Below are 288,358 nucleotides of genomic sequence, written 5' to 3'. Positions count from 1 at the left end.
TTTCAGTTTAAGAGCACTGAGCCATCTCTATATGGCTCCTAGGAGGACTCACCACTAACCCCTACGGGTTCACTTTCTGTCCTCATTTTTCTATCAACATTATCAAACATTAAACTTCCATCATTACTTTTCTTACTGACAAACATGCAGGACGCTATGTCTACCCCTACGGGTCTGCTGCATCTTTCTTCTAACTTTCACTTATGCAGGACTTCATGTCTACCCCTACGGGTCTACTGCACCTTTCCAATAATCACTTTATCTCAGGACACATTATTAAACACTTCTTTCTTTCAATGAGTTAGTTGCATATAACTTGTACATATCAGCAGCATTACTTTCTCTTTTAAGACATCATTATCATTTTTCTGTTTTAAAGCAGTATTACTCATAAGTACACAGGTGAACATCCCCTTTAAGAGGGGACCAAGTCTTTATGAGGTAGCGCATCTTCTCAAGCTACCAGTCCATACTCAGCAAAGGCTCCGGCGCGGTATCTTCGCACAGAGTCCTTCTTTAAGTAAAACCAGTAGGGAGCACCTTTAAGAAGGTGCAAACTATTTACAAGCAGTTTGTATCATGCACTGTTCATGATTGCGGCAGTTCTTGATAACATAGAAAAGATAGAAAATAGCCAAAGAGCAATAGGGATCCCGGGTCAACAAAGGGATCCCTTTAAGAGTTAACCCTGGACGGGTTTAGCAGCAAAACAGTAGCAAAATCAGGAAATAAACAGTTTGATGAACTATATACAATCAACAAAGCATTTTTGCTTACTCAGTTTTCTGGTAGTGTAGGGGGTGGTCTTGGATCCCCGGCCAATGCAATGTCCGTGCTGGTGGTTGGTCTCTCAGGCACCGTCAGGTCAGCCGGTGTCTGGATTTGGAGGCTAACCCTACTTGCAAGCTCGGTGGCTGCTACCAGGCGGACGGTGGTGATAGTAACAAGATCTGTCAAATCTGGATCCGTCATAATCGGGGCAACAGGTGACGCTCCTTCAGGCTCACACCGGTGGACGTTCCGAGCGCACCATCCTTGTGCATTCCGGTGGCGAGTGTAGGTCACCTGATCCCCCCTTTGCAATGGGTCACCATTTCGGCTGCAGCAGGGAGTTTTCACGTTGTAACTGGTAACGAAGACGTCAGTTGGTAGTCCCGGTTCCTGTATGGAGCCCCAACCCCTCTTCGGGTGGAAGGCTAGCACAGTCCCCCGCTTTACCACGTCTTTCCTGTTGTGCGCAGGCTTCCTGCGTTGCGTTTTCAGTATGTCAGATTGTTCTGTTTCGTCTCGGTTTTTCCAATATTGGATCAGACATTGTTTATACTGCTCCCAAGTGAGCACAGCAAGGGTGAGGCCGTCTTCCCGAGCTCCATCTGGCCCGGTCCAGGGGGTGTCCCACCGGAGGATCACCCCATCTGGGCCCACATCCATGGGCTCGCCCATCTTGGTCGGTAGTGGAGGTACCAGCCTCCCCATTGCGTCGGGGGTGAGGATCACCCGCTCCACCGTAAAGGCGCGGTTATTATTGCTGGGGTGAGGAGCGGTCACAGGAGCGGGATCAGTCAGGGGAGCCGGATCGGTCAGAGGAGCCGGATCGGTTGGGAGAGTAAGGGTGGCGTCCATACCTGCGCCTGATGTGATTCCACCGATGTCGATCCGTTCCGTTGATGAGGACACTGGAATCGGCTGCAGCCCGGACCGCGGCTCCTCCGCTGGCAGCTCCCGGGAGTTCAGGTCCTTCATGGGTGGTGGACGCGAGTCCGTCTCTGATGGGTGAGGGCAAGCCGGGATCACCTCGCCGTTGCTCGGACACCTGCTGCTCTTCGTCGCTGTCTGGCATTCGGCGGCAATGCATGCACCTGACTCCGCCATTTCTCCGAGGTTGAACTCTTTCTTCACCTCGTTCCCGCCGTTGCAAATCAGGGGCGGTTCTCCTGGGTTGCTGGGTAGGTCGTCCTCTCGCAGCAGGAGTCGGAGGGGGCGGTCGCTACTTCTGGCGCCGCTCTGGTAGTCTCCTCCCATGGCACGCCCTTCTTCTCCCTCTGCGCTCCCTGTGGCGCTGCAATGGCGGCGACTTTTGGCGGGAACTTTTGGCGGTAAATGGCGCAGCACAGTCTTTGCAATAAAGTACAGTCCAAGCACAGTAAATCACAGTTCCAAGGCACACATGACCTGATTCTTCAGGCTTAAGTAGATCCTGTTCGTGACGCCAAGTTTTGTAGCGCCCCCACCGCCGCAGGGCCGAGGGGTACCCGGTACCAGGCCTCTGAGTCTCTGCTCTGGGGTTGTCACAGTGGCTAGGCCCGGTCCGTGACCCTGCTGGTGGGGAGGCGACGTACAGTGAATGATAGATAAGGATGGTGATAGTGGTGCGGTGCAGTGCCGGTCGCAGTAAATAACGAGGACACCAGGTTGCAGTCTCTTTACCTCTTTACTGAAGATCTCTGGGTCCTCAGTCCGGAATATGGTTCACCAGGCTGCGCAAGTCCGGCCGGTCCAATGGCACCTCCAGAGTTCTCTTTGCAGGTGGAAATCTGTGCCTACCTGCTAGCGCTATGTGTTGTGGTCCTTCCCTGCTGTGCTTACGGAAAGTCCCCACAAGTGTTGTGTCTGTTTCTTAAGTTCCCTCACAACTCGATTAGATGATGTTCTGCTAATCCTCCGTCCCTCCCTGATGTTACGGTTAGGACGGCACCCGTTTGACGGGTAGGCTCGGAGCTCTTCCGGGACCCTAGAGTCGCCCCTCTCCACAAGTTGCCCCCCAAGACTGCATAGGTGATTTAGGTGAGACAGCCCGCCTGAGACTGACTGTCCTGCCGTAGGTTTGAAGTATTGCCTGAAGCTGTATATAGAAATACTTCCTCGGCGTTCCGGCCACCGGTGGTTTGCGCCTCAGTAGGATGTTGCCTCGGTCTTACAGCACGACTCCTACTGGTATTCTCCTTGTTGCTTTGATCTCGTTTCTCACTCAGCACAATCTATCTCGCTTCTAATCCTTCCTTGGGCACCGCCGCTATCCTGAGCAGGCACGGTCCCGTTACGTTCTTTCCTGTAGCCAGGCCTCTGTCAGGATCCCACCCCTGACAGGGACCCTACCGAATCTTCTCCCACAACACCCTCTGCCACAAGGTGTTGCCTAGTTCCAACCCAGTCAGCTTTCTCTCTAACTTCTTGCCTGACCCCCAGTTTTACCAGTATGTGAGGAGTGGCCTAATGAATAGAACACTTAGCTCCCCCTGGAGGCCCGGCTGTGAAATGTATTGGTGTCTGTGATACCTGGTCAGATGAACTCCTTCAGTGCCATCAGACGTACCATAGCCCCCCTTAGCGGTGGAGCCACAGTACTGCAACGACCAGGACTCTGGGGCGCTGCATTAACAGAAATACAAGGGGCTTCCACGATACTGGTAGTACAAAGGCTCTGGAAAAGAGAAATAGCTCCATAACCCTCTAAAAGAAAGTCAGCAAATTCTGCTCTCACAAATCCAAATGCCCCCTTACTTCTGAGCTCCACAGTGTACCTAAACCACATATAGCAACCACATGTTTGGTATTTCTGAAGCGATGAGAGCCCACCTAACTTATGGGTGAATGTCTCCAGAAGCACGTTCTGGGCATAGCGTACTAGTGACTGCAACGAACTGGTCATGACAGCATACTGGCCCCTGCAACAGCAGTTTGCAATTTTCACTCGGCGACATTCAATGCTGCTTGTTTCTGGAAAATACCCATGGAGTCAAAACTGGCACTACACCTGTAGGTAAATTCCCATAGTGTTATATTTTCCAAATTGGTGTCACTTGAGGGGGGATTCTTCTCTTCTAGCAATTAGGGGCGATGTATATGGAGTCCGCAAACTCTTCTAGGAAAATCTGCGCTCCAGGAGGCAAATAGCGCTCCGCTCCTACCGAGTCTCTCCATACAGCTAAGTAGTACTTTACATAAGGGGTATTGTCATGTTCAGTAGAAATTGTGGGACAAATTATGGACCCATTTTTACCCACTTCTTGTGTGAAAATGTTAAATCTTGTAGTAAAACAACATTTTTATGGTAAAAATGTAAATATTTTTCTTCACTGCGCAATGGTATAAAACTCTGTGACACACCCGTGGTGTTAATATGATCACTGCAACCCTAGATTAATTCATTGAGAGGTGTAGTCTGTAAAATTAGGTCACTTATGGTGGGTTCTGCTGTTCTGGCATGTTATGGGCTCTCCCAGTGGGTCATGGCACCTGCAAACCATAACAGTAAAATCTGTCACTCCTTGCCTTCTGAGCTTTGCTCTGTGCCTGAAAAATATTTCCCGATTACATGTAGGTATTGTTGCACTCATTAAAAAAATGAACCTCAGTTTGTTGTAAAAAAAATACCTATTAGCCCTTAGAAACATTAAAAACTTTGGGCTAAAACAACATTTTTGTGAAGAAAATGTGATTTTATTATTTTCATGGCTCAACGTTGTAAACTTCTGTGAAGCACCTGGGGTTTAAGGTGCTCACCCTGCACCTAAATACATTCCTTGATGGGTATAGTTTCCAAAATGGGGTCACTTGTGTGGGGTTCTACTGTCTAGGTACATCAGGGGCTCTCCAAATGGGACATGACATCCACTAATGATTCCAGGAAATGTTACATTCAAAAAGTCAAATGACCCTTCTTCCCTTCTGAGCCCTGCCGTGTGCCCAAAGAGTAGTTTTCTCCCTGATATGGGGAATCGTCATACTCAGGAGAAATTGTTCTACAAATTGTGTGGTGCAATTTCTCCTGTTACCCTTAGGAAAATGCAAAGTATGGGGCTAAAATAACATTTTTGTAAGGAAAATGTCATTTTATTATTTTCACTGCTCAACGTTATAAACTTCTGTGAAGCACCTGGGGGTTCAAGGTGTTCACCAGGCCTCTAAATACATTCCATGAGGGCTCTAGTTTCCAAAATGGGGTCACCTGTGGGGGGTTTCCACTGTTTAGGCATATCAGAGGCTCTCCAAACGTGACATTGCGTGCGGCTATTGTTCTAGCAAATTTTGCATTCAAAAAGTCAAATGGCACTCCTTCACTTCCGAGCTCTGCCATGTGCCCAAACAGTGGTTTTCTCCCTTATATGGGGTATCGGCATGATCAGAGTAAATAACTAGTGATCAGCGAATATACTCGTTACTCGAGATTTCCCTTGCATGCTCGGGTGTCCTCCGAATATTTTTTAGTGCTCGGAGATTTAGTTTTTATTGCCGCAGCTGAATGATTTACACCTGTTAGCCAGCATAAGTACATGTGGGGATTCCCTAGCAACCAGGCAACCCCCACATGTACTTATGCTGGCTAACAGATGTAAATCATTCAGCTGCGGCAATGAAAACTAAATTTCCGAGCACTAAAAAATACTCGGAGGACACCGGAGCATGCTCGGGAAATCTCGAGTAACGAGTATATTCGCTCATCACTATAAATAACACAACAATATTTGGGTTCCATTTTTTCCTGTTGTTACCCTTGTCAAAATAAAAAAATTGGATCTGAAATAAATTTTTCACGAAAAAAAGTTAAAGGTTCATTTTTTTTCCACATTCCAAAGATTCCTGTGAAGCAACTGAAGGGTTAATAAACATCTTGAATGTGGTTTTGAGCATCTTGAGGGGTGCAGTTTTTAGAATAATGTCACTTTTGTGTATCTTCTATCATATACACCCCTCAAAGTGACTTAAAATGTGATGTGGTCCCTAAAAAATGGTTTTGTAAATTTTGTTGGAAAAATGAAAAATCGCTGGTCAATTTTTAAAAAATTTTAAATTTTTCAATTTGGGTTCCAAAATTGTGCTGATGCAATTTAGACATGTTGTAAATGTTATTTATTAACTATTTTGTGTGACATATCTCTGTGATTTATGTGCATGAAAATTTAAATTTGGAAAATTGCAAAATTGACAAAATTTTTGCCAAATTTCCTTTTTTTTCAGAAATAAATGCAAGTCATACCAAAGAAATTTTACCATTATCATAAACTACAATATGTCGCAAAAGCATTCTTAGAATCACCGGGATCCATTGAAGCGTTCCATAGTTATTACCTTATAAAGTGACAATGGTCAGAATTATAAAAATTGGCCTGGTTATTAACCTGCAAACCACATTCAGGGTAAAGGGGTTAATATTGAATATCCTTGTGTCTCCACATTCCAAGTTCAATAATGTTTTTATTTTTCTATTAACAAAGCTCTATGAGGGCAATCAGAATCAGGCCACATTCAAACATTCAGTATTTGGTCAATATTCTATATCTGTGTTTGTAAGGGAAATCAAGGAGTGGGTGAAGAATACAGAAGTCTTGATAATATCTGTAAAGCGCTGTGGAATTAATGGAATTAAGTGATTAAATAAATAAAAATAACTACCGTATTTTTCGGACTATAAGATGCACTGGACTATAAGATGCACCCAGGTTTCAGAGGTGGAAAATAGGGAAAAAAATATTTGAAGCAAAAAAAATTGTGAAATATTTAATAACATACTATTATATGTGTTGTTATTATATATAATAGTATGTTATCATGTTGGAAGCTGCGGGTAGAAGATGGTGCTGCGGGACCAGTGTGGTGTCTGTAAAGTACTATAAGATGATGCTGGATGGTGAGTAAGAATGGGGGCACAGGGATTATATTTAAAGCACCACTCCAGAACTGAAAAATAACACTGGACGGCTGCTTTAAGATCCCATTGGGAGAACTATAACTCACAGCATGTCCTGCAGATCCTATGGCATGCTGTGAGTTATAGTTCACCACAGGAGTGGCAGAGTGCTTTATTGTGTGTTGTAAAGACTAACCTTGTAATTGTGGCAGCCAGCCATGCTGTGGTGAGGTGAAAAGCTGGAGCATCCCATGACTGCACACACAGAGCCCTCCCTCATAAGAGGAAGCCTGCAGATTCTAGTGGGAAGTCTGAAGGACCTGTGATGACATTAGAAGAGGGAGGCCTCTGTGCTGCCATGTGATGCTCCAGCCCGCCCTCTTCATGACATCACACATGTCCTTATGCCGCAGCATCCAGCACAGCCCAGGCAATCTTGTGTCTTCCCTGGCCCCTGCTGCTGCCCTCCTCCACCAGACAAACAGATCTCCCCAGCTGCTGCAGGAATCTAGCGCTGGGGAAACCATGTGTGTCCCTGTTTCAGTGAAGGACTATTCAATGGCTGCTCCCCGCTCACTGCTCAGCGCTGACAGGTGGGCGGGGAAGCGGCTAATGAATATTCACTGCACTTTAGTCATTGGGACCATGTGGTTTCCCCAGTGCTGGATTTCTGCAGCCAGTCAGGCAGTGGGGACATTTTTCTACCTCCTGCAAGTGGGATAACAGTGCGATCCCACTAGCCGCTGCCCCCCTCCCCACATGCTACATTCCAACCATAAGACGCACCCACACTTTCCTCACAAATTTGGAGGAAAAAAAGTGTGTCTTATGGTCGGAAAAATAAGGTAAGTAAATACTTTTCATCTGATTGTTCCAGTCTTGATTTTGTCTTTCAAATACTAATATAAAATACTGAACATGTAAACGTGGCCTAAGTCACTTGATCACTGACTCAGTTCCAGAAATGTAAAATTTTGAGTGCTTTTTCATTCATGTTCCTCTTTATTCTGCTTTGCTTGGGAGGTTTGGTTAAAAATAATGCTTGTTACTTTTTCCATTTTCTTTTTACATTGTTCATTGCTCAGTTAAAACTTACATATTTGGATATATACAAATAGACCTGAGGTTCTACCTCCCTCTGTGTAACTAATTTACTTGGCATCATTAAAAGCGTTAAATAGTCAGGATCTGATACTTTCTCCTTATTGTTTCCTGAGCCATCACCTATCTGATTCTTCAGCAGGAAATGAACAGCAAATGAAATCAAAGAGTTAATATTGTTTAATGGAAAACAATGGCAGTTTCAGGTAACTTGCATATTTTCCTCTTAAAATGACATGTAAGCAGGTCAGAACATAGATGTGGCTCTTGACCCTAAACACAGCCCCCAGCTAGATGATAGAGCGGTGACAGACACGGCAGGGTCTACTTGATACAGGTTTACTCAAAGGGTGATAAGAAGCACAGTGCTGACAGGTTCTCAATGAGAGCACAAGGTTAATAGTTAAACAATGGTGTTAGTTCAGTTCTTAATCATCAATATTGAGACATGGAGCTTGATAGTTACACACTATCTGGAATAGTCTCTCAACATACTAAGCCTACAATATTGTGGCACAGAGCTTGATGGCTATGATACCTTACAGTGGCATGGAGTTGGGAGGTATACTATTTTACAGGAGGTGTCTCTTAGGGTACAGTCACACTCTGCAACTTTCCAACGATCACGACCAGCGATACGACCTGGCCGTGATCGTTGGAAACTCGTTGTGTGGTCGCTGGAGAGCTATCACACAGACCGCTCTCCAGCGACCAGCGATGCCGAAGGCCCCGGGTAACCAGGGTAAACATCGGGTTACTAAGCGCAGGGCCGCGCTTAGTAACCCGATGTTTACCCTGGTTACCATCGTAAACGTAAAAAAAAAAAAACAGCACATACTCACATTCCGGTGTCCGTCAGGTCCCTTGCAGTCTGCTTCCCGCTCTGACTGAGTGCCGCCGTAAAGTGAAAGCAGAGCATAGCAGTGACGTCACCGCTGTGCTCTGCTCTTACTTTCCAGCCGGCAGTCAGTCAGAGCGGGAAGCAGACTGCAAGGGACCTGACGGACACCGGAATGTGAGTATGTACTGTTTTTTTTTTTTTACTTTTACGATGGTAACCAGGGTAAACATCGGGTTACTAAGCGTGGCCCTGCGCTTAGTAACCCGATGTTTACCCTGGTTACAAGCGAACGCATCGTTGGATCGGTGTCACACACACCGATCCAACGATGACAGCGGGAGATCCAGCGACGAAAGAAAGTTCCAAATGATCTGCTACGACGTACGATTCTCAGCAGGGTCCCTGATCGCTGCTGCGTGTCAGACACAGCGATATCGTATGGATATCGCTGGAACGTCACGGATCATACCGTCGTAGCGACAAAAGTGTCACTGTGAGACAGTACCCTTAGACATGAACAGCCAAAGGTTGCCACCAGCAACACACACAGCCCAATATCAATTGGGCCAATCTATAATAACTTTCACAGGAAAAGGCCATAATATGTACTGACAGATGAAGGGTGCAAAAGAATGCAGATGCACACTCCCAGTAGGATCACAATCCAGATCGCCGTCCTCCTAACTGTCTCCTGCCACAGTTACTACAATGTCTCAGACACCGGCAGCATTGCTCAGTGTTACAGGCTATATCTCCCTTTGTTGTCTCAAACCACAGCACCATTTTTCATACAAGCCACAGTTTATGCCAGGAGACCACCTATGATGAGTTATTGTGGCCTAGTCCCACTGGCAAAAATACCTTCTTCAGGGCACAGAACGTGCCCAAAAATTTAACACAAAGCTGTAAAAAATCACTTAAGGACTCTTCATGGAGTGGTCCATAACCACTCACTAATTCGAGAGCCAAGTCACAATCTGTAATTCTATTTTAGCAGACTCTGCTTTGGCAGTAATCCCAAGTAGGTTTCTTGACCACTTGACCCTTTTTGTCTGAATCTGCCCTGTTGCACCCTTTACCCAACTCCCATCTACTTAGCTTATGTGATGCCATGTTGGTCTAAGGTTTTCTGTGATCTCAACCAGCTTACATACCCACAGAACATAATATACATCAATGCTCAATATTGTGCCTATATCAAACATATACCATTTTCCTTTAATAGAAAGATTTCAAACATATAAATCATGTATGTTGGTTGGTCTGGCCAACAACACTTAAAAGAGTTGTAGTTGGGCATTTCATGTAAGATACCTGCTTATTGAAAAAGCCAGAGTTCACATTATAACAGCCACTGCCATATTAAAAAGACTCAACAGGACACAATATAACTCAAGTTGACACAGTTTGAAGATATCTTAACTTCTGCAAGAATCTGTAATTGAGTCTCTTGGCTCAAACCTCCTTACCTTTGCCTTTTCACCCACATTTCATATATGTTTGGTATGCAATGTTACATCATACTTGCACTATCAGAAAACATCAGCACAATATAGAATAGTTAAACAGTACCTGAAAAACTTGTAAAGTGAACTTTCCCTTTGACTTCTGCATTAGCTTGTCATTTGTTAACCTTTTTCATGGTAGGATAATATATATTTCAGAATGGATGACATAACATATAGCTAAGACTACAAGACTACAAGTTCTCAGTGACCAGTCAAGCAGCCAAGCATAGTAGATGAGCAGTCTACACACACTGTAAGTAATATATGGTATATAGAGTGTTAATTATTGGGTATAAAAAATGGAAATATTCTACATATTCTTATGTTCTAAAGAAAACAAAGTAATGAACAAACTGGATCAATATAATTTAAGAAATAATCAATAGTGTTTTAAAAAAAGGATTTAGGGTTTGCCAATTACTGTGATATTTAGTCTGACGATAACAAGCTCAGATATTATATATTGCCACAAGCATTAACTAGTACTTGAGCTGTAGACAATTGTTTTATTGGTGCTGCTGTATTATCAGATAATCTCAAAGAAAATAATTGAAAATATAAGTTTAGGCAATCAAATCAAACAGGTGTTTTTAGGAGCAGTATGTAACAACACTTGAGTTACGGTATGTCTTTTCAACTCGGTTCAAATTAAATTGCCTTATTTTGTCCTCTTGGGGACAGTTTTGTGTGACCCTGACATCTAAGGACAGACATATACACACAATTTAATATTTTACAGCTACATGGGGACAAAGTCAGGTGTTTGCAGACATTTTTGTTAGTGTTTATTTTGTTCACGTATTTAATGCTAAAAAACGTAATTAATATGAAATTCCACATGTTACATTTACCATGGCTAGTATAAGTCCAGATCTATTCTAGCCCTGAACTTGTTTCCAAACAGGGCCTTTATTGGCTTATTTCCTCTTAATTATAGCATTTAATCCTTTCTGGAGATCTTTCATGTAAGCTCAGTAGCTGAGCCTGTATCATTATCATCAGATAATGGCTGTGTTAGGGTATGTGTAGGAATATAGAAGCCATCATACTGAGTGGGTAGATGTGGGAGCATCATACTGACTTGGAAGCAGTGAGGTCATCATGATGAGTGGAGAGCTGTGGGGACATCACACTGAGAGAGGGGCTTTGAGGGCCATTGTAATGAGTGGAGAGCTGTGGGAAGTCATCATAATGAATGGAGGACTGTGGTGGCCATCATACTGAATAAAGGGCTTTGGGGCCATCATACCGAGCGAGGAGTTGTGGGGGCTATCATACTTCATGAGGGCCTTTGGGGGCCATCATCATGAGTGAAGGGTTGTGGGGGACATCATACTAACTGAGGGGCTTTGGGAACCATCATGCAGAGTGAAGGGTTTTGGGGCCATCAAACTGACTGGTGTCTGTGAGGGCCATCATACTGTGTGTGGGGCTGTGAGGCAGCATACTAAGTAAGGGGCTGTAGAGGCCATCATGATACTATGTATGAGGGAACTATGGTGACATCATACTGTGGGGGGAGGCACTTTAGAGGTATCATTCTTTTGAGGCATTATACTGTGTTGAGGGCACCATGAATGTGTCATACAGTATGTGTAGCAGGACTATGGTTGAAATTGTGTGTTCATTTTGGGGAAATTATCCTCTTTGTATGTGGGGGGATATTTTTGTGAGCATCATATTTTATAATGACTATGAAAGTGGTATCATGGATGACAACACTATGTGGCTTCAATAGAGGCGTAATTTTGTGTACGTTTCACAATAATTGTCCCTCTCACTGTTAAAGTTGATTAGATATGACATTGTCTGCTTCACCAAATATTTTTTGGTTGTAGATGGGGGTTCCAATTAAAACTTTAGCTATGGGGCCCCTGATTTCTATGTATACCCCTGACTGGAATGGACATTTACTCAGAAGAAGGCAACTAGTAGAGCAGGTTTAATAATGAGGGAACAATCTTGGAAGTTACACACATATTGCCAGCAGCAGCAAGACAAATATTACTTGAAAAAGTTATCAATGTCACTCCCAACTTCTCTTGACATTGTTCACAAATTAACTTAATAACAGCTAGTTACTGGGCTGAGCACACTGGCTAAGTCACAGTTTAAGGTTACTGTCCTAAACCAATGAGTTTTTAAATGTACTTACTCATAGTGCAGACTATGTTTGGCAGCCACTTGAAGAATCCAGGGTCACTTCTATGCCACTCTGATAGTAATATCTAGGGATGACAAATCACAGCAGTCATCACACCCAACTACCATTACCCCAATTGTTACCGTATTAGTGTAATGAGGTAGAGCCAGGCAAAGCACCAGAATTTGCACATCTAATGTCATGAGCCAATTTGAGGGTGGCTGTTGGCTTGTATTTTTAGGCTTGGAAGTGCCCAATAACCATAGACCTTCCCAGCCTGATAATATAAGCCTACAGCTCTCTGCTTTACCTTGTCTGGTTATCAAAAATAGTGGGGACCCCACATACTTTTCTTATTTATTTATTTATTTATTAGGTTTAAACCAGGCTAAAAACACCTATGTAAACACACAATGCCTATGATTTTTTTTGTAAACTAAGGATTAACCCCATCTAATGCAAGTCTATGGGGAAAAGGACTCGAGCATGGTGCTTGAGCACCCATGATACTCGACTGAGCAGTGGCAAGCATGCTGGCTCGTCATCACTAGTAATATCACTCTAGAGCCTAAATGCAATGGTGCTAAAGAGGCTGAAGGTCTGCATGTTGAGGGTGAGGCTAAGCAGCATGGTACCAATGCAGAAATAAATACCAATGCCTTGTGCATAATCTCTTAAACTGGCCATAAGCCTAGACATATTACATCATGCCTCCTGAAACCACTTAATGTCAAGGTTTGGGAGAGAATTGTGTCTGAAGAACCCATTAATGTATTATTATAACCAGTATAATGTACCTTAAATTAAAACTAGCCTTACAGGCTGGATAGGTCTACCATCAGAGGAATCTGATGTTGGATCTGTATAAAGGGAGTTATGGTTTGGGGAAATGTGTGATGGGTGGGTCTGTCATGGGGTCAGTATAAAGAAGATCTGGTCAGATACTATGGCTCTTATTTAGTGAGTATGGTATGTGGTTTATGCTCAAGGGGAACTTTCATTATCTGTATATTCAATGTGGTAGGCTAAGGTGCATGTGCTTTATAATTGGGTTGGGCATAAGGAAAAAATCATATGTAGCAAGATTATTGTGCTGCTATTTACACCCATTTTTAGAACATTCCTGATAGCTCCTCTCAAGATTTGGCAAGTATGCATATAGACCATCAGGCTTTCTGTGATCATAGAAAAATGGACCTACCACTCCACAAGGGACACACTGCATTTTCACTCGAGAAGAAATCCTCCTTGTGGAGACCACTCCTGTCTACTGCTGTATATACATCTCTTGCAAAATTTAAGAGACCACTGCAAAATTTTCAGTTTGTCTGATTTTTCTCTTTATAGGTACAGTGTATTTTTGAGTAAAATGTAAATTGTTCTTTTATTCTATAAACTACTGACAACATGTCTCCGAAGTTCCAAACAATAAATTTTGTATTTATTTTCTGAAAATGAGAAATGGTCAAAATAACAAAAAAATGCATTGTTGAAGACCTCAAATAATGCAAAAAAAACAACAAGTTAACAATCATTTACACATAACAATACTAATGTTTTAACTCAGGAAAAGTTCAGAAATTAATATTTTGTGGAATAACCATGATTATTAACCCCTTAATCCCATATGACGTACTATTCCGTCAAGGTGACCTGGGACTTAATTCCCAGTGACGGGATAGTACATCATACGCGATCGGTCGCGCTCACGGGGGAAGCGCGGCCGACCACGGCCGGGTGTCAGCTGACTATCGCAGCTGACATCCGGCACTATGTGCCAGGAGCGGTCACGGACCGCCCCCGGCACATTAACCCCCGCCACACTGCGATCAAACATGATCGCAGTGTTCCGGTGGTATAGGGAAGCATCGCGCAGGAAGGGGGCTCCCTGCGGGCTTCCCTGAGACCCCCGGAGCAACGCGATGTGATCGCGTTGCTCTGAGCGTCTCTTACTTTCTATCCCTGCAGGCCCCGGATCCAAAATGGCCGCGGGGCTGCATCTGGGTCCGGCAGGGATTACTTCCGGGTCCAGTGCAAACGCTGGTAAGCCTGCAGCGCTGTCAGTCAGATCGCTGATCTGACAGAGTGCTGTGCAAACTGTCAGATCAGCGATCTGTGATGTCCCCCCCTGGGACAAAGTAAAAAAAAAAAATCCACATGTGTAAAAAAAACAAAACCTAAATGACGAAAAAAAATATATTATTCCCATAAATACATTTCTTTATCTAAATAAAAAAAAAACAATAAAAGTACACATATTTAGTATTGCCACGTCTGTAACGACCCAACCTATAAAACTGTCCCACTAGTTTACCCCTTCAGTGAACACCGTAAGAAAAAAAAAAAACGAGCCAAAAAACAATGCTTTATTATCATACCAGTGAACAAAAAGTGGAATAACACGCGATCAAAAAGATGGATATAAACAACCACCGCTGAAAACGTCATCTTGTCCCGCAAAAAACAAGCTGCAAAACAGCATCTTAAGCAAAAAAATATAAAAGTTATAGTCCTCAGAATAAAGCGATGCCAAAATAATTATTTTTTCTATAAAATAGCTTTTATCGTATAAAAGCGCAAAACATAAAAAAAGATATAAATGAGATATCGCTGTAATTGTACAGACCCGACGAATAAAACTGCTTTATCAATTTTACCAAACGCTCAATGGTATAAACGCCTCCCCCAAAAGAAATTCATGAATAGCTGGTTTTTGGTCATTCTGCCTCACAAAAATCGGAATAAAAAGCGATCAAAAAAGTCATGTGCCCGAAAATGTTACCAATAAAAACTGCAACTCGTCCCGCAAAAAACAAGACCTCACATGACTCTGTGGACCAAAATATGGAAAAATTATAGGTCTCAAAATGTGGAGACGCAAAAGCTTTTTTGCTATAAAAAGCGTCTTGTAGTGTGTGACAGCTGCCAATCATAAAAATCCGATATAAAAAAAGGATATAAAAGTAAATCAAACCCCCCTTCATCAACCCTTTAGTTAGGGAAAAATAATAAAATTAAAAAAATGTATTTATTTTCATTTTCCCATTAGGATTAGGGCTAGGGTTAGGGTTAGGGCTAGGGTTAGGTTTAGGGCTAGGGTTAGGGTTAGGGTTAGGGTTAGGGCTAGGGTTAGGGTTAGGGTTAGGGTTAGGGCTAGGGTTAGGGCTAGGGTTAGGGTTAGGGCTAGGGTTAGGGCTAGGGTTAGGGCTAGGGCTAGGGTTAGGGCTAGGGTTAGTGTTAGGGTTAGGGCTAGGGTTGGAGCTAAAGTTAGGGTTAGGGTTGGGGCTAAAGTTAGGGTTAGGGTTGGGGCTAAAGTTAGGGTTAAGGTTGGGGCTAAGGTTAGGGTTTGGATTACATTTACGGTTGGGATTAGGGTTAGGGGTGTGTCAGGGTTAGGGGTGTGGTTAGGGTTACCATTGGGATTAGGGTAAGAGGTGTGTTTGGATTAGGGTATCAGGTAGAATTGGGGAGTTTCCACTGTTCAGGCACATCAGGGGCTCTCCAAACACGACATGGTGTCCGATCTCAATTCCAGCCAATTCTGCATTGAAAAAGTAAAACAGTGCTCCTTCCCTTCCAAGCTCTCCTGTGCGCCCAAACAGGGGTTTACATATGGGGTATCAGCGTACTCGGGACAAATTGGACAACAACTTTTGGGGTCCAATTTATCCTGTTACCCTTGTGAAAATACAAAACTGGGGGCTAAAAAATCATTTTTGTGAAAAAAATAATAATTTTTATTTTCACGGCTCTGCGTTATAAACTGTGGTGAAACACCTGGGGGTTCAAAGTTCTCACAACACAGCTAGATAAGTTCCTTGGGAGGTCTAGTTTCCAATATGGGGTCACTTCTTGGGGGTTTGTACTGTTTGGGTACATCAGGGGCTCTGCAAATGCAACGTGATGCCTGCAGACCAATCCATCTAAGTCTGCATTCCAAATGGCGCTCCTTCCCTTCCGAGCTCTGCCATGCACCCAAACAGCGGTTCCCCCCACAAACAGGGTATCAGCGTACTCAGGACAAATTGGACAACAACTTTTGTGGTCCAATTTCTCCTGTTACCCTTGGGAAAATACAAAACTGGGGGCTAATAAATCATTTTTGTGAAAAAAAAAAAGAATTTTTCACGGCTCTGCGTTATAAACTGTAGCGAAACACTTGGGGGTTCAAAGCTCTCAAAACACATCTAGATAAGTTCCTTAGGGGGTCTACTTTCCAAAATGGTGTCACTTGTGGGGGGTTTTAATGTTTAGGCACATCAGGGGCTCTCCAAACGTGACATGGTGTCCCATCTCAATTCCAGTCAATTTTGCATTGAAAAGTCAAACGGCGCTCCTTCCCTTCCGAGCTCTGCCATGCGCCCAAACAGTCGTTTACCCCCACATATGGGATATGAGCGTACTGAAGACAAATTGCACAACAACTTTTGGGGTCCAATTTCTTCTCTTACCCTTGGGAAAATAAAAAATTGGGGGCAAAAAGATCATTTTTGTGAAAAAATATGATTTTTTATTTTTACGGCTCTGCATTATAAACTTCTGTGAAGCACTTGTTGGGTCAAAGTGCTCACCACACATCTAGATAAGTTCCTTAGGGGGTCTACTTCCCAAAATGGTGTCACTTGTGGGGGGTTTCAATGTTTACGCACATCAGGGGCTCTCCAAACGCAACATGACGTCCCATCTCAATTCCAGTCAATTTTGCATTGAAAAGTAAAATGGCGCTCCTTTCCTTCCGAGCTCTGCCATGCACCCAAACAGTGGTTTACCCCCACATATGGGGTATCAGCGTACTCAGGACAAATTGTTCAACAACTTTTGGGGTCCGTTTTCTCCTGTTACCCTTGGTAAAATAAGACAAATTGGAGCTGAAATAAATTTTGTGTGAAAAAAAGTTAAATGTTCATTTTTATTTAAACATTCCAAAAATTCCTGTGAAACACCTGAAGGGTTAATAAACTTCTTGAATGTGGTTTTGAGCACCTTGAGGAGTGCAGTTTTTAGAATGGTGTCACACTTGGGTATTTTCTATGATATAGACCCCTCAAAATGACTTCAAATGAGATGTGGTCCCTAAATAAAAATGGTGTTGTAAAAATGAGAAATTGCTGGTCAACTTTTAACCCTTATAACTCCCTAACAAAAAAAAATTTTGGTTCCAAAATTGTGCTGATGTAAAGTAGACATGAGTATTTTGCGTGACATATCTCTGTGATTTAAGGGCATAAAAATTAAAAGTTGGAAAATTGCGAAATTTTAAAATTTTTTGCCAAATTTCCATTTTTTTCACAAACAAACGCAAGTTATATCAAATAAATTTTACCACTATCATGAAGTACAATATGTCACGAGAAAACAATGTCAGAATCGCCAAGATCCTTTCAAGCGTTCCAGAGTTATAACCTCATAAAGGGACAGTGGTCAGAATTGTAAAAATTGGCCCGGTCATTAACTTGCAAACCACCCTCGGGGCTTAAGGGGTTAATCACAGCTTTCATGCGTCTTGGCATGCTTTCCACCAGTCTTTCACACTGGTTTTGGGTGACCTTATGCCGCTCCTGGTGCAATCATTTAAGCAGCTCTTCTTTGTTTGATGGCTTGTAATTATACTTCTTCCTCTTGATTACATTCCAGAGGTTTTCAATGGGGCTGAGGTCTGGAGTTGGGGCTGGCCATTACAGGGATTTGATGTGGTGGTCCTTCATCCACACCTTGATTGACCTAGCTGTGTGGCATGGCACATTGTCCTGCTGGAAAAACAGTCCTCAGAGTTGGGGAACATTGTCTGAGCAGAAGGAATCAACTGTTTTTCCAGGATAACCTTGTATGCAGCTTGATTCATAGGTCCTTCGCAAAGATTAACCTGCCCAATTCCAGCCTTGCTGAAGCATCCACAGATCAACACCTGGTCGTCTAATGGTTAGATGGAGAGGTATACAAGCCACAGTGTCTTGTACCCACTGTGAAATTTGGTGGAGGATCGGTGATGATCTGGGGATGCTTCAGCAAGGCTGGAATTGGGCAGGTTGTTTTTTGCGAAGGACGTACGAATCAAGCCGCATACAAGGTTATACTGGAAAAACAGTTGATTCCTTCCGCTCAGGAAATGTTCCCCAACTCTGAGGACTGGACTGTTTTTTTCCAGCAGGAAAATGCGCCATGCCATACAGTTAGGTCAATTAAGGTGTGGATGAAGGACCACCTCATTAAATCCCTGTCATGGGCAGCCCAATCACCAGACCTGAACCCCATTGAAAACCTCTGTAATGTAATCAAGAGGAAGATGGCTAGTCACAAGCCATCAAACAAAAAAGAACTGCTTACATTTTTGTACCAGGAGTGGCATAAGGTCCCCCAAAAGCAGTGTGAAAGACTGGTGGAAAGCATGCCAAGACGCATGAAAGCTGTGATTAATAATCATGGTTATTCCACAAAATACTGATTTCTGAACACTTCCTTAGTTAAAACATTAGTATTATTGTTTCTAAATGATTATGAACTTGTTTTTTTTTTAGGTCTGTAAGCAATGCATTTTATTATTATTTTGACCATTTCTCATTTTCAGAAAATAAAATAAATACAAAATGTATTGCTTGGAACTTCGGAGACATGTTGTCAGTAGTTATCAGGGCCCTGGCGAGATGGGGGGGCCCATTCACACTGTCTGGGATACATTCGCTGCTTGCCAGCTATTTTTCCTGCCGCCGGCCCTTTAAATCTGCGGGCACGGTGGTTCTACAGGTGCGGACAGCAGGAGCTGGCACAAGCATCTCAGACTCAGTCAGGGCAGGCAGGCAGGCACAGAGGGGTTAAGAAAGCAGCGTGACATTGTTTGTGGGCAAAGAGAGCACGTTCTCCTGCTTTGCTCTCCCATCCCTGGCTGCACTGGTGAACTTAGCAGATTTCGGAGGAGCTCCTAGACACGCGTGCCTGAGTGAGTGCAATCAATGTGATATCACTGTATTCTGATGGTCTGGGTGGGCTGCCGCCCAGCACAGGCCCCCAGCACCTGTCCTGTATATGTATATACTGCATCTATACAGCATATATATATATATATATATATATATATATATATATATATATATATATATATATTCACACACAGGCCAGGTGCTGGGGGTCTGCTGACGTATATACAGGTGCTGGGGGCCTGGGGTCTGCTGACGTATATACAGGTGCTGGGGGTCTGGGGTCTGCTGATGTGTATACAGATGCTGGGGTTCTGGGGTCTGCTGATGTATATACCGGTGCTGGGGGCCTGGGGTCTGCTGACGTATATACACTGCACAGTACCACTCCTCCTGTCCTGTATATATACACTGCACAGTAACACTCCTCCTGTCCTGCATATATACTGCACAGTACCACTACTCCTGTCCTGTATATATACTGCACAGTACCACTCCTCCTGTATATATACACTGCACAGTACCACTCCTCCTGTATATATACACTGCACAGTACCACTCCTCCTGTATATATACACTGCACAGTACCACTCCTCCTGTATATAAACACTGCACAGTACCACTCCTCCTGTCCTGTATATATACTGCATAGTACCACTCCTACAGTCCAGTATATATACACTGCACAGTACCACTCCTCCTCTCCTGTATATATACACTGCACAGTACCACTCCTCCTGTATATATACACTGCACAGTACCACTCCTCCTCTCCTGTATATATACACTGCACAGTACCATTCCTCCTGTATATATACACTGCACAGTACCACTCCTCCTCTCCTGTATATATACACTGCACAGTACCACTCCTCCTGTCCTGTGTATATACTGAACAGTACCACTCCTCCTGTATATATACACTGCACAGTACCACTCCTCCTGAATATATATACACTGCACAGTACCACTCCTCCTGTATATACAAACTTCACAGTACCACTCCTCCTGTATATATACACTGCACAGTACCACTCCTCCTGAATATATACACTGCACAGTACCACGCCTTCTCTCCTGTATATATACACTGCACAGTACCACTCCTCCTGTCCTGTATATATATATACACTGCACAGCACCACTCCTCCTGTCCTCTATATATACACTGTACAGTACCACTCCTCCTGTCCTGTATATATACTGCACAGTACCACTCCTCCTGTCCTGTATATATACTGCACAGTACCACTCCTCCTGTCCTGTATATATACTGCACAGTACCACTCCTCCTGTATATATACACTGCACAGTACCACTCCTCCTGTATATATACACTGCACAGTACCACTCCTCCTGTATATATACACTGCACAGTACCACTCCTCCTGTATATATACACTGCACAGTACCACTCCTCCTGTATATATACACTGCACAGCACCTCTCCTCCTGTATATATACCCTGCACAGTACCACTCCCCCTGTATATATACACTGCACAGTACCACTCCTCCTGTATATATACACTGCACAGTACCACTCTTCCTGTATATATACACTGCACAGAACCAATCCTCCTGTATATATACATTGCACAGCACCTCTCCTCTTGTATATATACATTGCACAGTACCACTCCCCCTGTATATATACACTGCACAGTACCATTCCTCCTCTCCTGTATACATACACTGCACAGTACCACTCCTCCTCTCCTGTATATATACACTGCACAGTACCACTCCTCCTGTCCTGTATATATACACTGCACAGTACCACTTCCCCTTTATATATACACTGTACAGTACCACTCCTCCTGTATATATACACTGCACAGTACCACTCCCCCTGTATATATACATTACACATTACCCATCCTCCTGTATATATACACTGCACAGTACCTCTCCTCCTGCATATATACACTGCACAGTAGAACTCCCCCTGTATATATACACTGCACAGTACCTCTCCTCCTGTATATATACACTGCACAGTACCACTCCTCCTGTATATATACACTGCACAGTACCACTCCTCCTCTCCTGTATATATACACTGCACAGTACCTCTCCTCCTGTATATATACACTGCACAGTACCACTCCTCCTCTCCTGTATATATATACTGCACAGTACCACTCCTCCTGTCCTGTATATATACACTGCACAGTACCCATTCCCCTGTATATATACACTGCACAGCACTTCTCCTCCTGTATATATGCACTGCACAGTACCACTCCCCCTCTATATATACACTGCACAGTACCACTCCTCCTGTATATATACACTGCACAGTACCTCTCCTCCTGTATATATACGCTGCACAGTTTCACTTCCCCTGCCCTGTATATATACACTGCACAGTACCACTCCTCCTCTCCTGTATATATACACTGCACAGTACCACTCCTCCTGTATATATACACTGCACAGTACCTCTCCACCTGTATATATACACTGCACAGTACCACTCCTCATGTATATATACACTGCACAGTACCACTCCTCCTGTATGTATACACTGCACAGTACCTCTCCTCCTGCATATATACACTTCACAGTACCACTCCCCCTGTATATATACACTGCACAGTACCTCTCCTCCTGTATATATACACTGCACAGTACCTCTCCTCCTGTATATAAACGCTGCACAGTACCACTCCTCCTGTATATATACACTGCACAGTACCACTCCTCCTCTCCTGTATATATACACTGCACAGTACCTCTCCTCCTGTATATATACACTGCACAGTACCACTCCTCCTGTCCTGTATATATACACTGCACAGTACCAATTCCCCTGCATATATACACTGCACAGCACTTCTCCTCCTGTAGATATACACTGCACAGTACCACTCCCCCTCTATATATACACTGCACAGTACAACTCATCCTGTATATATACTCTGCACAGTACCTCTCCTCCTGTATATATACGCTGCACAGTTCCACTTCCCCTGTCCTGTATATATACACTGCACAGTACCACTCCTCCTCTCCTGTATATACACACTGCACAGTACCACTCCTCCTGTATATATACACTGCACAGTACCAATTCCCCTGTATATATACACTGCACAGCACCTCTCCTCCTGTATATATGCACTGCACAGTACCACTCCCCCTCTATATATACACTGCACAGTACCACTTCTCCTGTATATATACACTGCGCAGTACCTCTCCTCCTGTATATACACGCTGCACAGTTCCACTTCCCCTGTCCTGTATATATACACTGCACAGTACCACTCCTCCTCTCCTGTATATATACACTGCACAGTACCACTCCTCCTGTATATATACACTGCACAGTACCTCTCCTCCTGTATATATACGCTGCACAGTACCACTCCTCCTGTATATATACACTGCACAGTACCACTCCTCCTGTATGTATACACTGCACAGTACCTCTCCTCCTGCATATATACACTGCACAGTACCACTCCCCCTGTATATATACACTGCACAGTACCTCTCCTCCTGTATATATACACTGCACAGTACCTCTCCTCCTGTATATATACACTGCACAGTACCGCTCCTCCTCTCCTGTATATATACAAAGCACAGTACCACTCCCCCTGTATATATACACTGCACAGTACCACTCCTCCTGTATATATACACTGCACAGTACCACTCCCCCTGTATATATACACTGCACAGTACCTCTCCTCCTGTATATATACACTGCACAGTACCTCTCCTCCTGTATATAAACGCTGCACAGTACCACTCCTCCTGTATATATACACTGCACAGTACCACTCCTCCTCTCCTGTATATATACACTGCACAGTACCTCTCCTCCTGTATATATACACTGCACAGTACCACTCCTCCAGTATATATACACTGCACAGTACCACTCCTCCTGTCCTGTATATATACACTGCACAGTACCAATTCCCCTGCATATATACACTGCACAGCACTTCTCCTCCTGTAGATATACACTGCACAGTACCACTCCCCCTCTATATATACACTGCACAGTACAACTCATCCTGTATATATACTCTGCACAGTACCTCTCCTCCTGTATATATACGCTGCACAGTTCCACTTCCCCTGTCCTGTATATATACACTGCACAGTACCACTCCTCCTCTCCTGTATATACACACTGCACAGTACCACTCCTCCTGTATATATACACTGCACAGTACCAATTCCCCTGTATATATACACTGCACAGCACCTCTCCTCCTGTATATATGCACTGCACAGTACCACTCCCCCTCTATATATACACTGCACAGTACCACTTCTCCTGTATATATACACTGCGCAGTACCTCTCCTCCTGTATATACACGCTGCACAGTTCCACTTCCCCTGTCCTGTATATATACACTGCACAGTACCACTCCTCCTCTCCTGTATATATACACTGCACAGTACCACTCCTCCTGTATATATACACTGCACAGTACCTCTCCTCCTGTATATATACTCTGCACAGTACCACTCCTCCTGTATATATACACTGCACAGTACCACTCCTCCTGTATGTATACACTGCACAGTACCTCTCCTCCTGCATATATACACTGCACAGTACCACTCCCCCTGTATATATACACTGCACAGTACCTCTCCTCCTGTATATATACACTGCACAGTACCTCTCCTCCCGTATATATACACTGCACAGTACCGCTCCTCCTCTCCTGTATATATACAAAGCACAGTACCACTCCCCCTGTATATATACACTGCACAGTACCACTCCTCCTGTATATATACACTGCACAATACCACTCCTCCTGTATATATATATACTGCACAGTACCTCTCCTCCTGTATATATACACTGCACAGTACTTCTCCCCCTGTATATATACACTGCACAGTACCTCTCCTCCGGTATATATACACTGCACAGTACCGCTCTTCCTGTATATATACGCTGCACAGTACAACTCCTCCTGTATATATACACTGCACAGCACCTCTGCTCCTGTATATATACACTGCACAGTACCACTCCTCCTGTATATATACACTGCACAGTACCACTCCTCCTGTATATATACACTGCACAATACCACTCCTCCTGTATATATACACTGCACAATACCACTCCTCCTGCATATATACACTGCACAGTACCACTCCTCCTCTCCTGTACATATATACTGCACAGTTCCTCTCCTCCTGTATATATACACTGCACAGTACCACTCCCCCTGTATATATTCACTGCACAGTACTTCTCCCCCTGTATATATACACTGCACAGTACCTCTCCTCCTGTACATATACACTGCACAGTACTTCTCCCCTTGTATATATACACTGCACAGTACCTCTCCTCCTGTATATATACACTGCACAGTACCTCTCCTCCTGTATATATACACTGCACAGTACCGCTCCTCCTCTCCTGTATATATACAAAGCACAGTACCACTCCCCCTGTATATATACACTGCACAGTACCACTCCTCCTGTATATATACACTGCACAATACCACTCCTCCTGTATATATATACTGCACAGTACCTCTCCTCCTGTATATATACACTGCACAGTACTTCTCCCGCTGTATATATACACTGCACAGTACCTCTCCTCCGGTATATATACACTGCACAGTACCGCTCTTCCTGTATATATACGCTGCACAGTACCACTCCTCCTGTATATATACACTGCACAGCACCTCTGCTCCTGTATATATACACTGCACAGTACCACTCCTCCTGTATATATACACTGCACAGTACCACTCCTCCTGTATATATACACTGCACAATACCACTCCTCCTGCATATATACACTGCACAGTACCACTCCTCCTCTCCTGTACATATATACTGCACAGTTCCTCTCTTCCTGTATATATACACTGCACAGTACCACTCCCCCTGTATATATTCACTGCACAGTACTTCTCCCCCTGTATATATACACTGCACAGTACCTCTCCTCCTGTACATATACACTGCACAGTACTTCTCCCCTTGTATATATACACTGCACAGTACCTCTCCTCCTGTATATACGCACTGCACAGTACCACTCCTCCTGTATATATACACTGCACAGTACCACTCCTCCTGTATATATACACTGCACAGTCCCACTCCTCCTGTATGTATACACTGCACAGTACCACTCCTCCTGTATATATACACTGCACAGTACCACTCCTACTGTATATATACACTGCACAGTACCACTCCCCCTCTATATATACACTGCACAGTACCACTCCTCCTGTATATATACACTGCACAGTACCAATTCCCCTGTATATATACACTGCACAGCACCTCTCCTCCTGTATATATGCACTGCACAGTACCACTCCCCCTCTATATATACACTGCACAGTACCACTTCTCCTGTATATATACACTGCGCAGTACCTCTCCTCCTGTATATACACGCTGCACAGTTCCACTTCCCCTGTCCTGTATATATACACTGCACAGTACCACTCCTCCTCTCCTGTATATATACACTGCACAGTACCACTCCTCCTGTATATATACACTGCACAGTACCTCTCCTCCTGTATATATACGCTGCACAGTACCACTCCTCCTGTATATATACACTGCACAGTACCACTCCTCCTGTATGTATACACTGCACAGTACCACTCCTCCTATATATATACACTGCACAGTACCTCTCCTCCTGTATATACACACTGCACAGTACCTCTCCTCCTGTATATATACATTGCACAGTACCACTCCTCCTGTCCTGTATATATACACTGCACAGTACCTCTCCTCCTGTATATATACACTGCACAGTACCACTCCTCCTGTATATATACCCTGCACAGTACCACTCCTCCTGTATATATACACTGCACAGTACCACTCCTCCTGTATATATACACTGCACATTACCACTCCTCCTGTATATATACACTGCACAGTTCCTCTCCTCCTGTATATACACACTGCACAGTACCTCTCCTCCTGTATATATACACTGCACAATACCACTCCTCCTGTCCTGTATATATACACTGCACAGTACCACTCCTCCTGTCCTGTATATATACACTGCACAGTACCTCTCCTCCTGTATATATACACTGCACAGTACCACTCCTCCTCTCCTGTATATATACACTGCACAGTACCTCTCCTCCTGTATACATACACTGCACAGTACCACTCCTGTCCTGTATATATACACTGCACAGTACCACTCCTCCTGTCCTTTATATATACACTGCACAGTACCACTCCTCCTGTCCTGTATATATACACTGCACAGTACCACTCCTCCTGTCCTGTATATATACACTGCACAGTACCATTCCTCCTCTCCTGTATATATACACTGCACAGTACCTCTCCTCCTGTATATATACACTGCACAGTACCACTCCTGTCCTGTATATATACACTGCACAGTACCACTCCTCCTGTCCTGTATATATACACTGCACAGTACCACTCCTCCTGTCCTGTATATATACACTGCACAGTACCACTCCTCCTGTCCTGTATATATACACCGCACAGTACCATTCCTCCTCTCCTGTATATATACACTGCACAGTACCTCTCCTCCTGTATATATACACTGCACAGTACCACTCCTGTCCTGTATATATACACTGCACAGTACCACTCCTCCTGTCCTGTATATATACACTGCACAGTACCACTCCTCCTGTCCTGTATATATACACTGCACAGTACCACTCCTCCTGTCCTGTATATATACACTGCACAGTACCACTCCTCCTGTCCTGTATATATACACTGATGCAATGCAAGGCTTGCGCATTGCTCTCGCATAATTGGCATATAAGGGGCTGACTTATATAAAGCCCCTCTGCTGTATGGTATTGTAGAATGTACAATAGCTATCACTCATGTAAGAAGTGAAATCTGGCATTGTACTATGCCTATATTTCTCTGCTGTATCTGTGCATCATGAATCGTGGTATGTGTTAAAGGGGCCCACTGAGACTCTTTCGCCCGGGGCCCTCAAAAACCTGGAGCCGGCCCTGAGTAGTTTATAGAATGTCTTCAAAGGGAAATTTGTAGTTAAAATTCCGCGCTGCCGCTAAGATGAATTTCAGGAGAGTACAGTTGATTTACAGTGGTTTTATTCAACGCGTTTCAGGGGTCTCATGCCCCCTTCATCAGGAAATACCACACAGAATATACAGGCATCACAGGTATAAATAGTTTTGCTAGGTTAAAAAAATGAGCTCCACCAGGTCAGATGACTCAGCAGGGTCCCGTCCACATTTGAGGTGAATCCGCAGCCCGGTATTGATGGAGAGCAGCAGAACAGGGTGAGTTATGGTATTTTCCGGTGGCGGCCATCTTGCTGAGGCCGCGCGTGCGCAGATTCGCTACTCTGCGTCCCAGGGCTTCTGGAAAATGACCGCGGGAGGCCGCGCGTGCGCAGATGGAGATCGCGACGGCCATTTTCCTGAAGCTGAGTTCGCAGATTGAGATCTCGGTTTCAGGAAAATGGCCGCCACGATCTCCATCTGCGCACGCGCGGCCTCCCGCGGCCTTTTTCCTGAAGCCCTGGGATGCAGAGTAGTGAATCTGCGCACCCGCGGCCTCAGCAAGATGGCCGCCGCCACCGGAAAAATCCTTAACTCACCCAGCTCTGCTGCTCTCCATCAATACCGGGCCGCGGATTCACCTCAAATATGGACGGGACCCTGCTCACGCCATACAGCTCACCGCGCCACATCATCCCCTCACCTCTGTCGCCGCCACAATGCCGGTAAGCCTGCCGCCACCAGGAAAACCGTGACTCACCCAGCTCTGCTGCTCTCCTTCACTACTGCTGTGGCGTCACCTCAAATGTGGAAGGGACCCTGGCCGCCGCCACCTGAGGAAGTGACCGCACATCTGCCGCCGCCACAGCAACCTCCCCATAGACACCAGGCCATGGCGTCGCCCACCTAAGCAGGATGGGACCCTGCTCAGGTGCATGCCGTTCCACCCACCACACCTCAGCATCACCTCACCTCTGCCACCACCATGCCTCCTGTGACCCTGCTCTGCCACTGCCTGCCCTCAGGTAAGAGATCTTAAATTCGGACAATAAGATGGACCCCCATCTTATAAAAAATCTTTTTTTCTGCAATTTTCACCCCAAATTTGGGGTGCGTCTTATAGTACGGTGCGTCTTATAGTCCGAAAAATACGGTAACTCCTTTTATTACAGGTTCTTGTCCATTTAAATAGAGATCGTTTTGTGTTTTTTTTTTTTGTTTTTTTAAATTTCCTCCTTAATGTTGCAAATTTTGAACTATTGTCTAGAAATATAAAAGAAGTCATTGTATTTTTTTCATTATATACACCTCTCTAATCATTTGAATTGTTAATTGTGTGTTATCATTGAACTTTGACACTGAGTCATCTGACCTGGTGGAGCTCATTTTTTTAACCTAGCAAAACTATTTATACCTGTGATGCCTGTATATTCTGTGTGGTATTTCCTGATGAAGGGGGCATGAGACCCCTGAAACGCGTTGAATAAAACCACTGTGAATCAACTATACTCTCCTGAAATTCATCTTAGCGGCAGCGCAGAATTTTAACTACAAATCTCCCTTTGAAGACATTATTTTCTCTGGTCGGTGAAGACCTGTGGATCTGCAGCAGGCGCTATCTACATGCTCTAATCTCATCCTAACCAGGTGAGCAAATTTGGTGTATATTCTCATCTGCGTAATGTGGATAAGACCCTATTGCGCTCTTTGTCTCCCCATTGTTTTACAATAGTTTATAGAATAAAAGAACAATTTACATTTTACTCAAAAATATACCTATAAAGAGAAAAATCAGACAAAATGAAAATTTTGCAGTGGTCTCTTAATCTTTGCCAGAGCTGTGTACCTACGTTCAGTATATGCAAGGTTGGCTGAAGGAGTTGACCGTTTTTTGCTCTCTTTGATATTTATTTGGGGTCAAGCTGGCTGGGTACCATTATTGCAAGATTAATCATTTCATTTTCTGTGTATTTAAAATTCCCATACATCGTTTTTATTTTACAGGCATTAAATAGATGGCTGTTTCACCATTTCTACTTTTGGTCCTCGTTTTTTTTTCATTAAATGAAGCAACTTCCCAAAAGCCAAGCATACTATTGTTGTTGGCTGATGACCTTGGAATTGGAGATGTTGGTTGCTATGGGAATACCACTATCAGGTAACATATTAGAGGATTAGTTTGTCTCGCATTTGACATTCTCATATGTACATTATAATAAAGAACACATGAATTAGGTGGGTAATATTTTATAGATTGCAAATTGATTGAAAAAAAATATATAAATAAACTCTCCCTTCTCCGTATTCAATGGCATCAAGTGAAATGTTCCCTCTTACATCAAAATTTGAGAGTCCACATTGGTTGATACATTTTAACCCCTTATTGACGGGAGCTTTTTTCGGATTTGTGTTATCGTTTTTTGCTCCCTTCCTTCTCAGAGCCATAACTTTTTTATTTTTCTGTCAATATGGTCATGTGGGGCTTATTTTTTGTGGGACGAGTTGTACTTTTGAACAACACCATTGGTTTTACCATATCTTATATTAGAAAACAGGAAAAAATTCCAAGTGTGGAGAAATTGCAAAAAAAGTGCAATCCCACACTTGTTTTTTGTTTGGCTTTTTTGCTAGGTTCACTAAATGCTAAAACCGACCTGTCATTGTATTTCTCCAGGTCATTATGAGTTCATAGACACCAAACATGTCTAGGTTATTTTTTATCTAAGTGGTAAAAAAAATTCCAAACTTTGCCAACAAAAAAAGAAAAATATGCAATTTTCCGAGACCCGTAGCATCTCCATTTTTCATGATCTTGGGTCGTGTGAGGACTTATTTTTTGCATACTGAGCTGACATTTTTTAGTTATACCATTTTGGTGCAGATACATTCTTTTAATTGCCCGTTATTGCATTTTAATGCAATGTCGCGGCGACCAAAAAACTTAATGCTGGCGTTTTTAATTTTTTTCTCGCTATGCTGTTTAGCGATTAGGTTAATCTTTTTTTATTGATAGATTGGGCAATTCTGAATGTGGAGATACCAAATATGTGTAGGATTGATTTTTTGTATTGCTTTATTTGGAATGGGGCGAAAGGGGGGTGATTTGAACGTTTATAATTTTTTATTTTTTTATATATTTTTTTAAACTTTTTTTTTTACTTTTGCCATGCTTCAATAGCCTTTATGGTAGGCTAGAAGCTGGTATAACCTGATCGGCTCTACTGCATAGGAGCGATGCTCAGATCGCTCCTATGTAGCTGAATTACAGCATTGCTATGAGCGCCGACCACAGGGTGGCGCTCACAGCAATCTGGCATCAACAACCATAGAAGTCTTCAGAAGACCTCTGGTTGTCATACCGATGCATCGCTGACCCCCGATCACATGAAAGGGGTTAGCGGTGCACGCATTTCCAGACCGATGGCCGGAGCGCTAGTTAAATGCCGCTATCAGAACTTGACAGTGGCATTTAACTAGTTAATAGGCACGGGCGGATCGCGATTCCAACCACGCATATTGTGGGCACATGTCAGCTGATCAAAACAGCTGACATGTCTCGGCTTTGATGCGGGCTCACTGCCAGAGCCCACATCAAAGCAGGGGTTCTGCCATCGGATGTACTATTCTGTCCATGGCAGAAAGGGGTTAATGGCTAACTGAAAAAATGGTAGCAAATTGTAAGCTTTCAATCACAGGACAATCTCCCATATTAATAGTTCTGCTTCATGTCACTTGTCTTATCTGTTGCATAATTCCTGTTCCTTCTTGTGTATACATATGTGATTCTTCAAATTGTGTGTTATGTTATGCCTGCTGAAGAGATTTGAGCAGTCTCGAAAGCTTGCAATTTGTTATCATCTTTTCAGTTAGCCATTATAGATATTAACTAGTGATGAGCAAATACATTCAGCACTATTCATTACTCGCACAAATCAAACGGTATTCGAGCTATTCGTTACTTTGTGAGTAATTAGGTATTCACCTTGGTATATTTGAGTGACCCATCCAGCATATTTGGCGCTTTATCTGCAGCCAATGAACATGCTGCACTGGCTTGCCAATCACAGTAATGTTGGTGCCATCTTTGGTGTGGTATTACTGTGATTGGCTGGCCTTCCAGCGTCCTAAAGGATATTTAAAGGCTCCTGGTGTCATCCTGAACATTGCAGCCAGAAACAGCTGAGTGTAGTTTGAGCATAGGGAGCATGAAATGAGTATAGGGAGAGTGATAGGAGCTTATAGTGAGCGTTATTCATTCCAAAAAGCTCCATTAAGAGCTAAAGACTGTCAATATTAGTTGTTTGTTAGGTAGGGATTTAGTAGGGAGAGATTTTATAGGAGAGAGAGTGAGGTTACGTGCCCACATTCAGGATTGTTCGTAGAATTTTCCTGAACAAAACCGGACTCCTTTCGCAGGAAATTCGCTTGCGTTTTTATCGTGGTTTTTGCGTGTTTTGTGGGTGTTTTCTCACATTTTTTTTGCCTTTTTTCTGGAGCTTTCTAACACAATAATACAACGGCAAATACACAGATTTTCTGCAAAATTAATGAACATGCTGCGCTTTTTCCGTGATGTTTTTTTTTTTTTTTGCGGAAAAAAAGCAACATGGGCACAAAAATTGCGGAATGCATTAAAATAATGGGATGCTCAATGTAGGCTTTTTTAATGTTTTTTCAGCTGAAAATCGCCAAAAAAATGCTAAAAAATGCTAAAAATTCTGAACGTGGGCACATAGCCTGAAAGGCAGGCATCTGGGTGTTCTCATTATTGCAAGTACATGTTGCAGATCTCTGGTATTTTCCACTATGTTGTATAGTAGATAGTATAAGGCTAGGTTCCCATTGCGTTAGGGCAATCCGTTTAGCGCTAAGCGCTTGCACTAACGCAATTTCTTTTAAGGGGTCGCGTTAAACGTCCCCGCAAGTGCAGATCCCCGATCTGCGAGAGCAGGGAACGGACCTCGGGCGCGCCACGGATGCTGCAAGCAGCGTCCGAGGCGCGCTACAAAAGAACAGCACTTCGCTAGCGCGTGCCGAAAATCACACGCGCTAGCAATGCGCTTTAACATTGCCGACAATGGGAGCGCTAACGGACGCGTTGCACGGTGTTAATTTCACCGTGCAACGCTGTCCGTTAGCGCTCACACTAAAACGCAATGGGAACCTAGCCTTAGGAACAAACTGTGGAATTAAGGTGAAATAGGGAGGGTTTCATCCACTACAAAAATATAAGCATCAGCTATTTGTAGAGGGAAATAATATTAGGTAGTAACAACATATAAAAAAATCTTTTTTTTGGAACTACATAATATTCCTGTGTAGCAGCCTATAATTTTTTTTACTGCAAAATAATATTCCTCAGTGGCAGCATACAGTGACATCCAGTTTAAAATCTAATTGCTAAATAATATTCTTCAACTGTTGCTTAAATACCTAATATTTGTCTAGATGTGCGACTGATGCAAAACCTCCTGAGCTATGGAAACATAGCTATTTACCATTAATTTCCCTGAGTATGTTGTTGGCCTGTCTCAAAAAGGTGATGTAAAAAAAATACCCCCAAAAATATATTGGTTTAAAAAATTTCATATCTTTATCTAGCAGTTGTGTGACTGGCGCAATCCGGGTAAAGATAATCTTACGTCACAATCTAGCAAGGGCAATAACGGTCATTACTCTGCTGTTGGAGTGTATCAGCAAGGCAATCTTAAAAACAATCCTAATTTTCTATTGGTTTAATAAACAGCTTACCTTTATCTAGCAGTCGTGCGAGTTGCGCAATCTGGGTACAGATAATGTTATGTGACAATTTAGCACTGGCAATAATCTTTATTGCTTAGCATTTGGAGTCTATCAGCAAGGCAATCTAAATAAAATATTTTTTTACTGTTTTAATAAATAGCACATTTTTATCAAGCAGTTGTGCGACTGCTGCAATCCGTGCAGAGAGAATCAAATGTCACAATTCCATTACTCCGCTGTTAGAGTGTGTCAGCAAGGCAATCGATAGGGAGTACAAGTTTCACTATTGCAAAATGTGCAAAATTTTCACAAAGTACAAAACATTAGCCATGTGGGGTATACATACATGACCACTAAGTACTTGTTGCAGGAGGAGGAGTAGATGATTTCCGGAACAAAATGGGTTTGGATAGTAAGTGATGGATGTTAAGACAACTTCTCCTACAAAAAATGTGGGCTGCATTTATATTGCGTTGCTGTCATCCTTAGAGCTTAGAGAGGTGGAGGAAATCCAGCCTTTGTTCAATTTTAGAAGACTCAGCCTGTCTGCATTTTCCACTGAACAAGAAGGAAGGATGCTGGAATCGTCACTTAAGTAGTCCTCCACCATCTTCATCAACTTCTCCCTCCTCGTCATAGTTACACATACAGATAGCCCTCTGCCAGCAGCATTGTCTGTGGATAATATTTTTAGGAAGTCTTCCACAATTGCTCTTTGGCATGCATGCACTGAAAATGGCATGTCTGCCTCCGAAATGAGAGAAGGAAATTTCTCCTTGTACCATGGGTCAAGAAAGGTGCACAGTTAGTATTTCATGTTGAACAAAATGTGTTTCACACAAGGCTCTTGGGAAAGGCATCTGGACATGAACTCTGCCATGTGAGATGGACAACAAAGAGTCTAATGTTCAGTGTCCATACCAGGAAGAACACTAACCATCCGGTCCTCCTCACAGCACATAGCCTTCTCCTCCTCTTCAGGCCATCCATGCTGGAGAGGCATGAAGCTGGGATTCAGAGTCACCTCTGTAGCGCAGACCAAAAACTCCTGTTCCTCTTCATCCTCCTCCATCTGTTCCTCATCACCACTCAATGTGGCTTGAGAATATGCGTGGTATCATTCAGCACCTGTAAAATATTGCTCCATAGCCACCTGCTCGGCATTCAAAGCTTTCTCTTTGAGATTCTGCAGTGAACATTTTAATAGATAGAGCAGTGGAATGGTTAAGCTGACAATAGCATCATCAGCGCTCACCATCTTGGTGCAGTACTCAAAGTTTTGAAGAAGCTCACCTATGTCATCGATCCACACCCATTCGGCAGTTGTTATGTGTGGGGGTTTAGTGTTACTCTGATGAGCATTGAGAAGCTGGAATTCAGACATTGCTCTCTGCTGCTCACTAAATCTTGCCAACATACTGTATGAACGGCCTACCACCTCAACACATGTATCTAACTATACCTTTGGTGCCCATTCAAAATTTTCTTCATCACCAGGATCCTTGTATCATGTTCTCACACGCTTTATGCATTTAATATAGCATTCTGTGTCTGTACTTTTACACATACTGGTTAGTAACCGGCTCATGCAGAATTACATGAACACCCAATTTATTACATTATAGCTTGTCATAACATTAAAAGCAATTGTTCCCATCCATCTTTTGTGTCTCCCTTATTTCCTCATAGATTGTAAGCTTGTGAGCAGGACCCTCATTCTTCTTGTTATCTGTTGTTTATGTGATTATTGTTATTCTGTAATGTCTTTTATTATCTGTACAAGTCCCCTTTAAAATGCAAAATACAGTGGAAAACGTTGGCGCTATATAAATAAAATTATTATTTATTATTATGAGAGGTCGAATTACAGCGTGTGGGTAGGTCACAAATCAGTCGATGACAAGGCATATTAAGGCCATGTTCACACTTTGCGGGTTTTACCGCGGACCCACAGCGTTTCTGCAGCTGCGGGTCCGCAGCAGTTTCCATTGCATCTACATTAACAGGTAAACCCTATGGAAACCGCAATCCGCAGTGCACATGCTGCAGGAAAAACCGCGCAGAAACGCATCGGTTTACAACCCGCAGCATGTCACTTCTTTGTGCAGAATCGCTGCGATTCTGCACCCATAGCAATGTATTGATCAGCTAACTTCCCGCATGGGGCTGTGCCCACGATGCGAGAAGTAAGCGGATAATGTGCAGATGGTACCCGGGGTGGAGGAGAGGAGACTCTCCTCCAGGCCCTGGGAACCATATTAGTGTAAAAAATAAAGAATAAAAATAAAAAATAATGATATACTCACCTCTCAGCGCTGCACGTGGCCGTCCGGTCGCTGGGTTGCTGTGCGAGCAGGACCTGCGGTGACGTCGCGGTCACATGACTGTGATGACACCGCGGTCACATGGCCGTGATGTCACGAAGGTCCTTCTCGCACAGCATCTTTGGAACCGGACTGGCAGCACCGAGGAGATCGGGACGTCAGAGGGTGAGTATAACCATTTTTTATTATTTTTAACATTACTATTGATGCTGCATATTGCTGCATCAATAATATAGGAGTAAACCCGCAGCGGAAACCGCAAAACTAACCGCAATAAATCTGCGGGGATAACCGCAGCGGTTTTGCCCTGCAGATTTATCAAATCTGCTGCGGGAGAACCCGCAGAGACCCTTCCTACGTGTGCACATGGCCTAAAGCGCCTCTGCAGCAAAGCTAGTCCTGCGAAAGCCTGAGATGACTTTCGGAAATGTGTGCTGACATGGTGGTTCAGCTGGGAGAGCCACTGGTCAGTCTCTTCTTTTATCCCCTTCAACAGCTCGGCATGCTTTGTGAGCTTTATTATCTCCTAAACAGATGATCTTCAGCAGAGTGTGCTGCCTCTGCCAAGGCAGTGCTGCAGACCTCCCAGTTGGAGTGATGGGGAGGCTAGTTTCGGTGAGGAGGAGGAAGAGGAGAGTCAGGAACTGTAGTCCTGATGGAAGTTGGGACTGCTATTCTTGGTGTGGGTAAGATGTGTGATGCCCCAGTCTCAGACTCTGTACCAGACTCCACCAGGTTCAGCCAGGGTGCCGTAAGAGAAATGTAGCATTCCTGTCAAAAAGAACTTGTCCATGCATCTGTGGTAAAGTAAGACCTTCCCTGTGACTGTGTTGGCCAGCACATGCTTATGTAACACGGGGACCGCACACAGAGAAAAATAGTGTCGGCTGGTAATCGAATACCATGGGGCTGCCACCGCCAAGAGGTCGTGGAAAGACAGGCAATGTGGGTCTTTAGCGTTTTGGCCTGTGGGTGTGTGGATATTTCTGTTTTTTTAAACGTCTGAGGCAGGGACAAGTGAACGCTGCACAGGGACAAGAAACTGGAAGTGGTGTCTGTGCAGGTTGTGGGCAGGAGGCAACAGTGCCTGCTTCATGGACAGCAGATTGGGAAGGCCATAACACAGGGGTAGGGGCAGTAGTTTCACCATCAGACAAAGATTATGTACCCAGGTGTTCCGCACACCTGCTGGGGTGCTTGGCTGTCATGTGCTTTTGAAGCTGGTGGTGCTCAGGTTGACAGTGTTCTTGCTTCTTCTTAGCTTGGTTTGACAGATGATGCAAATTAGTTGTTTTGTCTGAAGGAATTTCAGAAAAAAACTGCCATATAGGGGAACAAAGCACCCTTAGCCTGTTATCTAGCCGAGTGCATGGGTACAGTTGACCGAGTTCTCCCTCTGGTCAAACCACTACCTCCACTACCTCTTCTTGTCTGTGTTTGTGCTACGGATCCATCAATGTGCTTACTAGTCATGCCACCGTGCCAGGCTGGATCAGTGGCCTCATCATCGACCACATAATCTTCAAATTCCTCAGTTTGATCCTCCTTCTGAGTTCCAATTTGAGGCTGATCTGATGGCAACGGTGCATCATGATTATCCTCCACCTCTTCAGACATGAATTGACCTTCCCCAACATGGCTTTCTCCTGGCCGTAGGTGCTCAAATGTTTGGGCATCACTGCACTATACCTCCTCATGACCCTCTTTAATGGTGCACGTTGAGAGGTCTGAAAAATGACATGGGAACGTAAACAGTTCCTCAGAGTGGCCAGCAATGGGGTCATATGTCTCCTGGCACTCTTGATGGTGGCATGAAGGAGGACCAGGTTGAAGACCACTCTGCTGTCCAGAAAGGAGGCACTGTTGCCTCCTGTCCACAACCTGCAGCTGCACAGTCACAACAGTCAGCAACCATGTCCAATTTGTTGTCCCAGCACAGCATTCAGTTGTCCGTTTTCAGCATATATGTCTGTTCACAAATTGTTAGTTACATAGGGCAATTCACTAGCACTTTATATTGTATGGTGCTGGACCAAGACCATTGCTTACTTTTCTAGCCTCCTAAATGATACTTCTGTCTCTTTATTAAACTGTTGCTTTCCTTACATTTTCTAAATCTGGGTCTTGCAAAAAAATGGTGTTGGGATATTGGCCAGTTTCTGCACATTTTAAGCATGTCTAAGAGACTGGGTTAATACACTCCACTGACCTATTCAGGATGCAGCCTTACACGTATTAAAACATGGTAATTGCCACGCTAAGGCCTTTGTCTGAGCTCGGTAGCACTGTCTGTCACCTGAGTTATACACTCCACAGACCTCTCTACTCTCTGGGACATATCCCCTGTAATTACTCCATTGTTGCTCAAAACCATGCAAAATATATTTTCTGCCTGGTTGGGTAGTTTCCAGAAGAAGTGTGTAGGCTTGTGCAGATTGGTCTATGGCACTCCTGTCTCTTTCCCTTGAGGAGGCTGCTTCCAAATAAAATTAGACTTTTACCTGCATGGGTTTCAGGCCTGACAGACTGAGCACAATACAGGCCCTCGCTTGCATACACTGTATTCAGAATTTAATTCTAATGCTTTTGGTGTCTGGTTGAATACAATTTACTGATATTGATCAAACAGCTCCCCCAACTTCTGCATTATGTTCACCTTACAGCAGCTTCACCTACTATGACAGTGGTTCCATTGGGATCCAGTGGCAAAAATGAACTGTGGAGCTTACAAAACGCAGGTTTTACAGCACCTAGTGGACTTGATGGTGGTGGCGGGCGAAGCCTAAAATTCAACTGGGCATGTTTTAAATAACAGTATAAACGGAATAGACATACACTCACTGGCCACTTTATTAGGTACACCTGTCCAACTTCTTGTTAACACTTAATTTCTTATCAGCCAATCACATGGCGGCAACTCAGTGCATTTAGGCATGTAGACATGGTCAAGACAATCTCCTGCAGTTCAAACCGAGCATCAGTATGGGGAAGAAAGGTGATTTGAGTGCCTTTGAACGTGGCATGGTTGTTGGTGCCAGAAGGGCTGGTCTGAGTATTTCAGAAACTGCTGATCTACTGGGATTTTCACGCACAACCATCTCTAGGGTTTACAGAGAATGGTCCGAAAAAGAAAAAAAATCCAGTGAGCGGCAGTTCTGTGGGCGGAAATGCCTTGTTGATGCCAGAGGTCAGAGGAGAATGGGCAGACTGGTTCGAGCTGATAGAAAGGCAACAGTGACTCAAATCGCCACCCGTTACAACCAAGGTAGGCCTAAGAGCATCTCTGAACGCACAGTGCGTCGAACTTTGAGGCAGATGGGCTACAGCAGCAGAAGACCACACCGGGTACCACTCCTTTCAGCTAAGAACAGGAAACTGAGGCTACAATTTGTACAAGCTCATCGAAATTGGACAGTAGAAGATTGGAAAAACGTTGCTTGGTCTGATGAGTCTCGATTTCTGCTGCGACATTCGGATGGTAGGGTCAGAATTTGGCGTAAACAACATGAAAGCATGGATCCATCCTGCCTTGTATGGAGCATCTTTGGGATGTGCAGCCGACAAATCTGCGGCAACTGTGTGATGCCATCATGTCAATATGGACCAAAATCTCTGAGGAATGCTTCCAGCACCTTGTTGAATCTATGCCACGAAGAATTGAGGCAGTTCTGAAGGCAAAAGGGGGTCCAACCCGTTACTAGCATGGTGTACCTAATAAAGTGGCCGGTGAGTGTATGTATTCCACTATCTTGCTAACTATTTGGCAGGAGGGAGGGACCTCCCAAACGAAGGAGTGAGAGCTCTCCCAAATGTGTGATACAGGGCCACCTAAGGGCCCTTACCAAGCCTAGGTTTCATGGCACCTGCTGGCATTTTGCAAATTGTAAGCGAGGGCCGCATAATGACATGACGGTGGACATGGTGTTGGTGGAGGGTGAAATCCAAAATGGGCATGTTTGAAATGGCATTGTAAAGAGAATGGATATTTGTATTCCACTATTTTCCTAACTATTTGGCATGAAGGAGGTACCTCCCAAATATTGGAGTGACAGCTCTCCTAAATGTATGATAAAGGGCCACCTGAGGGCCCTTACCAAACTCAGTCTTCACGGTGCATGCTGGCCGCCTGAAAATGTGAAGCGAGAGCCGCATAATGACATGGCGGTGGACGTGGTGGTTGTGGACGAAACTCAGAATTCAAATGGGCATGTTTGAAATGGTATTGTAAAGGGATAGGACATATGTTTTCCACTATCTTGCTAACTATTTGGCATGAGGGAGGGACCTCCCAAATGTAGGAGTGAGAGGCCCCACAAGTGTTAAAGGAAAAACTAAAGCCAGAACGCTCTGTGTGAACATATGCTAAAGGGGAGGTATATGTTTTGTCATTTTATTTTAAGCGTTATATACATGTAATTATGATGGAAAAATGTTTCTTAGCATTTTTCCTTTAAAAAAAAATTATGGTTTTGTAGGTCTTTTTATAAATCCGTAAAACCAAACCAATAGTCTGATAACATTCCCAGTTATTATATGTGAGTCAGGAAGGCATGCAGGCATCTTCTCCATGTTGTACCTATTAAGTTTTAGCTCTTTCCCATCCATTTCAGCTTTTTTCTCATGCCCCCAGACCTGTTTGTTGGGTACAGAAGAAAAATATTTGGCTTTCCCAATTTACTTGCATTGGATTTGTTACACGGTAGGAATAGACAGATATTAGAAATTATTTCTGCCGATTTTCCTGAATCCGAATAGTTCACTCGATCATCACTAGCACTAACCATTGAGGACTCTCAACTTTGAATAATGTTCTATCTACTGCCTAACATGGTACAAAGATATGCAGCTCTGGCAAAAATTAAGAGACCACCGCAAAATTGTCAGTTTGTCTGATTTTTCTCTTAATAGGTATATTTTTGAATAAAATGTGAATTGTTCTTTTATTCTAAAAACGTCTGACAACATGTCTCCGAATTGCCAAGCAATACATTTTTTATTTTTTTTTCTGAAAAGGAGAAATGGTCAAAATTAAAAAAAAAAAAAAAATACCACTGCTTTCTGAATTCAAATAATGCAAAGAAAACAAGTTCATAATCATTTAGAAGCAATTCTAATGTTCTTACTCAAGAAGAGCTCAGAAATCAATATTTTGTGGAATAAGCATGATTTTTAATTACAGTTTTCATGCGTCTTGGCATGCTTTCCACCAGTCTTTCACACTGCTTCTGGCCCAAAAATTTAAGCAGCTCTCCTTAGATGGCTTGTGACTATCCATCATCCTCTTAATTACATTCCAGAGATTTTCAATGAGATTCAGGTCTGGAGATTGGGCTGCCCATGACAGGGTTTTGCACAGTGACACCATCTGCACCAAGTTGATGCTGCAGCTCTCTGGAGGTGGTCTGAGGATTGTCCTTGACTGATCTCACTATTCTTCTTCTCTGCCTTTGTGATGTTTTTCTTGGCCTGCCACTTCTGGCCTTAACAAGAACTGTACCTGTGTTCTTCCATTTCCTTACTATGTTCCTCACAGTGGAAATTGACAGGTTAAACCTCTGAGACAGCTTTCTGTATCCTTCCCCTGAACAACTATGTTGAATAATGTTTGTTTTCAGATCATTTGACAGTTGTTTTGAGGAGCCCATGATGCCACTCTTCAGAGGAGATTCAAACAGGAGAACAACTTGCAAGTGGCCACTTTAAGTAGCTTTTCTCATGATTGCATACACCTGGCTATGAAGTTCAAAGCTCAATGAGGTTACAAAACCAAAAAAGTGCTTTAGTAAGTCAGTAAAAAGTAGGTAGGAGTATTTAAAACAAGAAAATGATAAGGGTGCCCATACTTATGCACCTGTCAAATTTTGTTTGAATGCAGATTGCACACTTTCTATTAGTACAATAAGCATCTTTTCAAGGCAGAAACATTACTGTGTCCAACAGTTATTAGATATATGAAACTGAAATAGCTGTTGCAAAAAAAAAAATTTTTGTAAAACATTAAGCTTAAGATTAATAGGGGTGCCCAAACTTTTTCATATGACTGTATTCTCTCTATACCACAACTTGGAGAATGGAAGTGATGTCATTTGATTGATCGATGCGGAGCGCAGCACTTTATTTTGAATTTATTTCCCGTTAGATTTATTTTGTTTTGATAATTAATGATTTTGTGTCAATCATATTTTAGGACTCCTAATATTGATAGACTTGCCAGAGAAGGAGTAAAACTAACTCAACACATTTCTGCAGCTTCTTTATGTTCCCCAAGTAGATCAGCATTTTTGACTGGCCGATACCCCATCAGAACAGGTAATGTACACACTTGATGATTTTAGATAAATATTTTTAGCATATTGAAGAGAAATGTTTACTATCTGTTCACAGCAAATGGTTCTGCCCCCACCCTCTCTTAAACACTTATGCTCAGGAGCATAGCGAAAAGGGTTAGAAAGGTTGCAATCATACCTCAACCTTGGATGTTAAGGGGAAACCATAATTTGCCTCACAGGAAGAGACTAGTATATGGTAAAATTAAGCAAAAAGATTTGTGTTGACATTGTCCACATGGTTGACATGCCCTCCATGGCAACTAAACTATGCCATCTGTACTTCTGCAATTGGCACCTTTGGCCTGGCATCCCAGATGTTTCTCCACAGGTGCAGACACAGCCAGATGAGGGCCCGTATTCAAGAACAATACATGCTCCCTTAGTCTAATAGTCCATCATAATGCACAAATCCATCTGCTTTGGAATGAGCCTTCTTATCTATTGGGTCCTTCTGCGGTTGCACTAATGGTATGTCCTCCCCTGAAGCTTAAATTTACATGTACTAGGCCTCTCTTCCCCATTATGTACCGATGCACGTCATGTCAATCTTAACATATTTACCAGACATAGGCCTTTTAAATAGCTATAAATCAATCAAATGTCTGGTTGATACTCATTGCTAAAAGGTCTCCTTCAAACAATAGTGAAAAATACCATACACAAATAAGTGTTTATTTATCAGCTAATATGTGCAATTAAAAGTGACAGCCAACATTTCAGTCTGTTCCAGGGCTTGCTCATGGCCTAGATCCTACAGTTCAGCCCTTGCATCTGCTATAAACCATAAAATATAGGCCACGAGCATCGGGGTTCTCCATGAGTATTGCGTGGTACACGAGTGCTTGGGTCCCTGTAAGAAGCTCATGTGAATCATCTGAATTCTTTGTAAGCTGTAGAACTTGTGATAGAGAGATGGAGTGAGGGAAAGAGAGGCCATCCTTTGTTTAAATGCTCGAGTTTTACATTCACTTCCAATATGTTCACTGCTTGAGTCGAGTACATCGGACACTCAGACATGATTGATTCAAGTACCAAGTACTCGAGAATTTCAGTGTTATATCATCCCTAGCAAAAAAAAGTGCTAATAGTCACACTCATCACTGAGAACAGTAAGAGAAGACTGTCTGTCATATTTACTTGTTTAACTGAGAAAGTATATATTATCAGCTATTATAAGGGCATGTTCTTTTTTTCTCCTGTATGATGACGTTTGCTTCTGATTGGTTATCATACAGGGGAAGAAGTACACACCCTTACAGACAAATGTCTGATAAGGCAGCATTTAACTTAACATAAATTATAACTTAAATTTTACAAGCTGATATCTCTGTCACGGAGCTGAGAAATAAAAAAAATATTGGTTTAAATAAATTATTAATTCAGCTCTGCAGCCCCTATTCCACGGCTAGTTTAACTTGCTCAGAACGGTGAAAGGTCTTTTTTAATTAATGCTCTTTATGGAATAACCTAAAAATATTCCTTTATAATGCAAATATTATTACTTAAAGTTATTAAAAATTAATAGTTCTACAATTTTTGTGATATTTTGTTTTGGCAATATTTCAACATGAATATGTGAACCAAGGCACTAAATTATTGGTACTTATGCTCTGTTGTGGATATGTTTAGGTATGACTGGACATAGTAATGGTTATCCGGTGCTATTATGGAATGCTGCATCAGGGGGACTTCCCACCAATGAAACAACATTTGCCAAAATCTTAAAGGAGCAGGGTTATTATACAGGAATCATTGGTGAGTATTTACTGATTTGGTATTTCTGAAAATCATTGGTGATGAAATATTTAAAGGGCTTGTATGTTTTTTAAAAGTTCTCCTGAGTCAAGTGAACCATTCTAATTGTAATAGACCTACTTATACATCAAACATTGCTGAACTACCTTTATATTTTGCAGAGTTTATTACCTGCCTGTTCTGTCCGGCTCAGAAATGTCACCAACCACTCATGTTGGTGATTCAACTGCTCCACGTCAACAGATCAGCTCTTCTTCTGGGGTCATGACTACTGACGTCATGCGGATTGACAGCAGGCTCGTCGTCAGACAAGCCTTGCAAACGGAGAATGGAAGCCGCTACTCTGTTGACACGACATCAACAAAAGCCATTGAATCACCAGCATGAGCAGTCTGTGGCAGCTCTGTGCCAGCAGAGATTGGCACTGGGTCCAAAAAGCAGGTAGTTAGCAACTATCTGCCTATTAGCACTTAGGCCCATGATGAAAAAATTAAATAAGGTGGAATAACCCATTTAAATGTATGCTTTCTCTCAAATGCTACTGTGTTTCCAAGTAAAACATACCTAGCTGAAGTGATGGAGCCAGAGTCTGATTCGTGCTGCCTGTGGCTTGGGCTGCATGAATCAAATGTCAGGTTCCCAATTCTGTAAATTTGTGTGATATGCGTGTGGGAAGTATTTGTATTAAAACATTTTCAAGCCTGTTGAATAGTGCTGTGACTCTCCGACTTAATTGTTAGTCTGTGATAATAAACTATTATTGGCGATCCAGTTGATGAAAATTCCACTGTCCCAAGAGCTGGAAACCTAAAGTCCTGTGCGTGTGAATGGAGTAGTAGTGAGCCGTTGTGACCACCATACAGTGAATGGAACAATAGTAGCCCATGCTCACTGGCGCTCTAGTCACACAATGGACTTTGGGACCAATGGAGATCTCATAAATGTATCCTGTGGATAGGTGATTTATGTTGTTTATACGGCAACCCCTTTATCAGTATGTAATACGGCATTTCAGCAGATAACAATGGCAGCTTAATTTAAATAAGTGGTTTTCCAGTTAATACAACTACTTAAAATACCTTAAAAATGACCTTGTTTGTAGAATGACTATATAGTAAATGGACTAAGTTTGACCTTAGGGCACTTATCTATTACAATTTTACATGTGAAGCAAATTATAAATTTTGTCTTATTGCGATTTTCCGGTTGATGCCCAAATTAAATTTATAGATGTAAAATGAATGTGCAATTAACACATGAATTTTTGTTTTTATTTTGAACAGGTAAATGGCATCTTGGGGTAAACTGTAACTCCAGGGATGATTTTTGCCACCATCCATCAAACCATGGCTTTGATTATTTTTACGGTACTCCATTCACACTTTATGATGACTGTGAAGCCTCAAGGCCAAGTGAGTTTCACAAGAAGAGTAAAGATAAGTTATGGTTGCAGGCACAGGTATTCATTATCACAGTGCTTACACTAATAGCCTGCAAGAAATGGAAATTAATCAACATTCCCTGGAAAATTATTGTGATCTGTGCCCTGTCTGGCACATTGTACTTTATGTATTGGTATGCAGCCTATGCATTCCTACAATATTGGAACTGTTTATTTATGAGGAACTTTGAAATTATTGAACAACCAATGAACCTAGAAGAAAAAGCTGGACAAATGGTTAAGGAAGCCAAGGAATTTATTAATAGGTAAAACATACATTGCACATTAGCAACAAAGTAGAGTATAATGGTTAAGAGTTAATTGCTGTTAGGACATTATGTTGTCTTTATTCTCTTTGTGTGTGTGTATCTCTCTACGTCTTTTATGCTTTATTAGATCATGAAGATTTTTTGGGATCTAGTAATAACATTCTTAAATTTATGAAGGGGTGCAAGAAAGGCATAGTAACTGTAGGAATTTACCAGATAAGCTTATCCCACAGTTCATAGCTGGCATCCATCCATGTATCCAGCAATGTCGATAGTGTAAGCATGACCACTGTACAATGACACGGAAACTCTACAGTTCTCTATTGCAGACCTGTATTGCACTTTGTGCCATTGTGTGTTTCCTCTGTGGTCCTGAAGTCTACAGTATACTGGTCTGGTATGGTGGCATTTGTGAGGCCTAATTGTTAAAAAAGCCAACAAGGAATTATGGCCCTTAGCAGCTTTTGACCAACAATCTAGCCAGTCTGACAGAGTCGGCCTGACTTCAATCCAGTGGCTCTCTGTTGAGTATCTGATGGCCACCATCAAGCAAGTAGTTCTCAGTGGCTTCTCTGTTGGTTGGCCTTGGACTCTGTGTACTCATTCTGAAGCTCAGCAGCAGTATGGTATTCACTTGCCATACTACTGTATGTGCTTACAACAGTCATTCCTCTTACGTTTACGTCTCTTTCCTTGGGTCTTTGTATTCAGCCTGGTCTTACACTTTCGCAGCTTCACTTAACAGCAGTCCAGATCGTGTCTCATGGACATTTTCTCCCCATCATCACTAGGCCCCTTCCTGAACGCTTGATGACATTTTACTTGGACCCACAAACTCTGATCACTGACTGACTCTTTCCTCAGACCTTTGTATTCAGCCTGGTCCTGCAGAGCCAGTGTTTGAGTCAAACAATACAAGTTAGGTTGACAATGGAACTATAGGGTGAGACTTTTTATCTAGGGGAGAAGCTTCTGTCAACTGGTCTTTTGGACAACACATCTAAGTTGCATGGTCACCCAGCCTGCTTTTAGATGTACGTTTTCTCTAAAAGCTGCAGCAATTCCAAGTGGCATATAACAAGCTGAAGTGATGGAACCAGTATGATTCATTCTACCTATGGCTTGGGCAGCATGAATCAGCTTCAAGTTTCCATTAATGTAAATCTGAAAGACATTCAATTTTATCAATCAAGGAGCACCTTGCTATGCATCTTAAAGTCTCTGTCAAGCAGGTTCGTAGTGGTTCCTCTGTTGGCCTGCCTGGGACTCTAGGTACTCATTCTGAAGCTCAGCTGCAGTATGGTAGTGATTTGTCACACTATGCTGTTGCTATGGTCAATCAGCCTGCATTTAGGTCTCCTTCCTCTGACCTCTATATTGAGCCTGGTCCTGCACATTCGCTGTTTAACTCAGTGGCATTCAGAACCATGACACATGGACTTTTTCTCACTGCCATCACTTAGGGCCCATCCCTGTGCACTTGAACACATTTTACATGTTCCCACAACCTCTGATCACTGACTGACCATACCCCATTTCACTCTAAATCTCCAGTTCTCTCTGCAATGCTACTGCACAATGATGATACCGCACACTTTGATCATCACTCAGGGAAACTTAGCAACAGAACACTGTTAAAGTTATAGTACCTGTCTGACACACTTAGTAAAGCTGTATTCACAGATAATTGAAAGATAATCATGAATGAGTGTTCTTAAGAATACTCGTTTCACACTATTCTTTCAGTTTAAACGGGCTGCCAACCACTCGATATACAAGGAAAATGCTTGTTTATTGAGTGAAAAGATCTTTTACGTTGCACAAAAAAAATCATCATTCTTGGTGGTGCCTCATCTTGTTTAAATAATAGGACTTGCACTGATGAGAACCATGGAAGCCTATGTGTCCTATTACAGATGCTCAGCTTTTATTGCAGTCGACCCGAGTAAACTATTAAGCAACTGTTGATAGGTAAAGGTTTACTGATTGGCAGTCGTTTAGTACCGCTGGTTCATCCATGTCAGTAGACCCTAAAATGTCATCAGCAAACAGGCAAACGACATAAACATACAGCACTTCATAACATTAAAGGAGTCAGTAATAAAGCAGATTTGCAACATAGCAGAGCAAGTTGTATAATCATTGTAAGTTGTAAACATAAATGGTATGTGTCTTTGCCCCACTTTCCTACCTTTAACATATATTTTAAAAACGTATACAAAACATTTACACACTTGTTCACTCAGTTGAAAGACCAGTTTTTCCAGTCTACCTTTGAAGAATATAAGTGGTATAATATCTGTGCTAGATTTATGGTAGTCCTTAAACACCCTCTATAGACCAATGGTAGGGAAGTCACAGTTTAAAAATTCAAAAATATGACCACAATATATAAAAACATAACCAGGATGGCGGAGCTGTTGAGCGCTTCTTCTATTGAATTAACTGCTTGTTTTGTAGCCACAAAACCACTAGCCTAGAGCTTAAAGGAAGCGAGACCCACATTTAAGGGAAAGTTGAATTTACCTGGTGCAGTTGCAACAGTGATGTGGAATCCTCTGCTTCTAAGTCCGTGTGTGTTGTAGAAGTCCAGCTTTAGTAGATACCAAGTGATTGCTCACGTGACTAGCTAAGGAACACGTTTGATTCCGAAACGCGTAGGAATTGGTCCATTGCGCTTTCCTTAGCTAGTCACGTGAGCAATCACATGACCGTGACGTCACGTAAGGTCCTGCATTGACAGAGAACCAAGCGGCTTAATCTGGCAGGGCTTATTCACTCCACGTAGGAAGCGAGCGCAGGGTGTTCTGCCGCCGGCCGGGGCAGCGCCCACAGCCCGCTCCTTAGAAGGCAACACTCGGTATCTACTAAATCTCCTTTAAGCTCTAGGCTAGTAGTTTTGTGGCTACTAAACAAGCAGTTAATTCAATAGAAGAAGCGCTCAACTACTCCTCCATCCTGGTTATGTTTTTATATATTGTGGTCATATTTTTGTATTTTTAAACGGTGACTTCCCTACCATTGGTCTATAGAGGGTGTTTAAGGACTAAATCTAGCGCAGATATTATACCACTTATATTTATAGACATAGATACAGAAGGGTGGCACTGTATCATTATTTGCTGCAGGATTTACAGGGTCTGAAGCGCTACTGGTATCCAAGTATTTATTTATACCTTTGAAGAATCTCTGGTCACTTTAGTCTTGTTGCATTTTAAGCATGTACATCACTTCTATATTATTATACCAAAAATGTATTTAAATATTGAAAATAATGCCATTTTTTTCGGAGATATCTCCCCATTATTGACTAGTTTAAATTCAATAAAATTGTTATTAAAATGTATTGATGATTGAATCTTTGCAAAATATATCCTTCCAATCATCAATCCCTGGGTAAACACATTTTTATTGTATTTTAGTAACAAAGACAGGCCGTTTCTTCTTTTTGTATCTTTCCTTCATATCCACACTCCTTATTATACTACCAAGGAGTTCAGAGGGAGAAGCCAACACGACTTGTATGGAGACAACATAGAGGAAATGGACTGGATGGTTGGTAAGTTCTATGTACATAAAGTTGTATATCATTGTGATCTGAGGCTTATTGATTGGATATGTACAGTGTACCTAGAACATTAGGAAACACACATGCAAAACACAGGAACCTGATTCCCTAGATTCCACTTGGATCTCGTACATTCCCAAAAGATATTTAACCATCATCATATGTTTCATTCTAAGGGAAAGTCCAGCACAATGTAGATCCAAATAAAAGCAAAGTGTTTATTCCACAGAACAGTTTTTTGCCTCACTTATGACTAACATTAAAGGGAATCTATCACCCTGTCACCAAGTTTTTGCTGTGACAGCTGAGAGCAGCATGATATAAAGAAAGATCCCTGATTCCAGTGATGTATCATATTGCATGATCAGTTTTGCAATATGAACATGGTAAATAAAAAACCCAATAAACAATTGTAAAATTGCACTTTTGTTGCGAATTCACCCACTTGGAATTGTTTTCCCTCTTTCCGTGCATCACTTGATAGAAAGAATGGTGTCCCGCAAAAAACAAACCGTCATATGGCTCTATTGACTCAAAAATCAAAATGTTATGGCTCTTGGAAGATGGGGAGGAAAAAACAAAATTGAAAAAATGGAAAATGGCCACAGCTTGACAGTTAGTTTTTTTCTCCTTCTTTGTTTTCTTATTTGTAGGTGTGCAATATTGCACATAGGCAAAAATGGTATTGCTAAAAAACAACTTGATGTAGCTAGGACACCAGAACATATTATTATTTATTTTTAGAGCACCATTGATTCCATGAGAAGTGGTTACATACAGGACACAAATTTGAATACAGTGCACAAACTAACAATAATACAATAATAAACTGGTACATAAAGGAGAGAGCCCTGCCCTCGAGTCCAAACAATCAGACTGCATAAATAGTTTGAAGAGTATGAAAACCATATGTAGAGGATAGCCAACAGGGAGGTCAACAATGGATGCACTTCTTATGTATGGAAGGATATTGGTTACCACATACATATTTTTTCAATATTTGCATGTGTATTATGTTTTACTCTTGGAGTGTTCTATAACTGCATTTTTATTATTATTATTATTATTATTATTATTAATTTTCATAGCGCCATTTATTCTATGGCCCTTTACATGTGAAAAAGGGGCATACATAGACAAGTACAATAAGCATGAGGAATACGAGGCACACACAAGTACAGAAGGAGAGAAGACCCTGCCTGCGAGGGCTCACAGTCTACAGGGGATGGGTGATGATACACTAGGAGAGGGTAGAGCTGGTCGTGCGGCGGTTCAGTAGACTGAGGATGACTGCAGGCTGTAGGCTTGTCGGAAGAGGTAGGTCTTCAGGTTCCTTTTGAAAGTTTCCGTGGTAGGCGAAAGTCTGATGTGTTGGGGTAGAGAGTTCCAGAGTATGGGGGAAACACGGGAGAAGTCTTCTGGGAAGAAGAGATAAGAGGGGAATAGAGAAGGAGATCTTGAGAGGATCGAAGGTTGCATGTAAGTAAGTACCAGGAGATCATGTCACAGACGTATGGAGGAGATAGGTTGTGGATGGCTTTGTATGTCATAGTTAGGGTTTTGAAATGGAGCCTCTGGACAATAGGAAGCAAGTGAAGGGATTGGCAGAGAGGAGAGGCTGGGGAATAACGGGGAGACAGGTGGATTAGTCAGGCAGCAGAATTTAGGATAGATTGGAGTGGTGCAAGAGTGCTAGAGAGGAGGCCAGAGAGTAAGAGGTTGCAATAGTCAAGGCAGAAGATGATGAGTGCGCGCACGAGCGTTTTTGCAGTTTCATGGTCAAGGAATGTACAGATCCGGGAAATGTTTTTGAGTTGGAGTTGGCAAGAGGAGGTAAGAGCTTGGATATGTGGCTTGAAAGGGAGGGCAGAGTCGAGGATCACCCCGAGGCACCGAGCATGCGGGACTGAGGAAAGTGAGCAGCCATTGACATTGATGGATAGATCTGGTGGAAGGGTAGAGTGAGATGGGGGAAAGATGATGAATTCTGTTTTGTTCATGTTCAGTTTTAGAAAGCATTTATAGTAGTTAAATATTTGCTTGAATACTGTCATATTTTAACTGTGTAAAACTGCAGTTGTCAAATTAATTAACATCAAGTTAACCTTTTTCCATCAAAAACAGGGCAAATTCTTGAGTCCATCGATCAAGAAGGATTAATAAATAACACATTAACCTACTTTGCTTCTGACCATGGTGGATACTTGGAAGGAATGGATGGAAGTCCTCACCTTAAAGGCAGCAATGGGATTTACAGAGGTAAAAAACGCCACCCAAACATTTTTTGTACAAATTGTGTGTTCTAGCATTCTCATTTAGACCTCTATCTTAAATGCAGGACCAGTTGTAGACAAAAATTCAAAGCAGGTCCTCCTTTAAGAATCTACATTTTGTTTACATTTAACATCATAATAGGTAGTGAGAGAAGGCACCTTAACCCCTTAACGACCTCCGATACGCCTTTTAACGGCGGCCGCTAAGGGTACTTAAACCACAGCGCCGTTAATTAACGGCGCTGTGGAAAAAGTGAATAGCGCCCCCCAGAGTCGGATTTTCTCTGGGGTCTCGGTTGCCGGGGGTAGCCGAGACCCCAGATAACATGATTCGGGGGTTTTTTACCGACCCCCGAGTTGCGATCGCCGGTAATTAACCGTTTACTGGCGGTCGCAACAAAAAAAAAAACGCGATTTGCCATTTAATTTCTCTGTCCTCCGATGTGATCGCACATCGGAGGACAGAGAAATGTGGTCCCCGATAGCCCCCCAATACTCACCTACCTCCCCCGGTGCTCCTCGTGGCTCCTGATGGGCGCCGCCATCTTTTTCCAGGGAAATAATGGCGGGCGCATGCGCAGTGCGCCCGCCGCCCGGCACCCGGATGTTCTTTGGGGTCTCGGCTGCCGGGGGTAGCCGAGACCCCAAAGAACATGATCGGGGTCGGTTTTTACCGACCCCTGTTTTGCGATCGCCGGTAATTAACTGTTTACCGGCGACCGCAAAAAAAAAAAAAAGCGATGTCATTCTCTGTCCTCTGATGTGATCGCACATCAGAGGACAGAGAAATAGGGGGATTCGGGGACCCTGTTATACTTACCGGTGTCCCTGGGTCCTCCTGCTTCTTCTGCTGGCCGCCAGCTTCTTGCTCCGGTAAGAAAATGGCGGGCGCATGCGCAGTACGCCCGCCATGATCTGCCGGCCGGCAGAAGAAAATTCTTCCTCTTTTTTTATTTTGGTCACTGTGAGATCCTATCACAGTGATCAAAATAAAAAAAATAGTAAATAACCCCCCCCCTTTATCACCCCCTTAGTAAGAAAAAAATAATAAAATAAAAAAAATGTATGAATTTCTATTTTCCAAATAGGGTTAGGGGTAGAATTAGGGGTAGGGTTAGCGTTAGGGGTAGGGTTAGGGGTAGGGTTAGGGTTAGGGCTAGGGTTAGGGGTAGGGTAAGGGGTAGGGTTAGGGGTAGGGTTAGGATATGTGCACACATAGAATGGTTCTCTGCGGATTTTTCCGCAGCGGATTTGATAAATCCGCAGGACCAAAACGCTGCGTTTTTCCTGCGGATTTATCGCGGATGTACCGCGGTTTTTGTGCGGATTCCACTGCGGTTTTACACCTGCGGTTTTCTATTATGGAGCAGGTGTAAAACCGCTGCGGAATCAGCAGAAGGAATTGACATGCTGCGGAATGTAAACCGCTGCGTTTCCGTGTGTTTTTTTTCCGCAGCATGGGCACAGCGTTTTATGTTTCCCATAGGTTTACATTGTACTGTAAACTCATGGGAAACTGCTGCGGACCCACAGCTGCGGAAACGCTGCGGATCCGCAGCAAAATCCGCAACATGTGCACATAGCCTTAGGGTTAGGGTTAGGGCTTGGGTTAGGGTTAGAGCTAGGATTAGGGTTAGAGCTAGGGTTAGGGCTAGGGTTGGGGCTAAAGTTAGGGTTAGGGTTGGGGCTAGGTTTAGGGCTAAAGTTAGGGTTTGGGCTAAAGTTAGGGTTAGGGCTAGGGTTGGGGCTAAAGTTAGGGTTAGAGTTGGGATTAGGATTTGGATTAGGGTTGGCATTAGGGTTACATTTGGGATTAGGGTTAGGTTTGGGATTAGGATTAAGGCTAGGGTTGGGATTAAGGATAGGGGTGTATTGGGATTAGGGTTAGGTTTTGAGGTTAGGGTTGAGATTAGGATTAGGGGGGTGTTGGGTTTAGGGTTTTGATTAGGGTTATGGTTAGCTTTGGGATTAGGGTTAGGGGTGTTTTGGGGGTTAGGGTTGTGATTAGGATTATGGATCGGGTTGGGATTAGGGTTAGGGGTGTGTTGGGGTTAGGATTGGAGTTAGAATTGGGGGGTTTCCACTGTTTAGGTACATCAGGGGGTCTCTAAACGCCACAGCCAATTTTGTGCTCAAAAAGTAAAATGGTGCTCCCTACCTTCTGAGCTCTGCCGTGCGCCCAAACAGTGGTTTACCCCCACATATGGGGCATCAGCGTACTCGGGATAAATTGGACAACAACTTTTGGGGTCCAAATTCTCCTGATACCCTTGTGAAAATAAAAACTTGGGGGCTAAAAAATCTTTTTTTGTGGAAAAAAAAATATTTTTTATTTTCACGACTCTGCATTATAAACTTCTGTGAAGCACTTGGGCATTCAAAGTTCTCACCACACATCTAGATAAGTTCCTTGGGGGGGGGTCTAGTTTCCAAAATGGGGTCACTTCTGGGGGTCTCTACTGTTTAGGTATATCTGGGGCTCTGCAAATGCAACATAACGCCCGCAGACCATTCTATCAAAGTCTGCATTCCAAAACGGCACTCCTTCCCTTCCGAACTCAGCCATGCACCTAAACAGTGGTCCCCCCCACACATGGGGTATCAGTGTACTCAGGACAAATTGGACAACAACTTTTGGGGTCCAATTTCTCTTGTTACCTTTGTGAAAATAAAAATTGGGGGGCTAAAAAAATCTTTTTTGTGAAAAAAATATTTTTTTTTGTTTTCACGACTCTGCATTATAAACTTCTGTGAAGCACTTGGGCATTCAAAGTTCTCACAACACATCTAGATAAGTTCCTTGGGGGGTCTAGTTTCCAAAATGAGGTCACTTGTGGGGGGTTTCTACTGTTTAGGTACATTGGGGGCTCTGCAAACGCAACATAATGCCTGCAGACCATTCTATCAAAGTCTGCATTCCAAAACGGCGCTCCTTCCCTTCCAAGCTCTGCCATGCGCCCAAACAGTGGTTTATCCCCCACATATGGGGTATCAGCCTACTCAGCATAAATTGCACAATAAATTTTGGGGTCCAATTTCTCCTGTTACCCTTGTGAAAGTAAAAATTTGGGGGTGAAAAGATCATTTTTGTGTAAAAAATATGATATTTTTTATATTCACGGCTCTACGTTATAAACTTCCATGAAGCACCTGGGGGCTTAAAGTGCTCACCACACATCTAGATAAGTTCCTTAAGGGGTCTAGTTTCCAAAATGGTGTCATTTGTGGGGGGTTTAAACTGTTTAGGCACATCAGTGGCTCTCCAAACGCGACATGGCATCCGATCTCAATTCCAGCTAATTCTACATTGAAAAAGTAAAACGGCGCTCCTTCTCTTCCAAGCTCTGCAGTGAGCCCAAACAGTGGTTTACCCCCACATATGGGGTATCAACGTACTCAGGAGAAATTGCTCAACAACTTTTGTGGTCTAATTTCTCCTGTTACCCTTGGGAAAATAAAAATTTTGGGGCAAAAAGATCATTTTTGTAGAAAAAATGTGATTTTTTATTTTCACGGCTCTACGTTATAAACTTCCGTGAAGCACCTGGGGGATCAAAGTGCTCACCACACATCTATTTAAGTTCCTTATGGGGTCTAGTTTCCAAAATGGTGTCACTTGTCGGGGGTTTCCACTGTTTAGGCACATCAGGGGCTCTCCAAACGTGACATGGCGTCCGATCTCAATTCCAGCCAATTCTACATTGAAAAAGTAAAACGGCACTCCTTCTCTTCCAAGCTCTGCGGTGCGCCCAAACAGTGGTTTACCCCCACATATGGGGTATCGACGTACTCAGGAGAAATTGCACAACAACTTTTGTGGTCTACTTTCTCCTGTTACCCTTGTGAAAATAAGAATTAGTGGGCGAAAATATCATTTTTGTGTAAACAAATGCGATTTTTTATTTTCACGGCTCTACGTTATAAACTTCTGTGAAGCACTTGGGGGCTCAAAGTGCTCACCACACATCTAGTTAAGTTCCTTAAGGGGTCTAGTTTCCAAAATGGTGTCACTTGTGGGGGGTTTCCACTGTTTAGGCACATCAGGGGCTCTCCAAACGTGACATGGCATCCGATCTCAATTCCAGCCAATTCTGCATTGAAACAGTCAAACGGTGCTCCTTCACTTCCAAGCTCTGCGGTGCGCTCAAACAGTGGTTTACCCCCACATATTGGGTATCAGCGTATTCAGGAGAAATTGCACAACAAAATGTATGGTTAAATTTCTGTTTTTACACTTGTGAAAATAAAAAAATATGGTTCTGAATTAAAGTGTTTGCAAAAAAAGTTAAATGTTCATTTTTTCCTTCCACATTGTTTGAGTTCCTGTGAAGCACGTAAAGGGTTAATAAACTTCTTGAATGTGGTTTTAAGTACCTTGAGGGGTGCAGTTTTTAGAATGGTGTCACACTTGGTTATTTTCTATCATATAGACCCCTCAAAATGACTTCAAATGTGATGTGGTCCCTAAAAAAAAATGGTGTTGTAAAAATGAGAAATTGCTGGTCAAATTTTAACCCTTATAACTCCCTAACAAAAAAAAATTTTGTTTCCAAAATTGTGCTGATGTAAAGTAGACATGTCGGAAATGTTATTTATTAACTATTTTGTGTGACATATCTGATTTAAGGGCATAAAAATAAAAAATTTGAAAATTGCAAAATTTTAAAAATTTTCACCATATTTCCATTTTTTTCATAAATAATCGCAAGTAATATCGAAGAAATGTTACCACTAGCATGAAGTACAACATGTCACGAAAAAACAGTCTCAGAATCAGCAGGATCCGTTAAAGCGTTCCAGAGTTATAACCTCATAAAGTGACAGTGGTCAGAATTGTAAAAATTGGCTCGGTCATTAAGTACCAAATTGGCTCTGTCACTAAGGGGTTAAAGGGTACATTTGCTGATATGCAACATCTAGAGTACATAATGTGCTGACGCTGTCAGGCCACAGTGTTAAACACTGACAGTATGGCAAACATACAGGATTTTTAGGAAATTTAGCAGACATGCACTCATAACCTCTACAACACTGGCATACCTCCAACTTTGAAAGATAGGAAAGAGGGAAATGCATTGCACAAGCATAGTGAGCAGCAATTTTTCTTACACTATGCTACTCCCTTAATCTTACCTAGCTCTTTGGGCTCACACAGAAATAATGGCACATTTGAATCACTTGACTGTCCCCATACAGCACAATATCTTTTTCAAAGCCACAAACAGCATAATGCTCAGTGTTCCCCACACAATATGATGTTCCACAGTGCCACAGTGCCCCTGTAAGGAGGTGGCAGGGACCTTCGGTTGCTCCTGCTCTCCTCCCACAGAATGGACTCCTGGCTGGAGGGGAGCCAAATTACCCAAGGCTTGTCTGTACAATTTGTCTGGGCCAACAAAGAGTACATCACAGAGAGCCTCCGCAAGGGGCATATTCGGCCTTCTGTCTCACCCGTGGCTGCGGGTTTTTTCTTTGTGAAGAAAAAAGGTGGTGGTTTGCGACCGTGCCTCGACTTTCATGAAGTAAATAAGATTACTGTAAAAAACACGTATCCTCTTCCTCTGATTCCTGATTTATGTAATCAACTCACTGGGGCCAAATGGTTTTCTAAGCTTGACTTGCGAGGGGCTTATAACCAGATAAGGATCCGAGAGGGGGATGAATGGAAAAAAGCGTTTCTGATGACCGAGGACCTGTTTGAAAATTTGGTTATGCCCTTCGGTCTCACTAACACCCCTGCTGTTTTCCAGAGTTTCATTAATGTTATTTTTTCTGACTTGATTGGGCGCTATGTTGTCATTTACCGGGATGACCTCTTGATATACTCAGAGGACAGTCAGTCACACTTACACCATCTTCATACAGTTCTTGTGAGACTCAGGGAGAACCAATTATATGCTAAACTGGAGAAGTGTTCATTCTTTATGCAAGAACTGTCTTTTCTGGGTTTAATTGTATCAGGGGAGGGATTCCGCATGGATCCTGGGAAGGTTCAGGCCATTTCTGATTGGGTGCAACCTCATGACCTGAAGGGGTTGCAACAATTTCTGGGCTTCGTTAACTATTATAGGAAGTTCATGAAAAGGTTTTCGCAGGTGGTGAAACCCTTACCGGACCTCACACTCAAAGGGGCGGATGTTAAAAATTGGTCCGTGGCCACAAAAGATTCCTTCCAGACGCTGAAGAAATGTTTCACTTCAGCCCCCGTGTTGATACAACCTGATCCGTTTAGACCTTTTATCATGGAGGTCAACGCTTCACAGGTGGGGGTGGGAGCAGTGTTGTCCCAGGGTACGTCCACCCTTACTAACCTTAAACCCTGTGCCTTTTTCTCTAAAAAATTATCTTCGGCTGAGAGAAATTATGATGTCGGCAATAGGGAATTGTTGGCAATTAAATTGGCCTTCAAAGAATGGAGGCATTTTCTGGAGGGGGCTGGTGTTGTGAATTCTGCTTTTGGGCTCCCTCCAGTGGTTGTAGGTGGTAATGCAGTTGTCCCTGAGTTGCAGTCCTGGTCAGGTGTATCTGCTGATTGCAGTTCTGACTGGGGTATTTAGGCTTGCAGGATTCATTAGTCCTTGCCAGTTGTCCATGGTTTTGGAGGTGTTGGTCCTTGTTTGGTTCCTTCTGCCTTGCTGCCAAATCAGCAAAGATAAGTGCCTGGTTTTGTTTTTGTGGCACACATGCTGTGTGCTTAATAATTCCGTGCTATTCATTGTTTTTTTGTCCAGCTTGATTGTGTCAGTATTTTCTCAGTCTTGTTGGATTCTCAGGAGTTGCAGATATACATTCCATGCCTTTAGTTAGATTGTGGAACTTTTTGTATTATCTGCTGTGGATATTTTTGAAGGGTTTTAATACTGACCGCTTAGTATTCTGTCCTATCTTTCCCTATTTAGCTAGAGTGGCCTCTTTTGCTGAATTCTGTTTTCTGCCTGCGTGTGTCTTTCTTCTCCTACTCACAGTCATTATTCGTGGGGGGCTGCCTATCCTTTGGGGTTCTGCTCTGAGGCAAGGTAGTATTCCTATTTCCATCTATAGGGGTATTTAGTCCTCCGGCTGTGTCGAGGTGTCTAGGGTTTGTTAGGCACACCCCACGGCTACTTCTAGTTGCGGTGTTAGTCCAGGTTTTGCAGTCAGTACAGTTTCCACCTACTACAGAGAAAGTTTCATGTGGCTCCAAAGTCACCGGATCATAACAGGCTGGTCATCCCGTTACGATCATCACTGAGGCTTGGTGGGCACTTTTTTTTTCTCGATTTCATTTTACCATTACGTTCCAACCAGGATCTAAAAATGTAAAGGCGGATGCCTTATCCCATAGTTTTGATTGGGTGTCCCCTCCAGAACCTCCTTCCTCCGTTCTTCAACCGGGAGTGGTTGTGGCAGAAGTCTCTTCTGAGTTACAGAGAGAGATTTTGGAAGCACAAGCTCCCAAGAATAAACCCCCAGGTAAACTGTTTGTACCCAATCATTTCCATCTCACACTTCTGCAAGAATTTCATGTTTCTGTGTTGAGCGCACACCCTGAGATTGCAGCTACCCGGGGGGGGGGGGCAATTGCTAGGAATTTTTGGTGGCCCTCTATGGGTATGGATATCAAAAAGTTTGTGAATATTTGTGGGGTGTGTGCTTGTTCTAAGAGCTCTCTGGTCCGGCCGGCTGTGGAATTGGTACTTTTGCCAATTCTGGATAAACCTTGGACACACCTGTCCATGGATTTTATCACTAATCTTCCTCCTTCCAAGGGCAAGTCAGTAGTTTGGGTAGTGGTTGATAGGTTTTCAAAGCAAGCCCACTTTGTGCCGTTACCTGCGTTATCTTCTGCTGAAACCTTAGCTCGTTTGTTCATTCAACATATAGTGCGGTTGCATGGGGTCGGTCCCTGTGAATGTGGTGTCTGACAGGGGTGTGTAATTTGTTGCTAGATTTTGGAGGGCTTTTTGTAAGAAGTTGGGGATTACATTGTCATTCTCTTCTGCTTATTACCCGGAATCTAATGGACTGACTGAACGCACCGACCAGTCGTTGGAACAAATTTTGAGATGTTTGGCCTCTTCCAGACAGGAGGACTGGTGTGAGGTATTACCCATGGCAGAATTTGCGTTCAACTGTCGTATTCAACTGTCGTATTAATCAATCTACTGGTAAATCTCCTTTTCAGGTCAATTATGGGTTTGCTCCGCAGTTTGGAGAATTTTTTCACATGGATTCTGGTTGCCCTGGTGCCGAGGGTTTGGTGCAACAGTTAAGAATCCTTTGGAGGGAGGTTCAGGGAAACATCTCCAAAGCCCAAAAGAGGTACAAACAGTTTGTGGACAGGAGAAGGGGGTCAGCTTCTACAGTTACTGTGGGGGAGGTGTGGTTGTCTACTCGTAACATCAAACTTAAGGTACCCTCTATGAAGTTGGACCCCAGGTTTATTGGTCCATACAAGATTATAGAGGTGATCAACCCGGTGGCCTATAGATTACAGTTGTCCACCTCCTTCACAATATTTAATGTCTTACACAGGTCCCTGCTAAAACCTATGGGGACGGTTAGAAAAGATTCCTCATCCAATGTTCCACCAGTGTTGGTAGAGGGTCAGCTGGAGTATGAAGTAGGGTGCATCATTGATTCACAGTGGATGCGTTGTGTCAGGACTCTGAACATTTTTTACCTTTTGTGCATTACTGCCCTTTTCCAAGATGGCGTCTTTGGTCTCATGTGCATTGTGTCTTCCTGCTATAAAACTCCACCCCAGCCTTCAGTCTGTGCTAGAGTATTCTGCCTTGCATCCAGCTCCTGACCTCTGATTACTCCCTGGCTATATACTTGCTCCTGTGAACCTGTGTGGTGATCCTGCTACTCTGCTCTGAGTTCCTGCTGCATACACCAGTTCCAGTAATCCTCCTTCATCTGCTGCTCGTGTTTACTTCCATCTGCATTTGCTGGATATGTAAGCTGTTTCTGCTGTGCAAGAACCTGAGACTATTAACCAGGCCTCCCTGGTTGAGCTAAGATATGATTTGAACTGCCTTATAAGTTTATCTATCTGTGTTTGGACTAAGACAAGGATTTATTCATGTCAAGTATCCTCAAGAATAACTGTGCTTCATAGACTTTCTGATTGATTGCATTTTCCTCTGAAGTTTCCTATAGAATGCGAGGCTGCGTTTTATATTTACACCAAGTGTTGTGGACTTGAGTTTCTCTCTGCACCTGTTTGAATCACCTTGTGATAATATAGACTTTACCACTTATAAAACTGTGTCCTGTAGTTGTCTTGTTCCACGCAAAGAGTCTCCTGAGTTATCCCCTATAATTATTACACATTGAAGGCTTCAGTACTTAATACATTGGAAAGGATATTCTATTGAGGATCAGCCATGGGTTCCGGAAAGTTCTGGTTGTGCTTTCACACTCATGGTAGCATGAGACGGACTCTACAACCCACACAAGTGGCTCGGCTCAGGTACTACAGCTCATCCAGGATGACCCATCAATGTGAGCTGTGGCAAGAAGGTTTGCTGTGTCTGTCAGCGTAGTGTCCAGAGGCTGGAGGCACTACCAGGAGACAGGCCAGCACACCAGGAAGTGGGCCGCAGGAGGGCAACAACCTAGCAGCAGGACTGCTACCTCAGCCTTTGTGCAAGGAGGAACAGGAGGAGCACTGCCAGAGCCCTGCAAAATGACCTTCAGCAGGCCCCAAATGTGCATGTATGTGCACAAACGGTTAGAAACCAACTCCATGAGGATGGTCTGAGTGCCCACCTTCCACAGATGGGGCTTGTGCTCACAGCCAAACACCATGCAGGAGGCCTGGCATTTGCCACAGAACACCAGGGTTGGCAAATTTGCCACTGGCGCTCTGTGCTCTTCACAGATGAAAGCAGGTTTACACTGAGCACATGTGACAGACGTGAGAGAGTCTGGAGACACCATGGAGAGCGATCTGCTGCCTGCAACATAATTCAGCATTCCGGTTTGGCAGTGGGTCAGTAATGGTGTCGGGTGGCATTTCTTTGGAAGGCCGCACAGCCCTCCATGTGCTCGCCAGAGGTAGCCTGTCTGCCATTAGGTACCAAGATGAGATCCTCAGACCCCTTGTGAGGCCATATGCTGATGCGGTTGGCCCTGGGTTCCTCCTAAAGCAGCACAATGCCAGACCTCATGTGGCTGGAGTGTGTCAGCAGTTCTTGAAAAATGAAGGCATTGAAGCTATGGAGTGGTTGTTCACCCGTTCTTCAGACCTGAATCCGATGAACACATCTGGGACACCATGTCTCGCACCATCCACCAATGTCACGTTGCACCACAGACTGTCCAGGAGTTGGTGGATGCTTTAGTCCAGGTCTGGGAGGAGATCCCTTAGGAGACCATCCACTGCTTCATCAGGAACATGCCCTGGTGTTGTAGGGAGGTCATACAGGCACGTGGAGGCCACATACACTACTGAGCATCATTTCCTTGTCTTGAGGCATTTCCACTGAAGTTGGATCAGCCTGTAACTTTATTTTCCACGTTGATTTTGAGCATCATTCCAACTCCAGACCTCCGTGGGATATTAGTTGTGATTTACATTGATAATTTTTAGGTTTTATTGTTCTCAACACATTCCACAATGTAATGAATAAAGATTTACAACTGGAATATTTCATTCAGTGATATCTAGGATGTGGGATTTTAGTATTCCCTTTATTTTCTTGAGCAGTGTATTTAACTAAAATGTCCATCTTACAAAGTGTGTATGTCACAACATTATTCTTTTTAGCATATTTTACTATTTAAATTTTACATCTGTACACACCTCTACATCACCTTTGTGCAGGTGCTGGCTTTTTAGACTTGTATCTCCCTAATTTCTTCTTAAGTCATTTTTGGGAAGATGGTTTAATTTAGTTAAAAAAAAAAGAAAGAAAAAAAAGTAGTAATTTAACTATACATGTCTTTTGCACACTGGTTTTACTAGTTTGAGAGTCGTATGTTCCACACTTATACTGCAGTCTGACTGCCACATCTTGCTTTCTGTATGTGAATGTATCACCTAGAATATCTTGATAAGATTTTTTTGAAAAGGGTTAAATAATTGGCATTGAAGAAATTGTCAAAAGTTAATTATAGAGTCTTACAAAATGTGTGGTAAAAGAAAAAATGGCAATGGGTGAGGTAGTGCAAAAGAAAAAAAGCCTATGACATAGCTAAGAATGTGACGCAGAACTATCAACAACAGATGCTCCTTAACTGGCACCAGTCGCATAACTGAACCCAGGTTACAATTTAATTCTGACATGTGTATTAATGAGGAAGAATCAAAAGAAGTAATGTAATATATGGCACTCACTTCTTAACGAGGATTCCTTACCCCCCAGCAACTTTGGTAGGCTGGTTATAGGCGGGTTCCTAAAATGGGATGTTGAGAACCTCCCTCAAAACGGTTTTCAAGGATTCCATATTAATGACCTATCCATTTAATAGGTTGTCAATATCAGATCATGAGTTTCCCACACTGGTACTGATGGCAGCTAGACTGAAACAGTGTATGGAGCCAGAATAAAACAACTCTATTTACTGTGTCTTGGTTGTTTTCAAGTTCTGCGGCTCACATCCTATTAAAGTGAATAAGAGCTGAAGTGCAGAGCCCAAGATCACTCTGCCCACAGTTAACATCAGAACTCATAGCAGCAGATCAGTAAGGTCGTAAACACTGGAAGCCTGCAGAACATTAATTACACAATGATCTTTGTATTTTATCAGGTAACATAAAATCAGTGATATAAGATAAATATAATGACCTGGATAAATTGGTTAAAATTTTATATATACAAAGATTAACTTTTTTCAACTCATCTCCTTTAGTTTTAATATTAATAAATACGAAATAAATTCGTATGTTACAAAGTCTACCAATGTTAATCTCTGTGATAAGCCTCTAGTCTTGAGAATGGTCCAACTTGCCTGGATATCTGATTAAAATTATGAATAACAGCTTAATTATAGGCAAAGTAACGAGCCAATATTGCATATGCTTTAGTTGATCCCATTCCTTGTGCATTTGGATGACAGAACCTCTGTAGGACTCCCCTTGCTAACAATACAATTCATTTGAAGAAGGCTGGGGCCCATAAGTTATGGAAAAGGTATAGACAAGGAAGCAACATGAATTTGTGTCCTGATTGACAAAACCCAGCACCATAAGGAATATGTTCTGCTTTCTCATGACTCGCCAATCACTAATTAACCAACTATTGTGCTTTCATTTTTCTGTTGTCTCTACATGGCATAGGTGGTAAAGGTATGGGAGGATTGGAAGGTGGCATACGAGTGCCAGGAATCCTCCGTTGGCCTGGGGTACTTCCTGCAAATACTGTAATTGATAAAGCAACAAGTCTCATGGATATTTACAGTACAGTAGCGAAACTTGGAGGAGGCATGCCACCACAAGACAGGTATTAAAATAAATTCTAGTTTGGTTTTCTTTGGTTGCTTTCATGTTATTAACTCCTTTGCACCACGTTATATTTCGATCCTTCATAAGTGAAGGTTACTTTTTGTTCCATGATATGCATATATTAATCTCTGAAGTATTGTTCTGTGTCTAAGGGCTCCTTTTCACTTGCGAGAAATATGTCCGAGTCTCGCAGGTTAAAACCAAGCTCTGGCGCCGGCACTCCAGAGCGGAGCGTGCGGCTGCATAGCAATACATGGAGCTGCATGCTCCGCTCCCAAGTGCCGGCGCCAGAGCTTGGTTTTAACATGCGAGACTCGCACATATTTCTCATAAGTGAGAAGGAGCCCTAAGAGATGAGTGACCGGATGCAGTGTCAGGCCGCTGGTTGTTCATGTTAGGGCTTTTTCAGATGTCAGTGTGTTCGGTACATGTGGTGATGGTTTTCACACACACCAAAGACACTTACACTTCAAGTGAATTGTTGGTCTATGCATGTCAGTGTGTTTCCATGGACCGTATGTCCATGGCCAAAACACGCTGACATGTCGTATTTTTAACAGCAGCACCTGCCACAAACTGTTCCGCATACATGCACACTGATGATATACGGATGACATCCATGCGTTATCAGTGTGACACGTACCAGCACTTGGGAATCAGTGGTACTGTTTATGCTGGTCCCTGGCGCCATTGCTGAAGAAAGCTCATAACACTGGCCCCCTTTTGCGCTGCAATCAGCACTAGCATGGGACAATGTTGAGTCGTTTTCAACTGTTAACAGCAAGAGCAGGCAGAGGTTGTTGGGAGTATTCATCAGCTACTGCCTGTGCTATAAATAAATATATTTATTTTATTTTTTTTAAAGAATGACTTGGGTTCCCCCCTATTTTTGATAACCAGCCAGGAAAAACTCACAGCTGGGGGCTGCAACCCTCAGCTGTCAGTTTTTGCAAGGCTGGTAATCCAGAATAGAGGGGTTCCCACGCCATATTTTTTAATTATTTAACTAAATAATTAAAAACAACAGTGTGTGCTCACCCCCAATTTTGACAACCAGCCAAACTAAAGCAGACAGCTGTGGGCTGGTATTCTCAGGCTGGTAAGGGGCCATGGATATTGCCCCCCAGCCTAAAAATAGCAGCCTGCAGCCACTCCAGAAAAGGTATATCTATAAGATGCCCCAATTCTGGCACTTTGCAAAGCTCTTCATGCTTGCCCTGTGGTTGTGGTAAGTGGGGTTCATGTTTGTAGGGTTGATGTCACCTTTGTATTTTCTGGCGACATCAAGCCCACGGCTTAGTACTGGAGAGGCATCTATAAGACATCTATCCATTACTAATCATATATTTATATTGTAAATAAACACACAGCCAGAATAAAGTCCTTTATTTGAAATAGAAATAAAACACACTTTGACTTTTTTATTTAAAAATAACAAAAACAGTTATACTCATCTAATGCTTATTCCATTGAAATTCTTATCTCCTGTAATAAAACAAAAATAAAAACCATATCACTCACTTGTCCGTCGTTCTGTCCCACGTCGTAATCCATCTCTGCTTGCAACAATTCATTTCTCAGTGGTTCTCAGCCTGGACGGACACATCTTGGCAGCGCCCAAGTTGAAAAGTGTTTAGCACCCGGCTGTGGTTTACAGTGTCGGACAGAACAAAGGACAGGTAAAGGATATTGTTGTTTTTTTATTTTTGTTTTATTACAGGAGATGAGGGTTTCAATGGAATGTGCATTAGGTGAGTATAACTATGTTTGTTATTTTTAAATAAAAAAGTCAAATTGCGTTTTATTTTTATTTTAAATAACAGACTTTACTATGGCTGTGTGTTTATTTACAATACAACTATAGACACATTGTTTTTTTATTTTTTATTTAAATAATTAAAAAAAACAGAGTGGGGACCACTCTATTGTTGATAACTAGCCAAGATAATGCTGACAGCTGAGGGTTGCAGCCCGAAGCTGTCAGTTTTGCCTAGCTGGTTATCAAAAATACAGGGGAACCCATGTCCATTTTAAAAAAAAATATTTATTTATAGCGCATTCAGTGGCTGATGAATACTCCCATAAGTTGCCACCTGCTCACGCTGTTATCAGTTGAATATGACTCTCAACATTGTCCCCTGCTCACGCTGATTGCTGGAGAAGCAGGGGACATCGATGTGAGCTGTCTTCCTCACCTGGTAATGGACAACAGCGCAGACAGCACCGCTGATTCCCAAGCATCACATGGTTGTCTCACATATGCCACAAGTACAGAACACATGAACACACTGACTCACGGACACCTATATCTCTGGTACTGTTTTTTCCAGTACCAGAAATATCAGGACGTGTGGAAGAGCCGTTACTGTGTGCAGCCTGCATAGTCTAAATGTGATACCTTTGTCTGCAGAGTCTCAGAACTTGTCTTCTGTCTAGCATAACTGTGAGGTTTGCATGCACAAGTGTCTTTAAGGGGTTGTCCAGTCCAAATAGATAAGTCTGCAGTCACTTTAAGTTTGATTCCATATAAAAAAGTTAATGATTATAAAAATCTTCCTCAATTGTAGACTTTTTTTAATAAACATCAAGCTTTTAATTTTGGCCCTCTGTGTATTTGAGTTGGAAATCCCTGCTCTATAGTCTTGTAATGTAAAAGCCAGTTCTGGGTCACACAGAGCCTAGTGTGATACAGGAAAGTCTTAATAACCATCACGTGACTTAGAAGAGGAGCAGAGCGGTGCTAAATACTGAAGATGGAGATTAGTGAATATATTAACACTATATCATGACATTACTCTACTAATTTACTCAGGTTTAGGGAAAAAGTGATTAGGATTTAGGAGTACTTCTTCAATGTTATCTGAAACTACTTAATGTATGTGCATGTCAAGTGCCTTGGCCAGTATAGGTAAATTTCATACTTTTAAATTACATTCACGTCTCTTAGAGGATTGCCAACTTGATTTTTAATTTTTTTTTTGGGATAATTAATCAAAAAAATCCCAGACTACCATACCACCATAAATCATTAATTAAGATCATAGGTGCTACATGTCTACAGACTGTAAATCCTATACGGAGACATTAGCTGCACTCATTGTGAAGTGTAAAATGGTAGCAAATGATAGGAAACAAGTGCCCTATTTTAAAGGACTGTTCAGGAATTTCTGTTCTCTTGCTGCACATGTTCCTTCTTGTGCACATCACACTTCTTCTTCTTTAGATCTTAGTTTTTAGCATAGTGCTTTCTGTTCTGTCCCCACATGAGGCAAATGGAGGTGTGGTTGACTATTAAGAGTTGTGAGAGATTCGTACCTTCAGTATTTCTTCGATGTGAGGCAGACAGGACCAATGCTGTTCAGCATCCGGAGAGATGATGCACACCAGGGATTGTGTAATCCAGACTTGTTTATTTTGTAAATCTGGACATACAGCGTATAACTGGTAATACAGTACTTTCTCCAGAAATGCAGGTGCAGATAAAGTACAGTAAGATGTAGCACCAAGTATGACTGCAAGTGTGAGCAACAAGAGTGAACAGCAAGAGGTCGAAAGACTGATGCCTTCCTAAGCCCGGTTAAAGAGTGTCCTCTCACAACAGCATGAAACTGAAACTGAAATGGCTGCCAGAGGAAGAGAAGACTTGACCCCTGAACAGGAAGTGAAAGACATGCCCACAAGAATTAATGAATAACAAGCTGCCATATGGAAAAAGGCCATTGGGTGGCAGCAGAGTAAAATATAACAACATACATGGAACAGCACACTCCCTGTCTGAAATTCCGTAAGGGATTTCACTATATTAATGTCCTTGAAATAAGGTCCAACAACCTAGAAAATGAAACCAAATGCAATAATAACAACTTTCAACAAGATAAGACATTAATTTAAGTCAGTTCCTGAGATAATCCAAAGGAAAACCCATCTTCGGATCAGAGAAGTCGCACTAGGCCAAACTATCTCTGACCCGCTGTAATCCAATGGGCAAGTACTATAGCAGAGTTCTGTACATGGTTTATCCTACGGAATGTCCTCGATCGGTAGTACCAATACGAGCTTGTGGATTGGCCTCTGAAATATCTTAGGTTCACCTTTCGTAAGAACTTTCAGCTCCACCTTACGGACCTTACTGCCTTCACTAGGGAAAGTATTTGTAATGATTCCCATAGGCCAGTCTATCCTTTGAGCTTGTTGTTCCTTCATTAACACAATGTCTCCTTCCTTCAAGTTCGCTTTACTCTGTCGCCATTTTCTTCTTCCTTGCAGAACCACAAGAAACTTTCTCCACCGGTTCCAGAAGTAATTGGCGAGGTACTGTACGTGTTTCCACTGCTTCTGGTAGGAGTTTGCATGAGTAAACTCTCCACTGACTGTAAGCGGGTTCCCGATCTTTTGGGTAAGAAGAGTAGCTGGCGTAAGAATAGTTGGCATTTCAGGATCCATTGACACTGGGACAAGGGGTCTTGAGTTGATTATGGCAGAAACTTCAGCCAGAAGAGTAACCAAGGTCTCATGCGTAAGTCTTGAAGAGTTCATGTCCATAAGCATAGAGTTCAAGATGTTGCGTGAGATCCCGATTATCCTTTCCCAGGAACCTCCCATGAGAGAACTATGCGGAGGATTGAAAATCCAGGTGCAACCTCTCTCTGCCAGTTGATCCTGAATTGGCTTGATGTCAATATCCAGCTCTCGACATGCACCGATGAAGTTGCTTCCGCGGTCGGAACTTAACTGTTTAACTGGTCCTCTGATCGCCAGAAACTGCCGAAGAGCGTTAATCAGGCTGGATGTGTCCATAGATTCTATCACTTCTATGTGAACGGCACGGACACTCATGCAAGTGAATAGTATGGCCCAACGTTTGCTGTTGGCATGACCTCTACGAGTCCTGCGTGCAGATACCATCCATGGCCCAAAGACGTCTAGGCTGACATAGGTGAAAGGCGGTTCGGCACAGTCTGTCGAAGGGTAGGTCGGCAATTTGTTGATGCATCTATTTTCCTCTAGTTTTGCGACATTGCACACAGCGATGTATTGATCCCACTACACGTCTTTTCATGCCTATGATCCAAAGTCCTGCAGACCGTAACTTGCCCTCTGTGATGTGCCTGCCTTGGTGTTCGGTTTTCTCGTGAAAGTGCCGAATCAGTAGATCGGTGATGTGATGTCTACTGGGAATGATGCAAGGATGTTGCTCTGAAAACTCTAGCTTGGCTCGATTTAATCGACCACCAACTCTCAGCAAACCGAAGCTGTCCATTAGTGGATTCAAATGGGCAATGGGGCTTTTCAGAGGGATCTGCTGTTTGTGGTATAAGCATTCCCATTCGGTAGTGAATACACTCTGCTGGACATAAAGTATTATAAGGGACTCGCAGTGAGAAATGTCCTCAGCAGAGAGTGGTTTTTGGCAGAAGTGCCAACCATGACAGTCTTTTTCTCCATGTGAGTTGTGATAAGATCACGCAGTGTGGACTAACCTTGCAACAGTCTTGACAAGTGTCATCCAATTGGAGAAGCGTTTGAAGCACTGGCAACCGAGGGTGGAGGTTGGTTTAGCATTTGTGGCCATAGCACTGACCTCGGAGCGGACTTCTGGATCATCATCCGGATCCTGGATGCTGAAGACCTCCTGAACACATTCGCTTCCCTTCTGTTCCAGCAGAAACTTTGGACCTGAAAGCCAAGAAGAGTTAGCAAAAGAATTTATAGACATAGGTCTAGTGGCATCGTCGGCTGGATTAAGTTCAGATGGGATATAGTGCCACTGTTCAGGTTTGGAAGACCTTCTTATTCTCTCAATGCAGTTACTGACGTACACGTAGAAGCGCCTTGTTTGGTTGTAGATGTAACCTAAGACAACTTTACTGTCACTGTAGTATTGTACGTCATCTATGTGAGTGTCCAGCTCATGCTGAATAAAGTCTGCAAGTTCTACTGCAAGCACGGTCCCACAGAGTTCAAGCCTGGGAATAGTGTGGTCAGGCTTGGGAGCCAACTTAGCCTTGCCAAAAACGAAACCAACATGATCTTGATTGTCGGATCCCGTCACCTTCAGGTAGGCAACAGCCGCAGTGGCCTCTGTGGATGCATCCGAGAACACATGGAGTTCCGTCCTAGTGCTAGCTGCAAGTGAGATTCCGGCGTAGCATCTCGGTATATGAATTTTATCCAAGGCACACAAAGACTGCTTCCAGGTTTCCCATTTTGGTTCCTTATCAGGAGGTAGTGGGGCATCCCAGTCCTTGACGGTTTCAGATAGCTGTCTCAGAAGGGATTTACCTTGTATGGTAATTGGTGCTACGAATCCCAGTGGGTCATATAGGCTATTTACCACTGACAGGACACCACGTTTAGTGAATGGTTTGTCTGCACATTTGATTTGGAAACCGAAGGCGTCGGCTGACAGGTTCCACCTCAGGCCTAAGCTTCTCTGCACAGGCTGACGGTCTGGTCCCAGGTCTATATCTTTGAATCCAGGTGCATGGTCACTTGACTCAAAGGCTCTCATAACAGCCAGGCTGTTTGAAGCAATTTTGTGCAGTCTAAGCTTAGCTCGGTACAGCATATGTTGGGTCCTTTTAAGTAGGTTGATTGCCTCTTCTTCTGTGGGTAGAGATTTTAGTCCATCATCTACGTAGAAGTCTTTCTATACAAAGTCTCTGGCGTTTGTTCCATACTCGGACTCTCCTTCTAGTGCGGTTCTCCGCAGGCCATATGTTGACACTGCGGGTGAAGGGCTGTTCCCAAATACGTGCACCCGCATGCGATACTCCACCATCTCTTTGCTGGGGTCATTGTCCTTGTACCACAGGAACCTGAGGAAATTCCTGTGGTCCTCTTTGACTATGAAACAGTGGAACATCTGTTCAATGTCGGCGGTGATGGCAATTGGCTCTTTCCTAAACCTCATCAGCACTCCTACTAGGTTGTTTGTCAGATTAGGACCTGTGAGGAGGACATCATTGAGAGATACGCCTTGATGTTTGGTGCTTGAATCAAAGACAACTCTAATTTGCTTAGGTTTCCTCGGGTGATATACTCCAAATGAGGGCAGGTACCAGCACTCCTCGTTTTCCTTTAAGGGAGGCGCTGGCTCCACATGGTTGTTATAGAATATTTTGCCCATAAAGGTGACGATGTGTTCTTTCATCTCCGGTTTATTGCTTAGTGTGCGCTGGAGAGAGTTAAATCTGGACAAGGCTTGTTCACGATTGTTCGGGAGCCTTACCCTGGTACCTCCGAAGCGTAGGGGAAAAAACCCAGTGATTAGTCTCATCCTTAAGGAACTCATTGTCCATTATCCTGACAAATTCCTTGTCTTCCATAGATGGGGCTAGTTTGTTGTCATCCTTAGTGGTACGAAACACCGATCTTCCCAGGTTGTCTGCATAGGGAGATGGGATAACATCAGGCAGCTCTACAGGATCTGGAGGCTTTTTCTTCATCTCATAGTGATGAGGACATGGTTTGCAGAAAGTAGTGCGTCCATCTCAGCGTACGTAGGTCTTAAAGGAATGGACTCCTGTTCGGTCCAAGCATACATTTCCTATGACTACCCACCCCAAGTCAAGTCTCTGGGCGTAGGGGACGTAGTCAGGACCATTACACTGTTGGCGGACCTTATGTATCCTCAAATTATCTCTGCCGAGCAGAAGTAGGATTTTAGCAACTGTGTCCAAAGGTGGGATAATGCTGGCTAGGTACCTTAAGTGTGGTTGGTGGAAAGCAGCTTCCGGGGTAGGGATCTCATCCCTTTGGTCTGGTATTTGATCGCATTGGATTAGAGTAGGTAGGGGTATTTCTATGTCTCCATTGATAGGAGAAGCAATGAAATCTTGTGCTCTTCTGCCGCTAGTCTCTATGCACCCCGAGCAAGTATTCAGAGTGTAGGGCGTTGCTGGTCCCTTGATTCAAAAGGCTTCAAAGAACTTAGATCCAGCTAGGGATCGATTGCTCTGATCATCAATGATGGCAAACATTTTTACAGCCTTCTCTGGTTGCCCTTCTGGATAAACTCTGATTAGGCATATTCTGGCACAGCATTTAGCCCTTTGATTCTTCCCACATACCTCTGAGCATGAGCAGGAAACAGCTGTGGTGGACTTGGCGTGATTCTGTGGCTCCCCGCCATGGCTTGTAGCGGGACTAGAGGTAGCTGTGACTGCTGGATCACTGGTGTCTGAGGCTGGGTGCAAGGCTGATGGGTGTCTGTCACTGTGACACTCTTCACACTTAATGGCAGATTTACAGTCCTTGGCCATGTGTTCTGATGAAGCGCAGCACTTGAAACATACCCCTAGTTCGCTGAGGATTTTCTTGCACTCCTGCATGGTTTTCGACCTGAAGCCTCTACATTTGTTCAGTGAGTGTGGTCTTTTGTGAATGGGACACTCACGATTGAAAGACTTATCCATCAACGGAATAGTGTACTGCTTATTGGCAGGTACTGCAGGTGATGGCAGGTTAGTCTTTCTGATGCTTACACTGTTCCTCGAGTCCTTGCATCTATGTGCAATGCTTTCATACCTTGATGAAGGTGTTGCTGGAGCAGCAGTGTTGGACTCCAGGAAGTTGAGGCTAGGGTCATTCCTCATTTGGGCTTGTTTGTCAATTAACTTGCAGAACTGAATGAACGGAGGAAAGGTGACGTCATATGACCTTTTATACCTGGAGATGCACACTGCCCACTTCTCTTGCAGACTATGTGGCAGCTTTGAGACAATTGGGTTCACTCCATGGGCAGTGTCCAGGTAGCACAGTCCAGACAGACGAGGGTCTCTTTTAGCAAGTTCCAGCTCCATAAGCAGGTCACTTAAGTCCAGAAGCTTGTGGGCTTCCTTAAGGTTGATCCTTGGAACATTCTGCAGTCTCTTGAATAGGGACTTTTCTATGGCTTCAGCGCTGCTGTAGGTTCTTTCGAGTCTCTGCCAGGCAACTGCGAGACTTGCTTCAGCTTGCCCCACATAGACAGTCCTAAGACTCTTAATATGATTTGTGGATTCAGGACCCAACCATTTTACCATGAGGTCGAGCTCCTGCTCCGCGGATAGGTTGAGATCAGCAATGGCGGCCTTGAAGGTTGCTTTCCAGGCTCTGTAGTTCTCTGCACAGTCGTCGAATTTTGAGAGGCTAGTGCTGATTAGCTCTCTGCTCACCATGAACCTGGCAAACTCAGACATGTCTGATCCTTCACTCCTTGTTGCCGTATTAGCTTGTGGTGCCCCTCGGGCGTATAAGCTGTGTGGCGTGGAAGGGTAAATTGTTCCCGGGTAGAATGATGTTGCTGCAGGGGTGAGCTGTGGTTTAACCTCTGAAGATTCTGACGACTGCTGCTTGAACTGTGGAGGCAGGCTGGAGTGTGCCTTGCGGTCGTCTTGCGGTGATGACTTCCCCTGAGGGGGTGCATCACGTCGTTGGTCTTGGGTCTCTGTAGGGGCTGTGGGCAATACTGGCACCATAGGTTGAGATGACTTGGACGTTTCTGCAATGTTGGATTGAACGTTGCTGGGGAAGGTGTGCACTGCAGGTATCTGCTTCTGCACGTAGTCTCTGGTACGAACAGCTGGGTCGTCTTCTTCCTGTGGTGGCAGGCAAATCAGGTCGAGGTTTTGCTTCAATGCTTGTTCGAGTATTTTTACTTCAGCTAGCGCGATTTCTTCTTCCATTTCTGTTTGAAGAATCTTTGCTCGAACCTCTCTTTCTGCTTTCCTTGCTTCTGCTTTTGCCTCTGCTTCTGCTTTTGCCTCTGCTTCTGCTTGAAGAATCTTGGCTCGGGCCTCTGCTTCTGCTTTTCTGGCTTCTGCTTTTGCCTCTGCTTCAAGAATCTTAGTTACATAGTTACATAGTTATTAAGGTTGAAGGAAGACTGTAAGTCCATCTAGTTCAACCCATAGCCTAACCTAACATGCCCTAACATGTTGATCCAGGGGGAAGGCAAAAAACCCCCATGTGGCAAAGAGTAACTCCACCATGGGGAAAAAAATTCCTTCCCGACTCCACATACGGCAATCAGACTAGTTCCCTGGATCAACGCCTTATCAAGGAATCTAGTGTATATACCCTGTAACATTATACTTTTCCAGAAAGGTATCCAGTCCCCTCTTAAATTTAATTAATGAATCACTCATTACAACATCATACGGCAGAGAGTTCCATAGTCTCACTGCTCTTACAGTAAAGAATCCGCGTCTGTTATTATGCTTAAACCTTCTTTCCTCCAGACGTAGAGGATGCCCCCTTGTCCCTGTCTCAGGTCTATGATTAAAAAGATCACCAGAAAGGTCTTTGTACTGTCCCCTCATATATTTATACATTAAAATAAGATCACCCCTTAGTCTTCGTTTTTCCAAACTAAATAGCCCCAAGTGTAATAACCTATCTTGGTATTGCAGACCCCCCAGTCCTCTTATAACCTTGGTCGCTCTTCTCTGCACCCGCTCCAGTTCAGCTATGTCTTTCTTATACACCGGAGACCAGAACTGTGCACAGTATTCTAAGTGTGGTCGAACTAGTGACTTGTATAGAGGTAAAATTATGTTCTCCTCATGAGCATCTATGCCTCTTTTAATACATCCCATTATTTTATTTGCCTTTGTAGCAGCTGCCTGACACTGGCCACTGAATATGAGTTTGTCATCCACCCATACACCCAGGTCTTTTTCATTGACGGTTTTGCCCAGAGTTTTAGAATTAAGCACATAGTTATACATCTTATTACTTCTACCCAAGTGCATGACCTTACATTTATCCCCATTAAAGCTCATTTGCCATTTATCAGCCCAAGCTTCTGGTTTACATAAATCATCCTGTAATATAAAATTGTCCTCCCCTGTATTGATTACCCTGCAGAGTTTAGTGTCATCTGCAAATATTGAAATTCTACTCTGAATGCCCCCTACAAGGTCATTAATAAATATGTTAAAAAGAAGAGGGCCCAATACTGACCCCTGTGGTACCCCACTGCTAACCGTGACCCAGTCCGAGTGTGCTCCATTAATAGCCACCCTTTGTTTCCTATCCCTGAGCCAGCTCTCAACCCACTTACACATATTTTCCCCTATCCCCATTACTCTCATTTTATGTAACAACCTTTTGTGTGGCACCGTATCAAAAGCTTTGGAAAAGTCCATATATACTACGTCCACTGGGTTCCCTTGGTCCAGTCCGGAACTTGCCTCTTCATAGAAGCTGATCAAATTAGTCTGACATGAACGGTCCCTAGTAAACCCGTGCTGATACTGGGTCATGAGGTTATTCCTCTTCAGATACTCCAGCATAGCATCCCTTAGAATGCCCTCCAGGATTTTACCCACAGTAGAGATTAAGCTTACTGGCCTATAATTACCGAGTTCAGTTTTTGCCCCTTTTTTGAATATTGGCACCACATTTGCTATACGCCAGCCTCTGCTTCTGCTTTCTTTTCTGTGTATGAATGTCTTAGTTAGGATCGCTCTGCGTTTAAACGGGCCTCTAGAATTCTGTCGCTGAGGGCTGAAGTTCTTGAGCAGGATGATTTGTATGACCGAACAGATTGTTTAGATGAGGCTGACCTGTGCGATCTAGTTTCTTGCAGGTGGGCAATAGGAAGCTCCGCTTTATCTTTGGCTTCTTGCACGGCAGCATCCCTTTCTCTGTCTGTGGAATCTGCCTTGCTTAACTCTGATAGGGCTTAGTCGATTTTAGAGTCTTTTAGGAAGGCGGCATACTTTGCGGACAGTCTCTTGTATCTGCCGTGGGCCGTGTCTAGCTGTCTTATAGTGTCCTGTAAACTCGCTGCATCATCTTTGTGGCATTGGACGCTTGACATAAGGGAGGTGACTCGTTCCCATAGGTCATCCAGGTTGTCATTGAATTCATCCATTGTGGAATGGTAATTCTCGAGGACCTTTAATGTTGGCTTGATGGAGCGTACTAGTCGTGCATCTGGGTCTGCTGCGGAAGCGGGCTCTGCTTCCTGGTCTTCATAATGGACACTATCGGGTTGTATTTGCTCTGTTTCAGCATTGGGGAACTGCGTAAGGTCCTTTTCGGCCATTTTGATATAAGGTTTGCTGTCTCTTTAAGAAACTGAACTTTTGAATTAGGGGCTGGAAATCGTGGTGCAGCTTAGTTGCAACCCCCTGATAAGATTCCCAAGGTGTTTTTGGAGAATTGTGGGGTTCTGCAGTCCTACAATCTGCAGCAATGTGGTATAATATACAGAGTCTTTATGCACAATGCAGTCTGAGGTGACGCTGCAGGAGATTTCTTAGCAGAGCAGGGCTGCAGTATGTGAGCAGGCAGAGCGTGGGCACATGATAGGGATATAAGGATGATTCTGCCCAGGCTTCAAGGCAGTCTTTCGACTGTTCTGTCCCCACATGAGGCGAATGAAGGTGTCATTGACTATTAAGAGTTGTGATAGATTCGTACATTCAGTATTTCCTCGCTGTGAGGCAGACAGGACAAATGCTGTTCAGCGTCCAGAGAGATGATGCACACCAGGGATTGTGCAATCCAGACTTGTTTATTTTGTAAATCTGGACATACAGCGTATAACTGGTAATACAGTACTTTCTCCAGAAATGCAGGTGTAGACAAGGTACAGTAAGATGTAGCACCAAGTATGACTGCAAGTGTGAGCAGCAAGAGTGAACAGCAAGAGGTCGAAAGACTGATGCCTTCCTAAGCCCGGTTAAAGCGTGTCCTCTCACAACAGCATGAAACTGAAACTGAAATGGCTGCCAGAGGAAGAGAAGACTTGACCTGTTGTGAACTCTATTTTTGGGCTCCCTCTTGTGGTCACAAGTGGTACTGTGTGAGTGCTGTCTTTCTGCAGGTTTGTGACTGGCATCAGCTGTCTCGTTATCTGTGGGCTGGTTTTCTATTTAAGCTCACTTGGAATCTCAGTGTATGCCTGCTGTCGTTGTATTCAGTGCTATTCTGTTTGCTCCTGTCTACATCCGTTACCAGTCTCTTCAAGAGAAGCTAAGTTCTGTTTGCTTATTCTTGCTCATCTGTGTTCAATATGTTCCTAGAATATTATGAGTTTTGTCCAGCTTGCTAATATGTGATTTCTCTGCTTGCTGGTAGCTCTGGGGTGCTGAGTTGCTCCCCCCACATCGTTAGTTGGTGTGGGGGTTCTCGCATTCTCTGCGTGGATATTTTTGTATAGGGTTTTTTACTGACCACACAGATCCCTTGCTATTTTCTGCTATCTAGTGTTAGCGGGCCTCATTTGCTTAACCTGTTTCATCTCTGCGTTTGTCGTTTCCTCTTAACTCACCGTTATTATTTGTGGGGGGCTGTTCTATTTCTTTGGGGTTATTTCTCTGAGGCAAGTGAGGTCTTACTTTATCTCTACTAGGGGTAGTCAGTTTCTCAGGCCATGAAGAGACGTCTAGGATTTCAGGAAACGTTCCATGGCTACCTTTAGTGTGTTTGGTTAGGATCAGCTTTGCGGTCAGTCCAGTTACCACATCCCCAGAGCTCGTCCTATTGACTCTGACTTAGCTGGTTAGATTTGTGATCCTAAGCCACTGGGATCATAACAGTACAGCAGGCCTGAAAAGTGTTTAATGCATCGCAGAAGTGGGATAAGAGAAGTCCTGAGTACAATTTTTTTTTTCCTCTCACTTTGCTGCAGTCTGTCCAGCTTCTCTCATCTCCTTAATCTCTGGGTGGCTTTGAGTTCAGCTGCAGACATGGATATTCAGAGTCTGACTTCTAGTGTGGATCATCTTGCTGCAAGGGTGCAAAGCATTCAGGATTTTGTTGTTCACAGTCCTATGTCTGAGCCAAAAGTACCTATTCCTGAGTTGTTTTCTGGAGATAGATCTGGGTTTCTGAATTTTAAGAATAATTGTAAATTATTTCTTTCTTTGAGACCTCGTTCCTCTGGTGATTCCGCTCAGCAAGTTAAAATTGTTATCTCCTTGTTACGCAGCGACCCTCAAGATTGGTCTTTCTCCCTGGCGCCAGGAGATCCTGCATTGCTGAATGTGGATGCGTTTTTTCTGGTGCTTGGACTGCTTTATGAGGAACCTAATCTTGAGAACCAGGCAGAAAAGGCCTTGCTGGCTCTCACTCAGGGCCAGGATGAAGCTGAGGTGTATTGTCAAAAATTTTGGAAATGGTCGGTGCTTACTCAATGGAATGAGTGTGCCCTGGCTGCAAATTTCAGAGAAGGTCTTTCTGAAGCCATTAAGAATGTTATGGTGGGGTTCCCTACGCCTGCAAGTCTGAATGACTCAATGGCTTTGGCCATTCAGATTGATCGGCGTTTGCGGGAGCGCAAATCTATGCACTATCTGGCGGTGTTTTCTGAACAGAGACCTGAGTCTGTGCAATGTGACCGAATTCTGACCAGAATTGAGCGGCAAAATCATAGACGTCAAAATGGGTTGTGCTTTTACTGTGGTGATTCAACTCATGTTATCTCAGCATGCTCTAAGCGCGTAAAAAAAACCGCTAAATCTGTCACCGTTGGTACTATACAGCCTAAATTCATTTTGTCTGTTACTTTAATTTGTTCTTTGTCATCCTACTCGGTTATGGCTTTCGTGGATTCGGGTGCTGCCCTGAACCTGATGGATGTGTCATTTGCCAGGCGCTGTGGTTTTGTCCTGGAGCCTTTGGAATTCCCTATTCCACTGAGGGGTATTGATGCTACACCATTGGCTGAGAATAAGCCTCAGTATTGGACTCAAGTGACCATGTGCATGACTCCTGTACATCAGGAGGTGATTCGCTTTCTTGTGCTGCATAATCTGCATGATGTTGTCGTTTTGGGTCTGCCATGGCTGCAGGCCCATAATCCAGTTCTGGATTGGAAAGCTATGTCTGTTTCAAGTTGGGGTTGCCAGGGGATTCATGGCGATGCTCCTTTGGTGTCAATTGCTTCTTCCACTCCTTCTGAGGTCCCTGAGTTTTTGTCGGACTACCAGGATGTATTTGATGAGCCCAGATCCGGTGCCCTGCTTCCTCACAGGGATTGTGATTGTGCTATAAATTTGATTCCTGGTAGTAAGTTCCCCAAGGGACGACTTTTTAATTTGTCTGTACCAGAACATGCCGCAATGCGGAGTTATATAAAGGAGTCTTTAGAGAAGGGACATATTCGCCCATCCTCCTCCCCTCTTGGTGCTGGATTCTTTTTTGTGGTCAAGAAGGATGGTTCTCTGAGACCTTGTATAGATTATCGTCTTCTAAATAAAATCACGGTCAAATTTCAGTATCCTTTGCCATTATCTGATCTGTTTGCTCGGATTAAGGGGTCCAGTTGGTTCACCAAGATAGATCTTCGTGGTGCGTATAACCTTGTGCATATTAAGCAGGGGTATTAAGCAGGGGGATGAATGGAAAACAGCATTTAATACGCCCGAGGGCCATTTTGAGTACTTGGTGATGCCTTTTGGACTCTCTAATGCTCCTTCTGTGTTCCAGTCCTTCATGCATGACATCTTCCGAGAATATCTGGATAAATTTATGATTGTGTATCTGGATGACATTTTGGTCTTTTCTGAGGACTGGGAGTCCCATGTGAAGCAGGTCAGGATGGTATTTCAGGTCCTGCGTGCTAATGCCTTATTTGTGAAGGGCTCAAAATGTCTCTTCGGAGTACAGAAGGTTTCCTTTTTGGGTTTTATTTTTTCTCCTTCTACTATTGAGATGGACCCAGTCAAGGTCCAGGCTATTCATGACTGGACTCAGCCTACATCTGTTAAGAGTCTTCAGAAGTTCTTGGGTTTTGCTAATTTTTACCGTCGCTTCATTGCTAATTTTTCTGGCGTGGTTAAACCCTTGACGGATTTGACCAAGAAGGGTTCTGATGTGACTAATTGGTCTCCTGTGGCCGTGGAAGCCTTTCGGGAGCTGAAGCGCCGGTTTTCTTCGGCTCCAGTTTTGTGTCAGCCTGATGTCTCTCTTCCTTTTCAGGTCGAGGTTGATGCTTCTGAGATTGGAGCAGGGGCTGTTTTGTCGCAGAGAAGCTCTGATGGCTCTGTGATGAAGCCTTGTGCTTTCTTTTCAAGAAAGTTTTCGCCTGCCGAGCGGAATTATGATGTTGGTAATCAGGAGTTGTTGGCTATGAAGTGGGCATTTGAGGAGTGGCGACATTGGCTCGAGGGAGCTAAGCATCGTGTGGTGGTCTTGACTGATCACAAAAATCTGATTTATCTCGAGTCTGCCAAGCGGCTGAATCCTAGACAGGCTCGTTGGTCGTTGTTTTTCTCCCGTTTCGATTTCGTGGTCTCGTACCTGCCTGGTTCGAAGAACGTGAAGGCTGATGCTCTTTCTAGGAGTTTTGTGCCTGACTCTCCGGGAGTTTCAGAGCCGGCTGGTATCCTCAGAGAGGGAGTGATTTTGTCTGCCATTTCCCCAGATTTGCGACGAGTGCTGCAGAAATTTCAGGCGGATAAATCTGACCGTTGCCCACCAGAGAGACTGTTTGTCCCATATAGATGGACCAGCAGAGTTATTTCCGAGGTTCATTCTTCGGTGTTGGCAGGCCATCCTGGGATTTTTGGTACCAGGGATTTGGTGGCTAGGTCCTTCTGGTGGCCTTCCTTGTCGCGGGATGTGCGTTCCTTTGTGCAGTCCTGTGGGATTTGTGCTCGGGCTAAGCCTTGCTGTTCTCGTGCCAGCGGTTTGCTTTTGCCTTTGCCTGTCCCGAAGAGGCCTTGGACGCACATTTCCATGGATTTTATTTCGGATCTTCCAGTCTCTCAGAGAATGTCTGTCATCTGGGTGGTGTGTGATCGTTTTTCTAAAATGGTCCATTTGGTGCCCTTGCCTAAGTTGCCTTCCTCCTCCGATTTGGTTCCTCTATTTTTTCAGAATGTGGTTCGCTTGCACGGCATCCCTGAAAATATTGTGTCTGACAGAGGATCCCAGTTTGTGTCCAGATTTTGGCGGATCTTTTGTGCTAAGATGGGCATTGATATGTCTTTTTCGTTGGCCTTCCATCCTCAGACGAATGGCCAAACCGAGCGAACTAATCAGACCTTGGAAACTTATTTAAGATGTTTTGTTTCTGCTGATCAGGATGATTGGGTGACTTTTTTGCCATTGGCCGAGTTTGCCCTTAATAATCGGGCTAGTTCTGCTACTTTGGTTTCGCCTTTTTTCTGCAATTCTGGTTTTCATCCTCGTTTTTCCTCGGGTCAGGTTGAACCTTCTGACTGTCCTGGGGTGGATTCTGTGGTGGATAGGTTGCAGCAGATTTGGAACCATGTGGTGGACAATTTGAAGTTGTCACAGGAGAAGGCTCAGCGCTTTGCCAACCGCCGTCGCGGTGTGGGTCCCCGACTTCGTGTTGGGGATTTGGTATGGCTGTCTTCTCGGTATGTTCCTATGAAGGTTTCCTCTCCTAAATTCAAGCCTCGCTTCATCGGTCCTTATAAGATTTTGGAAATCCTTAACCCGGTGTCATTTCGTTTGGACCTCCCAGCGTCGTTTGCCATTCATAACGTGTTCCATAGGTCTTTGTTGCGGAGGTATGTGGTGCCTGTGGTTCCTTCTGTTGAGCCCCCTGCCCCGGTGCTGGTGGAAGGCGAATTGGAGTAAGTGGTGGAGAAGATCTTGGATTCTCGTATTTCTAGACGGAGGCTTCAGTATTTGGTTAAGTGGAAGGGCTATGGTCAGGAGGATAATTCCTGGGTTGTCGCCTCTGATGTTCATGCGGCCGATTTGGTTCGTGCCTTCCATGTGGCTCGTCCTGATCGCCCTGGGGGTTTTGATGAGGGTTCGGTGACCCCTCCTCAAGGGGGGGTACTGTTGTGAACTCTATTTTTGGGCTCCCTCTTGTGGTCACAAGTGGTACTGTGTGAGTGCTGTCTTTTTGCAGGTTTGTGACTGGCATCAGCTGTCTCGTTATCTGTGGGCTGGTTTTCTATTTAAGCTCACTTGGAATCTCAGTCTATGCCTGCTGTCGTTGTATTCAGTGCTATTCTGTTTGCTCCTGTCTACATCCGTTACCAGTCTCTTCAAGAGAAGCTAAGTTCTGTTTGCTTATTCTTGCTCATCTGTGTTCAATATGTTCCTAGAATATTATGAGTTTTGTCCAGCTTGCTAATATGTGATTTCTCTGCTTGCTGGTAGCTCTGGGGTGCTGAGTTGCTCCCCCCACATCGTTAGTTGGTGTGGGGGTTCTCGCATTCTCTGCGTGGATATTTTTGTATAGGGTTTTTTACTGACCGCACAGATCCCTTGCTATTTTCTGCTATCTAGTGTTAGCGGGCCTCATTTGCTTAACCTGTTTCATCTCTGCGTTTGTCTTTTCCTCTTAACTCACCGTTATTATTTGTGGGGGGCTGTTCTATTTCTTTGGGGTTATTTCTCTGAGGCAAGTGAGGTCTTACTTTATCTCTAGGGGTAGTCAGTTTCTCAGGCCGTGAAGAGACGTCTAGGATTTCAGGAAATGTTCCATGGCTACCTTTAGTGTTTGGTTAGGATCAGCTTTGCGGTCAGTCCAGTTACCACATCCCCAGAGCTCGTCCTATTGTCTCTGGCTTAGCTGGTTAGATTTGTGATCCTAAGCCACTGGGATCATAACATTAACCCCTGAACAGGAAGTGAAACACATGCCCACAAGAATTAATGAGTAACAAGCTGCCATATGGAAAAAAGCCATTGGGTGGCAGCAGAGTAAAATATAACAACATACATGGAACAGCACACTTTCAGCTAATATTGCATGTAATTAATTATTATCTATACTTTCAGAATAATTGATGGTAAAGATTTGATGCCTCTTCTGCAAGGAATGGTACCCAACTCTGATCATGAATTTATGTTTCACTACTGTGCTGAATACTTGCATGCAGTGCGATGGCAGCATAACATTAGTAAGTACAGCAAATATATTTTGTATGTTTTGAACATGGAAATTTTTTACCTATCCATTGTTTAGTTCTTACATATTAGTGTCTGCCATTTTACACTGCCCCCACAAGACCCTGATGTGCCACACTGTTTCCATTAGATTACTTTCTACCAGGAACAGTTTATTAATATTAGTATTGTAGGACTGGGTCCATTTTAATAGTGTCAAACTGTGATTATATAGAGCGGTTCGTAGCCGTGGATGAGACACTCGTCTTCTCCTGTCATGCCCAGGCGGGCTACATGAAAGAGGGGTTCCCGGCTGGGTGTTGGTGTTGATGCTGTGAGGGCCTTGTACCCATGCAGGCTGTCTGTAGCCGAAGGTGTTGGCCTCCCAGGACCATAGGTTTCAGAGGTCAATAAAGAAGACTCCCTCTCTAAAACACAGTCTTCACTGAATGGTAACTTGTTAAGGTTATGTACAAGGGGTGGCGGGTACAAAGTCTTATGGACGTTTCCTTCACAGTACAAAGCATTTTCACACACATAGGTTCCTTTCACTTTAGTGTACTCCAGGGCTGGAGAAGCATACTGCTTTGCCCTACTTCGTTACAGCCCAGCTTGTCGCCACAGTCCTTATCAACAAGTCTTTATCTGCTTCCATTCCTAGTCCTATTTCTTTCATTCTTTATGTACAAGGGGTGGTGGGTACAAAGTCTTATGGACGTTTCCTTCAGAGTACAAAGCATTTTCACACACATAGGTTCCTTTCGCTTTAGTGTACTCCAGGGCTGGAGAAGCATACTGCTTTGCCCTACTTCGTTACAGCCCAGCTTGTCGCCACAGTCCTTATCAACAAGTCTTTATCTGCTTCCATTCCTAGTCCTATTTCTTTCATTCTTTCAGTCCTGTTAAGTTCCATTACCTTCAGCAAGCCCAGTGTTTCTCGTAAAACATCATCCTATCCAAGGACTTTAAGGAGGAAGGCCACTATGCATTACTTCCCCAGATTGGGGATTCAATCAGAGTTGATAGTCCAGATGACTATATCAAACTTATAGATGGGATCTTGCTCTAGTATCAATCCTTACATGAGCTGCTAAAGTTGTCACCCTAGGGTCATGACAATGGCGACCCCGCTCATGATCATCTCCCCCTAGTAATCCCTTACCTATTTAGTAACAGGGAACATGCTTATATAGTGCACAATGAAAAAACACAGTCAACAAACAAAAGACCCCAATACAGGTCTGAGACCCCTGATCTAATAAACTAGACTTTGCTGGTGTTTCTCTCAGTGGGTCTTTGATTTACCCATCAGCACAAAACTTTGCTCAATCTTGGGGTTATTACCAGCACCATCTCTCCGAAAGAACTATTGATCTCCCTTACAAATTATCAGTCTCAAGAGTTGTCATAGAACTGTATCGAATGTACCATTCTCAGATGTAATTATCACTCATTTATAGCCTTAACTGTCCATATATTGTGTTTGCAAAAGAATAGTTGTGATATACATTTTATATAAAAGGTGGGGTCTTGCCCTATGACCCCTACCTTGCAGCGGAGGTTGGCACCCTAGAGTTTGCTGTGTTTCCATGTTCAGGACCCAGACCTGCTCTGCCCTTATTCCCACTAATGTCACAATGATGTATGGTAAGGTTTTAATACTAGAGGTTAGGAGGTTAGGACCATCCTGAATTTGGGTACACCTTGACTCTGGTGAGATGGCTTTTAAGCTTTTTTAGATGAAAACTGTGTTTGCGAAACACCCTATTTATTTATATGCACTATTGCTTTTACTTATTTACTTACAGTAGGGTATATGTTATTTTTGTTTCAGTCTTAAGTTTTCTCAGATTAAATACCAAAAACTTGCTGACAGATTCTCTTTAACCACTTAGGTGCCACAACACTCAAACAATTCAGCTAAGGGGGGTTCCTTCTTTCAGTTTATCAGCACTCAATGGCAAATGTATACAGCAATATACTAGAGTACAAAAATTCACATTTGTGAGGTTTCTTGTGTAACTAAAAGTCCATTTATACAGATTGACAGGCAGCACTAAATGACTGTTAATCGGTTAAATCAGTGAGCAATTAATAGCCTGTTTGCGCATGCAGACCAAGTAAACGATTCACACTGTGCTATCAGTAGTGGATAATCCAGTGTACATAGGCTGCCATGGATCTCAACAGTGTGTTTACACAGGACAGTACACTGCTGAGAACGATGATGTTTTGCACTGCACATATGATCATTTTACCCAATGAATGAACATTTTTAGCTGTGATCTCCTGTGCTACACATAGCAGGACTGCAACAATTAATAAGCCAGATAAAGGGGTTTATTGGAATGTAGGAAAAGGTTGCTAAAACAAACATGGTGGTAGTTTAGGGGTCTAGGTCAACTGACAGGTGTTAAAGGCTGGTACTTCCGTGCCGTGTGGGATGTATCGCAGGCACCGTTTTGTGCTCTGGTGTCCCATGCTGGCCCAGCCGCTGGGTCTGCTGCTTAGTGCTAACGTTGGTCCCAGCATCTTGCTCAAGCCCCTTTTATATGTGTGGTTACTGCTGGATCTCAGCTAAAGTCTATGGTAACCAGTGGTATACAGAGGCAGCACCACTCTCTGGAGTCTATGTCCGGAAATCACCTTACTGAGCATGTCCGTGATGTAGCGCCTTGTCATTGGTGCTCGGATGCTTTCTGCTCTGGTGATGTGGCAGCTCCAGGTTGGCCCACTGGTGACACCCCACCCGACTGGTGGTGTTTGGGGTGGAGCCTGGCACATAAAGGGCTTTCAGCGAAGCACGCGGGTGTGCTAGTGTCACTTGTGTTTGGTGTATGTGTGGGTGGATATGCTATCGCTCTGTCTGTGCATTTTGAGTGTTTAGCATGGTAACCGCTGCCCATGGGATCTGGGTCAGCAAGTGTTCAGGGCTGGTCCTGTGCCGTTGGAATTCTGGCACCTCCAGAGAGGAGATTGTTTGTGTGAGTTCAGGGCTGGCATCAAGCCATTAGAATTCCGGCTTGTCCGGAGAGGAGGTTTGCTGCATGTTCTCAATGACTGTGTGTTTTTGCTATCTGTTTCCATCCCGTGTGTATGCTATACTTCCATGTGGGGTTAACAGGGTATTGCACTACAGAGAAAGTTCAACCCACGTGTTCTTTTGCAGTGGTACAAATGGGGTATTGCACACTTCCTGTTTTCCCTGTTCCCCTCAGTGGTTAGCTGAGCTGGAACTTACTGTCCCTGTGCCTCTTGGTGGTTAGCTGAGCTGGTACTAACCTTCCCTATTCCTCTCAGTGGTTAACTGAGCTGGTACTAACCTTCCCTGTTCCCCTCAGTGGTTAGCTGAGCTGGTACTTACTGTCCCTGTGCCTCTTGGTTGTTAGCTGAGCTGGTACTAACCTTCCCTGTTCCCCTCAGTGGTTAGCTGAGCTGGTACTTACTGTCCCTGTGCCTCTTGATGGTTAGCTGAGTAGGCACTCATCTCCATGTGCATCTCTGAGTAGTATCTGGGTTTGGTTTTCTTCATTCCAGTCACACTGTGTGGAGTTAACTCAGTATGTTTAAGGAGGGACGTTCGCTAGTTTCTTTATCCGTCATTATTCACACTAGCAGCAGTTATCGCTGCATGATGGACCCCAGGTTGTGACTGCACTTTATAGTTAAATTTAATTTAGTGCAATCCGCCAACCCTAACAGGTTACTTTAACAAACTTCATGGCAGCAACTTTGAATACTTTGAGGGTCGTGGCATGTTAAAATGGTATAATTATTGTGCATTTATGCAATATATGTCCCTATAACTCACTAAATGTAAAGTGGTCCCAAAAAACACAAGTTTTCTAAATTTCTTTGAAAAAATGTTTTTGCTAAACATTTAAACCATTTAACATCTTAAAATCTTAAAATAAAAGGGTGTTGGTAATATAATGCTGATGTAAAGTAGAGAGATGGTAAATGCTTTGTTAACCTTTTGCAGCATGATTATCTGGTTTAATGGTTTAACAAGTAAACGTTTGAAAATTGTAAATTAGTCAAAATTTCAGATTATTTCATATTTGAAAAACCAAAACATATGCAAAACATAGCAACCAGAATGCACTAATAACATAAAGTACAAGTTGTCATGAAAAAAAAGATCTTAGAATCACTGGGATATGAGGTATATAGGCATTCTAGTGTTAGCACCACATAAAATGACATGTCAGATTTGAAAAATGGGTTTGGTCTGGAAGGGCAAAATTGTCCCTTCAAAAGAATGCTGCATTTTAATAAGAAAATATATTTTTTTTTCAGGTGATACTGTTTGGAAGGTTCATTACATTTCTCCCAAGTTCAATCCAGAAGGAGCTGGGGCATGCTATGGTTCTAAGGTTTGTGGCTGCAGTGGTGAGAAGGTCATCTACCATGTTCCACCACTCCTTTATAATCTCTCCAATGATCCTTCAGAGAAGAATCCTCTTCCTACTGATTCAGATCTATACAATGAAGTGCTGCAAACCATACAGAAGGCTGTAGCTCACCATAATGCAACACTACATGCAGTGCCCCAGCAGCTCTATGGATACAACAACATGTGGGATCCCCGGCTGCAGCCATGCTGTGGAACTTTTCCTTTCTGTTGGTGCAATAAGCAAAATGATGAATGATTGTTAAATAATAGTTCATTGTTTGTCAAATGTGCATGAAACGATAAAGTCTAAGTTCTAACTTTCCATGGTGAACCTTTTTGTATTTGTTATGACTTTATTATATTCTGTTACACATGACTTGGCTACAATCTGGACTAAAAGGTAAAGGTTTTCTTGTCTGTAAGTGCTTACTCATGTTAGCGCATAAATCAGACGAGCACAATGTGAGAAAACATCGCATTGCACTCTGACCAATGTTATTTAATGAGACCATGCTCATCTGTGAGTTTTTTCTCACCTCTAATCGGACTGAGGAAAAAAATCGCAGCATGCTGCCAGAGGCCACGTATATCGGATGAGACTTGCCGATGGGTGCGATAAAAAAAAATAGGACTGTATACAGACCATGCGTATGCAGCCTGATTTTTACACACATCTCATAGGAAAGCCACCATTTCATCAGGTAAGTACAGTAAATTCACAGCCAGAACATTTACAAAAGATAGATAGATATGGGATAGATATGAGATAGATATGAGATAGATATGAGATAGATATATAAATAAGAAAAAATAAGGCAGCACTCCTTTTCTTCAAGTGAAAATCTGTGTTTCTCCAGTCACCTTCCACGACAGTGGTACTGGAGGATGTCTGCCCGCCCTAATGGGGGACAGGAAACACAAAAGAGGTTAAATACCCTCCCCTTCTTGCAACCTCCAGTGTTTTTCCTGTACCCTATGGGGCATGAAGAGGTCCTGCTATAGTGCTGCCATGGCCGGTGATCGGAGCATGCAGTTTCACTTACATAGCCAGGCAGCCTGGGTCGGGTGCGATGCTCTCCTCCCTGCGACGCTGCTCCCGTCTCCATATGTGGACTCGGGACCCTTCCTCCTGCTGCTCTCGCGCCCCTTCTGGGGTAAAGCGGAGCGGTGTTGTGCGGCCGCGGTGTTGTGCGGCCGCGGTCCCCACGCGGCTCCCCGGCTTCTTCCTCTCCTCTGGCCGGAAACTGCGTATGCACAAACCGGAAGTGCCCGAACTTCCAGTTCACTGCCTGTGCATTCCAGCGGTGGAACGCACGCGTGTCCTGCACAGTACTATGGTCGGCTGCCATGTGGGGCATAGCGGTTCACCCCCTATGCCTGGGACCTGGAGAGGAGGAGCACACAATTTGGCGCAGTAACCTCGGTATTTAACCCTGGTTATCTCACCTCCAGGTAAGGCCCTTTCTGTCTGTCTGGACTGCAGTACTGACTGACCATGGATGGTGATAGACCTGTCTCTGCATCTGCCGAGCCCTGCATCCTCCCTCCTACCGTGAGTAGTAGGCTAAGGTCCTTCTTCCCCTGTATGCTTCTAGGGTGCAACACACTTAGTCCCCTTCTCTCTCTTTTCAGGGAGACAAGGCCTCTGCCCCTAGGAAGGACAAATCTTCCAAGAAATCGGAAGATCGCAAATGTGGTGTGTGCGCATCAAAGCTTCCTTCCTCATGCAAGAAGAAGCTTTGCCAGCCCTGCACTGATGAAGTATTACGCTCCGAGCAACCATCTTTGTTCGAGAGCATTAAATCCCTCATCAAACAAGAAGTTCAGTCCTCAGTATCGGCCCTTTCCCAGTCTCTGTTACCGCAGCCACCTCCTCCCAATAAGAGGAAAATAGCAACGGTTGTTTCTGACTCAGACTCTGGTGAACTGCATTCTTCTGATTCAGAGGATTTGTGGGAGAATGAGGGCTCCACTTCTACCCCCAAAGAGGAAAATAAAAAATATTATTTTTCCTCTGAAGACATACATGAGCTAATTAGTATGGTCAGGGGGACAATGGGAGTTGATGAGGAGGAGGAGGAGAAGCCGTCAGTGCAGGATGAGATGTTTGGTTTGGAGTCTCATTCTTCATGAATGGGAATCCCCTGAGAAAGGTCTTAGTGTTCCATCTGAACTAAAAAAACATTTCCCTCTTGATGGAGACGTCTCTCTGTGGGATACCCCGAAGGTAGACGTACAGGTCTCTAGAGTGTCAAAAAAGACAGCCCTCCCATCCGAGGACTCTTCCCAACTCAGAGACCCCATGGACCGTGAAATGGAAAGTCTACTGAGGAGATCTTGGGATACTTCCACGAACCTCCTTAGAACAAGTATTGCGTCTACTTGTGTGGCTAGGTCTCTATTCCGTTGGCTCCGCATTCTAGAGGATCACCTTACCCAGGGAACATCTAGAGAAGTAATCCTGGATTCCCTTCCCCTTCTCCAGAGAGCTACGGGCTTCCTCGCTGATGCTTCGGCAGAGTCCGTCAGAGTGGCTGCAAAGTCGGCAGTTCTTTCTAACTCAGCCAGAAGGGCTCTATGGCTGAAATACTGGAGTGGTGACATCACTTCCAAAACAAAGCTTTGTGCCATTCCTTTTTAAGGCCACTATTTGTTTGGAAAAGCTCTTGATGATATACTAGACAAGGCCACAGACAAGAAGAAAGCGCTTCCTGAGCAGAGGAATCCGAAAAAACGTTTTTTTCGCCCCTCAAAAGAACAGTCCTTCCAAAGGGAGTTCAAGGGGAAAGGCAAGTCGGGCCGCTGGAGCTATTCTAAAGGGGGGAAAGGTAGGAATATCCTGGTTCCCCAGTCCCAGCAAACCCCTGACAAGCAGTGACTAAGCCCAGGGTGTCGGGGGACAGCTCTCGGGCTTTATCAACCAGTGGAGTTCCATCTCCTCGAACCAATGGGTACTCGATACTATCCAGAATGGGTTAAAACTGGAGTTTGAGAACCTTCCCCCTTGCCGAATAAGGATAACCTCATTACAGAGTCTCAACCCTCAGGATGCATTTCTTTCCGGACTTCAGGAGTTAATCCAGGCAGGAGTAATTTCCCCAGTACCTCAACAGGAAATTGGCAGAGGACACTAATCACACCTATTTCTAATCAAAAAACCTTCAAGGAAGCACCGAATAATCATCAACCTGAAACCCCTAAATCGGATAATAACCTATAGGAGATTCAAGATGGAATCAGTCCGGACGGCAATCCCCTTGATAGGTCAAGACTGGGTGATGGCTACGGTGGATCTGAGGGACGCTTATTATCATGTCCCAATCCATTCAGAATTCCGGAAGTTCCTAAGATTTGCAATATCTCAGGGCCAGCAGATAATACACTATCAATTCAACTCCCTCCCCTTTGGAATCACCTCGGCACCTCGAGTCTTCACAAAGATCATGACAGAGGCAATAATATTCATATGTCTTCAAGGGATTTGCATAGTACCCTATCTAGACGATCTGCTCATTGTCGCTCCTTCTGTCTCCCGTCTGAATGCAGACGTAGCAAAGTCTCTAGAAATCCTGGAATCTTTGGGATGGATCCTGAATCTGGAGAAATCGGACCTACTACTTCCTTCCAAAAGGAAGAAATTCCTAGGGGTCCTACTGGACTCGGAATTGAGAAAATCCTTTCTGCCCAGAGAGCGCCAACTCGATCTGGTACAGAGGGTAACAGCATTCAGAACCCTGAAAGCTCCCACTCTGCGACACTCCATGTCCATTTTGGGGTCCCTAACATCCTGTATCCAGATGGTATCATGGGCCCAAGCCCACATGAGAGTCCTTCAGTCCCATGTTCTGTCATCCTGGGACAGACAGCAGAGCTCTCTATCCAAGAGAGTTTGCCTCCCCAATCATGTCAAGACATCCCTAGCATGGTGGCTATATCTCCGAAACCTCCAATGGGGGGGTCAGCTGGGACTAGGTCCCACTAAAGATACTCACATCGGACGCCAGTCAAAGGGGATGGGGAGCCATAGTCGAGGGAAAACACTTCCAGGGCACATGGCCTCCAGTCATCAGAGCAAGCTCTTCATACTTCAGAGAGCTGAAGGTGGTGGAAGAGGCCTCAAAAGCCGCATCCTCTCTTGTTCAGGGTCACCATGTCAGGATATATTCCGACAACATGACCACTGTAGCATACCTTCGTCATCAGGGAGGCACGAAATTCAGAAAACTAAAATCCTTAGCTTCAAACATTTTTTTCTGGGCAGAGAGACACCTCCTCTCTATTTCAGCAGTCCACCTGAAAGGGTCAGCCAATACCCAAGCAGACTTTCTCAGCAGAAGGGATGTACATCCAGGGGAATGGTGTCTAGATCAGGAAGTCTTCCTCTCCCTAGTTTCCAAGTGGGGGATCCCAGAAGTGGACCTTTTTTGCCAACAGCCAGAATGCCAAGCTGCAAACATATATTTCTCTAAATATGACAGACAGAGCGCTGGGCATGGATGCTTTCTCTCACCCCTGGAGGTTCAACCTCGTCTATGCTTTTCCTCCAAACCCAATGCTGTTAAAAACCCTACAGAAGATCCGATCAGAACGAGTCACTACAATTCTGATCACCCCCATGTGGCCAGGGAGGAGTTGGTACAGTGCCCTGTTAGACATGGCCCAGGAGGGTCCAATATGTTTACCTCAGAAGAGCAACCTACTTCATCAAGGGCCATTAGTACATCCAAACCTCCACAGGTTGAATCTTTCAGCATGGCTACTGAAGCCGAGATACTAAGGGCAAGAGGCCTCTCATATGAAGTAATTCACACACTTCAGAGAAGTAGGAAACCTATAACTAATGCTATTTATGCCAAAGTCTGGAAGAAATTCTCATCTTGGTGTCTACCTAACATTCCAGACCCATTTCATCCAAATATTGCCCAAATTCTAAACTTCTTGCAGAAAGGTCTAGATTTAGGGCTTAGTGTAATAATTATAGGGGATAACTCAGGAGACTCTTTGCGTGGAACAAGACAACTACAGGACACAGTTTTATAAGTGGTAAAGTCTATATTATCATACGGTGATTCAAACAGGTGCAGAGAGAAACTCAAGTCCACAACACTTGGTGCAAATATCAAATGCAGCTCAGCAGTCTATAGGAAACTTCAGAGGAAAATGCAATCACGCAGAAAGTCTATGAAGCACAATTATTCTTGAGGATACTTGACACGAATAAATGCTTGTCTTAGTCCAAACACAGATAGATAAGCTTATAAGGCAGTTCAAATAATATCTTAGCTCAACCAGGGAGGCCTGGTAAATAGTCTCAGGTTTTTGCAGAGCAGCAAACAGCTTTCATGTCCTGCAAATGCAGATGGAAGTAAATACGAGCAGCAGATGAAGGAGGATTATTGGAACTGGTGTATGCAGCAGGAACTCAGAGCAGAGTAGCAGGTTAACCCCACAGGTTCACATTAGCAGGTATATAGCCAGGGAGTAATCAGAGGTCAGGAGCTGGATGCAAGGCAGAATACTCTAGCACAGACTGAAGGCTGGGGTGGAGTTTTATAGCAGGAAGACACAGTGCACATGAATATGGGCGGGGTTTTCGGGTGTTTGATTCACCCTTTCCTTACCCGCTGGCTGCATGCTGGCCGCAATATTGGATAGAAGTCCATTCTCTGTCCTCCAGAGTAGACGCCAGCGCAAGGCAATATTGGTATGTTTGGTATTTCGGAACACAGCGAAATACTTCCGGGACATAGTGCGCCAGCGCATTCGCACTAATGCTTTTCGGCTTTGCCCGCAGATGGGCAAAGCATACTGATGCGCAAGGCAAGATTGTCTTGCGCAGGCGTGTATTACGGAGGACAGAGCATGAACTTCAATCAAATATTGCGGCCAGCATGCAGCCAGCGTGTAAAGAAAGGGTGAATCAAACACCCGAAAACCCCGCCCATATGACCGCAAACCTGTCCCACCAAATTCAGGTGACAGGTTCCCTTTAATTTCTCCTTCTCCTGCATTGTCAGCCTCCGAGGGAATCACACCGTACTCTGGTGATATCCAAGTGCAATTTGTTGTTTTACATGAACCCATAGACTTAATGGAGCAGGAAAAAAAAAACACTGAGAACACAAGCATAGGATTAAATTGGTATGAATGCAATCCAATTTTTAATCAGATTGCATTAGTCCAATTTAATCGCAAGTGGGAGCAAGCCTTAACCCAACCTAGACGGAGTAACAAGAAAAAAATCTATATTTTTTGGATGCAACAACACTGCAAAAAATATGAAATAAGAGGCAATCAAAATATCATATAAACATCTGCTCAATACTAAAAAACAAGCCCTCACACAACCCTATTATCAAATATGTAAAATGGGATTCGAAAAATGGTTATACAAGCATATTTTTTTTCACAAATTTCATATTTTTCGCACTTAAATAAAAAACAAAACTATGAATGCTTGATACTGACTTGGAGAATTAGGCCGGCCTCACACTAGCGAGTTTTACGGACGTATGAGCGCATAAACTACGTCCGTAAAATACGCATAACACACGGCCCAATGATTCCCTATGTCCCAGCTCCTATCAGCTGTATTTTACTGATCCGTATTATACGGTCTTGTACGGCCGTACAAAATCGCAGCATGCTGCGTTTGTCACCATATTGCGCAAAAAAATCGCCAATGAAATTCTATGGGGGCGAGAAAAATACGGATTACACACGGACCAGCAGTGTGACCTGCGAGAAATACGCACCGGTGTTATAGAGAAAAGCCGGTAATTCAATTGCCGGCTTTTCATTTCTCCTTCCCAAACCCAACAGGATATGAAACATGGTTTACATACAGTAAACCATCTCATATCCCTTTTTTTTTTTGCATATTCCACACTACTAATGTTAGTAGTGTGTATGTGCAAAATTTGGGCGCCGGAGCTGCTAAAATAAAGGGTTAAATTGCGGAAAAAATTGGCGTGGGCTCCCGCGCAATTTTCTCCATCAGAGCGGTAAAGCCAGTGACTGAGGGCAGATATTAATAGCCTAGAGAGGGTCCATGGTTATTGGCCCCCCCTAGCTACAAACATTTGCCCCCAGCCACCCCAGAAAAGGCACATCTGGAAGATGCGCCTATTCTGGGACTTGGCCACTCTCTTTCCACTCCCGTGTAGCGGTGGGATATGGGGTAATGAAGGGTTAATGTCACCTTGCTATTGTAAGGTGACATTAAGCCAGATTAATAATGGAGAGGCATCAATTATGACACCTATCCATTATTAATCCAATAGTACAAAATGGTTAGTAAAACACACACACATTATTACAAAGTATTTTAATGAAATAAAGACACATGTTGTTGTAATATTTTATTAGACACTCAGTCCACCTGAAGACCATCGTCCTGAAACAAAGTAAAAAAAACAAACAACAATATTCCATACCTTCCGTCCTTATGTCCCACGATGTAAATCCATCTGAAGGGGTTAAATCATTTTACAGCCAGGAGCTGTGCTAATGCACTCGCTCGTGCCTGTAAACCCCGGGTACTGAAAGGAAAGCTGGGTGATCTGTAGTTACCTTGAGTTGCGGTGATGCGCCCTCTGCTGGATGTCCTCATGAACTGGAGCCTTGGAAAAGTTCCCACGCTTGAGTTCATATGAGGACATCCAGCAGAGGGCGCCTCACCGCAACTCAAGGTAACTACAGATCACCCAGCTTTCCTTTCAGTATCCGGGGATTTACAGGCAGGAGCGAGTGCATTAGCAGAGCTCCTGGCTGTAAAATGATTTAACCCCTTCAGATGGATTTACATCGTGGGACATAATAACGGAAGGTATGGAATATTGTTGTTTGTTTTTTTAACTTTGTTACAGAACGAGGGTCTTCAGGTGGAATAAGAGTCTAATAAAATATTACAACAACATGTGTCTTTATTTCATTAAAATACTTTGCAACAATGTGTGTGTGTTTTATTAACTATTTCGTGCTATTGGATTAATAATGGATAGGTGTCATAATTGACGCTTCTCCATTATTAACCTGGCTTAATGTCACCTTACAATAGCAAGGTGACATTAACCCTTCATTACCCCATATCCCACCGCTACACGGGAGTGGGAAGAGAGTGGCCAAGTGCCAGAATAGGCGCATCTTCCAGATGTGCCTTTTCTGGGGTGGCTGGGGGCAGATGTTTGTAGCCAGGGGGGCCAATAACCATGGACCCTCTCTAGACTATTAATATCTGCCCTCAGTCACTGGCTTTACCACTCTGGTGGAGAAAATTGTGCGGGAGCCCACGCCAATTTTTTCCGCCATTTAACCCTTTATTTTACAAGCTACAGCCTCCAAATTTTGCACATACACACTACTAACATTAGTAGTGTGGAATATGCAAAAAAAAGGGATATGAGATGGTTTACTGTATGTAAACCATGTCTCATATCCTGTCGGGTTTGTGAAGGAGAAATGAAAAGCCGGCAATTGAATTACCGGCTTTTCACATATATCGCGCTGAATTAAATATAAATACAGAATATATATATATGTGTCTCAATGTCATATATATATATATATATATATATATATATATATATATATATATATATATATATATATATAATATATATACTGTATATATGTTTTAACGAACATTTGAGCACATAAATCCATTAGATGTCGGTTTTGCCAGCCTGCGAGAAAATATCGCAGTACGGATGCCATACGGATTACATACGGAGGATGCCATGCGCAAAATACGCTGACACACCCTGCCTACGGATGACATACGGATCACTATTTTGGGGACTTTTCTGCGTATTACGGCCGTAAAAAACGGACCGTATTTACATACGCTGAGTGTGAGGCCGGCCTTATATTGGCATGTGATTTTTACCATACAGTATCGTGAATATGGTAAATTTAAAAAAAAATTGTCGAATCGCTTTTTTAAAAAACTTTTTTTTGCCCTCTTTACATTATATCACTTGAAATGAATTATGTCACTCAAAAGGTCAACTTGTTCTGCAAAAAAAATCAAGCCTTCATGCGGCTATGTTGACAAGAGTATTAAAACGATTGTGGCTCTTGGAAGAAAAAGAGGAAAAACAAAAAAACTGAAAATAGCCATTTTGGGGAGGTGTTAAAATCCTTATGTGCCAAACACAAAAAAGCGCTAAAAATAATAGGACCTCAGGACCCTGACATGACCAGCTGTGAGACTTTTGAACCAGGTGAAATATTGATTGACTCCTTGCATCCTGGATTGAGCACATGCAGACAGGCAGGTTTATCATTTTTTCCAAAGACATACTACATTGAATTGATGTACATTAGTAAGTAGTTTTATTTTTCAAGGAACTTAAGAATAGTAAGGTTTATCAGAAAATCAATGTTACATGACAGAATCTCTTTCGATGCACAAGAAGACATTTAATTGTGTGTGTGTGAAGAATAAAATATTACGCAACTGGAAAGCTAGTATGTTGTCAGAATATCCACTATAACATAAGGCTACTTTCACGCATCAGTTTTTAGCTGTCAGGCTCAATCTGGCAAATTTTGAAAAAAATGGATCCATTGCAAATTGTGAAAAGCTGACTCGATGGATCCGTTTTTTCACCGAATCCGACTAGCTTATCCAGTCTGGATCTGAATAGCTGGTTCGGGGGGGATGAGAGAGACCCCAGAATGGAAAATGCATGCTTAGTTTAAAAAAAAAACAGAATCCGTCTCCGGATTCCATCATTTGATGGATCCGGCGCCATAGGATTCCATTATAGCAATTGACAGACGTTACTATGTCCGTTATTTGTGTCCGGCAAAAAAATGGACAGTGACAGATCTGGCGAAAAACAGATGAAATGTGAGGCCATCCATCGCAATCCTTCGCTAATACAAGTCTATGAGAAAAAAATGGATCCAGCGACAATTTTTGCCGGATCCGTTTTTTTCACAATTCGCCGGATTGTGCCTGGCGGCAAAAACCTGATGCGTGAAAGCAGCCTAACACTGTTCATAGAATGTTAGCACAGTGAGAATTTTAGAATCATCCTCTAGCACAATGCTCCTGAAATAGTGGCACATGAATCACGTGTCTTGTAACTTCCATTTGTATCTCATGATTTCAGTTATGTTCTTGTGGTCAAGCTGCAATATTATAACCATGCTATTTATATTCTTATCCATTTTCTTCTTTATATAGTTCTGAATGGGAATCTGTCAGAAGGATCAACCCTCCTAAGCCGTCTGTATGACCATATAAGTCAAAGGAGTTTGAATAAAATTATACCTTGATATCTGTGATTCGATGTCTTATTCAAATGAAATTCTCGTTTTTCTTAGCATGTAAATGAGCTGTTCATATATATCATTATGTTGAATACAGAAGTCCATGAGATTCAGCCTCCAGGGCTTATTTCATATGAAAGGGGGTGTTGCCAATGTGAGACATGTAATGAATGACTGTGACTGATCTCACTGCAGAACTGTGTATGATTACAAAGTTCCTAGAGTACAGGAGACATAAATGTGATTACATAACTTTAATCTCCCACAGCCAGTGTGCAGTGAGAGGCTGTACGGCAGATCTAACAACACTGTGAGGAGAGCTTCTAGAAATGTTTGTAATGAAGCAAAGCTCAGTGTCTGTTATTGTATGTCTCACATAGGAGAGTCTGTCCTCCTAATATCAATGCAGAGCAGTGCCTGATTTCACTTCTTCAGCTTCAATTTCACAAGCGGCCAGTGTGGGAGGAGGGAAGTACAGTTGAGCTGAACTGACACCATGAGAGGAGATCTTCAGCTGCAGATGTGTTTGCAAATATATAAAGTGCACACACACACACAAATAAACACACACGCACCCTGAATAAATAGTAGTTAAAGTCAGCCACAGCTCTGTATCTGAGCTGCAGATGTGTTTGGAATGAGACAATGTTTAGCTCTGCTGTACTTGTACTTTATTAGTTAAAATTACACACAGCTCTGAATTAAGATCAGAAGAGCTTGTAGTGAGCAGTGTGAGATGTCAGCAGTAGCAGTGAGGAAAGCTAGTGAGGAGCTGTCAATCAGGCTAGTTGTCTGGAATCCGAGGTTGAACTTTCAAAAATGGTTATGCAGTGTCCTGCTGTGATGGTCTTTGATAAGGAAGGGGGGACTCAAACTGTCTCTGGAACTGGGACCCTAACTATCTTTGTCCCTGGGATACTCTTGAAGGTAGAGAGGCCCGAGTCTCCAACCTTACTGTGCTCCATCATGATCTGTCCCCTCCCACACCCCATGAGGTCTGGGACAGAACTTTAAGGTAAAAAAACACAAAGACAAAGCAGGGATAACAGAAAGCAGCAAACAAACAAATACTCACCAAGAAGTATATAGGGAAGAATAGGAATGTATCAACCAAATGTGAGTAGGACAATGAGAAAAACATATACCCCAAAACAGCGCGCAACAATCTCCAGTAGCAACAACAAACTACTATTCAGCACAGCATCTCCAAGGAGCTAGGAAGCAAAGCTTTCACTGGCAAAACAGAGAAGGACTGACCAGGTTTTATAGGGAGAGATAATGACCAGATTCAGAAGCAACTGAAAATGGAGCAGCAAACTTTTGCCCAGCAAAGAAAGGGTCATTAACCTCTGCAACACCAAAGGAAACCAAATCCACTTAATATGTGACACAAACAGACAGGCTAAATGGAAAATCTGTGATTCATAATACGTAGTGATCTTCTAACCCCAGATCTCCTAGGAGGATGTGACACACTGGTGACATATAGCCATAGTCACATAGATTTTCAAATTATGCACACCTGCTTTATCAGGTAAAACATTTTAATTAAATAATGTATACAGATAAAATTGTGAAATCTCGTTATAGAGGCACTTTAATAAGCATGTTCTTCACATTTTATCTCCTGCATACATTGGTATGAGAGTATTTAAATAGGGTATCCCTCGATACATTTTGTGTCTGTAATTTTGTATTTTTTTCTGCTTTCATATTTGTTGCTTCCCCATTACGATGTGCCCATTCACTGCCCCATTTTTTTGGGGGGGCTTCTTTTTACAATGGTCAGCAGGCCACTATTCGTAATGGCAGTGCCATACTTTACTATCAGTAAGGCTTTCATTAGCCAAAACACGTAGGTCTAATTTTCTGTCCTGCTGGATGATAAGCACACTGTCTACAATTGTTTTTAGATGAACAAACAAATGTAGATTTTACTCCCTTCGGTTGACTTGGTCTCTCTGGATTCATTTTTCATGCTTTGTCATCAAGCCGCACCCTGGGATGTTCTGTGTGGGACAATGAACTGCATCCATCCATCATTCTAATGGTGAGCTGGCTCTCCCTCCCCCGACTCCCTTGTCTTCCATACTTAACCATTGTCTCAGGAAAACATAATTTATGTTAGTAGAAGTCTGATGTCAGTAAGGGCCAACATTGTGACTGTCCTTATGTAGGGACAGTGTGATGACTCTGACCTATACACCATTGATTTTGGCAGAGCATCATAGAAGGAGGAATTTATTAAAGTGTGAGAGCAACTGTATTTAGTGCCAGAAGGATGTATGTAGAGCCAGAAACATAGCCAGAAAAATACTAGAAAACAGGAGAAGTCCCAGAAGATTCGAGGAGGGCAAATGTTGTCCAGCTCTTCAAAAAAAAGAAAAGAAAACGGAGCCAGGAGATTACAGGCCAGTGAGCCTTACTTCTGTACCAGGAAAGATATTTGAACAAATTATTAAACAACATGTATGTAAGTATTTGGATAAAAATACAGTAATTAACCAGAGCCAGCTTGGGTTTATAGTAAACAACTAATACCAGATTAATCTAATTTCCTTCTATGATGGAACCAGTGGCTGGATGGATCAAGGGAAATGCGGTAGATATAGTATATATTGACTTCATTAAGCATTTAATAAAGTACCTCATACTATCCTTATTGAAAAAATTGACCAAGTATGGGATTGACAAGGGTGCGGTTAGGTGGATTCATAACTGGCTCAGTGATACCACTCAAAGATTGGTAATAAATGGTTGCACATCTATTGAAATGTGTTTCAAATTGGGTACCACAAGGCTTTGTCCTGGCCCCAGTGTTGTTCAACATTTTTATAAAGGCTCTCGATAAGGGAACTTAAGGTAAACTAATCAAATTTGCAGGCGATGCAAAATTAGGAGAGATAGATAACAACAGAGAAGGCATAACAAGGATTCAAAAGGATCTAGATAAGCTTGAACAATGGGCAGCGACTAATAAAATGGTATTTAACAGGGAGAAATGCAAGATTCTACTTCTGGACAATAAAAACCAAAATAACATCTACAGAATGGAATGTATAGAACTAAGCAACAGCACGTGTGAAAAAGAATTGGAAATATTAATAGATCACAGACTGTACATGAGTCAACAGTGTGACGCAGCAGCAAAATAGGCAAACACAGTTCTAGGTTGTATTAAGAGAAGCATAGAGTCTAGATGACATGAAGTAGTTATCCCCCTCTACTCCTCCTTGGTCAGGCCTCATCTAGAATACTGTGTCCAGTTCTGGGGACCACTTCTTAAAAAAGACATTGAGAAACTGGAGCAAGTTCAGAGAAGAGCTATCAGGATGGTAAGCAAAGTATGTCCTACAAAGAATGGTTAAAGGATCTGGGAATGTTTAGCTTGCAAAAAAGAAGGCGAAGACTTAATAGCTGTCTACAAATATCTGAAGGGATGTCACAGTGTAAATGGATCATCATTATTCTCATTTGCACATGGAAACAGGAGAAGCATAGGAATTAAACTTTAAGGGGGAATACACAGATTAGATATTAAAAAAAACTTTTTGACAGTCAGGGTGATCATTGAGTGGAACATGCTGCCACGAGAAGTGATGAGTTCCCCTTCAAAGGAAGTCTTCAAACAGGCTGGGCAGATATCTGTCTGAGATGATTTAGTGAATCCTGTGCTGCTTTGCACAGTGGGTTGGGCATGATGACCAAGGAGGTTTCTTCCAATTCTAACATTCCAGAATTCTATGGTGGTCAATGGTAGCAACCATTAAAGGCTTTATCAATCCTAAGCAGTTCAGAACATTACAATAACTCTGGAATTCTTCAACATATCCCAGTGATTTTGATGTTTTTTCCTGACACTTTACATTTTATGAAACTGGTAAATATAGGTTGATAAGGTTTGTGTTTATTTGTAAAAATATCAGAAATTTGTCAAAAAATTGTAAAAATTAGCAATTTTCAAACTTTGAATGATTATCCCTTTATTCTGGATAATCAGACCAGACATAATAGTTAATAACATTTCCTTCAAGTCTGCTTTACATCAGGATCATGTGTAAGATGTCCAAGAGCAAGGAAAGGTTCAGCGAGAAAGTTTGTATAAAATTTAAAACATAGCTTTTATTTTAGCCATATAAAAAATGCTCCATAGGGAACTAGCTGGCAACACAGTGGAAAAGGTGGTCGCAGATGAAGAGTCTTAGAGTCTTATTCATAGTCCAATTGTTGTCTGAACAGTCTGGCATTTAAGAAGGTAGAAATCCAATAATCCAATAATGGGCATTGCCATGCCATAACATAATGTCCAATGAGGGAATATCAAAATGCCATACAGATAAAAAGTCACAAATATTCAAAACAAATGAAAAACAATATTTTCAATATCACATTCCACTACAGGCAACCCACCAGATTGAGCCGCAACTTGGATTCTCCACATTTCAAAAAAGTATTGTCACACACTACTAAAGTGGCATCATTTTCCACAAAGTAGAAATAGTATAATGGCCCTCTGATACCCCTTCCACTACAGGCAACCCACCAGATGGAGACCCAACTTGGATTCTCCACATTTCAAAAAAGTATTGTCACACACCACTAAAATTACATCAATTTCCACACAGTAGAAATACTGTAATAGTCCTCTTACACCCTTTCCACTACAGGAAATCCACCAAATAGAGACCCAAATTGGATTTATTCTCATTTCAAAAAATTGTTGTCACGCACTACTAAATTGTAATCAATATACACAAAGTAAAAAATATTATAATAGCCATCTAACTCCTCTTCCAGTACAGGCAACCCACCAGATGGAGACACAACTTGGAGTCTCCACATTTCAAAATATTATTGTAACACACTACTAAAGTGGCATTAATTTCTACAGAGTAGAAACATTATTATGCCCTCTGACACACCTTCCATTACAGGCAACCCACCAGATGGAGACCCAACTTGGAGTCTCCACATTTAAAAAAAAAATTGTAACATCAGCAGCAGTGGCAACAGCATACACAGATGCCATGACAAAGATAGCACAGACTGGAATAATGTGAGGTCAACGCATGAGAATAAAAATGACAACTTCGCCTAGTCTGCCCAATCTGCGACTGTGGGTGCAAAAGTCATTGGAGATCAATGACTTGTTCATTTTGATGAAAATTAGGCAGTCTACACTTTGATGGCACAGCTGGATGCACTTATCCGTCAGGACACAACTAGAGATGAGTGAATGTGTTCAGAAAACGTTTGCTAATCTCAAATTCGGCACAAACGTAGCACATTCGGATTCGTGTTTGCTTTCACTAGCATTTTTACTCAAAATCGGCAAAAGTTGGTCACAGTTCTGTAAATCATCGCTTTTCACTAATGCTTTTGTATTACTATGGCTACGATAGTGCTGCTGTATGATGAGTGGGGAGAAGGGGAGACATGTTTGATGAAAGGAGGGGGTGTGGAGAGGTTAAAGTAGCGTCTGAAGAGATTACAGTAGGGGCACACTCTTTTTTTCCCCTTAACTTTATGTGTATTGATTCTGGCAACCAATCAGGGATCAGAAACCATCCACAACATCATGACCCAAGGTCTTCTGTGATTGTTTGCCGAAGTCACATGTCCCTGGCAATATAAAAAGCGAGCATCTTGTTTTGCTGGTGCCATTTGCTCAGTGTCACAGTGCAGATAAGTCACTGCTGCGTGAGAGCTGGTGCTAAAAGTGAACTTATAAACAGTGAAATAGATAGGATCCTGTCCTGTGTGAAATCGATCTTCCACCATCCAGCCCAATTTGCTACTCCAAATTGTTTGTGCTAAAACTGTGTTTCATTGGCTAATCAGAAGGCCAGATTTCCACTTAAAAATTGTTATGCATAACAGTGTTGTTCAGGCTCACTATCTAAAAAAATGAATAGTGATTTACCCCTTGGAAAGGGATGCGCGCATGCTGGAGTATCGAAACATATAGAACATAAGAAAAACTGGGGATATAGTCCAATATAGTCAGAAATTGTAAATTTATTGGAATGTTACACATAACATATAAATAGATAAAAGTACATAGACTAGGATCAGGTAAAATGATGTGGACAGTATGTCCTGACTACAAATTATCTTATTTTTTCGGGTAAAAAAGTGCTTAAGTGCCGCGAAAAACAAACCCTTTCAGTCCAAACAATGCTATATAGTGAGGATACGGGTATTACAATAATTATGGCAAACTGCGCGCTATACCAAAAATTAGGACAGGGTTATACGCTCAAATATGTGCTTACCCATAGAGGTTGCTGAGTCAGGACATGTGTCCACGCCGCCACCGACGCGTGTTTCGCCTCTTTATCAAGGGGCGGTGATGTGCTGTGTGCCTGAACGCCCTTAAATATCTTCACCATTCCGTGTCCATCTTGATGGCGCATGTGTGCGGATCCCTGCGCCGTGATTGCATTACTTCCGGCAAGGTGCATCAGACATGCGAGCCATGAGGACGTCACATGGATGTCACTGACCAGCACACGTCAGCACCCAGCGTCATCGGCAATGCCCCGGAACGCACGGACCGCAGACATGCGCACATGAGCCCGGAGGTGGTACTATTTCGGACAAGGAGGCTGTACCTAGATCTAATCACACAGGTATATCGGAGAATACAAATCACCAATGGTCATGATAATAAGGGACAGCTATTCAGAATAAAGTGCAGTGTGCAGAAAATAACATGATCATAACATACAATATATATAATAGATTAAACTCACAATAATTAACATATAACCAATAACATGTGTACTGCAAAGTGACGTTATGAAACATATAAACTATGCAATATACAATATACATTAATTATACAAAAAATATATATGTGTAATAATAAATATAAAATATAGTGCAATAATAATGATGATAAATAATAATGCTAATAATAAAACTTATTAGTGAAGTACTAAAAATATCGCAGTATTATCCAATAGATGTTCCACATGCGCTGATTTGTTTCTGACAAGAAGCTCCAAAACGGTCCAGTAGATCTCAATTACATAACAATTCATCCATGCATAAATGCCAATAATAACACAAAAACTATATAAAGAAAAAGGAAAAATAAATTAATTCAAAATGACACACAAGACACATAAAAACAAATTAAAACATGCAAAACGGGGATATAAATTCATAAATAGGAACTAAAGCTTAACTGCTCATTGAGACCTGCCGGGGCCACCGTGTCAAGTGTCACGATCCACCGGCATTCCCTCTGAGCAAGCAAGCGCCCCATATCGCCACCTGGAATGCCAGCATGAATTTTATCAATACCCCATGCCCGGAGACCCCCCGAATTGCACTTATGTTTCAAACGAAAATGTTTTGCAATGGGTTTTAGGGTGCATCCTGAGCAGTCTCAATATCCCTCACATGCTCTCGAATACGCACCCGTAATTCGCGTGATGTAAGCCCAATATAGATAAGTCCGCAAGGGCAAACTGCGTAATACACCACAAGCGTGGTGTTGCATGTGATGTAATCTTTGATTTTAAATTCCTTCTGGCTGTCAGATGAAGTGAAGGATGTAGCATGCCTAAAGTTTTTGCATGCGAGAGAGTGTCGGCAGGGGTAAAAGCCTACTCTCGGAGTATGTACTTTGAAAGGGTTAGGTATTTTGGCAACATAGTGACTCTTCACTAATACGTCCCTCAAATTATTGCTCCTTCTTGCTGTCATGAGGGTGCGATGTGGAAGGCATTTTTGTAGAATAGGGTCTGTTTTAAGAACAGACCAGTGACGATCAAGGATTGATCTCATCAGATCCCATCTGTGATTGAAAGTAGATATAAATCTCAGCTCACTATCCTTTTTTCCCCGGTTATGCACAGCACCCCTCCTCTCGTTCACCAACAAATCATCGATAGAGGCTTTTTTAGCTCTCACATAGCCCCGTTTAATACATCTTCTGCTGTATCCTCTATCAGAGAACCTCTCCCCAAGATCCACAGCCTGCCTCTCAAATAAAGTCTGGGTAGTACATATTCTCTTAGCCCGGAGAAATTGTCCAACTGGTATGCACCTAACCATGGAACGCGGATGTGCAGAGGAGGCATGTAATAGGGCATTAACCAATGTCTCCTTGCGATATAGATTTGTATGAATAGAACCATCGTCCTGTACCATAAGTATGATGTCCAAAAATGAAATTTCCTTCTGATGGTACACCTACGTAAGATGTATGTTGGAGCCGTTGCGGTTCAGTCCTGACATAAAATCATGCAGTTCAGTGACAGGGCCCTGCCACATAAAAAGTATATCATCAATGTACCTGAACCAACCAAGAATCTGGGGAGCGGCAGGTGCGCCATCCAACAAAATATCATGCTCCCAATATCCCAAAAATAAATTAGTGTAAGATGGCGCACATGATACTCCCATGGCGGTCCCACGCCTCTGCAGAAAAAATCTATCCTTAAAAGTAAAAAAAATTGTATGTCAGGACGAATATCAGCTGGAAGAGTGTATCCCAATTAGTTAAAACATAACTTTTACTGAGGAGTATTAAAATATGAACAAACCATAACAAACAAATAAAGTGCTCACGCCGAAAACTGTGCTCAAGATAAAAAACTGGTTTGGTCTCACCAATTATGGACAAGGGATCTCCAGAACGGTGAATCGGATGATCCCAGGGAGGGTCCACACAGTAGAGTAGTGAAGGGGACAGGAACCTATTACCCTGTCGTGCCCCAGTATCAGACTCCTGTCCTTACAAGGACAGGCCCAAGTATGCTCTACTCTGGACACCCCCCACCAAATGTATATGACGCCTCCCAGGGAGGGAGGTGGGGGGAGCAGCTACTCTGCTCTGAGTTCCTGCTGCATACACCAGTTTCCAGTAATCCTCTTTCATCTACTGCGTCTGTTACTTCCATCTGCATTTGCTGGACATGTAAGCTGTTGCTGCTCTGCAAAAACCTGAGACTATTACCCAGGCCTCCCTGGTTGTGCTAAGATATTATTTGAACTGCCTTATAAGCATAGCTATCTGTGTTTGGACTAAAACAAGGACTTATTCGTGTCAAGTATCCTCAAGAATAATTGTGCTTCATAGACTTTCTGCGTGATTGCATTTTCCTCTGAAGTTCCCTATAGACTGCTAAGCTGCGTTTAATATTTACACCAAGTGTTGTGGACTTGAGTTTCTCTCTGCACCTGTTTGAATCACCGTGTGATAATATAGACTTTACCACTTATAAAACTGTGTCCTGTAGTTGTCTTGTTCCACGCAAAGAGTCTCCTGAGTTATCCCCTATAATTATTACAGGATACTCTAGCCAAAAAAGAGGAGACTGCTGGAACAATGACTGCAGAAAGCAGATTAGAGCAGGTGTTTTCCATAATTAGATCACTGCAGAAAGATGGGAAGATCTGGAAAAGAAGTTTGGAAGCTTTGAACATAATCAACAAGTGTTTGGACAGACTTTGCAGGAATTAAGCACCCACATGGCAGCCCAGGAAAACAAACTTGCTGGCATAGAGTCCCAGTATGGACGGGCTTTTCAGGACATAAGCACGCAAATAGCTGCACAAGCGACTTTACCCTCTGGGCAACCGCCACCAGCTAGCCCACCTAAGTTGCCCCCATTCAGATTTAATGGTGATCGTGACAAATTTCGTGGCTTTGTGAATCAATGCATGCTATATTTTGATGTGCATGCTGACCATTTTCCTAATGATAGAGCCAAAGTATTGTGTGTAATAATGCTGCTGACCGCACGAGCGCTCGCCTGGGCGAATCCGATGATTGAGTCTCGTGACCCATGGTTAAATAACTTGGATGATTTCTTGGCCGCTATGGCATTAATGTTTGATGATCCTAATCGCCGTGCAACCGCTGAATCTGCTTTATTGTCTTTACGCCAGGCTAAACGTTCTGTTATTGAGTATGCTACTGAATTCAGGAGATTAGCGGTAGATACTAGGGTTGAGCGAAATGGGTCGGCCATTTTCAGAAGTCGCCGACTTTTGGCAAAGTCGGGTTTCATGAAACCCGACCCGACCCCTGTGTGGGGTCGGCCATGAGGTCGGCAATCTTCTGAATCTGGTATCGGAATTCCGATACCGAGTTCCGATATGTTTGCGATATCGGAAGTCGGTATCGGAATCCACATTTAAGGGTAAAATAAAGAATTAAAATAAAAAATATTGAAATGCTCACCTCTCCGACGCAGCCTGGACATCGCCGCTGGTAACCGGCATCTTCCGTCCCTAAGAATGGCGCTTGAAAGACCTTTCGATGACGTCACGGCTTGTGATTGGTCGCGGCCGCCCACGTGACCGCTCAGCGACCAATCAAAAAAGCCGTGACGTAATTTTCAGGTCCTAAATTCCTCATTCTAGGAATTTAGGACATGAGAATTACGTCACGGCTTTTGATTGGTCGCTGAGCGGTCACGTGGGCCGCCGCGACCAATCACAGCGCTGTGACGTCATCAAAAGGTCCTTCACACGCTCATTCTTAAGAAGGAAGGCTGCCGGAAAGAAGCTGGGCGCGTCCGAGGGTGAGTATATACCTAATAGGAATATACTCACTCTCGGCTTCTTTCCGGCAGCCTTCCTTCTTAAGAATTAGCGCGTGAAGGACCTTTCGATGATGTCACGGCGCTGTGATTGGTCGCGGCGGCCCACGTGACCGCTCAGCGACCAATCAAAAGCCATGACGTAATTCTCATGTCCTAAATTCCTAGAATGAGGAATTTAGGACCTGAAAATTACGTCACGGCTTTGTGATTGGTCGCTGAGCGGTCACGTGGGCGGCTGCGACCAATCACAAGCCGTGACGTCATCGAAAGGTCTTTCAAGCGCCATTCTTAGGAATGGAAGATGCCGGTTACCAGCGGCGATGTCCAGGCTGCGTCGGACAGGTGAGTATATCAATATTTTTTATTTTAATTCTTTATTTTACACTTAAATATGGATCCCAGGGCCTGAAGGAGAGTTTCCTCTCCTTCAGACCCTGGGAACCATAGTATCCCATTGCACTGCATTGGGTTTCGTGTTTCGGCCGACCCCGACCCCGACTTTTTTATAGGATCGGCCGATTTCACTCGACCCGACTTTTGAGAAAGTTAGGTTTCGTGAAACCCAACCCGATCCTATAAAAATAAAAGTCGCTCAACCCTAGTAGATACCAATTGGGATAGTTATGCACAATTGCCTATTTTTAAAAGGGGTCTGTCTAGTATTGTAAAAGATGAACTAGCTCACTCTGAGTCACCACAAGAGCTAGAGACATTTATACAGCATTGTGTGCGCATTGACATTCGCCTTACTGAGCGTAGGCAGGAGAAGTTTGCTGCATATAACTGTATTTCTAACTTTTCCCTTCCTTCCAAAGAGCCTGCAGGTAAAACATCTCGGGAGGTGGAGGAGGTGCCCATGCAAATTGATTCCGTTCAGAGGCGCGAGATCAATGATCGCTGGGAGCATTGCCTTTGTGAAAGTCTATGTTTCTACTGCGGCCAGTCTGACCACTTCTTGATCAATTGTTCTAAGTGTCCTAGATGGCCTAACAAGGTGCTGGCAGCAATAGAGGAGTATGACAACTGTGATGATGAATCTCACATCTCTGAATGTAGCCTGCCTTTAAACGCTGTATTCCATTCACTTTCTATGACTTCACCGCCCAAGGAGCTTAAGGAAAAGAACTCTCACTTTTATCTCCCTATTGAGATCCTGTGTTCAGGACAGTGGATTTCCAGTGCTGCTATGATTGACTCTGGTGCAGGTGGCAATTTCATGGATATCGCATTTGCCAAGGAACATGGTATTGAAATTCAGCAAAGAACCTCTCCAATTACCATGGAAACAGTGGATGGGTCACCTTTAATCTCTGGGCCTGTGGATCAGGAGACCGTACCCCTTGAAATTTTGTTGGAGCCTAATCATCAGAAGCAACTTTCTGTCTTGCTAATTTCTTCTCCGCATTTTCCTGTGATTTTAGGCATTCCTTGGTTGCATTCTCAGAACCCAATTATCAACTGGAAGACCCAGGAGATTATCTTTCCAACAAGGAGCAACTCAGCATTAACAGAAGCTGTCCCTGAGTCCACGGCTACGGAACCACATATACAGGTATTTTCTTTACCTCCAGCATATAAAGAGTTCTCTGACATCTGTGACAAGAAGAATGCAGATCAGCTTCCTCCACACAGGCATTATGACTGACCCATTGAGCTGCTTCCTGGGGCAGATATTCCTTTTGGTAACGTATACCCTTTGGTGGCACCTGAGCTTCAAGCCTTAAAGGAGTATATTGATGAAAATCTGGCCAAAGGCTTCATACGTCCTTTTTCCTCACCAGCAAGGGCACCTATATTTTTTGTAAAAAAAAAGGATGGGACCCTGAGACCCTGTGTTGACTATCGGGAACACAATAAGGTAACCGTACGAAACCGTTACCCTTTGCCGCTGATCCCCGAATTACTGGAAAGAGTCCGCCATGCTAAGGTGTTGTCTAAACTGGATCTTCGTGGGGCTTATAATTTGGTGCATATTCGTCCAGGGGACGAGTGGAAGACAGCATTCAGATGCCGGTATGGACACTTTGAATATCTTGTGATGCCCTTCGGGCTTTGTAACGCCCCTGCTACGTTTCAACACCTTGCTAATGACATTTTCAGAGATTTGTTGGATCAGTTTGTGGTGATCTATTGGGATGATATATTAATCTTTTCTGACTCTCTACAGGAACATGAAGAACATGTCAAAACTGTTTTAAGACATCTAAAAGAGAACCATCTGTATATTAAGCCAGAGAAATGCGAGTTCCATCATTCTGAGATACAGTTCTTAGGATATATCATCTCTCCCCAGGGGCTGGACATGGAATCTGGTAAGATTCAGGCTATCCTTCACTGGCCGGTACCCAAGAACGTTAAGGAGGTCCAACGTTTTATTGGTTTTGCAAACTTCTACAGACGCTTCATTCAAAATTTTTCTGATATTTTCCATCCTATTACTTCCTTGACAAAGAAGGAAAAGCCCTTTAAGTGGTCATCACAGGCTCAAGAAGCTTTTGATCGGCTTAAGATCTGTTTCACATCAGCACCTCTGTTGATACACCCAGATGCAACACTTTCTTTCATTGTGGAGGTGGACGCTTCTGATAATGCTTTGGGGGCTATTCTCTCCCAAAGAACTGGAGAGAAGGGTCTGCTACATCCTTGTGCTTTCTTTTCCCATAGTCTAACCTCAGCAGGGAAGAATTACGATGTGGGAGACAAGGAATTGCTGGCTATTATTGCGGCTTTCAAAGAATGGAGGCATCATCTGCAAGGAGCTGCACAACTGATCATAGCGCTAACTGACCTATGCAATTTAGAGTTTCTTAGATCCGCTAGATGTCTTTCTCCTCGTCAGGCTCATTGGAACTTATTTTTAAATCAATTTAACTTTGTTATCTTGTACCGTCCAGGTTCTCGTAATGGAAAGGCTGATGCTTTATCCCAAATCCATGCTGCGGATCCCGTTCCTGGAGCCCCATCCAAGACTATTCTATCTGATGCCAATTTCATCGGAGTTATCCACGATCAGGACTTGTGGAAGGAGTGCAGGGAGGCCTATGACAGTGATGTATTTCTGGCCAACCCACCTGTGGATATTAATCTTGTCTTTAAAGGTGGCATGTGGTTCAGAGATCGACGTATCTACGTCCCTGAGGTCGTCCGTTTGCAGATCCTCAAGTTGGTATATGACACCAAGTTGGCTGGTCACAGGGGGGTACAGAAGACACAAGAGTTCCTGAGCCGATTCTTCTGGTGGCCAACTTTCCTGAAGGATACCAAGGACTATGTTCTCTCTTGCGAGGTATGTGCTCATTACAAGACTCCTCATGTGGCTCCTACGGGTCTTCTACAACCATTACCTGTTTCGTCCCGTCCTTGGGGGTCTATATCAATGGACTTTATTGTGGAGCTGCCTACATCGGGGGGCATGAATACAATCATGGTGGTAGTTGATCGCCTGACTAAAGCTGCTCATTTTGTTCCATGCACCGGCCTCCCCTCAGCTAAAGATACAGTGAACTTGGTTATACAGAATGTCTTTCGGTTGCATGGGGTTCCGGATGAGATCATCTCTAATCGTGGAGTACAGTTCACTTCAAGATTCTGGAAGGGGTTTTGCTCTGCACTCAATATTAATGTCTGTCTCTCTTCCGCATACCATCCCCAGACAATTGTTTAGACTGAGTGCACCAACCAGACACTGGAACTAAATATCTAAGATGCTATGTCAGCCATCTCCAGGATGATTGGTTGGAGTTGCTGCCATTAGCTGAATTTTCATATAACAATTCTAAGAGCGCCTCCACTAAATTTACACCTTTCTTTGCCAATCTATCATCCGTGTTTCTTACCTAGGTCTCCAATTAATTCTCCGTTTCTGGCAGTGGAGGAAAGGCTGACTGCGATGAGGCAAAATCTGGAGATTCTGAAGGAATCCCTGACCACAGCTCAAGAACGTTATAAGAGATTGGCTGATAAATTCCATAAACCTGCACCCATGTTCAAGGTAGGAGATTCCGTGTGGTTAGCAACTAAGAATCTGAAGTTAAACATTCCTTCACAAAAACTTGGACAGAAATTCATTGGCCCTTTCAAGATCAACGGTATTGTGAGCTCTGTGGCCTGCCGGCTGAAGCTGCCTAGGACTATGAAGGTACACCAAGTTTTTCATGTATCTTTACTAAAGCCTGTATCTCCTAATACCTTCCAGGGATGTGTTGTGCCACCTCCGCAGCCTGTGGTGATTGATGGGCAAGAACAATTTGTGGTGGAGGAAATTGTTGATTCCAGGATTCGCAGGAATCGGCTCCAATATCTGATAAGATGGCAGGGATATCCCCCTGAGGAAGACTCTTGGGAACCTGTGGAAAACATCAATGCCCAACAGAAGATTTCTCGTTTTCATCAGAGATTCCCTGAGAAACCAGGTCCAGGATCGTCCTGAGGCCTCTTCTAAGGAGGGAGTAATGTCAGGACTCTGAACATTTTTTATTACCTTTTGTACATTACTGCCCTTTTCCAAGATGGCGTCTTTGGTCTCATGTGCACTGTGTCTTCCTGCTATAAAACTCCACCCCAGCCTTCAGTCTGTGCTAGAGTATTCTGCCTTACATCCAGCTCCTGACCCTGGTGACTCCCTGGCTATATACCTGCTCCTGTGAACCTGTGTGGTGATCCTGCTACTATGCTCTGAGTTCCTGCTGCATACACCAGTTTCCAGTAATCCTCCTTTACCTGCTGCTTGTGTTACTTCCATCTGCATTTGCTGGACATGTAAGCTGTTGCTGCTCTGCAAAAACTTGAGAATATTACCCAGGCCTCCCTGGTTGTGCTAAGATATTATTTGAACTGCCTTATAAGCATAGCTATCTGTGTTTGGACTAAAACAAGGACTTATTCGTGTCAAGTATCCTCAAGAATAATTGTGCTTCATAGACTTTCTGCGTGATTGCATTTTCCTCTGAAGTTCCCTATAGACTGCTAAGCTGCGTTTAATATTTACACCAAGTGTTGTGGACTTGAGTTTCTCTCTGCACCTGTTTGAATCACCGTGTGATAATATAGACTTTACCACTTATAAATCTGTGTCCTGTAGTTGTCTTGTTCCATGTAAAGAGTCTCCTGAGTTATCCCCTATAATTATTACAATTTTTCTATCAATAGCAGTCTATCAAACTGATGTTTGTGCCATCTGAGTGAGGCTGGAATAAAAAAAAATTGGAGGTGTTGCATGAGGTGTGAAGTCTCCCAGCTAAGAAGACTTAAGGTACCGTCACATTTAGCGATGCTGCAGCGATCTAGACAACGATTCCGATCGCTGCAGCGTGCTGCGTCACAGAGACAGCTCTCCAGCGACCAACTATGCGAAGTCCCCTGATAACCAGGGTAAACATCTGGTTACTAAGCGCAGGGCCGCGCTTAGTTTCCCGATGTTTACCCTGGTTACCAGCGTAAACGTAAAAAAAAAAAAACACTACATACTTACATTCCGGTGTCTGTCCCCCGGCGCTGTGCTTCTCTGCACTGTGTAAGCGCCGGCCCTAAAGCAGAGCGGTGACGTCACCGCTGTGCTCTGCTTTCCGGCCGGCGCTGACACAGTGCAGAGAAGCACAGCGCTTAGTACACTGATGTTTACCCTGGTTACCAGTGAAGACATCACACACGCCGATTCAGCGATGTCTACGGGAGATCCAGTGACGAAATAAAGTTCTGGCCTTTCTGCTCCGACCAACGATGGCACAGCAGGATCCTGATCGCTGCTGCCTGTCAAACTCAACGATATCGCTAGCCAGGACGCAGCAACGTCACGGATCGCTAGCGATATCGTTCAGTGTGAAGGTACCTTTACACCACTCTCTTATCCACCAGGTCTTCGTTAAAACTTCAATTCCAAGCTGTATATGCTGATCCAGACCCTGATGCCAAATGCATGGTCCATGGCTGACTGCTACTGTGTCATTTGCAAATTTCTACTGTGGGTCAATTGATGCCAGTTTTCATGGTGTCTGCCCCTAATTTATTTGTTTGGAAAGCTATTTTTCATCCCCTAATGTGTTGTGTCTACTGTACATTTGGCCTCCCATTGAATCTAATAGGGCTGGGTTCATTCATTGAACTGTTTGGCAAACATATTCGGTGAACGTCTAAACATTCGGCGAATTGAACCAAACCTTGAAAGATTTTCTTATTTCTAATCAGCACACCATACAAGTCTCTCATCCAGTGCAGTGAGCACCAGATTCATCAACATAGAACCTTTTAGAAAAAATTAACATGAACAATTTCAAGTAGGTCATAAACGGCACACCATCAAATTAGATGACTAACTAACGGTGACTGACTGCTGCTGTGCCATTTGCAAATTTCTACTGTGAGTCAATTGATGCCAGTTTTCATGGTATCTACCCCTAATTTTAGCTGTTTGAGAAGCTTTCTGTCACCCCTTAAGATGTTGTGCATACGTTTGGTTTAGCCTCCCGTTGAGTCTAATAGGGTTCAGGTACATTTGTCGAACTGTTCAGCAAATGGCTGTCCATTCAGGGAATCTTAACTGAGCCTTGAAAGTCTGCTCATCTCTAGACACAACCAGCAGCACTGGAGACACGTTCTGAGAGAACGCTGGCTGCCGGGCACGAGAAAACATACAAGGCATGATAGGCGAGCTCAGGCCACTCTTCCATTTTTTAAGAAGAAAATGTAAAATGTCCAAACTCCCCCTGATGGCATTGATATGGAGCTCCAGATACTCCTTCACCATCCTCTCCAGTCGTTCACAACCTGTCACTGGAGTAATATATACTTAGCACACAACAGTAAATGTGATGCAAAGGGGGTATTTAATGCAATACATACAGTTGTCACAAACGTTTTGGTCTGCAAGGACCTTCATCAGTGTTCTATTATTAGTGGGAATGAGGTATATGGTTAAACCCCTAGTTAGAGTGTTTTGCATCAATAATGAAAGTATAATGGGGATACTGGTAATGTTTTCAAGGGCCACACGTTGGCCAGTCAAGCCGCGGAAGGGCTGGGCAGAAGAGAGAGAGACGTGGTATCCACCACAAGTCAGTACTATTTCTAACCCTAAGAATATGGGCACCATGTTGAAGATAGTGCAGCAAGAAGGAGCTCATGTGTGGAGCACTTCCATGAGGTCCAAAACCACGGTGTGTTGGTGGCAGGTTAACGCTCAAGGTTGCTTCCTCCGTCTCCTCTTGCCAACCATGGACAATAGAGAAGGGATCATTATCTTCCTCATCTCCTGACTGTGGGCACTGTTGTGAATTCTGCTTTTGGGTTCCCTCCGGTGGTAGTAGGTGGTAATGCAGTTGTCCCTGGGTTGCAGTCCTGGTCAGGTGTGTCTGCTGATTGCAGTTCTGACTGGGGTATTTAGGTGTGCAGGATTCATTAGTCCTTGCCAGTTGTCAATTGTTGTTGGGAGGTGTTGGACTTCTGCCTGGTTCCTCCTGTCATTCTGCCAAATCAGCAAAGATAAGTGTCTGTTTTTTTTCCTGTGGCACACATGCTGTGTGCTTCACAATTCAGTGCTATTCTTTGTGTTTTCTTGTCCAGCTTAGATTGTGTCAGTATTTTCTCAGTCTTGCTGGATTCTCTGGAGTGGCAGATATACATTCCATGTCTTTAGTTAGATTGTGGAACTTTTTGTATTATCTGTTGTGGATATTTTTGGAAGGGTTTTAATACTGACCGCCTAGTAATCTGTCCTATCCTTTCCTATTTAGCTAGAGTGGCCCCTTTTGCTGAATTCTGTCTTCTACCTGCGTGTGTCTATTCTTCTCCTACTCACAGTCATTATTCGTGGGGGGCTGCCTATCCTTTGGGGGTCTGCTCTGAGGCAAGATAGCATTCCTATTTCCATCTATAGGGGTATTTAGTCCTCCGGCTGTGTCGAGGTGTCTAGGGTTTGTTAGGCACACCCCACGGCTACTTCTAGTTGCGGTGTTAGTTCAGGATTTGCAGTCAGTACAGGTTCCACCGACTCCAGAGAAAGTTTTCATGCGGCTCCAAGGTCACCGGATCATAACAGGGCACCAATCACCTTGTCCTCCTTCATTTGTTCTTCGGCTCCTGCACCTTCACTAACAGTTTGTCTGGTACCATGAGACCCACTCAATCACCTTAATCCACCATCCCATGGCACCTGCCTATGCGATGACAGTCCAGAAATGTCAGATTATCCCTTGTCCATCCTCCTCTGCTTCCACCACCTCCTAATGCAGACTACTAAAAGTATGCTCCAGCATGTAGATGACCGGAATAGTGATGCTGATGATGGCATCATCAGCAATAACCATCATAGTAGCCATATGAAAACTGTCCAGAAGGGTGCAGAGGTCCTTCATCTGTGCCCACTCCGCAAGCATCATTTACACCATGTCTGTACTGTGTTGGCCAAGGCTATGCAAAAAGACATTTTGACACAGGGTTCGTCACTGCTGCCACAGTCGCTGCAACATGTGCAGAGTATAATTCCACCTTGTTGGAACATCGCAAGTGAAACCAGTTATGGTAGGCCAAAAGACCTCTGTAGCGATGCAAGTTGATGACCTGTTGGGTGCGATCAGCGGAATTGAGTACAAAGTGACAGTGCTTTCTGCAGCAGAGCACCCAGGCCAGGATAATGTTGCAGAAATTGCTGTACCACCAGGATGAGAACGTGAACCAAGCAAGGCACATGTGTGAAATTGCTTAGGCATAGGGCCACCACCAGGATTGCACCATTATCGCAAACAGCCTTCCCTGCCTCCTGAGTCAATGGAGACAACAATTGCTCTAACTGAGCCTGGATAGCTGTCCACTACTCTTGAGCTATGTTTCTGCGATCTCCAAGGAATATCAATTTAAACACTGCCTGATGGCACAAAGCCATGGCTGCACAGTACGGAGTTGGGGGGAATTCTATCTGCACTGATGGAACTCGTATCTGATTAAGGGAAAGGCTGGAGACTTGTGTGAGAACACTTGGCAAAGTGACGGAGGAGGATGAAGCAGCAGATATGGCTGATGAGATGGCCAGTGGTTGGTGAAGCCCGCTAGTCTACATTTTAGAGCAGTGTGATTCCCACACTAAGGCATGTTGATGACGCACGGCATGTAGTTGTCAAATTTTTGCCTCTACTGAGTTTGTTTTTGCAAATTTGGCAGATAACATGAGTTGGGTCATCCTTTGATGTCTCAAAAAAGGCCCAGGCTAGTCAACCCTTGCAGCCCCTGCAAACTGCACACTCGTGACCGGTGCTGACCACAGCCAAAGTTGGGGCTGAGGATGCAGTGCTTGTCGTGGTTGCATCACCTCATGTCTGTGTGTGAAGCTGCAATGTAACCTCCTTGTTTTCCTACTCCACCACCTCTGCTGAGCTACTTAGCTGCATACTTTTGGGTTCACACCAAGTGGGATCTATAACCTCATCATCATCCTCTCTGCTATCACGTTCCTCATCCTGAGAATCACCCTCCTCTGCTTCCAGTCCTGACACCACAGTACAGCCCACAAGTCTCATCAGGATCACCTCCACCCCCAGCGGTTAATGCCTGGTGACGAGGGTCTGGATTATGCAAGGACTCTACTTTGTCCGGCCCCGGATCCAACATGAAAACATTTTGGAGATCGGATGCTTTCCTTCTCTGGATTCTGTGAACCTTTGGAGCAGACCTCTGATGCCCATGGAATAGAAAGTGTAAGCAACTCTGCAGAATGCCCATCAGTGGTTCTCCACAATTAGTTGGGAATTTGAAAATTTGTGACACGGGGGAAAACAAGTGTGATTGGGGTGCCTGTCATGAATCCCCAATGGCTAGGGATAGCACAGGATAAGCAAAGTATAATAAATATCGGACGAGCTCTAGGGTGATGGAACCTGGGCTGACCGCTGCCCTACGCCTGACAAACGCAACTAGAGATATCCAGGGAGCGTGCCTACGTTGGTTCTAGACGCCACGCACCAGCCTAAGAGCTAACTAGTACTGCAGAGAAAACAAAGACCTTACTTGCCTCCAGAGGAATTAACCCCAAAGATATAGTTGCCCCCCACATGTATTGACGGTGAAATGAGAGGAAGGCACATACATAGAGATGATGTATATAGCTTTAGCAAATAGAGGCCCGCTGAAAACTAGAAAGCAGAATGACACAAAAGGGGACTGAGCGGTCAGCAAAAAACCCTAATCAAAAAAAACATCCTGAGATTACAAGAACCCATGTGCCAACTCATGGCACATGGGGAGAATCTCAGTCCACTAGAGCAACCAGCTAACAAAGAGACATTCTAAGCAAGCTGGACAAAAAACCAAACAACTGAAAATCAGCACTTAGCTTATCCTGAAAGATCTGGGAGCAGGTAGGCAGGAACCAAACAGAGCACATCTGAACACATTGATAGCCGGCAAGGGAAATGACAGAGAGGCCAGGTAAAATAGGAAACACCCAGCCTCTGATGGACAGATGGAAACCAAAGGCCGCAACCCACCAAAGTCACCCAGTACCAGCAGTAACCACCAGAGGGAGCCCGCAAACAGAATCCACAACAGTACCCCCCCCCTTGAGGAGGGGTCACCGAACCCTCACGAGAACCCCCAGGGCGATCAGGGTGAGCTCTATGGAAGGCGCGGACCAAATCAGTCGCATGAACATCGGAGGCGACCACCCAGGAATTGTCCTCCTGACCATAACCCTTCCACTTAACCAAATACTGGAGTTTGCGTCTGGAAACACGAGAATCCAAGATCTTTTCAACAACATACTCCAATTCTCCCTCCACCAGCACCGGAGCAGGAGGCTCGACCGAAGGAACAACAGGCACCTCATACCTCCGCAACAACGACCGATGGAACACATTATGAATAGCGAACGATGCTGGGAGATCCAAACGGAAAGATACAGGGTTAAGAATCTCCGAGATCCTATAAGGACCGATGAACCGAGGCTTGAACTTAGGAGAAGAGACCTTCATAGGGACAAAACGAGAAGACAACCACACCAAGTCCCCAACAAGAAGTCGGGGACCCACGCGGCGACGGCGATTAGCAAACTGCTGAGTCTTCTCCTGAGATAACTTCAAATTGTCCACCACCTGATTCCAAATGTGATGTAGCCTGTCCACCACCACGTCCACTCCAGGACAATCCGAAGACTCCACCTGACCAGAGGAAAAACGAGGATGAAACCCCGAATTACAAAAAAAAGGAGAGACCAACGTGGCCGAACTAGCCCGATTATTAAGAGCAAATTCGGCCAGTGGCAAAAAAGCAACCCAGTAATCCTGATCAGCAGAAACAAAACACCTCAAATAAGTTTCCAAGGTCTGATTAGTTTGCTCCGTCTGGCCATTCGTCTGAGGATGGAATGCAGACGAGAAAGACAAATCAATGCCCATCTTGGCACAAAACGTCCGCCAAAATCTAGACACAAACTGGGATCCCCTGTCAGAAACGATATTCTCCGGAATCCCATGCAAACGAACCACGTTCTGAAAAAACAAAGGAACCAACTCAGAGGAGGAGGGCAACCTAGGCAAGGGCACCAAATGAACCATCTTAGAAAAGCGGTCACACACAACCCAGATAACGGACATTTTCTGTGAAACCGGGAGATCAGAAATAAAATCCATGGAAATGTGCGTCCAAGGCCTCTTCGGGATGGGCAAGGATAACAACAACCCACTAGCCCGTGAACAGCAAGGCTTAGCTCGAGCACACACTTCACAAGACTGCACAAAGGTACGCACATCCCTAGACAAGGAAGGCCACCAAAAAGACCTGGCCACCAAGTCTCTTGTACCAAATATTCCAGGATGACCAGCCAACACAGAAGAATGGACCTCGGAGATGACTCTACTGGTCCAATCATCCGGAACAAACAGTCTTTCTGGTGGACATCGATCCGGTTTATCCACCTGAAACTCCTGCAATGCGCGTCGCAAGTCTGGGGATACGGCGGACAATATTACTCCATCCCTAAGGATACCAGCAGGCCCAGTGTCTCCAGGAGAGTCAGGCACAAAACTCCTGGAAAGAGCATCTGCCTTCACATTCTTTGAACCTGGCAGGTATGAAACCACGAAATTGAAACGAGAAAAAAATAACGACCAACGAGCCTGTCTAGGATTCAAACGCCTGGCAGACTCAAGGTAAATGAGATTCTTGTGATCAGTCAAGACCACCACGCGATGTTTAGCACCCTCAAGCCAATGACGCCACTCCTCAAATGAACATAAATAAAGTAAAGGGGGCACCACGGTTCATGGGATCACATATAGACCTGACAAACACCAATTAGGCAAGACAAGAAAGAAACAGGCTAGGTCTATAATATAAAGGATCACCAGTCACCACACACCAATATAGCTATAATAATGAAAACACAACTTTATTCAAGTACCAATAAATATACAGCAAACCACATACATGTTTTAAAAACAATTAAAAAGGCATAAACTTAGCCATTCAACAAATACCCACAATAGGGTTAATAGCCCACACTATAGTAACCAAAATGTCTGTGTACATATATATATATATAGTGATTGTCTTAATAGATGCTAAACTGCATGGACAGCATAACCCTTTTTAGCAAATAGCCAATGGTATTGCACAATAACTGCAAACCCCTATGAGCGAATATACCTAATTGGGGGTAAGAAAATACCTACACCCCAATTGCCACATGGTTTAAGAAAAAGCAGGTGTAGATAATAAAGAAACCACAAGGGCTACGCAAATCCCTGGTCTACTAAGCAGTACAGCATGCCTAGATGAAGACAAGGCCAAATAGCAACCAAATAACAAATCCACTTAATAGTGCACTGATATACAATTACCAATATGTCCAGCAAACCCCTAATACATGGTTGAATCCTGCGGCTGGACTGGCTCTAAGTGTGGGCTACACAAACACCCAACGCGTGTCGCCACCTGCGCTATTCAGGCGTGTTGCAGGCGTTGTCATACTGAAGCAGAGTAGCCAAGGCTACAAGACGCTACAAGCAGAAACGCCTATTCAGGCGTGTTATGAGCGTCTTGTAGCCTTGGCAACTCTGTCTCAATATGCCGACGCCCATAACACGCCTGAATAGGCGTTTCTGCTTGTAGCGTCTTGTAGCCTTGGCTACTCTGCTTCAGTATGACGACGCCTGCAACACGCCTGAATAGGCGTTTTTGCTTGAAGCGTCATGCAGCCTTGGCAACTCTGCCTCATCATGTTTACGCCCATGACACGTTGGAGCATGCGCTCCTGTTTGTAATGGCTGCCGCCTGTAGCTCCACGCGGTGGAACCTTCAGCTACACAGCTGACTCAGGTAATAACCTTTACGGTGTTAATATTTAAACAGCAGACTGTATGCATTCACATTACCCCTGACGAAGCCACCAGCAGGTGGCGACACGCGTTGGGTGTTTGTGTAGCCCACACTTAGAGCCAGTCCAGCCGCAGGATTCAACCATGTATTAGGGGTTTGCTGGACATATTGGTAATTGTATATCAGTGCACTATTAAGTGGATTTGTTATTTGGTTGCTATTTGGCCTTGTCTTCATCTAGGCATGCTGTACTGCTTAGTAGACCAGGGATTTGCGTAGCCCTTGTGGTTTCTTTATTATCTACACCTGCTTTTTCTTAAACCATGTGGCAATTGGGGTGTAGGTATTTTCTTACCCCCAATTAGGTATATTCGCTCATAGGGGTTTGCAGTTATTGTGCAATACCATTGGCTATTTGCTAAAAAGGGTTATGCTGTCCATGCAGTTTAGCATCTATTAAGACAATCACTATATATATATATATATATATATACACAGACATTTTGGTTACTATAGTGTGGGCTATTAACCCTATTGTGGGTATTTGTTGAATGGCTAAGTTTATGCCTTTTTAATTGTTTTTAAAACATGTATGTGGTTTGCTGTATATTTATTGGTACTTGAATAAAGTTGTGTTTTCATTATTATAGCTATATTGGTGTGTGGTGATCCTTTATATTATAGACCTAGCCTGTTTCTTTCTTGTCTTGCCACTCCTCAAATGCCCACTTCATGGCCAAAAGCTCCCGATTACCCACATCATAATTGCGCTCGGCGGGCGAGAATTTTCTAGAGAAGAAAGCACATGGCTTCATCACCGAGCCATTAGAACTTCTCTGTGACAAAACCGCCCCCGCTCCAATCTCGGAAGCATCAACCTCCACCTGGAAAGGAAGTGAAACATCTGGTTGACACAACACAGGAGCAGAAGAAAACCGGCGCTTAAGTTCCCGAAAGGCCTCCACGGCCGCAGGAGACCAATCAGCAACATCAGCACCCTTTTTAGTCAAATCAGTCAAAGGTTTAACACTACTGGAAAAATTAGCAATGAACCGACGATAAAAATTAGCAAACCCCAAGAACTTCTGAAGGCTCTTAACAGATGTAGGTTGTGTCCAGTCACAAATAGCCTGAACCTTAACGGGATCCATCTCAATAGTAGAAGGAGAAAAAATGTACCCCAAAAAAGAAATCTTCTGGACTCCGAAGAGACACTTTGAGCCCTTCACAAACAGAGAATTGGCCCGCAAAACCTGAAACACCTTCCTGACCTGTAGAACATGAGACTCCCAGTCATCAGAAAACACCAAAATATCATCCAAATACACAATCATAAACTTATCCAGATATTCACGGAAAATATTGTGCATAAAGGACTGAAAGACTGACGGAGCATTGGAGAGTCCAAAAGGCATTACCAAATACTCAAAATGGCCCTCAGGCGTATTAAATGCGGTTTTCCACTCATCACCCTGTTTTATCCGCACCAGATTATACGCACCACGAAGATCTATTTTAGTGAACCACCTAGCCCCCTTAATGCGAGCAAACAAATCAGTAAATAATGGCAATGGATACTGGTATTTGACTGTAATCTTATTCAGAAGGCGATAATCTATACAAGGCCTCAGGGAACCATCTTTTTTTGCCACGAAAAAAAAACCTGCTCCCAGAGGGGACGAAGATGGATGAATATGTCCCTTTTCCAAGGACTCCTTAATATAATTCCGCATAGCAGTATGCTCTGGCAGTGACAGATTAAATAAACGACCCTTAGGGAACTTACTGCCAGGAATCAATTCTATAGCACAGTCACACTCTCTATGGGGAGGGAGCGAATTGAGCTTAGGCTCCTCAAAAACATCCCTATAATCCGACAAAAACGCAGGGATCTCCGAAGGAGTAGATGAAGCTATAGAAATCGGAGGTGCATCATCATGAACCCCGTGACATCCCCAGCTTAGCACAGACATTGTTTTCCAGTCCAGGACAGGATTATGAGTTTGTAACCATGGCAGACCAAGCACTAGTACATCATGTAAATTATACAGTACACGGAAGCGAATCACCTCCTGATGAACGGGAGTCATGCGCATGGTCACTTGTGTCCAATACTGCGGTTTATTCATAGCCAATGGTGTAGAATCAATTCCTTTCAGAGGAATAGGAACTTCCAGAGGCTCTAGACTAAAACCGCAGCGTTTAGCAAATGACCATTCCATAAGACTCAGGGCAGCGCCTGAATCCACATAGGCATCGACGGAAATGGAAGACAGTGAAAAAATCAGAGTCACAGACAAAATGAACTTAGACTGCAGAGTATCATGGCAAAAGATTTATCAACCCTTTTTGTGCGTTTAGAGCATGCTGATATAACATGAGCTGAATCACCACAATAAAAACACAAACCATTTTTCCGCCTATAATTTTGCCGTTCACTTCTGGACTGAATTCTATCACATTGCATAGTCTCAGGTGCCTGTTCAGAAGACACCGCCAACTGGTGCACGGGTTTGCGCTCCCGTAAACGCCGATCAATCTGAATGGCCATAGCCATAGACTCATTCAGACCTGTAGGCGCAGGGAACCCCACCATAATATCCTTAATGGCCTCAGAAAGACCATTTCTGAAGTTTGCAGCCAGGGCGCACTCATTCCACTGAGTAAGCACCGACCATTTCCGAAATTTCTGACAATATATTTCCGCTTCATCATGCCCCTGAGAGAGGGCCAATAAAGCCTTTTCAGCCTGAATCTCTAGGTTAGGTTCCTCATAGAGCAATCCCAATGCCAGAAAAAACGCATCCACACTGAGCAATGCAGGATCCCCTGGTGCCAATGCAAATGCCCAATTCTGAGGGTCGCCCCGTAGGAACGATATAACAATCTTGACCTGTTGAGCAGGGTCTCCAGAGGAGCGAGATTTCAAAGAGAGAAACAATTTACAATTGTTCCTGAAATTCAGGAAGGTAGATCTATCTCCAGAAAAAAACTCTGGAATAGGAATTCTAGGTTCAGACATGGGAGTGTGAACAACGAAATCCTGTATGTTTTGAACCTTTGCCGCGAGATTACTCAGGCTGGAAGCCAAACTCTGGACATCCATGATAAACAGCTAAGATCAGAGCCATTCAAGGGTTAAGAGGAGGTAAGAAGCAGCTAGACAGCAATTAAGGGCTAGGCAGCAAAACTCTGAAGGGAAAAAAAAAAAAATTTTCCTTGAAAACTTCTTTTCCTCCTGCTTCAGCCCAAACAATTAACACTTTGTGGGCCGGCTATACTGTCATGAATCCCCAATGGCTAGGGATAGCACAGGATAAGCAAAGTATAATAAATATCGGACGAGCTCTAGGGTGATGGAACCTGGGCTGACCGCTGCCCTATGCCTGACAAACGCAACTAGAGATATCCAGGGAGCGTGCCTACGTTGGTTCTAGACGCCACGCACCAGCCTAAGAGCTAACTAGTACTGCAGAGAAAACAAAGACCTTACTTGCCTCCAGAGGAATTAACCCCAAAGATATAGTTGCCCCCCACATGTATTGACGGTGAAATGAGAGGAAGGCACATACATAGAGATGATGTATATAGCTTTAGCAAATAGAGGCCCGCTGAAAACTAGAAAGCAGAATGACACAAAAGGGGACTGAGCGGTCAGCAAAAAACCCTAATCAAAAAAAACATCCTGAGATTACAAGAACCCATGTGCCAACTCATGGCACATGGGGAGAATCTCAGTCCACTAGAGCAACCAGCTAACAAAGAGACATTCTAAGCAAGCTGGACAAAAACCAAACAACTGAAAATCAGCACTTAGCTTATCCTGAAAGATCTGGGAGCAGGTAGGCAGGAACCAAACAGAGCACATCTGAACACATTGATAGCCGGCAAGGGAAATGACAGAGAGGCCAGGTAAAATAGGAAACACCCAGCCTCTGATGGACAGATGGAAACCAAAGGCCGCAACCCACCAAAGTCACCCAGTACCAGCAGTAACCACCAGAGGGAGCCCGCAAACAGAATCCACAACAGGTGCCACCTCTGAGGATTGTAGATTGTTTTGTGTGTGATGTTAAGGTAGAGGAAGAGGAGGAGAGGCCACTTGATGCAGCGCTTGCAATCCACTGGAGCACATTCTCTTTCTGGCCCTCATCTACAAGCATACTGCTGCGCGGCTGCCAAAGAAAGGGAGTGGAGTAACCTGTCCAGCAACAGATATTGTCAGTAGTCTTTGGATAGAGAGAGAAGGCATTTGTTCAGCAGAGCTTTCATTAACATTAACACCTAACACACGTTCATGTGGAACACCAAGCCTATTCACCCTTCCACCATGACCTCGCTTTTTTCCACTCATTTTGTATATAGCCTTCTCCTCTTGTAACCTGATGTTTCACAACCTTAGGCCCACAGCTGTCAGTCACCCGTCACTAAATGAACAATCACTATTTATTTTCTTAGATAGTGTGTTTGACCAACATTGTTATTCCTAACGATTTTTAAGTGGAAATCTGGCCTTCTAATTTGTCACTGAAACACAGTTTTATCACAAACAATTTTGAGTAGCGAACTGGGCCTCCTGGCAGTACCTAATATTAGGCCTATAGATTTTTAAGTGGAAATCTGGACTTCTAGTTTGTCTCTGAAACACAGGTTTACCACAAATTATTTGGATTAGCTAGTTGGACCTCCTGGCTGCACCCAAATATTAGGTCTAATGATTTTTAAGTGGAAATCTGGCCTTCTAATTTATCACTGAAACACAGTCTTATCACAAACGGTTTGGATTAGCAAATGGGGTCTCCTGAGACTGCCACACAGTTTTTGCACAATCTAGATGCTGGAAGATCGATTTAACACAGGACAGGATCCTATCTAGCTGACTGACAAGTTTTTTTCTGCTGTTTTTTTTTCTATTATTTTTGGAGGATTTTAGTCCTCTTTTGTGGCTTTGCTATTAGTTTAGTGATAGGACTCGCAAGTGTGGGGACAATATCGACCAAAACCTCACTATTTTTGTGTATTTTATGCACTGTATTTTTAAGGGTGCAGCCAAGCCTAGCACGTTTCGTCTTGTATACAGGGGTGTTCACACTGGGATGAATTGAGAGAGTGCTGGCCAGCCCGCCTAATCGAATAGTAGGGGCATAACTAATAGGCTGAGGACCAGACACTATGCATTGCTTTATGTGAACAGCGCCCTATACAGGCATTTATTGTGCAAATGTATACTAAGCAGTCACCCCCTCCATGAATGGGTATGTGGTGAGTGGTGTCTATTTAGTATTTTGCACCTGTGTTGCCAACATCTTGCTATATGAGTTGGCTGCATCCCATAGTGCATTTGCTCAAATACCTGGGTAGGTAAGCAGTGCAGCCTTTTTTCTGCAGTTTTTTTCTGACTGACAAGTTCATTTGCAGCATTATCAGGAGCAGCTTCTCTGCACTGTGACACTGAGAATATGGCACAAGCAAAACAAGATGTCTGCTTTTTATATGGCCAGGGATATGTGATGTCAGCAGCCAATCTCAGAAGACCTTGTGTCATAACATTGTGGATTGTTTCTGCGCCCTGATTGGCTGCAGGAATCAACACACATAAAGTTAAAGGGGGGTTAGAGCAGGCCACTCCTGTAACCTCTCTACACCTCCTCCCCTCATCAAACACATCCCCCAGTCACCCTCGTTCATCATACAGCACCACTATCCTAGCCAAAGAAATAACAAAAGCATTAGTGGAAACACAATGATTTATTGAACTATGACCACATTTTGCCGACTTTGAATAAAAATACTCGTGAAACTAAACACGAATCCGAATGTGCTGCATTCATGCCGAATTTGAGATTCCAAAAAAGTTTGCTCATCTCTAATGCTGATATGAATATGATATCTCTCAGTATCTATTTTTCTTACTATGCATTGCATTTGCTGTCTTAAAAACGGAAAATTGTGCTTTTCTACTCAGGTCATTTGTTTTTGTGCCAAGTGTGTAATACTTGCCCTTTGAGCTCTGCTTTACCTTGTCCTTTGTTAAAGATTTCCCGAATGGATGTTCAGAGTGAAAAAAACAGAATCACAAAGCTAATTCTGCAACTCATCACCGGCCAATCAAGCAGCCAAGTATAGCAGATGAGCAGTCTATCACAGTAAGTAAGATATATTATACATATACAGTGATTAAAATAAGTATTTGATACACTGTCGCCTTTTCAAGTTTTCCCCCCTACAAAGAATGGAGAGGTCTGTATTTTTTATCATAGGTACATTTTGACTGTGAGAGACAGAATCTTAGCAAAAATCCAGAATCCTATTTTTACATAATTAATTTGCATTTTATTGAATTAAATATGTATTTTATTCAATAGAAAAACAGAACTTAATATTTGGTACAGAAACCTTTGTTTGCAATTACAGATGTCAGACATTTCCTGTAGCTCTTGACCAAGTTTGCACACACTGCAGCAGGGATTTTGACCCACTCCTCCATAGATATGTTTCAAGTTTTGAGGCTGTTGCTGGGCAACATTGAGTTTCAGCTCGCTCTAAAGATTTTCCATTGGGTTCAGGCCTGGAGAATAGCTAGGTCACTCCAGGACCTTGAAATGCTTCTTACGGAGCCACTCCTTAGTTACCCCGGCTGTGTGTTTCTGGTTATTGTCATGCTGGAATACCCAGTTCTATTTTAGTCTCATCTGACCACATGACCTTCTCCCATGCCTCCTCTGGTTCATCCAGTTGGTGATTGGCAAACCTCAAATGGGCCTGAACATGTGCTAGTGCGAGCAGGGTACCTTGCGTGCCTTGCAAGATTTTAATCCATGACAGTGTAGTGTGTTACTAATGGTAATGTTTCATACTGTGGTCCCAGCTCTCTTCGGCTCATTGACCAGGTTCTCCCATGTAGTTCTGGGCTGATTCCTGACTTTTCTCAGAATCATCCTTACCCCACGAGGATCTTGCATGAAGCCCCAGGTCACGGAAGATTGAGAATCATCTTGTGTTCATTTCATTTTCTAATAATTGTGCCAACAATTGTTGCCTTCTCACCAAGCTGCTTGCCTATTGTCCTGTAGCCCATCCCAGACTTGTGCAGGTCTACAATTTTGTCCATGGAGACAGTTGTTTGGTCTTGGCCATGGTGGAGAGGTTGAAATGTGATTGGTTGTGTGGACAGGTGTCTTTTTTACTGGTAACGAGCTCAAACGGGTGCAATTAATACAGCTAATGAGTGCAGAGTAGGAGGGATTCTTAAAGAAAAACTAACAAATCTGAGAGCCAAAATTCTTGCTGGTTGGTAGGTGATCAAATATTTATTGCATGCAATGCAATGTAATTTAATTATTTAAAAATCATAGAAAGTAATTTTCTGTTTTTTATTTTTAGATTATGTCTCTCACAGTTGATGTGTACCTAGGAGAAAAATTACAGACCTCTCCATTCTTTGTAGGTGGGAAAACTTGCAAAATCGGCAGTGTATCGAATACTTATTTTCCACACCGTATGTGTATATATATATATATGTATATTTATATATATATATATATATATATATATATATATATATATATACATATATATATTACAGATATACAGTCACATGTATGCTTGTTGTGACAAAGAGTGCTGGAAGGAAGATATATGTCGTTATGCTTAATGGCGTCAATTATATAAAACCCAGAGTTTTATCCTCCAGCACTAAGTGCCATGAGGGGTTAAGCTAATATATATAATGGGCTAGCCTTTATTTGAACATCCATAGAGTGGGTAGGAGAACGTCCACATTATTTCCACCCCAGTGTTTGGTGTGGGGCTTATATAGCTGAGCTGAGGCAGTCTTGGTCCAGCAGAATTGGAGAGAGGATCTCCAGTGGTTTGTGTCCTAAGGAGGAAAGACTGAACTTATGGTGCTGCAGAGCGGGCAGCTCCACGCAAATGTATGGACTATGTACGGCATTTTTATTTTCTTTGCTGTTTTCCTTTTTTTTTTACCTGAAGGGCTGTGTTTTACTTTCCCCTTCTTGTTGGTTTATACAGTCTTTTAATATACCAACTGAAAATTTAAAGAGACAGTGTTCCTGTTTTCTATCTCCATATACCACTGAGCGAGTTGAACTGCCACATTGTATACGTGTATGAATGGCAATTGAAAGAGGACATGTCAAATATGTTTAAGGGTATGTGCAGACTATCCGGAAGTAGCAGCGCTTTGGACGCAGCGAATATTCACTGTGTCCAAAGTGCTGACGTCTATTGAATGCAGGTGAATCCGCATGTGTTCACTGAACTGTATGGATTCACCTAGTTCAATACATTCTATGGGTGAAATTTATCTTGCGGAGACCAGAGTCTTCGCAAGAGAAATTCACATGCTGCGGTCTGGAGAGACGCACCGCATGTCCGTCTCCGCAGGTGAGCCGCGGGCGTCTGTGGATGCATGGGGTACATGGGATTTCTTGAAATCCCATCCACTACGCTGTAGCATCTAGTCACTGTGGGTTGGATGCTGCACAAGTATGCAGCGTCCAACCCACAGCATTTACTGATTGCCTGCACATACCCTAAAGGGAGTTTTTCAGAATTTGCTAATTGTCATGGCATTCACTATAATGCTGACTAGGAACATATCCGGGTGAAGTGTCACTGGATGCGCTGCTGATAATAGAATTCCACAAATATTTTCCTTAGATACTTTATTTTAGCAGGTTTACAAAGTCAACGTGTTTTGAAGTCAACGCAGGACCTCTTCATCAGGACAAAACCTAACCTTTACTAGGTTTATGCGTTTGTTACATGTTGCTTTGTCGCAACACCACCAGGTGAGCAGATCCATGTTGGTTTATGTGTTGTTTTAACATTTAAAGCTCTATTGTGCGCTCTTCCTTTTCCCAGTTTGCCTTACTACTATACTGCTGACTAAACAGACATTCTTCTCCACAAACATTCACCTTCCAGCTAGTGCTAGTTATTCTAACAACTATATACACTTGCATTTCTTTAAATTGGCATCAGCATCAGGGTGGGATTTGATTTAACAGTTATTCTGCATGACTGAATTACAGTATCTTTCATTGTTTTTTTTTTTTCTATTTTCAGGTGTTAGATGGCCATTTTATCATTTCTACTTTTGGTTCTCAGCTTATATCTAGAAAATGAAGCAGCTGTCCAAAAGCCAAGCATATTATTGCTTTTGGCTGATGACCTTGGAATTGGGGATATTGGTTGTTTTGGGAATACCACTATAAGGTAACTGTAACAATGTTCATTTATATTATGGATGCTAGAGTCCATAAATGACTTGGCACTGGGTAGACTGGGATAAGGAGTCTAACTGACTTGGTCTTCACCCAGCACCTAACATGGAAGGTTGGACTTTTCTACTGAGGAATTCCCAGATCATGATCACCAGAATAGTCGTCAACTTGCAATGGCCAAGCAGATTACACTTATGTGGGGATCAGGTGCAGATCAAAGATCATCAGAATAAAATCATGAAGTGGAAGTTCAAGAAATAGTGATTAGGAGTTGCCTGGCAAGAACATATGAGCAATTGATTCCAGAGGACAACGCATAAGTGTAGTCTCTGTTAAGCAGGGTCAATAATTGAGAGTAAAATTAAAAGTTTCACTGTGGTATCCAAAGAGCAAAAGCGTAGTTGGACAATCTAAGTTTTAAAATCACAGTGGTATGTGTTAATCGAATAGTATGGTCTCAAATAAACATGGCAAGAGCCAGCCAAATCAGACAGTAAAATCAAAAAGATAACAACCAGGTCCATCATTTTGGATTTATTTAACTGTTAGGTTCAATTTTTTGTGTTAATTATAGTTTTCATATAACTTCAGGACTCCTAATATTGATAAACTGACCAGTGAAGGCGTAAAACTTACTCAACACATTGCTGCAGCTTCTCTGTGTACCCCAAGTAGATCAGCATTTTTGACTGGCCGATACCCCATCAGAACAGGTAATGAATACCTACTTGTTATTTTTTAGCTAACATTTTTAACATGTGAAATTAAAATTTTCCATGCCTAATGATAGAAAATGCTGCTGACCCCACAAGTCTTCATTTCATATATGGTACACTTATTTAGGAGCATAACTTATCTGGGCGTGAAGGATGCAATCACATGCCAATTCTTCAGGATGAGGAAGCCCATGATTTCTCTAATATGGGCAGAAGAGAACATATGATGCATTATATTTGGGGGTCTGTACAGATCTTACATCAGCAGATGTACATCAATTTTCACAGCATATTTCAAAAAGGGGATTTTGAAAAATGACTGAGTTTAGTTTTTTTTTAATGTCTAGGAACATTAGACTTTAATTATGACATCTGTATCAGTGTCTGCCCTTATTGCCTCTGCTTCTGTCGCCAGATGGCACTGCGCTTTTTTATGGGCAATGCAGGCAGAGCAGCCACCAGGAAATTCAGGGCCCCATACTGGCAAAATTTTTGTTCCCTCTTGAGCTCCACCCCTTGAACCTTTCACAGTCTCACCGTTCACTCTTGGAAAAACTCCACTTCTGCACCTTGTCCTCACCAATCACACATTAATAGTTCCCATTGAACACCATATCACATACAGAGCCATCAGCTTTTGTTTTGGTGAAAAGATGTTTTAAGCCGCCACCACGACAAAGTAGACTCTTTTTGCAGGGCTCCACTCTACTCTAACCTATTAAACATTTCTTACAATATCCAATACTCTTTTTAGGTATATTTTTATTTATTTGTATTTATTGGTCATTTTTGAAAATGACCAATAATACCACATACAAAGGACAAATATCGCCACACCATGACTAGATCACATATTACCACCACATAGTGATCGAATAATACCACAGACAAGGGACAAATGCTGCCACACCCAGGCCGGACCACTGAATAATACCACATAGTGACTGAATAATACCATGTACAAGGGACAAATACCACCACACCATGACCTGACCACATATTACCACCACATAGTGACCGAATTATACCACATACAAGGGACCAAATACCACCACACCATGGCCAGACCACTGAATAATACCAACTAGTGACTGAATAATACCAAATAGAAGGGATGAATAGCAGAACACCATGACCAGACCACATAGTACCACCATATAGAGACAAAATAATGCCACATGCAAGAGACAAATACTACCACACCATGGCCAGACCATATATTACCACCACATAGTGACCAAATAATGCCACATACAAGGAAGAAATACCGCAATAACATGACCAGACCGCATACATTGGGAAAAATATATATTTTATCCCTTCCTGATCTTGTAAGTTTGACCGCTGACAAAGACTTGAACAGTCTATAGTTTGAAGGGTAGTTAAATTTTAACTTTGATAGATAGAATATAAAATCACTTTGTATATATTATATAAATGTATTTGCATTTTGCAGTGAGAAATAAGTATTTGATCCCCTACCAACCATTAAGAGTTCTGGCTCCCATAGACCAGTTAGATGCTCCTAATCAACTTGTTACCTGCATTAAAGACCAAAGAGCTTTATAAGGATGTCAGGGACAAGATCATAGACCTGCACAAAGCTGGAATAGGCTACAAAACCATAAGTAAGATGCTGGATGAGAAGGAGACAACTGTTGGTGCAATAGCAGACTGTTCATGTCTTTGTCAGTGGGCCATCTTACAAAATCAGGAAGGGATCAAATATTTATTTTCCCCACTGTATTATCAGCACATAGTGATTGAATAATACCACATACAAGGAACAAATACCACAACACCATGAACAGACCCCATATTACCACCACATAGTGACCGAATACTGTCACATACAAGGAAAACATTTCACCACAGTAAGACCAGACCACATATTACCACCACATAGTGACTGAAATAATACCATTATACGCTGGAACGCTGTACACGATAGGCAGTGTATTGTTTCAGTGTACAGATAATACAGTGATCACCAGTGACATAATGCACAGGAGTTATGCATATAGTGTCAGTGTACAGATCACCAGTGTCATTATACACAGGAGCTCTGTATATAGTATATAGTGTATACTGTAAGCGAATAGTTAACACACTGTCTCACCGGTGACGTCTCTAGTTGAAGTCCTTCATCTTCATCCAGCACACACCACCAGCATTTCTTTCATCCAGGCCATGTTTCAGTAGAAAGTAGCATACAGTTGTCTAGAGCACCGCTTCCACTGCAAATTCTTCAATTTTTCCCCAACTTCTACACACACCAGTTGAAGAAAAAAAAGAGACATAGTGTCACCCTGCACAGTAACACGGTAACAGGTGGCAGTTGTATCCCTGAATTAGGCCCTACAGTAATAATGTCCCACATATTGGTCACATATGTATTTCATTCTGGAACACATATGTCTCATTCCTGGCTCCTTGTGTTCTCCCAGTCCTAGCCCCTTATGTTCTCCCATTCCCGGCTCCATATGTCTCCATCCTGGCCCAATGTGACTTCATTCTGCCCACATATGTCTCCATCCTGCCCCCAAGTGTCTCCATCCAACCCCCATGTGTCTTCATTCTGCCCAAATGTTGCCTCCATTCTGCCCCCATGTTGTCTCAGTTCTTCCCCCATGTTGTCCCCCCCATCCATCTGAGGCACATGGCAATGTAATTTGCTGGCAGCTGCTAACGGTTGTCATGCGGCAAGTCACAAGCTTCCTGCACATGTTCAGTTACTGAACAGGCAGAATCCTGCTGCTGGGGCTCAGTGATCAGAAATAGAAAGAGGAGTGGGGGCCCATTTCAGGCTATATACATCAGTAAGAGCAGTAACGCCCTGATGGCGTCCCTGAATGTAGGATAACAGTTCTTTTTTGTGCCCTCTGGGACTTGTAGTTCCATCCATAGTGGGAGACATAGTGTTAACCGCTGTCTTGTTTGGGTGGGGCTGCAAGCTATTTAAGATCCTAAAATCCTACTATCCACTGCTAGTTATAAGCAGATCTGCTTCTGTGTAACTGGTACCTTGCTATTCTCCCAATGGACAGGCGTGATTTATGAATTCAGCTTGATCTTTGACTATTCTCATTCATTACGATTTTGTCTCTACATCGATCTCTTTCTGATTTAGTTATTGGACTATTTTCTTGCCTCTGGTTCACTCCTCCAGATAGCAGCTTTTCTATGGAAATAATCCAATGGACCGCATTTTAAGTACAGATCCCTGTTTAGGGGATTAATAGTGAAGGTTGGTGACAGTTTCCACACATACCGGAGACAATTACATACGTAGACTCATTCAAGTGAATGGGTCTGTGTACATGTCAGTGTGTTTCCACAAACATTATGTTCATGGGCAAAACATGATGACATGTCCGTTTAGCTGCAGCATGGGCTTCACAACGTCTGCACAACGTCCTGCACACGTGCATACTTATGACACAAGGATGACATCTGTGTGTCATCAGTGTGACATGTACTGGCACGTTGGAATCAGCAGTACTGTTCACGATCTTCCTCGGCACCAGGTGCTGAGAACAGCTCTCATCATTGTCCTATGCTCTGCCTGTGATCAGCGCGAGCAGGGGACAATGGTGAGAGATGTATTCAAGTGTAAAAATAACAGTAAAATGAAAAATCACATTATGCTCAACTTATCACCGAATCCCCTGAAGCAATTGCCCCCTGTAAACAATAAAAAATATAAAAACAACAATATCTGTCCAAAGTTGAAAATTTTTCTCTGGTCACAGGCATCGGTTGATGGGACTACTACTCCCATCAGCCTAATTTTGCTGCCACTAATAACAGTGAGAGCAGGCAGCGGCTGATGGGAGTATTCGTCAGACAGCACCTGCTCTATAACTGAAAAAATGTAAAAAAAAGGTGTGGGTTCCCCTGTATTTTTGATAACCAGCCAGGCTAAAATGACAGCTGCGGGCTGCAACCCTCAGCTGTCAGCTTTAGCAAGGCTGGTAGTCAAGAATAAAGGGGTCCCCACGCCATTTGTTTAAATTATTTAAATATTTGACAACCAGACAAGATAAACCTGGGGGCTTGTATTCTCAGGCTGGTGGAGGACCTAAAAATAACATCCCCCTGCCTCCCCAGGAAAGGCGCATCTATTAGATGTGCCAGTTCTGAAGCTTTGCTTGGCTCTTCCCACTTGCCCTTTGTCAGTGGCAAGTGGGGTTCATATTTGTGGAGTTGATGTCACCTTTGTATTGTCTGATGACATCAAGCGCATGAGTTAGTAATGGAGAGGCATCAATAAGACACCTATTTGGCACCCCAGGAGTTCAGGCACCAAAGTAGTATTGCCTTCCTCTCAGGGAGGGTAATGCCATGCCTGGAGACAGGAGAGATCCCTTTGGCAGGTAATCTTATATGGAACATTTTCTGACTCCAGACCAGAAGGGGGAGCTCTAAGCCTGGTTTAAGGGGAACTTCTCTATATACATCCTGGTCTGGAGGAGGAGTCAGTTTGTCTGGTGCAGACAGTTGACAGTTGGTGTCAGACAATGAAGGAGCACAGAAGGACTTAGGAGCTAGAGGAGGCCTGCAACTGGGCCTCTCTAAGCTGAGCGCAGAAACCGGGCACCGGGAACCCAAAGTCGCGAGAAACTACAGGTCCCATGGCAGAACCGGAGGGCAGGAAACTAAAAGGGACTTGCCCACATAATGCCTGATGTACAGCAGCAATCAGAGTCTGGAGTCACCATGGACAGAGACCCCAAAGAGACTGCTCAAGTTGCTTACCGTGCAGGTACTGTCCCTGGACAGGGAAGTAAGAGGACCTTGTTAGAGAGCAACAGGCAGTAAGGGACTGCAGACCAGCACATAGTGGAAGGCTCCCAAACTGACCTGTCAAGGGGATTTCCACCTGTCTTCGCGCTGCCTGGACTCCATCTTTTCCTGTTGCCGGTACTATGGACTGAGGTGGCTAAACACCAGTAAACCAGGTAAAGACTGCAACCCTGTGTCCTCCATTTATTTGCCAGCAATCACCATCCCTGCCAAACACACCAGGAGCCATGGGAACACTGCTTCATCTGTGGGAAGCGACACCATCTTTGCTGCAACACCATCACCCCCAGAGGACCCCTATAAGGAGCGTCGGTCACCTCTGACCGAAAACCACAGGTGGCGTCACGAACTTTCTTAATTTCCACAACCCCTTTAAAGACCGTCCCTTTTACATGGTCGCCAAGGGCCACAGACCGGGTCGCTGACTTGGTACCGAATACCCCACTGCCCTGACAGGTGACTCACCTATTAGTAATCCTATAGTTATAATGTAATTAAACAAATGTAATTAAACACATAGCAAGAATAAAGTCTGTTTTATTTGAAATATAAAGGCACACAGTTTTACTTTTTTATTTAAAAATAATAAAAACAGTTATACTCACCTAGCACCCATTCCATTGAAGCCCTCATAGCCTGTAAGAAACAGAAACTAATATATAAACAAATAAAGATACTCACCTAATGCCCATTCCATTGAAGCTACCATCTCCTGTAAAAAAACCTAATTCATGTCAGCGATAAATAGTTTTCAACCTGAACGGTGCCAAGATGCGACTGTCCAGTCTGGAAACCACTGGAGAATGAGCTGCTGTGAGCTGAAGCTGTGTTCCCAGACAAGCCTGAACTGCGATGAACTCAAGAGCTCAGCACTGCACCATGACACTTTTTCTCACGGTGGTAGCTGTGATCTCATTGAGGTCACCGCAATTCACAATAAGGCCTGCTTTTGCTGCAGCAAGTCATTCTCCCATTCTCCATTCAGTGTGAGCTGTCGCTTGCGGCCACCACTTATTCTGATGAGCAATGTTGCACAGATTGATTACACTATAGATTCTTTCAACTTCAGTCAGGTTGTTGTTTTTTTATTTATTCTTAATTTTACGCTTGAATACAACTCTCAACATTGTCCCCTGCTTGCGCTGATCCCAGGGGACAATGATGTGAGCTGTCTTCAGCACCCTCATCTGAGAACAGCGCAAACTGTGCCAGTTTTTCTCAGGCACCGGTACGTATGATATTGATGCGTCAAACGGGCGGCACACAGTTGCCACACGTATGACTCAAGTATGAAACACACGTACACATGGATACTGATTGCTCCGGTACTGTTTTTTCCAGTACTGGAAATATCAGGACTAGTGATAAGTGAGCCCTTAAAAGCTCGGGTGCTCGTTGCTCGGGTCGAGCAAATTGAAATACTCGGGTACTCGGCCTGAGCAATGAGCCCAAGGTAAGTCTATGGCACACCCGAGTATTTTTACGGCGATCCCCCGGGGGTCCTTTTAAGGTCTAAAAACATCAGAAAATGATGGAAACACTGCTCAAATGACACAGGAACATCATGGGGTTTGCCCCTGGAAGCATTTCTGACTCCTAGGTCACAGCTGTAAGCAATGTTGTCAGAGTTTCACACCATTTTTACAGGTGCACCAAAAACATAAAAAAAGAAACCAAAATGGATTTTGCTGGAAATATGTTAAGGTACATCCTTTCAAGGAATTGTCTATAAGGCAAAATAATTAACCCCAGACCAAAATGTTACTCCATCACTTGGGCTATGTTCATACGCAGCGTTTTTGATGCATTTTTCAACTTCAACATTGCTTTCAACCAATACAAATGCATTCACTGGGAAATGCCATTGTAACATTTAATACCCCTAGCTGGCCATGTGGTGTGTGACATATAAGCAGGCCCATCTTGTTTCATTTATGAAGGAGGGATTCTTAAAGTCACAAAGGCTATTTTTAGAGGGTCATCAGGCCATTATTCTGAAAGGGCCATTATTAAACAGTGGATCTCCTATGCTGTTATTCCCTATGCAGTGAGTGGCTGGGCTGCCAAGAATTACAACGCACCCCAATACCACTTTCATGAGAGGTACAGGAGGGCCTGCTGAAAAAAAGTTGCATTGAATGCAAGGCATGTCCTGCTATCAAGTCATATGCACCCCAATAAGCCTTTGAACCCAGGTACTGGATGGCCAAAGGAAAATACACTTCACATTATTTATTTTGTAATCCCATACTGTTTTCTTATGTATTAACTGCATGGCCTGCCCTGCTACCAAGTCATATGCACCCCAATAAGCCTTTGAACCCAGAAACTGGATGGCCACAAGAAAACCTACTTAACATTCTACAGTTGGTCCTGCCATACTGTTTCCTTATGCATTGAATGCAAGGGCTTCCTTTACCCAAATTTGCACACAACACAATCCCCCCTTGAAGGAATCATGGAGGAGGGCCTCATAAAAAACATTTCCCACTACAAAGGAGCGGGTCTCGTAATGCCCATACACGAAGTGCATGGGCCGAAAAACATTTCCCCATGGGGGTATATTTTAAAAAAATTATTTATGGTGATCATAGACACCCTTTCCCAAAAATTGAATGGCTGTAGCAGCATAAAACACGTTAACCTGGTGTTCTAGTGGCAGAGAATGAGGAGACTTTACTGAAGGCCTCATTAAAAACTGGGCCCAATGTGAAGGAGTGTGTCTCCTAGACTTGTAATGCCCATACATGCAGTGCATGGGCTGACAAACATTTCCCCAAGGGGGATACATTTTTTAAAAATATTTTACGGGCATCATAGACACCCTTGCCAAAAATTGGACTGGCTGTAGCAGCACAGAACACATTAACCCTGGTGATCTAGTGGCGGAGAATGAGGAGACATAATGATGATCAATCATACTGAAATCAAACAAATGAATAAAGCATGTGAACCCACCTATGAAAAAAATAACAAAAGGGGTTCATAGATATGAAGCCAGAATGCATCCAATGAGATATGTTGGTCCCTAGCAACAGCTCAGAGACAGGGATATAAATAAAAATATAATATAATAGTATTTAAATATTTTTATATGGTAGAGGTATACACTGGCTCGTTAGAGGATGGTCCAGAGATTGGAAAAATAGAAAATCTAAGAGTTAATGGGAAGAATATACGTACATCTCCTTTTTATGACATTTCCCCCTGGGGGAGTAACATTCGTTTTGGTTTCAAATTATTTATGGCCATCATAAAAACACCCTTGCACAAAAATTGAGTGACTTTTGCATCACGGAATACATTCACACTGATGTTCTAGTGGTTGTGGATGATGAGCATGAGGATAAGAAGGAGGATAACACCAAACAGACCAAATCAGGAAGCGTATACCCATGTGTGGTTGTAAAGAGGTGCATGAGAGTACACCTCCACAAAAAAGACAATGTATTTGAGTTTATGTTTTGCTATTTTCATTCGGTGGCGTACAGAAGTCTTGCCCAATCCAGCCCTTGTTCATTTATCATTCATCCATTATAAGTTCATGCTAAAAACATACAACTCTGCCCTTCACCTCTCCAAACAAACCTATTTCAACACCCTCATCACCTCGCTATCCAATAACCCTAAACGTCTCTTTGACACTTTCCAGTCCCAACTCAACCCAAGAGTGCAGGCCCCAACTACGGATCTCCATGCTGACAATCTGGCCAATTACTTCAAAGAAAAAATTGACCACATTCGACAGGAAATCATCCCCCAATCTCTTCATACCATGCACTGTCCTCCCTCCCCCACTGCATCTAGTTCACTCTCTGATAGGGTTGAGCGAAACAGGCCATTCATTTTCAAAAGTCGCCGACTTTTGGCAAAGTCGACGTCTCATGAAACCGAGCCGATCCCAGCGTTGCATCAGCCATGCGGTACGCGACTTTCGCGCCAAAGTCGCGTTTCAATGACGCGAAAAGCGCCATTTCTCAGCCAATGAAGGTGAACGCAGAGTGTGGGCAGCGTGATGACATAGGTCCTGGTCCCCACCATCTTAGAGAAGGGCATTGCAGTGATTGGCTTGCTGTCTGCGGCGTCACAGGGGCTATAAAGGGGCGTTCCCGCCGACCGCCATCTCACTGCTGCTGATCTGAGCTTAGGGAGAGGTTGCTGCCGCTTCGTCAGAAGCAGGGATAGCGTTAGGCAGGGTCCACTAACCACCAAACCGCTTGTGCTGTAGCGATTTCCACTGTCCAACACCACCTTCGGTGTGCAGGGACAGTGGAAGCTACATTTTTTTTTTTTTCTCTCAGCGCTGTAGCTCATTGGGCTGCCCTAGAAGGCTCCCTGATAGCTGTATTGCTGTGTGTACGCCACTGTGGAAACCAACTGCTTTTTTCAAAGCACATATCCTCTTGTTCCTTCCTTTCTGCACAGCTATCTTTTTTGTTTGTCCACACTTTTTATTTAATTTGTGCATCAGTCCACTCCTATTGCTGCCTGCCATACCTGGCTGAGATTACTGTAGGGAGATAGTAATTGTAGGACAGTCCCTTTTTTTTTTGTGGGAGATTAAGATTGGCATTTCTGCTAGAGTGCCATCCCTGTGTGTGCCATCTCACTGAGTGGGCCATAGAAAGCCTATTTATTTTTTTCCTTGATTTGGGTTTTAAAATCTACCTTAACAAAAAAACACTACATCAATCAGTGGGAGAAAAATATTGGCCTCAGTCAGGGCTTGTGTGCCACTCCTGTGTGTGCCATCTCTCATTCAGTGGGCCATAGAAAGCCTTTTTTTTTTTATTATTATTATTTGGTTTCTAAAGTCTCCCTGAAAAAAAATAAAATAAAAAAAAAACAGTGGGAGATTAATATTGCCCTTTCAGCTTGTGTGCCAGTCTTGACTCCTGGGTGTGCCACCTCTCTCTCTCAAATTGTGGGCCATAGAAAGCCTATTTATTTTTTTCCTTGATTTGGGTTCGAAAATCTACCTTAAAAAAAAAAAACTCCATCAATCAGTGGGAGAAAAATATTGGCCTCAGTCAGGGCTTGTGTGCCACTCCTGTGTGTGCCATCTCTCACTCAGTGGGCCATAGAAAGCCTATTTATTTTTTTGCTTGATTTGGGTTCTAAAATCTACCTTAAAAAAAAACACTACATCAATCAGTGGGAGAAAAATATTGGCCTCAGTCAGGGCTTGTGTGCCACTCCTGTGTGTGCCATCTCTCACTCAGTGGGCCATAGAAAGCCTATTTATTTTTTTGCCTGATTTGGGTTCTAAAATCTACCTTAAAAAAAAAACTCCATCAATCAGTGGGAGAAAAATATTGGCCTCAGTCAGGGCTTGTGTGCCACTCCTGTGTGTGCCATCTCTCACTCAGTGGGCCATAGAAAGCCTATTTATTTTTTTGCTTGATTTGGGTTCTAAAATCTACCTTAAAAAAAAACACTACATCAATCAGTGGGAGAAAAATATTGGCCTCAGTCAGGGCTTGTGTGCCACTCCTGTGTGTGCCATCTCTCAATCAGTGGGCCATAGAAAGCCTATTTATTTTTTTGCTTGATTTGGGTTCTAAAATCTACCTTAAAAAAAAACACTACATCAATCAGTGGGAGAAAAATATTGGCCTCAGTCAGGGCTTGTGTGCCACTCCTGTGTGTGCCATCTCTCACTCAGTGGGCCATAGAAAGCCTATTTATTTTTTTCCTTGATTTGGGTTCGAAAATCTACCTTAACAAAAAAACACTACATCAATCAGTGGGAGAAAAATATTGGCCTCAGTCAGGGCTTGTGTGCCACTCCTGTGTGTGCCATCTCTCATTCATTGGGCCATAGAAAGCCTATTTATTTATTTTTTTTATTTTATTATTTGGTTTCTAAAGTCTCCCTGAAAAAAAAAACAAAAAAAAAAAAAACAGTGGGAGATTAATATTGCCCTTTCAGCTTGTGTGCCAGTCTTGACTCCTGGGTGTGCCACCTCTCTCTCTCAAATTGTGGGCCATAGAAAGCCTATTTATTTTTTCCTTGATTTGGGTTCGAAAATCTACCTTAAAAAAAAAAAACTCCATCAATCAGTGGGAGAAAAATATTGGCCTCAGTCAGGGCTTGTGTGCCACTCCTGTGTGTGCCATCTCTCACTCAGTGGGCCATAGAAAGCCTATTTATTTTTTTGCTTGATTTGGGTTCTAAAATCTACCTTAAAAAAAAACACTACATCAATCAGTGGGAGAAAAATATTGGCCTCAGTCAGGGCTTGTGTGCCACTCCTGTGTGTGCCATCTCTCACTCAGTGGGCCATAGAAAGCCTATTTATTTTTTTGCTTGATTTGGGTTCTAAAATCTACCTTAAAAAAAAACACTACATCAATCAGTGGGAGAAAAATATTGGCCTCAGTCAGGGCTTGTGTGCCACTCCTGTGTGTGCCATCTCTCACTCAGTGGGCCATAGAAAGCCTATTTATTTTTTTCCTTGATTTGGGTTCTAAAATCTACCTTAAAAAAAAACACTACATCAATCAGTGGGAGAAAAATATTGGCCTCAGTCAGGGCTTGTGTGCCACTCCTGTGTGTGCCATCTCTCACTCAGTGGGCCATAGAAAGCCTATTTATTTTTTTCCTTGATTTGGGTTCTAAAATCTACCTTAAAAAAAAACACTACATCAATCAGTGGGAGAAAAATATTGGCCTCAGTCAGGGCTTGTGTGCCAGTCCTGTGTGTGCCATCTCTCACTCAGTGGGCCATAGAAAGCCTATTTATTTTTTTCCTTGATTTGGGTTCGAAAATCTACCTTAACAAAAAAACACTACATCAATCAGTGGGAGAAAAATATTGGCCTCAGTCAGGGCTTGTGTGCCACTCCTATGTGTGCCATCTCTCATTCATTGGGCCATAGAAAGCCTTTTTTTTTTTTTTTTTTATTATTTGGTTTCTAAAGTCTCCCTGAAAAAATAAAATAAAAAAAAAACAGTGGGAGATTAATATTGCCCTTTCAGCTTGTGTGCCAGTCTTGACTCCTGGGTGTGCCACCTCTCTCTCTCAAATTGTGGGCCATAGAAAGCCTATTTATTTTTTTCCTTGATTTAGGTTCGAAAATCTACCTTAAAAAAAAAAAACTCCATCAATCAGTGGGAGAAAAATATTGGCCTCAGTCAGGGCTTGTGTGCCACTCCTGTGTGTGCCATCTCTCATTCAGTGGGCCATAGAAAGCCTTTTTTTTTTTTTTTTTTTTTTATTATTTGGTTTCTAAATTGTCCCTGAAAAAAACATTTTATCTTATTTGGTTTCTAAAGTCTCCCTGAGAAAAAAATAAATAAATAGGTGGGAGATTAATATTGACATTTGTGCTTGAGTGACAGTCCTGCGTGTGTGTCATCTCTGTGATTTGGTGCCACAGAAACAGAGTGTGTAACATTGTGCCTGATTTTCCTTGTGGTCTCACCAACCTGTTAAGGGATATTGAAATCATACTGAAGTTATAGCTCACCGTGTAAGTTGTTTGACAGCAACAAATAAAGTTAATTTGGTTAAGTTTTTCAAACAATGAGGAAGTCTGGTGCAAGAGGTCGTGGCCGTGGGCGTTCATTGTCAGCTGGTAATGATGGTAGCGGTAGTGGAGCATCAGGTGGTCGTGGGGATAAAAATATTCCACCTAAGTCTGGAGCTGTGGAGCCTGTTTCGTCGTCTGGCTACACAAGGCCTCGAAAGCTTTCTTTTCTGGGAGTAGGAAAACCGCTTTTAAAGCTGGAGCAGCAACAGCAAGTTTTGGCTTACATTGCAGACTCAGCCTCTAGCTCTTTTGCCTCCTCTTCTGAAACTGGTAAATGTAAAAGCAGCGCGTCGCTTGTGGATGTTCACGGTCAGGGACAAGTCGCTTCCTTGTCCTCCTCAGCAAAAACAACAACAAGAGAGAAGGATGCAGCAGGCGACACAACGGGTTACTCCATGGAGCTCTTTACACATACCGTCCCTGGCTTAGAAAGTGAAACACTTAACAGGCCATGCCCATTACAAGTAGATTCTGACATGGAGTGCACTGATGCACAGCCACAGCCAGAGTACTATGCTGCTCCTTTGACTGAGACCACAACATTGCCCTCTCAGGGTACTGATCCGCAATCAGACCCTGATGAGACTATGTTGCCCCGCCACGAACGCTATACCACAGACCGACACAGTGACACAGACGAAGTTGCACACGAGCTCGAAGAGGAGGTAATAGATGACCCAGTTGTTGACCCCGATTGCAGCCATTGGGGGAACAGGGTGCAGGCGGCAGTAGTTCAGAAGCGGAGGTGGAGGAGGGGCCGCAGCAGGCATCAACATCGCAACAGGTTCCATCTGCCGGACCCGTATCTGGCCCAAAACGCGTGTCAAAGCCAAAACCTGTTGGAGGACAGCGTGGCCATCCGGTTAAAGCTCAGTCTGCCATCCCTGAAAAGGGATCCGATGCTAGGAAGAGTGCAGTCTGGCATTTTTTTAAACAACATCCAATTGATCAGCTCAAAGTCATCTGTCAAAAATGTTTAACTAGCTTAAGCAGAGGTCAGAATCTGAAAAGTCTCAATACTAGTTGCATGCATAGACACTTAACCACCATGCATTTTCAAGCCTGGACTAACTACCAAACGTCCCTTAAGGTTGTAGCACCCTCGGCCAATGAAGCTAGTCAGCAACGCAACCTCCCTTCCGTCACTGTAAGGCCACCATTTTCCGCACCACCGGCAGTATCTGTGCAGGTTTCTTTGACAGCCAAAAGCAGTCAGGGTCAGGGAATCACCAGTTTTGTAGGAGGAAATATTGCATCTAGGGCACCGGCGGAAACAATACCGTCTCCAACCGTCTCTCAGTCTGCCATGTCCACCGGCACACCTGTTGTGAATTAGACTTTTTGGCTCCCTCTTGTGGTTACTAGTGATATGACTCTGGGATTGTCTTTCCTCAGTTTGGCACCCACCTGGGTCGTTAGTCCAGGGGTGTTGCTATATAAACTTCCTGGATCCTTAGTCCAGTGCCTGGCATCGTTGTAATCAGATCCTTTCTGTTTGCTCCTGTCTGCTGTCCTGGTTCGTGCAAAATTAAGCTAAGTCCTGCTTCTTTGTTTTATGGTTATTTGCTTTGCTCTTATTTTTGTCCAGCTTGTACTAAATGTGATTCCTGACTTTGCTGGAAGCTCTAGGGGGCTGGTGTTCTCCCCCCGGGCCGTTAGACGGTTCGGGGGTTCTTGAATATCCAGCGTGGATATTTTGATAGGGTTTTTGCTGACCATATAAGTCATCTTACTATATTCTGCTATTAGCTAGTGGGCCTCTCTTTGCTAAATACCTAGCTCATTCTTACGTTTGTCTTTTCCTCTTACCTCACCGTTATTATTTGTTGGGGGCTTGTATCCAACTTTTGGGGGCTTTTCTCTGGAGGCAAGAAAGGTCTTTCTTTTCCCTTCTAGGGTTAGTTAGTTCTCCGGCTGGCGCGAGACATCTAGAACCAACGTAGGCACGTTCCCCGGCTGCTGCTATTTGTGGTGCTAGGATTAGATATATGGTCAGCTCAGTTACCACTGCCCTATGAGCTGGTTTTTTGTGTTTGCAGACTTAGTAATTATTTCTGAGACCCTCTGCCATTGGGGTCATAACACACACCCGCAAGTTCCACGATCTCCATCTCTCCAGTTCAGCTCACACTACATGAGACTCTGGTTAGAAAAAGGAAGTACTTATCCTTGCATCCGCGTACACAGGGTTTTAACGCCCACATAGCTAGACTAATCTCGTTAGAGATGATGCCCTACCGGTTAGTTGAAAGCGAAGCTTTCAAAGCCCTGATGGAGTACGCTGAACCACGATACGAGCTACCCAGTCGACACTTTTTTTCAAGAAAAGCCATCCCAGGCCTGCACCAGCATGTTAAACAGCGCATCGTCCATGCACTCAGGCAATCTGTGAGTACAAAGGTGCACCTGACTACAGATGCATGGACCAGTAGGCATGGCCAGGGACGTTATGTGTCCATCACGGCACACTGGGTGAATGTGGTGGATGCAGGGTCCACAGGGGACATCAATTTCGGGACAGTTGTGCCTAGCCCACGGTCTAGGAAACAGTTGGCTGTAGGCGTTCGCACCCCCTCCTCCTCCTCCTCCTCGTCCTCCTGGTGAAGCTACAGCTCTTCCACAGACCGCAGTCGGCCAACCACTCCATCGGCAGATGACACTGTTGCACACCAGTTGTCCCATTATGGGCCAGCTACTGGCAAGCGTCAGCAGGCTGTATTGGCTATGAAGTGTTTGGGCGACAACAGACACACCGCGGAAGTTCTGTCCGAGTTCTTGCAACAAGAAACGCAGTCATGGCTGGGCACAGTAGATCTTGAGGCAGGCAAGGTAGTGAGTGATAACGGAAGGAATTTCATGGCTTCCATCTCTCTTTCCCAACTGAAACACATTCCTTGCCTGGCTCACAGCTTAAACCTGGTGGTGCAGTGCTTATTGAAAACTTATCCTGGGTTCTCCGACCTGCTCCTCAAAGTGCGTGGACTTTGCTCACATATCCGACGTTCGCCTGTACACGCCAGCCGTATGCAGACCTATCAGCGGTCTTTGAACCTTCCCCAGCATCGCCTAATCATAGACGTTGCAACAAGGTGGAACTCAACACTGCACATGCTTCAGAGACTGTGCCAACAGAGGCGGACTGTTATGTTTTTGTGGGAGGATACACAGGCAGTAGGATGGCAGACATGGAGTTGTCAGATGTGCAGTGGTCCAAGATACAAGACATGTGTCAAGTCCTTCAGTGTTTTGAGGAATGCACACGGCTGGTTAGTGCAGACAACGCCGTAATAAGCATGAGCATCCCCCTAATGCGTCTGCTGATGCAAAGTTTGACGCACATAAAGGAGCAGGCGTCTGCACCAGAGGAAGAGGAAAGCCTTGATGACAGTCAGCCATTGTCTGGTCAGGGCAGTGTACAGGACAAGGTAGCGGGCGAAGAGGAGGTAGAGGACGAGGAGGATGATGGGGATGAGTATATTTTTAATGTGGAAGCTTTCCCGGGGGCACTGGAAATTGGTTGCGTGGCAAGGCCGGGTTCTGGTTTTTTGAGGGACACAAGTGACGTAGATTTGCCTGAAACTGCCCCTCAACCAATCACAACCGGAGATTTGACAACTGGAACTTTGGCCCACATGGCGGATTATGCCTTACGTATCCTAAAAAGGGACACACGCATTACGAAAATGATGAACGATGACGATTACTGGTTGGCCTGCCTCCTTGATCCACGCTATAAAGGCAAATTGCAAAATATTATGCCACATGAGAACTTGGAACTAATATTAGCAACCAAACAATCAACTCTTGTTGACCGTTTGCTTCAGGCATTCCCAACACACAGCGCACGTGATCGTTCTCACACGAGCTTCAGGGGGCAGCAGACTAGGCGTGTTAGGGGTGCACACATCAGAAGTGGCGTTGGACAGAGGGGTTTTCTGACCAGGTTGTGGAGTGATTTTGCTATGACCGCAGACAGGACAGGTACTGCTGCATCAATTGAAAGTGACAGGAGACAACATTTGTCCAGTATGGTTACTAACTATTTTTCATCCCTTATCGATGTTCTCCCTCAACCGTCATTCCCATTTGATTACTGGGCATCAAAATTAGACACCTGGCCAGAATTGGCAGAATATGCATTGCAGGAGCTTGCTTGCCCGGCAGCAAGTGTCCTATCAGAAAGAGTATTCAGTGCTGCAGGTTCAATATTAACCGAAAAAAGGACTCGTCTGGCTACCCAAAATGTTGACGATCTAACATTCATTAAAATGAACCACAACTGGATTTCGAAATCTTTTGCCCCACCTTGCCCGGCCGACACCTAGCTTTCCTATGAAAAGCTCTTGCCTGTGGACTACTGTGAATTACTTTTCTAATGTATAATTTGCTGCAGCTGATTGTCCAGCATACGACATGTTTACACCTCCCTAAATGGCCAAACTCCCCACACGGGGCCGTGGTATCGCGACTTGGTGCAAGCACCCGTGAGACTGCTGTTTGTCTGAAGAGGTGGGTGTGGCCGCTTTTGGTCGATGGCACTGCCACTGGGTCCCTCATAGTACAATGTAGTGTCTCTGGCGGTGGTGGTGCGCACCCAACGTCAGACAGACCGTTGTAACATGAGGGGCCCTGGGGCGGTCCCGCCGGCCTCAAGAGAGTTCCCCCCTCCCCCAGCTCAAAATGTGCTCTACCACGTCCAAAATTATGTCGCACAGCTCCACCAATCTTTAGTCTATTCGCTGACATCATTCAATGTCTGGCACTGACAATACAAATTTGTAGACATCTATGATGCAACTTAAAGTAGTCTGTGTCTGTGTCCTATATTGGCACCATTAAATAGTTACTGCCAAATTACTATGTCAGAAACTCAGCAGATGAGCCCTCCCCTGTACCTAAGTATGCCACCTTTTTTTTTTTTTTTTTGGTTGTTTTGCGAGACATTAACATCTATTTATATTTTGGGAGTACTGGGAAAGACACTCCTTGCAATACTCCTCCACTGACCACCAAGCTGCCTGCCTGTGTATCCATGTAACCGATGTAAAACTGCCATGAGCCTATTGTTTGTTATTTTAGGCCTTTGATAGCCTGTCTGCGGTCCCTACTTTAAATACTCCTCCACTGACCACCAAGCTGCCTGTGTATCCATGTAACCGATGTAAAACTGCCTTGAGCCTATTGTTTGTTATTTTAGGCCTTTGATAGCCTGTCTGCGGTCCCTACTTTAAATACTCCTCCACTGACCACCAAGCTGCCTGTGTATCCATGTAACCGATGTAAAACTGCCATGAGCCTATTGTTTGTTATTTTAGGCCTTTGATAGCCTGTCTGCGGTCCCTACTTTAAATACTCCTCCACTGACCACCAAGCTGCCTGTGTATCCATGTAACCGATGTAAAACTGCCATGAGCCTATTGTTTGTTATTTTAGGCCTTTGATAGCCTGTCTGCGGTCCCTACTTTAAATACTCCTCCACTGACCACCAAGCTGCCTGTGTATCCATGTAACCGATGTAAAACTGCCTTGAGCCTATTGTTTGTTATTTTAGGCCTTTGATAGCCTGTCTGCGGTCCCTACTTTAAATACTCCTCCACTGACCACCAAGCTGCCTGTGTATCCATGTAACCGATGTAAAACTGCCATGAGCCTATTGTTTGTTATTTTAGGCCTTTGATAGCCTGTCTGCGGTCCCTACTTTAAATACTCCTCCACTGACCACCAAGCTGCCCGTGTATCCATGTAACCGATGTAAAACTGCCATGAGCCTATTGTTTGTTATTTTAGGCCTTTGATAGCCTGTCTGCGGTCCCAACTTTAAATACTCCCCCGCTGACAACAATGCTGCCTGTGTATCCATGTAACCGATGTAAAACTGCAGTATTTTGCTTATAAAAAAGAAAATACTGGAGAGATATCAAATGCAGACATTTTAACATTAACAACAAAAAACTGGTACAGTACAAAAATTGGCCACCAGCTACAAAAACTTTCTCCTGCAAGTAGTTAACTGAAAGGTTTTTTTCCATTGAAAACACAGATATGGCATCCACCGAGTGTTGTCCTGTCGCGTCTTCTTTATATTATTGCCAAGAAGCTGCAACTGAATAAAGCTGAGCTTCTACCTTCTGCCTCTTATTAACTGCTTTTTTAAAAAAAAATTGGCTGTTCCGGCCTACTAAAGGTGTCTGCCCCTGCCTGGTGTTGTCCTCAACTGAATAAAGCTGAGCTTCTACCTTCTGCCTCTTATTAACTGCTGTTTTTTTAAAAAAATTGGCTGTTCCGGCCTACTAAAGGTGTCTGCCCCTGCCTGGTGTTGTCCTCAACTGAATAAAGCTGTGCTTCAACCTTCTGTTCCAAATTACGATTTTTAAAAATGAAATTGGCTGTTCCGGCCTACTAAAGGTGTCTGCCCCTACCTGGTGTTGTCCTCAACTGAATAAAGCTTGTGCTTCAACCTTCTGTTCCAAATTACGATTTTTAAAAATGAAATTGGCTGTTCCGGCCTACTAAAGGTGTCTGCCCCTGCCTGGTGTTGTCCTCAACTGAATAAAGCTGTGCTTCAACCTTCTGTTCCAAATTACGATTTTTAAAAATGAAATTGGCTGTTCCGGCCTACTAAAGGTGTCTGCCCCTGCCTGGTGTTGTCCTCAACTGAATAAAGCTGAGCTTCTACCTTCTGCCTCTTATTAACTGCTGTTTTTTTAAAAAATTGGCTGTTCCGGCCTACTAAAGGTGTCTGCCCCTGCCTGGTGTTGTCCTCAACTGAATAAAGCTGAGCTTCTACCTTCTGCCTCTTATTAACTGCTGTTTTTTTAAAAAAATTGGCTGTTTCGGCCTACTAAAGGTGTCTGCCCCTGCCTGGTGTTGTCCTCAACTGAATAAAGCTGAGCTTCTACCTTCTGCCTCTTATTAACTGCTGTTTTTTAAAAAAATTGGCTGTTCCGGCCTACTAACGGTGTCTGCCCTTCCCTGGTGTTGTCCTCAACTGAACAAAGCTGAGCTTCCACATTCTGGCTTTTGGCCTATACTATCAGATATTAAACTGCATTTGGCCTACTAGTGTGGTTAGGCCCTTGAAACAGTGTCTGCTGCTCTTGGGTTTGCTACTCCACTGAACAAAGCAATGCCGCCTGTTTAGTCCTGTTACCAATTTTGATCTGCATTTAGCCTACTTTATTCTTTGGCCCTATATCTGTTTCCTCCTCATCCTGCCCATTGCCCAGCCACTGCTAGATGAGTCTGCTGGTACATTGACCTAGACCACTACATTCCCCTTGTACTCTACACAGCCAGAATCTGACCCTGCTGAAAGTAAGGTTCCCCTTCCCGCATGTTAAACCACCTTACACAGGGACAAAGAGGAAGGTGCAGATGAAAGTGCAGGTTCCTTCATCAGGTGCGGGGGGCATACTCGTTGGCGACGTCACTGGCACAGGGCCACTCAGAGTACGCAAAAGTGTCGCTGCTGGTGGGAGGCGCCCCCGCCATGCAAACACACCGCCGTACTTTGAGGGGCCCTGTGCCAGTGCCAATGCGAACGAGTGGGCCCCCCCTGCTTGCTCAGGATCACAGCACTTGCAACGTTGAAATACTTACCTCTCCCTGCAACACTGCCGTGACGTAGTCCGCATTTCCTGGGCCCACGAAAAACTTGAGCCAGCCCTACTCCCCCCACAACTTTTGCCAAATGACCCCCAATTTCCTATGCCCAACTATTATTATAAAGTTAATTAAGATTGACAAGCTTCAGAAACAAGAATGGATGTTTTTGGCATTAAAATGGGCACTGTAGGTGTTTTCCTGGCCTCCACTCACTGCCGACTATGCTTCCCCATTGACTTGCATTGGGTTTCGTGTTTCGGTCGATCCCCGACTTTTAGCGACAATCGGCCGACTGCACTCGACTCGACTCTGGACAAAATCAGGTTTCCCAAAACCCTACTCGATCTTAAAAAAATGAAAGTCGCTCAACTCTACTCTCTGACTTTGAACCAGTTACAGAAGAAGAAGTAATCAGGCTCCTTGCATCTTCTCGCCCAACCACTTACACCAGTGACCCCATTCCATCACATCTCCTCCAGTCCCTTTCCCCGGCTGTCACCTCTCACCTAACAAAAATATTCAACTTTTCTCTCACTTCCGGTATTTTTCCATCCTCATTTAAGCATGCCATCATACATCCATTACTTAAAAAACCATCCCTCGATCAAAACTGTGCCCCTAATTATAGACCTGTCTCTAACCTTCCCTTCAACTCGAAACTCCTCGAACGCCTGGTCCACTCCCGTCTTACCTACTATCTCTCAGATAATTCTCTTCTCGACCCTCTTTAATCTGGTTTCCGCTCTTTACACTCAACTGAAACTGCCCTCACTAAAGTCTCTAATGACCTACTAACAGCTAAATCTAATGGTCACTACTCCATGCTAATTCTCTTGGATCTCTCTGCAGCATTCGACACTGTGGATCATCAGCTCCTCCTCACTATGCTCCGCTCCATCAGCCTCAAGGACACCGTTCTCTCCTGGTTCTCCTCCTATCTCTCTGACCGCTCCTTCACTGTATCTTTTGCTGGTTCCTCCTCCTCTCACCTTCCCCTTACTGTTGTGGTTCCTCAAGGATCAGTCCTAGGCCCCCTCCTCTTCTCTTTGTATACTGCCCATATTGGACAAACAATCAGTAGATTTGGTTTCCAGTACCATCTCTATGCTGACGACACCCAATTATACACTTTTTCTCCTGTTATCACGCCAACCTTTTTAGAAAACACCAGTGATTGTCTTACCGCTGTTTCTAACATCATGTCATCCCTCTATCTGAAACTGAACCTGTCAAAAACTGAACTCCTCGTGTTTTCTCCCTCTATTAACCTACCTTTGCCTGACATTGCCATCTCCGTGTGCGGTTCCACCATTACTCCAAAGCAACATGCCCGCTGCCTTGTGGTCATACTTGATTCTGAGCTTTCATTCACCCCCCACATCCGATCACTGGCTTGCTTTTCTTATCTGCATCTCAAAAACATTTCTAGAATTCGCCCTTTTCTTACTTTCGACTCTGCAAAAACTCTTACTGTTTCACTTATTCATTCTCGTCTGGACTATTGTAACTCTCTACTAATTGGCCTCCCTCTTACCAAACTCTCCCCTCTCCAATCTGTACTGAATGCTGCAGCCAGGATCATATTCCTCACCAACCGTCACACCGATGCCTCTACCTTGTGCCAGTCATTACACTGGCTACCCATCCACTGCAGAATCCAGTACAAAACTGCTACCCTCATCCACAAAGCACTCCATGGCTCAGCACCACCCTACATTTCCTCTCTGGTCTCAGTCTACCAACCTACCTGTGCCCTCCGCTCCGCAAATGACCTCAGGTTAGCATCCTCAATAATCAGAACATCCCACTCCCGTCTCCAAGACTTTACACGTGCTGCGCCAACTCTTTGGAATGCACTACCTAGGTTAATATGATTAATCCCCAATTCCAACAGTTTTAAGCGTGCCCTAAAAACTCATTTGTTCAGATTGGCCTACCGCCTCAACGCATTAACCTGACTATCCCTGTGTGACCCATTAAAAAAAAAATTAAAAAAAACATAATCGGGTTCCTCGCATCATGTTCTCAAACACTTCATGCACTTAATAGCCTCTGTGTCTGTACTGCTACATACTTAGGCAGTGAACTGGTTCATGCAGCTTTACATGAACACTAGTGTTGAGCGATACCGTCCGATACTTGAAAGTATCGGTATCGGATAGTATCAGCCGATACCCGAAAAGTATCGGATATCGCCGATACCGATACCCGATACCAATACAAGTCAATGGGACACCAAGTATCGGAAGGTATCCTGATGGTTCCCAGGGTCTGAAGGAGAGGAAACTCTCCTTCAGGCCCTGGGATCCATATTAATGTGTAAAATAAAGAATTAAAATAAAAAATATTGATATAATCACCTCTCCGACGCAGCCTGGACCTTACCGCTGTTAGCCGGCAGCCTTCTTTGCTTAAAATGAGCGCGTTTAGGGCCTTCCATGACGTCACGGCTTCTGATTGGTCGCGTGCCGCTCATGTGACCGCCACGCGACCAATCACAAGCCGCGACGTCATTCTCAGGTCCTAAATTCCTAGAATTAGGACCAATCAGAAGCCGAGCCTTACACTATGGCTGGTCCAAATAACTAAAGCAATTGTTACCATCCACCTCTCGTGTCTCCCCTTTTCCTCATAGTTTATAAGCTTGCGAGCAGGGCCCTCACTCCTCTTGGTATCTATTTTGAACTGTGATTTCTGTTATGCTGTAATGTAATGCTGAGCGATACCTTACGATATTTGAAAGTATCGGTATCGGATTGTATCGGCCGATATCCGAAAAATATCGGATATCGCCAATACCGATACCCGATACCAATACAAGTCAATGGGACACAAATATCGGAAGTGATCCTGGATGGTCCCAGGGTCTGAAGGAGAGGAAACTCTCCTTCAGGCCCTGGGATCCATATTCATGTGTAAAATTAAGATTAAAAAAAAAAAATAGGGATATACTCACCCTCTGACGTGCCCTGGTTGTAACCGCTGCAACCGGCAGCCTCCGTTCCTAAGAATGAGCGAGTGAAGGACCTTCGATGACGTGGCAGCTTGTGATTGGTCGCGTGACCGCTCATGTGACCGCTCACGCGACCAATCACAAGACCGCGACGTCATCGCAGGTCCTTCACTCGCTCATTCTTAGGAACGGAGGCTGCCGGTTGCAGCGGTTACAACCAGGGCGCGTCAGAGGGTGAGTATATCCCTATTTTTTATCTTTATTCTTTATTTTACACATGAATATGCATCCCGATCCCGATTCCCGATATCGCAAAAATATCGGAACTCGGTATCGGCCGATACCCGATACTTGCGGTATCGGAATGCTCAACACTACTGTAATGTCTATTGTCTGTACAAGTCCTCTCTATAATTTGTAAAGCGCTGCGGAATATGTTGGCGCTATATAAATAAAATTATTATTATTATGTTTATAAGAATCAGCCTGTCAGCATTTTCATTTGACAGGTGGATGTGCATATCTGTTATAATTCCACCAGCGGCATTAAAAACCCGCTCTGACAGAATGCTAGCAGCAGGGCAGGCAAGGACCTCCAAAGCATAGAAAGCCAGTTCATGCCACGTGTCCAGCTTGGATACCCAATAATTAAAAGGCTCAGAGTAATCCCAGAGGACATTTGTACAATCTGCAAGGTACTCCTTCAGCATCTTCCCTAACATGGCACTTCTTGTGACAGCACCCCTTGACTCTGTGCCAGCACAATGTGAGGGTCTGAGAAAACTGTCCCAGAACTTTGCCATTGTTCCCCTGCCTGAGCTGGAGTGTACTTCTGTCTCTCTCGCTTTGACTTCTTGGTTGTAAAACAAACTCTGACATCTGATGCCAGTGTTCTCAGGTGGGATATTTTTAAGTAATTCCGCTACAAGGGCCCTCTGGTACTTCAACATTTTAGTACACCTGTCTGCCTCAGGAAGAAGAGATTGAAAGTTCTCCTTGTAGCGTGGGTCTAGAAGTGTCACCAACAATTAATGAGTGTCACCAAAAATTTAAATAAGGTAAGGGTCACGGGAAACGCAGTGCAACATAAAGTCAGCCATGCATGCCAGACTGCTAACAGGCAAGACTTCCGTGTCCTCACCAACAGGATGACTGACCATGCTGTCCTCCTCCTCCCTGTCCTCAGGCCATCCCCGCTGAACAGACGGTATGACAGCTGTGTTTGTAGTACTGTCTATAGCGCATGAAAGTAGCTCCTGATCTTCCTCCTCCTCATTGTCTACCAATCCACGTTGGGACGACATGAGGCTGGGCTGAGTGTAATCACCCTGTATGGTTCCTTGCTCCATGTGTTTGTGCTCTGTCTGCAATGTATCCTCTTTAATTGTTAGCAGAGAGGTTTTCAGAATGCAATTATAGAGTCATCACCGCTCACCATCTTGTTGCAGTCCTCAATGTTTTGGAGGATGGTACATATGTCTGACATCCATGTCCACTCCTGAGGTCTTATGTGTGGAGTCTGAACTGAATATCGACAGCCTTGTTGATGCTGGTAGTCAAGAACTGCTCTCTTCTGCTCGCAAATCCTTTCCAACATATGCAGTGTAGAGTTCCAACGTGTGAGGACATCACACACCAGTCGGTGAGCCGGAAGCTGCAAATACTGCTGAAGCATGGCAAGGGCAGCTGAAGCTGTAGCTGACTTTCTAAAATGTGCACAGATGGCGTACTTTCACTATCAGATCCGGCAGCTCCGGATAGCTTTTGAGAAAATGTTGAAACACGAGGTTAAGCACATGGGCCAGGCAAGGTACGTGTGTGAGCTCATCTTACCTCAGAGCTGCCACCAGGTTCCAGCCATTGTCACACATGACCATGCCTGGCTATAGGTTCAGCGGTGACATCCAAATATCTGACTGCTCTTTCAGCACTGTCCACAACTCTTCAGCATTGTGCGGTTTGTCACCTAAGCAGATTAGCTTCAGCACAGCCTGTTGCCGATTAGCTGAGGCAGTGCTGCAGTGCTTCCTGCTTCTGACTAATGTGTTCATTTCAGAGATGGAGGCTGAAGAGGAGGATGAGGTTTTGGAGCTGTAGACTGTGGGGGCAACTCTGATTGACATAGGGCCCATAATCCTCCGCGTGGGGAGGATGTGTTCCATCCCAAGGTCTGACTGGGTCACGGTTTCCACTATGTTAACCCAGTGTGCAGTCAGTGAGATGTACCGTTCCTGCTCGCAAGCATTTGTCCACGTGTCCGTGGATAGGTGGACTTGCTCAGTAACAGCATTGTTGAGGGCACGGGTATTGTTGTGGGATGTATTATTGAAGGGAATATACTGTATATACAAAGGTGCATAGGAAATCGACTGCTTCAAATTCCATGCTACGTTATGACTCTGCTCATCCAGAGCACACTAAAAGAAGCTTACCTTTCAGCCAAATGTTGCGGTTGAGAAAGATTAACAACAATGAGTAATGCTTCAGAGATCAAATTAATGAGTTAAAAAAACGGTTTGTAGATAGGGGTTACCCAGCAGAACTCTTAGATGAAGCCGAAATACGTGTTAACGGAATCACTCAAAGTGAACTACTAACAAATAAACCAAATAGTCTGAAAAAACATGCCTTTGTGGCTCGAAAAGAAAAATATTTTAATTTGTGTTTCAAACACACTCCATTAGATAGAATGGTTCACACGGCAATCCAAAAAACTTGGAACGTTCTAGAAACCGATAGTGATCATAATTAAACAGTGCGCGATTAAGCCGAGATTCGGTTATAAAAGAATCCATAATTTATCTGACCTTTTGGTGCAGAATCGGATAACAAATGTACAAAATAATTGGTTGAGGGAATTCACCCCAAAGAGTTATTTTAAATGCGGAGATTGCAATTACTGCGAATACCACCTCACAGGCACTACGATAAAAGTAGGGCATATTCAACATAACATTAAAGAGTTAATCACCTGCAAAACAAAATATGTAGTATATATCATTTTTTTGTCCCTGTAAATTTTATTACATCGGTAAAACAATAAGACCGATGTGTATTCGTAAGAATTCGTGAACATTTCCATTCGATTTCAACAGGGAAAGGTTCCCTGAGATTTATAAAGCACATCCGTGAATTACATGGGTCTTATTCACATTGCCTGCGGTTTGCAGGTTTGGAAGTGGTTAAATTCCCTATGTGTGGAGGTGACCATAGCAAAGCTTTGTTATGGAAGAAGCCAAATGGATAATAAGAGCAAATGCACAAGGCCCTTTAGGAATGAATGAAAGACTTGATCATTCTTGTTTCTTGTAAGTTCTATTGTGTAGAAATTTGTTATACAGGGTTCATTATCAACTAAAAATATTTAATTGGTTTGTTGTTTTTTTGTGCATGTTTTTATGCATTTTGTATGTTTTTAAATTCACACAGATGTGATTTTAATTAATCAGATTAGGTGTTGCAGCATAAAAGGAAATGACTTACCATTCATAGCATAGGACACGTTAAAGCATGCAAGATGCGAAACGGCCGTAGTCCTCTTTTGTTTTTTTTCTGCATGTTCTGCTAACGTCTCTCCCTTATAACCTTGTCCACATTGTGCAAATGAAATAAAGGACAAAGGTTTTTTATTTCACAGAAGATTCAAGTTGTGCGGCTGTTTTCTTCTTATTTCTGGATTACTTCACATGCTGGTCTAATGCCTGTACGGTACACTGGGAGAAAAAGCTTCTGCCTCAATGAGCCTAAAAGGCAACATTTCAAGTGCAAGCAGACAAGAAATATTAGAATTTAGTATTGTGGCCTGTGGGGCATTGGCTGGGTATTTCCGCTTGTGTTCCAATGACTGGGCTATAGACAACTGAAGGCTACACTGGGAAAAGGACGTGGACGGGCTTGATGATGGTGCTGGTTGACTGTGGGCAACAACAGGTGCAGGGCCCGAGGCATTTTCACAGGCACGGTGATCTGGGGATTGGCTTCTACGCAAACAGTGGAAGAAGCAGTGGTGTCACCTTCAGTGTTCCTTGAGCCAGGGCTTTGGCCCACAAAGTCGGGGGCTTTGCTGCCATGTGGCTAATCATGCTGGTGGTGGTCAGGCTGGTAGTTTTGGTACCCCTGCTGATGCCGGCATGGCAGGTGCTGCAAATGGCCTGTATGAAGTTATCGAGTCTTTAAAAAATAACCAGACTTGGGAAGATCTAACAGTTGGAATGGCAACTTCTGTCATGTTGGTGTTACGGGGAACAGATGCATGCCTTCTGTCTGTGGCCACCACACTGCTTCTTACTGCATGTTGGGGTGATATGCCTCCTTCCCCGTGTGCTGGTGTCCTTGCTCTGCATGTCTTCCTGCCAGGTTGGGTTAGTCACTATGTCATCCACCACCTTGTCCGCACCCTGCTCCTCCTCCTGACTTTCTGGTAATTGTGTCTCATCATCGTCCACCTCTTGTGACACTTTCCCACCATTGCCTTCATGTGACCATTGTTGTTCAAATCTTTGGACATCACTACATGCGATCTCATCTGGCCCCACTTCAAGTTGACCGGCCGAGAGTCCAGAATCTTTAAAGGGAAAACTGCACAGTCCTTCGGAGTGTTCAAGTGTGGGATCAGTTGTCTCAGGGCACTCATCATGGTGGGAGGAAGGAGGATCAGGGTGAGTAATATCCAGTCCACACTCACGGCTACTCAGACTTGACCATGTGGAAGACATGGTGGTGGTGGAGGTGACAAAGTGACTAGCATTATTTGCTATCCAACCATCAACTGTTTCACACTGCTCTGGCTTCAATAGTGGTGTGCTGTGGTCCCCTAGAAACTGGGACAGGAAGGTTGAGCGTGAAAATGTGGGTATTTGTTGTGGCCCACTTTCAGCTTGGCCACGGCCTCATCCTCTGCATGCACCATCAGCATCACATCCACTTCCCTTACCCCTTGTCTTGCCCATTTTAAATAGACTACTGAAATATTTTAAAAGCTCAATACAAATGGATTTATTTGGAGAAAAATTATATGTGATCAGAATTCAAGTATTTGGAGACCACAGATACACCAAGCATCTGTCGGAGATAACAGACAGTTAAAATATGTTGTTTTCTGTTTTTTTAAATATTTTTTAAAACACTAAATACTGAGTAGAACCAGACTAGCAGACAGAACTATGAAACGTATGCCTGCGAAGCGAAGATTTTCACAACACAGATACACCAGGCGTCTGACAGAGATAACAGACGGTATAATTTTTTTTTTAATTTTTGAAAACACTAAATACTGGGTAGAACAAGGCTAGCAGACAGAACTATGCAACGTATGCCTGCAATGCAAGGATTTTGACACCACAGATACACCAGAGGTCAACCTGAGATAACAGACTTATCAAAATGTGGCCTTGGTTTTTTGGGCACACCAAAATTGTGTCAACAAGTTGGCTATGACACTAAAAAAAAAGGAGTACTAAAATTGTAAGATATTTAGCGCAATGATATGCGATGCGTGTGGCGTACAACTCACAGTGATAAATATAAGAACTGTAGCTAAATATTTTGGGGCCAGCTACAGATTTTTGGGGCAGCAAAATGATGTCCAAAAGTGTTGTAAGACACTACAAAATATTAGATAGTACCACAAAAAAGGGACAGATTTTTCTGCGTACTCACGTCTGATGCCTGGGACAAAAAAACATTTTTTAAATTCTTACATTTGCATGCTCTTGTATTACAATGGCCTGGCTGTAGTCTGCAGCGTGACCAAGCAAATAAATGTAGAGAAAAGGGGGCCATGGATTGCTTTAGAAAAAGATGAGCAGGTATTAGCTGAAAAAAAAAATGCCACGGATACCTGCAGCTAGGTATATAGTAAATAAGCAGCAGCAGACAGTAATGGAGCTTTTTAAGGTATGCAGTGAGATCTATGTACTCACATACAGTGTCTGCCGGCCTTGCCCTTATGTGGATATGTGCACATAGACTCCCCTGCCTACCTAGCGCTGCAATCTCTGGACCCCCGAATTAGCCCTAAAAAGGACTGATGGTTTCTCTGGATTTGTGGACTGAACACTAGCAGACCCACACTAAGGCTAGTTTCACACTAGCGTCGGGAACAATCCGTCGCTGTGCGTCGGGCCGACGTTCCCGACGCTAGGGTGGTCTCCGCCGCAATACGGGGGCAGCGGATGCATTTTTCCCACGCATCCGCTGCCCCATTGTGAGGTGCGGGGAAGTGCGGGGAGGTGGGGGCGGAGTTCCGGCCGCGCATGCGCGGTCGGAAAAAGTGGACCGTCGGGAGCAAAAAACGTTTTTTTCTCCCGACGGTCCGCTACCACACGCCCAAGCGTCGCAAAACGGACGCGACGTTTGGCAATGCGTCGCAAATGCGTCGCAAATGCGTCGCTAATGTTAGTCTATGACGAAAAAACGTATCCAGCAAGAACTTTTGCTGGATGCGTATTTTCGGCAAAACGACGCATTTGCGACGTATTGCAGTTAACGCTAGTGTGAAACTAGCCTAACTATTAAAAGAACAAATCTGACCCTATCTCAGCCTCAGCTCTCCCTATACTCGCTAAGTCCAGAGCAGACGCTGTGTGGCCAGCAAATCACTGTATTATGACAACAAAGATGGCTGCGGCATTATAGTGCATGGCAGACAATCCCTGCATGGTCATTGGCACCTAAAGAGCGCCAAAATTGCAGGGTGGACACCCGAGCCCCCACTGAATAATCCCGGAAATACTCGGTGCTCGCCGAGTACACTGAGCATAGTGATTCTCGGGTGAGTACCGAGTAGTGGCGAGCACGTTCGCTCATCACTTATCAGTACATGTGAAAGAGCCCTATTACTGTATTTTTTGGTCAATATGGCCAAGTGAGGGCTTATTTTTTGTGGAACAAGTTGTACTTTTGAATGACACCATTGATTTTAAAATATTTTGTATTGGAAAATGGGGAAAAAAATCCAAGTGTGGTGAAATTGCAAAAAAGTGAAATTCCACAGTTGTTGTTTTTTTTTTAACCATATTCACTAAATGCTAAAACTTACCTGCTATTATGATTCTCTTGATCATTACGAATTCACAGAGACCAAACATATATAGGTAATTTTTTTTTAAGTGGTGAAAAAAAATCAAAATTTGTTAAAAAAAAAGGCGCCATTTTCAAAGACCTGTAGTGTCTCAATTTTTTATATCTGGGGCTGGGTGAGGGCTTATTTTTTGCATGCCAGCCTGACGTTTTTATAGATATCATTTTGGTGCAGACACAATGTATTGAATTTTGATCGCCCATTATTGCATTTTATTGCAATGTAGCGGCAGCCAAAGAAAGGTAATTCTGGAATTTTTTATTTTTTTCTCATTGCGCTATTTAACGATTGGGTTCATTATTTTTTTTATAGATAGACCGGGCGATTCTGAACGCAGCAATACCAAGTATGCGGATACAGTGGGGCAAAAAAGTATTTAGTCATTCAGCAATAGTGCAAGTTCCACCACTTAAAAAGATGAGAGGCGTCTGTAATTTACATCATAGGTAGACCTCAACTATGGGAGACAAACTGAGAAATAAAAATCCAGAAAATCACATTGTCTGTTTTTTTATCATTTTATTTGCATATTATGGTGGAAAATAAGTATTTGGTCAGAAACAAACAATCAAGATTTCTGGCTCTCACAGACCTGTAACTTCTTCTTTAAGAGTCTCCTCTTTCCTCCACTCATTACCTGTAGTAATGGCACCTGTTTAAACTTGTTATCAGTATAAAAAGACACCTGTGCACACCCTCAAACAGTCTGACTCCAAACTCCACTATGGTGAAGACCAAAGAGCTGTCAAAGGACACCAGAAACAAAATTGTAGCCCTGCACCAGGCTGGGAAGACTGAATCTGCAATAGCCAACCAGCTTGGAGTGAAGAAATCAACAGTGGGAGCAATAATTAGAAAATGGAAGACATTCAAGACCACTGATAATCTCCCTCGATCTGGGGCTCCACGCAAAATCCCACCCCGTGGGGTCAGAATGATTACAAGAACGGTGAGCAAAAATCCCAGAACCACGCGGGGGGACCTAGTGAATGAACTGCAGAGAGCTGGGACCAATGTAACAAGGCCTACCATAAGTAACACACTACGCCACCATGGACTCAGATCCTGCAGTGCCAGACGTGTCCCACTGCTTAAGCCAGTACATGTCCGGGCCCGTCTGAAGTTTGCTAGAGAGCATTTGGATGATCCAGAGGAGGTTTGGGAGAATGTCCTATGGTCTGATGAAACCAAACTGGAACTGTTTGGTAGAAACACAACTTGTCGTGTTTGGAGGAAAATGAATACTGAGTTGCATCCATCAAACACCATACCTACTGTAAAGCATGGTGGTGGAAACATCATGCTTTGGGGCTGTTTCTCTGCAAAGGGGCCAGGACGACTGATCCGGGTACATGAAAGAATGAATGGGGCCATGTATCGTGAGATTTTGAGTGCAAACCTCCTTCCATCAGCAAGGGCATTGAAGATGAAACGTGGCTGGGTCTTTCAACATGACAATGATCCAAAGCACACCGCCAGGGCAACGAAGGAGTGGCTTCGTAAGAAGCATTTCAAGGTCCTGGAGTGGCCTAGCCAGTCTCCAGATCTCAACCCTATAGAAAACCTTTGGAGGGAGTTGAAAGTCCGTGTTGCCAAGCGAAAAGCCAAAAACATCACTGCTCTAGAGGAGATCTGCATGGAGGAATGGGCCAACATACCAACAACAGTGTGTGGCAACCTTGTGAAGACTTACAGAAAACATTTGACCTCTGTCATTGCCAACAAAGGATACATTACAAAGTATTGAGATGAAATTTTGTTTCTGACCAAATACTTATTTTCCACCATAATATGCAAATAAAATGATAAAAAAACAGACAATGTGATTTTCTGGATTTTTATTTCTCAGTTTGTCTCCCATAGTTGAGGTCTACCTATGATGTAAATTACAGACGCCTCTCATCTTTTTAAGTGGTGGAACTTGCACTATTGCTGAATGACTAAATACTTTTTTGCCCCACTGTATATATATTTTTTTGTTTGTTTTATTTTGAATGGGGACAAAAAAGGGGTGATTTGAACTTTAATTTTTTTTTTATTTTTTTATATTTTTAAAAACATATTTTTAACTTTTTGCATGCATCAGTAGTCCCCATGGAAGACTAGAAACTGCAGTAGTTTAATCATTTCTGCTACACACAGGCGATGATAAGATCACCTATGTGTAGCAGAAATGCTCACTTGCTATGAGCGCCGACCATGGGGCAGCGCTCATAGCAATCTGGCAATGACAGCCATAGAGATCTGCTGCAGATCTCTTATTGTCATGCCGACCCATCGGTAATCCGCAATCATGTGACAGGGTTACCGATGGGCGGGATTTGCCACGCGCTTCCGTTAAGCGTGAGTTAAGCTAGTTAACAGCCATATCGCGATTCTACCTGCGGCTGTTGCGGGCACATGTCATTTTATAGATCAGCTGACATGTGCCTGAAAACATGCGCGCTCAGCCCACACCAAACAGTGGGAGTCTGATGTGGCGTACTATTACGCCCAACGACAGAAAGGGGTTAAAGCAATTGTTCAGTATTCTAATAAAACTCTGCAGTCACATTATGACAGCAGGCAGTCACTTTGCCAGAAGTATGTGATTTTCATGCTTTCAGCTCCATTCTGAATAGATGTGCCTGGATTCTCTTTAATCAGCAGTCATTAAGCGGCCTTATTCCTCAGCGCCACCTTTTAACGGCACTGAGGAATAAGGGAATAGCGTCACCAAGTTGCAGCAAATTCCCGGGGGTGACAGCTGTACATGACAACTGACACCCTTCTGTATCAACCTTGGCTACTTTTGGAGCCGATCAGGGCTGATTAACCCCTTAAATATCGCTGTCAATATGTATAAGCTGGGTCTCACAGGCTGAGTCAGTGACTCACTGACTGCTCTCATGCACTGCAGTACAAGAGTACTGTAGTGTATGAGACCAGTGATCAAAGTAAAAAATATACATGTCCCACAGTGGCAGTAAGTGAAAAAGAAAAAAAGGTACATAAAATATGTGAAATATTAAAAAAAACACAAAAAATGGCATAAAAATCACAACATGCTCTAAAAAACTGGCATATTATTTATTCTGTATGGAGAATTAAAAAAATGACTTTTTCATCACAAAGACTCACAAAAAAGTGAATAAATATGATTAAAAATTGTATCTAAAAAAAATCGTAAAAATGAAAACGCCAAACCATCTCTCCAAAAACAAGCCCTAATATGCCTATTACTATACCTAAATTATTATGGGCCCCAAACTGTTACCAGTAAAAACCCTAATTTATCCCACACAAAGCCTGCCCCCACTCAGGTCTGTCATCTGTCACTGGAACTATTGGGGGTTTCAACACTACTGGTAGAACAAAGACTCTGGAAAAGTGACATTGCTCTTGTCCCCTCAGATACAATCCAGTTAATTCTGTGATTCTAAATTCTAATGTCCCCCTCTTTCTGAACCCTACTGTGCCTAAACCATACCAATATTGTGCTTCAAAAGCCAAATAGTGCTCCTTCCCATCTGATCCCTGCTGTGTGCTCAAACAGTTGTGCAACAACAAATGGGGTACTGCCACATTCGAGAGAAATTGCGTAACAAACTGTGGGGTCCAATGTCTCTCTTCACCCCTGAGTAAATTATACATTTGATGCTAAAACAGTATGTTAGAGGAAAAAATTAAATATTTTGTTCACACATCTAAATCACCTGTAGGGTAAAAATGCTCAGTACACCCGTAGATGAATTCCTTAAGGGGTCTAGTTCCCATAATGGGGTCATTTGTGGTGGGTTTATGCTGTTTTTGCATGTCAGGGGCTTTCCAAATGGAATATGGCACCAACAATCTACCTCAGACAAATTGCGCTCTTTCACAAATTATGTGATCAATTTTCTACTATTATGCATTGTGAAAATTATAAATTTGGGGCTTAAACAACATTTTTGTGGAAAAAATGAAAATTTTCAATATGAAGATCTAATGTTATCAAACTATGTGTAGTACCTATGGGTTCAAAAATGTTCGCTATACCCCTGGAAAAAATCATTGAAGGGAGTAGCTTCCAAAGTTGGATGACTTGTGGGGGGATTTCTCTGTTTAGTTAGATCAGGGGCTCTCCAAACTCGACATGGAATCCGCTCTCGATTCCATCCATTTTTGTGTTCAAAAAGTCAAACGGTGCTCCTTCCCTTCTGAGCCCTGCCGTGCGCCCAAATAGTAGTTTTCACTACACAGGGGGTATCGGTGTACTCAAAAGAAATTGAACAACACAATTAAAAATTTGGGGCTGAAAAACATGTGCTGTAAGTTTGCAAATCGCCCTTTTATGGTCACATGAACACATCCTGACAAACAGCACAGTGCACACAATTAGGATTCAGAAGTCTGCAGTCGCATAGAGTGGCAAAACCCCTTTAAATAAGGGGCATCAAATATGGGGCCCATTATATATCAAGCATTATATGGGGCCTATCATACACTGGAGAATCATATATGAGGCCCATTATATATGGAGCATTATATGGGCCCATCATACACTGGAGCATCATATATGGGGCCCATTATATACGGAGCATTATATGGGACCATCATACACTGGGGCATCATATATGTGGCCCATTATATGTGGAGCATCATATATGGGCCCATTATATGTGGAACATTATATGGGGCCCATTATATATGGAGCATCATATGGGGCCCGTAATATATTGAGCGTTATATGGGGACTACTCTGTATGGAGCATTATATGAGGCCCATTATATATGAAGCAATATATAGGGCCCATCATATACTCTATGAGACATTATATGGGATCCATTATGTATGGAGTAATGTACGGGGCTCATTATTCTTTATGGAGCATTATATGGGGCCCATTATACTGTATGGAGCAATATATGGGGCCTATTATATACTGTATGGAGCAATATATGGGGCTCACTATTCTGTATACAGCAATATATGTGGCTCATTATACTGTATGGAGCATTATATGGGGCCCATTATTCTGTATGAAGCAATATATGTGGCTCATTATGCTGCATGGAACATTATATCGCCTCATTATATTCTATGGAGCATTATTTGTGGCTCATTATACTGTATGGAGCATTGCATGGGGTCCATTATTCTTAATGGAGCAAAATATGGGGCTCATTATTCTGTATGGAGCACTATGTGGTGCCCATAATAATGTATGGAGCAATATATGGGGATCATTATACTGTATGTAGCAAAATCTGATGCCCATAATACTGTATGGAGCAATATGCAGGGCTCATCATTCTGTATGGAGCACTATGTGGTGCCCATAATACTGTATGGAGAAATATATAGGGCTCATTATTCTGTATGGAGGACTATGTGGTTCTCATAATACTGTATGTAAGACTTTACTGTCTGGTTTCTGAGCTATTGTAGAATTTACAATAGATATCACTCATGTAATGTAAGAAGTGAAATTTTTGCCATTGTACTATACCTATATTTGTCTGCCGAATCTGTGCATCGTGAATTGTAGCATGTGTTAAAGGGGCCCACTGAGACTCTTTCGCCCGGGGCCCACGAAAATCTGGAGCCGACCCTGTGATCAGAAATGGTCCCAATAAAAACATAAACTCGTCCTGCAAAAAACAAGCCCTGAAAAGACTCTATATGAGAAATTTAAAAAAATTGAACTCTCAAAATATGGCTATGCAAAAACATTTTTTTGCAAAAACAAGCGTTTTTTAGTGTGTAACAGCAGCCAAACATACAAAAGCTATGTAAATAAAATGTAAGTCCGCAAGGACAGGGTCCTCTCCCCTCTGTACCAGTGTGTCACTGTAAACCTGTTTACTGTAAATGATATCTATAACCCTGTATGTAACCCCTTTCTCATGTACAGCACCATGGAATGGTGCTATATAAATAAATAATAATAATAATAATAAATCTGGTATCCCTGTAATCGCACTGACAAGAAGAAAAAAGTTGTCTTGTCACTTATAACATACACACCTATGGTTGATTTATTCATTCTGCCCTGGACCCTGCCCTGGACCGTGCTGCCTCATTTTAGTGAATGGATCCGTCAGAGGTTTCACTTGTATCAAGTCTTTCAGAAATTTAGATGGAAACCCCGATGTAAGTGCTCAGCGTAGATTGCAGGATAAATGTGATCTAAAATGTTATGTAAAATGTACCCAATAAAAGCATCAACTTAATTCACAAAAAAGCAAATCCCAACTCTGGTCCTGTCATCTGTCAGTAGAAATAAAGGGGGCTTCAGCTGGGTGCTGTGTCCTTCGGGATGGTGGTCCAGCCAGCTCTCGAGTAGTTTGGGTGCAATTTTCCCGGGACCCCTTACTTGTGTACCTTCCCAGGTCATCTCTGTGCGCTGGCTCATGCCCTCACACACAGTGTCCTGTCATGGTTCCCAATGGCAAGGGAACGTAAAAAACACATAAGTAACGAACGAGCTCTCGGGTGATGGAAACTCGAGTTGACCGTGAGCTAAATCTACCACACAACTAACAGTAGCCAGGGAGCATACCTACGGCTTCCTATATGCCACGCGCCAGCCGGAGGACTAACTACGCCTGGTAGAGGAAGAAACAGACCTGGCTTACCTCTAGGGAAATACCCCAAAAGATGATAGCAGCCCCCCACATGTAATAACGGTGAATTAAGAGGAAAAGACATACACAGTATGAAAGTAGATTTAGCAAAGAGAGGTCCACTTACTAGATAGCAGAAGGATACAAAAGAGGACTTCACGGTCAACTGAAAACCCTTTCAAAAACCATCCTGAAATTACTTTAAGACTCCTGTGTCAACTCATGACACAGGAGTGGCAATTTCAGCCCGCAAGAGCTTCCAGCTACAGAGAATTACAAAAACTGCAAACTGGACAAAAGGTACAAAACAAAAGGACAAAGTCCACTTAGCTGATCAGCAGACTAGTAGCAGGAACATGCAACCGAAGGCTCTGGTTACAATGATGACCGGCAAGGAAATGACTGGAGAGCAAGGCTAAATAGGAAACTCCCAAACACTGATGGAAGCAGGTGAACAGAAGAAGCAAAGTGCAAACAAGTCACCAGTACCACCAGCAACCACCAGGGGAGCCCAAAAAGCGGATACACAACAGTACCCTCCCCTTAAGGAGGGGTCACCGAACCCTCACAAGAACCGCCAGGGCGATCTGGATGAGCCCTATGAAAGGCACGAACCAAATCCGAGGCATGAACATCAGAGGCAGTTACCCAAGAATTATCTTCCTGACCATAGCCTTTCCATTTAACCAGATATTGAAGTCTCCGTCTGGAAATATGGGAGTCCAAGATCTTCTCCACGACGTACTCCAATTCACCCTCCACCAGCACAGGAGCAGGAGGTTCAGTAGAAGGAACCACCGGTACCTCATATCTCCGCAACAACGACCGATGGAACACATTATGGATAGCGAAAGATGCCGGGAGGTCCAAACGAAAGGAAACAGGGTTAAGAATCTCCAAAATCCTATAAGGACCGATGAACCGAGGCTTAAATTTGGGAGAAGAAACCCTCATAGGGACAAAACGGGAAGACAACCACACCAAGTCCCCAACGCGAAGATGGGGACCAACACGACGACGACGGTTAGCAAACTGCTGAGTCCTCTCCTGGGACAATTCCAAATTATCCACCACTTGTCCCCAAATCCGATGCAACCGATCCACCACCGCATCCACTCCAGGACAATCCGAAGATTCAACCTGACCAGATGAAAAACGCGGATGAAACCCTGAATTGCAAAAGAAAGGAGAAACCAAAGTGGCAGAACTAGCCCGATTATTAAGAGCAAACTCCGCCAACGGCAGAAAGGCAACCCAATCATCCTGATCCGCAGACACAAAACACCTCAAATAAGTCTCCAAAGTTTGATTAGTTCGCTTCGTCTGGCCATTGGTCTGAGGATGGAATGCAGACGAAAAGGACAAATCAATGCCCAACCTGGCACAGACTGCCCGCCAAAATCTAGACACGAACTGGGTACCCCTGTCAGAAACGATGTTTTCCAGAATACCATGCAAGCGAACCACATTTTGAAAAAACAGAGGGACCAACTCAGATGAGGAAGGCAACTTAGGCAATGGCACCAAATGAACCATTTTAGAAAAACGGTCACACACCACCCAGATGACAGACATCTTCTGAGAAACAGGGAGATCCGAGATAAAGTCCATAGAGATGTGCGTCCAAGGCCTCTTCGGAATAGGCAAGGGCAACAACAACCCACTAGCCCTAGAACAACAAGGCTTGGCCCGAGCACACACATCGCAAGACTGCACAAAAACACGCACATCTCGAGACAGGGAAGGCCACCAAAAGGATCTAGCCACCAAATCTCTGGTGCCAAAAATTCCCGGATGACCTGCCAGAGTAGAAGAATGAACTTCCGAGATGACTCTAGTGGTCCACTCGTCAGGAACAAACAGTCTACCAGACGGACAACGATCAGGTCTATCCGCCTGAAATTCTTGCAAAGCACGTCGCAAATCTGGAGAGACAGCAGACAAAACCACTCCATCCTTAAGGACACCAGCAGGTTCAGAATTCCCAGGAGAGTCAGGCTCAAAACTCCTAGAAAGAGCATCTGCTTTCACATTCCTAGAACCCGGTAAGTACGAGACCACAAAATTAAACCGGGAAAAGAACAACGACCAACGTGCCTGTCTAGGATTCAGGCGCCTGGCAGACTCCAAATAAATTAAATTCTTGTGATCAGTCAAAACTACCACCTGATGTCTGGCACCCTCAAGCCAATGACGCCACTCCTCAAATGCCCACTTCATGGCCAAAAGCTCCCGATTACCAACATCATAGTTTCGCTTGGCGGCCGAAAATTTTCGCGAAAAGAACGCACAAGGTCTCATCACTGAGCAGTCGGAACTTTTCTGCGACAAAACCGCCCCCGCTCCGATCTCGGAAGCATCGACCTCAACCTGAAAGGGAAGAGAAACATCAGGCTGGCGCAACACAGGGGCAGACAAAAAGCGGCGCTTAAGCTCCCGAAAGGCCTCCACGGCAGCAGGGGACCAATTGGCAACATCAGCACCCTTTTTAGTCAAATCCGTCAGAGGTTTAGCAACGCCAGAAAAACCAGCTATAAATCGACAATAAAAATTAGCAAAGCCCAAGAATTTCTGGAGACTCTTCAGAGAAGTAGGCTGCGTCCAGTCGTAAATAGCCCGAACCTTGACAGGGTCCATCTCAATAGAAGAAGGGGAAAAAATATACCCCAAAAATGAAATTTTTTGAACCCCAAAAACACACTTTGAACCCTTTACACACAAAGAATTCTCCCGCAAAACCTGAAAAACCCTCCTGACCTGCTGAACATGAGAATCCCAGTCATCAGAAAAAATCAAAATATCATCCAAGTACACAATCATAAATTTATCCAAATATTCCCGGAAAATATCATGCATTAAGGACTGAAAGACAGAAGGTGCATTAGAAAGGCCGAAAGGCATTACCAAATACTCAAAATGGCCCTCAGGCGTATTAAATGCGGTCTTCCACTCATCCCCCTGCTTAATTCGCACCAAATTATACGCCCCACGAAGATCAATCTTAGAGAACCACTTAGCCCCCCTTATGCGAGCAAACAAATCAGTCAGCAAAGGCAACGGATACTGATATTTGACTGTAATTTTATTCAGGAGACGATAATCAATACAAGGCCTCAGAGAGCCATCCTTTTTAGAGACAAAGAAAAAACCGGCTCCTAAAGGTGATGAAGAAGGACGAATATGTCCCTTTTCCAGGGACTCCTTAATATACTCGCGCATAGCAGCATGTTCAGGTACAGATAGGTTAAACAAACGACCCTTTGGAAATTTACTGCCAGGAATCAGATCTATAGCGCAATCACAATCCCTGTGAGGAGGGAGTGAACCAATCTTAGGCTCTTCAAAAATATCACGATAATCAGACAAAAATGCCGGAATCTCAGATGGAATAGATGACGAAATGGACACCATAGGAGTGTCCCCATGAGCCCCCCGACATCCCCAGCTTAACACAGACATAGCCTTCCAGTCAAGGACTGGGTTATGAGACTGTAACCATGGTAATCCAAGCACCAAAACATCATGTAAATTGTACAACACAAGGAAGCGAATCACCTCCTGATGGTCTGGAGTCATACGCATAGTCACTTGCGTCCAGAACTGTGGTTTATTACAAGCCAAAGGTGTAGAATCAATACCCTTCAGAGGTATAGGAACTTCCAGAGGCTCTAAATCAAACCCACAGCGCCTGGCAAAGGACCAGTCCATAAGACTCAGAGCGGCGCCCGAGTCCACATAGGCATCCACGGTAATAACTGATAATGAACAAATCAAGGTTACAGACAAAATAAATTTGGACTGTAAAGTGCCAATTGAAATGGACTTGTCAACCTTCCTAGTACGCTTAGAGCATGCCGATATAACATGAGCAGAATCACCACAATAGAAGCATAACCCATTTTTACGCCTATAATTCTGCCGCTCGCTTCTAGACATAACTCTGTCACACTGCATTTTCTCTGGCGTCTCTTCAGAAGATACCGCCAAATGGTGCACGGGTTTGCGCTCCCGCAAACGCCGATCAATCTGAATTGCCATTGTCATGGACTCATTCAGACCTGTAGGCGCAGGGAACCCGACCATAACATCTTTAACGGCATCAGAAAGGCCCTCTCTGAAATTTGCCGCTAAGGCGCACTCATTCCACTGAGTAAGCACAGACCACCTACGAAATTTTTGGCAGTATATCTCCGCTTCATCTTGCCCTTGAGATAGGGCTATCAAAGCTTTTTCAGCTTGAATCTCCAAATTAGGTTCCTCATAAAGCAACCCTAAAGCCAGGAAAAACGCATCCACATTGAGCAACGCAGGATCCCCTGGTGCCAATGAAAATGCCCAATTTTGAGGGTCACCTCGCAGCAAAGAGATTACAATCTTAACCTGCTGGACAGGATCTCCTGAGGAGTGAGGTCTGAGAGAAAGGAATAATTTACAATTATATTTGAAATTCAAAAACCGAGATCTATCTCCGGAAAACACCTCTGGTGTAGGGATTTTAGGTTCAGAAATAGGAGCATGTATAACAAAATCTTGTAAATTTTGAACCTTCGTAGCAAGATTATTTAAACCTGCAGCCAAACTCTGGACATCCATGTTAAACAGCTAAGGTCAGAGCCATTCAAGGGTTAAGAGGAGGTAAGAAGCAGCTAGACAGCAATTAAGGGCTAGGCAGCAAAACTCTGAGGGAAAGAAAAAAAAAAAAATTCCCTTCAACACTTCTTTTTCTCCTGCTTCAGCCCAAACAATTAACACTTTGTAGGCCGGTCATACTGTCATGGTTCCCAATGGCAAGGGAACGTAAAAAACACATAAGTAACGAACGAGCTCTCGGGTGATGGAAACTCGAGTTGACCGTGAGCTGAATCTACCACACAACTAACAGTAGCCAGGGAGCATACCTACGGCTTCCTATATGCCACGCGCCAGCCGGAGGACTAACTACGCCTGGTAGAGGAAGAAACAGACCTGGCTTACCTCTAGGGAAATACCCCAAAAGATGATAGCAGCCCCCCACATGTAATAACGGTGAATTAAGAGGAAAAGACATACACAGTATGAAAGTAGATTTAGCAAAGAGAGGTCCACTTACTAGATAGCAGAAGGATACAAAAGAGGACTTCACGGTCAACTGAAAACCCTTTCAAAAACCATCCTGAAATTACTTTAAGACTCCTGTGTCAACTCATGACACAGGAGTGGCAATTTCAGCCCGCAAGAGCTTCCAGCTACAGAGAATTACAAAAACTGCAAACTGGACAAAAGGTACAAAACAAAAGGACAAAGTCCACTTAGCTGATCAGCAGACTAGTAGCAGGAACATGCAACCGAAGGCTCTGGTTACAATGATGACCGGCAAGGAAATGACTGGAGAGCAAGGCTAAATAGGAAACTCCCAAACACTGATGGAAGCAGGTGAACAGAAGAAGCAAAGTGCAAACAAGTCACCAGTACCACCAGCAACCACCAGGGGAGCCCAAAAAGCGGATACACAACAGTGTCCCAAGCCAGCAGCCTCAGGTTCTGTCGGACGATGACCTCCTGGTCCCCTTGACCCTATGTGGGTGCCTTTTTAGCGATTGTGTGTCGATTTGGCAGTCACACATACAGATACTACAGCCTCCGGATTGCTAGAGTCCTACAGTCTCTACACTAGTCTGGGGTCAGCCCCCACTGTGACCTGTTCCCTCCACCTGACTACTGTCGGCATGGATTCGGGCGCCACGGGTGGATTCTTCACTTCCTTGGCCCCTAGGACCCTTTCTCTCTTGATCTCCTCTCTGTTATTCCTTACTTCTCCCTCACACTCCTCAGACTCACTCTGCCTCACTCCCATTTCCATGACAACATTTTACTCCCAACCGTCACTCCACCTCCAGGTCTCCTACTATTATCTACTTCCTTCACCCACACCCTCTAACTAGTTCCCCCTCCAGCCTGAGATGGGGCCCTCCCTTAATAGGGTCTGCCCAGATCCCCTGGCCTGGAGTGGTGTGGTGTTGGATGCTAGTATGTGGGTACCAGGTAGTGCCCCTCCTTACCCAAGAGTGGGGTACCACACCTCTAGCTGAGGTGCAGTACCTCTGTGGCTACTGTGTAGTTTGTAATATGGGGTCACTTATGAGGGAGGTTCTGCAGTTGTGGCACCTCAGGGGCTTTTCCAGTGGGTTATGGCATTAGTAAACCATAGCAGCAAAATCAGCTCTATAATATGGCGCTCCTTCCCTTCTGAGCTTTCCACTGTGTATGAAAAGTAGTTCTAAATTACATTTAGGGTATTGACATACTCAGGAGAAATTGCACAACAAACTACACAGTACATTTTTTCTTAATAGCCCTTATAAAAAATTATAACCATGGGGCTAAAACAACATTTTAGTGTTAAAAAATGCAATTTATTCCTTCTTCACTGCCCAATGGTATAAAATCCTGTGAGGCGCATGTGGTGTCAACATGCTCACTGTACCGCTCAATTAATTAATTGAGATGTGTAGTTTGTAAAATGGGGTCTCTGATGGAGGGATTTTTATGTTTTGGCACTCGAGGGGACCTGTTAATGTGACATGGCACCATCAAATCATTCCAGCAAAATTTGAACTATAATATGGGAATCCTTCCCTTCTGAGCTTTGCAATGTGCCTCAAAAGTAGTTTTTAACCACATATGGGGTATTGGCATACTGAAGAGAAATTGTGTAACAAACTGTATGGTTCATTGTCTCCTATTATCACTTTTGACAATAGAAAACTAAAGCAACATTTTAGTGGAAAAATTTTAATTTTCCATTCATTTAGCCCAATATTATACAATTCTGTGAATCATTTGATGGTTAAAAATGCTCTCTTCACTCCTAGATGAATTCCTCAAGAGTTATAAGTTCCAAATTGGAACGAGGGCTGCCATTTGCCCAAACAATAGTTTTCCACCACACAAAGTGTATTTGCATGCTCAGAAGAAATCACACAACAGATTTGAGGGTCCATTTTCTCTTGTTACACTTGTGAAAATGAAAACTTTGGGGCTAAAGCTACATTATTGTGGGAAAAATTTGATTTTTAATTTTCATGGATCAAAGTTATAAAACTCTGAGAAGCCATTGCAGGTTCAAAATGCTCACCTCTACTCCAGATAAGTTCCTTCAGGGCTGTAGTTTCCAAAATGGTGTCACATGTTGGTTGTTTCTATATTTTAGGTACATCAGGGGCTCTGCAAATGCGACATGGCGTCAAAACAATAGTTTTCCTTCACAAATAGGGTATTATTATTATTATTATTATTAATTTATATAGCACCATTGATTCCATGGTGCTGTACTTGAGAATGGGTTACATACAAGTTACAGATATCACTTACAGTAAACAAACTAACAATGACAGACTGATACAGAGGGGCGAGGACCCTGCCCTTGCGGGCTTACATTCTACAGGATGGTGGGGAAGGAGACAATAGGTTGAGGGTTGCAGGAGCTCCGGTGTTGGTGAGGCAGTATCTCCGGTAGTGATGAGGAGGCAGCGGGGTCAGTGCAGGCTGTATGCTTTCCTGAAGATGTGTGAAGCTGCAAAACAAATTTTAGGATCCATTTTATCCTGTTATTCTTGTGAAAATTCCAAATTTAGGGCTAAAGCAATATTTTTGTGAGAAAAAGTAAAATGTTTATGTTAACCTTCCACATCGCTTTAACTCCAGTGAAGCCCCTAAAGCGTTAATAAACATATAGAATGTGGTTTATTTAGCACTTTGAGTGGTATAGTTTTTAAAATGGTGTCTTTTGGGGGTATTTTCTGTGACATAGACCCCTTAATATCAGTTCAAATTTGATGTGACCTCTAAAAATAAATTGATTTTGTAAATTTTGTTGAAAAAAATAGAAATTGCTGATAAGATTTCAACTCTTCTAACTTATTAGCAAAAAAATATTATGTTTCAAAAATGATGCAGATGTAAAGTGTACACGTGGTAAATGCTATTTGTTAACTATTTTGTGTAGTATACTTATCTGGTTTAAGGACACAAAAATTTAAAGTTTTGAAAATTGCTAAATTCTCATATTTTTTATCAAATTTTTTCCATATTTTCATAAATAAATAATTACAAATCGTGTAAACAAAAGTTTACCACTAGCATGATGTACAATATGTCTAGAAAAAAACAGTCTCTGAATCACTGGGATATGTTGAAGTATTCCAGAGTTATAACCTCTTAAGGTAACACTGGTCAGAATTGAAAACAATGTCCTGGTCAGTAAGGTGAAAGTAGGCTGGGGGGGCATAGGGTTAGTATAAATCAGTTCATAGGCTTTTTTTTTTAACAGTTACATTTTGGGAATTTTACAGCATGTTTAGAACCTAAGATCCGTAGCACTGAATGACAATGCTAAATTATTAATCTATTTAGGAATGACCGGCCATGAAAGTGGTTATAGGGTGCTAGCTTGGAATGCCGCTTCAGGAGGACTTCCCACAAATGAAACAACATTTGCTAAACTCCTAAAGGAGCAAGGTTACTCTACAGGAATCATTGGTGAGCATTAACTTATAGGGTATTTCTAAAGGATGCATCTAGATATAAAAGAGTTGATCTCGTTAAAGGGATTGTATGTTATGGACTCACTAATTCATTGAGGCAACACTGGTCAATTTGTCCTGATGTGATTTTTTGGGTTAATTTCCAATTTTCCAAGTAGAATAAAGTGACCACAGTTCCATTTTAATCCTGTCCATAATTTCATAAAAGCTTCCATTTAATTTTACATGCAGTTGGGGAAATAAGTATTTGATGTGCCCAATGACAATTACATGAACAGTCTATAATTTTACGTGTAAGTTAATTTTAACATTGAGAGCTAGAATGTCAAAAATAAAATCCAGAAAATCACATTATATAAATTTTATAAATTTATTTGCATTTTTCAGTGAGAAATAAGTATTTGATCCCTCTTGCAATCAAGACTTAATACTTGGTGGCAAAACCCTTGTTAGCAAGCACAGCAGTCAGATATTTTTGTAGTTGATAATGAGGTTTGAGCACATCAGAGGAATTTTGGTCCACTCCTCTTTGCAGATCATCTCTAAATCATTAAGATTTTGAGGCTGTCGCTTGGCGACTCGGAGCTTCAACTCACTCCATAAGTTTTCTATGGGATTAAGGTCTGGAGACTGGCTAGGTCACTCCATGACCTTAATGTGCTTCTTTTTGAGCCACTCCTTTGTTGTTGGATGTATGTTTTGGATCATTGTCTTGCTGGAAGATCCAGCCAAGACCCATTTTAAATGTGCTGGCGGAGGGATGGAGGTTTGCACTCAGGATTTTACAGCACAATACTCCATCTATTCTCCCATTGATGTGGTGAAGTAGTCCTGTGCCCTTATCAAAGAAACACCCCCAAAACATAATGTTTCCAACTTCATGCTTGACAGTCGGGATGGTGTTCTTTGGGTCATAGGCATTTCTCTTCCTCCCACACTTTGAGTTGAGTTAATGCCAAAGACCTCAATTTTTGTCTCATCTGACCACAGCACCTTCTCCCAATCACTCACTGAATCATCCAGGTGTTCATTGGCAAACTTCAGATGGGCCTGCACATGTGCCTTCTTGAGCAGGGGGACCTTGCGGGCGCTGTAGGATTTTAAACGTTTACCGCATAATGTGTTGCCCATGATTTTTTTGGTGACTGTGGTCCCAGCTGCCTTGAGATCATTAACAAGTTCCCCCATGTAGTTTTAGGCTGATCTCTCACCTTCCTCATGATCAAGGATACCCCACGAGATTTTGCATGGTGCCCCAGATCAATGTCAATTGACAGTCATTTTGTATTTCTTCCATTTTCTTACTATTGCACCAACAGTTATCTCCTTCTCACCCAGCGTCTTACTTATGGTTTTGTAGCCCATTCCTGCTTTGTGCAGGTCTATGATCTTGTCTCTGACATCCTTATAAAGCTCTTCGGTCTTGCCCATGTTGTAGAGGTTAGAGTCTGACTGATTAATTGAATCTGTGGACAGGAGTTTTTTATAAAGGTGACTATGTAAGACAGCTGTCTTTAATGCAGGTAATGAGTTGATTAGGAGAATCTAACTGGTCTGTAAGAGCCAGAAGTCTTAATGGTTGGTAGGGGATCAAATACTTATTTCTCACTGCAAAATTCAAATACATTCATATAATTTATACAATGTGATTTTCTGGATTTTAATTTTGATTTTCTATCTCTCAATGTTGAAGTTAACCTACCCTTAAAATTATAGACTATTCATGTCTTTGTCAGTGGGCAAACTTAGAAAATCAGCAAGGTTTTAGATACCTATTTTCCCCCAATGTATGCAGTCTGGTCATGTTATTGCAGTATTTGTTCCTTGTATGTAGTATTATTAGGTCACTATGTGGCGGTAATATGTGGTATGGTTTGATTTGTGGATTAAAATTCAATGTAGTACAATTATTTTTTCTTTCTTTTTTTCATACAGGTAAATGGCATCTTGGTGTAAACTGTAACTCTAGGGATGATTTTTGCCACCATCCATTAAACCATGGCTTTGATTATTTTTATGGTAATCCTTTAACAGCTCTTAATGACTGTGAAGTCTCAAGGCCAAGTGAATTTCATAACGAATATAAAAAAACGTTATGGTTGCAGGCACAAGTATTCATTATCACATTGCTTACACTAATAGCCTGCAAGAAATGGAAATTAATCAACATTCCCTGGAAAATTATTGTGATCTGTGCCCTGTCTGGCACATTGTGCTTTATGTATTGGTATGCAGCCTATGCATTCCTACAATATTGGAACTGTATAGTTATGAGAAATTTTGAAGTGGTTGAACAACCGATGAACCTAGAAACAAATGCTGGGAAAATAGTACAGGAGGCCAAGGCATTCATTAACAGGTAAAACATACTTTGCACTTTAGCAACAAAGTAGAGTATAATGGTTAACAATTAAAACTGGTAGAACATTATATAATCTTTATTTTCTATTAACTACTCTCTTTGCCTAGTGAAAAGATATACTTATATCTTTTTTTGTACGGGGGGGGGGATTAGATTTAAGTATTTTTTGCTTTGCTTTTTTCTTCTTTTTCACTTTTTTGAACCATGAACATTTGTAGAAGTCGCTGACAGCATTCAATTTTAATACGTTATTACTAGCTCCTATGTAGCAGCCAGTTTGAAGAGAGCTCCCATCTTTAAACATCTCGTACAACACCACAAATCACAAGGAATATACAAAGCTACAGTGCTATCGCCCAATGACAGAAACTGAAATAGTGGGGGAAAACCCCGTCATGGGTATCACTGTTTCGATATAAATTGGTAGCCATATGTTTTTTTACCTACCATATAACCAATCATTGGCTGCTATTATGTTTCAGGAACAAAGACAGGCCATTTCTTCTTTTTGTATCTTTCCTTCATGTCCACACTCCTTGTTATACCACCAAAGAGTTCAGAGGGAGAAGCCAACACGACTTGTATGGAGACAACGTAGAGGAAATGGACTGGATGGTTGGTAAGTTCTAGGTATACTGTACATTTCGTATATTATTTTACTTTCAGGCTTAATGAAAGGATACGTTCTGTGTAGCAACTGAAATAGCATGATCATGTAGACCAGATGTCATACTAGATCACAATCCATTAGAGGTTTTTTTTGTTTGTTTATTTTTGCTTTTTTTATGAATGAACATATTTTTTCTTCAAATGTTTTTCCCTCCATTTGACTCCCAAGGACATACAACTATTTTCTTTTCCAGTTCCAAGCTTCCTTTTGTTGGGCCTTTGTTACTGTTGTAGATTTGTAATTTAGTGCAAAACTTTTCTCTCATAGTTAGCCCAAAGAGATGAACAATTCAATTTGCCATGCCTTGTCCTAGTCTAAAATGTTGTCCTCCGTGGTAGATGATCTTCATGTCTGCATTTGGTATCCTCAGCTTGGCATCCTAAGTACCACTGGCACTAATTAGGCACTGCAATGTCCTCATATCATGCACAACACACATCATGACTTAATGTAATGCCTAATGATTAGGTCTCACGTGATGTCATGATTTTGCAGGGCTTAGTTAATGCAAGGGGCACCTAGGATAAAGGGCTCAGGATGTCGGGTGCACCTCTGAAGATCAGACTCCACAAAAGGCTATACTAAGTGCCAGACCAAGGCAGTGCACATCGAATTTCTCATCATATTTACAACTTTATTGCTGTACAATTCTATTTTATGTTCATGACTAGGGTTGAGCGAAACGGGTCATTCATTTTCAAAAGTCGCCGACTTTTGGCAAAGTCGGGTTTCATGAAACCCGATCCGACCCCTGTGCGGGGTCGGCCATGCGGTATGCGACTTTCGCGCCAAAGTCGCGTTTCAATGACGCGAAAAGCGCCATTTCTCAGCCAATGAAGGTGAACGCAGAGTGTGGGCAGCGTGATGACATAGGTCCTGGTCCCCACCATCTTAGAGAAGGGCATTGCAGTGATTGGCTTGCTTTCTGCAGCGTCACAGGGGCTATAAAGGGGCGTTCCCGCCGACCGCCATCTTACTGCTGCTGATGTGAGTGTAGGGAGAGGTTGCTGCCGCTTCTTCAGAAGCAGGGATAGTGATAGGCAGGGTACATAAAGCTGCAAACCGCTTGTGCTGTAGCGATTTCCACTGTCCAACACCACCTTTTGTTTGCAGGGACAGTGGAAGCTACATTTTTTTTTCCTCAGCGCTGTCGCTCATTGGGCTGCCCTAGAAGGCTCCCTGACCCTGATAGCTGCGTTGCTGTGCCTGTGTGTGTACGACGCTGTGCAAACCAACTGCTTTTTTCAAAGCACAAATCCTCTTGTTCCTTCCTTTCTGCACAGCTATCTTTTTTGTTTGTCCACACTTTTTATTTAATTTGTGCATCAGTCCACTCCTTATTGCTGCCTGCCATACCTGGCTGAGATTACTGCAGGGAGATAGTAATTGTAGGACAGTCCCTGTTTTTTTTTTTTTTTGTGGGAGATTAAGATTGGCATTTCTGCTAGAGTGCCATCCCTGTGTGTGCCATCTCTCACTCAGTGGGCCATAGAAAGCCTATTAATTTGTTTGCTTGATTTGGGTTCTAAAGTCTCCCTGAAAAAAAATCACTACATCAATCAGTGGGAGAAAAATATTGGCCTCAGGGCTTGTGTGCCACTCCTGACTCCTGTGTGTGCCATCTCTCACTCAGTGGGCCATAGAAAGCCTTTTTTTTTCTATTATTTGGTTTCTAAAGTCTCCCTGAAAAAAAAAAAAAATTCAAACAGTGAGAGATTAATATTGCCCTTTCTGCTTGTGTGCCAGTCTTGACTCCTGGGTGTGCCATCTCTTTCTCTCAAATTGTGGGCCATAGAAAGCCAATTAATTTTTTTGCTTGATTTGGGTTCTAAAATCTACCTGAAAAAAAATCACTACATCAATCAGTGGGAGAAAAATATTGGCCTCAGGGCTTGTGTGCCACTCCTGACTCCTGTGTGTGCCATCTCTCACGCAGTGGGCCACAGAAAGCCTTTTTTTTTTATTATTATTTGGTTTCTAAAGTCTCTCTGAAAAAAAAAAAAAAATTCAAACAGTGGGAGATTAATATTGCCCTTTCTGCTTGTGTGCCAGTCTTGACTCCTGGGTGTGCCATCTCTTTCTCTCAAATTGTGGCCATAGAAAGCCTATTAATTTTTTTGCTTGATTTGGGTTCTAAAATCTACCTGAAAAAAAATCACTACATCAATCAGTGGGAGAAAAATATTGGCCTCAGGGCTTGTGTGCCACTCCTGACTCCTGTGTGTGCCATCTCTCACTCAGTGGGCCATAGAAAGCCTATTAATTTTTTTGCTTGATTTGGGTTCTAAAATCTACCTGAAAAAAAATCACTACATCAATCAGTGGGAGAAAAATATTGGCCTCAGGGCTTGTGTGCCACTCCTGACTCCTGTGTGTGCCATCTCTCACTCAGTGGGCCATAGAAAGCCTATTAATTTTTTTGCTTGATTTGGGTTCTAAAATCTACCTGAAAAAAAATCACTACATCAATCAGTGGGAGAAAAATATTGGCCTCAGGGCTTGTGTGCCACTCCTGACTCCTGTGTGTGCCATCTCTCACTCAGTGGGCCATAGAAAGCCTATTATTTTTTTTGCTTGATTTGGGTTCTAAAATCTACCTGAAAAAAAATCACTACATCAATCAGTGGGAGAAAAATATTGGCCTCAGGGCTTGTGTGCCACTCCTGACTCCTGTGTGTGCCATCTCTCACTCAGTGGGCCATAGAAAGCCTATTATTTTTTTTGCTTGATTTGGGTTCTAAAATCTACCTGAAAAAAAATCACTACATCAATCAGTGGGAGAAAAATATTGGCCTCAGGGCTTGTGTGCCACTCCTGACTCCTGTGTGTGCCATCTCTCACTCAGTGGGCCATAGAAAGCCTATTATTTTTTTTTGCTTGATTTGGGTTCTAAAATCTACCTGAAAAAAAATCACTACATCAATCAGTGGGAGAAAAATATTGGCCTCAGGGCTTGTGTGCCACTCCTGACTCCTGTGTGTGCCATCTCTCACTCAGTGGGCCATAGAAAGCCTTTTTTTTATTATTATTTGGTTTCTAAAAACTCCCTGAAAAAAAAAAAATATTCAAACAGTGGGAGATTAATATTGCCCTTTCTGCTTGTGTGCCAGTCTTGACTCCTAGGTGTGCCATCTCTTTCTCTCAAATTGTGGGCCATAGAAAGCCTATTAATTTTTTTGCTTGATTTGGGTTCTAAAATCTACCTGAAAAAAAATCACTACATCAATCAGTGGGAGAAAAATATTGGCCTCAGGGCTTGTGTGCCACTCCTGACTCCTGTGTGTGCCATCTCTCACTCAGTGGGCCATAGAAAGCCTATTAATTTTTTTGCTTGATTTGGGTTCTAAAATCTACCTGTAAAAAAATCACTACATCAATCAGTGGGAGAAAAATATTGGCCTCAGGGCTTGTGTGCCACTCCTGACTCCTGTGTGTGCCATCTCTCACTCAGTGGGCCATAGAAAGCCTATTAATTTTTTTGCTTGATTTGGGTTCTAAAATCTACCTGAAAAAAAATCACTACATCAATCAGTGGGAGAAAAATATTGGCCTCAGGGCTTGTGTGCCACTCCTGACTCCTGTGTGTGCCATCTCTCACTCAGTGGGCCATAGAAAGCCTATTAATTTTTTTGCTTGATTTGGGTTCTAAAATCTACCTGAAAAAAAATCACTACATCAATCAGTGGGAGAAAAACATTGGCCTCAGGGCTTGTGTGCCACTCCTGACTCCTGTGTGTGCCATCTCTCACTCAGTGGGCCATAGAAAGCCTTTTTTATTATTATTTGGTTTCTAAAGTCTCCCTGAAAAAAAAAAAAAATTCAAACAGTGGGAGATTAATATTGCCCTTTCTGCTTGTGTGCCAGTCTTGACTCCAGGGTGTGCCATCTCTTTCTCTCAAATTGTGGGCCATGGAAAGCCTATTAATTTTTTTGCTTGATTTGGGTTCTAAAATCTACCTGAAAAAAAATCACTACATCAATCAGTGGGAGAAAAATATTGGCCTCAGGGCTTGTGTGCCACTCCTGACTCCTGTGTGTGCCATCTCTCACTCAGTGGGCCATAGAAAGCCTTTTTTTTATTAATATTTGGTTTCTAAAGTCTCCCTGAAAAAAAAAAAAAAAAAATAGGTGGGAGATTAATATTGACATTTGTGCTTGAGTGACAGTCCTGCGTGTGTGGCATCTCTGTGATTTGGTGCCACAGAAAACAGAGTGTGTAACATTGGGCCTGATTTTCCTTGTGGTCTCACCAACCTGTAAAGGGATATTGAAATCATACTGAAGTTATAGCTCACCGTGTAAGTTGTTTGACAGCAACAAATAAAGTTACTTTGGTTAAGTTTTTAAAACAATGAGGAAGTCTTGTGCAAGAGGTCGTGGCCGTGGGCGTTCATTGTCAGCTGGTAATGATGGTAGTGGTAGTGGAGCATCAGGTGGTCGTGGGGATAAAAATATTCCACCTAAGTCTGGAGCTGTGGAGCCAGGTTCGTTGTCTGGCTACACAAGGCCTCGAACGCTCTCTTTTCTGGGAGTAGGAAAACCGCTTTTAAAGCCGGAGCAGCAACAGCAAGTTTTGGCTTACCTTGCAGACTCAGCCTCTAGCTCTTTTGCCTCCTCTTCTGAAACTGGTAAATGTAAAACCAGCGCGTCGCTTGTGGATGTTCACGGTCAGGGAAAAGTCGCTTCCTTGTCCTCTTCAGCAAAAACAACAACAAGAGAGAAGGATGCAGCAGGCGACACAACGGGTTACTCCATGGAGCTCTTTACACATACCGTCCCTGGCTTAGAAAGTGAAACACTTAACAGGCCATGCCCATTACAAGTAGATTCTGACATGGAGTGCACTGATGCACAGCCACAGCCAGAGTACTATGCTGCTCCTTTGACTCAGACCACAACATTGCCCTCTCAGGGTACTGATCCACAATCAGACCCTGATGAGACTATGTTGCCCCGCCACGAACGCTATACCACCGACCGACACGGTGACACAGACGAAGTTGCACACGAGCTCGAAGAGGAGGTAATAGATGACCCAGTTGTTGACCCCGATTGGCAGCCATTGGGGGAACAGGGTGCAGGCGGCAGTAGTTCAGAAGCGGAGGTGGAGGAGGGGCCGCAGCAGGCATCAACATCACAACAGGTTCCTTCTGCCGGTCCCATATCTGGGCCAAAACGTGTGTCAAAGCCAAAACCTGTTGGAGGACAGCATGGCCATCCGGTTAAAGCTCAGTCTGCAATCCCTGAAAAGGGATCCGATGCTAGGAAGAGTGCAGTCTGGCATTTTTTTAAACAACATCCAATTGATCAGCGCAAAGTCATCTGTCAAAAATGTTCAACTAGCTTAAGCAGAGGTCAGAATCTGAAAAGTCTCAAAACTAGTTGCATGCATAGACACTTAACCACCATGCATTTTCAAGCCTGGAGTAACTACCAAACGTCCCTTAAGGTTGTAGCACCCTCGGCCAATGAAGCTAGTCAGCAACGCAACATCCCTTCCGTCACTGTAAGGCCACCATTTTCCGCACCACCGGCAGTATCTGTGCAGGTTTCTTTGCCAGCCAAAAGCAGTCAGGGTCAGGGAATCACCAGTTTTGTAGGAGGAAATATTGCATCTAGGGCACCGGCGGAAACAATACCGTCTCCAACCGTCTCTCAGTCTGCCATGTCCACCGGCACACCCGAAAGTTCCACGATCTCCATCTCTCCAGTCCAGCTCACCCTACATGAGACTCTGGTTAGAAAAAGGAAGTACTTATCCTCGCATCCGCGTACACAGGGTTTTAACGCCCACATAGCTAGACTAATCTCGTTAGAGATGATGCCCTACCGGTTAGTTGAAAGCGAAGCTTTCAAAGCCCTGATGGAGTACGCTGAACCACGATACGAGCTACCCAGTCGACACTTTTTTTCCAGAAAAGCCATCCCAGCCCTGCACCAGCATGTTAAACAGCGCATCATCCATGCACTCAGGCAATCTGTGAGTACAAAGGTGCACCTGACTACAGATGCATGGACCAGTAGGCATGGCCAGGGACATTATGTGTCCATCACGGCACACTGGGTGAATGTGGTGGATGCAGGGTCCACAGGGGACATCAATTTCGGGACAGTTGTGCCTAGCCCACGGTCTAGGAAACAGTTGGCTGTAGGCGTTCGCACCCCCTCCTCCTCCTCCTCGTCCTCCTGCAGAAGCTACAGCTCTTCCACAGACCGCAGTCGGCCAACCACTCCATCGGCAGATGACACTGTTGCACACCAGTTGTCCCATTATGGGCCAGCTACTGGCAAGCGTCAGCAGGCTGTATTGGCTATGAAGTGTTTGGGCGACAACAGACACACCGCGGAAGTTCTGTCAGAGTTCTTGCAACAAGAAACGCAGTCGTGGCTGGGCACAGTAGATCTTGAGGCAGGCAAGGTAGTGAGTGATAACGGAAGGAATTTCATGGCTGCCATCTCCCTTTCCCAACTGAAACACATTCCTTGCCTGGCTCACACCTTAAACCTGGTGGTGCAGTGCTTATTGAAAACTTATCCTGGGTTCTCCGACCTGCTCCTCAAAGTGCGTGGACTTTGCTCACATATCCGACGTTCGCCTGTACACTCCAGCCGTATGCAGACCTATCAGCGGTCTTTGAACCTTCCCCAGCATCGCCTAATCATAGACGTTGCAACAAGGTGGAACTCAACACTGCACATGCTTCAGAGACTGTGCCAACAGAGGCCAACAGTTTTTGTGGGAGGATACACATACACGGGCAGGCAGTAGGATGGCAGACATGGAGTTGTCAGGTGTGCAGTGGTCGAAGATACAAGACATGTGTCAAGTCCTTCAGTGTTTTGAGGAATGCACACGGCTGGTTAGTGCAGACAACGCCATAATAAGCATGAGCATCCCCCTAATGTGTCTGCTGATGCAAAGTTTGACGCACATAAAGGATCAGGCGTCTGCACCAGAGGAAGAGGAAAGCCTTGATGACAGTCAGCCATTGTCTGGTCAGGGCAGTGTACAGGACGAGGTAGCGGGCGAAGAGGAGGTGGAGGACGAGGAGGATTATGGGGATGAGTATATTTTTAATGCGGAAGCTTTCCCGGGGGCACTGGAAATTGGTTGCGTGGCAAGGACGGGTTCTGGTTTTTTGAGGGACACAAGTGACGTAGATTTGCCTGCAACTGCCCCTCAACCAATCACAACCGGAGATTTGACAACTGGAACTTTGGCCCACATGGCGGATTATGCCTTACGTATCCTAAAAAGGGACACACGCATTACGAAAATGATGAACGATGACGATTACTGGTTGGCCTGCCTCCTTGATCCACGCTATAAAGGCAAATTGCAAAATATTATGCCACATGAGAACTTGGAACTAATATTAGCAACCAAACAATCAACTCTTGTTGACCGTTTGCTTCAGGCATTCCCAGCACACAGCGCACGTGATCGTTCTCACACGAGCTCCAGGGGGCAGCAGACTAGGAGTGTTAGGGGTGCACAGATCAGAAGTGGCGTTGGACAGAGGGGTTTTCTGACCAGGTTGTGGAGTGATTTTGCTATGACCGCAGACAGGACAGGTACTGCTGCATCAATTGAAAGTGACAGGAGACAACATTTGTCCAGTATGGTTACTAACTATTTTTCATCCCTTATCGATGTTCTCCCTCAACCGTCATTCCCATTTGATTACTGGGCATCAAAATTAGACACCTGGCCAGAATTGGCAGAATATGCATTGCAGGAGCTTGCTTGCCCGGCAGCAAGTGTCCTATCAGAAAGAGTATTCAGTGCTGCAGGTTCAATATTAACCGAAAAAAGGACTCATCTGGCTACCCAAAATGTTGATGATCTAACATTCATTAAAATGAACCACAACTGGATTTTGAAATCTTTTGCCCCACCTTGCCCGGCCGACACCTAGCTTTCCTATGAAAAGCTCTTGCCTGTGGACTACTGTGAATTACTTTTCTAATGTCTAATTTGCTGCAGCTGATTGTCCAGCATACGACATGTTTACACCTCCCTAAATGGCCAAACTCCCCACACGGGGCCGTGGTATCGCGACTTGGCGCAAGCACCCATGAGACTGCTGTTTGTCTGAAGAGGTGGGTGTGCTCGCTTTTGGTTGATGGCATTGCTACTGGGTCCCTCATAGTACAATAAAGTGTCTCTGGCGGTGGTGGTGCGCACCCAACGTCAGACACACTGTTGTAACATGAGGGGCCCTGGGCCTGTACCGCCGGCCACAAGAGAGTTCACTCACCCCCAGGTCAAACATTGATCTACCACTTCCACAGTTATCTCTCACACTTCCACCAATGTTTAGTCTATGCGCTGACATCCTTCCATACCTGCCACTGACAATACCATTGTGTTGACAATGACATGTATGATGGTACTTAACATAGTCAGGGGCAGTGTCCTCTATTTACCACAGTAAATACTTTGCGCTAAATTAGTAGGTCTGAAACAACGCAGAGGATCCCACCCCTGAACCTAATGATTGCACCCTTTAGTGTTTTTGTTTTGTTTTAATGCGAGACATTCACATTTATTTGTTGTTTTGGACTACTAACTGGCAGACACTCATTACAATCGGCCTCCGTTGACCAGACCACTGCTGCCCGTGTACCCCTGGAACCAATTATAAAGTGCCTACAGCCAGCCCATTTTATTATGTTAGGCCTTCGAAGTCTGGCTGCGGTCCCTCCTTCCACTAGGCCTCCACTGACCTGACCACTGCTGCCCGTGTACCCCTGGAACCAATTATAAAGTGCCTACAGCCAGCCCATTTTTGTATGTTAGGCCTTGGAAGCCTGTGTGCGGTCCCTCCTTCCACTAGGCCTCCACTGACCTGACCACTGCTGCCCGTGTACCCCTGGAACCAATTATAAAGTGCCTACAGCCAGCCCATTTTAGTATGTTAGGCCTTCGAAGCCTGTCTGCGGTCCCTCCTTCCACTAGGCCTCCACTGACCTGACCACTGCTGCCTGTGTACCCCTGGAACCAATTATAAAGTGCCTACAGCCAGCCCATTTTAGTATGTTAGGCCTTGGAAGCCTGTCTGCGGTCCCTCCTTCCACTAGGCCTCCACTGACCTGACCACTGCTGCCCGTGTACCCCTGGAACCAATTATAAAGTGCCTACAGCCAGCCCATTTTAGTATGTTAGGCCTTCGAAGCCTGTCTGCGGTCCCTCCTTCCACTAGTCCTCCACTGACCTGACCACTGCTGCCCGTGTACCCCTGGAACCAATTATAAAGTGCCTACAGCCAGCCCATTTTAGTATGTTAGGCCTTGGAAGCCTGTCTGCAGTCCCTCCTTCCACTAGGCCTCCACTGACCTGACCACTGCTGCCCGTGTACCCCTGGAACCAATTATAAAGTGCCTACAGCCAGCCCCTTTTAGTATGTTAGGCCTTGGAAGCCTGTCTGCGGTCCCTCCTTCCACTAGGCCTCCACTGACCTGACCACTGCTGCCCGTGTACCCCTGGAACCAATTATAAAGTGCCTACAGCCAGCCCATTTTAGTATGTTAGGCCTTCGAAGCCTGTCTGCGGTCCCTCCTTCCACTAGGCCTCCACTGACCTAACCACTGCTGCCCGTGTACCCCTGGAACCAATTATAAAGTGCCTACAGCCAGCCCATTTTATTATGTTAGGCCTTGGAAGCCTGTCTGCTGTCCCTCCTTCCACTAGGCCTCCACTGACCTGACCACTGCTGCCCGTGTACCCCTGGAACCAATTATAAAGTGCCTACAGCCAGCTCATTTTATTATGTTAGGCCTTGGAAGCCTGTCTGCGGTCCCTCCTTCCACTAGACCTCCACTGACCTGACCACTGCTGCCCGTGTACCCCTGGAAAAATTTTTACAGTGCATAGAGCCTATTTTTTTATTTTATTTAATATTAATAAAGCCATGATGGACTACGCTGTACCACGCTATGAGCTACCCAGTTGACAATTCTTTTGCGAGAAAAGCCATCCCACCCCTCCACCATCATGTTAAAGACCACATTGTCCTTTCATTCTGTCAATCTGTGAGTCCAAAGGTACACCTGACAACAGACACATGGAGCGGTAGGCATGGCCACGGAAGGTTACGTGTCCTTTGTGGCGCAATGGGTTAATGTATTGGATGCATGGTCCACACAGGGGACAGCCTGGTAAGTCTGTCTGCAGTCCCTAATTCAAGTTGTCCTCAACTGAATAAAGCTGAGCTTCTACCTTCTGGCTCTCATTAAGTGCTGTTTTTTAAAAGATTGGTGGTTCCGGCCTACTAACGGTGTCTGCCCCTGCCTGGTGTTGTCCTCAACTGAATACAGCTGAGCTTCTACCTTCTGGCTCTCTTTAAGAGCTGTGTTTTTAAAAATTGGTGGTTAGGGCCTACTAACGGTGTCTGCCCCTCCCTGGTGTTGCCCTCAACTGAATACAGCTGAGCTTCTACCTTCTGGCTCTCTTTAAGAGCTGTGTTTTTAAAAATTGGTGGTTAGGGCCTACTAACGGTGTCTGCCCCTGCCTGGTGTTGTCCTCAACTGAATAAAGCTGAGCTTCTACCTTCTGGCTCTCTTTAAGTGCTGTTTTTTAAAAGATTGGTGGTTCCGGCCTACTAACAGTGTCTGCCCCTGCCTGGTGTTTGTCCTCAACTGAATACAGCTGTGCTTCAACCTTCTGGCTCTCATTAAGTGCTGTGTTTTTAAAAATTGGTGGTTAGGGCCTACTAACTGTGTCTGCCCCTCCCTGGTGTTGCCCTCAACTGAATACAGCTGAGCTTCTACCTTCTGGCTTTCGGCCTATAGTATCAGATATTAAACTGCATTTGGCCTACTAGTGTGGTTGGGCCCTTAAAACAGTGTCTGCTGCTCTTGGGTTTGCTACTCCACTGAAAAAAGCAGTCCCGCCTGTTTAGTCCTGTTACCAATTTTGAACTGCATTTAGCCTACTTTATTCTTTGGCCCTATATCTGTTTCCTCCTCATCCTGCCCATTGCCCAGCCACTGCTAGATGAGTCTGCTGGTACATTGACCCAGACCACTACATTCCCCTTGCACTCTACACAGCCAGAATCTGACCCTGCTGAAAGTAAGGTTCCCCTTCCCGCATGTTATACCACCTTACACAGGGACAAAGAGGAAGGTGCAGATGAAAGTTCAGGTTCCTTCATCAGGTGGGGGGGGCATACTCATTGGCGACGTCACTGGCACAGGGCCCCTCAGAGTACGCAAAAGTGTCGCTGCTGGTGTGAGGCGCCCCCGCCGTGCAAACACACCGCTGTACTTTGAGGGGCCCTGTGCCAGTGCCAATGCCAACGAGTGGGCCCCCCTGCTTGCTTAGGATCACAGCACTTGCAAACTTGACATACTTACCTCTCACTGCTCCACCGCCGTGACGTAGTCCACGTTTCCTGTGCCCACTAAAACCTTGAACCAGCCCTACCCCCCACAACTTTTGCCAAATGACCCCCAATTTCCAATGCCCAACTATTATTATAAAGTTAATTAAGATTGACAAGCTTCAGAAACAAGAATGGATGTTTTTGGCATTAAAATGGGCACTGTAGGTGTTTTCCTGGCCTCCACTCACTGCCGACTATGCTTCCCCATTGACTTGCATTGGGTTTCGTGTTTCGGTCGATCCCCGACTTTCAGCGATAATCGGCCGACTGCACTCGACTCGACTCTGGACAAAGTCGGGTTTCACAAAACCCGACTCGACCTTAAAAAAATGAAAGTCGCTCAACCCTATTCATGACGTCTTGCATTTACTTGAAAATTAAGAATAATTTTTATTTTTTTAAAAATGACTAAATTATTACACATGGATAGCTTTGTTTATTATTAGTCTTATATACTATATGAAATAAAGAGTACATAATAACATGCAGGTGACTGATGACAAGTATGGTGCCCAAGTATAGGAGGGATAGCATATGCTCACCTTGATATCTACTGATTTACTTGATTTTATATATGACCAATTTTAAGGGGAAAATAAGAGATTTCGAAAAAAACACATAGAGAAAACCCCTAAAACCATTCCTTTATTAAATATTTTTTAAAAATTCAAAAAAGTAAAAAAAAATTATATAAAAAAAATACAAAAAGCACCTTTCAATCCTTAGGACCAAGGTTTGTGTATATTAGTATATATATATATATATATATATATATATATATATATATATATATATATATATATTTGTGGAGGGATTTTAAATATATTATTCCTATCCAGTCCCTACCAGAACCCTAATAGTCTGGTAGCCTTCCCGACAGCAGAGGTTGACACCCTAAATTCGATATGGCACCCCCGCTCCACGTCGGCTGTCCCTTATATCCCTACAAGCCCCTGGTCTAGGAGAATAATTATGTAGTCCAACATGTATACCACACAAAATGTCTATGGCACCTGCTGTGTTCAATAAACTATAGCTTGCCTAAGATGTCGATAACGCTCTATATATAGATCTCTCTCAGTCTTTTTTAGAAATAGTATAGTAGATTTTAGGTAATACCAATGGTGTCTATATAACACCTCAATTTAGGCAGCAAAAAAAGAGAGACTGTCCATACTAACACTTATTGAATAACCGCCTCATAGGTCACATATATTAACCGACCTTAACACCCTTAAAATTGAAACATAGTATATTTGGCAGCATACAGGTCATAGAGCTAATAGATCTATTGTGAATAAATAATCCACATATAGACCTGCAGTTTAGGCATGACATCTGATTAGACAAAAACAGAAGAATAACCTTATTTTGCAGTAAAACAGCGAGATCACAGTGGATCACTTAGCTTTGCTTCATTGCAGTAGTAGTCCCATGTCCTTATGCGTTTCGCCCCTTCCTCATATTGGGGCTCGTCAGGGGCCCAAAGAAAGGAGTACGCCACAGTGGGGAGACAAAACAAAAATGGGTGGGGGTAGACTGCGCAACCCACTTATTTATATCCTTCTAGCGCGGTGGTAATGTAGTCCCTTACTACCTATGGCTTCTGATAAGGTCCTCACAGTTCTTCTCTCTGTCCCCCATATAGGATGGGACATAAAACCCATTTGACAGGTGACTAAAGCCTTTTTACAGGGACTCTATCATGCCCCAGGCTCTATGCATCACTGTGCCTCCTGGGTATTGAGGCGGACAGGTAACTTGCAGTTCGGCTGTCCTGCCGGTCTCTGTTGTAAGTCTTAGAGTCCCTTACAACCTCGGTGTTCCGGCTACCGGTTATCTGCCCTTTGCCAGGGAGACAGTCTGTTCGCTGCTTTCCTCCCCCTGGTGTCCTCGCCTGTGCTTCTCTCTCCAACACGCTCGCAACAATCTGTTCTGCTTTCAGTGTTATTTCTGTCCAGGAGCTGCAGCACTTTCTCGTGGCTGCACGGCTCCTCTGCTTCCTTTCCCTCTGTCTCTCTGACAGGAACTCACTAACTTTCCCTCCAAACCACAATATATATAGGGAAGTCACCTAGAAATAGGATCAAAAGCTCCCCCCTTGTGGCCTGGAGTGTGAACATGTTGCATGTTTGTGTTTACCTGGTGAAAGTTATCCTTCCTTGCCTCCAAGCGTGACATCACTCTCCCCATGAAGAAAGCAATGCCACTGTGATGACCAGGACCCTGGGGCACTACATTTCTCCTACAGCAATGACTACGCCTGTGTGATAATTCAAAAACAGGAGGCAGGTCACTGATTAAGCAGTGATCCTTCATTCACAGACTGGAGGCAGGCAGAAGACCCCAGGAACCACAGATAATTAGGAAAGCCTTATGTACAGAGATCTAATTATCAGAAAGCTTAAAATGGTGATTAATAACCTGGCCAATTTTTACAATTCTGGCCACTGTCACTTTATGAGATTATAACTCTGGAACGCTTTAACGGATCCCGCTGATTCTGAGACTGTTTTATTGTTACATATTGTACTTCATGTTAGTGGCAAAATTTATTTGATATTACTTGCGTTTATTTATTTAAAAAATGGAAATATGACAAAAAATTTAAATTTAGCAATTTTCAAACTTTGAATTTTTATGCCCTTAAATCAGAGAGATATGTTGCACAAAATAGTTAATAAAAAAAAATTTCCCACACGTCTATTTTATATCAGCACAATTTTGGAAACAACATTTTTTTGTTAGGAAATTATAAGGGTTGAAAGTTGACCAGCAATTTCTAATTTTTACAACAAAATTTACAAAACCATTTTTTTAGGGACCATCTCATATTTAAAGTCACTTTGAGGGGTGTACATGACAGAAAATACCCAAAAGTGACACCATTCTAAAAACTGAAGCAATGTGGAAGGAAACAATTAACATTTTACTTTTTTTTACAAACATTTTACTTCAGAACCATTTTTTTTATTTTCACAAATGTAAAAAGAGAAAATGAACAACAAAATTTGTTGTACTATTTGTCCTGAATACGCCGATACCCCATATGTGGGCGTAAACCAGACTTGGCTGGAATTGAGATCGGACGCCATGTCGCGTTTGGAGAGCCCCTGATGTGCCTAAACTAGGGTTGAGCGACTTTTATTTTTATAGGATCGGTTCGGGTTTCACGAAACCCGACTTTCTCAAAAGTCGGGTCGAGTGAAATCGGCCGATCCTATAAAAAAGTCGGGGTCGGGGTCGGCCGAAACACGAAACCCAATGCAGTGCAATGGGATACTATGGTTCCCAGGGTCTGAAGGAGAGGAAACTCTCCTTCAGGCCCTGGGATCCATATTAATGTGTAAAATAAAGAATTAAAATAAAAAATATTGATATACTCACCTCTCCGACGCAGCCTGGACCTTACCGCTGGTAACCGGCAGCCTTCTTTGCTTAAAATGAGCGCGTTCAGGGCCTTCCATTACGTCACAGCTTCTGATTGGTCGCGTGCCGCTCATGTGACCGCCACGTGACCAATCACAAGCCGTGACATAATTCTCAGGTCCTAAATTCCTAATTCTAGGAATTTAGGACCTGAGAATTACGTCACGGCTCGTGATTGGTCGCGTGGCGGTCACATGGGCGGCCGTGACCAATCACAAGCCGTGACGTCATCTAAGGCCCTGAACGCGCTCATTCTTAGGAAGGAAGGCTGCCGGAAAGAAGCCGAGGGTGAGTATATTCCTATTAGGTATATACTCACCCTCGGACACGCCCTGCTTCTTTTCGCCAGCCTTCCTTCTTAAGAATGAGCGCGTTCAGGGCCTTAGATGACGTCACGGCTTGTGATTGGTCGCGGCCGCCCATGTGACCGCTCACGCGACCAATCACAAGCCGTGACGTAATTCTCAGGTCCTAAATTCCTAGAATTAGGAATTTAGGACCTGAGAATTACGTCACGGCTTGTGATTGGTCGCGTGGCGGTCACATGAGCGGCACGCGACCAATCAGAAGCCGTGACGTCATGGAAGGCCGTAAACGCGCTCATTTTAAGCAAAGAGGGCTGCCGGTTACCAGCGGCGATGTCCAGGGGCCTCCGGAGAGGTGAGTATATCAATATTTTTTATTTTAATTCTTTATTTTACACTTAAATGTGGATTCCGATACCGATTTCCGATGTCGCAAACATATCGGAACTTGGTATCGGAATTCCGATACCAGATTCAGAAGATCGCCGACCTCATGGCCGACCCCACACAGGGGTCGGGTCGGGTTTCATGAAACCCGACTTTGCCAAAAGTCGGCGACTTCTGAAAATGGCCGACCCGTTTCGCTCAACCCTAGCCTAAACAGTAGAAACCTCTCACAGGTGACAACATTTTGGAAACTAGACTAACTAAGGAACTTATCTAGATGTGTGGTGAGCACTTTGAACCCCAAGTGCTTCACAGAAGTTTATAACGTAGAGCCGTGAAAGTAAAAAATCTATTTTTTTACTCAAAAATTATTTTTAGCCTGCATTTTTTAATTTCACAAGGGTAACAGGAAAAATTGGACCTTAGAAGTTGTTGTCCAGTTTGTCCTGAGTACGCTGATACCCCATATGTGGGGGGGGACCACTGTTTGGGCACACATCAGGGCTCAGAAGGGAAGTAGTGACGTTTTAAAATGCAGACTTTGATGGAATGGTCTACAGGTGTCATGTTGCATTTGCAGAGCCCCTGATGTACCTAAACTGTAGAAACCCCCCAAAAGTGACCCCATTTTGGAAACTAGACCCATCAAGGAGCTTATCCAGATGTGTGGTGAGCACTGTGAACCCTCAAGTGATTCACAGAAGTTTAAAACGAAGAGCCATGAAAATAAAAAATCATATTTTTTCCACAAAAATTATATTTCACCCCCAAATTTTCACTTTCACAAACGTGATAAGAGAAATTGAACCACCAAAGTTGTGGTGCAATTTGTCCTGAGTATGCTGATACCCCATATGTAGGGGGGACCACTATTTGGGTGCATGGCAGAGCTCAGAAGGGAAGGAGCACTGTTTTGGAATACAGACATTGTTAGAAAGTCTGTGGGTGTCATATTGCGTTAGCAGAGCCCCTGATGTACCTAAACAGTAGAAACCCCCCAGAACTGACCCCATTTTGGAAAATAGACCCCCAGGCAACTTATCTAGATTTGTTGTGTGAACTTTGAACTCCCAAGTGTTTCACAGAAGTTTATAACACAGAGCGAAAATAAAAAATCATTTTTTTCCACATAAATATTTTTTTTTGTAGCACGCAATCTTTTATTTTCTCAAGGGAAACAAGAGAAATTGGACACCAAAAGTAGTTGTCTAATTTGTCCGGAGTACGCTGATGCCCCATATGTGGGGGTAAACCACTGTTTGGGTGCACGGCAGAGCTCAGAAGGGAGGGAGCATCATTTGACTTTTTGAACGCAAAATTGGCTGGAATCAATGGTGGCGCCATGTCGCGTTTGGAGACCCCCTGATGTACCTAAACAGTGGATACCCCCCAATTCTAACTCCATCCCTAATCCCAACCTAACCGTAACCCTAATCACAACCCTAACCCCAACCACCCCTAACCCTAATCCCAAACCTAACCCGAATCTCAACCCTAATCCGAATCCCAACCCTAACCCTAATCCCAACCATAACCCTAGCCACAAACCTAACCCTAATCCTAACTCTAACCCTAATCCCAACCCTAACCCTAATCCTAACCCTAATCCCAACCCTAGCCCTAATCCCAACCCTAACCCTAATCCTAACCCTAATCCCAACACACCCCTATCCCTAATACCTAACCTAATAACTCTAATCCAAACCCTAATCTCAACTCTAATCCCAGCCCTAACCCTAATCCCAACCTTAATCCAAACCCTAACCCTAATCCCAACCCTAATCCCAATCCCAACCCTAATCCCAACCCTAATCCTAATCCCAACCCTAACCCTAATCCCAACCCTAATCCCAATCCCAACCCTAATCCCAACTCTAATCTCAATCCCAACCCTAATCCTAACCCTATTCCCAACTCTAACCTTAACTTTAGCCCCAACCCTAACCCTAACTTTAGCCCCAACACACTTTATCCCAACTGTAACCCAAATGGGAAAATGGAAATACATATATTTTCTTTATTTTATTATTTTTCCCTAACTAAGGGGGTGATAAAGGAGGGGTTCATTTACTATTTTTTTTATTTTGATCACTGTGATAGGGTCTATCACAGTGACCAAAATGAACCAAAAGGAAAAATCCTCCTATTGTTGCCAAGTGCCGGATCGCAGATCTCGGAGGGCACACAGCGCATGCGCCCGCCATTTTCTGACCGGAAAAAGAGGCCAGCAGCTGTAGGAGGAAGCAGGAGGACCCAGGGACACCGGGATACACTGGTAAATATCGGGGGCGATCAGGGACCCTATTTCTCTGTCCTCTGATGTGCGATCACATCAGAAGATAGAGAAATTAAATGGCAAATCCTGCTTTTTTTGCTGCGATCACAACTTGGGGGCGGTAAAAACCGACCCGAATCATGTTCTCTGGAGTCTTGGCTAACCCCGGCAGCCAAGACCCCAGAGAAAATCCGACTTTTGGGGAGATGCTATGCACTTTTTCCACAGCACCGTGCCGCTGTGGTTTAAGTACCCTTAACTACCGCAGCTAAAAGGCGTATCGGCGGTCTTTAAGGGGTTAAAGAAGAACCACAAAGCGGATTTTTTCACCAAATGTATCAATGTAATCTGAATTACAGCACTGTTACAGCCATGTCTTTACTTTGCAAAATCATGCTGACTCTTTAAGTCCTTTTAGGTGATCTTGCGCCATAAGGCATATTGATATAACAAATACTGATTTTTGAGCTGACCAGCTTTCCTAAAGTTTAGTGACTAGTGTGAAAATTGAAAGATTTCAAGATTTTTTCAATATACATAATAATTGGAAAATAAAATTTAATAAAACTAGCTTTTAGAATTAAAAAAAAAACCTTCCCAACAGGGCAATTTTCAATTTGTGTGCTTCATTTTTCCTCCTCTCCTTCCAAGAGCCATTTTTTTTTTATATTTTTGTTGACATTGCCATATGAAGGCTTGATTTTTGTTTGAATTACACTATTCATTTTACCATTCTGTGAAGTGGAAAATAGGGAAAAAAAATTGTGGTGAAATGGCAAACAAAACTTCAATTGCTGTTTTGCTATAGTTTTAACATTATGCAATAAAATCACTTAAAAGAATTCTGCAGGTTAGTAAAATTATGCTGATACCAAACTTTTATACTCTTTATTTGTTCATTGAAATAATGGAAAAACATCTTTATATAGTATATATTTCATTTGTGTCACTATATTACAGTACATACAATGTTTTGATGGCTTTTTGTGGGATTTTTTTTCAGAGATGCAGAGTTAAAAAAAAACCAATTCTGGCATTTTGATTTCTTTTCTCTTTGATGCTTATTGATTGAGTTAATTAATTGTATGCACTTCTCAACATTAAAATTGCAATGCCAAGAAGGACAAGTCGTACCGGTATGCAAATTGAGGAAGTAGCAGGTTGTCGCTAAAATCTTCAAAACAATCAAAATCTATTTGACTTATGCAAGCTATTGTCACGTGACACAAACTGAAAGGTACAGAATGGCTAAACTGTGAGACTCTGGCAGATCACAATGCACATTGACCAAGATGTTAGCACTGTTCAACATTGCTTGTTCCATTGTTTGGAAGGACAACTACAAACTGAAATGATAACAAGAGGTGCACAGAGGAGAACCTTTTCATGGACAGATCACCCGATTAGAAGAACAGTGATCCATTCTCTACAGCAAGCAAAATTGGAAATAATCCAAGCTGTGTATAGAAAATCCAACAGAATGTGTTTCCACAACATTGGGCTCTGAGCCAGATGTTCAGCTGCAGTTGTGCCATTGACCTCGCACCACAGCTATCAAAAGCTATCAGGATGCAGAAGAAAATGGAGGTCTGTTCTCTTCAGCAATTATTCCTTATTTTGTATTGGATGCAATGATAACCAGAGGTTGTTCTGGAGACTGTGCGCAACTCCATGAAGAGGTCTTCAAAAAGGAATGTCACACCATTTTTACTCTCAGGATTGTGAGGTAGCATAATACATTGTCATCTCTAGTCTTCACTCCAGGTACTCTAACAACTCAGCATTAGATTGCTTGTCCAAGCAATGGTAGGACTACATCTCCAAAGTGTCACAGGAGACATTTGTCAACAAAGCAACATTCCAGAAATGCATGTTGCATGTGCTACTGTGAGTGTGAGCTGCCTTCATGGCAGAAACACACTACCATGTCCTGCAGTATCTCTAAAATTATCTCCCATTGAGCACATCTGGGACATCATTGGTCGGCTATTGCAAAGAGAGCTGCCAGCAGCAAATTTTGAAGATTTGCATGCCCAAGTGCATTCAGCAAGGTAGAACATTCCTCGACAGTCATTATCAACTTTATTGATAGCAGCTGATGCATGTGTGTGTGTATTTCTGCACATGATGCACATACTCAATACTGAATTTATCTTTGCATTTACTTCACTTTGCATTTCTTTGCATTTACTATCATTTAAATATCATTATAATGTCTACTGATCCCGTGACTTCCATTATTTCACGACTTTTCCTTCTTGGTGTTGCAGTTTCAATATTTAGTATATTTTGATAGATCACACTTTTACACATTCAGCAATTTCACACATTTTTTTTATTTGTAATGGAGAAATTGTAATTCACATTATTATATTTTTATATTTGTTTATACCTGAAAAACAAACTTTAACAATATTTTTTACTCACTTAATGGGACTAGAACTTACGATCACAGGGTCACTGGTTCTATGTGCAATACTATAGTATTGCAGCATAATATAAAAATAACATTCTTCACAGTAGTACCGTCTTGGCAGATATGGGGTTATTGCCTTGGTGACCCCTTGGCACCCTGAAATTGATTAAAAAATGCACCGATGGGCATATTAAATAGTGTAAACCCTGGACTGTGCACTTTAAATGCCCCTGTCAAAGACTGACAAGGGCATTTAGGTGTTAACTGCTATATTTGCTGCTGTTAGAGGGAGATGCTGGCTGTGTAACACATCCCGCTTTTCAAATACTGAGCCCACATCATAGGCAGTGACCACACACAGGAGATGACAGCACATTAAAGGGTTAAATTGCAATTTGTCCTTTTTTTTGGAAGACAATATTGTATTCTAGTACACTATTTTATCCAACATAAAAGACAGGCACCACCGAAATGAAGGAAAAAATTAGACCTCGTCCATCTGGATGGTAAAAAAAAATATAAAAATACTTTATTTCCTGGCATACATAATATTATGTCTTGACCCTATAATAACTCAAACAGGGATGTAGGCTTTTTTTATTTTTCTACTTTGTGGCATTTTTTCTTTTGTGGATTTCTTGTATTATTGACAATGTGTTCAATCTATTTTGAAGAAAGTGATACCTCATTTCTTACTGCCTTACTAACAGAAAGGAGGTCAAACTAAGTCCAAAGTTTCATATTTTGGACTCCATTTGACTCATTGAAGTTAATGGCTTCATAGGTGCAGATCTGAATCCCATTTTTCTGGTATACATTCCGAAAACCTATATATACAGTGTTTCTACAGGCCATCTTTGACAAGTTGTAGAGCAAGTGGCAAAGATGGAAGGCGTGAAGGCAAACATTTTGAAGATTTATGTGGATTTCACTTTTGAGACAAATCGTTTGGAAACGACTTCTTCTTGAGAAGGAGCAAGAAAGACAGCGCATGCATCTGCGCCAACGTCACTTTTTGATCCACCCAATCAGAGCACAGAGAATGACACGTGGGGTGTATTCAACATTATACTTGGAGTTAAGAGGAAACCCTGAGAAGATTTTCAGCTATGTTCGTATGAAAGCAGAGAACTTTGATTTTTTAGTTGAACGGATTGGATACCTCATCCATAGAAGTGACACATATTGCCGCTTTTCCATTTCACCAACAGAGCGTTAGGTGGGGACTCTTCGGTAAGCCATTTTTATTATGTCTCCTACTGTTAAAGCTGACTTATAACTGTAATGTTGTTGCTGGTATTTTGTATTAATTATTGCCTTGCCTTTTTTCACAGATTCCTTGCAAATGACAAATCCCTTTCATCAATACATTTTCAATTCAGACTTGGGATTTCCACCATATCAGGGATTGTTAAGCACACCTGCGGTGCATTGTGGGACTGTTTACATGAAGAATTTATCCCACATCCCACAACAGAAAGTTGGCTGGACAATGCCAAAAGCTTCCCAAAAATTTGTCAGTTTCCCAATTCCTTGGGTGCAGTGGGTGGGAAACATATTCGTATCGTGAAACCTGCTGCATCTGGATCTGAATATTTCAACTTCAAGAAATATTTATCCACCGTGCTCATAGCCATTGCAGATACACAATACAAGTTTATAGCGGTTGATATTGGGGCCTATAGCGGTTGATATTGGGGCCTATGGCCGCTCCAATGATTCTCAAGTTTTTAAAGTGTCTGTAATGGGGCATCATTTATATGGAAACACCTTCCAATTTCCACCACCAAGACCGCTTCCTGAAACCTCTGGGCCACCAATGCCATTTGTATGTGTTGGAGATGAAGCATGCGCAGTTCAAAACAACAGAATCCGGCACCAGATTCAGTCATTTGACGGATCTGTCGCTGTCCGATTTTGTGCCGGAGACAGAAAACATTACTTTGTCCATCATCTCCGGCTGCCAGACAAACAATTTTCAATGGATCCAGCGAATGACGGATGAAACGTGAGGCCATCCATCGCATTCCAATGCTAATACAAGTCTATGAGAAAATAACTGATCTGGCAGCATCAGTCGCCAGATCAGTTTTTTTCAAAATTCGACAGATTGCAACTGATGGAAAAAAAAACTGATGTGTGAAAGGGGCCTTATATTAGAAACCTCAGAAAATACTTGTTTGCATTTCACTGGGTAAATATATTGATGGTGTAAAAAGCTATGATGTTGAAAATAGGACAGCTCTGAGTCATGTGTATTATTTGTGAGGCAGTGACCCCTGTTACAGCTAGGGGGCGCTGCTTGTGCTCCCCTGAATGCGCACAGAGGCATATGAAGGCCATAGGTGTGCATGGCAGTCGCAGGTGTAGCTGTGATTGCAATATGAGGCAGTGACTCGTGTCACAGGTAGGGGTCGCTGTGTGTTCTCCCCAGGGTGTGCATGGAGACGGATGAAGTCCATAGGTGTGCATGGGAGTCACGGATTCCCATTCTGGTTTTCCATGTGGCTGAAGGCCACAGGTTTGTGTGTTAAAAGCCCTGCAGTTAGGGGCTTGGGAGTTAACCTGCACTAGAGCAAACTAGCAGGCTTGCATTACACGCATCTGCTGGTCAGGAGATATCTTGTCTATGTGCTCAACTACTGCCTGGAAAAATTAGTGATTTGGCAATTTACTTGCATCTAAATGCATCCTATCCAGAAATGTGCTCAATAGTGATGAGCGAGTGTACTCGTTGCTCAGGTGATCTCCAAGTATTTGTTAGTGTTCGGAGATTAAGTTTTCATCGCTGCAGTTGAATGATTTACAGCTATTAGCCAGCTTGATTACATGTGGGGATTCCCTAGCAACCAGGCAACCCCCACATGTACTCAGCCTGGCTAATATCTGTAAATCATTCAACTGCCGCGATGACAACTTAATCTACGAACAATAACTACTCAGAGATCACCCGAGTGTGCACGGGAAAACCCGAGCAACAGGTATACTCGCTCATCACTAGTGCTCAACTCAAGCAAACTGTTGTTCATTAGGTTGAATCCAGCAGTGATTTGCTCTAACAACAGTTTGAGTGAGTTCTGGAAGGATGCATTTAGATGCAGGAACTTGGGCGCATAGCTCTTTTCCTGACCCCTCTGGCACTGCCGCCCAAAACCCAAAGGTGTTCTATAGGTGGCAGCAGTGTCAGAGGGGTGGGGTAAAGGAAAAGCTACATCCTCACCAGCAGCTTCATGTATTGAAGTCTGTCAGTGTCAGTCTGGTGTGTGCTGGTGTGCAGAGCAGAGGCCTGCAGAGCGATGGCTGAGTACATGGAGGCAAAGGCCAGCAGAGCCAGCATCCAGGGCAGCTGAATAGCCTGGCACCCGCAGCATATACAGCGATGCAAGTCGTCCATGGTACTCGTCCTGGATGTGGACAGTCCTGTGCCCAAAGGTGGATGTCCTGTGCCCAAAAGAGTCCGAGGTGGACAGTCCTGTGCCAATAGGTGGATGTCCTGTGCCTCAAAGAGGACTAGCATGGGTAACGATTACAAACAGGTGAAAATGGGGTCCAGCTGCTATCCTGAGGATATCCTGGGCTGTGTACGGCTGTGTGAGTAGAGAGACTGTGATACAGTGATGCAAGACACCCACGGGAACTAGTCAGAGGAGGACTGGCGAGTGTAGTGTCTGCAATATATGAGGCTGTGTATGGAGACTTTAATATGGTGTGCGGTCGCCCCATGAATACTGGACAAGGAGAGGTCTGGCATGTTTAGGGACTGCAATCTAAAAGCCATATGCTATGTCGTGCTATGAACTGGTGTGAACTGAACATTGATAATATACACTGAAGTTATATGCACTGAAGTTAAATGCATTTGTGTGAACTTGAACCTTTTCTGTGTGAAGATAACACATTAAAGAGACTTTTGTGTTTGAACTTTGTGGGTCACTGCCTCTTCACTGCGTACGATGCTACAGATGCCTTACATTTTATATACAGTGGGTACGAAAAGTAGTCATACCCCTTTAAGTTTTTCACTCTGTTTCATTGCAGGCATTTGGTAAATTCAAAATAGTTCATTTTTTTCTCATTAATGTACACTCTGCACTCCATCTTGACTGAAAAAAAACAGAAATGTAGTAATTTTTGCAAATTTATGAAAAAAGAAAAACTGAAATATCAAATGGTCATAAGTATTCAGACCCTTTGCTCAGTATTGAGTAGAAGCACTCTTTTGAGCTAGTACAGCCATGAGTCTTCTTGGGAATGAAGCAACAAGTACACCTGGATTTGGGGATCCTCTGACCATCTTCCTTGCAGATCTTTTCCAGTCCCGTCAGGTTGGATGGTGAACATTGGTGGAAAGCCATTTTCAGGTCTCTCCAGAGATGCTTAATTGGCTTTAGGTCAGGGCTCTGGCTGGGACAGTAAATAATGGTCACAGAGTTGTTCTGAAGCCACTCCTTTGTTATTTTATCTGTGTGCTTATGGTCATTGTCTTGTTGGAAGGTGAATCTTCGGCCAAGTCTGAGGTCCAGAGCACTCTGGAAGAGATTTTCATCCATTATATCTCTGAACCTGGCCGTATTCATGTTTCTTTCAATGACAATCAGTCGTCCTATCCCTGCAGCTGAAAAATACCCCCATAGCATGATGCTGCCACCACCATATTTCGCTGTTGGGATTGTATTGCGCTGGTGATGAGCCTGGTTTTCTCCACACATACCACTTAGAATTATCACCAAAAAGGTCTATCTTTGTCTCATCAGACCAGAGCATCTTATTTCTCATAGTCTGGGAGTTCTTCATGTGTTTTTTTAGCAAACTCTATGTGGGCTTTCATATGTCTTGCACTGAGGAGAGGCTTCCGTCGGGTCACTCTACCACAAAGGCCCGACTGGAGGAGGGCTGCAGTGATAGTTGACTTTGTGGAACTTTCTCCCATCTCCTTACTGCATCTCTGGAGCTCAGCCACAGTGATCTTGGGGTTCTTCTTTACCTCTCTCATCTAGGCTCTTCTCCCACAATTGCTCAGGTTGGCTGGACAGCCAGGTTTAGTAAGATTTCTGGTGGTCCCAAAATTCTTTCATTTAAGGATTATGGAGGCCACTGTGCTCTTGGCCAGATTGGTGCCTTGCCACAATTCTGTCTCTGAGCATCTTGGCCAGTTCCTTTGACCACATGATTTTCATTTGGTCTGACATGCACTGTGAGCTGTGAAGTCTTATATAGACAGGTGTGTGGCTTTCCAATTCAAGTCCTATCAGTTTAATTAAGCACAGCTGGACTCCAATGAAGGAGTAGAGCCATCTCAAGGAGGATCACAAGGAAATAGACAGCATGTGACTTAAATATGAGTGTCTGATCAAAGGGTCTCAATACTTATGACCATGTGATATTTCAGTTTTGGTTTTTTTAATAAATTTGCAAATATTTCTACATTTCTGTTTTTTCCAGTGAAGATGAGGTGCAGAAGGTACATTAATGTGAAAAAATAAATTTTTTTGAATTTATTAAATGGCTGCAATGAAACGAAGAGTGAAAAATTTAAAGGGGTCTGAATACTTTCTGTACCCACTGTATATATTGAAACCTCTCTTAGACAACCATCCAAAACTGCATCAAAATGTGGTGCTCTAATGGTCTTTTCAAAGAAAAAGGCTTGTATGCATAATATGTAGTGAAACTGGAAAAATTACTCATGAAATCGGATGTATATAGGAGGTTGTTTTTTTAAAAAACAAAATGGTCTTTTGGAGCGATTTTATTATGATTGTAAATGTATGTATTTAATTTTCATTTTTCTTCTTGTGTTTTTATTCCTTAAAGTATACAGTAAATGGGTAAAATATGACAAGGAAAAAAAATTGAAGATTTCATTTTTTTTATCCACATAGGGCAAATCCTTGAGTCCATTGATCAAGGAGGATTAATAAACAACACATTAACTTACTTTTCTTCTGATCATGGTGCATATTTGGAAGGAATGGCGGGAAGTCCTCACCTTAAAGGCAGTAATGGCATTTATAGAGGTAAATAATGAAACCCGAATGAACATCTTTTTGTAAACGTTGTATATTGTGAATATGAAAAATTCTCATTTAGTCTTATGTTATATTGCATGATGCCAACTGACATATGGTATCTTTTAGTAATATTGTTGCAATCAGATGTCACAAATCCTCCTGTTAGCGTGTCGGGATGCCGTGAATGACAGTTCCAGTCTAGAGCAAGGGCGTGCTGAGCAGTCAGTATGGAAGATGAGCGGACACCTGTATGTTCGAGTCTGGCTGTGTGGAGACACAGCATTGTATCTTTAATAACCAGTCGACTATTTTTAGCAAGCAAGAAAGAATAGACTGTGATCTGTATGTTGAGTTTTGAATGTATGTGTTCATTGTTAAACATAAAAAGAATTGATATGCCTCTCGGAAAGATAGAGAGAGCCAGAGAAACATTCAGATATCAAAAGGACCAGAGACAGCACAGCTCCATCACAAGGGACACAGATTTATTGTACTACAGGATGCCAGTTTATGGGACTTAAGCCCCGGTTGAAAGAATACAAATCTGCACCATTGACCATCACTGAACTATGGATACGTTTGTGAAACCCAGGTTGGGACCATTCGGTCACCTGGCACCTGTGGCTATGTTTGAAGAAAGCCAGGATTGGGACCTGACGGTTGCCTGGCTCCATGGCTGTCACAATATATATAATGACCCCACGGGATGTCGGTAGTGGATGGCACAACAAGCACATAAAGGAATGGAAAGGGGAGGAAGGCCCTATCAATAGGGAAATGAAGAAATGGTCACCTCTTGCTCAAACCTGTGCCTGACCCTGCATTCCCCTAATGCCCTAAGCAGGTCCTTCCCCCCGCCACCGTCAGAAATCTCATCCCCCACTGGCACCTCATACTGCTCTGGCTAGTTAACTGACCGGCAAGGAGTGCTAGCCTCACCACTGCAGATAGTATCACACGGGAACAGTGACAAGCATGAAAGGGATGAGGAGAAAACACTACACTTAGCTTTCAAACTCCGCTGCCAAGCTCCACACCGCAGATGACACAGATGCTGGACTCCAAACTCCAGAAACAGCAGACACCAGAGAGCTGCCACTGCAAGGCTGGTCTCCATAGAGAAACTCTATCACCAACAGTCAGCTGATGCATCACGTGAGCATTTAAAGGATGGTTGGAGTGGTCACCACCACATCAGCTGACCCAGCAGCACTGCAGTTACACCAGATTGCCAGCAGGGGGAACCTAATATTAACCCCTGATGGTCCTGAAAGCAACATTTAAAATAGAGTTGAACCAGAGCTGACACGAATCCAAATATGGATTATGACAATGGCCTTGTACATGAATGGACTGTCATCTTCCTATGCTTGTCGTTACCTCCTCTCGGTGTGTGTGCCACAGGTGGAGTAGTCAACCCTGGAAGATGAAGCCAGGTTGTGATCTTCAGGTCAACTGAATGGACTGTTATCTTCCTATGCTTGTCGTTACCTCCTCTGTGTGCATGCCAGAGATGGGGTAGTCGACCCTGGAAGCTCTGAAGTAACAGCTGCTATTATCACCTTGTGAGTCAGCGGAAGATTGAGACTCTGTAATGTGCACCATCTTGGGGTATTTTGCTGGGACTATTCTACGTGTTTTCTGCCTGTTTTGTGGTTCAATAAAGTATTGCCACATTGTTTTACCCTCACCATGTGTTATCTGAATATCGTTATGCCCACATTAAAGGAAGAACGGGCGCTTAGCGGGAAAATCCATGGTCCATGTGTTTTTGGCTGATGGACTGGGGTGCCTGTCGACCCCCCATGTCTCCACAGGTGGGTTCAGCTGAACAGGTACAAAATGTTTGGGTTCGGGTACCAGAACAGTACCCGGACTTGAACCTGGATGCCCATGAACTGGAATGGGGGGCCAAACATCCATGTGCATGACAGCGTGGCAAACACCATTTCTAATCGGCAGTAAGATCATCCCCGCCAGACAGCCATGAGGTTCCCACGCTGTCAAAAGACAGTGTGAGCACACAGCTGTGAGCGGCGTTATAAAGTTTACCTTCGGTCACTGGGTGACTGATGGGAGTAATAGTCAGCCGGAACCTGCGCAGTAAATAAATAATTTTTTTTAAAAACAGTGCGGGTTCCCCTATACTTTTGATAACCAGCCAGGCAATACTCAGAGTTGGGGGCTGCAACCCTCAGCTGTCAGCTTCTGCAAGGCTGGTTATCAAGAATAAAGGGCTCCCCAAGCTGTTTTTTATTTAAATTAGGGGCTGGTATTCTCAGGCTGATAAGGGGTCATGGATATTTGCCACCCAGCCTAAAAATAGCAGCCCACAGCTGGCCAGAAAAGGCACATCTATTAGATGCAGAAATTCTGGCACTTTACCCGACTCTTCACACTTGCCATGTAGCGGTGGCAAGTGGGGTTCATATTTGTGTGGTTAATGTCACCTTTGTATTGTCTGGTGACATTAAGCCCACAGTTTAGGAATGGAGAAGCATCTATAAGACTTCTATTCATTACTAATCCTATAGTTGTATTGTAAATAAAGACACAGCCAGAATAAAGTATTTTATTTGAAACAAAACAAAACACATTTTTCCATTATTAAAATAACAAACACAGTTATACTCACCTAACGTCCATTCCATTGAATCCCTCGTGCACTGGGATGGGGACTAAACAAAAATTAAAAAACAACAATATCCCTCACTTGTCTGTCATTCTGCCACAAGTTGTATTCCATGTCTGGGGGATACACAGTTTTCAAGATGCAACGGTCAAGGCTGAGAACCACTCAGGAATGAGCTGCTGAGAGTCCAGCGTCAGTGACTAACGGTGACATTATTGAGGTTACCTCTGGTCACTGAGGCTGCATTCGCAGCTGTGATGAACTGCCGTAACCTTGGTGAGATCCTCACTAGCACACTGAGAAAGTCTCATGGTGCAGCGCTGAGCTCAGAGAGTTCACCGCAGTTCACTGTGAGAAATTTCTCATAGTGATCTGCGGTGAACTCTCTGAGCTCAGCACTGCACTGAGAGACTTTAAATAAATAAATAATTTTTAAAAAAAGGATGTGGGTTCCCTGTTTTTTTATAATTAGCCAGGCAATACTCTCATCAGCTGTCAGTGTTAGCAAGGCTGGTTATGAAGAATAGAGGGGTCCCCACATCACTTTTTTAATTAAATAAATAATTTAAAAAACCGATGTGGGGTCCCTCCACCTTTGACAACCAGCCAAGCTAAAGCAGACAGCTGAAGGCTGGTATTCTCAGGCTGTTAAGGCACCATGGATATTGGCCCATCCAGCCTAAATATAGCAGCCCGCAGCCACCCAGAAAAGGCGCATCTATTAGATGCGCCAAGTCTGTCGCTTTGTCTGGCTTTTCCAACTTGCTGATGTCACCTTTGTATTGTCAGGTGACATCAAGCCAATGGATTAGTAATGGAGAAATGTCTATAAGACACATATCAATTATTAATCCTATAGTTAAATTGTAAATAAACACACAGCCAGAGTAAAGTCTTTTATGTGAAATAATGACACAGACTCCTTTAATGATTCTAAATTAAACCTTACTCATGTCAACGCCCATTTCATTGAATCCCTCATCTACTGTAATAAAACAAAAATAAAGCACAACAATATCCCAAGTAAGGGATATTGTTGTTTTTTTCTTTTTTGATTTATTGCAGGTGATGAGGGATTCAATGGAATGGGTGTTAGGTGAGTATAACTGTTTGCTATTTTTAAATAAAAAAAAAGTAAAAGTGCGTTTTATTTAATTTCAAATAAAGGACTTTATTTTGGCTGTGTCTTTAGTAACAATACAACTATAGGATTAGTAATGGATAGATGTCTTATAGGTGACACCAACCCCACAAATATGAACCCAACTTGCCACCGCTACAGGGCAAGTGGAAAAATCCAGGCAAAGTGACAGAATTGGCGCATTTAAAAGATACGCCTTTTCTGGCTGGGGGGGAATATCCATGGCCTCTTACCAACCTGAGAATACCAGCCTCCAGCTGTCTGCTTTAGCTAGGCTGGTTGTCAAAAATGTCGGTTTTTATTATTTATTTAAATAGTTTAAAATAAAGTGTGGGAACCCTCTATACTTGATAACCAGCCTTTCTGAAGGTGACCGCTGAGGGATGCAGCCTCCAGCTCTCAGTTTTGTCTGGCTTGTTATGAAAAATGCAGGGGACCCCAGGCTGTTTTTTTTAATTATTTATTTACAGCACAGGCGCCGGCTGATGAATACTCCCATCAGTCGCTCCTGCTCACTGCCATTAGTGGCAGCAGGCGTAGACTGATGGAAGCAGTAGTCCCGTCAGCCGACACCAGTGACTGAAAGTAATCTTTATACCTCCGATCACAGCTGTGGGGTCATGCTTTCATTAGGCAGCATGGGAGCTGCGGCTCTCTGATCAGCAGTGAAGTCCATGTTCAGTGTCCATGCCCAAACAGTTGGTATTCCATACAGACACAATATTTTACTGTTCGGGTTCGCCCATCTCTAGTCAGTACTGTTCTGGCACCCTCACTCTGTTCAGGGAGAATGAGTTGGCAGGTAAACTCTATCCTAACTCTATCCTGAGATAGATGCAGAGGGTCCGTTTACAACTTTTATTGATCAGATCAGTGTAAAACTGCAAGAAAAATCAAAGTACTTAGTACAAAGTATGCAGCATATCTGAGGTACATAGCATTACATATGGTACAGGTCACACACAACATAATTATATATTACATGGTGAATGGCAGAGATCGCTATAAATGCTGAAGAGACTGTTCAATAAAACATCATAAAGAACAGAGCAGATGCATCATACAATACAGTGAGCGCTAACAAGTGGAACATAATAACTCACCGACTGCTCTATGTGGAGGTGAGCGACCAGAAGGGCTGAAATCTAGAGAGACAATCAGCATGTAAACTTCCAAGGGGACAAGATGGATGCTGCACAAAAGGAAGGAACAAGGCTAGTGAAGAGGCTGATGGGAATCTACGGAAGCCTAAGGAGCAACAGTTTGACTGCATTGATAACAAATGAGGCAGAAATAAATAGGTCGCAATGAGAAAACATATCAACAGAAGGTGCTGTTGGTTAAGTTATCACAGGACACTAAATTCAATGTTGTTACAAAGGCATAAGTAAAACTGGTTACATGCATTTCTGTGAAGGAATGACAAGTATGGTAATTGGCAGCTCAGCCATCCAATCAGATGCTGGGGCGTGCTGAGGTGTCAATGTATTGAGTGACAGTTTAGCCATCTAATTGTAGCTTTACTCAAGATGTATGTGTGTGTGCTAAGTGCCCCTAATCTTGAATTCTGATCTTTGTGGCTCAACCTTGGATTTGTTTGGGACCTTACATTTGCCTAGTCCTTTTGTTGTAATCCTCTACCTTCTGGAAATTCTGATCCCGGACTGTGACCTGACTACACCTTTGTCTTACCCCTCTATCTATGACGTACCCTGCTAGCTTTTGACCTCGGACCTCTTGACCACCTTGCGGCTTGTCCATGGGTAGTGACTAGTGTCACATCAGATAAAGTAAATCATATTTATCTCTGTAATATATTTTTATAGAGAAGACCTTTACAGTAATAAAAGTGAAGGATTTTATTCTTCTTGCGCATTGTTTTACTTATTAACTATACATACAAATAATGTGTGTCAAAGTGTACTAGAGTCTTGCAATGTGTATTTTTTTGGTGAGAAGCAGATAGTCTTGGCAATATTCCAACCTATTGCTAATTTCCAATCCACATATTAGTTACAGTGTGATTATAAGCAAGAAGCCAACACATCTATTCTTGGGATCTTTGCCCATTCCTTATACTACTGGGTTGGAGTACTTGTCCTAGACTCCACACTCTAGATGAACTATATCGTAATCCAAAAAGTGACTTGGAAATTGACTGAAGGGACATGGAAATGGCATGGAAGAGGAAGCAAATACGTCTTTCTAGGAACTGTAAATGGGACATTCTTTTGATCTCCGATATGGCACTTCCTTTTCTCTATAATTGGTAATGAATATGTATAAATAACTTAGAATTTATCTATGTCCTGTCTGATAATACTGTATATACTGTATAGTCCTTAGTCCGAAATAGTGGGCAACCCCTTGTATATTTTTTTCATCACTATGAAGCAATTTTTGCTTATACACCACTTATCCATCTGCTATCTAACCATGCATACATTGTTCCCTGGTCTACACCGCATAGGTGGTAAAGGTATGGGAGGACTGGAAGGTGGGATACGAGTGCCAGGAATCCTACGTTGGCCGGGTGTTCTTCCTGCAAATACTGTAATTGATAAACCAACAAGTCTCATGGATATTTACAGTACAGTAGTGAAGCTTGGAGGAGGCAAGCCACCACAAGACAGGTAGAAAAATAGTAACTATTCTTTAGCCAGTGTCTGTATTATACTGTCATTGAGTTCATGGGATGACATGTTGACAAAGCTTTACAAGTGCTTCTAACTAGACATGAGCGAACCTTTCAAGGTTCAGTTCGGTTCGGTGAATGTCCCAATGTTCGCCAAACATGTTCACCGAGCTCAGAGCCCTGCCAAATTCAGGCAAGGTACATGAAGGAGACCCACCTTGGAGTCTAATCAATTCCAAAAATTAGAGCCATACAACAGGAACAGTGGCATCAATTCACCCACAGTAGAAATTTTAGAATGGCACAGCAGCAGTCAGTCATAGGCCATGCATGAGGTGTCAGAATCTGTGCCAGCATTTATAGTTTTTAGCCCTCCGTCAGGCGCAATATAGATTCTCGTCAGTTCAGGCGCAATGTGCCTGACAAGCACAGGTCAGAAAACCACCTATAGTAGCTACATATTTCAATTTCAGGACTATAGAAGTAGTCAGTGACCTTCATAAGAATGTATTAAAAGAGATTACACCAAATCAGATGCAAAAAAAAACATTTATTAACCATAAACTTATTAAAACTAAAAGTACCACTTTTCAGTAGTACCGCCAAATAGGCTCCAGTTATCTTTACTTCACTATTGCTTAAATATAAAATTATGGCAAAAAACTTAAAGGATATTGCACTTAGATGTTACTTAATTATTTTCTACTCATCTTCAGTGGTTTCAATTGCAGCAGAAGCAGCACAGGTACACTTAGAAAAGCAAGGCTGGCAGACGAAAGTTGCATGGGAAAGGCAGATTGATTCTTTACATATTTTGCAGTCATATTTAGAAAGCCTTCTGAAACCAGATACAAATGAGCAGGTAGTACAACTGCATCTTTTAGAAGGTGGTAGAGTCGGTGTTTGTCCTGGAACGTCCGTGGGACGATATCTCTTCAACCGGTGTTGCAGGGCAAGGGGCATTCCAACCGTCTTTGTACTTCTTAGGCCGGCCTCACACTGGGCGTAAGACAATACGCCACGTATTATACGTCCGTACTACGGCCGTAATACAGAGAAATGTTCCCAAAATATTGATCCGTAGTCAGGGTGTTTCAGCGTATTTTGCGCATGGCATCCTCCGTATGTAATCCGTATGGCATCCGTACTGCGAGATTTTCGCGCAGGCTTGCAAAACCGACATCTAATGGATTTATGTGCTCAAATGTTCGGGAAAACATATATACAGTATATATATATATATATATATATATATATATATATATATATATATGTCATTGAGACACATATATATATATTCTGTATTTAGATTTCATTCAGCGCGATATCTGTGAACAGCCGGTAATTCAATTGCCGGCTTTTCATTTCTCCTGCACAAACCCGACAGGATATGAGACATGGTTTACATACAGTAAACCATCTCATATCCCCCTTTCTTTTGCATATTCCACACTACTAATGTTAGTAGTGTGTATGTGCAAAATTTCAGCGCTGTAGCTGCTGAAATAAAGGGTTAAATGGCGGAAAAAATTGGCGTGGGCTCCCGCGCAATTTTCTCCGCCAGAATGGTAAAGCCAGTGACTGAGGGCAGATATTAATAGCCAGGAGAGGGTCCATGGTTATTGGCCCCCCCGTGGCTAAAAACATCTGCCCCCAGCCACCCCAGAAAAGGCACATCTGGAAGATGCGCCTATTCTGGCACTTGGCCACTCTCTTCCCACTCCCTGTAGCGGTGGGATATGGGGTAATGAAGGGTTAATGCCACCTTGCTATTGGAAGGTGACATTAAGCCAGATTAATAATGGAGAGGCGTCAATTATGACACCTATCCATTATTAATCCAATTGTTGGAAAGGGTTAAAAAACACACACACACATGATTTCAAAGTATTTTAATGAAATAAACACAGCGGTTGTTGTAATAATTTATTGTTCTCTCAATCCATCAGGAACACCCTCGCTTGGAAAAATAATAAACGCACAAGATACATACCTTCTGGTGAACCGTCTCGTCCCACGAAGTAATCCATCTGAAGGGGTTAACTAATATTACAGGCACGAGCCCTGCTAAATGCAGCTGTGCTCCGTGCCTGTAATCCCCGGCGAATGAATGAAATGTAGGTCATTGACCTACATTTCCTTCAGTCGCGGTGATGCGCCCCCTGGTGGATGTCCTCATCTGACCTGGAGCGTGGGAAAAAGTTCACAGGCTGCAGTTCATGAGAACATCCACCAGAGGGCGCCTCACCGCGACTGAAGGAAATGTAGGTCAATGACCTACATTTCATTCATTCGCCGGGGATTACAGGCACGGAGCACAGCTGCATTTAGCAGGGCTCGTGCCTGTAATATTAGTTAACCCCTTCAGATGGATTACTTCGTGGGACGAGACGGTTCACCAGAAGGTATGTATCTTGTGCGTTTATTATTTTTCCAAGCGAGGGTGTTCCTGATGGATTGAGAGAACAATAAATTATTACAACAACCGCTGTGTTTATTGCATTAAAATACTTTTAAATCATGTGTGTGTGTGTTTTTTAACCCTTTCCAACAATTGGATTAATAATGGATAGGTGTCATAATTGACGCCTCTCCATTATTAATCTGGCTTAATGTCACCTTCCAATAGCAAGGTGACATTAACCCTTCATTACCCCATATCCCACCGCTACAGGGAGTGGGAAGAGAGTGGCCAAGTGCCAGAATAGGCGCATCTTCCAGATGTGCCTTTTCTGGGGTGGCTGGGGGCAGATGTTTGTAGCCACGGGGGGGCCAATAACCATGGACCCTCTCCTGGCTATTAATATCTGCCCTCAGTCACTGGCTTTACCATTCTGGCGGAGAAAATTGCGCGGGAGCCCACGCCAATTTTTTCCGCCATTTAACCCTTTATTTTAGCAGCTACAGCGCTGAAATTTTGCACATACACACTACTAACATTAGTAGTGTGGAATATGCAAAAAAAAAAGGGGATATGAGATGGTTTACTGTATGTAAACCATGTCTCATATCCTGTCGGGTTTGTGCAGGAGAAATGAAAAGCCGGCAATTGAATTACCGACTTTTCACTAACACCGCTGCGTATTTCTCGCAAGTCACACTGCAGGTCCGTGTGGAATCCGTATTTTTCTCGCCCCCATAGACTTTCATTAGCGATTTTTTTGCGCAATACGCTGACAAACGCAGCATGCTGCGATTTTGTACGGCCGTAGAAAGCCGTATAATACTGAACCGTAATATACGGCTAATAGGAGCAGCCCCATTGAGAATAATTGTGCCGTTTATTTTGCGAGTTTTACGGACGTAATTTCTGCGCTCTTACATCCGTAAAACTCGCTAGTGTGAGGCCGGCCTTAGGCTTAGCTCTCCACTCACCAGTTCATTAGCCAATTGTTTTAGTTACATTCTTCTGCGCATTTGTTTAAGTTCATTACCGAGGTAAATTACTTGTGAGTTGATGCCACCCACATTCAGCATTGTAAAGAAGATTACCATCGGCCAGCGTTTGGTATTTCGACTTACATTGAAATTGCCACACATTTGGTCAGCAGTGTCAACGCCGCTTTTGGTCACATTATAAAAAGTTATGATTTCTGGTTTCCTTAGCTCCCCAGACTCTGGATCAATGGTGTAATCATTATGTAATGAAGAGACCAAAATCACATTTTTCCTCTCGCGTGGGATGTAAGAAACTAAAATCTTTCCATTACTGAACCCAAACATAGTGCTATACTGTTGTTTGCCTTTTGTATATAGAAAATCTGGCGGCAACTGCCTTTTGTTTTTTCTAACAGTTCCAACTTCCCACATATGACAGCTTTTTCGTTTTTAAAAAATCAATCAGATCAAAGTCAGTAAACCAGTTGTCACTGTCAGCAGTGATATTTCGACCAGATCCAAACATTGGCTCAGCAATTCTCTTTACCACATCACTAGGCTTGTTGCTCACATTGAAAGGACCTGGTGGCTGTCTTCCACAATAAACTTCCATGTTCATAGTGTACATCATCCTTGCATCAACCATGGCAAAAATTTTAATTCCATATTTGTTTGGCTTCGATGGTATATATTGCCGAATATCACATCTTCCACGGAAACCTGGAAGCATCTCATCAATAGTGAGGTTTTGCCCCGGGCAATAGCTTTTTTGACAATTCATAATAAATTGTTGAAATATGTCCTGAATTGGTGCAAGCCGGTCATAACCTTTTTGTTCTGTCCGGGTACTTCGATCATCGAAACGGAGGCAACGGATCAGGACTTTGAATCGTTTCAGATTCATCACAAGGCTGAATTTTTCGATGCCATCACCGTCTGTCCCCCACAGCTCCTCCAAACTTTGCCTATTTGCTCTGAAAGCACCAGCTAGGTATAACAAGCCAATAAATGCCTTGAGTTCAATCACATCAGTGTTTTTGATGTCCCTCTCTCTGGAGAATTGCTCTTTGATTGTGTCAATATACTGGTTAGTGAACCGAACAATAGTTTCCAACATGCTATCTGTAATTAGATTACTCCAACATTCCACTGCAGTTTTAGCTTTTCTAGCACTTCCAATAACTCCAGGAAGGTGTGTAATAATATTGTGGGATTCTCTGCGCTGTTTGTTCTTGGGTGCCTTTTTGTTCCACTTTGTATTTTTATCTTTGCCCAAATAATAAGCTAGATCTGTGTCTGTTTCCTCTGTATCAGTGTCATCACCATCCTGCTCTGTTCCAGAATCAGTGTTACATTCTGCTACCTCATCTTCAGATGAAATGTCACTAGATTCCTCTAAATCCTCAGTTACTGCTGGTTCTTCCTCATCATCTTCTAACCAAAAAATCTTCATTTCTTCTAAATGAAGGGGTTTAGATGAATCATACTGTTTTCTGGCCATTGCAGCAGAAAATCTGAAGCAAGAGAGAAAGAGTATGTGTTAGGGCGCAATGTGCCTTAGAAGCCACCCTCCTTTTGTCTAAGAAAACAGTACTTATGTACACTAACTTAGCATTAATCCTTCATAAAACAAGCTAAATACACAATCGTGATGAATAAAAAAAGAAAATACTAACCTTTCAATTTGGGTAGAAATCAGGCGCAATGTGCCTGAGAAGCCAAAGTGTTGATATCTGCTCACTAGAAGGTCTGCTGAGTCACTGTGATATCAGGTTTCACAGAGCCTGTAGAGTCAGGAGATAACTAGGATGGGTGGGGTTTTCTGATAAGTGGGCAAGGAGAGAGAAGTGAAACTAATTACTGTGTGCCTGTCAGATGTATTGCGCCTGACGGAGGGTTAATTTAAGTTTAAATTAAGATGAGGTGGATGAGGGACCAGTGTAAGCCTTCTTTGCTGGGATCCTTGATACCTCATGCAATAGCTCAAACTGGATTTTTGCTCAGCCACACTCACATGCCACAAACATCAGTTTCATAGACTATACTATTGGTAGAAAAATTTCAGGATAGTAACACAGGTTGTTGACTAACCAATTCACCCACAGTAGAAATTTTATAATGGCACAACAGCAGTCGCCATGGGTCATGTATGAGGTATCAGGGTCTGAGCCTGCATTTAGAACTTTGAATTTAAGTTTAATTTAAGATGAGGTGGGTGAGGGACCAGTTAAAGCCTGCTGTGCTGGGAGCCCTGATACCTCATGCAACAGCTCAAACTGCTTTTCTGCGCAGCCACACTGAGGAGGCACAAATATCAGCTTGGTATACCACTAATGCTAGAAAAATGCAAGAATACCGTATTTTTTGGACCATAAGGCGCACTTTTTTTTCATCTTATGGACCAAATTTAGCATGTAGGGAGGGGGCAGCGGCGGAGTGGGATCGCCCTCACAGGTGGCAGGAAAATGTCGCGGCTGCACGAATCCGGTGCTGGGAAAACCACATGGTACCAATGCTTAAAGTGAAGGAATATTCATTAGCCGCTTCCCTGTCCACCTGTCAATGCCGAGCAGTGGGTGGGGAGCAGAAAATGCATATTCCTTCACTTAAACAGCGGACCCCAAGTGCAGGATTTCTATAGTGGCTGTGGAGATCATGTGTCCAGTGGAGAAGGAGGCGGCAGGAGCAGGGTACCACAGGAGAGATCGCTGCATACCTGACAGCACAGTCTGGGCTGTGCTGATGTTGAGTGCTCCCGTATAGGGCCTGTGGTGAGGTTATGAAGAGGGTGGGCTGGAGCATCACATGAAGGTACAGCCCTCCCTCTTAATTATGCCATCACAGGTCTTGCAGACACTGCACTAGAAACAGTACAGCTTCCTCTTACATGACCTGTGGTGAGGCAATAAGAGGGAGCGCTCTGTGGGGTCATGTGATGCTCAGCCCTTCTTTACATCACCACAGCGTGGTTGGCTGGCTGCGGGACCTGCACTGCCTGTACAAGTAAGAATTAATTAAAAGGTTAGTAATTACAACACATAAAAAAGCACTCTGCAACACCTGTGGTGAACTATAACCCCCAACATGCCATAGGATCTTCAAGACATGCTGGGAGTTATAGTTATCCCATTGAATCTTAAAGCACCACTCCAGTGTTATTTTTCAGTGCTGGAGTGGTACTTTAAATATAAGCCTTGTGCCCCCATTCTTATACTTACCCTCCAGCGTCTCCATATGGTACTTTACAGACACCACACTGGTCTCGCAGCACCATCTTCTACTTGCTGCTTCCAACATAATAACATACTATTATATATAATAACACCAAATATAATAGTATGTTATTAATGTTATTAAATATTTTACCACATTTTTTGCTTCAAATATTTTTTTCTTATTTTCCACCACTAAAACCTGGGTGCGTCTTATAGTCCAGTGTGTCTTATGGTCCAAAAATACGGTAGTAACACAGGTAGTTGACTGCAAATAAGTGCAGGACTGCCAGTTTGAGAGCCCTAATGCTATAGGCAAAACACATGAGTGCAAACATTTAAAAAAATTATTGCCACACACCACTAACGTGTCATTAATTTCCTCAGAATATAAATAGGTTAATGGGACTCTGACACCCCTTCCACTACAGGCCACTCACCAGATGGAGAACCAACTTGGAGTCTCCGCTTTTCCAAAAATTATTGTCACGCACCACTAAAGTGGAATCAATTTCCCCAGAGTAGAAGTAGTATAATGGGCCTCTGACACCCCTTCTACTACAGGCAACACACCAGATGGAGACCCAACTTGGAGTCTCCACATTTAAAAAAAATAATGTGTCTTCAGAGCTGCTGTTGATGTCTTGATCGATATGCACATCTGGCTGTCCCCTGAATGTGTAGACCGACTAACTTTCATCAAGAAGAACAAGTCATGGATCTCCAATGATTTTTACACTCCAGCTGCAGATTGGGCAGACTATGCAATATTGTCGTTTTTAGTGTGATGCAATGATCTTGCATTACTGCAGTTTGTGACACCTTTTTTTGTGGCTTCTGTGCCTCCTGTTGCTACTGCTGCTGATGTTACAAACTATTTTTTTAAACATGGAAACACTAAGCTATGTCTCCATCTGATGGGTTACTTGTAGTGGAAGGGGTCTCAGAGCACCATTATGTGATTTCTACTCTGAGGAAATTGATGCCACTTTATTGGTGTGTGACATTAATTTTTTGAAATGTGGAGACTCCAATTTCGGTCTTCAGCTAGTGTGTCGCCTGTAGAGGAAAGGGTGACAGAGGCCCAAAACACTATTTATACTCTGTGGAATTTGATGCAACTTAAGTGGTGTGTGACATTCTGGGAGAGTGCTGGCTGCTGTGCATGACAAAACCTCCAAGGCATGACAGGTGATCTCAAACCACGCCTCCAAATGCAAAAGGGTCCATGACAAAAGGTAAAAAGAGAAAAAAAGCCAGCTCACCATTTCCAGCAGAGCACGGAACCCGATCCTGACAAGATGCAGATTAGTGGGGGAAAAAAAAATGTTCCAGCTCCAAATGAATAAAATGAAAAACTTTAATGAAAACATTAAAACCACAATAGAACAATGCTCCATGCGGACAACACCATAACCCATGGTGTTGTCCGCATGGAGCATTGTTCTATTGTGTTTTTAATGTTTTCATTAAAGTTTTTCATTTTATTCATTTGGAGCTGGAACATTTTTTTTTTTTTCCATGACAAAAAGTACAAGTCCATGGTGTGTTGGTGGCAGGGTAACACTGAACCTTGTTTCCTCCATCCCCTCCCACCAACCACAGACAACAGACAGAAGATCGTTATCCTCTTTATCTTCTAACTGTTGGGCGCCCATTACCTCCTCCTCTTCATCCTCCTCCACTTGTTCCTCGGCTCCTGCACCTTTACAAACAGTTTGTCTGGTACCATGAGCCCCACCTGGATCCCTGTAATCCACCCTCTCTTGCACCCAACTATGGGATGACAGTGTGGAACTTATATATATTGTTTTTCCTTCTGCATCCTCCTCTGCTTCCACCTCTTCCTCTGGCATGACCACCTCCTCCCCCAGACTATTCAAAGTGTGCTCCAGCATGTAGATAACCGGAATAGTGATGCTGATGATGGCATCATCAGCATTAACCATCTTTGTAGCCGTTTTAAAACCAGGGTTCATTGCTGCTGCCACAGTCACTGCAACATGTGCAGAGTGGAATTCCACCGTGTCAGTACATCGCAAATCAAACGGTAGGCCGAAAGACCTCTGTAGCAATGCAAGTCGATGACCTGCAGGGTGCAAATGGCAGAAGTTAACACAGCAACCCTGCTTTTTGAAGCAGCACATCCAGGCCGGGATAGTGAAGGAGAAATTGCTGCTTCAAAGGCTCTGGCTTCAGTGAAGAAAACCATTGCTCAAACTCGGCCTGGATGGCTGTCCACAACTCTTGAGCAGTGTGACTGTGTTCTCCAAGGTATAGTAATTTAAACAGTGCCCGACTGCGGTGAGCACTGGCACTAGAGGTGAAGGAAGCAGAAGCAGTGGAGGAAATGTTAGATACAGAGGTTTGTCCCACAAGCCTTTGGGATTCCAAGACTTGTGGAGCAGCCCTTTGCCCACCTGCCCTCACAGCAACCAGAGTCACCCAATTCCCAGTCAGTGACAAGTAATGCGACTGCACATGCTTTCTCTTCCAGGTGTCAGTGGTGAAATGCACCCTGTCAGACATGGATTTTTTCAAGGAACGGGTGATGTTGTCTGCAACACGCAAGTATAGTGCAGGCACAACTTTCTTCAAGAAGTAATGGGACTGGGCAACTGGTACTAGGTGACTGCGGTGGACATTAGCTTTTGTAAACCATTTGTATCCACCAGGTGCACAGGAAGGCAGCATTTCCGTGGCCAACAGATTGGAGATTGTGAAGTTCCAGCTCCTAGCTTTTGCATGTGCAAGATGAAACAATCTCTGACCACAACTGCGGGATGAAGGACTGCCTGCTGTGCTGAGAGAGGAGTAGGATGAACAGAACAAACTGCTGGACTTTGAGTGTGGTGCAGGCAGAGATGTTATGTTGGATTGAGAAATATGTGGTGTGCTCAGTGAAACAAAAACAGCAGGCATTTCCACCTCCGTAACAATTGACGGACTCTCACTCACCCCGACTGTAGGGTGCAAACAAGTGGAGGTTCTGCAGCTGGAGACCTGTTTGAGCACACTTGCCACAATTGCAGATGAGGAAGAAGCAGCAGATGCCTTTGATGGTATGGCTGGTGGTTGGCGAGGCCCGCTAGTCCGCATTTTTGCACAGTGAGATTCCCAGACTAACTCATGTTGATTGCACATGTGCCGTTTCATGCATGTAGTAGTCAAATTATTGAAATTTTTTCCTTTTTACATGTTTTTTGCAAAGTTTGCACATAACGTGAGTTAGGTCATATTTTGCTGTCTCAAAAAAGGCAAGGCAACCCTGGAAATGGGGCCTGGTGCCTGCACCCCAATATTAGCTGCAATGATTTTGATTAGTAATTAGAGCCTACTGCCTGTACCCCAATATTAGCCCAAAATTATTTTGATTAGGAAACGGGGCCTCCAGCCTGCACCCCAATATTAGTCCAAACAATTTTGAATAGGAAATGGGGCTTCCTGCTTGTTCCCCAATGTTAGTCCAAATGATTTTGTTTAAGAAACAGGGCTTGGTGCCTCCACCCCAATATTAGCCCAAATGATTTTGATTAGCAAATATGACCTCCTGAGTCCTGACTGCAGCACAGTATTATCCCAAACAATTTGGATTAGGAAATGGGGCTTTGTGCATGCACCCCAATATTAGATCAAATGATTTTGACTAGTAAATGTGACCTCCTGAGTCCTGACTGCAACACAGTATTAGGCCAAATGATTTGGATTAGGAAATGTGTACTCCTGCCTGTACAACACTATTAGCACAAATATTTATCAATAGATGATCCAATAATAATGATGTGCTAAGCATTCAAACATATATTCTGTCCGTTACACTGAAAATATCAAAAGTGAATAGAAAAGCACAACTCCAAAAAATAAATAAAAAATTTTATTTTAGTAAACCGATTTAAACAAGATAAACGAAAAAAAAGCCCAAAAAGTGACCTCAGATGTGAGAGACACATCAGGCTACAGGTCCAATTATATACATCAATGACATCTGTGATTGGAATGTAACCAAGATAATTAAGGGAGTAGTCTATAGTGAATGAGTAATGTTTGAGGCAAATAATTGCAGTAAAAAGAAAAGGAAACAATATGCACCTAAATTACATATGAAAGCGTAGCCTGGCAATGTCCATGGCTCCTAATGCAATCCACAGACTGGTGCCATTAATCCTTATATTTAGAAGCAAACAAATCCTTCACAATTAATATAGACTGAAAACTATGCGGTTATGCTCACAATGTGTGGAGCTTGTGCCATCTCCCTCCACCCCTACGCGCGTTTCGTCCACACTTCTTCAGGGGGCACAACTAGTACAAACTAGTTAGATGCTGGAAGGTCGATTTCACAAAGGACAGGATCCTATCTAACAATATGACAAATTGCAGCAGCAGGAACAGCCTCTCTGCGCTGTGTAAGATTGTGCTTACTGCATGTGTAGGGGGAGACTCACTTAGCAACGGGATTCAGTCACACAGGCACGTTTTTTTAACACAAATACAGTCCATGCGGTTTATTACAGCATCGTACACTGGGTTATGCACAGTTCGTTATAAACTCCATAGAACACAACAGGCACCAACCGGTGACATTAAATTGCAGCTTTGGCTCAGATATTACATATATGGCTTTAACTCACAGTTCAGATACTACACTCGCGAGCCCTCCTTGACTAGTTCCCGGGGGTGTCCGCAACATTGTTTCGCCGTCTCTAAACACGTTGGACCTCACTTCATCCAGTTACCATGGGAGACCGCACAGTTCATCACTATCCATGGAACACAACAAACACCAATAGTTTGTTCCACTGGCAGATACATCTCTGCCGTTATGATAGCCGCCCTTCCTGGGTGTTACCTTTCTGGAGCTCCTGCTCCACAGGCTGACCTCCTGTCAGTCCTCTCTCTCTCAGGGAAGCTGCCTTATGGGGTTCACCAACTTGCCTGGCAGGCACACATCAGTTAGTCCAGAGCCACCAAAGGTCGGTAGCTTCCTCAACACAGACCATCCAGGTCCACGGTCTCTCAGGTGCTCCAGAAAGACTCCAGTCACAGGAGCTTCCAACACAGACTGTCCAGGACCACAGTCTCACTGTGCGCTATTCAGGATGTCCTAGGATCGTCCAACACACTGGCATGTGCTCTTCAGGACTCCTACTCCCAGGACTTCCATCCAACACAGGCTACTCAGTGCGCTATTCAGGACGTCTATCCCTACCGGGGACCATCCAACACACTGGCATGTGACCTGTCCGGGTGCTATTCAGGACGTCTGTCCAACACCCCAGGCCACCAGGTCCAAACCCCCACCACCTGCTCTTCAGGGAGAGGGCAATCCCAACACATAGGCTCTCCAGGACCTTCCAGCATAGACCATTCAGGTCCACACTCAGAGACCATGTGACCCACATCCTGGTCACATTATGAAGCTGTAACCACTATCACAGGTGGGAGTGTGTGTGTGTGGCTAGTTCGGCGCGCCCATCTCTCATAACTAGCCCAGTAAGTCTCCCTTCACAACTATACAAACAACACAATTTACTTGTAGGACTACTGGTCCCAGAACAACAACATTACTTCAGACTTACTGCGCTGACTCCCTCTGCGACACATATCGGCCACTTATAATTCTGAAAGTCGCTGTTTCACCACTCTTGTAACCACAGATACGCCTCCATGCATATCCCGAGGAGCATACACAGTGCCCCCTAGCTGCCACAGGAGTCACTGCATTACAGCTGTTACACTGACAAAATAGCACCAGCAAAACAACATTTTCATCCTATTATATGGAGAGGTGCATGTGACTTCGGCAGCCAATGACAGAAGCCCTTGTGTATGGACGTTGCGGATGGCTGCCGTAATCTACACACAATAAGATAATTAAAAAATAAATGAATAAAAACAGTCTTCTGTTCCTCTGACCTCTACCCACCCCCTCCCCTCATAAAACACATCCCCCTGCTTATCATACAGCACCACTATCCTAGCCAAACGCATAGATTTGGTTTCCAGTACCATCTCTATGCTGACGACACCCAATTATATACCTCTTCTCCTGTTATCACGCCGACCTTTTTAGAAAACACCAGTGATTGTCTTACCGCTGTCTCTAACATCATGTCCTCCCTCTATCTGAAACTGAACCTGTCAAAAACTGAACTCCTCGTGTTCTCTCCCTCTACAAACCTACCTTTGCCCGACATTGCCATCTCTGTGTGCGGTTCCACCATTACTCCAAAGCAACATGCCCGCTGCCTTGGAGTCATCCTTGATTCCGAGCTTTCATTCACCCCCCACATCCGATCACTGGCTCGCTCTTCTTATCTGCATCTCAAAAACATTTCCAGAATTCGCCCTTTTCTTACTTTCGACTCTGCAAAAACTCTTACTGTCTCACTTATTCATTCTCGTCTGGACTATTGTAACTCTCTACTAATTGGCCTACCTTTTACCAGACTCTCCCCGCTCCAATCTGTCCTGAATGTTGCTGCCAGGATCATATTCCTCGCCAACCGTTACACCGATGCCTCTACCTTGTGCCAGTCATTACACTGGCTACCCATCCAATCCAGAATCCAGTACAAAATTACTACCCTCATCCACAAAGCACTCCATGGCTCAGCACCACCCTACATCTCCTCTCTGGTCTCAGTCTACCAACCTACCCGTGCCCTCCGCTCTGCTAATGACCTCAGGTTAGCATCCTCAATAATCAGAACCTCCCACTCCCGTCTCCAAGACTTTACACGTGCGGCGCCGATTCTTTGGAATGCACTACCTAGGTTAATACAATTAATCCCCAATCCCCACAGTTTTAAGCGTGCACTAAAAACTCATTTGTTCAGATTGGCCTACCGCCTCAACGCATTAACCTAATTATCCCTGTGTGGCCTATTAATAAAAAACAACAACATAATCACGTTCCTCCATCATGTTCTCATACACTTTATGCAGTTAATAGCCTCTGTGTCTGTACTGTTACATACTTAGGCAGTTAACTGGTTCATGCAGCTTTACATGAACACCCGAGCCTTACACTATGGCTGGTCCAAATAACTAAAGCAATTGTTACCATCCACCTCTCGTGTCTCCCCTTTTCCTCATAGATTGTAAGCTTGCGAGCAGCAGGGCCCTCATTCCTCCTGGTATCTGTTTTGAACTGTGATTTCTGTTATGCTGTAATGTCTGTTGTCTGTATAAGTCCCCTCTATAAGTTGTAAAGCGCTGCGGAATATGTTGGCGCTATATAAATAAAATTATTATTATTATTATTATTATTATATTTTGCCGACTTTGAGGAAAAATGCTTGGGAATCCAAACACGAATCCGAATTTGAGATTGGCAAACATTTTCTCTACTTCTAACTACATTTGAGATAGGCATAATGCTTAGATTAGTACTAAGGACCATTTCATTTTAGAAGAGAATTCCAAGATCTAAAACTTCAATGGAAAAATACTAAATTTATAAGAAAGAATTAACTTTATACAAATGGACTTTGCTTTAAACTTTGTAAAAAGTTTAAAGAACTAATCTGTTAATGAAATGAGGAAAATAAGACTGTGCAAATATGAAGTTACACTCATTTAGATGTCAGTTTTTCACATATGAGTTCAATCTGTGGTTTTCACAGATAGAACTTGCACCTGCTATAAAACCCAAGATAAAAACAAAATATATCTTACAATAAATACGGTAAATAATCAGCAATAGTGCATAAAAATAACATAGGATACTTGGTTAACATAATTTTGATAAAAAACATAAAAGCCATCCCACCTCGAAATGGTGAACCTATTCGGGATAGTCCTAACATCTAGTTTTAAAACCCTACCATGTGTCTAATGACGTAAATGTGAGTAAGCACCAAGAAGGAGCGAGACCCCGACTAATGTACACCCAGCAGTGGTGAGCTATATAATCGGAATGTCCAGCTCAACAAAAAGAACGGCCACACCCTTGTTTGGATTTGGGAGAGAACACGTGGTTATTTCCGAATTGCTGATGAGTGGATTGAAGATCCAAAGCCAGGAGTTAGTACAAATGTGTTTTTTTATTTACGCACATTTCTTATTCAGGATATAACCACATAATCGTACATGAGCATCTCTTCCAAATTCATTGCATCGGTTGGATGTGGTTCTGCAGCAGCTGGAGTTTTTATTTATTATAATAGCGCCATGTATTCCTGGCGCTTTACAGTACCCAGTTTAGCTTAAAGAATCACTCCCGTCAAAGTTTATCTCCTCCTAGTATATTGCAGTCATCATAGTATATAGCACTGTGCACTTACAATTGCTCATTTTGCCTTCCTACCCAACTAAATCTTTTCCTTTCTCTTCTCTATATAGAATCATGAAGTCTCTGCCCTGCATAAATCAGTCCATTCTTCAACTCCTGACCTAGCTGCTTCCTCCCCCCTGCCATCGAGTTTTGCAGTGACTCATGAGTCATACAGGGAAAATGGACCTCCTGTTTCTACATAAAGCTTAGAAAGATTCAACTAGTCAGTTTTTAATCATGTGATTAGACCTAATGGGAAACAGAAGAATTAACTGGGTAGAAAGGCAAAATTAGCAATTGTAAGTACCGTACACAGTGCTACATAATATGACGATTTCAAAATATTAACAAGTTAAGAACTTTGATGGAAGGAGTGCTTCTTTTATTTCTTGATTTTCATTGTCTCTGACTTGCAAGTTTAATTATAAAGAGTAACTAAACCTTTTATATGGCATTTAATATTTCAGTACTCTTATAATTATAGGCAGATCGGTGGGGGCCCTGGGCAAAAGTTTAAAATGGGGCCCCAAATACTCATCCTCACATATTGCACCATCAGACAGAAATATTTTGGTTGTATTTACATGTGCTGAGCCCAGGCCACCAAATGAGTGTGATCACCAATATTGAAGTCGTTAGATGCTTATTTCCCAGCATCTTTGCTCTGACTGAGGAACAATGATGGGGACAGAACAATCACTAATACAGTATCATGTTATCCCCATACAGTATCATGTTATCGGCAGCAAATCTGCAGTTTTCACAGGGCGATGTGCTGCTGAGAACAATGACTTTTGTTGCGGCATTAACAATCAAATCATTCAAAGAATAGGCAGCATTTGCTCGTTTAGTATCATGTGCCCCATAGTCGTCTGCATAGCATAATGCACCCCAAAGTCCTCCACATAGTACAGTGCAGCCCACAGTCCTATAATGTACACCACAGTTCGCCAGATTGTATAATGCACACCCCATTGTCCTCGATATAATATAATGTGCCCCATAGTCCTCCATATAGTATAATACACTCCTCATAGTCCTTCATAGAGTATAATACACTTCTTATAGTCCTCCATATAGTATAATACTCTACCCATAGTCCTCCCTATAGTATAATAAACTCTCCATAGTCCTCCATATAGTATAATACACTCCCCATAGTACTCTATATAATATAACACACTCACCATAGTCCTCCATATAATATAATACACTCCCATAGTCCTCCATATAGTATAATACACTCCTCATAGTCCTCCATAAAATATAATACACTCCCATAGTCCTCCATATAGTATAATACACTCCTCATAGTCCTCCATATAGTATAATACACTCCTCATAGTCCCCCATATATTAAAATACATTCTTCATAGTCCTCCATATAGTATATTGCATCTCATAGTTCTTCATATAGTATAATGCATTCCCCATAGTCCTCAATACAGTATAATGCAGGTAATATATAGTACATATAGCATAATGCACTGCCCATAGTCTGATAAAGTGCAGCCCCCATATAGTATAGTGCAGCCCCCATCAGGGTATAATGCAGCCACCCCACAGAATATAATGTAGTCCCCTCATAGAGTATAATACAATCCCCTTAGAATATAATGTAGCCCCCTCAGATTTAAACTTTTATATTTTTTTCACTTTTTTTTTACTTTTTTTTTTAACTTTTACCATGCTTCAATAGCCTCCATGGGAGGCTAGAAGCTGGCACCACTCGATCGGCTCTGCTACATAGCAGCGATCATTAGATCGCTGCTATGCAGCAGAAATGCAGGTGTGCTATGAGCGCCGACCACAGGGGGGCGCTCACAGCAGGCCGGCATCAGTAACCATAGAGGTCTCAAGGACCTCTATGGTTACCATTCTGACGCATCGCTGACCCCCGGTCACGTGACAGGTGTCGGCGATGCACTCATTTCCGGCCGGAAGCGCCGGTTAAAAGCCGCTGTCAGCGTTTGACAGTGGCATTTAACTAGTTAATAGCAGCGGGTGAATCGCGATTTCACCCGCCGCTATTGCGGGCACATGTCAGCTGTTCAAAACAGCTGACATGTCCCTGCTTTGATGCGGGCTCACCGCCGGAGCCCTGCATCAAAGCGCGGTATCTGACCTTGGACGTACTATCCCGTCCAAGGTCAGAAAGAGGATAAAGCAGCCCCCCCATAGAATATAATGCAGTTCCTTCATAGCGTATAATGCAGCCCTCCGTAGAATATATTGTAGCTCCCTCATAGAGTATAATGTAGCCCCCTCATAGAGTATAATGCAGCCCCCATAAAATATAATGCAGCCCCCTTATATAGTATAATGCAGCCTCCCATAGAATATAATGTAGCCACCTCATAGAATATAATGTAGTCCCGGTATAGAATATAATACAACCCTCCCTCATAGAATGTAATGTAGCCCCCCATAGAATATAATCCAGCCCCACAGTCCTACAGTTTTATATACTATATATATATATATATATATATATATATATATATATACTGTATATATACGCACATATATATATATATATATATATATATATATATATATATATATATATATATAACGCATACCTGGGGCCTCGCAGGCCCGCTAGGTTAATTGATTTCCATTTTCTGCAAGATTACTTTAGTTAGAATTCTGAAACTCTAGGTATTCCTCAGGTATATAGTTGTAAGTAATTTCCAGTTGTTCATATATTTTTATGTTACAGGCATTTCGGTATAACAACTCTTTTTTGGGAATACCCCATTTTCACATACCTGGGGCCTTTTAGGCCCGTACTAGGTTTACATGTGATTAAAAGAGATGTTTTCTGTAAAATTTTTTCAAATGATATTGTAGATGAGGTAGTTTTGTGTACTAACTTAGAAGGAAAACATATCGCTTCAGTAAGATAAAAAACATGTAAAAATATAACAAAAGAGGAACTGTATGCTTATTAGAGATGAGCCACCTCCCTAGTGTTCGGGTTCGGTTCGGTTAGTCGAACAGGGAGGTGTTCGAAGAACACCGTCGAACCCCATTGAAACCAATAGCAGGCAAACACAAACACATACAAACACATGGAAACCACATAGAAAACACCTTAAAAGGTGTCCAAAAGCTGACAAACTGCTCAGAAGACACAACAAACACGTGGAAAAGTCACAACTTTATATAGTCATGCGAAAAGAAAAGAGGTGGAGGAGTAAAAGGAGGAGACACAGATATACTGTAGGCATGTCATGCTCTTCTAAAATCAAGAAAGGCTGGAGTAAAAATCTAAACTCACTCTACCAACACCCAGACGTCTTGACAAAAAAAAGAAAAAAAGAAATATCTTTAGGTAGAATAGTGGCGGGTCCATTCAAAACACTTTCCTTAGAAGACGTAGTGGTACCCCCATTGGGAGTTGTGCCAAAAAATGAACCCAATACATTCAGACTAATCCACCATTTGTCATATCCAAGGGGCAGGTCAGTAAACGACAACATCGATGCAGAACCAAGTACAGTACTATGTACTGTACCTCCTTTGACGAAGCAATCAGGCGGGTCAAGAAGTTGGGAAGGGGCACCCTAATGGCCAAAACAGACATTGAGGGGGCGTTCCGGTTACTACCTGTGCCTCCGAATAGTGTCCTCCCATTGGGCTGCTTCTGTGAAGGAGCATACTACATAGATCGCTGTTTGCCCATGGGGTGCTCCATATCCTGCTCACTATTTGAGGCGTTTAGTTGCTTCCTTGAATGTGTCGTCATGGACGTTTGTAAGGCGGCACATATTATCCATTACCTCGACGACTTCTTATGCCTGGGCCCAAAAGATTCGCCACAGTGTGAAAACACGCGGTAGTCCACCTGTGAGAAGGAGAGAGCTGGAGGGAGAGTGGACACCCCAGAGCCGAGGGGTTAGATTGAGAAAGAAAGAAGGCGGTGTATCTTGCTTCATGGGTGGGGTACTCTGCTGAGTAGCAGAAATTGCTAGTAGGCCCAAAAGGATTTCCTGGGCCACATGCCATTGCAAAATAGTAGTTAGCTAAACAGGTGGTGTAGCTTGCTTCATGGGTGGGGTACGTTGATGAGTAGCACTAAATTCTACTAGGCCCAAAAGGATTTCCTGGGCTAGATGCCGTTACAAAATAGTACTTAGGTAAACAGGCGGTGTAGCTTGTTTCATGGGTGGGGTATGTTGCTGAGTAGCACTAAATTCCACTAGGCTCAAAAGGATTTCCTGGGCTAGATGCCGTTAAAAAATAGTACTTAGGTAAACAGGCGGTGTAGCTTGCTTCGTGGGTGGGGTACGCTGCTGAGTAGCACCAAATTCTACTAGGCCCAAAAGGATTTCCTGGGCTAGATGCCGTTACAAAATAGTACTTAGGTAAACAGGCGGTGTAGCTTGCTTCATGGATGGGGTACGCTGCTGAGTAGCACTAAATTCTACTAGGCCCAAAATGATTTCCTGGGCCAGATGCCGTTAAAAATAGTACTTAGGTAAACAGGCGGTGTAGCTTGCTTCGTGGGTGGGGTACGCTGCTGAGTAGCACCAAATTCTACTAGGCCCAAAAGGATTTCCTGGGCTAGATGCCATTACAAAATAGTACTTAGGTAAACAGGCGGTGTAGCTTGCTTCATGGGTGGGGTACGCTGCTGAGTAGCACTAAATTCTACTAGGCCCAAAATGATTTCCTGGGCCAGATGCCGTTAAAAATAGTACTTAGGTAAACAGGCGGTGTAGCTTGCTTCTGGGTGGGGTACGCTGCTGAGTAGCACCAAATTCTACTTGGCCCAAAAGGATTTCCTGGGCCAGATGCCGTGAAAAAATAGTAGTTAGGTAAACAGGCTTTGTAGCTTGCTTCATGGGTGGGGTACGCTGCTGAGTAGCACCAAATTGTACTAGGCCCAAAAGGATTTCCTGGGCTAGATGCCGTTAAAAAATAGTAGTTAGGTAAACAGGCGGTGTAGCTTGCTTCATGGGTGGGGTACGCTGCTGAGTAGCACTAAATTCTACTAGGCCCAAAAGGATTTCCTGGGCCAGATGCCGTTAAAAATAGTACTTAGGTAAACAGGCGGTGGGTGGCTGGGCTACTCTGCTGACTAGCAGACACTGAAGCTTTGGAGCAGACCTCTGAATCCCAGGCCATAGTATGAGTAAACAACTCTGCAGACGACCCCACCCACCTGGAATTGACGATGGCAACATCATGTAAAACTCAGCAAGGGGACTAAATAAAAGAGTCTCCATTTTTTCAAAAAATTCGGCCGTAGACACCACTTAAGTGGCATCAATTTCGCCAGAGTTTTTTAAAACGGTTGGTGAGGTGATTTTCAAAAATCATCAAGCTTTTAGTCTCCCCAAGATGACACAGGGGTAGAAAAGTCCTTGCGGATCCAGGATTTGTTCATCTTGATGAACATTAGTCTGTCTACATTGTCAGTGGACAGCCGCGTGCGCTAATCTGTCAGCACACCACCAGCAGCACTGTGCACACGTTCAGAGAGAACGCTGGCTGCGGGGCACGACAAGTTCTCCAAGGCGTGAGTGGCGAGCTCAGGCCATTTTTCAAGATTGGAAGCCCAAAATGAGCAAGGGTCCAGTTCCACAGTCATGGCATCAATGTTAACTTGGAGATACTCTTGTACCATCCTCTCTAGGCATTGGCTGTGCGTCAGACTTCTTGTCTCCTGTGGCCTTACAAAGGATGGTCTAAAAAAATCTTGAAACAATTGGAAAAAATTGTTGTTACCACCAGATACGATGTTACTGTTACGGTTAGAGTGATGACTCGATAGTCCCACGGTTGGCAAGTTAGAACTCAGAGATTGACTACGTGCACCACTGGTGTTTTGTGGAAAAGCAGATGTTAGATTCTGTAACAGTCTCTGCTGATACTCCAGCATGCGTGAATCCCTTTCTATGGCAGGAATTATTTCGCCAAATTTGCTTTTGTACCGGGGATCTAAGAGTGTGGCAACCCAGTAGTCGGCATTACTTCGGATTCTGACAATCTGAGGGTCATGTTGCAGGTAGTGCAGCAAGAAGGCACTCATGTGTCTTGCGCATCCAGGAGGACCAAGTCCTTGTTGTCTTGGTGGTGGCAAGGTGAGAATCATGCTTCCTTCATCTGCCCTCTCCCCCAACCTCGCACAACAGAAATTTGATCAAGGTCTCTCTCATCTGATGAGTCTTCCATGCCCAGCGCCAGTTCGTCCTCCACTTCTTCCTCGCCTCCTGCACCTTCCTCAACAGTTTGGCTGCTACCATGCGCCCTTGGTTATCCCTCTCCCCCAGCCTCCAATGCCAGCCGCCTTGGTGCTTCCAACCTTCTTGACCTTGGAGATATGATCCCTTCCGCATACGACTCCTCCTGTTCCTCCTCCTCCTCCTCTTGTTCCACCACCTGACTCCGGACACTGTGTAAGGTGTGGTCCAGCATGTAAATCACCGGAATGGTCATGCTGATAACAGCATCGTCAGCACTAAACAAAACATCTTCGTTGCTATTTCAAAACTGTGCAGAAGGGTGCATAGGTCCCTGATCTGAGACCACTCCTGCAATGTGATTTGCCCCACCTCTTGATCTCGTTGGCCCAGGCTATACGTCATAACGTATTGCACCAGGGCTCGTCGGTGCTGCCACAGTCGCTGCAACATGTGCAGAGTTGAATTCCACTGTGTGGGCACATCGCATTTCGGCCGGTGAACTGGCAGGCCCAACGACTTCTGTAGAGATGCAAGTTGTCGAGCTGTGGGATGCGAATGGCGGAAGTGAGCACACAGTGACTGTGCCCTCTGCAGAAGCCCATCTAGTCCGGGATAGTGGGATAAAAATTGCTGGACAACCAGGTTCAAAACGTGAGCCATACAAGGCACGTGTGTGACATTGCCCCGGCGAAGGGCCGCACCCAGGTTTGAAGCATTGTCGCACACAGCCTTCCCTGGCTGCAGGTCGAGTGGAGACAACCATTGATGGAACTCGTTCTCCAGAGCTGACCACAACTCCTCAGATGTGTGACTCACATTTCCCAGACATTTCAATGTAAACACTGCCTGATGCCATTGAGCCCTGGTGACAGCATAGTGAGGAGGTGTGCAGGATTCCTTCTGCGCAGTTACAACGCGGGAGGCATTACCAGACAGGCTTTGGGTGCAGGTGGAGGACCGAGAGGAGGTTGAGGAGGCAGAAGCAGTGGAGGAACTTCTAGATGCAGAGGATCGACGAGCAACTCGTGGGGATGGCAAGACTTGGACAGCAGCCCTTCTCCTGATGTTGCCGTAGTTACCCAGTGCCCAGTCACCGACATGTAATGCCCCTGTCCATGTCTACTCGTCCAAGTGTCTGTCGTGAAATGCACCCTGTCACACACAGAGTTTCTCAAGGAAGCGGTGATGTTATGTGCGACATGCTGGTGTAGCGCAGGCACAGCTTTCTTTGAGAAGTAGTGGCGACTGGGCATCTGGTACTGGGGCACTGCGACGGACATAAGGTCTCGAAAATCCTCTGTGTCCACCAGGGGGAAAGGCAGCATTTCTGTAGCCAACAGCTTGCAGATGGAGAAATTCAACCTCTTAGCTTTGTCATGGCTAGGAGGAAATAGTCTTTTACTTGTCCACATCTGAGGGACTGAGGGCTGGCTGCCGTGCTTAGACGGAGTTGAGTAGGATGTCCCCGGCAAACTGCTGGTCTGTGAGGAAGGTGCAGGCGGAGATGTTATGTTGCCTTGATCAAAATGTGGTGTTGATGTCGGAGAGCGCTCAACACCAGCAGGTGTTTCCACTTGCAAATGTCCTGACGACCTGCCAATCACACTGGCTGTTGCGGGTAAAGAGGTGGAAGTTCTGCATCCAAAACAAGTGCGACTGCTGTCCCCACAGTCACAGAGGATGAAGAGGACGCGGATGCACTTGATGGGGCAGACGGTGGTTGACCCGGCCCACTAGGCCGCATTGTAGCACAGTGAGCTTCCCACTGCAACTTATGCCTCATATCCATGAGACGGTTCATGCATGAAGTACTCAAGCTAGTGATTTTTTGGCCTTTACTGAGATTTTGTTGACAAATCTTACAGACAACATGAGTTGGGTCATCCTTTGCGATGTCAAAAAATGCCCAGGCTATGCTAGGCTTAGAGCCCGTGCGACCTGAAGAGCCACCACGACTTCTGGTCTGAGGCACAGTTGGGGTTGAGGATGCAGTTGTTGACGTGCTTCCAGTACTCCGTCTCTGTCCAGGAAGGCGCACCGTTACCTCATCGTCAGACTCGTCACTAGCATCCTCCTCCACCTCCTCTGCTGACCTCATGGACTGGCGGACTGGGGGTTGACAGTAAGTGGGGTCTACAACCTCGTCATCATCATCCTGTGTGTTCTCACACCCGTTGTCCTCAGAGCCAACCTCTTCCTGCCCCGACCGAAAAGACAAGTTTTCGTTCCAATCAGGTATCTCAGTCTCATCATCATCTTCCTCATTGTCTCTACCAACAGGAGTTACAGTTTGGGAACGAGGGTCTACATTATGCTCAGAACCTTCTTCATCTGGGCCTGGATCCAACTCACAAAGATTCTGGGCATCAGTGCAGATCATTTTCTCGTCTGGATTCACAGAAGCTCTGGAGCAGACCTCTGATTCCCAGGCTATAGTATGTGTAAACAGCTCTACAGACTCAACCATGTGTGTTAACCCATGCTCAGACGGGCAGCTGGAGACTTGGAAGCTGTGAGGAAGCAAGTGCGATTGGGGTGACAACTCTGAGGACTGGAGTAGTTGTGATGATGAAGTTGACATGGAGGAGAGCCCACTTGAATGAGCACTTGATATCCGTTCAAGCACCTGCTGTTTTTGTGCCTCATCTGGAATTTTTGGCGATGCTTGTAGCAATGGTCGTAAGAAAGGGATCATATCAGATTGTCCACGAAAAGAAGTAGACATCTTACTTTGGCTGGAAGATGGTCACCCCCAGGAAGAAGCGACAGCGAAACGTGCGTAGGGGTCTGGAGGCTCGGTTAATTACGTGGCAGTGGAATCCTGTGTGGGACTGCATACTAGGTAATATGAGGAGGATGTGACTTTATGCTTTTCACTTTTTGTTCAGAGGTGGAAGGGGAAAAAAATCTTTTGACATCTGACTGATGAGGGGTGTCTGGTGGATCTGGGTTAATTTTAACCTCAGCACCTATTTCAAACTTGTGGTCAATTCCCCGGTCTGTGTGTTTTCCTTCCCATAAGATTTCAATATATTAGGTGGCAGATTTTTAAATGTGCATGTCCCCATAATTTATACAATTCTTGTTAAAGAAGTTAAACTACAATCCACTTTGCCCACCAGCCTCCGGTTTTTGGTTTGAGGCACCAATTTTACTATATATGTTATTGTGTTTTATATTTAAATAAAGAAATTGTTTGTACACAAATTGTTTTTCATGGCACTTCTTGATCCTGCAAAAGGATTGTTATGCTATATCAGTTTGATGGAGTGTGGCCCATTCCCCTTTGAGGTCTAGGGTCGGGGTAGTATGATTACTATAGTATGTGTAAACAGCTCTACAGACTCAACCATGTGTGTTAACCCATGCTCAGACGGGCAGCTGGAGACTTGGAAGCTGTGAGGAAGCAAGTGCGATTGGGGTGACAACTCTGAGGACTGGAGTAGCTGTGATGTTGAAGTTGACATGGAGGAGAGCCCACTTGAACGAGCACTTGATATCCGTTCAAGCACCTGCTGTTTTTGTGCCTCATCTGGAATTTTTGGTGATGCTTGTAGCAATGGTCGTAAGAAAGGGATCATATCAGATTGTCCACGAAAAGAAGTAGACATCTTACTTTGGCTGGAAGATGGTCTTTCTTCTGCAGATGTTACTGTTGCTTTAGCACCTACCCCAGGGACATAACCTTTTTTTCCCTTTCCAACACGCCTATTCCCCATTCCACCAGCAGCAGGCTTTTTGCCACTCATTTTAGTGCTTAACTAATTGGCAACTCTGTATCTGTAGTTGTTGGCACAACAACCGATGGATGAAAACCGAGCAGAACTGAGTGGCCAAACTGTGGTACTAGGCCTAAAACTATTACTTGGATTAGATGCAGTGAAAATTGAGATACACAGGCGGTGTAGATTGTTTCACAGGTGGGCTACTCTGCTGACATGCAGACACTGCTCCTAGGCCCAAAACTATTAACTGGATTAGATGCAGTGAAAATTGAGATACACAGGCGGTATAGTTTGTTTCACAGGCGGGCTACTCTGCTGACGTGCAGACACTGCTCCTAGGCCCAAAACTATTATCTGGATTAGATGCAGTGAAAATAGAGATACACAGGCGGTATTAGTTTCACAGGTGGGCTACTCTGCTGATGTGCAGACACTGCTCCTAGGCCCAAAACTATTAACTGGATTAGATGCAGTGAAAATAGAGATACACAAGCGGTGTAGTTAGTTTCACAGGTAGGCTACTCTGCTGATGTGCAGACACTGCTCCTAGGCCCAAAACTGTTACCTGGATTTGATGCAGTGAAAATAGAGATACACAGGCGGTGTAGTTAGCTTCACAGGCAGGCTACTCTGCTGAAGTGCAGACACTGCTCCTAGGCCCAAAACTGTTAACTGGATTAGATGCAGTGAAAATAGAGATACACAGGCGGTGTAGTTAGTTTCACAGGCGGGCTACTCTGCTGACGTGCAGACACTGCTCCTAGGCCCAAAACTGTTAACTGTATTAGATGCAGTGAAAATAGAGATACACAGGCGGTGTAGTTAGTTTCAGAGGCGGGCTACTCTGCTGACGTGCAAACGCTGCTACTAAGCCCAAAACCCCAAAACGATTTACTGGGTTAGATGCAGTAAAAATTGAGATACACAGGCGGTGTAGCTAGCTTCACAGGCGGGCTACTCTGCTGACATGCAGACACTGCTACTAAGCCCAAAACCCCAAACGATTTACAGGGTTAGATGCAGTAAAAATTGAGATACATAGGCGGTGTAGCTAGCTTCACAGGCGGGCTACACTGCTGACATGCAGGCACTGCTACTAAGCCCAAAACCTCAAAATGATTTACTGGGTTAGATGCAGTAAAAATTGAGATACACAGGCGGTGTAGCTAGCTTCACAGGCAGGCTACTCTGCTGACGTGCAGACACTGCTACTAAGCCCAAAACCTCAAAATGATTTACTGGGTTAGATGCAGTAAAAATTGAGATACACAGGCGGTGTAGCTAGCTTCACAGGTGGGCTACTCTGCTGACGTGCAGACACTGCTACTAAGTCCAAAACCCCAAAACGATTTACTGGGTTAGATGCAGTAAAAATTGAGATACACAGGCGGTGTAGCTAGCTTCACAGGCGGGCTACTCTGTTGACGTGCAGACACTGCTACTAAGCCCAAAAACTCAAAACGATTTACTGGGTTAGATGCAGTACAAATTGAGATACACAGGCGGTGTAGCTAGCTTCACAGGCGGGCTACTCAGATGACTATCAGACAATGCTACTAGCCCAAAAGGATTGGCTGAGCTAGATTACACCAAATGCTGTGACTAACACTTGCACAGCACTGGCTCAGACCTGCCTGGCAAACAGTGCTATGAACTGCTGTAACCTACCCTGAAAAGGGGTGATATTACAACTAGTCCCGACTCCTCCAGACTCCCTAAACCTATCTCTCTGACAATTTGCTCCAAAAAAACACTCTTAGTCTGTATAGCACCCACAGCAGCAGCGGTGCCGTCTAACACTAAGCTGCAGCAGTGAGGAAATGGTGGCGACGGGGCAAATGGCTGGTTTTATAGGGCAAGGACATGTGACATACACAGCCAATGACACATGCCCTTGCATGTGTACATCACATGCACATTGCTGTGTGTGTGTGTGCACTGCTGATAGGCTGAGAGACTGCACCGCCCCTCTGTAAATGCGGGAAAGAAAAAAAAAATGGAGATCGGCGTTATTTCAGCACAGATGTATCCCCTCCCCCTCGCCCACTATACACTGAAACAGTCTATTAACAATGATAAACAGTTTTAATGTGCAAATCAAGCTAGGCTTTTGGTGAACGAACAGTTATCGAACAGAAACTTGAACAGCCGAATTTTAAGCAAATTGTTCGGGTTCGTCGAACGACTCGAACACCGCCCAAAACAGCTCGAATTTGAAATTGGCGAACAGTTCGACTCGAACACCGCTCATCTCTACCCTTTATTACTATTGGTGTCTCATTGACATCTCTCCATTATTAACCTGGCTTAATGTCACCTTACAATAGCAAGGTGACATTAACCCCTTATTACCCCATATCTCACCGCTACTTGGGAGTGGGAAGAGAGTGGATAAGTGCCAGAATAGGCGCATCTTACAGATGTGCTTTTTCTGGGGTGGCTGGGGGCAGATATTTTTAGCCGAGTGGGGGGGGGCAATAACCATGGTTCCTCTCTAGGCTATTAATATCTTCCCTCAGTCACTGGCTTTCCCACTCTGGCGGAGAAAATTGCGCGGGAGCCCAGTTTTTTCCGTGATTTAACTCTTTATTTTAACACCTAGATCTCCCAAATTTTACACACAGACACTTCCAACATTATTAGTGAGGAATATGTAAAAATATAACGGATATGCAATGGTTTACTGTATGTAAACCATGTCTCATATCCTGTCGGGTTTGATAAGGAGATAGCAAAAGCCGGCAATGGAATTACTGGCTTTTCTGCTAGCTCTGCATCAAATGAATGAATGAATAAGCTGACACCCAGCGGTGATCGCCCGCACACCCCTCGTGTGTGCAGGTGATCGCATAGACATAATAATCCATCCCTGGTCCAATAGGCCCAGGGCACAGGGACGCATTATTACGTCTGATGTCAGAAGGGTAAAAAACAGTATTCCACATGGCCAATTTCTCAGAACAAGGAGTATCTGTTCTGATGAATCTTCTTTCCAAATACTGTACAGGGCCAAGAACTGGCAGAACGATGCTCTCAGACATGATATTCTAACTGCATTATCCATCAAGGATGGTCCAGAGCATGAAAAATGAGCAGGACAGGTTTGCTCAAACCAAAAGCTCCATCATTACCATAACTAGAATTAAGGTTCAATTCAACCTACAATGAGAAATGGAATTGGATGAAAAATGCCTTGTCCAAATATTGTGCAACCCTCTGTTTTGACCTTGTAGTAGCCAAAAGCACCACATTTGCACCATCTATCGCATACAGAAGAACTCAGAAGGGTTCACAGCCACCACTAATAATTTTCTTGTGGTTTACATTTTTGCATTCATTGTGTTTGTTGTTGCTCAGGCATTACTCTGCTCAATTTACCCTTGTTAATATTAACATTTTTATTGTTTTTACTAATGTACTTAATAAAAACTTACTTATTTTAATTTATGAGTTGTAATCACATTCCCTTTCTTGGTTATTTATGTATTATTGGAAGTATCCCAATTTTTTTTTTTTGCCTCATATAGGTATTGAATGTCTACTGTGAGTTTATGTTACATGGAATCATGGAATAACAAACGCATTTCTATGCTTTTAGAATAATTGATGGTAAAGACTTGATGCCTCTTCTGCAAGGGATGGCACCCAACTCTGATCATGAATTTATGTTTCACTACTGCGACGTGTACTTGCACGCGGTTCGATGGCATCACAACATTAGTAAGTACAGAAAAATGATTTGTGTAATTTAAACATAGTACAAAACAATGGGTATGCAAAAAATGCTCTAATATAGTATTGAATGCCATGTCACACTAGTCACTCAAGCGCCTGCCGTGCCACACTGCCCACAGAACAGCCTGCCAGTTGGGGGCTACTTACTGTTACTACAGACAGTAAGGTATTGGGCAGTGGGCACATATAAAAGTATCAAACTGAATATGAAATCCATCAGCGAAAAACCATCAGCAGGATTATATAACTCCAATGGGCCAAATTTTTTAGGATCACGCTAGCTCCTCTCATATAGTGCCTTACGAAAGTATTCGGCTCCCTGGAATTCTTCAACCTTTTCCCACATATCATGCTTCAAACATAAAGATACCAAATGTAAATTTTTGGTAAAGAATCAACAACAGGTGGAACACAATTGTGAAGTTGAACGAAATTTATAGGTTATTTTAAATTTTTGGGGAAATTCAAAAATTGAAAAGTGGGGTGTGCAATATTGTTATTATTAATATTATTCGGCCCCTTTACTTTCAGTGCAGCAAGCTCACTCCAGAAGTTCATTGTGAATCTTGGAATGATCCAATGTTGTCCTAGATGCCTAATGATGATAAATATAATCCACCTGTGTGTAATCAAGGCTCCGTATAAATGCACCTGCTCTGTGATAGTCTCAGGGTTCTGTTTGAAAAACAGAGAGCATCATGAAGACCAAGGAACACAACAGGCAGGACCGTGATACTGTGGAGAAGTTTAACCCCTTAATCCCATATGACGTACTATACCGTCGAGGTGGGGTGGGCCTTAATTCCCGGTGACGGTATAGTACGTCATACGCGATCGGCCGCGCTCACGGGGGGAGCGCGGCCGATCGCGGCCGGGTGTCGGCTGCATATCGCAGCTGACATCCGGCACTATGTGCCAGGAGCGGTCACGGACCGCCCCCGGCACATTAACCCCCGGCACACCGCGATCAAACATGATCGCGGTGTACCGGCGGTACAAGGAAGCATCGCGCAGGGAGGGGGCTCCCTGCGGGCTTCCCTGAGACGATCGGTACAAGGTGATGTACTCACCTCGTACCGAACGTCTTCTCCCTGCAGGCCCCGGATCCAAAATGGCCGAGGGGCTGTATCCGGGTCCTGCAGGGAGCACTTCCGGGTCGGAGCAGGCTGCAGATGAAAGCTGCAGCCTGCTCCGATGAAAGTATGATCACGGATCTGATAGAGTGCTGTGCACACTATCAGATCTGCGATCTGTGATGTCCCCCCCTGGGACAAAGTAAAAAAGTAAAAAAAAAAATTTCCACATGTGTAAAAAAAAAAAAAAAAAATTCCTAAATAAATAATAATAATAAAAAAAATATTATTCCCATAAATACATTTCTTTATCTAAAAAAAACAAACAAAAACAATAAAAGTACACATATTTAGTATCGCCGCGTCCGTAACGACCCAACCTATAAAACTGGCCCACTAGTTAACCCCTTCAGTAAACACCGTAAGAAAAAAAAAAAAAAAACGAGGCAAAAAACAACGCTTTATTACCATACCGCCGAACAAAAAGTGGAATAACACGCGATCAAAAAGACGGATATAAATAACCATGTTACCGCTGAAAACGTCATCTTGTCCCGCAAAAAACGAGCCGCCATGCAGCATCATCAGCAAAAAAATAAAAAAGTTATAGTCCTCAGAATAAAGCGATGCCAAAATAATTATTTTTTCTATAAAATAGTTTTTATCGTATAAAAGCGTCAAAACATAAAAAAATGATATAAATGAGGTATCGCTGTAATCGTACTGACCCGACGAATAAAACTGCTTTATCAATTTTACCAAGCGCAGAACGGTATAAACGCCTCTCCCAAAAGAAATTCATGAATAGCTGGTTTTTGGTTATTCTGCCTCACAAAAATCGGAATAAAAAGTGATAAAAAATGGTCACGTGTCCGAAAATGTTACCAATAAAAACGTCAACTCGTCCCGCAAAAAACAAGACCTCACATGACTCTGTGGACCAAAATGTGGAAAAATTATAGGCCTCAAAATGTGGAGACGCAAAAACTTTTTTGCTATAAAAAGCGTCTTTTAGTCTGGTTTCACACTTGCGTTTTTATCTGCATGCGTTTTTTAAAAAAACCGCATGTGTGAAAAAGTGCATGTAAACGCGGTAAAACGCATGCGTTTTTATAGAAAAACACAAGAAAACAAGAAAAAAACAAAAAACCCTAACCCTACCCCTAACCTGAAATACGTGGCACTGAAATACGTGGCACTGAAATATACGTTTATATACGTATATACGTATATAAGTGCCACGATATTTCAGTGGCCACGTATTTAAGTGCCACGTATTTAAGTGCCACGTATTTAAGTGCCACGTATTTAAGTGCCACGTATTTAAGTGCCACGTATTTACGTGCCACGTATTTACGTGCCACGTATTTACGTGCCACGTATTTTTCAGTGCCTGAAATACGTGGCACTGAAATATACGTTTATATACGTATATACGTATATAAGTGCCACGATATTTCAGTGGCCACGTATATAAGTGCCACCTATTTAAGTGCCACGTATTTCAGTGCCACGTATTTAAGTGCCACGTATTTAAGTGCCACGTATTTAAGTGCCACGTATTTCAGTGCCACGTATTTCAGTGCCACGTATTTCAGTGCCACGTATTTACGTGCCACGTATTTTTCAGTGCCTGAAATACGTGGCACTGAAATACGTGGCACTGAAATATCGTGGCACTGAAATATTGTGGCACTGAAGTATTTACGTGCCACGTATTTTTCAGTGCCTGAAATACGTGGCACTGAAATACGTGGCACTGAAATACGTGGCACTGAAATATCGTGGCACTGAAATATCGTGGCACTTAAATACGTGGCACTTAAATACGTGGCACTTAAATACGTGGCACTTAAATACGTGGCACTTATGACTGTCAGAAAATGTTCAGTAAACGGTTAGGGGTAGGGTTTCAGGTAGAATTGGGGAGTTTCCACTGTTCAGGCACATCAGGGGCTCTCCAAACGCGACATGGCGTCCAATCTCAATTCCAGCCAATTCTGCGTTGAAAAAGTAAAACAGTGCTCCTTCCCTTCCGAGCTCTCCCGTGCGTCCAAAAAGGGGTTTACCCCAACATATGGGGTATCAGCGTACTAGGGACAAATTGAACAACAACTTCTGGGGTCCAAGTTCTCTTGTTATCCTTGGGAAAATAAAAATTTGGGGGGCTAAAAATCATTTTTGTGGGAAAAAAAATATGTTTTATTTTCACGGCTCTGCGTTGTAAACTGTAGTGAAACACTTGGGGGTTCAAAGTTCTCACAACACATCTAGATAAGTTCCTTGGGAGGTCTAGTTTCCAATATGGGGTCACTTGTGGGGGGTTTGTACTGTTTGGGTACATCAGGGGCTCTGCAAATGCAACGTGACGCCTGCAGACCAATCCATTTAAGTCTGCATTCCAAATGGCGCTCCTTCCCTTCCGAGCTCTGTCATGCGCCCAAACAGTGGTTCCCCCCCACATAGGGGGTATCAGCGTACTCAGGACAAATTGGACAACAACTTTTAGGGTCCAATTTATCCTGATACCCTTGTGAAAATACAAAACTGGGGGCTAAAAAATCATTTTTGTGAAAAAGAAAAATAATTTTTATTTTCACGGCTCTGCGTTATAAACTGTAGTGAAACACTTGGGGGTTCAAAGTTCTCACAACACATCTAGATAAGTTCCTTGGGGGGTCTAGTTTCCAATATGGGGTCACTTGTGGGGGGTTTGTACTGTTTGGGTACATCAGGGGCTCTGCAAATGCAACGTGACGCCTGCAGACCAATCCATTTAAGTCTGAATTCCAAATGGCGCTCCTTCCCTTCCGAGCTCTGTCATGCGCCCAAACAGTGGTTCCCCCCCACATAGGGGGTATCAGCGTACTCAGGACAAATTGGACAACAACTTTTAGGGTCCAATTTATCCTGATACCCTTGTGAAAATACAAAACTGGGGGCTAAATTTCATTTTTGTGAAAAAAAAAAAAAAATTATTTTCACGGCTCTGCGTTATAAACTGTAGTGAAACACTTGGGGGTTCAAAGTTCTCACAACACATCTAGATAAGTTCCTTGGGGGGTCTAGTTTCCAATATGGGGTCACTTGTGGGGGGTTTGTACTGTTTGGGTACATCAGGGGCTCTGCAAATGCAACGTGACGCCTGCAGACCAATCCATTTAAGTCTGCATTCCAAATGGCGCTCCTTCCCTTCCGAGCTCTGTCATGCGCCCAAACAGTGGTCCCTCCCCACAAATGGGGTATCAGCGTACTCCAGACAAATTGGACAACAACTTTTGGGGTCCAATTTATCCTGATACCCTTGTGAAAATACAAAACTGGGGGCTAAAAAATCATTTTTGTGAAAAAAAAAATAATTTTTATTTTCACGGCTCTGCGTTATAAACTGTAGTGAAACACTTGGGGGTTCAAAGCTCTCAAAACACATCTAGATAAGTTCCTTAGGGGGTCTACTTTCCAAAATGGTGTCACTTGTGGGGAGGTTTAATGTTTAGGCACATCAGGGGCTCTCCAAACGCAACATGGCATCCCATCTTAATTCCAGTCAATTTTGCATTGAAAAGTAAAGTAGCGCTTCTTCCCTTCTGAGCTCTGCTATGCGCCCGAACAGTGGTTTACACCCACATATGGGGTATCGTCGTACTCAGGACAAATTGCACAACAACTTTTGTGGTCTAATTTCTTCTCTTACCCTTGGGGAAATAAAAAAATGGGGGTGAAAAGATCATTTTTGTGAAAAAATATGATTTTTTATTTTTACGGCTCTGCATTATAAACTTCTGTGAAGCACTTGTTGGGTCAAAGTGCTCAACACACATCTAGATAAGTTCCTTAAGGGGTCTACTTTCCAAAATGGTGTCACTCGTGGGGGGTTTCAATGTTTAGGCACATTAGGGGCTCTCCAAACGCAACATGGCGTCCCATCTCAATTCCAGTCAATTTTGCATTGAAAAGTCAAATGGCGCTCCTTCCCTTCTGAGCTCTGCCCTGCGCCCAAACAATGGTTTACACCCACATATGGGGTATCAGTGTACTCAGGACAAATTCACAACAATTTTTGGGGTCCAATTTCTTCTCTTACCCTTGGGAAAATAAAAAATTGGGGGTGAAAAGATCATTTTTGTGAAAAAATATGATTTTTTATTTTTACGGCTCTGCATTATAAACTTCTGTAAAGCACTTGTTGGGTCAAAGTGCTCACCACACATCTAGATAAGTTCCTTAGGGGGTCTACTTTCCAAAATGGTGTCACTTGTTAGGGGTTTCAATGTTTAGGCACATCAAGGGCTCTCTAAATGCAACATGGCGTCCCATCTCAATTCCAGTCAATTTTGCATTGAAAAGTCAAATGGCGCTCCTTCCCTTCCGAGCTCTGCCCTGGGCCCAAACAATGGTTTACACCCACATATGGGGTATCAGCGTACTCAGGACAAATTGCACAACAATTTTTGGGGTCCAATTTCTTCTCTCACCCTTGGGAAAATAAAAAATTGGGGGTGAAAAGATAATTTTTGTGAAAAAATATGATTTTTTATTTTTACGGCTCTGCATTATAAACTTCTGTAAAGCACTTGTTGGGTCAAAGTGCTCACCACACATCTAGATAAGTTCCTTAGGGGGTCTACTTTCCAAAATGGTGTCACTTGTGGGGGGTTTCAATGTTTAGGCACATCAGGGGCTCTCCAAATGCAACATGGCGTCCCATCTCAATTCCAGTCAATTTTGCATTGAAAAGTCAAATGGCGCTCCTTCCCTTCCGAGCTCTGCCCTGGGCCCAAACAATGGTTTACACCCACATATGGGGTATCAGCGTACTCAGGACAAATTGCACAACAATTTTTGGGGTCCAATTTCTTCTCTCACCCTTGGGAAAATAAAAAATTGGGGGTGAAAAGATAATTTTTGTGAAAAAATATGATTTTTTATTTTTACGGCTCTGCATTATAAACTTCTGTAAAGCACTTGTTGGGTCAAAGTGCTCACCACACATCTAGATAAGTTCCTTAGGGGGTCTACTTTCCAAAATGGTGTCACTTGTGGGGAATTTCAATGTTTAGGCACATCAGGGGCTCTCCAAATGCAACATGGCGTCCCATCTCAATTCCAGTCAATTTTGCATTGAAAAGTCAAATGGCGCTCCTTTGCTTCCAAGCTCTGCCATGCGCCCAAACTGTGGTTTACCCCCACATATGGGGTATCAGCGTACTCAGGACAAATTGTACAACAACTTTTGGGGTCTATTTTCTCCTGTTACCCTTGGTAAAATAAAACAAATTGGAGCTGAAATAAATTTTGTGTGAAAAAAAGTTAAATGTTCATTTTTATTTAAACATTCCAAAAATTCCTGTGAAACACCTGAAGGGTTAATAAACTTCTTGAAAGTGGTTTTGAGTACCTTGAGGGGTGCAGTTTTTAGAATGGTGTCACACTTGGGTATTTTCTATCATATAGACCCGTCAAAATGACTTCAAATGAGATGTGGTCCCTAAAAAAAAATGGTGTTGTAAAAATGAGAAATTGCTGGTCAACTTTTAACCCTTATAACTCCGTCACAAAAAAAAATTTTGGTTCCAAAATTGTGCTGATGTAAAGTAGACATGTGGGAAATGTTATTTATTAAGTATTTTGTGTGACATATGTCTGTGATTTAAGGGCATAAAAATTCAAAGTTGGAAAATTGCAAAATTTTCAAAATTTTCGCCAAATATTCGTTTTTTTCACAAATAAACGCAAGTTATATCGAAGAAATTTTACCACTAACATGAAGTACAATATGTCACGAGAAAACAGTGTCAGAATCGCCAAGATCCGTTGAAGCGTTCCAGAGTTATAACCTCATAAAGAGACAGTGGTCAGAATTGTAAAAATTGGCCCGGTCATTAACGTGCAAACCACCCTCGGGGCTTAAGGGGTTCAAGGGAGGGTGCCGTGATTTTAGTTTTTGTATTAATAATTATTGATTATACAATCAATTATTTTTAATACAAAAGTAAATGTTAGTGTTGAGCGATACCGTCCGATACTTGAAAGTATCGGTATCGGAAAGTATCGGCCGATACCGGCAAAATATCGGATCCAATCCGATACCGATACCCGATACCAATACAAGTCAATGGGACTCATGTATTGGACGGTATTCCTGATGGTTCCCAGGGTCTGAAGGAGAGGAAACTCTCCTTCAGGCCCTGGGAACCATATAAATGTGTAAAAGAAAGAATTAAAATAAAAAATATCGCTATACTCACCTCACCGAGGGAACCGGGACTTCAGCGAGGGAACCGGCAGCGTTGTTTGTTTAAAATTCGCACTATTACTTGGTTACGTGAATTCCCGGCTTGTGATTGGTCAGGTCGGCCATGTTGCCGGGACGCGGACCAATCACAGCAAGCCGTGACGAAATTACGTCACGGCTTGCTGTGATTGGTCCGCGTCCCGGCAATATGGCCGCCCTGACCAATCACAAGCCGTGACGTCACGGGAGGCTGGACACGCGCTCATTTTAAAATGGGCGCGTGTCCAGCCTCCCGTGACGTCACGGCTTGTGATTGGTTGCGCCGCGGTCAACCAATCACAAGCCGGGAGGCTGGACGCGCTCATTTTAAAATGGGCGCGTGTCCAGCCTCCCGTGACGTCACGGCTTGTGATTGGTTGCGCCGCGGTCAACCAATCACAAGCCGGGAGGCTGGACGCGCTCATTTTAAAATGGGCGCGTGTCCAGCCTCCCGTGACGTCACGGCTTGTGATTGGTCAGGGCGGCCATATTGCCGGGACGCGGACCAATCACAGCAAGCCGTGACGTAATTTCGTCACGGCTTGCTGTGATTGGTCCGCGTCCCGGCAACGTGGCCGACCTGACCAATCACAAGCCGGGAATTCACGTAACCAAGTAATAGCGCGAATTTTAAACAAACAACGCTGCCGGTTCCCTCGCTGAAGTCCCGGCTGCGTCGGAGAGGTGAGTATAGCGATATTTTTTATTTTAATTCTCTCTTTTACACATTTTAACATTAATGTTGTTGCGATACCCGATACCCGATACCACAAGAGTATCGGAATCCCGGTATCGGAATTCCGATACAGCAAGTATCGGCCGATACCCGATACTTGCAGCATCGGAATGCTCAACACTAGTAAATGTACCTCTTTCATACTTTTTTATTTATTCACTTTTACATTCACCACTGGAGGCCGCCATTTTCATTAGTGTGGGTGTAAGTGTCTGGGCACGACACTTGCACACCTCACTTACGGCAGCCATGTACATAGGAGCCAACGGTCGGGCTCCGACCGCATCTCCTGCCTCTCAGCTGTGACTTGGCCACGCCCACTGAGCTGCCACGTCACAGCTGTGAGAGGAGATCGCGGCCATTTTGTTTATTTCCCTCTGTCATCGCACACACAGCTCAGTGCGTGCGATGGCAGAAGCTGCTGCTGGGAGAAGCTGCTGCCGAGGGTCCGGGGTAAGTATCTGCAGCGAGGAGCTGTGATTGCAGCCTGTACTTAGTATTACATTACAGGCTGCAATCACTGCCGACCTGTTCAGAGCAGAGCAGGGAGATCGTCACACTGCTCTGCCCTGAACATGACTCAGCACTTCCTGGTAGAGGACGGGAGGTAAGTACAGCGTTTTTATTTTCTTATGCATCTACCACTGCTACCAGCCCCTATATACCACCTAGCACTGCCTGCCTGCCTGCCTGCCTGCCTCTGTATACCACTGCCTGCCTCTGTATACCACTGCTACCTGCCTGCCTCTGTATACCACTGCCTGCCTCTGTATACCACTGCCTGCCTCTGTATACCACTGCCTGCCTCTGTATACCACTGTCTGCCTGCCTCTGTATACCACTGCTACCTGCCTGCCTCTGTATACCACTGCCTGCCTCTGTATACCACTGCCTGTCTCTGTATACCACTGCCTGCCTCTGTATACCACTGTCTGCCTGCCTCTGTATACCACTGCTACCTGCCTGCCTGCCTCTGTATACCACTGTCTGCCTGCCTCTGTATACCACTGCCTGCCTCTGTATACCACTGTCTGCCTGCCTCTGTATACCACTGCCTGCCTCTGTATACCATTGTCTGCCTGCCTCTGTATACCACTGCCTGCCTGCCTCTGTATACCACTGCCTGCCTGCCTCTGTATACCACTGCTACCTGCCTGCCTGCCTCTGTATACCACTGTCTGCCTGCCTCTGTATACCACTGCCTGCCTCTGTATACCACTGTCTGCCTGCCTCTGTATACCACTGCCTGCCTCTGTATACCATTGTCTGCCTGCCTCTGTATACCACTGCCTGCCTGCCTCTGTATACCACTGCCTGCCTGCCTCTGTATACCACTGCTACCCTGTCTGCCTGCCTCTGTATACCACTGTCTGCCTGCCTCTGTATACCACTGTCTGCCTGCCTCTGTATACCACTGTCTGCCTGCCTCTGTATACCACTGTCTGCCTGTCTCTGTATACCACTGCCTGCCTCTGTATACCACTGCCTGCCTGCCTCTGTATACCACTGCCTGCCTCTGTATACCACTCTCTGCCTGCCTCTGTATACCACTCTCTGCCTGCCTCTGTATACCACTGCCTGCCTGCCTCTGTATACCACTGCCTGCCTGCCTCTGTATACCACTGCCTGCCTGCCTCTGTATACCACTATCTGCCTCTATATACCACTGCTACCTGCCTCTATATACACCTACCACTGCTACCTCTGTCCTGGGTAGCTAATCCTGTCCCATGTACTGTGTCCTCAGCAGTCAGTATCACACAGGACAGGATTAGATACACGGCTCAGCAGTCGGTATCACACATGACAGGATTAGATACACGGCTCAGCAGTCGGTATCACACAGGACAGGATTAGATACACGGCTCAGCAGTCGGTATCACACAGGACAGGATTAGATACACGGCTCAGTAGTCGGTATCACACAGGACAGGATTAGATACACGGCTCAGTAGTCGGTATCACACAGGACAGGATTAGATACACGGCTCAGTAGTCGGTATCACACAGGACAGGATTAGATACACGGCTCAGTAGTCGGTATCACAGGACAGGATTAGATACACGGCTCAGTAGTCGGTATCACACAGGACAGGATTAGATACACGGCTCAGTAGTCGGTATCACACAGGACAGGATTAGATACACGGCTCAGCAGTCGGTATCACAGGACAGGATTAGATACACGGCTCAGCAGTCGGTATCACAGGACAGGATTAGATACACGGCTCAGCTGTCGGTATCACACAGGACAGGATTAGATACACGGCTCAGCTGTCGGTATCACACAGGCCAGGATTAGATACACGGCTCAGCAGTCAGTATCTAATCCTCTCCTATGCACTCCTCTCCCCTCTGCGTGTCTTTCCTCAATGTGGTTTATTATTTTTGTTGTGGGAGATGAGGGAGTCGAGGATTATGCGTTCGGTATGGTTTAAAAAAGATTAATAAAGGACTTTATTCTGGCCGAGTCTTTATTTACAATACAACTATAGGATTAGTAATGGATGGGTGCCTTATAGACGCCTCTCCATTACTAAGCCGTGGGCTTGATGTCACCGGACAATATGGAGGTGACATTAACCCCACAAATATGAACCCCACTTGCTACCGCTACAGGGTAAGTGGAAATTGCCAGGCAAAGCGCCAGAAAAGGCGCATGTAAAAGGCGGCTGAGAGCTGATGTTTTTAGCCTGGGGGGGGGACAGTATCCATGGCCCCTTCCTAGGCTATTAATGTCAGCCCGCAGCTGTCTGCATAATATTTGATGGTTATTAATTATAAGGGGGCCCCACGTCTTTTTTTGGGGGGTGTCCCCCATTTTAATAGCCAGTAAAGGCTATAAGTATACAGTTGCGAGCGTGTGAGTGTGAGCACACCCTCCCACCCACAGACCAGTACACTGCTGTCCTGAAATACTGTGCTCCTGTCACCCTGCTCCTTCCGCCATACATCTCTCACCTCCCTAGAGCAGCACAATACCATATGGATCACGTATAATGCCGATCGATATATATATATATATCACATATACTCCCATAAAGACCACACATTATGCCGGGATATTATAATATATATATAATATCACACATTATGCCGCCAAGTATTGTGTGATCTATGTGACGGTATTATATGTGATCTATATGGCGGTATTATGTTTGCTCAGTGTTGTGGAATGATGTAAAAACTATATGACGGTGGTATATGAGAACTATATTGAGGGATTATGTGTGATCTATGTGGAAGTACTAGGTGAGAATTATATGGCGGTATTATTTGTGATCTATATGGTGGTATGTGAGAACTGTATGACAGTATTGTGTGATCTATTTGATAGTATTGTGTGTGATGTATATGGCGGTATTATGTGTGATCTATATGGTGGCATTATGTGAGAACACTATGGCAGTTTTATCTTCAGAAAGCGGACCCATTCTATGGTGGTTCTGGCTGAGCACCTGCACGTGGGTCTGGGGTAATAGAGGGGCAGCATGACCTTCAGTTAGGTGCAGTCAGGGCTGGTGAGGCAGCTGAAGAGAGGGGTCTCATTTTTATCGTTACTATATGGCTACATTTCCTTCCCAGCGTCACCCCGTACTTCGCCTGTCGTCTCACTTTCACACATCGCCAGGACAGGATGGAGAAGACAGGATCTGAGGAGGGGAATGGGGTCTGCATGCAAAGTCTGGATCAGAACAGGCCATCAATCCACAGAAATGTTTCCTGGATTTCTGTGGAGCAGACAAGCAGTCGGTCCATCCATGTGTATAAAAGACAGCGCTCTATGTACAATCCCTGGCTGCTCCGCGCACTGAACAGGGTGCCCCCCATAGACCAGCACACTGCTCTACTGAAATACTCTGTGCTGCTGTCACCCTGCTCCCTCCACCACATATCTCCCAGAATCCTTGCTGCCTGCCATCCTCGGTGACTGTCTACTTGTCAGTATAAGGCTGCCGTCACACTAGCAGGATTTGGTCAGTATTTTACCTCAGTATTTGTAAGCAAAAACCAGGAGTGGGTGATAACTGCAGAAGTGGTGCATATGTTTCTATTATACTTTTCCTCTATTTGTTCCACTCCTGGTTTTGGCTTACAAATACTGATGTCAAATACTGACCAAATACTGCTAGTGTGATGGCAGCCTTACTCTGCAGTCACCAACAAAATGGCTGCTCACTGGGTTCCTGAATCCTCTTATCCCTTAGCAAACACATAGAAGGGAAGGAGGAGTGACATCACACACACGTCAGCAGACTCCGCCCAAAATTACTGCAGTGCAGTAATGTGAGCTAGTTGTACACGAGGTTTTTCTGAAATTTCAGCAGCTGCTCCCCCTAGTGTTTAAAAGTGGAAATTCCAAAACTTTTCAAATTATTTTTCATATTTTACTAAATTATAAACAAATGAAAATATTTTTTAAGAAAATTTAAACATTAATTCTTTACATTTTTAGAATTGCTGTAAAAAAATTTTTTTTTATGGCACCTTCCCTTTAAAGCCGGATTTGGATACAAAATGATTTCCAAAACTTTAAACATCCCAAGGAGCACTGTGCAAGCGATCATATTGAAATGGAAGCAGTATCATACCACTGCAAATCTACCAACACCCGGCCGTCCTTCTAAACTTTCATCTCACACAAGGAGATGACTGATCAGAGATGCAGCCAAGAGGCCCATGATCACTCTGGATGAACTGCAGAGATCTACAGCTGAGGTGGGACAGTCTGTCCATAGGACAACAATCAGTCGTACACTGCACAAATCTGGCTTTTATGGAAGAGTGGCAAGAAGAAAGCCATTTCTCAAAGATATCCATAAAAAGTGTCGTTTAACCCCTTCCCGACATGCCCCGTACTAGTACGGTCGCCTGTCGGGTCCCCTGCTTTGATGTGAGCTCCGGCTGTGAGCCCACATCAAAGTTGCTACATGTCAGCTGTACAAAACAGCGCAATAGCGGCGGGTGAAATCGTGATTCACGCGCCGCTATTAACCTGTTAAATGCAACTGTCAAACGCTGACAGCGGCATTTAACCGGCGCTTCTGGCCGCGCGGCCAGAAATGAGCGCATCGCCGACCTCATCACATGATCGGGGGTCGGCGATGCATTAGGATGGTAACCATAGAGGTCCTTGAGACCTCTATGGTTACTGATGCCGGCCTGCTGTGAGCGCAACCCTGTGGTCGGCGCTCATAGCAAGCCTGCATTTCAGCGACATAGCAGCGATCTGATGATCGCTGCTATGTAGCAGAGCCGATCGAGTGGTGCCAGCTTCTAGCCTCCCATGGAGGCTATTGAAGCATGGCAAAAGTTAGAAAAAAATGTTTTTAAAAATATGAAAAAAATAAAAAATATATAAAAATTTAAATCACCCCCCTTTTGCCCCATCCAAAATGAAAAAAAAAATCAAACCTACACATATTTGGTATCGCCGAGTTTAGCATCGCCCGATCTATCAATAAAAAAAGCATTAACCTGATCGCTAAACGGTGTAGCGAGAAAAAAATTTGAAACGCCAGAATTACGGTTTTTTGGTCACCACGACATTGCATTAAAATGCAATAACGGGCGATCAAAAGAATGTATCTGCACAAATGAGGTATTATTAAAAACGACAGCTCGGCAAGCAAAAAATAAGCCCTCACCTGACCCCAGATGACGAAAAATGGAGACGCTACGGGTATCGGAATATGGTGCATTTTATTTATTCTTTTTTTTAGCAAAGTTGTGAATTTTTTTTCACCACTTAGATAAAAAATAACCAAGACATGTTAGGTGTCTATGAACTCGTAATTACCTGGAGAATCATAATGGCCATCAGTTTTAGCATTTAGTGAAGCTAGCAAAAAAGCCAATCAAAAAACAAGTGTGGGATTGCACTTTTTTTTGCAATTTCACCGCACTTGGAATTTTTGTCAGACATGGTAAAACCAATGGTGTCGTTCAAAAGTACAACTCATCCTGCAAAAAATACGCCCTCAGATGACCATATTGACAGAAAAATAAAAAAAGTTATGGCTCTGGGAAGGAGGGGAGCGAAAAATGAAAACACAAAAATGAAAAAGGGCCGCGGCGGGAAGGGGTTAAAGTTTGCAAAAAGCCACCTGGGAGACACACCAAACAGGTAAAAGAAGGTGCTCTGGTCAGGTGAAACCCAAATCGAACTTTTTGGCAACAATGCCAAATTATGTTTGGCGTAAAGGCAACACAGCTCATCACCCTGAACACACCATCCCCACTGTCAAACATGGTGGTGGCAGCATCATGGTTTGGGCCTGCTTTTTTCAGCAGGGACAGGTAAGATGGTTAAAATTGATGGGAAGATAGATGGAGCCAAATGCAGGACCATTCTTGAAGAAAACTTGTTGGAGTCTGCAAAAGACCAGAGACTGGGATGGAGATTTGTCTTCCAACAAGACAATGATCCCAAACATAATGCAAAATCTACAATGGAATGGTTCACAAATAAACGTATCCAGGTGGTAGAATGGCCAAGTCAAAGTCCAGACCTGAATCCAATCGAGAATCTGTAGAAAGAGCTGAAAACTACTGTTCAAAAACAATCTCCATCCAACCTCACTGAGCTCGAGCTGTTTGCCAAGGAACAATGGGCAAGAATTTCAGTCTCTCGATGTACAAAACTGATAGAGACATACCCCAAGAGACTTGCAGCTGTAATAGCAGCAAATGGTGGCGCAACAAAGTATTAAGTTAAAGGGGCCGAATAATATTGCACGCCCCACTTTTCTGTTTTTGAAGTTCCACAAAAATTTTAAATAACCAATAAATTTCGTTCATCTTCACAATTGTGTTTCACTTTTTGTTGATACTTCACCAAAAAATTACATTTGGTATCTTTATGTTTGAAGCATGATATGCGGGAAAAGGTTGAAAAGTTCAAGGGGGCTGAATACTTTCGCAAGGCACTGCAGTAGGGCACTTAATTCCCACTTTTTGACTGTCTTTGTATTAATAGGGATTCAAAGAAACAAATGAGGAATTGATAGGAGTATGGTCAGATAAATCTCTACATTTCATTCCTCATCTGATTACAAATGATTTAAATTACCCAAATTGGTAAAGCATATCTCTTGGTGCATATGAAAAATAACACTATTTCTGGCCATAATATAACTAGTATCCTAAATTTGTCATCATATGCAAATAAAACATGAAAGACAGACTTTTTTTCAGTTTTCCATTAATGTGTAATCAGTTTTTAATGTCCATGGCTAAAAAAGTTTTGTCTACCTGCTTCAGTTTTTAAATAAGGATGAGAGGAAAAAAAGATGTAACGGAGGAAAAACATGAGTGAAAAACAGTCCATTTCTGAATGATCTAAAAATGGAAATACATTTACTTCTCACAAAATTACAATATCATCAAAAAGGTAATTTATTTCAGTTCTTCAGTACAAAAAGTGAAACTCATATCATATAGAGTCATTACAAACAGAGTGATCTCTTTCAACTGTTTATTTCTGTTAATGTTGATGATTATGGCTTACAGCCAATGAAAACCCAAAAGTCATCATCTTTGTTAATTAGAATACTTTATAACACCAGCTTGAAAAATTATTTTAAAATCTTAAATGTTGGCCTACTGAAATGTATGTTCAGTAAATGCACTCAATACCTTTCTAGGCTGCAGATATCCCGGTTACTTATATGCTGGGATACGGCACTCTGTGAACAGCCAGCTCCTTGTGGAGTGTGTTAATGATTGTCTTCTGGACATATGTCAAGTCAGCAGTCTTCCCCATGATTGTGGAGCCTACTGAAACAGACTAAGGGACCTTTTTAAACGCTTAGGAAGCCTTTGCAGGTGCTTTTTGTTAATTATTCTAATTTACTGAGATAATGACTTTTGGGTTTTCATTGGCTGTAAGCCATAATCATCAACATTAACAGAAATAAACACTTGAAATAGATCACTGTGTTTGTAATGACTCTACATAAGATATGAGTTTCACTTTTTGCATTGAAGAACTGAAATAAATGAACATTTTGATGATATTCTAATTTTGTGAGAAGCACCTGTAGATGTATGAATTTAGCCTTAACATGACATTTACACTATATATATAAAAATGTATAATTGATGGGGTTTTTTCTTACTTTCCTACAAAAAATAGTTATAAACATTTTTAGATTGTCTAATCTAGATTTATACGAATTGTTAGTTGGCTTGCTTTGTGCAGGAAAAGTATGCCAATTTTGCACACTGTCACAAAGCCACAACTTTCCTGCAAACTCACGCCATTTGTGTAAGGCATGCAGGGTGCAAATCACCCCAGAGTTCTAACACATTTAGCATAGTAAATCTCTCCTACTGTGTATCTCTAAATGGTATCAATGCATACAGTACAGACCAAAAGTTTGGACACACCTTCTCATTTAAAGATTTTTCTGTATTTTCACAACTATGAAAATTGTACATTCACACTGAAGGCATCAAAACTATGAATTAACACATGTGGAATTATATACTTAACAAAAAAGTCTCAAACAACTGAAATTATGTCTCATATTCTAGGTTCTTCAAAGTAGCCACCTTTTGCTTTGATGACTGCTTTGCACACTCTTGGCATTCTCTTGATGAGCTTCAAGAGGTAGTCACCGGGAATGGTTTTCACTTCACAGGTGTGCCCTGTCAGGTTTAATAAGTGGGATTTCTTACCTTATGAATGGGGTTGGGACCATCAGTTGTGTTGTGCAGAAGTCTGGTGGATACACAGCTGATAGTCCTACTGAATAGACTGTTAGAATTTGTATTATGGCAAGAAAAAAGCAGCTAAGTAAAGAAAAACGAGTGGCCATCATTACTTTAAGAAATGAAGGTCAGTCAGTCTGAAAAATTGAGAAAACTTTGAAAGTGTCCCCTGCCCAAGTGCAGTGGCAAAAACCATCAAGCGCTACAAAAGAACTGGCTCATATGAGGACCACATCTAAACAACAGCTGTTAAGAGGATACTTTGTGCAGCAGGCCTTCATGGCGAAATAGCTGTTAGGAAACCACTGCTAAGGACGACAGGCAACAAGCAGAAGAAACTTGTTTGGGCTGAAGAACACAAGGAATGGACATTAGTCCAGTGGAAATCTGTGCTTTGGTCTGATGAGTCCAAATTTGAGATCTTTGGTTCCAACCACCGTGTCTTTGTGCGACGCAGAAAAGGTGAACAGATGGACTCTGCATGCCCGGTTCCCACCATGAAGCATGGAAGAGGAGGTGTGATGGTATGGGGGTGCTTTGGTGGTGACACTGTTGGGGATTTATTCAAAATTGAAGGCATACTGAACCAGCATGGCTACCATAGCATATTGCAGCGGCATGCTATTCCATCCAGTTTGCGTTTAGTTAGACCATCATTTTTTTTTCAACAGGACAATGACCCCAAACACACCTCCAGGCTGTGTAAGGGCTATTTGACCAAGATGGAGAGTGATGGGGTGCTACGCCAGATGACTTGGCCTCCACAGTCACCCGACCTGAACCCAATCGAGATGGTTTGGGGTGAGCTGGACCGCAGAGGGAAGGCAAAAGGGCCAACAAGTTCTAAGCATCTCTGGGAGCTCCTTCAAGATTGTTGGAAGACCATTCCTGGTGACTACCTCTTGAAGCTCATCAAGAGAATGCCAAGAGTGTGCAAAGCAGTCATCAAAGCAAAAGGTGGCTACTTTGAAGAACCTTAGAATATAAGACATAATGTCAGTTGTTTCACACTTTTTTGTTAAGTATATAATTCATAGTTTTGATGCCTTCGGTGTGAATGTACAATTTTCATAGTCATGAAATTACAGAAAAATCTTTAAATGAGATGGTGTGTCCAAACTTTTGGTCTGTACTGTATATGTCATAGAGAAAAATTTAAATCCATAAAACATCTCCAGAGAGGACATGTCATCCTTGCATTGAACATATGTGATTCATTATACCTGAGAAGAGAGAAATTAATTATAACTAAGGGTGAGAGAAACTAACTATAACAGATGAAGGGACAGAGAGAGCTGAAACTTCCATTTTCATTGAAGTGGGGACCCCTGCAGTGACCAGGTAATTACAGCAGATAAATGCTTTGAGGAAAAGACAGGAAGACTGGGATTTGTTTAATCATGAGGTGAGGAAGTACACTTCTCAGGCATAAGTTTCCATTTATCAGAGCACAGCTCTGAGATGTTTTGCCAGTAGTCAGTGATGAATATTGGGGTTTGGCATGAACCCATGTTTATGGGATATATATTTTTGGTGTCGTAGTTATGGTACGCACATAGCACATTCACTCACTTCACCTTAAGGCTGGCAGAACCACTCCAACTGAATATCAATCCAATGGATAGTGCTATCCATGTCATGCTTCATTACTATAGACAGGTAAAATTTTGATAAGTAACATGGCAACAATATCGATCATCTGGGACCTCCAGGGGTGGAGATATCCTGAAAGAAGGGGATCTCATAAAATTGTAAAAGACCAAAAACATGCCACAATCAGCCCCCACATGTGCTGCTCAAGGGGAGTTATAAGGGCATAACCTTGATCTAATAAAAAGCAGATGACTAGTGTTTGGTCCTTTGTCACTCCTGGAAGGTACAGCTTGCTGTGGGTTCTGTCTGTTTGTCTAAGGATTACTTCCCTCCGCTAAGTCATTTCCGTGACAAGTTTAGTCAATTTTCTTTCATTAGTGCTTTTTATCCTACAGTGGGTATGGAAAGATTCTGAACAAAGCAGAAATGTAGACATTTTGCAAATTTATTAAAAAAGAAAAACTGAAATATCACATGGTCATAAGTATTCAGACCCATTGCTCAGACACTCATATTTAAGCCACATGCTGTCCATTTCCTTATGATCCTCCTTGAGATGGTTCTACTCCTTCATTGGAGTCCAGCTGTGTTTAATTAAACTGATATACACCTATCTATATAAGACCTCACAGCTCACAGTGCATGTCAGACCAAATGATACATGCAGATTAAATATATAAAATGTAATAGCTCTGTTCCTTTTGCTATGTAAACCGCACCCCTGAAGCCATATGCCTTGCATAATTGTCCTGACATCTGGAAGCAGCTGAGTTGCGTCCCATGACAAACTGGTGACAACATTGGGTTCTGCATGACCCTCCGGGCAGTTATCTTTGACAATACATAACAAGCCTACAGGACTAAGACAGGCTTGTATTCACTGTAAGTAACCAATGAAGTTTACTATTAGGGTTGGGCAGATCTATTCACAGGACCCCGGTCCATTAACCAGCTCAGTAGAATGTCATCAACGGATGGGAGATTCAGAGAACTTCCATCCAGTTGTCATAGAGCACTGACCTGGCTACTGGACTGGAGTCCCACAAATCAATCCATGCAACTCTCATTCCCATTTAATAACAGCATACACTGATGTTGAAAACCATGAAGAGTTGATGAAGCAAGTACACTTTAATATTGTAGAACTTTTTATTATTAATGCCGCCTTATTTGTGAACAATAATTAATAGAATGCTAAAAATAGTTATTTTAATCAAATATAATTTTTTTCAGGTGATACTGTTTGGAAGGTTCATTATATGTCTCCAAAGTTCAGTACAGAAGAAGCTGGGGCATGCTATGGTTCTAAGCTTTGTGTCTGCAGTGGTGAGGTGATCTACCATGTTCCACCACTCCTTTATAATCTCTCAAATGATCCATCAGAGAAGAATCCTCTTCCTACTGATTCAGACCTATACAATGAAGTGCTGCAAACCATACAGAAGGCTGTAGCCCACCATAATGCAACGCTACATGGAGTGCCCCAGCAGCTCTATAGATACAACAACATGTGGGATCCCCGGCTGCAGCCATGCTGTGGAATATTTCCCTTCTGTTGGTGCAATGAAGAAAATACTAAATAATTGTTCTAAAAAATATATATAATTTGTGTAAATTTTAGAAAGTTAGAGGTTCATTTACAATAAGTTATGAAGCTACAGCTAGCAAATTTATTAAAAATCTTATTATCTTTTCGTCTTTTTTATATACACTGACTACAGTCTGGGGAGCAGGGAGTATTGTCTGTAATGGGAGCCACAGTATAATCACAGTGAGTGACATGAGCATTACATAAAAAGGGTCATCTCTCAAATAATATTTCTCAGTTGTCCATATCCAGAGTACAGCATTGGGCATATGCATGGACCCTATAGACCAGGGGTCTCAAACACGTGGGCCGCGTGCGGCCCCTGAGGCTGCTTCATGCAGTCCACAGGCGCTGTAGACCCTTTCGCGATCCCTGCCCAGTTCAGGGGGCCACCGACGGCAGCATTTTATTTCAGCTGAATGTGTGTCATCAATTGAAATGATGTACCTGCTGTGGTTGTGGATGGGGTGGTGGAGGATCGGTAGTGGCAGAGCTGCAGGTCACAGGAGGTGTGGGAGCTAGCTTTTGCAGCTTAGACCATGACTGCTGCTAAAGAGAAATGAATATTCACTGCTCACCATGCCCATGAGAGTGGAGAGCAGTGAATATTCATTCCTTTAAGGCGGGCACACTTCAGAGAGACTATAGTCCCTTATGTGGAGAGCAGTGAATATTCCAGCAGCTATCCTCTGCTTGTAAGCAGTGCACGACGTCATTGCCATGTGTAGCTTGCAAGCATAAATCAGCTGCTGGCATCAGAACAGGACGCTGCGAGGGAGCGCAGGTAAGTAGAATGGTTTATTTTTTATGTTTTTCTGATGAGGCCATGCAAACCAGAATAGTGATGAGGGGGCCATGCATACCAGTATAGGGATGAGAGGGCCATGCATACCAGGATAAGAATAAGGGCCGTGCATAACAGGATGGTGATGGGGGCCATGCATGCCAGGATAGGGATGAGGGGCCATGGGTACCAGGATAGGGATGAGGGGACCATGCATACCAGGATGAGAATGAGGGGACCATACATACCAGGATGGGGATGCATCATGCATACCAGGTTAGGGATGAGGATGGGTGCCATGCATACCAGGATAGGGATGAGGGGGGCATGCATACACAGATAAGCATGAGGAGGCCATGCATATCAGGATAGGGATGAGGGGGGCATGCATACCATGATAGGGATGAGAGGGCCATGCATATCAGAATAAGGATGAGGGGGTCATGCATACCAGAATAGGGATGAGGGGGGCATGTATACCTGGATTGGGGACAGGATGGGGGATTGTCATGATTCTCAATGGCGAGAGAACATAGCCCAGCATATATGAGAACTAGCTCTTGGAAGATGGAAACTATATTGACCATGAACTAAACCTGCCGCACAACTAGAAGTGGCCGGGTAGCATGCCTACGTTTTTTAACCCTAGATGCCCAGCGCCAGCCGGAGAACTACCTAATCCTAGCAGAGGAAAAGACAGTCCTGGCTCACCTCTAGAGAAATTTTCCCAAAAGGCAGACAGAGGCCCCCACATATATTGGCGGTGATTTTAGATGAAATGACAAACGTAGTATGAAAATAGGTTTAGCAAAATCGAGGTCCGCTTTCTAGATAGCAGGAAGACAGAAAGGACCCTTTCATGGTCAGCAGAAAACCCTATCAAAAACACCATCCAGAAATTCCTTTAAGACTCTAGCATTAACTCATAACACCAGAGTGGCAATTTCCGATCACAAGAGCTTTCCAGACACAGTAACGAAACAGCAGCTGTGAACAGGAACAAAATGCAAAAACACACAAGGACAAAAGTCCAACTTAGCTGGGAGTTGTCTAGTAGCAGGAACAAGCACAGAAGGCTTCTGATTACATTGTTGACCGGCAAGAAACTGACAGAGGAGCAAGGTTATATAGCGACTCCCACATCCTGATAGGAGCAGGTGAACAGAGGGGATGATGCACACAAGTTCAATTCCACAAGTGGCCACCGGGGGAGCCCAGAATCCAATTTCACAACAGGGGATATTAATACAGAATTGACCACATTTTTTGCTTCATTTTTTTTTATTTTCCTCCTCTAAAACCTAGAGACATAACTACAATAAGAGTGCAGCGCCCCAGAGTCCTGGTCGTTGCAGTAATGTCGCTCTGCCACTAAGGGGAGTGATGTTACGTCTGATTGCACTAAAGGAGTTTCTCTGACCAGGTAACACTCACACTACACTTCACACTCCGGCCACCAGGGGGGGTGGCTCTATCTAGTAGGCCACTCCTCACACTCTGGTAAAACTGGGGGTTGGACAGGAAGACAGAGAGAGAAGTAACTGGGAAGAGCTAGTGAGAGGACCTCTCAGGGATGGGATCCTGGCAGACTCCTAAGAGCAGAACTAACCAGTGAACAACGGGAATACAGAAAAGAGGCATTAGGACCAGAAGGAGTCGTGCTGTTAGACCGAGGCAACATCCTTCTGAGGCGCAAACAGTCGGTGGCCGGAACGCCGAGCAAGTAAGAGACTCTAAGTACTACTGCAAACCACGGCCGGACAGCCAATTATAGGTTGGCTGTCTCACACAAATCACCTAAGCAGACAACGGAGGCAGCTGTGGGAGAGGGGCGACTCTAGGGTCCCGGAAGAACTCCAGGCCTACCCCGTCATACGGGTGCGTCCTACCATATCACCTGGGGGACGGAGAGAACGAACATCAGAGACAGACAGAATCAGTTGTGAGGACTATCCCGGGAGCTCAGCAGGGAAGGACTACAACACACAGCGCTAGAAGGTAGACACTGATTCCCACCTGTAAAGAGAACTCCTGATGTGCCTTTGGACCGGCCGGTCTCAAACAGCCCTGTTGACAGCGCTCTGGACTGAGGATTCTAAAACCTTCAGTCAAGAGGTAAAGAGACTGCAACCTGGTGTCCTCGTTATTTACTACGACCTACACTGCACCGCAATATCACCACCATTTACCACCACCTTTCACTGGACGCCCCTCAGCAGGGTCACGGACCGGGTCTAGCCACCGTGACAACCCCAGAACAGAGACTCAGAGGCCCGGTACCGGGTACCCCTCGGCCCTGCGGCAGTGGGGGCGCTCCAAGAGGACCTGGGGGGGGCAATACTACAACATGAGGAACTGGATGGGGACATATCTACAATATGGGGACCTGGATGGGGCCATAACTACAGTATGGGGACATGACTACAATATGAGGACCTGGATGGGGACATGACTACAATATAGGGACCTGGATATGGGGACATTACCAAAACATGACAACCTGGATGGGGATATAACTACAATATGGGGACCTGGATGGGGACATAACTACAATATGAGTGCACATTTGTTATCACCACATCTGTATCGACTCAAGCTCTAAAAAAATAAAATAGACATGGCAAAAATGTTCAAAAGGTGTATAGAAAAAAAAGGTATCACTAAAAATGTCACTTTGTCCTACAAAAAATGTGGCACTCCAAATTCTAATTTTCTTCTATATGCAGCCCATATACTCAGCCAAGATTGAGACCCCTGTTATAGACATTGGATAGTCAGGCATATGCATTGGAGCTTCAATGACACTTCTCTCTTTGTGGCAAGAAAATAAGAAGGAACATGTCGCTTGAGGCTCCATTTTAGTGAATAGTGAGGCACCTAGCAATCATATTTTACCTATTTCACAAATAGATAAATATTCATGATGAGATAAGCTCTTCCAAAGACATGAATAAGTTTGGTTTACGTAGATTTCAAGGTTCCTACTGCTGCAAGAGCTATAACTGATATCCTGGATCTCTTATCATCTATTATGATTGCTTATTTTATTTAATAGTTAACGACAAATCAATAAAACTCCTCTTTCTCTAAAAAGTTGTTGCTTTTTATGGTTGGAATGAGCTACCAAAGTATGAGAGGACCAGTGAGACCCCACACTTGGACACAGTAATTGCCTTCAAAAGTTCAGCAGAAGACAACCTCGTTTGAAGCTATCTTTGCAGCCAATATTTCCTATGAGATTATCAAAAATAACTTGTTAGATGTAACTGTATTCTGTGTGCGCAATGATAACAATGTAATTAGAAATGGTTATTATGTATGAATGAAGAATTGGCCAATACAATAATTTCCACAGGTGATTTCCTTGGTCTGTTAACATGCCAGTTAACCCACCCTCCTGTTATGACGTCAAATAACATGTATGGTAATTATTGCAATCTTTGATTGGGTGGAGGCCCATCCAGTTTTATCTAGATCGGCATAGGACAAAGAAGCACCCGGGAAAATCAGTAAAAAAATAATTGTTTTAATCAAAAAAGCTTTTTGGAGCGGGTGGATTTTGTTGTGGATCTGCATGTATTCTGCAGCAAAATTCACAATCTGGGTATGTTACTGATTTTGATTTTCCAATTAAACTCAATATCAATAGAGTAGAATCTAAAAAAAAACTTATGATCTTTCCAGACCAGAGATTCACGTGTTCTCAACTGAAAAATCTGCACCGTAGGTCAGGTTCTGCACAAAAAAATTAAATTTATTCAAATCTCACCACTTTGCTGCTACTGTGTTCCACTGTGGATTTCATGTGTCAAATAGTATTCATATTCAAGTACAATGTAAAAGGAAAGGTGCCATAAAAAATATTTAAACAATTGAAAAAATGTAAAGTACTAATGTTTTAATTTATTAAAATATTATCACTGATTCTGAGACAGTTTTCTCATGACATATTGTACTTCATGAAAGTGGTAAAATTTCTTTCATATGCTTGCTTTTTGTTTGTGATAAAAAATGGAAAGACCCACCTCACAGGCTGCCCCGAAGTGCAAGAGTCTAACTAACTCAGAACTAAAAATAAAAATTAAACAACAACCACAAGACGGATTTCATCAACCAAGGTATAATTTTGATCAGTATAATGGCGCCAACCTGACATTGTCTGTAGGTTACTGAGCACAACTCTGCTGACAATTTCCCTTTACCCCCCTCCCGACCTCCGCCGTACTAGTACTGCGCAGCGGGAACTGCATTTCTGCCAGGAACAGTACTAGTACGGCAGCACGAACACCGTGGCCTCACGCTGAGCGTCGTGGTGATTGCGTGCGGGTGTCAGCTATATGTGACAGCTGACACCCCGCAGCAATGCCCACAATTGGTGCTCGGTGCGGGCATTTAAACCCTCTGATGCCGCTGTCAGTACTGACAGCGGCAGAGGACAATCGCGCAGGGACGGGGGCTCCCTGCGCTCTCCCATCGGAACAACGCGATCATCGCGTTGTTCTGGTCGTCTCCATGGAGACCCCCGGCTCTAAGATGGCCACGGGGCTCCTTCCGGGTCCTGAAGAGAGGTGGCTTGTGAGCGCCTGCTAAGAGCAGGCGCCGGCAAGCCTCCTACACTGCCTGTCAGATCGCTGATCTGACACAGTGCTATGCAAAGTGTCAGATCAGTGATCTGACTTTATATAGTGATGTCCCAACCTGGAACAATGTAATAAAGTTAAAAAGAAATATGATGTGTAAAAATATTTTTTTTAAATCCTCAAATAGATAAATAAAAAAAAAATATATATATATATACTTTACCAATAAATCCATTTACATATTTGGTATCGCTGCATCTATAATGACCCAACCTATAAAACTGTCCCACTAGTTAACCCCTTTAGGGAACACCATTAAAAAAAAAAACAAGGCAAGAAAACAATGCTTTATCATCATACCGCAGAACAAAAAGTGGAATAACAAATATCAAAAAGACAGATATAAATAAACATGGTACCGCTGAAAATGTCATCTTGTCCTGCAAAAAACAAGCTGGCACACAGCGTCATCAGCAAAAAAATAAATAAATTATAGCTCTCAGAATAAAGCGATACAAAAATAGTTGTTTTTTCTATAAAATAGTTTTTATTGTATAAAAGCGCCAAAACATAAAAAAGATATGAATGAGGTATCGCTGTAATCGAACTGACCCGAAGAATAAAACTGCTTTATCAATTTTAACAAACGCGGAATGGTATAAACGCCCTCCCCCAAAAAAAAGAAATTCATGAATTGCTGTTTTTTTGTCCATTCTGCCTCACAAAAATCAGAATAAAAATCGATCAAAAAAGTCATGTGCACGAAAAAGATACCAATAAAAACGTCAACTCGTCCCGCAAAAAACAAGACCTCACATGACTCTGTGGGCCAAAATATAGAAAAATTATAGCTCTCAAAATGTGGTGATGCAAAAACTATTTTTTGAAATAAAAAGAGTCTTTTAGAGAGTGACAGCTGCCAAACATAAAAACCCGCTATAAAAACCCGATATAAATAGCAAATCAAACCCCCTTTATCAACCCCTTAGTTAGGGAAAAATAATAAAATTTAAAAATGCATTTATTTCAATTTTCCCATTAGGGTTAGGGCTAGGCTTAGGGCTAGGGCTAGGGATAGGGCTAGGGTTAGGGTTAGAGCTAAAGTTAGGGTTGAGGCTAAAGTTATTGTTAGGTTTGGGGCTAAAGTTAGGGTTAGGGTTGGGGTTAGGGTTTGGATTACATTTACGGCTGGGATTAGGGTTAGGGTTGGGATTAGGGTTAGAGTTGGGATTAGGGTTAAGGGTGTGTTCGGGTTAGGGGTGTGGTTAGGGTTATGGTTAGGGTTGGGACTAGGGTTAGGGGTGTGTTGGGGTTAGGGTTAGAGTTAGAATTGGGGGGTTCCACTGTTTAGGCACATCAGGGGGTCTCCAAACGTGACATGGCATCTGATCTCAATTCCAGCCAATTCTGCGTTGAAAAAGTAAAACGGTGCTCCTTCCTTTCCGAGCTCTGCCATGCGCCCAAACGGTGGTTTACCCCCACATATGGGGTATCATCGTACTCAGGACAAATTGGACAACAAGTTTTGCAGTCCAATTTCTCCTGTTACCCTTGGGAAAATAAAAATTGGGGGGCTAAAAAATCATATTTGTTGGGAAAAAAAGATTTTTTATTTTCATGGCTCTGCGTTATAAACTTTAGTGAAACACTTGTGGGGTCAAAGTTCTCACAACACATCTAGATAAGTTCCTTGGGGGTCTAGTTTCCAAAATGGGGTCACTTGTGGGGGGTTCTACTGTTTAGGTACATCAGGGACTCTGGAAATGCAACGTGATGCCCACAGACCATTCCATCAAAGTCTACATTCCAAAACGGCACTCTTTCCCTTCTGAGCTCTGCCATGAGCCCAAACTGTGGTTCCCCCCCACATATAGGGTATCAGCATACTCAGGACAAATTGTACAACAACTTTTGTTGTCCACTTTCTCCTGAAACCCTTGGGAAAATAAAAAAATTGGGGGCTAAAAAAAATCATTTTTGTGGGAAAAAAATTATTTTTTATTTTCACGGCTCTGCGTTATAAACTTTAGTGAAACACTTGGGGGTTCAAAGTTCTCACAACACATCTAGATAAGTTCCTTGGGGGGTCTAGTTTCAAAAATGGAGTCACTTGTGGGGGGTTTCTACTGTTTACGTACATCAAGGACTCTGCAAATGTAACATGACCCCCGCAGACCATTCCATCAAAGTCTGCATTCCAAAATGTCGCTCTTTCCCTTCCGAGCTCTGCCATGAGCCCAAACTATGGTTCCCCCCCACATATGGGGTATCAGCGTACTCAGGACAACTTGTTCAACAACTTTTTTTTTTTGTGAAAAAAAATTAGATTTTTTATTTTTACGGCTCTACATTATAAACTTCTGTGAAGCACTTGAGGGTTCAAAGTGCTCACCATACATCTAGATAAGTTCCTTAGGGGGTCTACTTTCCAAAATGGTGTCACTTGTGGGGGGTTCCACTGTTTAGGCACATCAGGGGCTCTCCAAACGCGACATGGGGGCTGATCTCAATTCCAGCCAATTCTGCGTTGAAAAAGTCAAACGGTGCCCTTTCCTTTCCCAGCTCTGCCATGCTCCCAAACAGTGGTTTACCCCCACATACGGGGTATCAATGTACTCAGGACAAATTGCACAACAACTTTTGTGGTCCAATTTCTCCTGTTTCCCTTGGGAAAATAAAAAATTATGGGCGAAAATATCTTTTTTGTGAAAAGAATTTTCATTTTTTATTTTTACGGCTCTACATTATAAACTTCTGTGAAGCCCTTGGGAGTTCAAAGTGCACAACACACATCTAGATGAGTTTCTTAGGGGGTCTACTTTCCAAAATGGTGTCACTTGTGGGGGGGTTTCCACTGTTTAGGCACATCAGAGGCTCTCCAAACGCAGGAATGTGGTTTTGTGCATCTTGTGGGGTGCAGTTTTTAGAATGGTGTCACTTTGGGGTATTTTCTATCATGTAGACCCCTCAAAGTGACTTCAAATGTGATGTGGTCCCTAAAAAAATGGTTTTGTAAAATTTGTTGAAAAAATGAGAAATCGCTGGTCAACTTTTGACCCTTATAACTTCCTGACAAAAGAACAATTTGGTTCCAAAATTGTGCTGATGTAACGTAGACATGTGGGAAATGTTATTTATTAACTATTTTGTGCGATATAACGCTCTGATTTAAGGCATAAAAATTAAAAGTTGGAAAATTGCTAAATTTTCAAAATTGTAGCCAAAGTCATATCAAGGAAATGTTAATGCTATCATAAAGTACAATATGTCACGACTCACGAGAAAACATTCTCAGAAGCAGTGGGATCCGTTGAAGTGTTCCAGAGTTATTACCTCATAAAGGGAGGGTCGTCAGAATTGTAAAAATAGGCAGGGTCAGAAAGGTGAAAACAGGCTGGGTCTTGAAGGGGTTAAAACTGCACCAAGGTGCTCAAAACCACATTCAAGAAGTTAACTAAACCTTCAGGTGCTTCTCAGGAAATTTTGGAAAGGGGTGCAACTAGATTATTACAAGGGATGCAAGGCCTCTCCTATGATGGGAGGTTTGAAAAGTTGGGCTTGTTTAGCTTAGAAAAAGACGCCTCAGAGGGGTCTCATTTACATAAATATATGTGTGATCAGTACAAACGACTGGCTCATGACTTATTCCTTCCAAGGACTATACTTAGGAATAGGGGGCACTCATTATGGGTGAAAGAAAGGCAATTCTGACAGCTAAATAGGAAAGGATTCTTTACAGTTAGATCAGTCAGAATGTGGAATGCCCTACCACAAAAGGTAGTAATGGCAGACACTATAAGGGTGTGTGTCCACGGTCAGTAAACGCTGCTTGTTTGACGCTGCGCAGCGCTGCAGCGTCAAACACGCAGCGTCCAGATGTTCCAGCATAGTGGAGGGGATTTTTTGAAATCCCGTGTCCACTATGCGTGGAAACCCGCACGCGGCGGGCCTGCGACTCCGGACATGCTGCGCGTCTTTTCAGATCGCAGCATGTCCGTACACCTTGCGGGGACGCAGCGTCCCCGCAAGGCATACCACAGGGCGCTATGGGAGGGGGGGCGATGATCCCGGATGTGTACAGTTAACACATCCGGCATCATCGCGTCCCAGAAGGGGGCGGGGCTTAGCGCCGAGCGGCTTTGCCGCTCTGGCGATACCGCCGGCCATCCTGAACGTGGACACGCACCCTAACAGCTTTTAAAAAAGTGCTGGATTATTTCCTCAATACAAATAACATTCTAGGTTATAGTTAATTTAGTGACAAAATGAACAATTGGCGAAAAAAGGTTGGGCTTGATGGACCTAGGTCTTTTTTCAACCTATGTAACTATGAAGGAAAAAATGAACATTTAATTTTTTTCACAGAAATTTTACTTTAGACCCAATTTTTTTTTACAAGGGTAGCAGGGAAAAATAGACCCCAAAATTTGTTGTCAGCTTCTCATCCGCATGCCAATACCCCATGTGTAGGGGAAAATCACTGTTTGGGCGCACGTCAGGATTTGGAAGGAAAGGAGAGCCATTTGACTTTTGGAACGCAAAATTTGCTGGAATAACTAGCAGATGCCATGTCACCTTTGGAGAGCGCCTGATGTGCCTAAAAAGTGGAAACCCCCCACATGAGACACCATTTTGGAATCTAGACCCCCCAGGGAACTTAACTAGATGTGTGGTGAGCATGTTGAATCCCCAGGTGCTTCTTAGAAGTTTATAACATTGAGCCATGAAAATTTTAAAAAATCACATTTTTCCCACAAAAATGTTTTGCAGCCCCAAATTTTGAATTTTCATAAGAGTAACAGGAGAAATTGCACCATAAGGTTTGTTGTGCAATTTGCAGCTTGTTGTGCAATATGTATAGGAAAACTACTGTTTGGGTGCACAGCATGGCTTGGAAGGGAAAGCATGCCATTTGACTTTTTGAAAGCAAAATTTGCTGGAATAGAATTAGTGGATGCCATGTCACGTTTGGAGTGGAAACCCCCCAAAAGTGACACCATTTTGTAAACTAGACCACTCAGGGAACTTATTTAAATGTGTGGCAAGCACCTGATCCCCAGGTGCTTCACAGAAGTTTATAACGTACAGCCATGAAAATAAAACAAATCACATCTTTCCCACAAAATTGTTATTTCAGCCCCAATTTTTTATTTTCATGAAAGTACCAGGAGAATATGGAACCCAAAATTAATTGTGCAATTTCTCCTGAGTATGGAGATAGCCCATATGTGGAGGTAAACTACTACCGTATTTTTAGGACAATAAGATACACCGAACCTTAAGACACACCCCAAATTTTTAGAAGGAAAATAGGGAAAAAAATTTATACGTCAAATGGGGTCCGTCTTACAGTCCAAATTCAGGTTCGGATGTGCTCAATGGTGCGGGGGCTCCGCTGACATATTGTGAAAACCCAGAGCCCCCGCACTTCTGTTGATTTAAGGAGGTGGCCCTCGGAAAATGGCCACACAGATTGAGATCTCGGCACACTCCTGGTAAGTACATTCAAACCATTTCCTAAAAAAATAGTCTGAAAAATACGGTATTTGGGCATACAAACAGGGCTCAGAAAAGGAGTGACATTTTGGAAAGCAAACTTTAATAAAATCAACTGCAGATGTCATGTCACTTTTAGAGAGACCCTGATGGTCCTAAACAGTGGAAAAACCCCACAAGTGACCTCGTCTTGAAAACTAAACCCCTCACAAAATTTATCTAGATGTGTGGTGAGCACCTTGACACTACAGGTGCTTCACAGAATTTTACAATGTTGATCTGTGGAAATGAAACAAAAATATTTTTCAACAAAAAATATTGTTAAAGCCCCAATTTTTTTCATTTTCACAAAGATAACAGGAAAAAAATGGACCCAAAGATGTGTTGAGCAATTTCTCCTGAATACAACGATACCCCATATGTAGTAAAAAAATAAATGTTTTTGAGGCACAGTGAACAGATCAGAAGGGAAGGAGAGCAGTATTTCAGTTCAGATTTTTCTGTACTGGTGTGAGGGTGCCATATCACACTGGCAGAGCCCCTGAAGTGCCAGAACAGCAGAACCCCCCATAGGAGATCCCATTTTGCACACTTTGCAGTGATCATATTGACACCATAGCTGGGTCACAGAATTTATACCATAGGGCTGTGAAGAAAAAAATAATTACATTTTTACCACCAAAATTTGTTCCTACCCCATAAGTGGCTGTAGAGTATTGTTTAGCCATATGGCGAGACTCTGTAGGGCTGGAGCGCAGATTTTGCTAGAATAGTTTCCATTTTTTAATTATTATTTTGTGATATTTAAAAAATATATTTTTACAATTTTTTTTTAACTTTTTTTACTTTTTTACTAGGTCCCTCCATGGACTTTCTCTTTCTGCAGTCTGATCACAGTTCTAATGCATTGCAATGCACCAGCATTGTAATGCATTAGAACTGTCAGTGATGCACCGACACAAGTTAGTTTAATCATGCACTTTTTTGCTGCAATCTCTCAAAATATCAATTACTTTCCCTTTATATTGATGACAGCTCCCCCTTTGGTAACCATTAACCTTTTTTTCTATCACTAGTATACAGATATCGAAAGGGTTTCTAGTGTCCAGATGGTGTGCTAGAAACTTTCTATAGACACAGTATATATTTAAAGGGAACCTGTCAGCAGGATTGTGCGTAACCAAAAGACAGTGTTAGCCTCAGCACCATTATACTGAATAAAATGATACCTTGGTTGATGAAATACGTCTTGTGGTTGTTTCTTAATCTTTATTTTCAGTTTTGTGTTAATGAGATTCTCCTGCCCTAAGGCGGGGTTGGTGTATATGGTGCTCTGATTATATCTATTCATAATGCAGATTGCTGACAGGTCACTGATCCCTCACTGACCTTTCCCCTAGTTTCCATAATGAATACCTAACATACTGAAGAAAGAGACAAAAAACACTTCTGCAGGCAGGTGCCAGCCGTATCACCTGCGCTGCAGCATAATCGCATGTTTACTGTGCACTTAAGGCCCCTTTCACACATCAGGTTTTCGCCATCAGGCTAAATCCGGCTTTTTTTAAAAAAAACGGATCCAGCGAAAGCTGTCGTCGGATCCATTTTTTTCTCATAGACTTGTATTAGCGCCGGATGGCCTCACGTTTCGTCCGTCTTTTGCCGCCGGATCCAGCGAAAAGGGGTTTTCCGGCGTCTGGAGAAACTTACAAAGTTAAGTTTTTTGTCTGCGGTGAAAACCAGACAGCGCTTCCAGCTTTTTGCTAGAATGGAATCCTATGGGCGCCGGATCCATCAAATTCCGTTTCTTTTAAACTGCGCATGCTCAGAATTCCAGAGTGCCTATCAGCCATATCCTCCTTCTTCTCCTCTAGCTTCCTCAAACTCAATGTGGACAAATCTGAACTCATCATCTTTCCTCCATCCCATAGATCCTTACTTGACCTATCTATCGCAATCAATGACATCATGCTTTCCCCCGTACCGGAAGTCCGCTGCCTCGGAGTAACTCTTGACTCTGCCCTGTCCTTCAAACTGCACATTCAAGCTCTCTCCACCTCCTGTCACCTCCAGCTCAAAAATATCTCCAGAATCCGTCCTTTCCTCAACCGTCAATCTACTAAAATGCTTGTGCATACCCTCATCATCTCCCGCCTTGACTACTGCAACATCCTTTTCTGCGACCTCCCTGCTAACACCCTTGCACCTCTCCAGTCCATCCTTAACTCTGCTGCCCGACTAATTCATCTCCCTCCTCACTACTCCTCTGCTGCCCCCCTCTGCAAATCTCTTCACTGGCTCCCATTCCCTCTACTTACCTAGTGACATACTGACATACTGATATACTGACCTACAAAGCCATCCATAACCTGTCTCCTCCATATATCTCTGAACTAATCAAACGATATCTTCCCTCACGTAATCTCCGGTCCTCCCAAGACCTCCTTCTCTCCTCCACACTTATTCGCTCCTCATCCAATCGCCTCCAAGACTTCTCCCGAATATCCCCCATCCTCTGGAATTCTTTGCCCCAACACGTCCGACTATCAACCACATTTGGATCCTTCAGACGGAACCTGAAAACCCATCTCTTCAGGAAAGCCTACAGCCTGCACTGACCCCGCTGCCTCATCACTACCGAAGCTACTGCCTCACCAACACTGGAGTTCCTGCAACCCTCAACCTACTGTCTCATTCCCCATAATCCTGTAGAATGTAAGCCCACAAGGGTAGGGTCCTTCCCCTCTGTATCAGTCTGTCATTGTTAGTTTGTTTACTGTAAGTGATATCTGTAACTTGTATGTAACCCCTTCTCATGTACCGCACCATGGTATCAATGGTGCTCTATAAATAAATAATAATTGTCCATCTGTTGTATGAAACGACGACCAATCCCTTTGGCTGCATTTGGCTGGATCTGAGCACACAGCATGTCTCTGAATACCTCAGAGTTAGTGTTGAGCGATACCTTCCGATATGCAAAGGTATTGGTATCGGATCCGATACCCGATAAAAATGCATATCAATGGGACACAAAATATCGGAATGGTTCCCAGGGTCTGAAGGAGAGGAAACTCTCCTTCAGGCCCTGGGATCCATATTCATGTATAAAATAAAGAATAAAAATAAAAAATATTGATATACTCACCCCTCTGACGGCTCCGGCTCTCACCGGTCCAAGCGTCTGCCTCCGTTCCTAAGAATGCAGAGTGAAGGACCTTCGATGACGTCGCGGCTTGTGATTGGTCGCGTGACCGCGCATGTGATCGCTCACGCGACCAATCACAAGCCGCGACGTCATTGAAGGTCATTCACTCCCTGCATTCTGAGGAACGGAGGCACCGCTAAGAGCCAGGGTCCGCCGGAGGGGTGAGTATATCAATATTTTTTATTTTTATTATTTATTTTTTACATGAATATGGATCCCAGGGCCTGAAGGAGAGTCTCCTCTCCTCCAGACCCTGGGAACCATACGCACCGCACACTTCCGATTCCGATTTCCGATATCGCAAAAATATCGGAACTCGGTATCGGAATTCCGATACAGCAAATATCGGCCGATACCCGATATTTGCAGTATCGGAATGCTCAACACTACTCAGAATTCATTCGGCTGCTTCTGTCCTGTGTCACATCATCAATAAACACTAGTGACCCAGTGCCTCTGGCAGCCATGCATGCCCAAGCCATCACACTGCCTCCGACGTGTTTTACAGATGATGTTGTATGATTTGGATCATGAGCCTTCGCCATACTTTTCTCTTTCCATCATTCTGGTAGAGATTGATCTTGGTTTCATCTGTCCAAAGAATGTTCTTCCAGAACTGTGCTGGCTTTTTTAGATTTTTTTTAGCAAAATCCAGTCTAGCCTTTTTATTCTTCTTGATGCTTATGAGTGGTTTGCACTGTGCAGTGAACCCTCTGTATTTACTTTCATGCAGTCTTCTCTTTATGGTATATTTGGATATTGATACGCCTACCTCATGGAGAGTGTTGTTCACTTGGTTGGCTGTTGTGAAGGGGTTCCTCTTCACCATGGAGATTATTCTGCGATCATCCACCACTGTTGTCTTCCGTGGGCGCCAAGGTCTTTTTGCATTGATGAGTTCATCAGTGCTTTCTTTCTTCCTCAGGATGTACCAAACTGTAGATTTTGCTACTCCTAATATTGTAGCAATTTCTCGGATGGGTTTTTTCTGTTTTCGCAGCTTAAGGATGGCTAGTTTCACCTGCATGGAGAGCTCCTTTGACCGCATGTTTACTTCACTTCCAAATGCAAGCACCACACCTCAACTCAACTCCAGGCCTTTTATCTGCTTAATTGAGAATGACATAACAAAGGGATTGTCCACACCTGTCCATGAAATAGCCATGGAGTCAATTGTCCAATTACTTTTGGTCCCTTTAAAAACAGGGTGGCACATGTTAAGGAGATGAAACTAACTCCTAAACCCTTCATCCAATTTTAATGTGGATACCCTCAAATGAAAGCTGAAAGTCTGAACTTCAACTGCATCTGAATTGTTTTGTTTAAAATTCATTGTGGTAATGTCTATAACCAAAATTAGAAAAATGTTGTCTCTGTCCTAATATATATGGACCTAACTGTACAAGTCAAGCTTATGCTTCCATCCAACTACAGTTGCCTTATCCCTGTGCCAGTCATTGCACTGGTTGCCCATAGGATATAGCCAGTCATAATGAATATAAAGTTGGACCACTCGGGGGCGTGGCCTGGCTATGGAGGACTGAGGATTCTCATCATTCAGCTCCTTCCTCAGGGATGACTAGGGACCCGACCTGATGTGCATTCCCAGCTAACTGAATCCAAATGCCAGCAAAGAGACGTAAAAGCACTTGCCCTAGGAGTGGATTACCTTCTGTGGTGCCTGCGCCTGAAATCGCCAGTTTTTTTGAGAAGCTGGGCTGAATCTATGCTGGAACTTGCGGTTTCCAAAACGGCTCACACTGAACAGCGCGCGTCCTCTACAGTGTGCAAGGATGAAAATCTCAGAAGAACACTAACTTCTTTCCTGCCATCCATAGAGAGGCCGTGTCCAGCAGGGGCGTAACTACCGCGGTCGCAGCGGTCGCCATTGCGACCGGGCCCCGCAGGTCAGGGGCCCCGGGCCGGCAGGTCTGAGCAGGGCCAGGCTGGCCATCGGGCACTTCTGGCAAATGCCAGAAGAGCCGATGCCAGTAGTGGGCCGCTGCACTGTTCCTCCCCCGGAACCCCCCCCCAGTGCCGCCGCCGCCGCATTTAACTATACCGGCGTCTATGACACCGGGATAGTTCAATGCAATGATGGGAGGAGAGAGCGTCACCTGACGCTTCCTCTCCCATCATTCCCCGCTCTGCCTCTGACAGTACACTGCGGGTGCGCGATGACGTCATATCATCGCGCACCTGCAGTGTCCTGGGCAGACTGCAGCCGCCAGGAGCAGCGCGGGCAAAAGGAAAGGTGAGGAGAGTTTTTTTTTTTTTTTCTTTTTAACCGGACTGTGGGGCCATTATCGGGGGGGGGGGATGAGATGAGATGTGGGCCTTGCTCTATATATCCCTGTGCGGGCTCTGCTGTATATACCACTGTGCGGGCTCTGCTGTATATACCACTGTGCGGGCTGTGCTCTATATACCACTGTGCGGGCTCTGCTGTATATAACACTGTGCGGGCTGTGCTGTATATACCACTGTGCGGGCTGTGCTCTATATACCACTGTGCGGGCTCTGCTGTATATACCACTGTGCGGGCTGTGCTCTATATACCACTGTGCGGGCTGTGCTCTATATACCACTGTGCGGGCTGTGCTCTATATACCCCTGTGCGGGCTGTGCTCTATATACCACTGCGGGCTGTGCTCTATATACCACTGTGCGGGCTGTGCTCTATATACCACTGTGCGGGCTGTGCTGTATATACCACTGTGCGGGCTCTGCTGTATATACCACTGTGCGGGCTGTGCTGTATATACCACTGTGCGGGCTCTGCTGGATATACCACTGTGCGGGCTGTGCTCTATATACCACTGTGCGGGCTCTGCTGTATATACCACTGTGCGGGCTGTGCTGGATATACCACTGTGCGGGCTGTGCTGTATATACCACTGTGCGGGCTGTGCTGTATATACCACTGTGCGGGCTCTGCTGTATATACCACTGTGCGGGCTCTGCTGTATATACCACTGTGCGGGCTCTGCTGGATATACCACTGTGAGGGCTGTGCTGTATATACCCCCTGTGCTGGCTGTGCTGTATATACCCCTGTGCGGGCTGTGCTGTATATACCCCTGTGCGGGCTGTGCTGTATATACCACTGTGCGGGCTGTGCTGTATATACCCCTGTGCGGGCTGTGCTGTATATACCACTGTGCGGGCTGTGCTGGATATACCACTGTGCGGTCTGTGCTGGATATACCACTGTGCGGTCTGTGCTGTATATACCACTGTGCGGGCTCTGCTGTATATACCACTGTGCGGGCTCTGCTGTATATACCACTGTGCGGGCTCTGCTGGATATACCACTGTGAGGGCTGTGCTGTATATACCCCCTGTGCTGGCTGTGCTGTATATACCCCTGTGCGGGCTGTGCTGTATATACCCCTGTGCGGGCTGTGCTGTATATACCACTGTGCGGGCTGTGCTGTATATACCCCTGTGCGGGCTGTGCTGTATATACCACTGTGCGGGCTGTGCTGGATATACCACTGTGCGGTCTGTGCTGGATATACCACTGTGCGGTCTGTGCTGGATATACCACTGTGCGGTCTGTGCTGGATATACCACTGTGCGGTCTGTGCTGGATATACCACTGTGCGGTCTGTGCTGGATATACCACTGTGCGGTCTGTGCTGGATATACCACTGTGCGGTCTGTGCTGGATATACCACTGTGCGGTCTGTGCTGGATATACCCCCTGTGCTGGCTGTGCTGTATATACCCCTGTGCGGGCTGTGCTGTATATACCCCTGTGCGGGCTGTGCTGTATATACCCCTGTGCGGGCTGTGCTGGATATACCACTGTGAGGGCTGTGCTGGATATACCACTGTGCGGTCTGTGCTGGATATACCACTGTGCGGTCTGTGCTGGATATACCACTGTGCGGTCTGTGCTGGATATACCACTGTGAGGGCTGTGCTCTATATACCCCCTGTGCTGGCTGTGCTGTATATACCCCTGTGCGGGCTGTGCTGTATATACCCCTGTGCGGGCTGTGCTGTATATACCCCTGTGCGGGCTGTGCTGGATATACCACTGTGAGGGCTGTGCTGGATATACCACTGTGCGGTCTGTGCTGGATATACCACTGTGCGGTCTGTGCTGGATATACCACTGTGCGGTCTGTGCTGGATATACCACTGTGCGGGCTGTGCTGGATATACCACTGTGCGGGCTGTGCTGGATATACCACTGTGCGGGCTGTGCTGGATATACCACTGTGCGGTCTGTGCTGGATATACCACTGTGAGGGCTGTGCTCTATATACCCCCTGTGCTGGCTGTGCTGTATATACCCCTGTGCGGGCTGTGCTGTATATACCCCTGTGCGGGCTGTGCTGTATATACCCCTGTGCGGGCTGTGCTGGATATACCACTGTGAGGGCTGTGCTGGATATACCACTGTGCGGTCTGTGCTGGATATACCACTGTGCGGTCTGTGCTGGATATACCACTGTGCGGTCTGTGCTGGATATACCACTGTGCGGGCTGTGCTGGATATACCACTGTGCGGGCTGTGCTGGATATACCACTGTGCGGGCTGTGCTGGCACCCAACACCATGTTGCAGTGCAGGAGATTCCTGCAACAGTCCGAGGCGTATCTAGGGGAAGCGGGGCGGGGGAAGGTGGGGGGGTTGTGGGGGCGGGGGAAGGTGGGGGGGGGTAGGGGGGGGGCCCCATTTGGAAGTTCGCACCGGGGCCCATAACTTTGTAGTTACGCCACTGGTGTCCAGCATAGACTAAGAGGAAAGGCATGATGGAGCATAGAGCCTTGGCAGCTGAGGAAACTCCCTGGAACCCAGGAGACAGGCTTCCTCTGCATAAAATGATGGATAAGATGTCCGTTAATCCATCAACAAGGTTGATGGAAGAACAGGCCCTGGGCCACAGGCATCCAATAACTCTATTCAGGAGCATATCAGCATAACACGTCCCCATTCTGCAGACATCAGCTCCTCCATAGGGGGTTCATTCCCAGCTTAACTTTGCCCTTCTCCTCCATTTTCTGGACAATCAGAGGGATTTCCACATGCAGATGCATCACAAGCAGACACTGTATGAAAAGATATTAACGCAAGTATATGTGCTATTCCCACAAAAGAAGAGATAGAAAATTACATTGCCAGGCTTGAATCTTCTTATAGTTCTGAGGATACAGCTATCAGGGGAGAGTTGCAACAGTTAACAGAAAAGGTGTCTGTTGGTGAGGGGTGCACAGAATCTATTGCACAGAAAGTACATATTCATGAACAGACCATAGCATCTCACTCATATCAACTGAAGTGTCTAGTGGATCTTTTGGATGACATTGAGAACAGAGAAAAGTGCAATACAGTAATATCAGGATAAGAGGACTTCCAGAAATAGCGTGTGGTGGGCCACTGGGGAGCCACCAGATGTTGCAGAAGGGCCAGCTGGGGTATATATTATTCGGCCAAGCTCGGGTCCCCACCCTGCAATTCTGGTGCTCTTTAGAGCGCCAATGACAGTGCAGGGATTGTCTGCCATGCACTGTAATGCCGCAGCCATCTTTGTTGTGGTATTACAGTGATTAGATGGCAGCACAGTGTCATCAGGTCTTTAAGAGACCTGACGCCGCCCTGCTCCTTGCATTCTGCTCCGGACTCAGCTAGTGTAGGGAGAGCTGGTGCTGAGATAGGGTCAGAATCGTTCTTTTATTAGTTAGTGTGGGTCTACTAGTGTTCAATCCACAAATCCTGATAAACCAACAGTACTTTTTAGGGCTATTTCGCGGGTATATAGATAATTGTGCTAGGTAGGCAGGAGAGTCTATGTGCACATATCCACATCACTGCAAGGCATGCAGGCACTGTATGTGAGTCTATATATCTCCCTGCATACATTAAAAGGCTCCATTACTGTCTGCTGGCTGCGTATTTTATATATACCTAGCTGCAGGTATCCGTGGCCATGATTTTTTTTTTGTTTGGGGGGGGGCACCTTATACCTGCTAATTTTAGTACAAAGCAATCCAGAGCCCCATTTTTTTCAACATTTAAATGCTTGGTCAAACTGCAGATTACAGCCAGGTAATTTTAATACAAGAGCATTAAAATCTAACAAGTTAAATCGGTTGTTTTTGTCCTAGGCATCAGATGTGAGTGCGCATAAAATTCTGGCCTTTTTTTGTGTGCTATAGTTTTTTTAGAGTGTCTTACATCATTTTTGGACAACATTTTGGTGACCAAAAAATCTTTATCTGGCAAAAAAATATGCCACACGCTTTGCATATTGCCTACTTATTGACACAATTTTGGTGGTCCCCAAAAAAATCAAGGCCACATTTTGATCAGTCTGTTATCTCCGTCAGACGCACGGTGTATCTGCGGTGTCCAAATCCTCGCTTTGCAGGCATACATTGCATTTTTTGGTCTGCTACCCTTGCTGCATACAGAATTTTGTGGTTTAAAAAACTTTACAAACTACAGGCCACATATTGAAAGTCTGTTATCTCAGTCAGACGCCTTGGTCTATTTTGGTCTCCAAATCTTTGCTTTTCAGGCATAAATTCCAGTTTTTGGTATGCTACCCTTGGTGTATACAGTATTTTGTTGTTTTTAAAATTGTTAAAAATACAGGGCACATATGGAAACAGTCTGTTATGTCAGTCACATATCTGGTCTATCTGTGGTCTTCAAATCTTGGCATTTCAGGCATACATTCCAGTTTTTGGTCTGCTACCCTTGGTGTATACAGTATTATGTGGATTTTTTTAAACAGTCTGTTATCTCAGTCACATGTCTGGTCTATCTGTGGTTTTCAAATCTTGGCTTTTCAGGCATACATTCCAGTTTTTGGTCTGCTACCCTTGGTGTATACAGTATTTGTTGTTTTTAACTGTAACACCCCAGGTAACCAGTTGTTACAGTGATATTGCCTTCCTTTCAGGGAGGGTGATGACATGCTTGGAGGCAAGAAGGATTCCCTTTACTAGGTAATGCACCTACATACAAAACATTCTGAATCAGGGCCAGAAGGGGGAGCACTGATAATGGATGCAGGGGAGTTTCCCCAGCTTTAAGTATTCTGGTCTGGAGGAGGAGTTAGATCAGTTAGTTAGACAGTGGAGAAGAGAGTGGAGCCATGCAACCACGAGTGGTGCTGCAGCTCCAGGAATGGAAGAGAATCTGAAGGGTTGTAGTGATAGTGAGTACCTGAGGAGAGAAGAAAAGGAGAAGAAGGGAGTTTGGAGGGGAACTGTGACCGGGCACCCTCTGAGCCAAAGAGCAGGAATCGGGCACTGGGAGCCTGAGGCTGTATCGACCTCTAAGTCTCACAGCAGAACCGGAGGGAAGAGGACTTTATGTAGTCTGTCCACACCCACACCCAAAGGGGCAGCAGTACACAGAGAGCCCGGGTCATGATAGAGACCCTGTAAAAAGGCTCGCACTGCCCACCATACAGGGTACTGTCCCAGGACAGGAGAGAGAGCACTTTGTAAGTTAGCCACAGGCAGCAAAGAACTCGCAAACGAGCACGAGTAGAAAGGCTTACAGACCTCACCAAAAGAGGGATCCATCGTGGCCTCCAGGCCGGATGGACCACATCACCACCTGTTGCTGGTACCCTGGACTGTGGCTTGCTTCAACCAGTAAACCAGGTAAAGACATTACAACCCTGTGTCCTTCGTTTATTCTGGCCAAACACCACAGGAGCCCTGGGGACCCAGCTTCATCTGTGGGAAGCGATACCATCTATGCTGCCATACCATCACCCCCAGAGGACCCCTTTAAGCAACGTCAGTCACCCCTGACCGAGTACCACAGGTGGTGTCATAAACTTTTATTATTTTCACAATCCCTTTAAAAACTATCCCTTTTATTTGGGCGCCCAAGACCACGGACCCAGTCGCTGCCACTGTGACCAGCTCTTTAACGACGACCGGACCCGTTACCGAGTACTCCATGGCCCTGGCGAGCGCTCCATAACATTGTGAAAAATACAGGACACATATTGAAACAGTCTGTTATGTCTGCGGTCCCCAAATCTTTGCTTTTCAGGCATACATTCCAGTTTTTGGCCGGCTACCCTTGCTGTATACTAGTGTTGAGCATTCCGATACCGCAAGTATCGGGTATCGGCCGATACTTGCGGGTAGGGTTGAGCGACTTTCATTTTTTTAAGATCGAGTCGGGTTTTGTGAAACCCGACTTAGTCCAGAGTCGAGTCGAGTGAAGTCGGCCGATTATCGCTAAAAGTCGGGGATCGACCGAAACACGAAACCCAATGCAAGTCAATGGGGAAGCATAGCCGGCAGTGAGTGGAGGCCAGGAAAACACCTACTGTGCCCATTTTAATGCCAAAAACATCCATTCTTGTTTTCTGAAGCTTGTCAATCTAAATTAACTTTATAATAATAGTTGGGCACTGGAAATTGGGGGTGATTTGGCAAAAGTTGTGGGGGGTAGGGCTGGTTCAAGGTTTTAGTGGGCACAGGAAACATGGACTACGTCACGGCGGTGGAGCAGTGAGAGGTAAGTATGTCAAGTTTGCAAGTGCTGTGATCCTAAGCAAGCAGGGGGGCCCACTCGTTGGCATTGGCACTGGCACAGGGCCCCTCTAAGTACAGCGGTGTGTTTGCACGGCGGGGGCGCCTCCCACCAGCAGCGACACTTTTGCGTACTCTGAGGGGCCATGTGCCAGTGACGTCGCCAACGAGTATGCCCCCCCCACCTGATGAAGGAACCTGCACTTTCATCTGCACCTTCCTCTTTGTCCCTGTGTAAGGTGGTATAACATGCGGGAAGGGGAACCTGACTTTCAGCAGGGTCAGATTCTGGCTGTGTAGAGTGCAAGGGGAATGTAGTGGTCTAGGTCAATGTACCAGCAGACTCATGTAGCAGTGGCTGGGCAGTGGGCAGGATGAGGAGGAAACAGATATAGGGCCAAAGAATAAAGTAGGCTAAATGCAGTTCAAAATTGGTAACAGGACTAAACAGGCGGCATTGCTTTGTTGAGTGGAGTAGCAAACCCAGGAGCAGCAGACACTGTTTTAAGGGCCCAAACACACTAATAGGCCAAATGCAGTTTAATATCTGATACTATAGGCCGAAAGCCATAAGGTTGAAGCTCAGCTTTTTTTAGTTGAGGACAAACACCAGGGAGGAGCAAACAGAGCTATTAGGCCTCATCCAGCAATTTAAAAAAAAAAAAGAGCCAGAAGGTGGAAACTCAGCTTTGTTCAGTGGAGGACAACACCAGGCAGGGGCAGACACCGTTAGTAGGCCCTAACCACCAATTTTTAAAAACACAGCACTTAATGAGAGCAAGAAGGTTGAAGCTCAGCTGTATTCAGTTGAGGGCAACACCAGGGAGGGGCAGACACCGTTAGTAGGCCCTAACCACCAATTTTTAAAAACACAGCAATTAATGAGAGCCAGAAGGTTGAAGCTCAGCTTTATTCAGTTGAGGGCAACACCAGGGAGGGGCAGACCAGACACCGTTAGTAGGCCCTAACCACCATTTTGTTTTTTAAAAAACACTTAATGAGAGCCAGAAGGTTGAAGCTCAGCTGTATTCAGTTGAGGACAACACCAGGGAGGGGCAGACACCGTTAGTAGGCCGTAACCAAAGTTGAAGGCCAAATGCAGTTTAATATCTGATACTATAGGCCGAAAGCCAGAAGGTTGAAGCACAGCTTTATTCAGTTGAGGGCAACACCAGGGAGGGGCAGACACCATTAGTAGGCCCTAACCACCAATTTTTAAAAACACAGCACTTAATGAGAGCCAGAAGGTTGAAGCTCAGCTGTATTCAGTTGAGGACAACACCAGGGAGGGGCAGACACCGTTAGTAGGCCGTAACCAAAGTTGAAGGCCAAATGCAGTTTAATATCTGATACTATAGGCCGAAAGCCAGAAGGTTGAAGCACAGCTTTATTCAGTTGAGGGCAACACCAGGGAGGGGCAGACACCGTTAGTAGGCCCTAACCACCAATTTTTAAAAACACAGCACTTAATGAGAGCCAGAAGGTTGAAGCTCAGCTTTATTCAGTTGAGGGCAACACCAGGGAGGGGCAGACACCGTTAGTAGGCCCTAACCACCATTTTAAAAAAAAAAAAACACTTAATGAGAGCCAGAAGGTTGAAGCTCAGCTTTATTCAGTTGAGGGCAACACCAGGGAGAGGCAGACACCGTTAGTAGGCCCTAACCACCAATTTTTAAAAACACAGCACTTAATGAGAGCCAGAAGGTTGAAGCTCAGCTGTATTCAGTTGAGGACAACACCAGGGAGGGGCAGACACCGTTAGTAGGCCGTAACCAAAGTTGAAGGCCAAATGCAGTTTAATATCTGATACTATAGGCCGAAAGCCACAAGGTTGAAGCACAGCTTTATTCAGTTGAGGGCAACACCAGGGAGGGGCAGACACCGTTAGTAGGCCCTAACCACCAATTTTTAAAAACACAGCACTTAATGAGAGCCAGAAGGTTGAAGCTCAGCTGTATTCAGTTGAGGACAACACCAGGGAGGGGCAGACACCGTTAGTAGGCCATAACCAAAGTTGAAGGCCAAATGCAGTTTAATATCTGATACTATAGGCCGAAAGCCAGAAGGTTGAAGCACAGCTTTATTCAGTTGAGGGCAACACCAGGGAGGGGCAGACACCGTTAGTAGGCCCTAACCACCAATTTTTAAAAACACAGCACTTAATGAGACCCAGAAGGTTGAAGCTCAGCTTTATTCAGTTGAGGGCAACACCAGGGAGGGGCAGACACCGTTAGTAGGCCCTAACCACCATTTTGTTTTTTAAAAAACACTTAATGAGAGCCAGAAGGTTGAAGCTCAGCTTTATTCAGTTGAGGGCAACACCAGGGAGGGGCAGACACCGTTAGTAGGCCCTAACCACCAATTTTTAAAAACACAGCACTTAATGAGAGCCAGAAGGTTGAAGCTCAGCTGTATTCAGTTGAGGACAACACCAGGCAGGGGCAGACACCGTTAGTAGGCCGTAACCAAAGTTGAAGGCCAAATGCAGTTTAATATCTGATACTATAGGCCGAAAGCCAGAAGGTTGAAGCACAGCTTTATTCAGTTGAGGGCAACACCAGGGAGGGGCAGACACCGTTAGTAGGCCCTAACCACCTATTTTTAAAAACACAGCACTTAATGAGAGCCAGAAGGTTGAAGCTCAGCTTTATTATAATAATAATAATAATAATTTTATTTATATAGCGCCAACATATTCCGCAGCGCTTTACAACTTATAGAGGGGACTTATACAGACAACAGACATTACAGCATAACAGAAATCACAGTTCAAAACAGATACCAGGAGGAATGAGGGCCCTGCTGCTCGCAAGCTTACAATCTATGAGGAAAAGGGGAGACACAAGAGGTGGATGGTAACAATTGCTTTAGTTATTTGGACCAGCCATAGTGTAAGGCTCGGGTGTTCATGTAAAGCTGCATGAACCAGTTAACTGCCTAAGTATGTAACAGTACAGACACAGAGGCTATTAACTGCATAAAGTGTATGAGAACATGATGGAGGAACGTGATTATGTTGTTGTTTTTTATTAATAGGCCACACAGGGATAATTAGGTTAATGCGTTGAGGCGGTAGGCCAATCTGAACAAATGAGTTTTTAGTGCACGCTTAAAACTGTGGGGATTGGGGATTAATTGTATTAACCTAGGTAGTGCATTCCAAAGAATCGGCGCCGCACGTGTAAAGTCTTGGAGACGGGAGTGGGAGGTTCTGATTATTGAGGATGCTAACCTGAGGTCATTAGCAGAGCGGAGGGCACGGGTAGGTTGGTAGACTGAGACCAGAGAGGAGATGTAGGGTGGTGCTGAGCCATGGAGTGCTTTGTGGATGAGGGTAGTAGTTTTGTACTGGATTCTGGATTGGATGGGTAGCCAGTGTAATGACTGGCACAAGGTAGAGGCATCGGTGTAACGGTTGGCGAGGAATATGATCCTGGCAGCAGCATTCAGGACAGATTGGAGCGGGGAGAGTCTGGTAAAAGGTAGGCCAATTAGTAGAGAGTTACAATAGTCCAGACGAGAATGAATAAGTGAGACAGTAAGAGTTTTTGCAGAGTCAAAAGTAAGAAAAGGGCGAATTCTGGAAATGTTTTTGAGATGCAGATAAGAAGAGCGAGCCAGTGATCGGATGTGGGGGGTGAATGAAAGCTCGGAATCAAGGATGACTCCAAGGCAGCGGGCATGTTGCTTTGGAGTAATGGTGGAACCGCACACAGAGATGGCAATGTCGGGCAAAGGTAGGTTTGTAGAGGGAGAGAACACGAGGAGTTCAGTTTTTGACAGGTTCAGTTTCAGATAGAGGGAGGACATGATGTTAGAGACAGCGGTAAGACAATCGCTGGTGTTTTCTAAAAAGGTCGGCGTGATAACAGGAGAAGAGGTATATAATTGGGTGTCGTCAGCATAGAGATGGTACTGGAAACCAAATCTACTGATTGTTTGTCCAATAGGGGCAGTATACAAAGAGAAGAGGAGGGGGCCTAGGACTGATCCTTGAGGAACCCCAACAGTAAGGGGAAGGTGAGAGGAGGAGGAACCAGCAAAACAAACAGTGAAGGATCGGCCAGAGAGATAGGAGGAGAACCAAGAGAGAACGGTGTCCTTGAGGCCGATGGAGCGGAGCATAGTGAGGAGGAGCTGATGATCCACAGTGTCGAATGCTGCGGAGAGATCCAAGAGAATTAGCATGGAATAGTGACCATTAGATTTAGCTGTTAGTAGGTCATTAGAGACTTTAGTGAGGGCAGTTTCAGTAGAGTGTAAAGAGCGGAAACCAGATTGAAGAGGGTCGAGAAGAGAATTATCTGAGAGATAGCGGGTAAGACGGGAGTGGACCAGGCGTTCCAGGAGTTTAGAGATGAAGGGAAGATTAGAGACAGGTCTATAATTAGCGGCGCAATTTTGATCGAGGGAGGGCTTTTTAAGTAGTGGATGTATGATGGCATGCTTAAATGAGGAGGGAAAAATACCGGAAGTGAGGGAAAGGTTGAATATTTTTGTTAGGTGAGAGGTGACAGCCGGGGAAAGGGACTGGAGGAGATGCGACGGAATGGGGTCGCTGGTGCAAGTGGTCGGGCGAGAAGATGCAAGGAGCCTGCTTACTTCTTCTTCTGTAACTGGTTCAAAGTCAGAGAGTGAACTAGATGCAGTGGGGGAGGGAGGACAGTGCTTGGTATGAAGAGATTGGGAAATGATTTCCTGTCGAATGTGGTCAATTTTTTCTTTGAAGTAATTGGCCAGATCGTCAGCGTGGAGATCTGTGGTTGGGGCCTGCTCTCTTGGGTTGAGTAGGGACCGGAAAGTGTCAAAGAGACGTTTAGGGTTATTGGACAGCGAGGTGATGAGGGTGTTGAAATAGGTTTGTTTGGAGAGGTGAAGGGCAGAGTTGTATGTTTTTAACATGAACTTATAATGGATGAAATCTTCGGGCAGATTAGATTTTCTCCACAGACGTTCGGCGCACCTGGAGCACCGCTGCAGGAAACGTGTTTGCAGCGTGTGCCACGGTTGTCGCCGTCTGTGCCGAGTTGTTCTATGTATAGGAGGTGCAGCTTCTTCCAGGGCACTTTGCAGGGTTTCATTGTAATGCTTCAGAGCAGAATCAGGACAAGAGATGGAGGAGATTGGGGCCAATGAAGACTGCAAGTTCTTCATAAGTTTCTGGGAGTTAATGGCCTGTATGTTTCTATAAGTGTGGAAAGTGGGGATGACCTGAGCGGGATGGCAGTTCTTGATAGAGAATGAAAGAAGGTTGTGGTCAGAGAGCGGGAGAGAGGAGTTTGTGAAATCATCCAGAGAGCAAAGCCGGGAGAAGACCAAATCAAGGGGGCAACACCAGGGAGTTATTCATTATTCAGTTGAGGGCAACACCAGGGAGGGGCAGACACCGTTAGTAGGCCCTAACCACCAATTTTTAAAAACACAGCACTTAATGAGAGCCAGAAGGTTGAAGCTCAGCTGTATTCAGTTGAGGACAACACCAGGGAGGGGCAGACACCGTTAGTAGGCCGTAACCAATGTTGAAGGCCAAATGCAGTTTAATATCTGATACTATAGGCCGAAAGCCAGAAGGTTGAAGCACAGCTTTATTCAGTTGAGGGCAACACCAGGGAGGGGCAGACACCGTTAGTAGGCCCTAACCACCAATTTTTAAAAACACAGCACTTAATGAGAGCCAGAAGGTTGAAGCTCAGCTTTATTCAGTTGAGGGCAACACCAGGGAGGGGCAGACACCGTTAGTAGGCCCTAACCACCATTTTGTTTTTTAAAAAACACTTAATGAGAGCCAGAAGGTTGAAGCTCAGCTTTATTCAGTTGAGCGCAACACCAGGGAGGGGCAGACACCGTTAGTAGGCCCTAACCACCAATTTTTAAAAACACAGCACTTAATGAGAGCCAGAAGGTTGAA

The 288,358-nt window shown here is 43.7% G+C and overlaps 2 protein-coding genes across 7 annotated transcripts; both read left to right on the top strand.

Annotated features, from left to right (window-relative positions):
- Positions 1–10,197: 10,197 nt before the first annotated feature.
- LOC143815481 (arylsulfatase H-like) lies at positions 10,198–86,828 on the top strand. 2 transcript variants are annotated; one of them, XM_077294707.1, is made up of 10 exons: positions 10,198–10,331; positions 29,168–29,321; positions 41,417–41,538; positions 43,188–43,313; positions 44,597–45,020; positions 48,446–48,582; positions 50,716–50,850; positions 63,133–63,295; positions 82,003–82,124; positions 86,410–86,828. In XM_077294707.1, the coding sequence occupies exons 2-10, from the start codon at positions 29,179–29,181 to the stop codon at positions 86,760–86,762; spliced, it is 1,725 nt and encodes a 574-aa protein (XP_077150822.1). In that variant the 5' UTR covers positions 10,198–10,331; positions 29,168–29,178; the 3' UTR covers positions 86,763–86,828. The 2 variants fall into 2 exon arrangements, with proteins under 2 accessions (XP_077150822.1, XP_077150823.1); XM_077294708.1 differs by lacking the exon at positions 10,198–10,331 and adding an exon at positions 28,541–28,810.
- Positions 86,829–126,685: 39,857 nt separating this feature from the next.
- LOC143815482 (arylsulfatase H-like) lies at positions 126,686–260,724 on the top strand. 5 transcript variants are annotated; one of them, XM_077294709.1, is made up of 12 exons: positions 126,753–126,797; positions 128,035–128,094; positions 129,351–129,467; positions 129,745–129,894; positions 130,494–130,615; positions 175,579–175,704; positions 177,645–178,068; positions 178,554–178,690; positions 204,826–204,960; positions 211,198–211,360; positions 239,748–239,869; positions 259,509–260,724. In XM_077294709.1, exons 4-12 carry the CDS (start codon positions 129,752–129,754, stop codon positions 259,856–259,858), a joined length of 1,722 nt encoding a protein of 573 aa, XP_077150824.1. In that variant the 5' UTR covers positions 126,753–126,797; positions 128,035–128,094; positions 129,351–129,467; positions 129,745–129,751; the 3' UTR covers positions 259,859–260,724. The 5 variants fall into 5 exon arrangements, with proteins under 5 accessions (XP_077150826.1, XP_077150829.1, XP_077150825.1 ...); XM_077294711.1 differs by lacking the exon at positions 128,035–128,094 and having other exon boundaries at positions 126,686–126,797; XM_077294710.1 differs by lacking the exon at positions 128,035–128,094 and having other exon boundaries at positions 126,699–126,797; positions 129,354–129,467.
- The last annotated feature ends 27,634 nt before the right edge of the window (positions 260,725–288,358 follow it).

This window comes from Ranitomeya variabilis, chromosome 3 (genome assembly GCF_051348905.1).
Source record: "Ranitomeya variabilis isolate aRanVar5 chromosome 3, aRanVar5.hap1, whole genome shotgun sequence".
Lineage (NCBI taxonomy): Eukaryota > Metazoa > Chordata > Amphibia > Anura > Dendrobatidae > Ranitomeya > Ranitomeya variabilis.
Note: the sequence above shows the minus strand (reverse complement) of the source record. Positions and strands in the feature narration are given on the sequence as shown.

Excerpts from the sequence above, each read along its gene's own strand:
- LOC143815481 (XM_077294707.1), top strand. The coding sequence starts at position 29,179 with ATGGCTGTTTCACCATTTCTACTTTTGGTCCTCGTTTTTTTTTCATTA. Across the intron at positions 45,021-48,445 it reads GCCAAGGAATTTATTAATAG|TAACAAAGACAGGCCGTTTC; the intron begins GTAAAACATACA and ends ATTGTATTTTAG. Across the intron at positions 63,296-82,002 it reads GGCATGCCACCACAAGACAG|AATAATTGATGGTAAAGATT; the intron begins GTATTAAAATAA and ends CTATACTTTCAG.
- LOC143815482 (XM_077294711.1), top strand. The coding sequence starts at position 129,752 with ATGGCCATTTTATCATTTCTACTTTTGGTTCTCAGCTTATATCTAGAA. Across the intron at positions 130,616-175,578 it reads CCGATACCCCATCAGAACAG|GAATGACCGGCCATGAAAGT; the intron begins GTAATGAATACC and ends TAATCTATTTAG. Across the intron at positions 175,705-177,644 it reads TTACTCTACAGGAATCATTG|GTAAATGGCATCTTGGTGTA; the intron begins GTGAGCATTAAC and ends TTTTTCATACAG.